Source organism: Aulostomus chinensis, chromosome 19 (genome assembly GCF_037954235.1).
Source record: "Aulostomus chinensis isolate RoL2024-O1b breed Wild chromosome 19, RoL_Achi_v1.0, whole genome shotgun sequence".
NCBI lineage: Eukaryota > Metazoa > Chordata > Actinopteri > Syngnathiformes > Aulostomidae > Aulostomus > Aulostomus chinensis.
This window is the reverse complement of record NC_141338.1, coordinates 21467392-21748195: the sequence shown is the minus strand read 5'-3', so window position 1 is coordinate 21748195 and position 280804 is coordinate 21467392. Positions and strand designations below refer to the sequence as shown.

At 46.2% G+C, this 280804-nt stretch overlaps 10 protein-coding genes, 2 long non-coding RNA genes and 1 pseudogene across 34 annotated transcripts; 6 read left to right on the top strand and 7 right to left on the bottom strand.

Moving 5' to 3' along the window:
• The first annotated feature begins 5356 nt into the window (after positions 1–5356).
• Positions 5357–9420, top strand: nfil3 (nuclear factor, interleukin 3 regulated). Its single transcript, XM_086187090.1, has 2 exons — positions 5357–5547; positions 7862–9420. Exon 2 carries the CDS (start codon positions 7957–7959, stop codon positions 9310–9312), a length of 1356 nt encoding a protein of 451 aa, XP_086043216.1. The 5' UTR covers positions 5357–5547; positions 7862–7956; the 3' UTR covers positions 9313–9420.
• Positions 9421–10512: 1092 nt separating this feature from the next.
• On the top strand, positions 10513–19274 carry auh (AU RNA binding protein/enoyl-CoA hydratase). The gene is made up of 10 exons (XM_086187834.1): positions 10513–10762; positions 12506–12573; positions 12775–12862; positions 13055–13141; positions 13608–13700; positions 15454–15510; positions 16047–16234; positions 16397–16447; positions 17284–17331; positions 17696–19274. The coding sequence occupies exons 1-10, from the start codon at positions 10558–10560 to the stop codon at positions 17771–17773; spliced, it is 963 nt and encodes a 320-aa protein (XP_086043960.1). The 5' UTR covers positions 10513–10557; the 3' UTR covers positions 17774–19274.
• Positions 19275–22672: 3398 nt separating this feature from the next.
• On the top strand, positions 22673–42037 carry LOC147244384 (endophilin-B2-like). Of its 5 annotated transcripts, XM_086186646.1 has the most exons (13): positions 22673–22879; positions 23639–23780; positions 24079–24090; positions 24407–24535; positions 27135–27268; positions 27377–27469; positions 29261–29323; positions 29804–29866; positions 30990–31013; positions 31110–31199; positions 32966–33066; positions 40112–40346; positions 40931–42037. In XM_086186646.1, the coding sequence occupies exons 1-13, from the start codon at positions 22817–22819 to the stop codon at positions 41036–41038; spliced, it is 1257 nt and encodes a 418-aa protein (XP_086042772.1). In that variant the 5' UTR covers positions 22673–22816; the 3' UTR covers positions 41039–42037. The 5 variants fall into 5 exon arrangements, with proteins under 5 accessions (XP_086042772.1, XP_086042773.1, XP_086042777.1 ...); XM_086186647.1 differs by lacking the exon at positions 24079–24090; XM_086186648.1 differs by lacking the exon at positions 29804–29866 and having other exon boundaries at positions 22674–22879.
• A 31443-nt stretch (positions 42038–73480) lies between these two features.
• On the bottom strand, positions 73481–79942 carry LOC147244383 (uncharacterized). 3 transcript variants are annotated; one of them, XM_086188007.1, is made up of 5 exons: positions 79665–79942; positions 78694–78903; positions 76731–76785; positions 76454–76483; positions 73481–74506 (listed from the first exon to the last, which is right to left on the bottom strand). In XM_086188007.1, the coding sequence occupies exons 2-5, from the start codon at positions 78877–78879 to the stop codon at positions 74115–74117; spliced, it is 663 nt and encodes a 220-aa protein (XP_086044133.1). In that variant the 5' UTR covers positions 78880–78903; positions 79665–79942; the 3' UTR covers positions 73481–74114. The 3 variants fall into 3 exon arrangements, with proteins under 3 accessions (XP_086044133.1, XP_086044134.1, XP_086044132.1); XM_086188008.1 differs by having other exon boundaries at positions 79786–79942; XM_086188006.1 differs by lacking the exon at positions 79665–79942 and having other exon boundaries at positions 78694–78919.
• Positions 79281–90471, top strand: LOC147244382 (uncharacterized). Of its 2 annotated transcripts, XR_015110454.1 has the most exons (6): positions 79281–79363; positions 79951–80028; positions 81042–81097; positions 85333–85474; positions 86985–87086; positions 87748–90471. It is a non-coding gene; the product is annotated as an uncharacterized LOC147244382 (long non-coding RNA). The 2 variants fall into 2 exon arrangements; XR_015110455.1 differs by lacking the exons at positions 79281–79363; positions 79951–80028 and adding an exon at positions 80504–80521.
• A 2110-nt stretch (positions 90472–92581) lies between these two features.
• pip5kl1 (phosphatidylinositol-4-phosphate 5-kinase-like 1) lies at positions 92582–121365 on the bottom strand. Its single transcript, XM_086187263.1, has 9 exons — positions 121027–121365; positions 103309–103359; positions 100919–101073; positions 99879–100003; positions 96051–96085; positions 95893–95948; positions 95632–95744; positions 95384–95546; positions 92582–93394 (listed from the first exon to the last, which is right to left on the bottom strand). The coding sequence occupies exons 1-9, from the start codon at positions 121234–121236 to the stop codon at positions 92959–92961; spliced, it is 1344 nt and encodes a 447-aa protein (XP_086043389.1). The 5' UTR covers positions 121237–121365; the 3' UTR covers positions 92582–92958.
• Positions 121366–125080: 3715 nt separating this feature from the next.
• On the top strand, positions 125081–132495 carry LOC147244380 (E3 SUMO-protein ligase ZBED1-like; annotated as a pseudogene). The gene is made up of 6 exons (XR_015110466.1): positions 125081–125867; positions 126063–126208; positions 126743–126968; positions 127073–127213; positions 127328–127384; positions 127497–132495. The product of XR_015110466.1 is annotated as an E3 SUMO-protein ligase ZBED1-like (transcript).
• Positions 132206–155468, bottom strand: tpm2 (tropomyosin 2 (beta)). 5 transcript variants are annotated; one of them, XM_086188129.1, is made up of 9 exons: positions 155237–155468; positions 149473–149598; positions 146208–146341; positions 145902–146019; positions 145665–145735; positions 143322–143397; positions 139233–139295; positions 139053–139122; positions 132208–132986 (listed from the first exon to the last, which is right to left on the bottom strand). In XM_086188129.1, exons 1-9 carry the CDS (start codon positions 155348–155350, stop codon positions 132904–132906), a joined length of 855 nt encoding a protein of 284 aa, XP_086044255.1. In that variant the 5' UTR covers positions 155351–155468; the 3' UTR covers positions 132208–132903. The 5 variants fall into 5 exon arrangements, with proteins under 5 accessions (XP_086044258.1, XP_086044257.1, XP_086044255.1 ...); XM_086188127.1 differs by lacking the exon at positions 143322–143397 and adding an exon at positions 140811–140886 and having other exon boundaries at positions 132209–132986; positions 155237–155466; XM_086188128.1 differs by lacking the exons at positions 132208–132986; positions 143322–143397 and adding exons at positions 135770–136089; positions 140811–140886.
• Positions 155469–156491: 1023 nt separating this feature from the next.
• On the bottom strand, positions 156492–215824 carry tln1 (talin 1). Of its 4 annotated transcripts, none has more exons than XM_086188533.1 (58): positions 215647–215823; positions 201385–201452; positions 198365–198527; positions 196154–196251; positions 195021–195150; positions 194699–194851; positions 194308–194450; positions 193718–193845; positions 193565–193625; positions 193348–193452; positions 192853–193008; positions 192296–192397; positions 191821–191897; positions 191238–191418; positions 190328–190441; positions 190102–190210; positions 189767–189975; positions 189588–189686; positions 188487–188549; positions 187765–187932; positions 187379–187673; positions 186470–186636; positions 186246–186374; positions 186009–186122; positions 184877–184990; positions 184243–184377; positions 183677–183805; positions 183464–183566; positions 183127–183335; positions 182775–182894; positions 182360–182557; positions 181995–182134; positions 181821–181914; positions 180193–180282; positions 179959–180081; positions 179669–179812; positions 179413–179574; positions 178777–178917; positions 178519–178700; positions 177992–178124; positions 177462–177563; positions 177171–177341; positions 176337–176585; positions 174599–174718; positions 174372–174518; positions 173669–173835; positions 171822–172005; positions 171331–171456; positions 171016–171132; positions 170747–170932; positions 170552–170659; positions 164794–164899; positions 163587–163711; positions 163182–163307; positions 161987–162049; positions 161715–161897; positions 158689–158814; positions 156492–157698 (listed from the first exon to the last, which is right to left on the bottom strand). In XM_086188533.1, exons 3-58 carry the CDS (start codon positions 198492–198494, stop codon positions 157564–157566), a joined length of 7689 nt encoding a protein of 2562 aa, XP_086044659.1. In that variant the 5' UTR covers positions 198495–198527; positions 201385–201452; positions 215647–215823; the 3' UTR covers positions 156492–157563. The 4 variants fall into 4 exon arrangements, with proteins under 4 accessions (XP_086044659.1, XP_086044660.1, XP_086044661.1 ...); XM_086188534.1 differs by lacking the exon at positions 215647–215823 and adding an exon at positions 201613–201875; XM_086188535.1 differs by lacking the exon at positions 201385–201452 and having other exon boundaries at positions 215647–215824.
• LOC147244378 (uncharacterized) lies at positions 201273–204055 on the top strand. The gene is made up of 3 exons (XR_015110503.1): positions 201273–201363; positions 203228–203456; positions 203765–204055. It is a non-coding gene; the product is annotated as an uncharacterized LOC147244378 (long non-coding RNA).
• Positions 215825–221166: 5342 nt separating the features above from the next.
• On the bottom strand, positions 221167–231011 carry hmgcs1 (3-hydroxy-3-methylglutaryl-CoA synthase 1 (soluble)). Of its 2 annotated transcripts, none has more exons than XM_086187548.1 (10): positions 229979–230158; positions 229450–229898; positions 228994–229119; positions 227935–228099; positions 226824–226992; positions 225665–225835; positions 224811–224917; positions 224600–224725; positions 223617–223774; positions 221167–223057 (listed from the first exon to the last, which is right to left on the bottom strand). In XM_086187548.1, the coding sequence occupies exons 1-10, from the start codon at positions 229984–229986 to the stop codon at positions 222980–222982; spliced, it is 1557 nt and encodes a 518-aa protein (XP_086043674.1). In that variant the 5' UTR covers positions 229987–230158; the 3' UTR covers positions 221167–222979. The 2 variants fall into 2 exon arrangements, with proteins under 2 accessions (XP_086043674.1, XP_086043675.1); XM_086187549.1 differs by lacking the exon at positions 229979–230158 and adding an exon at positions 230863–231011 and having other exon boundaries at positions 221168–223057.
• A 2680-nt stretch (positions 231012–233691) lies between these two features.
• Positions 233692–268166, bottom strand: ythdc2 (YTH domain containing 2). Of its 6 annotated transcripts, none has more exons than XM_086186698.1 (32): positions 267872–268166; positions 266794–266839; positions 264155–264314; positions 263936–264026; positions 263608–263798; positions 263104–263306; positions 262681–262847; positions 262143–262245; positions 261797–261953; positions 260871–260975; positions 260664–260776; positions 259473–259623; positions 259057–259183; positions 258769–258834; positions 258366–258544; positions 257651–257747; positions 255813–255900; positions 255314–255394; positions 255138–255220; positions 254834–254939; positions 254261–254380; positions 253868–254140; positions 253079–253205; positions 252070–252275; positions 250667–250832; positions 249561–249649; positions 245046–245165; positions 243881–244029; positions 237392–237512; positions 235054–235248; positions 234795–234977; positions 233692–233987 (listed from the first exon to the last, which is right to left on the bottom strand). In XM_086186698.1, the coding sequence occupies exons 3-32, from the start codon at positions 264306–264308 to the stop codon at positions 233916–233918; spliced, it is 4083 nt and encodes a 1360-aa protein (XP_086042824.1). In that variant the 5' UTR covers positions 264309–264314; positions 266794–266839; positions 267872–268166; the 3' UTR covers positions 233692–233915. The 6 variants fall into 6 exon arrangements, with proteins under 6 accessions (XP_086042824.1, XP_086042827.1, XP_086042825.1 ...); XM_086186701.1 differs by having other exon boundaries at positions 235054–235245; XM_086186699.1 differs by having other exon boundaries at positions 267891–268166.
• An 821-nt stretch (positions 268167–268987) lies between these two features.
• dcp2 (decapping mRNA 2) lies at positions 268988–277818 on the bottom strand. Of its 2 annotated transcripts, none has more exons than XM_086187980.1 (11): positions 277582–277818; positions 275167–275318; positions 274873–275000; positions 273965–274063; positions 273729–273881; positions 273534–273646; positions 272768–272872; positions 272363–272462; positions 271685–271774; positions 271293–271344; positions 268988–270586 (listed from the first exon to the last, which is right to left on the bottom strand). In XM_086187980.1, exons 1-11 carry the CDS (start codon positions 277647–277649, stop codon positions 270453–270455), a joined length of 1194 nt encoding a protein of 397 aa, XP_086044106.1. In that variant the 5' UTR covers positions 277650–277818; the 3' UTR covers positions 268988–270452. The 2 variants fall into 2 exon arrangements, with proteins under 2 accessions (XP_086044106.1, XP_086044104.1); XM_086187978.1 differs by having other exon boundaries at positions 268993–270586; positions 271670–271774; positions 277582–277817.
• Positions 277819–280804: the final 2986 nt, after the last annotated feature.

Below are 280804 nucleotides of genomic sequence, written 5' to 3'. Positions count from 1 at the left end.
AGGACAGAGAGGGAAGTGAGGAGTAGAGAGAAGCCCAGTGCATCATGGGAGATCCCCAGCAGTCTGAGCCTATAGCAGCATATCTAAGGGCCATCCTAAGCAGTCCTGACTATAAGCCTGATCAAAAAGGAAGGTCTTTAGTCTGCTCTTAAACATAGAGAGGGGGTCTGGGTCCCGGACCAAAACTGGGAGACAGTTCCACAGGAGGGGAGCCTGATAGCTGAAGGCTCTGGCTCCAGTCTACTTTTAGAAACTCTAGGAACCACCAGGAACCCTGCATCCTGGGAGTGAAGGGTTCTAGCTGGATCATAGGGGACTAGGAGCTCTGTCAGGGATGAAGGAGCCTGATTGTTGAGGACTTTGTATGTTAGAAGGAGAATTTTGAATTCTATTCTAAATGTGACAGGGAGCCATGCAGAGAAGCAGTCCAGCAGAGACATGGTCTCTTCTCATTTGGACCAGCTGGAGAGTCTTTAGGGACCTACTGGTGCTGCCTGGTAGGAGGGAGGCGCATTAATCCAGCCTGGAAGTGACAAAGGCATGGACTAGTTTTTCTGCATCTGTTTGAGACAGGATGTGTCTGATCTTAGCAATGTTATGTAAATGGAAGAAAGCAGTCCTGGAGATTTGCTGATGTGGGAGTTAAAGGTCAGATCCTGATCAAAGAGAACTCCTCGGTTCCTTACGGTCGTGCTGGGGCCCAAGGTAATACCATCCAGGGTACCTGTCTCATTAGATAGGGTGTCTCTAAGATGTTTCGGGCCCAGGACAATGACTTCAGTTTCATCAGAGTTTAATAAAAGGAAATTATGGGTCATCAAAGTTTTTAATCTCCTTTAGACAGGCCTCCAGTTCAGTCAGCTGATTTATTTCATGTGGATCATTGATAAGTACAGCTGTGAGTCGTCAGCATAGCAGTGAAAATTAATTGAGTGTTTCCTGATCATGTGACCTAGAGGACGGAAATACAGAGTGAAGAGGACTGGTCCAAGCACAGAGCCTTGAGGAACACCATAACTGACTGTCGTGGTTTCAGAGGAATTATCATGAGTGAGTATGAACTGAGATCGACCTAGTAAATATGACCTGAACCAGTTAAGTGCGGTAGGGCTCTCTGTCAGTCTGGCTCCAGTCCTGAAGAGGAACCTGGGTTGTTCTTGTGTTCCTCTATTAGTGCTGAGTAGTCGGCTGCTCTCGCTATACGAAGGGCTTTCTTATAACTTTTAAGGCTGTCTTGCCAGACTACATGAGACTCCTCCAGTTTGGAGAAGCACCATATTCTCTCTAGTTTCTGAGTTTTTGTTGAAACTGTCTGGTTTCAGAATTGTACCAAGGTGCTTGTTTCCTTGGATTTATTGATATCTTTTTTAGTGGGGCAATCGTAAGATTCGTAAGATGCCTGCTGCTCTATCGATAAAATGATCAATTTGGGAGGGACTAAGGTTGACAACATTTTCCTCTGTAACAATGGGACATGACACTGAATTTAGCACCAATGGAATTGCTTCCTTAAATCCAGCTGTGGCCTGATCAGACAAACATCTGGAAACCACCGTTTTCCTGAGTGGAGTGTAGTTGATTAGTGCAAAGTCAAAAGTGATTAATTGATGGTCTGATAAAAGTGTTCTGTGGAAATACAACTAGATGTTCAGCTTCAGTTCCACATGTTAGGAGGAGGTGGAGGGTGTGGTTGTGGCGGTGAGTCGGTTCATGGACAGACTGATGGAAACCAACTGAGTCTAGAAGAGAGAGAAATGCAGCACCAGACTGTGGTTATCAACATCCTCATGAACATTGAAGTCTCCTACAATCATGACTTGATCTGATTTAGAACTAAACTGATAGAAACTCTGAGAATTCAGATCAGAATCCAGAGTCAGGACCAGGAGGACGGGACACAATGATAAATAAGAGTGGCTGTAGAGTTTTCCAGGTTGGATGAGACAAACTGAGAATCAGGCTTTCAGATGAATTGAAACTTGTTTTGGGTTTGGGATTTATGACTAGGCAGCACGGTGGTGCAGTGGTCAGCACTGTCGCCTCACAGCAAGAAGGTTCCAGGTACGAGTCCCGGCTCAGGCGTGGGATCTTTCTGTGTGGAGTCTCCATGTTCTCCCTGTTCCTGCGTGGGTTCTCTCTGGTACTCCAGCTTCTTCCCACTGTCCAAAGACATGCAATTGGGCTGGACTAGACTGATTGATACTCTAAATTGACCGTAGGTATGAATGTGAGTGTGAATAGTCTCGGGCATGGGATCTTTCTGTGTGGAGTCTTTTCCAGCCATCTCTCTCTCTCTCACACACACACACACACACACACACACACACAAAGACCTGACTTTGACCTCATCAGGGTCCCAGGTGGAGGAAACCTAACACTTGAGTGGAATTCTCAAACCTTTTCCAGGAAGATGCTATGATGCACATGGCCTGCACCCAACCACCGTAAACACACCTGTCACCTGTCCAGCAGGGTGTAGTTAATGTTCAGGTTGAGTGGAGAGTTCTTGAAGCCAGAAATGTTGATTTGCAGTACAGGGAACATTATGAATCATTGTTTATTTTCTAGGTGGCACGGTGGTGCAGTGGTCAGCACTGTCGCCTCACAGCAAGAAGGTTCTGGGTTTGAGTCCCAGCTCCATCACGGGATCTTTCTGTGTGAGTCTCCATGTTCTCCCTGTTCCTGCGTGGGTTCTCTCTGGTACTCCAGCTTCCTCCACAGTCCAAAGACATCAAGAGGGGACCAGGTTAATCCAGACTCTAAATTGACCGTAGGTGTGACTGTGAGTGTGAATGGTTGTATGTCTCTGTATGTTGGCCCTGTGATGGACTGGTGACCTGTCCAGGGTGAACCCCGCCTCTTGCCTGTAGCCACTGGAATAGGCTCCACCCCCCCTGCAACCCTCAATAGGAACAAGTGGAAGAAAATGGATGGATGTTTATTTTCTAAAACTTAAACATTGTCTTGAGATATTACCCTGGTTACAATCAGCACGCATGCTGACATACTGACAAGACAGGTAGTACACATACAACATAGTAGCATGTAGTGTAGATAAGATACACCCACGTTCGTGAACTTGACCTGAGCCCTCCATCAGATGTACATGTTCCGTATGAAAGAACAACCCACCTCAGTCGCATAGTGCAATACGAACGCTCTAGCGCTCTCTGGTGGGCAGTAGAGACGCTACTTCTAAACTACCAGAAATTTCCTGTTATTTAATATTTTCAGATATATCTTATCCATCATGCTTGCACTGATTCTTCCTATGCAAGTGTAGAACAATAAACAGAACCATATTATCTGAAAAAGTGGACTTTTCATTTCTTGGTGGACTTTGTTACTTCATTGTTCAAGGCCTGATACAAAGATATCATTATTATCATTATTATTATTACTACAACACATGCAGTAGCATTCAAAGAGGCATCATGGCCACTCAGTGAGAAGAGGAGACACCAGGAAATTATTTTTAAGGACTTTTTAATATCAGAAAAGGAATGACAAGTATTTTAATGGGGTAAGAATTGTTTTTAAAACAGGGCTGCCCAAAGCAGGGCCTGAGGACCTGCCACAAGCTTGGTCAACCAGATGAAACAAACAAAAATATACACAAATTATATCAAAAACAAAATATGAATTAAATAAAAAATGAGAAAAAAAAACACTGTTGATGCTGTTTTTTTAAAGGACCCCTAATGAAAAGAACTCATTTGGTGGCAGAGTCGGGAGTGTGCAGACAAAAGGCACTCAGAACAACACAGTGCGGGCTTGCTTTTGGCCTGCGGCCCACCGTTTGGCTTGAGTGTGACAGTGAGGTGACGGACAAGGTCCCGGTCCATCATGACCTGGCCCACCAGCAGCCACAAAAAATGGGAGATCCACAGAACAGAAAAGAGCAACAGAGAGATGAACAAGCGTTTATTTATTAATAATCATGATAGCTGCAGGAACATCAGTGTCGTCAGTGCAAAACATGAAGTTTTAACTGGATGAAGCAAATGAACACAACCAGGGTGCCCTGGAGCTGATAGACCAGAACCTGGACTTGGATTTAGACCAGAGATGGAGGTGGACTCACAGCCACTGGTCTGACTAACCCCACCCACTTCGGCCTGCCGGATGGCAAAGAGGTATAATGCACCATCCGGAGGCCGTGACATAGCTCCCATGGGTAGCAGCACCAACATCCATCCATCGTCATCTTCCGCTTATTACTACACAGTAAGGGTCGCGGGGGGTGGAGCCTATCCCAGCATCTACAGGCGAGAGGTGGGGTTCTCCCTAGACAGGTCACCAGTCCATCGCAGGACCAACACATAGAGACAGACAACCATTCACACTCACAGTCACACCTACGGTCAATTTAGAGTCTGGATTAACCTGGTCCCCTCTTGATGTCTTTGGACTGTGGAGGAAGCTGGAGTACCAGAGAGAACCCACACAGGAACAGGGAGAACATGGAGACTCACACAGAAAGATCCTGTGATGGAGCCGGGACTGGAACCCGGAACCTTCTTGCTGTGAGGCCACAGTGCTGACCACTGCACCACCCTGCAGCCCCAGCACAAACATGTTTCCATTAAATCACATGAAACTATATTTGCCTGGTGAAGTTTCCGCTCAATCTACACGTAATTAATGAACTGAAATCCCACACGCAGATTCTCTTAATGGACTGGAGTGGTAAAACTTCCTAACCTTGTATACAAAACTCAAAATATTTGAGGATCTATTTTTTTATGTAAGCAACAGCAAACATCAAACACAACTGGTTCAGGTGTAAGGAGTGTTGGGGTTCTCAAGGTGGGGTCCACTGACCCCCAAGGTTCACTGAAGGCCTTCTAAGAGGTCCTCTACATTTTCAGATTTATTTTTTCATTTTGTGCCTTTGTGTCTCAACGTCTTGCTGGTTGCTCATGTCTGAGAGAGGAATTCAGACACCTGCTGAAACAAAAAGATGGTTCCTGAATTGTTAGAGAAAGACGGAACACAAGAGTTCCATGAGGCAACTGATGATACAGTTTGAAAGACTTTTATATCGAAATGTGAAGTTCTTCGGCAGGCAAGACGTGCGTGAGTAGGAAATATGGGCAGCTAACGTTCCAGAGCAGCTTCACCCCCAAAACCCGGAGCTGGTCTATGGAGGAGGTCGTCTCAGGTGGGGGTCAACGTGGGGTCCTGAAGTGAAAGAAGTTTGAGCCTCTTGGGAGGAGAACCGACGTGCCTCAGTGCGCCATCACGGTGGAGGTGACGACACACCCCGAACCGCGTTCCGTGGACGTGATTGGCTTGAGTTGGAAGATGCAGCCTCCTGATTGGCTGCAGCGGCTGTCACTCGCCTTCGCACTGCCAATGCACTTAACCAGTGACCTAGTAACACAGATCCATGAGTCAGGAGCCACCTTGAGAGGAACAAGACGGAGAGGAAGACAGAGGGACTTTTGAACCGAACCGACCTGCTTCTGTGTGGGGCGGCTGATGGACGCGGGTACCGGGACACGAGCGTGATTCCCCCTGTCCTCCATCCAGCTGACGGACACGGTATGTTTCCATTGGACCCGGTCCGTCTGTCTCTTTGGTCGGAGGGTGTTTGGTGGGATGGTGGTGTTTACGTGCCCTCAAGTTAGCAGGTCTCCCTGTTTCCTGTTGGCCGAAACTATTTCAGAACTTCGGAGGTCTGGTTCGGGTCGGCAGCGTCGGGGCGCGTGTTTCCTTGTCTCTAGTCAGGCTAGTTAGCTCCAGCCGGGAGTTTGTTTGGACACGTAGGCCTGCTGCTGGCGGAAGATTGCGACACAGAGCTGGAAACCTGCAAGCGCCTGAGGGACGGTCTCACGGCTCCGTGTTAGCCGTCAGGCGGCAATGACCCGGTAACGACCCGGTAATAAGTTATTTAAGCCCACTAGCATGTCGAGTGCTGTGGCTGCTGACTTTCTAGGGCGTAGATGGTTGCAGGCCGGTGTCATGAGTAAGCAGTGATGTCATGTAACCGTGAATGGCCACATTGTCTCACGCAACAGCCGCCGGGCCCACCGGCGGCCACCGGCCGGCCCACATCTACATGATTACCGCTACCGTTGATACCGGTAGCTGCTGCCTGGATCAAGTTGCATAATGTCTGCAGCCAGAGAAGCTGCTGGCAGGCGGACGGGGGAGGGGCCGGGGACTGTTATTGTGTAATTGGGACACAATGACGGAATCCGGGCCAATAGTGGGACGTGTTGATGGGCCGCTGCGGTTCGGGCTGATCCCCCCCATGGAGGGGGTCTGCACTAAGCCAACAGTGACCCTCCCGCCGCGCCCCGCTGTCCAGATGCAGCGATGTCCCCGTCCCTCCGGACCACGTGTGGTCCAAATTTAGGCTTGATGTCATATGTTGCCTCCATAGAAAGCACACATGGGAGAAATCATCCCTCCAGCTGTGTGTGTGAGAGAGAGAGAGAGAGAGAGAGAGAGGTAATAACTCAGATCCAGAGTGGGTCACATTCAGAACCAACTGGTCTGCTCAGGTTCCCCTGGCTGCTGATGTTAACTGACATGAGGAGTAAATGATAGAATTATTAATAATTGAATAGATGAATCATATCACCATTAGGGATGGGAACTGATACGACTTTTCCAATTCCATTTTTGATTCTGCTTAACAATTTGGTTCTTTATTCATTCTCTTATCGGTTCTTCTTTGGTTGGTGAGTTACCTGCAGTATAGACAGCAGACGACATGCGAACGTTGCCGCAGCTGCTGGGTTGAGATTCTCTCAGGAGCAGATCGAAAATGCGACATTTATTCAAAGTTATCGGATGGTGTGTGTGCAAATGTTTCTGCATATTGGTAGCATGTCCTCCCTTAGATGAAATATCCACTTTGCAAGTATTGCAAGTTGCCCTGTTGTCATCCTTTCTTGTGAAATATAACCAAACTTTCCAGCATTTGTGCAGCTTGGGCGCCATGTTTCCTTGCTTAAGCAACACAAGGTGTGTGGTGATGTCATTCATGCCCACTGGAGTCAATAAGGGTTTGCAAAGTTGGCAAATGATTACAAGGAATTGAAACACTGGGAACCGGTTTTCAACAAGAACCAGTTTTCGATTCCCATCCATGCTCACCACCCCTGTGATTATAACCTGCATCTAAGCAAATACATTATTAATGACATGTCAGTGCCCTGCTGGAGGCCACATGCTTTGATGTGATGATCATGTGATCAGGACTTCCTGTGTGCCCTTGAGAGAGGAAGGTGTGAGAGTGGATGGAGATCCAGAGTTATCGTTATGATATTTAGGCTTGTTGCCAGCAACTAGGATCAGAGGACAAAGCTCAGAGATCCTTGATGCTACTGAATCTGGATGAGAACTCCCTCTGTTAGTCAAGTGATAAAGTTTTAGCACTAGTGCCAAAAGTAGTAGTGGTCGTATGTTGTTTGTATTGGACAGTTCATATGCCAAGTGCTTCACATCAATAGAACATAAAACAGTAAAGTACAATAAATGATGTCCCTGTTAAAGACGAGGATTTGTTTGGAAGCAGAGAACTCCATGGCTCCATGAACCCAAGGAGGCCGGAGGAAGATCACTTTTCCTTCTCTGGAAGGTTGTCGAAGAGGTGGGGCCTCAGAACCTTTGCTCTGGGGGCATTTTAGAAACCAGAGGTGGGGGGTCTGAGGGGTTCAGATGGGGCATAGTGATCAAAGTATTGGACACGTAGGCAGCAGCAACTCCTCAACAGATCTAAAACCTAAATTCATAAAATTGACTCTAAACGTCCAGCGAGCCAATGAAAAGCCTTGAAACTTGGACAGGATGTGTTCTCAGTGCGATGTCAGTCCTAATTACAGCCTCTATTTGTCTGTTCCTCCAGATTCCCTCAAGTGTGGATGCCACTATTACTGCTGCACACCAGCATGACAGCGGACAGCTGAAGACCTCAGAGTGTTCTGACTAACCAGAGCTAATATGCAATCCATCAAACAGGAGGTGGACTCCAGTGAGTCCTACAGCGGAGACGACACCCTGGTGCTGGCGGTGGCCCTGCAAGGTGCAAACAGAGACCTGATGGGCAACACAATCTCTGCTATGCCCTTCAAGACAAAAACAACCTGTCGCAGGAAAAGAGAGTTTATTCCAGAGGAGAAGAAAGATACGCTCTACTGGGAGAGAAGGCGCAAAAACAATGAGGCGGCCAAGCGCTCAAGGGAGAAGCGGCGCATCAATGACATGGTGCTTGAGAACAAGCTGATGGCTCTGGGCGAGGAGAACGCCTCCCTGAAGGCGGAGCTGCTCTCACTGAAGCTGAAGTTTGGCCTCATGAGCTCAACTGCATATGCCCAGGAAATCCAGAAACTATCCAGCTCCACTGCTGCCAACCTCTACCAGGAATTAGTCACATCCAACGTAGGTCAAGGGTCTTCCAGCAGGGATCTGGAGCCTCTTCACCTGCGCAGCAGCTGCATATCAGTCATCAAGCATTCACCTCACCTGCCCAAGACATGCACTGCAACTCAGGGTAGCTTTAGCATCTGCAGGAGCACAGAGCTCAAGCAGGAACCAGGAGAGGCTAGCAGCTGTGCACAGGAGAGGAGGAGTCCCTATGAGCTCTACAGGAACTACATGGCCAGCCCTCTGTCTCGAGTCTACCCTCAACCTGCCTCCTTTCTGCAGATCACCAGATCCACCAGTAACTCCCCTCGGAGCTCTGACGACGGTGCTGTTAGCAAGTCATCAGATGGTGAGGATGAGCAACAGGTTCCTAAAGGCTTGACGCCGACTGCAGCAGATCCCAGAAGTGTGATTGTCTCCACTCACAAAGTGCCAGATGCCAGTCCCTCCGCTTTACCCCACAAACTGCGGATCAAAGCCAGAAGCATCCCGATCAAAGTGGAGGCCATCGACCCAGAGTACGAGGCATCTGGGAAGTCCTCATCCCGCCTCAGTGTTTCTGAGGGACAGTGCTATCAGACCACTCGGGACCCCTCAGAGTACCCCCCGCCCTCCCTGTGCCCTTTGTCAGTCCAGGTCACCAACATGCAGGACTGGACACAGCGGGCCGAGCAGTGGCACAAGAGCAGCACGGGGGCGCTGCAGGACGTCAACCTGGGAGCCACCTCAAGCAAAGTAACAACAGTGGCGGTGAAAGTACCTTCCTATATACACTCGGATGCTGAGCACTCGTATCTCAAACAGGACCTTCCTGACTTGCCTGCAAAAGTAGCCTCCCAGAAAAGACTGATGACATCACAGCTGGGGTCCGTGATGGAGTCAGGCGAAGCTGCCACTGATCATCATGAATCATCAAAATGTTTTCCTGAATGACCTTTGTATGTTTTGCATTTCCACTGTATTTGCTGTTGCACTGTGTGGTTGATATTTGGGTTGAGTGGTGTTTACATCACTGTACATTTTCAAATAAAAGGAGGTGAAATCCAACTGAGCCTCAAGTTGCTGTGGCATGCTCGAGCACACCACCACTACCCTCCCATGGGCACAACTACTTCCACAAATACAGAAAATCCCACATTCTTCTGTTTTTCCACCTGCTCCTGCTGAACAGATCAGAATATAGAGAAGTGTAACAGCTCCACAGCCTCAGTTGCAGGCTTGTGTGAGGTAACCAGTCACAACATGCCAACCCAAATGAAGTGACGGTGCGGCAGACTCCCCCACTACTCTCACTAAACCTGTGAGGTGTGTCTGTTCAAAGGGCAGCTCCTGGGGATGATCCCCAGCAAGAACCTGCACCTGGAGGCGGTCATGAGTTCAGCCTCTGCAACTGGAACCATCTGGGAGGTCTCAGTGTGACAGGACTGATCAAGCTGTCAACTATATGTGCACGGAGCACATTATTGATGAGGCCTCAAAATATGCAGGAAGTAAGAGCCTGAATGTCCTGTTACAATAGGTCACCTGAAGCCCTGCACGGCCATGATTTGAGAGGTTCCAGTTTTCCCTCATCAGTGACACACAGTTGATGCTAGTAACACCTGAGCTGGATTCCATCCATCCATTGTCATCTTCCGCTTATTCCTACACATTAAGGGTCGCGGGGGGGCTGGAGCCTATCCCAGCGTCAACGGGCGAGAGGCGGGGTTCACCCTGCACAGGTCACCAGTCCATGGCAGGACCAACACATAGAGACAGACAACCATTCACACTCACAGTCACACCTACAGTCAATTTAGAGTATCAATCAGCCTCGTCCCCTCTTGATGTCTTTGGACTGTGGGAGGAAGCTGGAGTACCAGAGAGAACCCACGCAGGAACAGGGAGAACTGAGCTGGATTCATTCTCTTTTAAAGGATAATAATAGTCAGAAGAACTCATAGGAAGAGCAGAAAATGTGGTTTTGCTGGTGATGAATGTTTATATACTGTCTATGTATTTCTACTGCATATACACAGACAGAGATGAGAGTTGATGAAGAGGCTCAGTGTAATGTGTGTGTGTGTGTGTGTGTGTGTGTGTGTGTAGCATTTACAAGTCTAGACCGCGTCTCCGTCACGTGACCGCACCACCTGACCGGGGTGAGAGTTGAAAGTCACTAGCGCTCAGCTCGTCAACATGGCGGTCCTGGCGGGACGCAAAGCTCTGCTGCAGGCCTTCGGTGCCCAGGCTGCCACCAGCCCGCTGGCCTTTACGCACTACGTTTTCTCGGTGAGGGTCAGGTCACCTACTCGCCTGGTCACTCCCAAAGCTGCGACTCGATTGTACAGCTCCGAGTCGAAGGACGACCTGCGCGTCAGGTACCTGGAAGGAGATGACGCCGGTGAGTTCCGCTCCCCGCAGCGCTAAATTCAAATGCGTGCGTCACCGAACATACACCATTCGAATGGAAACAACATGGATTTAACGACCGCTACTGTCCCAGCAACTGCTGATAGGCACAGTCCGCCACTGAAGGGAGGCAGCGTAACTGTGGTGCGCAATGACGTCACTCCGTAACGCCCCCACTCAAACGTCCTACACAGGGGCGCAATTCGAAAAAATAAGACTCCAGGTTTCACTGTATACAGCACAGCAGGGAGGTGGTACTGTTGTAGTCATGCCAAGGATGAGGTTTGTTTGTAGTCAAATTGGTCATGTTAGGGATGAGGTGTGTTAGTAGTCCAACAGGAAGTAGTCATATCAGAGATGAGGTATGTTCGTAGTCCAACAGGAAGTAGTCATATCAGAGATGAGGTATGTTTGTAGTCCAACAGGAAGTAGTCATATCAGAGATGAGGTATGTTCGTAGTCCAACAGGAAGTAGTCATATCAGAGATGAGGTATGTTCGTAGTCCAGCAGGAAGTAGTCATATCAGAGATGAGGTATGTTAGTAGTCCAACAGGAAGTAGTCATATCAGAGATGAGGTGTGTTGGTAGTCCAACAGGAAGTAGTCATATCAGAGATGAGGTATGTTCGTAGTCCAACAGGAAGTAGTCATATCAGAGATGAGGTATGTTCGTAGTCCAACAGGAAGTAGTCATATCAGAGATGCGGTGTGTTGGTAGTCCAACAGGAAGTAGTCATATCAGAGATGAGGTATGTTCGTAGTCCAACAGGAAGTAGTCATATCAGAGATGAGGTGTGTTGGTAGTCCAACAGGAAGTAGTCATATCAGAGATGAGGTGTGTTAGTAGTCCAACAGGAAGTAGTCATATCAGAGATGAGGTGTGTTAGTAGTCCAACAGGAAGTAGTCATATCAGAGATGAGGTGTGTTGGTAGTCCAACAGGAAGTAGTCATATCAGAGATGAGGTATGTTCGTAGTCCAACAGGAAGTAGTCATATCAGAGATGAGGTATGTTCGTAGTCCAACAGGAAGTAGTCATCTCCTTGTTCCTCTACCAACAGGAATTTGGCATCTCCCGGTTCCTCCACCAGCAGCCTATGAGATCATTCCATGTGATTGTGGGTGATTGAAATAATAAATCAACTCTGTTCATCAAGATCATCTTCACTATTGAACCACTCTGATGATGCTGGGAGCCTGAATGCAGTGGTTAGCGGTGCTAAGCTAATGTTAGATTTTAGAGGAACTACATTACGGTCTCATGACTTTGACATCACGACACACATCACTATGTGTCTCAGGTGGTCAGGGTCCCCATAGGTCTTTGACCCAGCTGGAGTTATGCTAACACTTACCACTCATTACAATGTATTGTGCTACGTTAACTAGGATCTCAGCTTCCTAGAGAAGAGTCTCAATCTTCTTGTCTGTCTCCAGGGACAATGGACAGTAAGATTCTTCACATGTCCCTGCAACCACCTTCTCATTGACATTCAGAGCAGAACAAACTCCTCAGGTGCTCTGAATCGGAGCAGATGTTCAAGCCTGTCGACACTGAAACCAACATATCGTGTTTCCTTTTTCTAGCAGCAAATCTCTCTTCTAAATTGTGTAGTGGTGTACCTGTTTATTTGAGATGGTATACATTTTGATGTACTTGAATGCATTTTTACTTTAATAGTAGGAGTGTGTTACTGTTAATTGTTACATCATCATGCTGTGATGCTCTCTTTCAGGTATCGTCGTTGTTGGAATTAATCGACCAAAAGCCAAAAATGCCATCAGTAAAAATGTGGTCAAAATGGTATGTGTGACATCATAACTTTTTAAAGTGATTGATATTAATGTAATTTAAGTGACTACATCAGTAATCAGCAGTACAACTGTTGTTACTCCATAATATACAGACAAAATAATACAAGCATTTTATTCTATTCTTTTGTTGGGTGTCAGGGAATAAATTCCCTTGTAAGAAGTGTTTTTCAGGTGTGGTTGTGTCCTCCAGATGTCCGAGGCTGTGGAGGACATCAAGAAGAATAACCGAGTGCGCAGCGTCATTATTTGTAGTCTGGTCCCAGGGATCTTCTGTGCAGGTGAGGTCTGGAATGTCTGAGCATTAAGCACACGGTACACAAGTAACTGGATGGCTGGAATGAGTGTAACTGTAGGATGGTGGCAAGCCACTGTCTCTGAGTCCTCCACTCTGAGGGAGGGGGGCTCTTCCTCCTCAGATAAATGTGCCAGGAAGCCGTGGGTTTGATGCTGATGCCTTTTCCTGTGTGCAGGTGCAGATCTGAAGGAGAGAGCCAAGATGCACCAAAGTGAAGTGGGACCGTTTGTATCAAAAGCAAGAGCTCTGATCACCGAACTGGGTACTGAACGCTCCATGTAACAATCCTAGCTGGTTACATGTGTGGGGAAACGGGTGATGACACCAGCTTATAGTGTCTAAAAAATAAACGTGTGCGTGTGTGTATATGTGTATGTATGTATGTATATAGATATGTGTGTGTCTATGCATGTATATACATATATACACTCATAATGTGTATATGCGTGTATATACATATATACACGCATATACACACATACATATACGTGTGTCTATGCATGTATATACATATATACACTCAATGTGTATATGCGTGTATATACATATATACACGCATATACACACATACATATACGTATATGTATGTGTGTATATATACACACATACATATACGTATATGTATGTGTGTATATATACATATACAGTATAAAATTATTTGTTTGATGGGTTTGTGTATGTTGTGATGGGTAGCATGTCCTCTCTCTCTCTCTCTCTCTCTCCTGCAGGTAACCTGCCCATGCCAACGATAGCTGCAATCGATGGAGTGGCGTTGGGAGGAGGCCTGGAGATGGCCCTGGCCTGTGACATCAGAGTGGCCTGTAAGACTTGATCAGCTTTATTTTGAAGGGACAGAACATTGTGCAGGACACGATCTCAGTGATGCTAAACCGTCTTAGGGCACGTATCCACTGGCTCACTTCGGCTTGGGTCAGGTGTGTTTCCACCAGCACTGGGTACCACGTCAGCTTGGGTGGACTCACTGGCCGAGAGTTCCCCGGCGTTATTTGTGTGCAACTCAACAACAACAATGGACAACATGGAGGCAGCGTTATGCCTGTTGCTCAGTCAGTGGTTTTTGCTTGAACTGAAAGTGAGGGACGACAGACAGGCAAGGCTTCAAGCGGTGAAACACAACACCCAAGAAAAATATAAAGGACTTGACCAAGCAATTGTCCAGGATTCCACCAAGGCCGAGATGATGTCACATTTTAGTCCCTGCTTGGCTCACTTGTAACCCCAGCGGAGCAGGGACCAAAATGGTAATAGTTCGTTCTGGTTTGGGGCCAGTGGAAACTGGGCCAAACAGACCCGATCCGAGCCAAAGTGAGCCAGTGGAAATACAAACTAAGTCTGTAGATGAGGGATCGTGGTCATGGGTGCTAGACTGGACTCAGCGGTGATGTTTCATTGATGCTCTTGAATCTACCACCTTCCCTCGACTCATCTCTCTATATTTGTCAGGACCAACTCTTCTTCCGTGTGTGTTGAAGCTGTTTGTGATCGTTACAGATCTTCAGCCTCCATTGTGGAGATGAAGGTGGCGTGTCACTGCAGCTGAGATGGTGTAAGCTGCTCAGCAGTAGTGTAGCTGAGCTCATTCGTGATTTTCAGGGTCAAGACATGAACTTGTCTGATGGCCAACAGGATTCATTCGTTTGTATAGTGTCAGATCTGCTGACAGCTGCAGGCTGGTGAGGGTCAGCAGCTTGTGATTTACTCCAGTAGTTGCCTGAGTGAGCTGGCCGTGACAGGAAGTAATAATTCCTGAGCTGTAACAAATTTCAGATGAACATTTGATATGCAGGAGTTCAAATTTGTAGACACACTTGATGATCTGCACCAGGTTGGACTGGGTCTGCACTGACCAGATCAAATTGCTCAAATACGAGTGCTGCAGCGTGACTGGTTTGGTGGGTCAGCGATGGTGAGGGGAGGCGCGTCCTTAGAGGTTTGCACAGACCTCCACAATCTAGCCACATACCCATACTGTTGGTACTCGGATGAAGTGCTTACACTGGTGCAGCGGGTCCCATGGGGGCCCGGCTTCCTCCTGGTGCAGGGGAGTGTCCAGCCTCATGTTTGCGTGTCGGCAGTTTTTGGATGATGAAAATATTGATGCCCTCAAGTTCCTCAGACCTGAATCCAGTTGAGTACCTCAGGGATGTCATGTGTTGTTGCTTCAGCCACCACCAGGTGGCAGCAGACTGTCCAGGAGGTCACTGATGCCCTGGCCCCGGTCCTGTGTAGAACTGTCAAGACGCTGTGTTTGTAGGAGTGTGAGGGCTGTAATACACTCCAGAACCGTGTTACGTGCTCGTGTGATGAAGTTCACATGTTGGATCAGCCTGTGATTTCAAATTTTCACCTTGATTTCGTAGTGATCCTGAGTCCAAGTTGCTCATGATTTTTTTTCATTGACTGTTCCTGTATCGCCTTGTTTTCAACAAACTGCAGAATGTGTATTCGTGAAGATGGTTGTCTTGGAGCTGCCCCCTCACTGAGCAGGGTATCCATCCTTTTCCTCACTGGTTGTAATCATGAATAATACACTGCCCTTTTATCTCTCTCCAGCTAATGAAGCAAAAATGGGACTAGTGGAGACCAAACTAGCTATTATTCCTGGAGCAGGTAAGTTTTGTTAGTTGGCCATCGTTCCATCACCTCGGTGTATGATTTTGTTTTGCTGTGTTGTCAGGGCGGCTCTTGGGAGTAGACCCGTGTTGTCGACTCCACACCACATGGCTCTATGAATTTATCGATTATGTATGTTTTGTAGGGGAACTGTTAACTACCTCACAGATACAGTCAGACCAGAGACGCCTGAGTGAAACAGCCAGTCAGTCCACTACCTGTGGACATCTAGAACCGTATTTACACACCACCACACTCGAAATAAAAATGCAGTTTTCCAATGATTTGTAAATGAAAAACAGACGCAGCTTTTGATTGAATTTATGAACTTTCTATTTAATTAGGTTTAGTTTATTTTATTTGTGCCATGAAGCAACAACAATGATAACACCTTTGGTGTGACCCTGCAGACAGACCCTAACGGCTCCTCGCCGGATAATTGGATCAGAGTGTGACTGAACTGTAGAAGGAAGATGAGACGGTTGCAGGCTAATGTGTTGCTAATGTCCATCACATTTCTCCATCCTGTGCAGGTGGCACTCAGCGTCTCCCCAGGGTGATCAGCGTCTCTATGGCTAAGGAGCTAATCTTCGCTGCACGGGTGGTGGATGGAAGCGAGGCGTGCCGTCTGGGTCTGGTCAACCATTCTGTGGGGCAGAATCCTAGTGGAGATGCTGCCTACCTTCGAGCACTGGAGCTGGCCCGCGAGATCAACCCCCAGGTATCCACTCTGACACGTGCACACACGCATACTTGACATATTGTGTTTCATTGTTGACTAATCTTGGAGCAGGAATGTCTAATTTGATCAGCATTTGTAATTCACAAGGGTTTCTGACATATACAACAACTTGTGACATTCTGACTTTTGAAAACTCTGCAGGGTCCAATTGCAGTCAGGATGGCAAAGCTGGCCATCAACCAGGGCATCGAGGTAGGTCTCTGATCCACCTTCACGTCCTGCACCACGGGTGAGATAGCACCGTGTTAGACTTCCCTCCAACTCGTCTCTCTTTGGACTTTGTCCATTTGGCTCAGTAGGAGCAGACAAGCTGCTACTGGAAGTTGCTACTGACAGCTATTTGCTTTAACATATTATCATAAAACTGTCGACTGCATCGTGTGTTATTTTGTGATATTTGTGGGGAAATGATACCATCCACTCTTGCATCAGTTCCCTTCAATTCAAGCTTTGACTATGACGTTACACCTGCCACCAGGTATGACAGAAGCACCAAACAGAAAGTTGTAGCAATATCTGCAGAAGACGATAGCTGGGACGAGTCATGACTTTTGAATAGAAAGGAGGGAAACGTTGGAGACTAGCTGCTTTGAGGATTAGGAGAATCAGGAGTAGCACCAGGTCACAGAGGTAACGATGAGGCGCCGAGAGGCAGATGAAAGTCACAGAGATGCTGTCAGAACCGCTCGGAGGCTGCTGGTGTGATTAACTCTCACATTCATTTGATCTGTCATGACGCTGCTCGGTTATTGTGAGAGGAAGCTCTCACACCTGACTAACCTCAGCAAACGACTACATTGTGCAGAAAATGAACATGAAAATATGTCTGCTAGAAACCTTGAGGGTTACTCACAGTTGGAGAACTGATTACCTGTGAGGCACTTGGAGTACCAGCATCCTACTGGCTGACGACTGTCACATTCTCCTCTGTAAAGTCACTTCGTGGTAGATCTACAGACGCTGTCAAAGGAGGCGTACCGGGCTGAACTGAAGTCAGTGTGAACACTCACTGAGACTCTCTCCTCCAGGTGGATCTGTCCACAGGTCTGGCCATTGAAGAGGCCTGCTATGCCCAGGTGAGTGTGTTCTACTCTTAGTGCTCTGGAGTGTTTTATACCAGTAGGCCTTTTGAACAAAAATCTACTCTTCAGGTTGCCAGTCTCACACACACACACACACACACACATATAGACAGTTGCCAATCTGTCCCATCTAGGTACTTAATATGCACACACCAGAGAACCAAAACCAAAATCCCTCCCCCCATTCTGGATGGAAATCAGTTTTTGCTTTCTTGCATTCCACCATATTTGTGTTCTGAAAGCGTCACTCGCACAATGATAATCAGCTCTGAAGCCGCTGTCACCGGTGACACAAATGGGAGCCTCTGTTGTCCGGGTCTGGTCTCTGTCAACAAACCAAACCTGTGTTTTTTCCAAGGTGATTCCCACTAAAGACCGGTTGGAGGGTTTGGCTGCATTCAAGGAGAAGAGGCGTCCTCATTACAAGGGAGAGTGAGCCAGCTCACCTGGACCACAGCTTCCAGCGTCTGGGCTGGAGGACGTGTGTCTGACTGCAGGACATCAGCGCTGATCCCAGACCAGATCTACCACCACAGTGAGATTTGGGGAACCAGTCATGCTAACACGAACTGAGTACATCTGCACCCTTTAACGGGATTTACTAACATCGGTTCACACTACTTCACTCTAGCAGTAGTGAACCATCCAATTAGCATGAAGTTGCTAACGCTGCGTAGGAATGATGCTTCCCAGGGTTTGTTTTGCTTGCTGGAAATATAATTCTGTGTAATATCAAAAAAGACACTGTGACATTACATTTACAAAGGTTTTTTGTTTTTCTACAAACCAAAGCTGCTGCTGTCAGATGAAGTTGAAGGACACGACACGTCTTCCCTGAACGTTCGCGTGTTGCCTCCATGTGCTAAACAACAGCACCTGGACTCACTTCGGATTTCGTCCATTTGCTATTATTTAGCACTTCGAAGCACCTGAACGACTGAGAATCTTCCTCCAGCCTGAACTTGGCTTCACCTTTGGTGCAAACACAAGTTCAGTGGTGGACTGACTCCGTACGTGAATCAGCTGTGAAGACATGAACGCAGGAAATCATGCCATTTCAAATTTAACATTAAGGGGTACAATACTTGGAGGCTGGTTGGGGTCAGACGATCAACCTGGTTATCAGCACCAATGTTGAAAGGAGCCTGTGAACAGTTACAGCAGAACTCAGTGACCCACTGTTTTTGTGATGACTTGTGTGAGCACATGATGAGTAACTTCACCACAGAATCAAATAGTTATGCTTCTTTTTTGATCATTTCTTTCCACTTTTTGAACTCTGTGGCTGGAGGTGGTAGGATTTGGGTGATCTGTCCTGGTGAACACATTATCTCAGGAACGCCTTGAGGCCATTTGTTCTTATTTGGCAGAAACCATCTGCTTAGATGAGGAAGAGGATGAACTGGTTAGATTATGGTAGTCAAGGTTGTTCAAGACTCACTGAATAGGATGAGATTTGACTCAAATGTCTGATGGGATAAAATGACTCAATGTGCCAAAGGTTTCTTGACTGTGGTGATGATTCCATTTGGTACTTCTGGACCAGACTGGACCTGACCTGACCCCGTGCAGACCAGGTTGATTCAGTCTTACTCAGCAGCAACGCTTCTAACCCGGATGATCATATGATGGTCATGTGACATGATGTTTCTCTGGATATGAATAAATACAGCTGGATGGAGATCGAGAAGTGCTAGGTGTGTGAACACAGTAGCTGCCATATTTGAGGGAAACGTTTACTGTTGCTCCTTTAGCTCCACAATCCGAATGGAAACAAAATCAGCCATAAAACTTTAATTTCCTCTGAGTTGCCTTCTTTTCTCTACTATGTGTGTTCTCCTTCATTTAGTAGCCATGTTTGAATGAGCCTTGAGGGGCATGAGACCATATCACACACACACACACTCTCATAAATAAACCTCTGTCAGACACCTGTGTCCTCCCCTCTGTTTATTTGAATCTATGTGAGGAGAATGCGTCCAGTGGTCAAGTTTTTGACGGAGAGACGAGTATATGCAGAAGCTCGTGAAACTCCTGAGTGGGTGTTGACGGCTGGAAATGGAAGTCAGGAGGTTTAATCATCTTCAGAGATGGAACGTTTATCAAGTGGAGAACAAAGATCATTGATTTCCCTCAGAAAAACAGTTAAAAAGAAGAAAAAAAAGACAAAACTGAGAGCATTGAAATCACACTTCAGATAAAATCTGGAAAAAACAAAACACTTGTACAGACTATACTTGCCCCCCCCAAAAAAATCCTTTTTATTCTGCTCATGTCTCATTGTGTGAGATGTGACATTTTATCCAATAGTTAGTTTCAAAGAACAAGAAAACCCCATTAAGAGTAACCACATTATAAATCTATATAATCTGATTCCACTCTGATGTTGGTGGAGGTTCTTTAGTCCCTCTTAAATTATGGTTCTTCAGTGGCTGTGAGAAGTTGAGGTAAGCAGTATAGAAGATGGATGGCTGGATGATGATGTCTGCTCCTCCAGCTGGTCAGGTCACAAGCCCAGAGGATCTGAGATGATCAGCTGGAGGCTCCCACTGTCTCTCTGCCACTCACCAAAAAAAACATGACAACATTTGAATTCTCTCCATTTACCTGAACTTGACGTGGCTGCTGGTGTTAAAGTCCACGTTTGTGAGCAAATTCCCTCCACCTGACAGGATGATTGACAGGTGGGTCTTTGGCCACAGTACAAGGACACTCAAATGTGCAGTTTCATCTGGAAATGTGATTCTTTATTAATTGGGTGTCAGATATTTGAATGATGGCGCTGATCCAGATTCTAACCCATTGCCTGTACTGGATCATGGACCCACTGTGACAGGCCACATATCAACTGGGTTCAATCAAATTGATTTGGAATTCAGTTTCGTTTGATGCATTTGTGTGGAATTGGGTTTGTTTGTTTGTTTGTTCTCTTTTAAGAAGAACCTTTGGGTGATAAACTGCATATTTGAAAGTGTCCTTTTCTTGACTGGCTCTAGATCCACCTGCGAATCCTGCTGCAGGTGAACTAATAACGACTCCTGACAGGTGGAGGGGTTTTCCTGGCAAAGCTAAAGGGCTCACTAACATCTTTTGACTTGAAGTTGTGAATATTGACAGCAAAAAAAAAAGAAAGTGTTTTTGTAGAGTGTAGCTGAGATGATGTCAGGAACCAAGCAGGTTTGTGTCCAGGACTGTAGGATGAGAATTAATCTGTTTATGACTGAGAACCATACAGTCTGCGCATGCATGTTTACTCTTTCGTCCACTGTGTGCGTGTGCCCCATTAGAGTTTTTATTCATCTGCTGTCCCGTACCGTGTGCTGAATGCATCTCCAGGTGCTTGTCAGGTGACGTCTCAGGGTTGCAGCTCTACTTGAGTCTGTGAGGACACTCTAGGTTCTGGGGTCTCTCGTCATGCTGGCGGTTGAAGGTCACGTGATCATATGCATATAAGTAGAAGGTGTGTGTGTGAGCCTGTAGTGAGACTGTTGAGGCCCTGGCCGGCGGTTGCGTTGCAGGCCTGCCCTGTGGCTTCATGCTGCTGCTGCACATCCCCACTGTGGCTGGCTTCCTTCCGGCAGATGTCCCAGCTATGAGCCAGGGGGAATCCCACCACAAGCCAAGTTGCGTAAAGAAAGAGTGGTGCCCCAATGCTGGATGTCTGCACCCCAGTTGCCTCTCATGGGAAATGTGAAAGGTGTAACGGTAGCATAGTAGTCGTGTCACCGCAGGTCAGGTCGGTCGGCGAGATGTTCCTCTTCCTCCATGGTCATGCCGCTTTTTCAACAGTTCAACTCTGACAGGTGGTTTGGGTCCTGAACGCCACCGCAGAGCACCGCAACAGAATTTCTGCAGCTGCAAACAATTCAGACAGTCTTTCTAAAAAAATAAAATACTTGATAACAATTCATGTACACAAGTCAAAACTACCTTGACCCTTCCAGGTCAGAGGGAGGTCAAAGAGTCAGAGATCTGCTACAATTTTACAGTTGGAGTTGTCTTGGACTGTGTGCCTCCATGATGGAGATGAGCCAAAGGAGCAACGCTCCCAGCGATGTTCTCTCCATTTGTCCTCACGTTATCTCAGCCATGCTGGGATTTCCATGTTCCTGTGTTAGCCATCACCGACCGGTTTGCCTCAAAAAACACACACATTTACTCCCTTGTTTGATTCGACACATTTTGATACAACAACTGCACGGTCTGGCAACGTATGTCATTATGCAAAATTGACCAATTGGACAAATACCGAAGCATCAGGGCCATTTCTAAAAGAGCTCAGAGTCTCTGGCCGAACGTAGTTTGAAAAAAATGGAAAAGTGGCCAAAGGTGGAAAAAGTGATGTTGGGATGGGTACTGAACTCCACAGAGATGAAATATAGAGAAAAATTACCTGAAGCCGCCCCCAAAAAGTTATTCACCTCATGTCACTGTGGCTCTCTGACATACTCATGTAAAAGCTGTGGTGTTGTTATTGATAAAACATCCTAATGAATGCAGTAATAAACACCAAACTCTACAGTGAGGCTGGGAAGAGGAGTCAGACTGGATGAACGTGTCGGGAATGTTCGAGCTTTGACCTGTTCAGTCCCCTCCTGGTTCTGGAAGGGTTTCCTGAGGCCTGTGGTTACGCTATCCATCCTTTTGCGGGTTGCCGGTGTCACCCGGCTGTGACAACAACTACCTGGACCCGGGGTTGAGACGCATCCGCAAGGGTCTTGGCGAAGTAGGAGTCCAGTGGCAGACATGTCTCTTTGTTTGAGTTTGTGGAAATGATACATATAAATATATTTGTTAATTCCTAAAAGCAAAACAGGAGAGAACAGTTTATACTTGAAAATTTGTTCTTATTGACGTGCAATTCTCTATAAAGTAATGCAAATCTTATTAAAAGGTTGAGAACTACATTGATTGTTCCGGCCGTGGAAGCCGAACACAACAAATCCTTCCAACGGTCCCTGGAAATGTGCAGTAAATAAAGGTGTGACTGTTTTGGTTTGAGTTTGGCTAAACCTTTTGGTATAGTTGTTTTAATCAGGTGTTTGATAGGTGGAGGTAAACCTGTGGACGGACATCAACTTCCGATGAGGCAGAACCTGTACGGAGCCGCCGTTGTTCTGTTTACATTTTATTTGAAAATATCTTATAAATGGAACATTATGCTCGGTTCCGAAAGGAGTAACGTTTGTATTTATAATTGAATTTTCTTTTTGTACTTGAAATTTGCATTAAAAAAAAACTGTAGGGAGCCGCGGTGATACTCCTGTAAATCAGTCTCTCCGTGATCGACCTCGCGGTCTGAAGTCCTGAAGACGCCCCCGCAATGAACCCATCTGTGCAGGGCGAAAAGCAGATTACCGATAGTGCACGAAGCGGATTAGAGCTCAGGTCCGCGACTGCATCATCTCAGCTGATCCCGAGGATTCCCTCAGCGGGCCCGGCTCTTGCTCAGAACCGCGCAGTACCGCTCGGCAGCATCATGGACTTCAACGTGAAGAAACTGGCGTCTGATGCAGGGGTGTTCTTCACCAGGGCGGTGCAGGTGAGACAGACACTTGGACATCACATCAGCGTCAGCGTAAGTAAGTGACGGAGCCCCGCAGCGCTGCGGGATGCTGCGCGTCCGCCGAGCTGTTGCTTATGTCCTTGTCGATATTTGTATTGCTGGCGGTGTGTTGGGTGGTTGTGGTGTGTGTGTGTGTGTGTGTGTGTGTGTGTGTGCGCGCGAGGGGGGGGGGGGCTGTAAGCTGATCAAGGTCTGTCAAGACTCCATTATCCATTATTGATGACTATGATCGAATGTATCTACCGCGTGACCGCAGCAGACGTCATCGACGGAACAGCTCAACAGCGATCATGTGATCCGTCATTCACACTCTGGTGCTCTGGGATCGTTCCGAATCCCACCTGATCGTCCCCCGTCAGGCATGAGGAGGCTGGAAGTGAACACGTTCCAGGTTCATGACCTTGTCTCTCGCTCTCTCCTGTAATCTAAATATCCCGACTAGAAATAAAACAATGAACACACGCTTGGTGGAGGGGCGTGGCCTCGGCCCAGGGTCACATTGCTCATAGCGCCACCTGGTGACAACAGGAAATCATATGGTTTTTGCACGTTCTTTATGAGTCTGCACTGATCTGAAGCTCATGGTGGCGCTCCTATCCAGTAGTTGCTCAGGTTCAAGGTTGTTAGGTTTGATAGTCTGGATGCAGCCCTCAGCCGCCCAGTAAGGGTGGTGCCCTCTACCCTCTGCTGGGATGTTGGGTACTGTGATCATGTGACGGTGAGTCTGTGTCCTAGTTCACAGAAGAGAAGCTGGGTCAGGCGGAGAAGACGGAGCTGGATCCTCACTTAGAGAACCTGATTGCTCGGGCTGACAGCACCAAGACCTGGACCGAGAGGATCTTACGACAAACGGAGGTGCTGCTGCAGCCCAACCCCAGTGAGTCTGTCCTCCCGTAGACATGCCCGGCTAGCGGGGATGGCATGCAGCTAGACCCTGGTGGACAATTATATCAGAGTGTGGAGTGAACGCTGAAAGAACACTGATCTGTTCTACAAGGTTCCCCGTTTTTTGCCTCCAGTCACAATCATCTTGTAGTTAAACGACCACATGCACACAAACAAATACATGTAATGAGAATATTTTCATAGTTTACTTGGATTTTTGTGGTATTACTCTGGTGGTGATGTCTAACTGCCCATCTGTGTGTGTGTGTTTTTAACCCCTCATGCTCCAGTTGACCACACCGGTAAGTGACACACAGCACCCCTCCACCCTGCTTCTCTATTCAAACAGAAACGTAAAGGCCCCGGTGCTGAATCAGCAGCCCTGCTGACGGCTGCACATTCAGAAATAAAAGCTCGGATTGATGGCACAGACACCCCCCCCCCCCACACACACACACACACACACACAAACACACACTGTTGTTCACACAAAATTGGACACAGTATGACCTTTTAGCACTGTATCAGGGTCCGTCCAGCTGTGCGTCAGGTGACCCTCAGCAGTCAGCTGGGTTTGGCTTCAGATGTCTGCCTAAGGGGCTTTTGGTTCGTTACCAGGCGCTCGACTGGAGGAGTTCATCTATGACAAGCTGGAGAAGAAGCTCCCGTCCAGGACGACCAATGCCGAGCTGCTGGGCCAGTACATGCTGGACGCCGCCACTGACTTTGGTCCTGGGACGCCATACGGTCAGTGGAGTGCTAACTAGCTAGCGTGGAACAGGAAGGCTACCACGGCTTCAAGAATGATAGTTTGGCGACTGCCATTTCACTGTGATAGGTTTCTTTTCCTCCTTGGAGCCATTTCCTGCTGCCAGCAATGTTTCTGGAAGCTTTGTGTGTTCTGGTTGGTTGTTTGATCAAAACTCACAATCATTCACACAGCATGCAGTGATGGTCTTTTAAATCCCAAAGGTCAAAGGTCAACTTTGGCATGCCATGTTCTGAGAAAACACTGCATTACTGAAGGCTGTGACATAACCTGATAAGCATGACCTTCATTTGTGGATCACTGGTATCAAAATGACCCAAAAGTTAAAATTTCGTATGCATTTTTATTGAACCAATCAATGTAAAGTTTTTATTGACGTTTTTTTGATTTCTTTAGTATTTCGGTAGTGACTGTGCTAAAAGAAATTGCACTTGAAGACCTAAGAGTGATTCTTAATGCAATATTTCACAAATGCATGGGGGGTCCGATTTTCCAACACTGTGTATACCAGGGGTCCTCAACTTGGAATCAATTGCAATTATTTTTGAGGAAGTTAAAAGTTTGTATGTGCGCGCTTTGCGTGCGCGTGCAAAATTTTTGTGCTTTGTTTCTTTAGGCATATGAGACACATAGGGTTGTGCTCGAGGGAGGTAGGATGAACTAATACTTACCAGTCCATTCTTCATGGAATCCCCAGTTTTCACTGTCAATCTTTCTCTTCCTAGTACGCTAAGATTGAGAGTGATTCATTCCCGTTCCGTGGTCGTGTTGCTGGTAACAACTGGCAAAGTGCTTGCACAATCGAATTACTGCTGCAAAATCGAGAACTCTCGCTGCTCCTATTCTCGTGTGTGCATGCTCTCATACAACAGAACAGTCTGGCTCGCTGGTGCAGGAACCCTGTTATCGTTATAACAGCTCTGGCAATGTGAACCAATGTTCCCTGCTGACCTCATAATCAGCTGATTTGTTTGTATTTCTATAGAAGCCATTCAACGTTTAACGCTTGTCCTGTTAAGGTTCGCGGGGGGGTGGAGCCTATCCCAGCAGCTTCTGGGTGAGAGGCAGGGTTCACCCTGGACAGGTCACCAGTCCATCACAGGACCAACACATAGAGACAGACAACCATTCACACTCACAGTCACACCTACAGTCAATTTAGAGTATCAATCAGCCTCGTCCCCTCTTGATGTCTTTGGACTGTGGAGGAAGCTGGAGTACCGGAGAGAACCCACACAGGAACAGGGAGAACATGGAGACTCCACACAGAAAGATCCCTGATGGAGCCGGGACTGGAACCTGGAACCTTCTTGCTGTGAGGCGACAGTGCTGACCACTGCTCCACCATGCAAAATAAACCTTCCTGATTGGTCGATCATCACGTATGCACATTTATGTCTGTATGACAACCAGAAATAATGTTTTTAGCAGATTCTCAGAATTGTTTCTTTTGTACAGTACTTTTACAGTTAAAAAATGAATACAAAATGCAATGCGAAATGCAATACATTAGATAAAACTGTAAGAACATCATCCAACTCCTTAACAACATCACAAGACCACAAGCTGATGTAGCTAGCAATTATATTCATGCATATAAATACATTCAATGGTATTGAAAATGTATGCAAGACAAAAATGAATTTTTAAAAAATGAATACAAGACGTAATAAATAAAGCACGATACAGGGCCGGCGGTGTAGAACTCTGATGACAGTGGCAGCCATTATTTTTATATAGATTAAAACAGGGAAAATTCTGAGCACATCCCCCTTGAGTATGAAGTCAGATTAAGATATTTATTGCAATAATAATTTAATCCACCTTGTAAAGGTTGGAGGGTGTGTCTTTTTCCATTGAAGGAGTGAATGTCATCCACCTGGAAGACACACAAAATCTATCACATTCCTTACCTGGTGACAACGATGCATATCACATGATGCTACTGCAAACCCTGCAGCAGTACTACAACAGACGGTTCTCAAGGTACTTCCAAAACTACTGAGAATGTTTTTAAATATTGACTTCCAGGAGCTCCTTAGCCTGGACAGAACCAAAACAAATGTGAAAGGTGGCTAGCGCTCACCCGCAGCGGTGACATGTCTGATCCGTAATCTCACTCCGACCGGTGTCGACGAAGAACAGAATTATTGTGTTTTGTAAACAAAGTGAAGAGAAGTGAATCCTATCAAAGTTCAAAGCTCATCAGAAAACTTTGTCCTCAAATCGTCCTCCCACTGGTTCTTAAAAACTTCAAAGGTTCCACATTCAAAATGAGGATAAAGTGAGAAATAGACTGTCCCAGCAGATCCTTGAACGTGGCAGTCTGACGATAGTAAGTGAAGGACGCCGCCAATGTACAGCTGTGGAGTTATAGAAACTAGAACAATGAGCATTGACTGAGCGAAGGATACAAAATCATTACCAATCAATGCTCTTGTATTTCTTTTCTTTTAAATTTCTGGGTATTCTAACCAAAGTCGTGTTTGTGTTTTTGTGTTTGTGTGTGTGTGTGTGTGTGTGTGTGTGTGTGTGTGTGTGTGTGTGTGTGTGTGTGTGTGTGTGAGAACCCCGTAGGCAGCACCCTGATCACAGTGGGAGAGTACCAGAAACGACTGGGAGGAGCTGAGCGTGAATTCCTCCAAACCTCAGCTGTCACCTTCCTCACTCCCCTACGCAACTTCCTGGAGGGAGACTGGAGGACTATATCAGTATGTTTGTCTCTCTCTAGACTTTGACACCTGGTCCTGCTGGACAGAGCCATGTTTGCCCTCTGCAGGTCCCCAGATGTCTGATCAGATTTCTCTTGTCCCCTGCAGAAAGAGAGGCGACTCTTGGAGAATCGCCGTCTTGATCTTGACATCTGCAAGGCTCGTCTGAAGAAAGCCAAGCAGGCAGAGGCCAAGGCAGCGGTGGGTTTCCTCTTCTTCCTCTCCTCTGTGGAAGCACTGCAACCACAGTGATGATGAGCCTAGAAGGCTTTACGGGTCCATAAATTCACACGAACCAGACCCCTTAGTATTAGAATACTAAGATACGCACAGAACAGAGAAATGTTGGCCTGAACCCAGTCAGCTAGGGAGGCACACACACTTGTGACATTCTGACTCACGAGATGTCAGAACCTGATGTAGAAGACCCGGTGCTGTCTGACTGTGACTCCACACATCCAATCCAGGAATGATCCAAGTCCTAAACGTGAGACACTCAGCAGACAGGCAGGGATAATTCTACTGAGGTGACAGTGGAACTGTCAGACAGAGGTGGCGCTACCACACTCGCAGTATTGGTATCAACAGTAGCGTTGACCCTGCGAAGACCGAGCTACAACCACAACATGAAAAAATTCCATTCCTCGTAATGGACAAAAACACCTTCTAGTGTCCAGCAGGCATGCATGTCAAGGTTAGCAGTTCTGTGGAAACGTTCACTCTCCCTCAGCTCAGTTCATGTGATGGAAATGAGAAGCTGAAAGGGGCTTCAAAGCTCTGAAGCAAATCCAAACGTGTCTCACTGTCCTCTAAAACGCACAACAACCGTGTGTGAACACATGTAGATCACACATCTTATCACAATTGGCTCGCAGCTGTAGAATGTGTCTGAAAGAGTTGAGGAGGCTTGACTCTGCAGCTTTGTGGAGCCTCTTGTATCTTGTGTGCTTCCTACTGACTGCAGCTGGGAGCTGTTTTCAGCTAATAGTTTCGGATGATTCGCTACGGCCTCCAAACCAGAGCTGCACTCACAAGCTGATTCTGGGCAATAACGCTGTCAGGCTCCCGGGACATGGATGCACGCAGGAGAACCGCTCTAGCTCCATGAAGCTGGGAGGCCTTTCTGCCCCCTCGTGGACTACCCTGGATTTGACAAATTAATTGTTTGAATTGTATTACTGCAATGTCAAGATAGAACAGCAGGGGGCGACAGAAGACCCCTCACGAGCAGAGTACTAGTTGGCCTCTAAATTGAAATGTACCTGTACTCCAACTGGATATCTGTGTGCAGGGCCGTACCGTATGAATGACCCAGATGTGACTGTTTGTGGCATTGCAGGAAATTACAGTTAATAAAATTAAACAAGGAACTTCAATCCATGGGCTGCACGGTAGTGCAGTGGTCAGCACTGTGGCCTCACAGCAAGAAGGTTCCAGGTTCCAGTCCTGGCTCAGGAATGGGATCTTTCTGTGTGAGTCTCCATGTTCTCCCTGTTCCTGTGTGGGTTCTCTCTGGTACTCCAGCTTCCTCCACAGTCCAAAGACATCAAGAGGGGACGAGACTGATTGATACTCTAAATTGACCGTAGGTGTGACTGTGAGTGTGAATGGTTGTTCGTCTCTGTATGTTGGCCCTGTGATGGACTGGTGACCTGTCCAGGGTGAACCCTGCCTCTCGCCTGTAGATGCTGGGATAGGCTCCAGCCCCCCCGCGACCCTTAATAGAAAGGAACAAGCGGAAGATGACGATGGATGGATGGACTTCAATCCACAACATGTAGAAACAGAAAAACATTAATGGAGGTCTGGATGTATCTAAAAAAATCCAAACTAACTCCAACACATCACACTGCCACACTGTTACCCTCTCCTACTCCCTCCCCCCTCTTTCCTCCTCTTTTCTCCCCCTCTTTCCTCCTTTTGCCTCCCCTTCTTTCCTCCTTTTCCTCCCCCTCTTTCCACCTCCTTCCTGCTCTCGGTTCTTGTTTGCAGGCTGCACCAGATTTTCAGGAGACGAGGCCTCGCAACTATGTCCTATCTGCCAGTGCATCAGCGGTAAGAGTGTTGCTTATCTCAGAGAGCCGGAACTGCACACACACACACACACACACACACACACACACACACACACACACACACACACACACACACACACACACACACACAGAAAATGATAATACAGTAAAACAATAAAAAAGAAACAAGCTATTAAACTGGTGACTCACAGGGAGATGCTTCCGTCTCTGGAAACTGGACAGTTTGCCAATGGGTCATGGTGTTATGACACATTGTTAGTAATTTCCTGAGGTTGCTCCAGGTTACCACAGGGAGCAGTTGTTGGTGTTGTCTTACCCCTGTTTTGTTACCCCTGGTAAGCTACCAGTATCTTACAACAAACAGGTTGGTTGTATCATCTGCAAAGGTGCATTTGTTCATTGTTGTGGTGTCTCTGGTGGAGTTCTCTGGATTTCCTTCTGTAGGTCAAACTGAATTCTAGCTTTGTGATTTCTGGATCTGTGTCTTTAATTGGAGCAGCTGCAGAGAGACTGGGAGAGCTGGGAGGTGGAGACAGGCCCCAGTGGATCAGAGCCCAGACAGGTTGTCATCATCTGTCTGTGAAATAGAACCTGGTCTTAGTGTTGCTTCTGTCTCGTGATATGGTGGAACCCCTAGTGCATTAGAAGCTGTGTAGTCACAAACCGTCTTATCTCACTACTGTGTGAAGCCCACGTCTGTTGAGCGTCACACCAACCACACGCAACCAAGATGAAATGCATCACAGAGGCAGAAATGGAAAAAGTTCCATACAAGAAACAAAAATACAAATTTCTTTAGACCGTTGCTGAGGCCCCACCTCTTGCTAACAGCTGGTAGCTGTTAGGAGGTTAGCATCTCCTTTTCCTTTTTCTCTCTTTTCTTATCGTCCTCTTGAACAGCTTGAGCTGTTCTGTACTAAGAATTTCCTGCTAATGTCGAGTACCTGAAAGCAGCACCACAAGCCAGCAAATTTGAAAACAGCTGAAATTTGTTATTTGTCTCTCAAAATTATCCTCTGCATGTCTGGTTGATTTTTTTTTTGTCCCCAAGCAGACTTGTACTGAAACAATATCCTGTACAAAAAACTAACTGAAACAAAACTTCAAATTAAACGGCTAAGCCATACTTCAACATGTGAAAAAAACAACAGCAAATTGTAAAAATGTCAACTGTTAAAAGTCTGGTAACACCTATATGCATTTGGAGAAACCTTTTCGATATTGATGACATGTTTTTTGAAATTTCTGGTCCTGATTGTGGTGTTTTAGACACAAGACTTTATATTGACGTGAAAAGTTTGTCAGAAAACATGTGACAGAAGCAAAATCACTGTTTGGAAGTCAGAGGATTAATGAATGACCTAACATTTGTTGAAAGTGTCTCTGAAAAAACGAAGATGTTCTTGTTTTCAAAACCAATATATGAATTACTATTTCTTATTTTGAGGGTATGTAGTTTTATAGTAACTTAAGAAAAGAAATCAGATAAAACCATCCCAGGACTTCAGTTCTTACTGCAGAGCTTCAGATCCTGAGGTTCGCCTGCTGTGCGCTGGTTGTTTGAAGGTAGAAACTGTGACAGTTTTATCATAAATGCAATACTCCAGTGAAATGGAGGGTTGAAGTTACACTGTGAACTGGCTGAAGTCCTCTCCATTAATGCTGAACTTTTCTGTCCCTCTCAGCTGCTGAGTGAGGAAGTGGACAAAGTGAGTACACTCTGAAGACCTTTTATCCAAAGTGTGGAATGGTTCCACAGAATATTAACCTTTCCTTTCCTTCCTCCCTCCCCCTTTCAACCACAGGCGGAACATGAGCTGCGTGTTGCTCAGACGGAGTTTGACCGTCAGGCTGAGGTCACCAGACTGCTACTGGAAGGCATCAGCAGCACTCATGTGAGCCCCCGTCTGACACAGAGCAGCTGCACAGCTGATGGAAGAGCTGTCAGGCTTTTATTTGAAGAAACTGAATCAGGTCATTTGGATGTAGTTACATGTCTGGAAGACTTTTCCCCCTTGTCCAAGTGGCTTCATCAGTTTATGCTGTACCCATAGACTCGCCGCCCAGTCTAACTAGATGGTGAAGGGCTCAGGTGTTTAAACCTCAGTGGGTGTACTGCCCAATTGCGGCCTGTTAGTGCTCCGTGGAGTGGTGACAACTGTCATTGCAGTCGTTGCAGTCATTAGGCTCAGTGTTCGCAACTGTTGTCAGAGACACATGAGGTCACATGAGACTCACCTGAGGTCAGGTGTGAATGGCCATGACTCTTGTGCCCCTTTCACACTGAAACACGCGTGTCAAACCGAGTTCTTGTACCCGCGTTTGCTCAGCATCAGGGCGCATTCAGGCTTCCAGCAGACGCGGGTCTGAGCTCCCACTGTGAGGGCTGCGTGCCTGTGTTTTTCTCTCTCGTACGTCATCGCGCTGACAACGTCATCATAACACATAAAAGTGCGCCGTGTCTCAAAATGCCGTTGATGTTCCCATAAATCAGCGTTCCCATAAATCACCGTGACCCTTACGGTTCCAGAAATCTGCCGCCGGATCTCTTCCTCACTGCGGATGGCGAGCAGCTCGTGGACTTCACCATCTTGCCAGTGCGCTGCCATGATTGATGAAAAAGATGTGCAAGATTGCGATACAAGTTGTTTATAAACACGGTCGCGCTTGTGCAGTTCACATTGGGGTTCCCTTTTGGTGGGAGTTCCCAAGCAGAGATTAATTCACCTGAGATCATACCCATGTAAATAAAAGGAGTGAAACAGAGTCTGGGGACGTCAGCAGGAAGACTGATCTTATGGCAGAGGCCAAAACTTTATTGAGAGATGAGTGAGCGGCTCTCACAGCGCAGCCCAATTTTTTATTATTTATTTTTTTTCTGGAGCTTCCACAATGACAGCCTGCCAGGCGGCACAGTGACGAAATCAGAATGTGACAGGAAGGTCGCGGGAAACCTGAAACAACACGGGTTGCCTTTTTTATCCTGCAGGCCAGCCAAGCAGAGCTGAAGCAAGCCGCTAAACCCCCAGGTCGCTTGGAGGGTCGGTGGAAGCGGGTCGAAATGCCGAGTTCACCCTTTCAGAGTGCCCAAACACCACGTTTCTGGTGCAGTGTGAAAGAGGCTTTAGAGGCTGAGTTGGAGAGTTTCTTTGAAAGAGATGAGAGAACAATGTTGTAGATGGGGGACAGATAGTGGAGTAAACCCCCTCCTCTGTTTCCTTGATGGTTTTCTTTCCCTGCTCTAGCCTGTGAGCTGACGGGTTTATTATCAGCTCTGCCAAGGTTCTGATAACAGTTTATGTTCCAGTGGATGGTGTGAGTCATCCACTGGAACATAAACTGTTATCAGAACCTTCTGCTTATTAAAGGTCCAGTCTTCTCGCTCAGGTTCATCCGTGATCCTTAAGGTTTCGCTCTGATAAAACCACCTGATTCAGAGATGTGCACAATGACAATAATGTGGCCCATATAATAGATGATAACAAGTATCCTACTGGAACCACTACCAGAAATATCTGACAATAGATGCGCTGACCAGGTTTTGACCCGACACATAGTGATGCTAACAATTAACACTCTGGGATGATGGTGTTCGGCTGACATGCCTGTTGCTGGTGCAGCTTCTCCCCTCACTGACTTCTGCTGGCTTCTCTCCTCTCAGCTGAACCACCAGCGTTGTTTGCAGGATTTCGCGGAGGCTCAGGCCACCTACTACACCCAGTGTTATCACTACATGCTGGATCTTCAGAAGGAGCTCAGCAGGTGAGCCTTCACTCCTCCATGATAGGAAAAACAAAATGGCAAATAAAAAAACTGCATGACTAATATTGGGGCTGAGATCGGTAAATGAGTTTTACCAGATGTGTTGGAGAGTGCAGGATGTCCCATAAAGGAGCGGAAAATGCTGAACTGCGAGAGTTCTGGCAATGTTGAGACAGAGAGGAAGTGCTGATGTCTTCTCTGAGCCAATGCTTATTTGCAATGGCCTGAAGCAAAGTGGAGAATTGTTCTGTGTCAGATCAGGCCAAGTTTGAAATTCTTATTTTACCTCAGTTCTGGCTCATTTGCTTAATGAAGCTTTAACTTAAATTTGTGGATGTCAGGGTGAGCTGTGTTCACAGACAAGGATTTCTGAAGTTGTGAGCCCCTGCAGTGACTTCCTGTACAAAGTCACGCCTGCTTTTAAAGCCGCCTGAGAGCCCAAAGATCTCCAGCTTCCATCGTAGACCTTCAGCCTTGTCCTTAAGGCACAGAGATTTCTCCACATTCTCTCAAGCTTTTGATGACATCATGAATTGTAGATGATTAAGTGTTTACATTGAGGAGCATTTTTCTGAAATTGTTCTACAATTTATAGACCTAATTTTTCACAGATTGATGAACTCTGCCCATTTTTTCTTCAGAGAGACTCTGCCTCTCCTACTAACCTGTAGCCATTTCACCTAATTAGCTGCAAAATGTTCCTCCAGCTGTTTGGTCGTATGGTTTCCTTTCCAGCCTTTGGTGGTGCCCGTCACCGTCAACTTCATTGAGACATGTTGCTACCATCAAATTCCAATTTTTCACAAAACAGTAAAGTTACTCATTTTTAGCATTTGTATCTTTTTTCTACCGTGATTAAATTATAGGTTTATAACGTTTGTAAATCATTGCATTTTAATTGTATTTACATTTTACGCAATGTTGTAACTTGTCGCATTTGGGTTTGTTTGATTGGATGGAAGTGTTGGGGCAGGTGGGTCGTGACCCTGATTTACACGTGGCGTAACAGTGAAGCTGCAAACATGTTCCTGTAGTTTTCACCTAATCAACACCTGGTTAATGGCCTTAAGACCACTGTTCACTAGCATGTGCATCCTTCCAGTGACATGAATTTTACACGGATCACCTTGAAGCCACAAGTGTCAGGAACAAGTCTAATCAATTTTATTTGTATTGTGCCTTTTGTCATTAAGAATCACAGGTAGCACTGGCAATGATAAAAGTATCAAAATGAATACATTGTGTAACTTCCCATGTGGTGTCACCAGCATACCTTGCTGTTATTACAACCAAGTCAAGTCAAGTCAATTTTATTTCTATAGCGCCAAATCACAACAAAGTTCTCTCATGACTCTGTCCAAGTAGAGCAGGTCCAGTACCAAACTCCTTCAATGAACCTCCACCCAACAATTCTCCATCAGCAAGCACATCCTGCAACAGCAGCTATGAAAACCTTCCTTTTAACAGGCAGGAACGTCGAGCAGATCCAGGATCAGTGGGGACGGAGGTCTGCTTTGACCGGTTGGGGGGGAAAGAGAGCAGGAGAGCAGGACAGAGACAAAGACAGATAATGGAGGAAGACAGATATACAGAAGGAAAGAGAGGGACAGAGAGAAAGAGAGAAGGGAAGAGACTGATGGACAGACAGGAGGTGAGCAGGTGGAGCTACGGGTGGAGCCTCTTCAGGTCTGTAGCCTTCTGCAGCAGCACCCAGGATCTGGGAAGTGGGGAAGCACAAAGGCTCCAGAGAAGAAGACGAGTTGGTAACATGTATGAGTACAAGAGGAGGAGAGTGAAGCCCAGTGCACCATGGGAGATCCCCCAGCAGTCTGAGCCTATAGCAGCATATCTAAGGTCTTAAGTCTGCTCTTAAACATAGAGAGGGTGTCTGAGTCCTGGACTGAAACTGGGAGACGGTTCCACAGGAGGGGAGCCTGATAGCTGAAGGCTCTGGCTCCCAGTCTACTTTTAGAAACTCTAGGAACCAGCAGTAACCCTGCATCCTGGGAGTGAAGGGTTCCAGCTGGATAATAGGAGACTAGGAGCTCTGTCAGATAGACGTGGACTATTAAATATCAGATCTCTGACGCAAAAAAACTGAATTAGTGAATGAATTGATATCTGACAATTGTATTGACCTGCTCTGTCTCACTGAAACCTGGCTGGTGATGAGGATGCTAGTCTGAATGAATCCACTCCTCCAGTCACATTAACACTCACATTCCTCCAGGCTCTGGTCGAGGAGAGGAAACTAGAGAGAATATGGCACTGCTCCAAACTGGAGGAGTCACATGTAGTCTGGCAAGACAGCCTTAAAAGTTATGAGGAAGCCCTTCGTAGAAATGGAGCAGCCGACTACTCAGCACTAATAGAGGAACACAAGAACAACCCAGGTTCCTCTTCAGGACTGGAGCCAGACGGACAAAGAGCCACAGCTCTACTGAACCTAGTATTCCTGTTTCTGTGTGTAGCAAAGATTTCATGGACTTCTTTAACGACAAAATTCTCCCAATTAGAAAATTCTTCTCTTCCTGCACCAGCTGACACCTATAACCCCAGAAACCTCAGAGACAGTAGTAGGACCAGACTCACACCTGGGTAGTTTTTCTCATATTAGCCTTTCTGAGCTTAGTACAGTGGCATGGTGGTGCAGTGGTCAGCACTGTGGCCTCACAGCAAGAAGGTTCTGGGTTTGAGTCCCGGCTGGAGCACGGGAGGAGTCTCCATGTTCTCCCTGTGCCTGCGTTCTCTCTGGTACTCCAGCTTCCTGCCACTGTCCAGGGACATGCAATTGGGGACGAGGCTGATTGATACTCTAAATTGACCGTAGGTGTGACTGTGAGTGTGAATGGTTGTTCGTCTCTATGTTGGCCCTGTAATGGACTGGTGACCTGTCCAGGGTGAACCCCACCTCCTGCCAGAAAGCCACATGGATAGGCTCCAGCTCCCCATGACATGAATTCATGGATGGATGGAGCTCAGTTCAATAATTTCCTCCTCTAAACCTCCACCTGTCTCCTAGACTCCATCCCAACTAAGCTGCTAAAGGACTCTCTACCCCTCGTTAGCCCCTCTCTCTCTTAGATATGATCAATGTGTCGCAGGTATCTGGTTCCGTCCCTCAGTCCTTTAAAGTAGCAGGAATTAGACCCCTTCTCAAAAAAGCAACCCTGGATCCAGAAGTTCTACCAACTACAGACCAATATCAAATTTTCCTTGCCTCTCCAAGACTCTGGAGAAAGAAGTTGTGAAACAACTCTGTGACTTTAGAGACAGATCCCAAGAGGGATCGCCATACAAATTGCTGTGTATTCGGCTGTTAGTCATTGTCTTAAGAATGAAGAACAAGAGAGTTGTGACACACAGTGGAACTGCAGCTGGAAGTGCTTCATACACTGAGGTCACAGCTACTTCAGGAGTTCTGGCTTTGAGTACCAGTAGAGCCCCTTTGCTATAAATCAACATCACATATTCAAATAGTCTAAACACATACTTCATCATTGGTATTTTTGGGGGGTATCTTCCATGGATGAACAGTATTATTTAAAAAAAGAGCCAGTTAGTCAGTAAATGAACACACAGATTGCACAAATGTAAAAAGGATGTGTTTACCAGAACCAAATTCTGTATTTCCTGGTTCTTTTGGTGTCATACATTCTTCCAGTTGCTTGTTAGGGGTTTTGAAGTGTTTTGGCGTCAGTGTATTGAGTCACAAACATTTTTAAGTCAGAGATGTTGATGCTGCTGAGGAACTCTGACCTCAAGACCGTATCTACATATTGATTAGCATTGAATGAATGCTTGATTGAGTGAATCTTTATCATAATACTGGTAAGGGTGACCTTATTTTGACTACCGAAATCCCGGACCCTCGGCCTGGCAGTGAGATTCTCAAATGATTGTCCAAGTTTCCTCAAAGATGCCCTATAATTTCAATGCATTTAAAGTATGCCTCTTCTGTATAGATAGAAAATTGTTTATAACAAAATAAAAGGATGTGAAGGCGGCACGGTGGTGCAGTGGTCAGCACTGTGGCCTCACAGCAAGAAGGTTCCAGGTTCCAGTCCCGGCTCCATCACAGGATCTTTCTGTGTGGAGTCTGCATGTTCTCCCTGTTCCTGTGTGGGTTCTCTCTGGTACTCCAGCTTCCTCCCACAGTCCAAAGACATCAAGAGGGGACGAGGCTGATTGATTCTCTAAATTGACCGTAGGTGTGACTGTGAGTGTGAATGATTTTTGTCTCTATGTGTTGGCCCTGTGATGGACTGGCGACCTGTCCAGGGTGTACCCCGCCTCTCGCCCGTTGACGCTGGGATAGGCTCCTGCAACTCCACGACCCTTGATAGGAGTAAGCGGAAGAAAATGGATGGATGGATGGAAAAGGATGTGAAAACAGGACATTTCCTGGAAAAAAAAGTTTCAATCAGTTTGGTCACCCTAATACTGGTTGATCATCTTTTGACGTCTTGTATTAAGTAACAACACAGACAGGTTACAAAGGCAGGTCCAGCATCTCAGCTCTGACATTGCTGTTCCGTACCCAGAAACTGCTGTGGAGCTCTGAGGAAAATTTAAAATAAACAAAACAAACAACAACAACAAAAAAACACCCGTCATAAGCATCCTGAAGAACATGTAAAACAACCTTTTCAAGATTTAGCTGCTCTTTCATATCAAAACCCTCTCAAGATGAAGTTGCAACTGAGGAGAAAAAGAAGAGAGGCTGGAACTGGAGGCAAAAATCGCTGCCATCAGTCTGTAGCGACAGACTGAGCAACAGAGCTGCAGCTCATCTAACGCCTGGCAGCAGCTCCAGCCAAGCCTGCTTCAAGCAGCTTAACAGCATCACATGTTCACAGTCCTGGAAAAGTAAAACTGACCCAGTGGTGCTGGCAGCCATGTTTCGGAAGGTGAACCACATCAGTCCGAAATGGTCAACAAATCCTTGAACACACTATTAAATCAAGAACAGCAGCAGGGCCCCTGTGACTCTCTCACTTTCACTGATAATACACAAGGTGTGGCGAGACGTGAGGGCCTCTGCATGGAACCGGATCAAGCACTCAGGAAGGCCAAAGCTGGAACCCTACTGGAGCTCTGCATAAAACCAACAGAACGTAGCAGAATACAGAACATTGCAGAACGTGGTGGGGTTTTTACGTAGCCAGACTGGCTCTGTGCACCATCAGTGCAGTTTGGTTCCCTCTGCAACATCAGCAGTGTTTTCAGGCAGTGACTTTGGATATAAGATCATTTAAGCAGACTCTGCCATGTTTGCCTGTCACAGTGACCTTGACCTTTGACCACCAACATTTTTCAGGGTATGTGTCGGCCCACTGGATGTTTTTACTATATTTGAGGAAATTTCCTCCAAGTGTTCCGGAGATACTGTGTATATAAGGCAATGGAACCTTGACCTTAGACCACCAAAATATTTTCAGGCCTTAAGCCATAGTGGACATTTGAGCTAAATTTGAAGCAATGCCCTCGAGGTGTTACAGACAATCACATTAACACAGATGTCGATCGCTCCACTGCAGCAACAGAATGCAGCATTCACCACCATTTTGGACTGAAACGGTTCCTAGAAAAATGATCAACAATGTCTTAATCTGTTGAGGAACTTAAGGATGCTACATTTGACTCCACACCTTCCTATTGGTCATCCAGTCTGTCATTGTGCGAGGCACCAGTTTCCCATTTAGGGCTTCCATTCTCTTTGCTGAAGGAAAGGTGAAGGAGGTCTCCTAAAAATTGAACTGAAAAGAGTTTTTTTTCCTCTGTGACTGTGCTGGCTTCAGTACATAAAAACACAAGTTTAGGTCAAAGGTCAACCTGGGTTTCTAAACATAGCCTCTCACACAAAGCCTGTTTGATTGGCAGTTGTCGTCACTACATTGGCTATTATTTACACTTGATTTTAAACACTGACACCAGATCTGAATTGCACTCATCTGTGATACCAGTAAGAAACCGACTGGTCGACATTCATCAACTTCATGGACTGAAAGGCGAAATTAAAGTCATATCACTGTTGACCGTCATTCCCATGACTGTCTGCTTGCTAACCCTGTCCACTGTATGAGAATAGGTCGCAGAGTTGTTTTATGTCCCAGAAGTGTCTGTTTTCTGTGTGACAAGCTGCGTCCATTTCAAGAGAACAAACCCGTCGACACGCGTGAAAACAATCTCCCTCTACAAGAAGATCATTGTAGATTTGTTTTCAACTGTCTTGACAAAGCATTGCAGAAACAGAAACCAAAAGCAGTCAGCATCAAAATAATGGAACCATGTCCTCATGGTCTGCAGGAGCTTATTGTCCAATGTGTAAGTGTTAAGTCTGCTAAACAGCTGTTTCACATTCCATCTTCAAAACATTTTTGACTTGACGATCATCCATCCATCCATTTTCTACGCTTATCCTCAAGGGTGGTGGGGGGCTGGAGCCTTTCCCAGCAGCCTTCAGGTGAGAGGCGGGGTTCACCCTGGACACGTCAACAGTCCATGGCAGGGCCAACACATAGAGACAGACAACCATTGGCTCTCCCAGTCACACCTACGGTCAATTTAGAGTCTGGATTAATCTGGTCCCTCTTGATGTCTTTGGACTGTGGAGGAAGCTGGAGTACCAGAGAGAACCCAGCAGGAACAGGGAGAACATGGAGACTCACCCAGAAAGATCCCATGCTCCAGCTGGGGCTCAAACCCTGATCCTCCTTGCTGTGAGGTGACAGTGCTGACCACTGCACTTGACCATCAGTCCTCTTTAATTCTCCTCTCCATGTGGTTGAGGAACACTAAAAAGGGTCTCAAATTGCCTGTGGTGTCCTGCAAGGTCTCTGATTTCATCCTCTGAAAATGCTCAGCCTCCACTTCATTAGACCATTATCTGTTCTGTGTGTGTGTGTGTGTGTGTTTTTGAGAGAGAGAGAGGGAGAGAGTCAACTGCCATGTTCCTTTTTGTGTGATCTATCATGTCTGCGAATGCAGTTCATTTGCCGTAAATCCACTTTAGAATCTCACGACCTTGCTCAATCCTCCACAGAAGTTCAAATGCAGTCAGCATCTGCCACACATCTACTGTCTGCCCCAACCCTGTCTCTGCCGTCCTGTCTGGGCAGTTATCTACCGCCGCCACAGCTCCATCCTCCTCAAACCAGAAACCCAGCACTATAACTGTGGAGCAATCACAACTTCCTGTGACAGGCACCAGAAAGGCCAAGGTCCTGTATGACTATGAAGCCAATGACACCAGTGAGATGTCTCTTTTGGCTGATGAGGTACGGCAGCATACAGTATTGCTTTGTTCTTTATATTGTTCAAGTCAGTTTCCCTAGTGTGACCAGGATTCACTGGCCTGACACTAACAACTTACCCTCAACTGCTGAACTCAACACAGTTCAGAAGAGGGACAGTAAGAGCACCAGTTATCAAAGCAGAGCAGCTTCTTACTACCTCCATGTACAAACCATTGAGCAATTAAATTAAATTTAAAAGGCCTGATGTGAAGCTGTTGTCAAAGGGTGACTGTGGAAGCTGACCAAAGCTTATCCCAGCCTAGCATACAGCTTTGTAGAGACAAGTGTTCACAGGAGCAAATCTAGGTTTGCCGCTGGCATGACTGTACTGGTTCTTGCTGAGCAGTCGTAGTACAACGAGAGCAGCAGCTGTCAGGGAAGACTTGCAGACTGTAGTTCTTAGGGAGTGAGTAATTATGAATTAAACTGTAACCAAATTTCTTCAAGTAAAGTGTAATGACCTCTTCTTAACTCTTTAAAACCTTAGTAGTTTAAAGTGTTTTGGGGTTTGGGGCGTTTTGCCCAATTTGTCCTAAAAGATCCTCTGCTTTGGTTTTCCTTGGTAGGTCATTACAGTTTACACCGTACCAGGAATGGACCCTGATTGGTTGGTTGGAGAACGAGGTAACACGAAGGGTAAAGTTCCTGTCACCTACCTTGAACTGCTGAGCTAATGGACCAACAGGATACACATGCACGCACGCACAAGTTTTGTTTGTCTGCTGTCACACTTTGACACTACTCCAATATGGCTCATTTCAATCTTTCATTCAAACTGTTACCCATAAATTTCTGCAGCAACTTTCTGAGAAAATTTAATTTGTGTACAGATTTAAGTTTTGAGTGGTTTTTTGATGGTTCTTTTTTCCTTCTAAACATGTTTCTGTCACAAGAAAGTAGTTTCAGGTGTTTGTAAGATATCTCTTAGGCAACTAGCTAACGTTAGCTGGCTAGCTGATGTTGCTAAACATGCAAAAATCAAAGGCACGCTGAGGATGGAAATTCTGTCAACCAAAATCATTTTTAGAAGATCGCTTCACTCAAAAGTAACACCTCGGGGCAGTGGTTCCCAACTTTTCCAACTCAGGTCCCACTCTTAAGTCTCAAAAATTGTCGCAACCCGCCTCCCATAGCTGTCAATTCACCATCAGTATCCTGTCTCTCTTTCCTTTTAATGCTCCCTTTTGCCCGCCAACTCTCCATCCTTACACTCCAGTTTCAGCCATCAGCATCAAAAGTGCACAGTGGTCCCGCTGGAAACAACAAAATTTCCTATCTGTCTGGGGCACACAGTCCACACCAATCGCTGTAAAAGAATCAGAGGAACATTGATGTACATGTTTAAGAGGTTTCGCCATGGCATAGTCCATGTTACCAATCTGGATCGCATGCTCGTGTTCATATAATCTGTCTTTAAGTCTACATAGTGCGGCCTACATAGAAGGCATTACATTTAGAGCACACCAGAATGTAAACAATGTGTGAAGATTTACAATTAATAGGATTATTTATTTTATAAGTAGTTTTCATAATCGGGTGTGTAAACTCCTTTGATTTGACCACTACATTACAATGTTTACAGTGTCCGCTTACGTAAGTACCGGCAGGTGCCTTGGGTAACCAAGGAGCTCTTTATGCAGGCAGATGGCTACACACAAGTCTGTCACTAAGAGTAGGCGCCCTTCTAAATGAAATCATGGGGGGCTCTGGAAAGACTTTGCTAAGTGTCTCATCACATTCTATGATATTCCAGTTATTTTTAATGATATTAGCAACTGATCAGGTCTTCGTGTTATACTGTGTGGAGAAATGAAGCCCCATCTATTTTAGCTTTCTGGGCTTTTTTCTCAAGAAGTGAGTCCTGATTTGAATTTTTGACTTTGGACAATAAATCGATTTTCAAGTCAAACTCATTAGAAACATTAGTAGGGGCAAAGAATAGTCCTTTAGCGAGTACCTTGGTTTGAGCATCAGTGAGTTGTTGGTCTGACAGGTTGATCACCGTTGACTTAGTTTGCTCAGGGTTAGTAGTCACTGCGTGGTTGTGGATTCCATGGGCCTCCGCCTCCAACCCCTCCACATCCTCTTCTGTGTGGGTTGACCATCTCTCTCAATCTGTTCAAGTTCATTTTAGAGAACAAGGCTAAAGCCCAGAAAGCTAAAATAGATAGGGTTTATTTCTCCACACAGTATAACACACAGTTGCTAATATCATTAAAAGTATATCATTGAATGTGACCTCATCCACCATCACACCCCTAGTCGCTCTCTGCGGTCAGCTGACCAGGGGCTCCTGGCAGTGCCCCGCACTAAATTAAAAACTAAAGGTGATCGGGCCTTTGCAGCAGTGGCCCCACGCCTCTGGAACTCTCCTCCTCAGGCGCTAAGAGCTGCCCAGTCCGTGGACAGCTTTAGAAAGCAGCTAAAAACCCATATGTTCCGGCAAGCCTTCTCAACGTAGGCCTGAGGTTACACCCTCTCCGGGGCTCTATTATTTTTCATTTGTACAGCTATATGGTCTTCTTATTTATTGCTGGTGAAAATGCACTTGCACCCTATGTCGGACGGCCTCTGTCACAAAGCTGTGGCTTTTACTGCTGATGTTGTTTTTGTGTTGTGTCGGTGATATCAGTCACCTGACTGTTCTGTTTTATCTGTTTTTATTGTTAAGCACTCTGTGCATTAGTACTGTGAAGAGCGCTACATGAATAAAAATTTTACTTACTTACTAAGACACTTTACAAAGTCTTTCCAGAGCCCCCCATGGTTTCAAGTAGAAGGGCACCTCCTCTTAGTGACAGACTTGCGTGTAGCCATCTGCCTGCACAAGCAGCATTTTATCTGTGCCATGGCGAAACCTTTTGAAACCTTTTTGGTCCATTAGTAATTTTGTTCATGATGAAGTAGCCACACAAGATAGGGCTTTTTAACTTTTGAAAAATTGCCTTAGACTACCTCTTTTCTTCTTTTATTGATTATTCCCCAATTTAGTCCCAAGAGCACTTTCACCTACTTTGATGCCAGTTTACTTGATAAGAACACTGTAGCCCTCTCCTGAACCTTCTTTCTGCATTATTTTGTATACTTTTATTTTTATATAATTACATTTCCATCCTCCACAAAAATCATACTATTTTGGAAATTATTTGGCGGGCCACTTGCCACCTTCCCAGCCTAAAAGTTGGGAATCACTGCCTTAGGGGCTGTACAAATCCATCCATTTTCTACCGCTTACCCTGTTAAGGGTGGTGGGAAGTGGAGCCTATCCCAGCAGCCTTCAGGCGAGAGGCGGGGTTCCCCCTGGTCAAGTCACCAGTCCATGGCAGGGCCAACGCATATAAACAGACATCCATTCACACTCACAGCCACACCTACGGTCAATTTAGAGTCCATTTGCATGTCTTTGGACTGTGGGTGAAAGCCGAAGTACCTGGAGAGGCACAGGGAGAACATGCAGACTCCACACAGAAAGATTTTCTGCCCAGGCAGGGCTCAAACCCGGAACCTTCTTGCTATGAGGCAATACTGCTAACCACTGTGCTGCCTAGCCATACAGATGTTGCATCCTTTTTTCTTTTTTTTTTTGCAGTGCAGTTATTTTGTGGTTTATTTAGTTACCGTCAACATGTAAAAGTTAACAAAAACATATATTGTACAGCGTACATTTTTCTAACAGTCAAACTTCAGGACACCGACTGACATACAGCAAACAATGACAAAACAAAGTTTTTCGCTATGACAGACGCAAACATACAACGTGCGGGTGGGTGGTTGTGAACTAATGATTTCAGGATGTTAAATCACAGTGACACATTTCTTTGGTGTACACTTTGGTGTGTTGTTGCGTGGCTGGGGGCAGGGCTCCCACATATTTGTCACTCTCGTCCTGGTTGTTGTGCAATAAAAATGCATGTGTGGTACACCTATGTCATAGTGTTGCTCCTCATTACCTACAAACACAACCCTGATTAACTGTCTCACTTATTAAATTTTAAAGTTTCTGTTAGCTTAAGAACGAAGAAGAATCGTTCCTCAAATGTCGGAAAAGGATCATTCAACTTTGAACAAGCTTGTGCCAATCCATGTTGTAATACTACCTCTGTCCTCAGGGGCTCAGTGTCCACCAGCAACCTTGTTCTCTGAGCCCTGTGCACGCCTGGCATGAAGATCTGTCCTGAGTGATCACGAGTGGTCGGCTTTAATAACAGCTGTGCACACACTCACTGTGTCCTGAGATCAGATCAGTGAAACCATTTCAGAGGTGGTCCGGGCCACATGTGGGGTCACTCTCTACGTAGTGTGAATGCAGATCACAGGGTCCTGAATGGCCCCAGTCCCACATTGAAGGAGTCTCAGCAACTGATGCTTTTTGTTTGAGCAGAAATACCACAGCAGTGTGATAGTACTACATGTGATTCTGCAGAAAGCCACACAGAGATACTGTCATGGCTGCATGATATTAGTAGTTGTTGTAGATACATTTATTCATATATTTGCTTAAACTGTAGATTAATCCATACATATATATTTGCTTAAACTGTAGTTAAATTGATACATAAATTTGCTTAAACTAGAGCGCAGGAAACACAAGGCAGTGAAGCACAGACCAGACTGTATCTGAGTGGACAGGTGAAAAGGTCACAACAGGGAATAGCAGGAGTGTAGCTCATGCTAGCATCACTTCCTCAAGCTAATTAGGTCAGAACCGAGTCCACAGAATTGCTACAGTAGCATGAAGTAGTGGGAGACAGACGTAGATAAGAGCAAGGTCATGAATCAGGGAAAGAGAGGTTTTTGTCTTCACAGCTGCAACAAGAAGTCTACAATGGACGTCAAAGATCAAGATCACTGGTTCTCCGAGCGATGAGTCTGGGTGAACGTCACACTTGTGCATGATTCAACATGGCGGCACACATCTGAAGATACGAGAACAAGCTAACTCCTTAACGCCGATTTACACAGTTAGATCAATCAAAAACTCAAACTACGGTAAGAGATTTTCAACTCTCTCATCCACAAATAATCCTCAAAAATAAATCTGGAAGAAGAGACAGTGGAAAGTCTGCAGGAGTACGTCGACGAGTGCTCCCACCGACTCGTCATGGGCAAGACCGACAACGCGGCGACCCCACTTCCTAAAAGAAGCCGGCCCATAACAGATGGTGCTGGCACGCGGGCAGACAGAAGAATCTGCAAAACAACACGAAGATCAAAAATACGCACTTGCACGCAGAAGCGATCACATAAGCACCTCCTTGTAACACATAAAACTGGAGAGAGAGTGAGATCGTTGGACTTCTTGCCCCAACGCCAGGGACGACGCATCTGCGTATGCTGACTCCAGGACAGGGAGACGATCTCCAGAGCTCTGTGTTCTTTCCTGTTAATCTGAATAAATTCTTTTGAACTAACTAGAAGGTGTCCTCCCAAGATTTTGAATAGCGCAATATAGACTCTGTGGGTCCTTCTGATTGATTAATGATGACTTGTTGAAAAATTCCTACACTGTAGATGGTTGTTTGATCTGTTAGTAACATGTATTGTAGTATTGAGGACTTCTATGTCTGATTTTGTATATAAAATCAGTTTCACACTGAGTACTGTTCATATTGTATGTTTATATGGGAAAAATTCCACATTGAATGTTATCAACTGCAACTCACAAAGACAGACAAGCCAATCACAGCACAGCTGAGCTCCATCAGGCTTTTACAGCGAACACTGAGAGGTAAACAAACGACAACATGGACATCGTTGAGTCGAATGTTAGCGTTGTCGTTGCGTGCATTGCAATGTCGTCTCTTTTTCAAAGCATACAAACTCAGCGCAGATTGGAAAATGTCCGAGCGCTCATGCGGAGAAGGAGGATGGCATTTTTGGCTAGACTGGAAGGGAACCAAAGAGGCTACAGGCGAAGCCTGACAGGCGGCACAGTGACAAAATCAGGATGCGACAAGCAGGTCCCGTGAAACCTGAGATGATGTGCATTGCCTTTTTCACACTGCAGGTGAGCTGAGCTGCTAAACACCCGTGTCGCTTGGCGGGTCAGGCCCAAGCCGACCCTTTCAGAGTGCCGAAAAACCCATGTTGACCCGCATTTTTGGTGCAGTGTGAAAGGGGCTTTTGATAGTTTGTGTGTGTGTGTGTGTGTGCTGCTGCATGCTGGGTTTGTGTGTAAACAGCCGCCCACCTGATGTCTCTGGTTGGCTCAACATGAAATCTTACTCTATCTTAGCCAATCATCATTACTTATCTCGCCCATCCCCTTCCCCCTCACCAAAGGAGAAAAAAACACACACGTTTGAGGCTCCTGTGTTTGTGTGAGCCAAGTTGAATGACAGCTTCAATGAGTTGCTTAGTAACACGTAATAACGGCGTGTTGGTAACGGTAACGGCATTGTAAGTAATTAGTTAGATAACCCATTACTGAAAAAAGTAACGCCGTGAGTAACAGTGTTTATTTTAACGCCGTTATTCCCATCACTGGTGACCAATGAGAATGAATCAGATGCGACTTGTTTAGGTCAGAGTCGTACTGTCTGATGGTGGTGGGCGCAGTGCAGCATCTGAAGCGTTCGGTTCTGCACCGGGGTGGGATGATCTGCTGGCTGAAACAGCTGCCCACCTGCCACAGCTCGTCATCTAGAGGGTGAGAGGGATTGTCCAGGACTGCACATGGTGATACACAGCAAATTCAAGTTCCTTCCATTTTGACCACAAACACAAAGTTACCAAAAAAAACTAACAATCATTTCAAGAACAAAGATTAAAAAATAGTGACCTTCAGGGCTGGACTGGGACCAAAAAATGGCCCTGGCATTTTTGATCCCTGGCAGCCCACCATGGTTATTTACACGATATGTGTAAGCACACGCCATACCAGAGGATGTAGTGCACATGTTGAAGTTTCAAAAATTAAAATAAAGTGCAGTATTCTACATGGAAGAGAGCAACCATTTTAAAAGAGTGATACTCTTTCACTACTCACAGAGACCTTCTTCTTCCACTTCACGTTCCAACACCTGACGTCTCTTCTTAACCTGCTCACGGTGTCCTGTCAGCTTTCTTCCCTCAAGGAGGTGGCCAATCTTGCTCTGGAGCAGTTTAACAAATATGCCTCAGCACACTGTCTATGTGCCATGCCTCTCTCATGCTCCTCTACTCTTTGGAGCACATGCCTCCAGTCTGTCAGGCCTCTAATGAAGACGCTTGGATCACTGGGCTTGCTAAAAGCAGCAAACAAAACAAAACAAAGCATGACGTTGACCACAAAAACTCAGCCATTTCCACGTCGTGCCGTCCGTTCTAACGAAGAGCCTCTGGACGACCGGGTTTATGGAATCTTGTTGAGGATGAAACTTAAAAAAATCATTCCTCTGTGTGGAAGAAGGGCGACTAAAATAGTCTCCAACTGTCTGATCTGACTCCTCCACTTCCATTGCAACAGCATGGCTTGACTAAACACAGAGAAAGAGAGAGAGGCAGGGAAGTTAGTGTCACTAGTGTTTCCTCTCTGTTTACCAATGATTAATCATCCATTTTCAGCAAATCAATATTTCACTAATATTATGTGATAATAAAAACTGTAAGCTGCAACACCTGCAAACTCAAACTAGAATTTTATGGCAAGCTTAAATAACACTGGAAGTTGGACACCAAATCTACTCAAAGCATGATTTGACAACAAAGGCTATGAAGGCAGTTCACACACACACACACACACACACACACGGTAGAAGGTTGTGCACAAACCATATAAGCTGCTATTATTATGTATGTTTTAAGTCTGACTGAATAAAATTAGTAATGTATAATTATTTCCTAGGTTGAGCATTTGGATATAAGCCTACAATATCCCCAGATACTGTTTAATGTACACCAGGGCCGGCCCAGCACTGTCAATCACAGTCCTGGGCCGGCCCTGGTGTACATTGGATGTAATTGGATGTACAGTGTACAAATCCAATTACATTTATTGTCATTGCTGATGCCACGTTGATTCTCCCAACATTTCAGTAGCTTCTCTGACCTCAATCTGTCCCTGCTGCTGCTGGGTCACGTCTCTCTCGTCATCATCATCATCATCCTCTCCCTCCTCCTTCTCCTCCGCTACTTCTCCGACAACCACCTGTGCACTCGCCGGCGCCGCCGGGTCCGGGACTGCTGCACTCGACCCGACAACCGCAGAGCTTGTGGTAGCTGCAAACATGTCCGTGATTTTGGCACGTTTTGCTGCGTCATCTTTCAGTATTTGTACTTTTTTCCCCTTAGCTTTTCTGCTCCCCCCTTTCGTTTTTGTTTTTTTCCGTCCATTTAGTACACAGCCACCGCGCTCCCTTCACTTCTGGCCAGGACAAACGCTCAGGAGGGAGGGGAGGGGCAGCGGGCGGGCCAACGAGAGCTGAGAGATTTCATTGGACTGGCCCAATGTCCTTCAAGACAATCAACCAATGGGCCGCGTTTCGCGTCTCCGATACCGTTACGGTCGATTAAAAAGTAGACACTTTAAAAAAAAAAAAAAAAAGTTATGACAGTTATGGGCCGGCCCAAAGATGTGCATCGGCCCACCGGGAATTGCCCGGTATGCCAGATGGCCAGTCCAGCCCTGGTGACCTTTTCATAAATTCTGGTGCTGGCTTAATCATCTAAGCTCCATTCACAGCATGCTGCTTGTGGAGAACTTAAGCAAGCCTCTGCAAATAGCATTCGAAGATAATGAGACATCTTGTCTGTTGCATTTCTTTCAAGCCCACAGAATCCCCATATCAATCAAATTTGTACATTTTTTTAGTTGCTGGTTACCAACTTGACGCAGACAAAAGGTGGCCAGAACAGCCAGAGAATTTGGGTTCAGTTTCCCACAATGACGCTGAAGTTGAGAAGGACCAAATGACAAATGCGGGTGCGGGTGCTAAACCAGTCCGTTATGGTGAAGAGGGAGCTTAGACAAAAGGCGAGGCTCTCGATTTACCAGTCGATCTACGTTCCAACCCTCACCTGTGGTCATGAGCTTTGGGTAATGACTGAAAGAACAAGATCCTGAATACAAGCGGCCGAAATGAGTTTCCTCCTCAGGGTGGCTGGGCTCTCCCTTAGAGACAGGGTGAGAAGCTCAGTCCTTCAGGAGGGACTCAGAGTAGAGCTGCTGCTCCTCCATGTTGAGAGGAGTCAGTTGAGGTGGTTCAGGCATTTGGTGAGGATGCCTCCTGGACACCTCCCTCGGGAGGTGTTCCAGGCATGCCCAACTGGGAGGAGGCCTCGAGGTCGGCCCAGGGCACACTGGAGGGATTATATCTCTCGGCTGGCCTTGGAACGCCTCGGGATCCTCCCGGAAGAGCTGGTGGAAGTGGCTGGGGAGAGGGCAGTCTGGGCTTCCTTGCTGAGACTGCTGCCCCTGCGACCTGGACCTCTGATAAAGCGGAGGAGGAGGACGACGGCAACAAATGACAAATGTCACCGACATGGAGCAGAGTGCAACTGACATACTGTACTTGTGAGTCACATCTCTACATGGATCAAATTACAAAGGGCAGCAGCCTTGTTCTTTGTGAAGAACTGTGAAGAAGGCTGTGCATTCTGGTGGTCTTCCTGGCCGAGAGCCATCAGCATTTCAGTCCGTTCACTTGCTCCCACGCCACACCTTGTATTTCTCATGCAGAGAAATTTCCAGGGTAATGCCCATGAAGTTGCACCGTGACAGAACACATAGAAAATCCCTCCCCTAGAGTTCAGAAGGGCCCTCCCTACCATGCACCAACTAATCGAATAAAATATGGCTACCGAACGGCCAATCAGAAAATAGCATTGCTGTATCTGGGTATGATTTAGATATTCCACGACTGTTAATCTAATTACAAGCCAACGACACAGGCTCACAATGACAGAAGAGGACGACTGTCATTGTCCAAGGCTCTCAGGCTACATGTTGATGTGGGAGAAGACCATCACCTATGACACAGGAAGTCATTTCATCATTGATTTCCCTTGCTGGGATATATGTGTCCAGCTGGTACGCTAGTTAACAGCTGAATGACTGCTAGCTAATTTCACCAGGTATTCTGACACCTGATTTGTTAGGAAATTTGCGCCTATTAATAACAGGCACATCCTCTCCATTGTGAAACCATTGGCCTAGGTTGTTTCCTTATAATCAGACACACACACACACACACGCAGAGCACCGTCCCCACCCAAACCCCACTGCCTCCACCAAAATCCAATTCTGAACTCTGTTCAAAACTTGAGGGCCCTGGATTCCCTACCTAAGCTGATGTCTGTGTTGGGGGATATGGGTCATCCTCAGGTTATAAACTAAATGAACAAAAAACCCAGGTCTAGACTGGGAAAAGAAAGCTGTAAAATATTTGGGAATCTTCTTGCCAACTGATTTACCTAAATTAGAAGAATTGAATTATGACCCTCTGAAAAAGCAAATTATTTATGACATGAACAGATGGAATTGACTCCCTTGCTTAAGTATGAGTTAATGCATCAACTCAATCAGGATGAACCAACCTTTTTCAATCACTGCCTATTGAAAATCCAGGACAGTCCTTTTCAGAGTAGGATGCAATAATTTCACCATTTATTTGGGGAGGAAAAAAGCCAAGAGAAAGATATAAAATTTTGCAACTATCTAAGGAGAGAGGGGGATTGACCCCATGTCTAATAGATAATTACAGAGCTGCTCAAATGGGACCACTGATTGGCTGGTGCAAACCCAATTATAGAACTAGATGGAAAGAGGTAAAGAGCTCAGTGAGGAAAGGACTACTAGTAGGACTGCTATATCGAGAATCTCTACTTGTTTGGATTCTTCTCCTCCTCAGACTAAGAGGTGCCCTCACATACTGCAAAATTGGCAAGATGACGGCTGCCACCAAATCCTGATCTCCACATCTGCCCGTCGTTATTAACGAGATTGGCAAAGCCGTGCAACAACAGACTGTGTTAAATCTTGAACTAAAACGCCAAGTGGAAACCATCTCGGAGGAGTTGTCAGCTGTGCGAAGAGGCTGATGCTGAGGACCAGGAAAAATATAGTCTCACGCGAATTTGGATTGGACTGTAAGAGAAGACGGATTGGAATGTTTGCTACTCTGCCCCAAACCCAAACACAGCAATCTTATCAGCTACTTAACAACATCTGCCCCTATTGTTTATCCTCCAGGAGAATTCACCCCATACTGGTGATGTAAAACGGAACTCACCCCCCTCCCCTGTGTTCCTGCCCGCCCCCCATCCTCCTCCCCTTCCCCCCACTCCAATCCTGCCTCTGCCCTCGCCTGCCCAAGTTTAGCGTACATACACAATCAAATGTATATGTGCTGTTTGTATAATTCTGATGTGTGCCATTATTATGTTCAACCAGTAGTAATTGTGATTATTTTATGGATATCTGTATGAGGTGATGGTGTGTGACTCATCTTGCCCTTGGCTCACCCTTTGGTGACAAAGTATCTTGTATCTTGTTGTCGTTAGTACGTTAATCGGAGACCAGTCATCTGATGGATCCTGATAACCCGTATATAATTAGCTCACTGAAGACATGAGGCGACTAATTAATAAGGGTGGGCGTTTCGATAGTATCGGTACCAAGGTGAGTATTGGTATTGGATCGATACTAGCATGATGAGATCGATACTGCAGTTTCTCTTCTGTCGTCCAGCAATTTACTTGAATTTCCATGGAGTGCCACTTCTCTGTGCAAACAGCGAAACCCCCCCCCCCACACACACACACACACACACACTCTCTCTGCTGCTCAGTGCTCATTAAGTCACACTCAGCCCCTCCCTGGCTGCTCTGCCAGAGACTGGAGAGTCAGAGAGCAGCCGGATGCAATGGCCGAAAAAAAGCGTAGCGAGGTGTGGACTTTTTTTAACCACAGAAGAAAAAGACACTGCTACATGCAATATATGCAAAAAAGTTATCCACCACTGTGGCAACACAACCAACCTACATAAGCACATAAAAGCAACTCACCCTTGAGAGGGAGGGGGATCCCTGATCCTCGAGCCAAAACCCCGACACACAGACAGAGCTCCCTCGCAGAGGCTTTTCAGGCCCAAAATCAACACTATCAAGGTAATGTGTTTTTCCACTGTGTAATTGGTGATTAATTTTAGCAGTCATTTCACCTAGATAATTCACAAAGAGCCATGGATATCACAAAGAGCATTGCTTTGATGATCGCGAAGGACCTACAACCCATCTCCGTGGTTGAACAGGAGGGTGTCAAGAGTTTAATAGAGACACTTGATCCCCGCTACAGCATTCCAAGTAGGAAATTTTTCATGGGAGAGAAAATACCTTCATTGTATGAAGACGAGGCTGCTAACAGTGTTGTATTAACCACCGATATGGGGACATCAAGAGCCACAGAGGCTTATTTAACTGTAACTGGCCATATCATTGATGAGAATTGGCAAATGCAAGCATATGTGTTAGAAACCAGTAGTTTCTCAGAAAAGCACAGTGCTGACAACATTTGCTCAGAACTGAAAAGAATCACAGATGAATGGGGCATAACTGCCAAAATTCAGGCTGTAGTCACAGATAATGGAGCCAACATGGTTGCTGCCGTACGCAAAGCGGGTTGGGCACATTATCCATGTTTTGCACACACCACAAATCTAGCTGTGAAAGACGCCATTAAGACCCTCCCTGAGCTTCTTGACATCCAACACAGGTGTAGTGCTATTGTCGCTTTTTTTCAACACAGCACAAAAGCAACAGTGAAGCTCAAAGAAATACAGAAACAACTGAAGTTTCCAGAGCACAAACTCATCCAATCAGTTGACACACGCTGGAACTCTGTCTTCTACATATTTGAGAGACTATGTGAGCAAAAGGCAGCAGTTACCACTGTACTTTGCCTTCTGGGAAAGAGCTCACTATGCTTGAGTGAGGAACATTGGTCCATGGTTGGTCTCTCCCTTGATGCCTTGAGACCATTTGAAGAAATAAAAAGGGAGATATCATCTGAAAAACATGTGTCTGTTTCAAAGGTGATCCCCCTGGTTGCATTACTTCCGAGATCGACTGCATCTCATGAGGCCCAAGGCAGCAAGCTAGCTGATGTGCAGTCAACACAGTGTAAGCACTGTTTTAAGGGTATTGAAACATTTTATGGCCTCAGTACCAGCACCTACCTGGACATAAGATTTAAAAACTTTGGATTCCGGGACGTGGCAAATGTTGGTGGAAAATGAATGAGCCAACATCTCCCTGTCTGAGCAAGATTGCAAAGAAACAGCTGGGACTAACTGCAACATCAGTACTCGCAGAAAGGATTTTTTCGAAGGCGGGACAATTAGTAACTCAGAGAAGAAGTGCAATAAAAGGAAAGAATGTAAACATGTTACTGTTCCTGATCAAAAACCTTTTAAATCTGTTTGTCAATATGGGAACAAAGCCAAAGAGGCACCTCATAGTATTCTTCCTTGGAGGGCTTTGTGATCCATCCATCCATTGTCTTCCGCTTATTCCCATTAAGGGTCACGGGGGGTGGAGCCTATCCCAGCATCAACGCGCGAGAGGCAGGGTTCACCCTGGACAGGTCACCAGTCCATCACAGGGCCAACATAGAGACAGACAACCATTCACACTCACAGTCACACCTACGGTCAATTTAGAGTATCAATCAGCCTCGCCCCCTCTTGATGTCTTTGTACTGTGGAGGAAGCTGGAGTACCAGAGAGAACCCACGCAGGAACAGGGAGAACATGGAGACTCACACAGAAAGATCCCGTGCCCGAGCCGGGACTCGAACCCAGAACCTTCTTGTCACCTGAGGCCACAGTGCTGACCACTGCACCACCGTGCAGCCTGGCTTTGTGATCAGAGAGTCAAAAGTTACGAATGAGAGCCAATTTTAGTTTACACTTTATTTGCACTACTGACTTAAGTTTTCACAATATTGTGCAATGGAAGGTATTTTTTGTTGTGATGTTGATGTTATATTTTTATTTTTGTTACATTGCTGCTTTTCGTTATTCATTCATCATTTTCCGCTTATTCCTTTCTTCTAAGGGTCACGGGGGGTGGAGCCTATCCCAGCATCTACGGGCGAGAGGCGGGGTTCACCCTGGACAGGGCTTTTTTGTTATTTTGGACTTTTTTCTAAAACAATTTTGCAAGTAGAATTATTTTATTATATTTATATTGTTCCATTTTTTCAATTGTAGTTACTGTGGTCAATAAAAAAAACATTTTTATTGCCTAAATCTTTGTGCTGTGTTTTAGCATAATCATAATCAATTAACTCAGGGCAAAATCACAAAATTATTCAATGACCAATGATCCTGACATTTCAAGTAAAAAGTATCGGTATTGGCGATACTCGCCCTGTATTTACTTGGTATCAGATGGATACCAAAATTCCCAGAATCGCCCACCCCTACTAATTGAGCAGTAGCAGTTGGATGGGAGGACTGAAAACCTCAAGTGGTTTGCCTATGACCTGGAATTCTTACCCAGCAAACATGACATGAGGTTCAAAGGCTGGACTGCAAATGGTCTTACAACATACTTCCCACTCCTAAAAAAAAAGGTACAATATTGAGCTTCGAGGACTTTAAGGACAAATATAATCAACAGAATCAGGACCAATTTAAGTATTTACAAATCAGAGACTATTCAATTTTTTTTAAATGTCCAACATGACAAATGGAGATGAAATCTTGGATATTTTCCAAAAAGCCTTCAACGATGGTACCTACCAAAAAATAAAGTGAGACAATACTGTGGACATTAATACAAGATGGGAGGGGATCATGATAACGGTGGAAGAATGGGACAGAATCTGTAGACAGGAATGGTCGACAACAAGTTCTCCTTCTCGAAGGGAATATAGCTGACAGAACTTGACTCAGTTCTTTTGTACCCTAGCACAGAAAACTAAGTACTCTGCTGGGGATACTCTGGAAGTACTGTGGTAAACCGTGTTACGTTATTGTCAATAACAAGGCAGAGCGTGCGGTTCAGTGTGATTTTACTCCAGATGTCAACAGCATATCACATGACCACAACTTCCGGTGTTAACCCCTTACACAACATCTCCCCCTTTTAAGTAAGAAACACACCTGTTATTTTAGTAATGAATACAATCAGCAAAACTCCTTTTTTTTCACTAATGAACAGAACATGCCAATCTTCTTAATCAGTAACTCCATATTAACACACATTGCAATAACTGTAAACCAAATCAAATCAGACCCTTTTTCTTTGTTATTTTACAAAGCAGCAACAAAACAATACAAGGCAACCAGTCGAATTCTGCCTGTCACAGTCATTCCTTTTCTTTTTTTTTCATGGGATTATTTTTACAAGTCCAGTCTTTTGGGCGGACATGTATGTCTCCCTGAGCTTGTAACATGATGTGGTGTGGCATGTGTGTCACCTGCATTGTTGATGACACTACCAGAGTCTGTGATAACTGGAGTACAACTGTCCTGTGGGTGTTCTCCACTCCACACAGGGCGCAGATCTGGTTTGTAGTGTGCTCTGTGGCGGTTGTTGAAGAGTAGCTCTTGTTTCCTCTTTGCTTACATCTCCATGCTGTGGAACCGGAGAATAGCCATTCTCCAGTGGAGTGGCTCGATAACTGAGCAGGGCTTTAGAATGATCTCCTCCCTCCTTCCACAAGCCCTTGACAGTGGCCACGGCTCGCCCGGCTTCTCCATTGGCTTGGGGGTACCTGGAGCTGCTTGTAAAATGCGTAAATCCATACTCACAGGCAAATTCTTTGAAGAGAGCACAGGCATACTGTGCCCCATTGTCAGACATCAGGAATTCTGGGACCCCATGAGTGCTGAAGATGTGTTTCAGAGCCTATATGACCTCGTCGGCCGTTGCAACGTTGAGATGGGCAACTTCTATGTAACAGGAGAAATAATCAGCAACTACATGGTAGGTCTTCTTGTTCCAGGGGAATAAGCCCGTCCCTACACGTTGCCATGGTCTCTCAGGCACAGGGGTTGTCAGCAGGGGTTCCCTTTGTGTCATTCTATGTTGGGTGCAAATGAGACATTGCCCAACTTTCTGACGAAGGTCAGCTGAAAGCACTGGCCACCAGATTGATTGACGGGTTCTGGCATGGCAATTCACTATGCCTTGGTGTCCCTGATGAAGGACGTTGAGCATCTCCTCCCTTAACGATCTTCTGTCCATTCAGGAGAAGATCCCCGCCAGGGTCAGGTTTTGTCTCCAGTGTTGCCAACTCCTCAGTGAGGAAAGTCGCTATTTGCTGTCCTAAAAGTCGCTAGAAGTCTCCAAATTACGTCATCGCCTAATTTGCCTAGCAACCAGTTAGCGTCGCAGCAGGGCTAGGCAGCTAGGCTAGTTAGCTGAGGCTAACTAGCCGCTAGTTAGCACCGTGGAGGTATAACTTGTGGAATGTTAATTACTAAGCTGAGCGCTTAGCGGAATAGAGCGAGAGAGCTAGAGAGAGGAAAGGAAAAAGGTAAACCCAAAAATGTGTGTGTTAACACACTTGTGCAGTATTAACAACAGGTAACACCTTCTTGAAATTTCACGGTTATTAATAACTAACATCAACAAATAACCTATAATGCTATGTAGAATCTGCTAATTACAGGACTTCCGTCACATAAACAGAACATTCATAGACATTATATAAACACAACTAAGCTATTTCTCTGCCCAGAAAATGCCTAGTTAAAAGAATCCTTACTTGACCTCGTGGAGCGGTAAGGGATTCGATCTTGGTTGATCTAGCTCGGTTTGGCTTGATTCGGAGGGCAGCAGAGCAGCGGCGGGGCAGCCTGCAGGGTCTGCTGGAGTTACTGGTAGAAAGGTGAAGAAGCTGGAATGAGCTTTCTTTCACCAGGGACCAGTTCACGTGGATTGCGTGGCTCGACGGTGGCTTCTCTGGACACTGTGACAGGAGGGAGAGAGGTGTCCTTTGCGGAGTCTCTGTCGTCGCTGCTCTGCCAGCTCGAGGTCTGAAGTGGAGAGCCGAAGCGTACCAAAGGGCTTGAAAAGTACCGAAGAGAGGACACCACCGAAGAGATTGAATCTGTAACATCTGTAACATTGAATATTGAATTCCCTACATAGTGGGAGTTGACTTCTTGAAAGACTTCCACCTCAGGAGTCCTCCAGATCTTCTGACTGCAGGACCAGGAGGTGCTCTGGACTCTATTTAATACAGGTTACAGGTCAGTATAAAAAAAAAAGCGAAGGAGGGGAAAAAAGTGAGTAATTTTTCCTTCTAGAATCTATGCGTTAAAGATACAATTAGATCCCTAATCTAACAGTATCGTTTAGAGAAGGGACAACCAAGGCAAGGCAAGGCAAGGCAATTTTATTGGTAGAGCCCGTTTTCACCACCAGTTTGTCTCAAAGGGCTTCACATGGCATCATAACAACATCCTCTGCCCTTAGACCCTCACATCGACTGAGGAGAAACTCCATAGAAAACCTTTAACAGGGAAAAATCTGAGAAACCTCAGGGTGAGCAACAGAGGAGGGCTCCCTCACCCAGGACGGACAGACGTGCAGTAGATGTTGTTACAGAGAAGAAAACAGTTTACAATACAAAATGTGGGAAACACGGAAATGTTAATAACAGCTGAAGAAGGAAGCTTCTGGTAGGGGAGGCAGGGAGAGAGAGCCAGCTTGATGGGGGACTGGATGGCAGACTGGTTCATGGAAGGGGAGCGCAGGCTGGTGTAACAGTAGGGAATAAGAGGGGGGGGGCGATGCAGGCGGCGGTTGGGGCTCTGGTGGATCTGTGGAAACACAGAGAGACTGCGAGACACCAAGGCCAAACTACAAAGTGCAACAAGTAGTGGTAGTGACAGTTCCAAAAATGTGCAGGGAGGAGAGGAGGAGGGAGGGGGAGAGGAGAGGAGAGGAGGGAAGGGCTCCATGTAACCTGATGTGTCCCCCAGCAGTCTAAGCCTGTAGCAGCATAGCTATCAATGGTTCAGACCTACCTGAACCAGTCCTGACTGAAGGCTCTGTCATAGAGGAAGGTCTTCAGCCTGGACTTAAACGTAGTTAAAGTGTCTGCCTCTCTGACCCATGGAGAGATGCTGGTTCCACAGTAGAGGAGCCCGGTAACTAAAGGCTCTACCTCCCAGTCTGTTTTTATTGATACTGGGAATCACTAACAGACCTGCATTCTGGGAGCGGAGTGCTCTGGTGGGACAGTAGGGACTAATGAGTTCTTTCAGAGAGGATGGAGCTTTATCATTGAGAGCCTTATAAGTCAGCAGAAGGACTTTGAAGTCGATTCTAGATCCTACAGGAAGCCAGTGGAGAGAAGCTAAAGTGGGAGAGATGTGTTCTCTCTTCTTAACTACCGTCAAAACCCTCGCTGCAGCGTTCTGGACCAGCTGGAGACTCTTTAGGGAGTTTTTAGGACATCCTGACAGGAGAGAGTTGCAGTAGTCCAGCCTAGAAGTGATAAATGCATGCACCAGTTTTTCAGCATCACTCTGGGAAAGGATCTTCCTGATCTTAGCGATACTTCGCAGATGGAAGAAGGCGGTCCTAGTCACATGATTTATGTGGGAGCTGAAGGAAAGGTCATGGTCAAAAATGACCCCAAGGTTCCTTGCAGTTGTACTCGGAGTCAAGGTGATGCCATCTAGAGTAGAGATCCGATTCAAGAGTGTGTCCCTGAGGGGTTTAGGTCCAAAAATGATTACCTCAGTTTTATCTGAATTGAGCATTAAGAAGTTAGAGGACATCTAGGATTTAATGTCTTTCAGGCAGTCTTGCAGATGAGTAAGCTGGCTTGTGTCGTCTGGCTCCATCGACCAGTAAAGTTGTGTGTCGTCCGCATAACAGTGGAAGTTGATCGAGTGCTTCCGGATTATGTCACCTAATGGGAGCATGTAAAGAGTGAAGAGAATCGGTCCTAAAACTGAACCCTGTGGTCCACCATATGTAACTCTGCTATACTCAGAATGGTCATTATTAACATGAACAAACTGAAACCTGTCAGATAAGTAGGACTTAAACCATTTTAGGGCAGTTCCTTTAATCCCAATGTCATGGTCTAGTCTCTGTAGCAGGATGCTGTGGTCGATGGTGTCAAATGCAGCACTGAGGTCCAAAAGGACAAGCACAGAGACAAGACCTCTGTCTGAAGCTATAAGAAGATCATTACAGACTCTGACCAGTGCTGTTTCAGTGCTATGGTGTTCCCTGAATCCAGATTGGAAGGCTTCAAAGAGCTCGTTGCTGTGCAGATGTTCATGTAGCTGCTCCAGGACAACCTTCTCAAGGATCTTGGAGATGTAGGGCAGGTTGGATATTGGCCTATAGTTGGCTAATACATCTGGGTCAAGAGAAGGTTTTTTAAGTAAAGGGTTGATGACAGCCACCTTAAAGGCCTGTGGCACATAACCTGTGACTAAGGAAAGATTAATTTGATTTAATATAGAAGTGTTGACTAGAGGGAAGGCATCCTTAAGGAGGCTTGTTGGGATGGGATCCAGCAGACAAGTGGCTGACTTGGAGGAAGTGACTGCAGAAGTTAATTCTGACAGGTCAATGGGGGAGAAGCTGTCCAAGTGAGCACCAAGTCTGGGAGGTGCTTCTATGGGGACTGTAGTCTGTCCTCCATTACTGGCAATCTTCGTTCTAATATTCACAATCTTTTCAGTAAAGGAAGATAGAAGTCGTTACTGCTGAGAGTTGGGGGGATGCATGGCTCAACAGCACTATGGTTCTTGGTGAGCCTGCCCACGGTGCTGAAGAGGAACCTGGGGTTGTTCTTATTCTTTTCTATCAGGGACGAGTAGTAAGCGCTTCTGGCATTACGGAGTTCTTTTTTATATATTAATAAACTCTCCTTCCAGGCTTGGCGGACTTCCTCGTGCTGGCTGGAATGTGTCTTCCTTTCCAGTTGTCTGGTCTTCTGTTTTAAGGCAGGCAGCTCTAGGCTGTACCAGGGAACTATTCTTTTCTGGTTGATAACCTTCTTTTTCAGGGGAGCTATGGCATCAAGTGTCCCAAGGAGTGCTGCTGCAGTGCTGTCCACAAGATAGTCTACCTACGAGGGGGTGAAATCAGCATAACTGCCCATTATATCACTCCAAGGTGTGGCAGCAAGTTCTGCTGGAATAAGCTCCTAAATCTAGAAACAGCAGTGTCAGATAGACATCTACTGAAGCGGGACTTTTTCCCAGGTAGGATATAATTTGTTAAAGTAAATTCAAATGTAATTAAGGAGTGATCAGACAAGACGGGGTTCTGAGGAAGAATTATGATGCAGTCAGCTTCTATTCCGTAAGTGAGTACTAAATCAAGGATGTGATTAAAAGTGTGAGTGGGTTTGTTTACCCTCTGACAGAAGCCAACAGAATCAAGAAGCGACTTAAACGCAGTGGCCAGACGATCATCACTGACGTCCACATGGATGTTAAAGTCACCCACTATAATGACTTTGTCTGAGTTCAATGCCAAGTTAGACAGAAAGTCAGGGAATTCTTCTAAGAACTCAGAATAAGGTGCAGGAGGACGGTACACCCCAGCAAGTAAGAGTGGTTTCTCTGCTTTCCAGTCTGGGTGGACAAAGCTGACAATAAGGCTCTCAAATGAGTTAATGAACTGTTAGGTCGAGGGTTAAGCACCAAATTTGACTGATAGATTGCAGCTCCTCCTCCTCCTCTGCCAGTGGTACGAGGTACATGGTAGTTAATGTAACCAGGAGGGGAAGATTCATTTTAACTAACATACTCATCTTGCTGCACCCAGGTTTCAGTGAGTGCTAATACACCAATCTGATAATTAGTAATTAAATCGTTCACTAGGAGAGACTTGCGAGAGATCGAATATTAAGCAAACCACATTTAATAGTTGCAATGGGTTGATTTGCTGGAGCAGTGGTTTTAATTTGAACTAAGTTGCTATAAATTACTCCTCCAGATTTGGGTGCAGGCTTATAAAGCCTCGGGGCAGACACAGTTTCTACAGGCTGGGTGGGTGACAACACCAAGGAACCAGCAGAGGGGCGTGTTAAACTGCAGCTCTGCCTGCTGGTCTGAACTCTGGGTGCTTGTCAGGGATTAGTATTGCTAATAAATTGGCCTCTGTTCCTAGATAAGAGAGATGCACCATCCAAAGTAGAATGGACGCCATCTCTCCCAATCAGACCAGGCTTTCCCCAGAAGGAGCTCCAATTGTCTATGAGCCACGTTGTTATCTAAGCACCACCTGGACATCCAGCGATGGAATGAACGCATGCGGCTAAACATGTCGTCACTCGCTAAATTGGGCAGCGGGCCAGAGAAAATTACGGAGTCCGACATTGTTTTAGCGTAGCTGCACACCGAAGCCATGTCAACTTTAGTTAATTCCGACTGGCGAAGCCGGGTGTCATTAGCGCCGACATGTATTGCAGTCTTACTGTATTTAACCTTACGTTTTGCCAGCAGCTTTAGATTTGCCTCAACGTCGCCCGCTCTGGCCCCTGGGATGCACTTTATGCTCGCTGGAGTCTCTACCTTCACGTTGCGGAGAACAGAACTGCCAATAACTAATGTCGGCTTCACAGCGGGGCTGCGAGCAACAGAGCCGACATGAAGAGTTTTACTCGCAGCGGGTGTGTCGCTGAGTGGGGAAAAGCGGTTGGAAACATGAAGGGGTTGGTGGGCAAACACGGGCTTACTGCGTCTAGGTTTCCCTCGTGATGTCACCCAGCGGGACTGGCTAGTTCCCGGCTGCTCGGGAGCTGCTTGCGGTGGCGAGGCTCGGTGGCTCCGCACCCGCTAAGGTGGACTGAGAAGCTCCTGAAGGTAGAGGACTAGCGCTAGCTTCCATGGTGCGGAGCCGAGTCTCTAACTCACTAAGCCTCGCCTACAGGACTACAAACAAACTACACTTTTTACACGTACCATTAACACTAAAGGAGGCAGAGGAGTAACTTAACATCTGGCACATGGAGCAGGAGAGGGAGGGAGAGGCGGAAAGAGAGAGAGCGGCCATAGCTAGTATGCTAAGGTGCGCTAGTGGACCTGTGGCAAATATAACAAATAGAACGAGGAATTTCAGAGCAAAGTCCTGCTAAAGAGTTAAGTGACAGAAACTTATGTATTACACCAAAACGTCGTATACAGTGGTGCTTTAAGCGATTAAGTTAGCAGTACACCTGAGGGAGGATTGAGAGTCGAACAACACAGCGACAGTATTACAGGCAGGAAATGACGTAACACGCTCACCGGTATCGGGTCAGCAGGCAGGAGGTGCCCAGATGCCCATATTTGGTCAGAATGTACTACTATATACATCCAATCCCACATGCTGAGCCACAGCCTGTAAGCAGGCCAGTGGTTGACAGACTATGTGCCAAATGACTCTGAAGCCTCTCTTTGCAAAGACTCATGAAGTGTGCTCATTGATTTTTAACTGACTCTGGATCCATCTTTACTCAAGAGAGAATTTTGCATATCGGTGGATGTTTTATCCAACATTAAAATCTTTTGGACTTTCAAGCTCACAATTCATCAACATCCCAGAGCCAAAAAGAGGAGAACAAAGTTTAGGCTCCAGCCAAATAAACAGGGCTTGGGAAGGATTGTGGGCGTTGATCACATTACTTTTTTGTGTGGGAGATGAGTTTCATTCAGTCTAATTCCTGCCTTTGGTGAATAAAAATAGTTTTCATGTATGTGCAGGAACATTGTTCCAGATATCATCAGCCTGCAGGCTGATCTCCTCTCCCTCCCACATTCCCCTGTCATTAAATCTCATTGCTGTGTCATTTTCATGAATGCACAAGCAAAAGAATCCCTTGTACGCAATTGGAATTTCCTGATGCCCAGGTAGTCCAACCTCAGATAATGACATCACACTCATAAATGCACTGTTTTATAGACAGACAATCATTCACACTCCCAGTCACACCTACGAGCAATTTAGAGTCTGGATTAACCTGGTCCCCTCTTGATGTCTTTGGACTGTGGGAAGAAGCCAGAGTACCAGAGAGAACCCACGCAGGCACAGGGAGAACATGGAGACTCCATACAGAAAGATCCTGTGATGGAGCCAGGACTGGAACCTGGAACCTTCTTGCTGTGAGGTGAAAGTGCTGACCACTGCACCACCGTGCCGCTCCATACCATCCATCCATTTTCTTCCGCTTATCCTGTTAAGGGTCACGGGGGGCTGGAGTCTATCCCAGCGGATTTCAGGCGAGAGGCGGGGTTCACCCTGGACAGGTCACCAGTCCACTCTACACCCTATTCGTCTTCGTCGTCCTCCGCTTCATCCGGTGGGTCCGGGTCGCGGGGGCAGCAGTCTCAGCAAGGAAGCCCAGACTGCCCTCTCCCCAGCCACTTCAACCAGCTCTTCCGGGAGGATCCCGAGGCGTTCCCAGGCCAGCCGAGAGATATAATCCCTCCACCGTGTCCTGAGTCGGCCTCGAGGCCTCCTCCCGGTTGGACATGCCTGGAAAACCTCCAGAGGGAGGCGTCCAGGAGGCATCCTCACCAGATGCCCGAACCACCTCAACTGACTCCTCTCAACATGGAGGAGCAGCAGCTCTACTCTGAGTCCCTCCCGAATGACTGAGCTTCTCACCCTGTCTCTAAGGGAGAGCCCAGCCACCCTGCGGAGGAAACTCATTTCGGCCGCTTGTATTCGTGCTCTTGTTCTTTCGGTCATTACCCAAAGCTCATGACCATAGGTGAGGGTTGGAACGTAGATCGACTGGTAAATCAAGAGCCTCGCCTTTTGGCTAAGCTCCCTCTTCACCACAACAGACTGGTTTAGCACCCGCAAGACTGCGGATGCTGCCCCAATCTGTCTGTCAATCTCCCCCTCCATCTTACCCTCACTCGTGAACAAGACCCCGAGATACTTAAACTCCTCCACCTGAGGTAAGACCTCCCCCCCGACCCGGAGTGGGCAAACCACCCTTTTACGGCTGAGGACCATGGCCTCAGACTTGGAGGTGCTGATTCTCATCCCAGCCGCTTCACATTCGGCTGCAAACTGTCCCAGCAAGAGCTGGAGGTCGTGGCCCGATGGCGCTAAGCAGACTACGTCATCCACAAACAGCAAAGACGACATCCTCCCGCCACCAAACTCGACCCCCTCCCACCACCCGGCTGCGCCTAGAAATTCTGTCCATAAAAGTTATGAACAGAACCGGTGACAAAGGGCAGCCTTGGCGGAGTCCAACCCTCACTGGGAACAAGTCCGACTTACTACCGGCCACGCGGACCAGACTCTCACTCCTCCGGTAGAATGACTGAATGGCCCGTCCAACCCGTACTCCCGGAGTACCCCCCACAGTATGCTCCTGGGAACACGGTCGTAAGCCTTCTCCAAGTCCACAAAGCACATGTGGACTGGTTGGGCAAACTCCCATGCCCCCTCCGGCACCCTAGCGAGGATGAAGAGCTGATCCATAGTTCCACGGCCAGGACGAAAACCACACTGCTCCTCCTCGATCTGAGGTTCGACTATCGCCCTGACCCTCCTCTCCAGTACCCTGGCGTAGACCTTACCAGGGAGGCTGAGAAGTGTGATCCCCCGATAGTTGGAACACACCCTCTGGTCCCCTTTCTTAAAAACGGGGACCACCACCCCGGTCTGCCACTCCAAAGGCACTTCCCCCGATGTCCATGCAATGTTGCAGAGACGTGTCAGCCAAGACAGCCCCACTCCATCCAGAGCCTTGAGATACCCAGGGCGGATCTCATCCACCCCCGGGGCTCTGCCACCGCGGAGTTGTTTAACTGCCTCGGCGACTTCTACCCCAGAGATTGGACGACCCCCCCCCCAAGCACTCCCCAGACTCTGTCTCCTCCATGGAGTACGTGCTGGTGGGATTGAGGAGTTCCTCAAAGTATTCCTTCCACCGCCCAATTATCTCCCCAGTTGACATCAGCAGCCTCCCGCCCCCACTGTAAACAGTGTGGGCAAGTTGCTGCCTTCCCCCCCTGAGGCGACGGAAGGTTTGCCAGAACCTTTTAGGAGCCGACCGATAGTCGTTCTCCATGGCCTCACCAAACTCTTCCCACGCCCGAGTTTTTGCCTTGCCTATTCCCAAGTTTAATTAGTGCATTCTCAGATGGTTATTAGGCTGCACTAATAAGTCCCTAAAGGCTCTCAAGCTGGTCCAAACACTGCTGCTCGCGTGTAACTGTAAGAAAAAATCAGTAAAATATACGGTGAAATACTGGCAGCTGTGGTTGCCAGAAATTCACCGTAAAAATTTCAGTGACAATGTAGAGGACTTTACGGTATGCTGTTTTGGCAACTGTAAATTTTGCAGAACAGAACTGTTATTTGTTTACGGTAGTTTGCTGCAAAAATAAGTTAAAACATAGACCTGTTTACAGTAATCTCCTGTCAAAATTACAGTCTATCTCAGTAATAAACACAACAGTAACTGTATCATCTATCATGGTACTTTGTTGCAGCTAGTTCAAATTTACGGTAAATTACTGGCAGCTTTTGCCAGAATTTCACTGCAGCAACAGTATACCGTAAAAAAAAAGTTGTTTTTACGGTAAAAAACCGGCAGTTGTGGTTGCCGAAACTCTACCGTTAAATTGCGGTAAAACATTTTTGTCATGTATGGTAAAAAAATGTATTGATATTGTTGATTTTACCATGCTTAATTAGACATTATACCGAAAAAATAAAGTTTTTACATTTAAAAAAAACATTGTTTTACCTGAAAATTTACATGAAAAGTTGTTGATTTTACAGTAACAACATGTGCTTACTTCAATATATTAAAATATATAAAAATATGGCTTTTTTTTTACAATAAAATACCGGCAGCTGTGGTTGCCATAACTCTACCGTTAAATTACGGTAAAATATTTTCTTCTTTTATGGTAAAAAATATCTTGATACTGTTTATCTAATGGTTAAAAAATGTACTAAATAAAAGTAATAAAAAAAAGAAAATATCAGATGTACATATTCTAAATATATTTTTAATATTCAGCCAAATTAGCATTTCAATTGTTGTCAGATGCAGAACTTGCCAGACAGTGTAATCTGTCATTCATTCTATTCTGTAAACTTAATAGACAGAGCATGAATTAATATTGTCAAATTACTTCATGTACCAGAACAGCCAGAAAAATATCCACCTTAAAATTTTTCAAATATAGAAAATCTTTGTTTTATTTTTGTTATGTTGTAACCATCAAATATTTGAACATATCACAAAATATCTAAGAATGAGAACAACATTATGTAAAAAATGTTCACAAGTTCACTTTCTGTTCCAATGTCAAAACCACTGTAGTAAACTGAACACACTTTACTTACAAACTGTAACAAGAAACCTTTACAATTAAGTTGAGAAAATTTAAGTGCATATTTTGGTACAAATCTGACCACAAAGTGATATCAGTGTACTTACAGTGACATATTCACATTATCAAAATAAAATAATCCCTCAAGGGAAACTTCGGTTTATTTCAACCTGTCTCCTATCATCTTAAATGTGCATCATGTGTCTAGTGACGTTAAAATATTAGTTGTCATATTAGCCGTTGTCCAGATACAGCCGGAGCGCTGCTACTAGCTTCAGACCTGTTACAAGGTAAGTGGACGGGCACACTTTCACAGGCAAAGTTAGTCTACTAAACAGGCTTTTTTCCCCACATCGTTAGTATAAATGTCAGAGAACATATAGAAACCACATGTAAATGTGTTATGTTAGCTTACCCGTTTTAAGCCATCTTTGTTTACATAGTTGAGCTAATTACCTCCACTCAGTCTGTATTAAAGCTGCACCGGGTAACAGGTAAGCTACCAACACATTTACATGTCTAAACGCCTTTTTTTCCACCATGACCGCCTCACATGGTTAGTATAAATGTCAGAGAACATATAGAAGCCACATGTAAATGTGTTGTGGTAGCTTATAGCCTTACCCGGTGCAGCTTTCATGATTGCGAGTGGAGGTAATTAGCTCAAACATGTAAACAAAGATGGCTTAAAAAAATAAGCAAACAAAACACATTTACATGTGGTTTCTATATGTTCTCTGACATTTATACTAACCATGTGAGGCGGTATGCCTGGTCACTTACCTTGTAAGGGGTGTGAAACCAGTAGCAGCGCTCAGGGTGTATCTAGACAACGGCTAACATGACAACTAATATTTTCACCTCACTCGTCACATGAAGCACATATATGACGATGGGAGACAGGTTGAAATAAACCAAAGTTTCCCTTTAATTGGAGCAAAAGTTTCAAATACCAGCAATTTTACCTCAACTTTTTTAAAGTACAAAACCAGTGCAATAGTGCTGAACATGTACAAACTGTCCCACACTGCTCCTGTTGTGTTAGTTAAACTAAAAAAATAAATCACAGCTAATTAGCTTTATTCTAGGTATGAAGGAACTCTGAATGTCACACCTTCAGAAGAATGTCTCCAAAAACAACAAAAAAGTCTTATTTTGCACAGCACTGAAATTGAACTGAATTTAGTGCTTTCATATTTGGACGAGTCATGAATCCCACTCCTACTTGTCCTCAGAGTGTGTACAGTGTATGATGTATAGGAATGTGAACACATAACTACTTTCTATAGAACTCTGAATGGTTATGCTGTTTTTCAGTAGTGTGTATGTGTGTGTGTGTGTGTGTAAGTCCACGTATAAATCAACCTCACGTCTCCACCCTTTGATCCTCATTCAGGACGTGGACACCTCCCTTTTCCTCCTCTGGCTGGAGACAGGTCTCTCTGAAGTCATTTGGCCTTATCTCGACACCGTTGGTAGCTGCCATGAAAAGCATTTTCATTTCATGGATCAAGTTTATACATCAAGTTAAACACAATGTCTGCAGTGAATGTAACATTGAGTGTACCTTCTATCATACTGGCCCTCAACTTCACTGGGAGGTCCACTCATGGTCAGCCAGGTCTGAGGTCAGAGTGAAGACTCTGGGATTGACTGAGAACACTTTTTTCTTCTTCTTCCACTCGACTTTGGTGCCTTTCTCAGGGTTGATTGAAAAGGAACACCTTCATATATGAGAGAGAGAGAGAGAGGGGGAGAGAGAGAGAGAATCTCAGATGGGATATCAAATGCCTTGCATCTTCTAATGTTATAAAAAGAAAAAAAAAATACCGTTGGAGGAACTCCAGTGTAGACCATAGTTCCACTGGGTAGTGTATGTTGAGGCAGTAGTCACTGCCAAACATCAGGCAGATGGCAGATGTGAAGGAAGTGATGTGGTCGTTGACAACCTCTTTGTCGATTCTCAACATAAATGTCTCAGCGGCAAAGCAGGAGGACCCTAAGAATTAACATGAACAAAAAAATAAACTTTAATGACAAGGGCTTCAATAACAGCCATAAATTCAATGGTACTTATTTCAATGTAGGATGACAGTCATAAAATCTACTGTTAGCAGAACTTGTTATCAGGTAAAATGTTAGCCACTGTCTCAAAATGATCTACAAGCTAACATGAAAATAAACAAGTAAAAGTACATGTGGGTGTTAGTATACCGAAAGAGAAAGCTTGCAGGTTTGGTTCACTTTACTTACCACACACAATAAGACAGGGTGTTGGTGGCACATTCTCCATGTGAACCTCTGCAGCAATGCTGGTCTTCTCAACGAAATGGAACAGATGCTCTTCCTTCTCATCAAAATGAGCCAGAAAAAGAAGCACCATCTGTATGACCTCTTCTGAGCAACCAGTGGACCGACCTCTTTCAGTTTGAAGCTTGAGAAGAGCATCTTAGTGTCTCGAACACTTGCTCTTTGTTCAGCAGAGATGTCATCAGTGTCATCATCTGATGCTGCTTTGTGTTTCTGTATCCTTGGTGTGTCAGGTCATTTGACATTTTCAACTCTTGACTGGAGATGCTTTGCCAGGGAATGATAACCAAGGCCAATAACATCACCATCAATCACATCTTGAGGAGACTTTGGATAGCTGGACACCATCCTTTTTGCTATCTCTGTGGTGTTGCGTTTGGTTGGATTCTTACACATCTTCATCATCTCAGAGACCACAATCCTTATCATTTCTCGTCTTAGTCTTGCACTTGGCCTTTTCTGTCTTTCCAAACTTTGTACTAACTCTTCAGAGGGCTTCTGCCATGGTATCTGAAAATTGTCTATCCAGTTTGGCACAAGTCGATGACAGCTTCCTGAGGGTGATGATGTTGCCGTGGATGATGCTGGTAAGGAAGTAACCGAGGACGGAGAGGAAAGGTGAGACACTGGAGAGGAACATGGCGGGGCTGTAGATGGAGTGAATGAGTCTGTAAAAGTACAACAAAAGAGACTTGAGATAATGAAACCTTTGATGTTTTTCTACTCTTAGAGAAATTAAACTATTACATTACTTGTGCAGCTCTATAAGAGAAGTGTGCTGTGTAGTGGTGTCAATGTTTTACACTCACCCTTTGGTCCCAGGCAGCAACCAGTCTTCTGGCTTGTATGGGCTTCAATACTGGCAGCAAGTCTCCCTCTGTAATGTACTGCAAATCATCTGTCGTTACTGCACCAAGTGTTTTCAAAGTATCTCCTACTGACTTGACAACTTGATCAGGAAGATCTGGAAGCACTGCTGCTATGGCATGGCTTATCTGCAGTGATTCAGCCATATCTGTTTGGACACACAAAAGGGAGAGTTTCGCATCTGGACTACTGATTTAGTGTGACAAGAGGCTGTGCTTCAATGGGACAATCTGGTACCCATTGTTTATGTAACATGATAAAGGCCACAGGTCAATTAGTTCACTAACAAGTCTGCATTCTATTCTTCCAGTGTTTTTTACAGAGTACATGTGGTAGTGTGAAAGAGATTCCCCATCATACACCCTCATCAGGAAATGAAGTGCAGAATCATCTTTCCAAAGAATGAGGATGATTTCAGCAAACTCCACCGAATCATCATTCTTAGTGGCAACAAATCGGCCCTTCCTGTACATTATCCCATTATACTGCACATCACCAGCAGTTTTTGTATTTCTTTCAGTGAAGCCAAAATGGAGAATTATGCCTTTAACTTGCTCACTGTAAAGCTCTGAGTAAAATGGTGATCCGTCTTTTATTTGCAAGGCTGGAGGAGCCACTGACCCAGCGGAAAGAAGGGCCTGAAACATCTGATGTCTCTCTGAAAGAGTCAAACACAGATTTTTGAAATTCTTCAGATGCCTTGTACATCTTTTGAAGTAACTATGTTTGCTCTCATAGTCCATAGCCTGATGAGTGGGCCAAATTTCAGTATCAGTCCTGGATAATGCCGCAAAAAATGATGATTAGGTCTCAAGCTGGTTTCTGGAAATAGTCCCTTCCTGGTTTCCAAATATTCTTCAATGAGAACATCCAGATATGCAACCTGAGCCTTGGAAGTGTGCTGAGCACAAATCAGGCCAACAATGTCCTTAAGCTGCAAAATTAACTGCCACACATTATCTTGGGGGTCCTGCACTTTGTCTCCAATTATCAGAGGCAACAGTCTTAAGAGGTTCCAATTTTGGACAGCATGTCCACTCAGTTTCAGTGCGCGAGGACTGACCTCACAAGGGTTGGAGGAAGCATCTGTTGCTTTGTGTTTTAATTGCTTGATTCGCTTGTTCAAAATTGTGTAGGTGAACCATTTCTTTTTGTTGATGAGGTACTTGAGGTAAAGAGCAACATCGCATGAGAGGACACCCTCAAAGACCTCATGGCCGAGACAGGGGGGGCATGCCAGGTGAACAAACATCAAAGTTTTGTAGATTAAATACTGACCTGAACTTTATCCCTTGCGCTTGTAGAGCATCCTCTGTCTCCAGCTGTTCAGTGGCAGAGCTGTACGTTTCTGGAGTCCGCTCCAGTCCACAGACGTTAGGATCAGCACCCTGAAATTCAGTGGGAGAAATCGGACAATATCTGCAGAAGTACTCAGATGAACTGAAATTTTCTGTGAAACCACCAATGGTGTGAGAGCCCAGCTTGTCTCCAGCAATGCAGTAGAGAGCTCCCTTTAATAGAAGTTCATCTCCCATTGTTATCCCATTTTCCTCCAGTTCTTTCAGATCAGTAAGCAGTTCAGAAAAAACCTTGCCATGCCCAAATTCCTTTAGGACCTCCTAAAGTCCTCCTCTCCACACAAGAAAACCAGCTGCATGTGGTCAACATTTGATCGTACATGGGGGAGCATGTTTAGAAGAGAGAAGTACACAGCCAAAACCTTGTGCTTCTTTTTTGCAGAACCCAGTGGATTCACAACTTCGAATGCATCCTGGTACAAAAACCAGCTTGAGACAACTTGGGTTTTCCTGAAAAAATGTGTTTGACATAAACACCTCACCATCACAACAGTCAGAGAGAACATCTGTTTTTGAAACATTATTAGGATCCACTGACGTGAGGCCCCGCCAAAAAACGGACTTGTGCATACCCTTTAAAGGTTTTGGTACAGGATTATAATAGGCACACCTCTCTGTCCTGTTCTCATCTCTGCCCAACATGATTTTTTTGGGCTCCACATATTTGAACATGTCTTTAAAGCACTGGGTTCTTGAGCAAGCCGTTCTCATTGGCCCTGTGTGGCAAGCCGTAAACAGGTCAGATTGTTTGATTGTGTCACTACTTTTTACAATGTCTTCATCTGAAACTGACATATCTTTTAGGAGCAAGTTTAGACAATTCAAAGTATATGTGTGTCCCAACTCATGTATATTCTGTATTTCTTCAACAATGTTTTGGATGGTAGTCACTGGAAGAAGATGTTGTCCGTGAAGTTTCATGTAAAACATGCATATATTTCTCAAATACAGGTCACAAAAATTAGACCCATCCATAAAGAGCATCTGGCACACTGGCAGCAGGCTCCTGCATGGTCGCACTTGTAGTGGGAGTCTCACAGTGTGTATCTGGGAGTGCTGCACAAATCACATTTTCTGACTAATGTCTGTGTTTTCTGGACATTTTAACGGCGTCGTGGTCACATCCTGAGTTTGGTCGGTGTTCTGTTGTGGTGGCGACTTTAAAACTGCATAGCCCGAAAACACCTGCTTACAACTTCCTCCAACACATTTAAAAAAATGTCGGGTTCATTGCGGTGCAGTTTGCAATGCAAAACATTTGCTTTTACAGACTGAACGTTTTCTCCACATATGTTACAAGAATACATCTTCAATACACATGTACGCCGCTGTTAAAACCACAATGAGCTCCAGCACATAGACTGATCCTACTTTAGCCCGCCAGGTGGGTGAACTCACACACACGCTAGCCACAGGCTCCAGCACATAGACGGATCCTACTTTAGCCCGCCAAGTGGATAAACCCACACCGCACCACATAGCTACATAGACAGTGGGCTTTGACAATGTGGCGCATGATGGGGGTTTGAAAGGAGTTGAAAACTGTAACATAATAAATGTATAAGAACCAAAATAAAAATGGGACTGTCATTTAACAGCCGTATCATGGTAAATTATTCCAATAAGGGAAAAGCACTTAAAAAAAAAAATCCATCCATCCATTTTTTACCTCTTATCCTATTAGGGGTCACGGGGTGGAGCCTATCCCAGTAGCCTTTGGGCGAGAGGCGGGGTTCACCCTGGACAGGTCACCAGTTCATGGCAGGGCCAACACATAGAGACATTCAACCATTCACACTCACAGTCACACCTACAGTCAATTTAGAGTCTGGATTAACCTGGTCCCCTCTTGATGTCTTTGGACTGTGGAGGAAGCTGGAGTACCAGAGAGAAGCCAGCAGGAACAGGGAGAACATGGAGACTCACACAGAAAGACCCCGTGCTGCAGCTGGGGCTCCACCCACAACCTTCTTGCTGGGGGGCCACAGTGCTGACCACTGCACCACTGTGCCACCCAAAATAAGTAATGTACATTGAAAATCATTCTGATAAACATTTTAAAATTAATTTCCCAATTGGACGAACAGCCACAACACACCTGATCACATAAATGTATAAGAGGATTCCCACCCGCTGCCCCACCACCACCACCCTGCTGAGACCTCTTGTCACACCATGTCAAATTTTCTAGTTCTTCCACTGAGTTGCAGACACAAGGGAATATAGATTTCAGTTGTTGGAGCCACGCATGCGTGTTTAATGAGAATAATGAATGACATGCCATAGAAGTAAAATGCTAACACAGAATTTTATTTCTCGCAAATAACATTTGGAAAGATTCAATAGTGTGTGTTTCCCTGAGCAATGAGTCACTTGTTCAGGTTGATCAACAATTAGATATATTGCCAGGATGAGAACAATACAGTGCTTTCTACTTTCAACATGCTTTCTTCAATAAAGATATGCACATAAATAAAAAAAATGAATTCAGAAATTATATTAAAACTGAAGTTTGATCTAAACAACAACAAAAATAACAGTTTTAACCAAAGGATCTCTGACGTATTTCTGATGAGTGAAGTTACAAGATACTAACAGCTGGCTAATGAGTACATCAGTGGTCATGCGAGCACAGTGACAATCATTGCGAAAACAAGTTCAGAGGCAAATGTGTTCCACTTTGTCAGCTCTTACACTCCTGGTTTAGGAAACAGGGTGAATGGTTCTCATCATTCTGATCAAACCAAATGTAAAGTTGATCGTCGTTAAATGTTACACTTGAGCACTTATCAGGAGAACAATACCACTGACTTTCTCCTGCAGGCTGCTTTGCCCTGCCAGGTATTCGATCACATTCAAAGCCTGTTCTGAGTGACAATAAATTAAATAACTGAAGAACATGACTCGACAAAGGCATTTCAACTGATGTTAATGACACACGGGAGGCATGTTCTCTATATGAGGAAACCCCCAAATGATGCCCTCATAATCAGGCTGTATCCTTTTATGATAGACATACTGATGTAGTCTCCTTTCACCAGCTCAAAGATCTGCCCCACAAACACACTTTTGGACTGAGCTTGGGTGCATGTGACACCATCACGGATGTCCATCAGGTTGACAGTACTGTTGTAGCCTTCATTCCATTTGTTCATCTTCATGAAGAATGGATGGAACTTCTGGCTCTCCCTCTCTGCCTGGCAGCTTAAAGCGATCATCACATGGACAAAATAGAAGCCGGTCTGTGGAATCATGACGCAGCGCCTCTCCATGTCATTGGCGCCTGTGAGCTTGGGTTTCCAGTTAAGGTATCCTCCACTGGTTGTGAGATCTGTTGGCACTGACACTGTAAGACAGGGACACGCAGTTAATCAGTGAATAAAAGTGAATAAATAAACGCTGGAGAGATGATTTTTTTCCCTGTCCATGTGGGTGTTGAAGTTCCACTATGCATGTGCAGGTTCTTCTCCAGTGCAAACATCTTCTACTGCCCTGACTACCTGTAGTTGTAAGAGCTGTGCTGTGTTGCCTCTCATTCACACTTTCATGTGCACAGACTGGAGGGATCAAATCGCCAACCATGCACTCCACACAACATACATATGTCAGACTTTGTCCATGGCAGAGGCGTTTAACATAGCATTCATTTTGTGTTGTGTTCATTTCCTGGAAACACGAGCAACACTACAAATACATAGATTGACCTTTATTTGTCCAGACGGTAGTCTTTATCAGTGTGAATTAATGTAGTTTGGAGGGTTAGGGTATTCTATTTAATGTTTTATCACCTTCATTCATATGAATGTGATGGAGTAAATATTAGATACACCTGTCAGTCAAATCCAGTACAGTTCAATCGACAGTTAAAATAAACCCTCTCTCAAGGAGATTGCAGAGGAATTGAACATTAAAATTCCTATAAAGGGGGATTTGTGTGTGTGTGAGGGGGGGGGTATGGGGGTGTTGTTATGGTTACGGAACCCAACACATGAATTATAATCAATAGTAGACACATACCCTGACATACCCTTCACCCCTAACCCCTGACACACCCTTACCCTATAATCCGAACCCTTAGGGTACGTTTCCCCTGGCTCACTTCGGCCGGGGTCGGGTCGGTTTGGCCCAGTTTCCACTGACCCCAACATGGTACTAGCTGTTATCATTTTGGTCCCTGCTCCACTGGGGTTCCAAGTGAGCCAAGCAGGGACTAACGTGACAAACACATAACGGGCATTGAGTGGGTAATTTACCCGTTTACACTGTCTACTTCGTATCATCTTGGCCTTGGTGGAATCCTGGACAATCGCTTGGTCAAGTCCTTTATATTTTTCTTGGGTGTTGTGTTTCACCGCTTGAAGCCTTGCCTGTCTGTCGTCCCTCACTTTCAGTTCAAGCAAAAACCACTGACTGAGCAACAGGCATAACGCTGCCTCCATGTTGTCCATTGTTGTTGTTGAGTTGCACACAAATTACGCCAGGGAACTCTTGGCCGGTGAGTCCACCCAAGCTGACGTGGTACCCAGTGCTGGTGGAAAAGCACTGAGCCATACCAACCCCCCCCCCCCAACCTGAGCTGAAGTGAGCCGGTGGAAACACGTCTTTATATACCCTAACCCCTCACACACTCCAACCCCTCACACACCCTAACCCTATAACCCTAACCCTTCTATACCCTAACCCTCACACACCCTAACCCTATAATCCTAACCCTTTTATACCCTAACCCCTCACACACCCTAACCCTATAACCCTAACCCTTTTATACCCTAACCCTCACACACCCTAACCCTATAACCCTAACCCTTTTATACCCTAACCCTCACACATCCTAACCCTATAACCCTAACCCTTCTATACCCTAACCCTTCTATACCCTAACCCCTCACACAGCCTAACCCATAGCATATCAATAACCATGGAAAAACCAAAACACTGGTGAAGCAAAACATTAAAACATTTTCAAGCCAAAAAGCTGAGCCAAAACTGAACACTGAATCATCCTGTACACCTACTCACTCAGCATTCTTTTCCACCCCCACACACGCAGGTGCACATGTGGTTTCACCCTTAAAACTTGTAATGTCTCAAATTGAGACGCTTACACTGTCTTGAGTGGGTTGTCTACTCAGATTTGAAATTATTTTCGATTTCTTTCAATGCTAGTTTTTGAGGGGAGTTGTTTTTTATCCAGTCTGCATGTACTGCTTATAGTATTTGGATCCATGCACCAAACATCTGAACGAATGAAGAAACTGATTCCAATTGCAGTCTCAAGGAAAAAAGACCTTACCTAGATGAAAGAGCAGTCTTTTAGGAGAGTCTGTGGAAAGACACAGAGCAATGTTACTGCCAGTAATACACATCATCGATGTATGTTAAAATGCTTCATAAAGGTAAGTGAAGAGCAGTAAAGAAGGCAGTGACATTTCTCTGGAAACATAGAGTAGTACCTCAATGTACACACAAATCAGCACTTATTGTTTAAGAACCCCACTCCCACAAAACACACAAACAAACACACACACACAGACACACACACACAGACACACACACACAGACACACACACCTGTGGAGCAAGGACTTGGCTGAATGGAATAGGCAGGACTTGGCACATCTGCTCCCTAGCAAAGACAGACAAAATGTTAAAGTTTCCTAACAGGCCAGGAACAAATCTGTCCTTCCTTCCTTCAATCATGAGTAGTCTCTTGATTGACAGTAGGAAATTAGGTAAGTACATTTTATCTATATGGCACCTACATGCAAAGACAATTAAAAAAAAAGATTCAAAAAAACAATAATGATAACATCCATCCAACCATTTTCTACCTCTTATCCTGTTAAGGGTCGTGTGTGTGTGTGTGTGTGTGTGTGGGGGGGGGGGGGAGCCTATCCCAGCAGCCTTCAGGCAAGAGGTGGGGTTCCCCCTGGACAGGTCACCAGTCCATCACAGGGCCAACACATAGAGACAGACAACCATTCACACTCACAGTCACACCTACAGTCAATTTAGAGTCTGGATTAACCTGGTCCCCTCTTGATGTCTTTGGACTGTGGAGGAAGCTGGAGTACCAGAGAGAACCCACACAGGAACAGTGAGAACATGGAGACTCACCCAGAAAGATCCTGTGATGGAGCCGGGGCTCCACCCACAACCTTCTTGCTATAGGGGGCGACAGTGCTGACCACTGCACCGCTGTCCCACCCAAAGTAAGTAATGTACATTGAAAATCATTCTGATAAACATTTCAAAATTAATTTCCCTGATGGACGAACAGCCACAACACACCTGATAACATAAATGTATAAGAGGATTCCCACCTGCTGCCCCACCACCACCACCCTGCTGAGACCTCTTGTCACACCATGTCAAAAAGCCTAACCCTAACCATTGCACCACCGTGCCTCCCTTAATAATATACATATGTATAAATACATAAGTAAAATTAACAACACAGCAACAAAACAGCAAAGCAGCACTGGGACTGACTTGTTAAGAACATAGCAACAACGCAGAAGCACAATGAGTGCAGGTTTAATCAGAAGCCTGTCTGAATAAAAACGTTTTCAGCTGCTTCATGAACCCAGGGGTCAACAGAACGCAGTCGGCTGCATTCTGGATTGTTTGAGGGCAGTTTAATGAGGTGTGACTCAAACAGGTGAAAAGAGTTACAATAATCTAAATGAGAGGAATTAAAGGCATGAACTCCATTTCTCCATTTCAAACTTGTTACTGTGAAGCTTAAAAAGGCTGTCTCAGAGAAATTCTAAGTGTATTACCTCACTATCACCACCTTGCTAATGTGTTATTAGTTAAAAAAATGTATTCTAGTATATTTATAATGTTTAAAAATCCCTGATTATAATTATAATTCCTGATTATGTTAAATGAAGATTTATTTTGCTTCCGACATGCTTTAGTTTCATTATTACGGAAAATATTACTTTTACAGTTTCACCCAAATCGCAGTGATTAGGGACCTTTTCTTACTGAAGCAACTCTCCAAAATAAATGAAGTGCTCTGCCGGGGGGAGACCAAATAAAATCCTTGATAATGAGTAGCTGTGTCTAAAAAACCTTTACCGAACAGAGGCAGCTGAATGCTGCAGCAGTGAAGGACAGAAGAGGCTCACTCGAGCTGCTCCGTGCAAAAAAACAAAAACAGAAACACTATTGCATGTGACCAGGTAAGCCTGGTTTATGCTTCTGCGTCGCGGCGTAGGACCCCTACGCGGACCCTACGTCGTAAGGAATCAGAAACACGTGACGCTGAGCGCCCCCCGACTCTCAACAGATGAGCGGTAAAGAAAATAGATGGTTGGAGGGATCGCTTCTTGCTCCAACAACTGTTAAGGACCTTCCTGACTAGTGAGACACAGCGACATCTAGTGGACTATCTGGTAAATCGCCGCGACACTGAGCTGGAGAGAGGGCTCCTGTCAGATGGAGGTGCCCATGGCTGAAATCATGTCTCATCATCCTCAGCCTCAACCTCCACCAGTCGTACAGGAGCACGAGTGTGGGAACTGACCTCTTTCCCTTGCGCTCCAAAGGTGGGCCGCTGCATAGAACCCACAAAGTTGGTGTAAAGGTAGACGGCAGAGCAGCTGAAGAGCACCAGCACAGTCGTGATTCTCAGGCGCACCTCCTGTTGCTTCATGTCCTTGCAGTGTTTGAGGAGGACGAGCAGAGACTTGTCTGGGCCTTCTTTCATCATCGCATCCCCACTGACACCTTCACACTGCATGGCGACAGTTCAGAACTCTCAGAAACTGCTCGTTGCCCTTAACCGTTGCAGAGCCTTTTATTAGCCAACAAAAAAGGGGCTGTTAGTCTGACGCCTACTCAAAAATGTCCTCGTCTGTTCATTCATTAAAGCACGAGGAACCCAACAGAGGGAGGGACTGATCCCCATATTTGACTTTTCACTTTTTAATTGTTGCCCTGACAAAAGATTACTCATTAGCTCTTTGATGTATGTGGATGTACTTGATAAATCACAACATACCCCTGAGGCGAGTGACACAACTAATTACACCACTTAAGCAGCAGTTTTGCCAACATTTGCGTTCTTCCCACCTGTCTCCACATTTCTGTGACTCGTCTCTCCAGATAGATGGGAAACCAATTACTCTCCATGATGGAGTGACAGAGGTGTTCAAGACATTATGGATCTCCGGACATCAGGACCTTGTGAGAAGGTGAGCACCCCCCCCCCCCCCCCCCTTCTCATGGTCTCCCTGTCTGGGAGCCATAATGTGACGTGGCTCACGAAGGAGACAAGGGACGGTGCCTGGACATTTGGACACACATGCGCGCGCACCCACCCACGCACACGCACACGCACACACACACAATTGTTTATGGGGCTTGATGAGTACACTGTATGTATGGTTTGGATGTTTGTTACTGCCATGTTTGGTGACACAGGTTACACAAGCGGTGCGCCGGCGTCGAGAACTCAATGTGCCGCAACTCTCACTCGCCTCACCCACAACTCACCTGCGACAGTTTTCACCCCTGCCTAAAATCCCAGCGTGTAGTGAGGTACCAACTAGGCGTCCCACTCTTCATCTGCTCCCTGCTTCAGACTCTGGTCCTACATACACACACATTATCTCACCTGGACTTTCTATATCGACCTCATGCCTGGTCCGGCTCCACTGCTCCTCAGCAGAGGAGCGCGCCGCTGCAGGGGCGGTGTTTATGGAGCGCAGGGCACGGGTGTGTGTGTTCCGTTGTGTTTAGGGGTGTTTGTTTTAGACCTCTTTTCTTCTTTTGAATTCAGCAGGTTGTCCTCTCGTCACAAGACAAAGAAAGTGCAGATAACTGGTGCTCAGTGATCAAATTCACTTGGTTGACAAAGGTGAGGAGATGTATTTTGTTTATGCTGTAATGTTCATGAAGACTTATGCGTGTGCGTGCTAGACGACGTTACAAGACAATATCAGCAGTCATCGTGGTACAGAGAGACACGGACGTGGCAGAAAAGTAAACTGTGCGTGTTATGTTAATGAAGACTATAGTGCGATGGCGTTAAAGCAACGATATCAGGAAAATGTCAAGATTATTTACCGTACTTACGCTTGCAAAACCACGGGCTTTTATTTTCAAAGTTACTGATTAGTACTTCCACTAAGAAGTTTTCAATGTTGCTTGAGGAAAATATGTTATACAGACTCGCTGTCTCAGTAAATTGTGGTTGAGAGTAAATCGTGTTTATGTCAAAGGATTTTCGTTTCCATTCACGGGGGATTAAGGTGCTATCGAGGGATACCACGCTGTGTAAGACGGGGACTTTATTTTCTAAAATTCCGTTGGCTTCACTTCCTCTTTGTGTCGGTCCTCTTGCCGGGCAGGTAACGTATAATCAATTCTCCCAATATCATAAACGTTAACCAGAGTCGTCTCACAAAAACGTTGGGTCAGTGTATCAATGGTTTCCCGTTTGAGAGCTGCATCTACTGTAACTGAAATGTAAAACGTGCAAACGCCAGAGGAATCTCTGGTTTGGGGGAAGGGACGCCAGCTGTCAAAGTGGCGAGCGCGCAGCTAGTTTTCTCATTCAGCAGCAACAGGTAGATCAAGTGCATCGAATGATGCGAGGGCAGAAACTGGCTGTGACGGTGTCTTTAACCGTACTTTCTTAACGCAGCCGAGCAGGACAGCTTTGAGTTTCGCGAACACAATCTGGCGCTGTTAGCCCAGAGCTGCTAAGTCACGCGTCGACTGTGAGACTTGCGCCAGCAGTAACCCCGACACGGCCTCGCACGTTTCTGCTTTTCGCCTGCTGAAAAGCAGAGACGTCTCCTCTTTACTTCATCCCCTCTTGTCAACTGTATCTCACTCACTGATTTATCTTTCTGCATTGTCCTCCAGGTGTCGCCAGATGAGATGGCAGTGTAAAATCTGTGGATTCATAGAGACAACAAGGGGTAATCTTCTGACCCGTTACAGACTACAGCACAGGACATTTGAAATTGGAAACTCGCTACCTTGTCTTGTTCATGATTGTCCATGCACCTTCAAAACTTTGAATGCCCTACACACACATCTTTCAAGATACCATCCAGAAGATGAAACTAGAGGGCCAGGAGTCATATTCTGTTTTACATGTTTAATTTGCTCAACTAAACACCCCACTAAAAAAAGAATATTTCCCCCAGCTTGGGAATCACCTGAGAAGATATGAAACTGTAGAGTGCGTTTGTGTTGGATGCACGTTTGCCACCAATATCTATGTGTCACATTTATTTCGCACAAAAGCAGAAAGCACAGATGCCATTCCCTTGGAAGACTTCAAGCCAGATGTCATCGGTGAACATCAAAGTTTATCACATCAAACTGATCAATTAAGTGACAGTGACGACGAGGATACCGGGAGAAATCATCCAGTGGATAAGAAGTGGCTCGCTTCTCTTGAAGTTGGAAAGCGTGCACAACGTTTCTGCTGAATGTATTGATGATTTGGTGGAGGAGCTCCATTTTGTATCCACAGCATCTGCTCCAGTAATTGGTCAGCTAGTTGATACAAGTTTAAAAAATAATTCTTGTGTTTTGGAGGAGGACATTGTCAACAAATTAGTCGAGGAACTTTGTAGGTCTCACCCTGTAAGCAAAGCCCTGGGACTGGACGGGCCTTTTGGCTCTGTGTATAAAAGAAGAAAATACTTTAAGGAGCAGTTTGAATTCATTGAGCCAGTGGAGGTCATCCTTCACTCACAAGAGAATCTCACCTTTCAATATGTGCCCCTCCTTCAGACTTTGCAAAATATACCCAGCAATGAGGATCTCGCAAATGAGGTTTTAAAAAAAAAAACAACCAAGCTCATCCACTCAGTATATCTCATTTCAAGATGGGGAATACTACCAAAAAAATCCATTCTTTGCTGTAGAGGAGCCCAGAATCTCCTTGATTCTATACGTGGATGATTTTGAGGTTTGTAACCCAATAGGGACGTCCCGCAAAAAACACAAGATAACAGCCATTTACTGGCTGCTGGCAAATGCACCACCTGGACTGCGCTCTGCACTTGAGGCAATAAATTTGGCCATTCTCTGCAAAGCCGTTGACGTGAAAAGGTTTGGCGACGATACCGTGTTAGAGCGTCTCTTGAAGGACTTGTCTGTCTTGGTGAAAGAAGGAGCTTTTGTTGCCTGTGCTGGAACGAATATTAGAGGCACAGTATATTGTGCTGCAGCGACAATCTTGGGGCACATTCTCTTGGTGGACTTGCTGAGAGTCTTACAGGCCCTTACATTTGCAGGTTCTGCTTAGGACATCGCTCTGAACACTCTCAAAAGGAAATACGCTGCGGAGATTTTCCACCTCGCGCAGAGGAAGCCCATAACTTGCATCTCAAAACTCTTGAAGAGGATTCCAGCTTGCCACATTGCTACGGGGTCAAGAGGGCCTGCCCACTAACTAATAAGCTGAGTCACTTCAGTTTTGTTGGAGGTTACCCACCTGACCTTCTCCATGACCTTTCTGAAGGAATCATTCCTGTAGAACTAGCGCACTGTCTGAAAACTTTCATCAAGAACAAATACTTTACATTATCTGAACTTAAAACTTAAATCAAGCAGTTTCCTTTTAAGTTTGCAGGTGATCTTGACCGTCCCCAGTCAATCCCTGCTCATTTTGCAAGCCGTGGTTCTGTAGGAGGAAATGCTCATGAAAACTGGGCACTCATAAGATCACTACCACTGATCATTGGCTCAAGGACACCCCCCGGTGATCAAGCGTGGCAAATTCTTTTGACCCTGAAGGACATTGTAGAGCTTTTAGTGGCCCCTCGACACTCCCTTGAAAGTCTTGCTTATCTTGACTCCAAAATATCCGAGCATCGTCATAGGTTGAAGGAAGTATTTCCTGAGCTGTGTTTGCCACCCAAACACCATTTTTTGGAACACTATCCGGCGCTCATAAAAGCCTTCGGTCCTCTGGTGGGACTGTGGACGATGCGCTTTGAGGCCAAACTCAGGTTCTCCAAACGTGTGGTGAGGTTCTCAAGCAATTTCAAGAATGTCTTGCTCTCACTTTCGACAATACATCAGCTGACGATGGCTTACAATTGGCAAAGAAATATGGCTAAGCCTGCCATGTTTGTCAGCAAAGTGTCATCTTTGCCTTTGGAAGTCCTGCATGTTGAAATTCAGGAGTCCATCAAGGAGCAGTTTCCTCAGCTAACAAGTGTCCAGTTGTCTAACACTGTAACATACCATGGAACAAGATATTCAGCTGGGATGATCTTGCCATATGGTTTGACAGGAGGGCTTCCAGACTTTGTAGAGATCATCCAGATATTGACTTTGGAAAGAGATTTCTATTTTATTGTCAAAAAGCTGAATGCTTGGTACCTGGAACGCTTCAGATCTTTTCTATTGGAAAGCTGTAGGGAACTTATTCTTGTTCATCGGCACAGCGTTCCGGACGTCTATCCACTTACAGCTTACAGTCTCTTACGGAAGCGTGTTGTTACATTGAAACGCTTTGTGTGTTGCACATTTTAGGTGACATCAAACTGTTGGGTGGGGATGGTTTTGCATTGAAGTCTATTTTCAAAATCAGCTGCCCACCAATCACCCATTCACAGAGGATCAAACTTTTTTTGGTGTATAATAGTGGAATAACTACTGGACCTAAGAATTTTAAAGATTGTATTTTTTTTTTCCCTACTAGGCAACCGGACATGGATTCAGCAGTGCTCCGGGTGATTTTTGGACACAGAATAGAGAAAGTGAAGCTTCTGTCTGGAATACCAGAGACTATTGAGGAGCTGAATTTAGCCATCAAACAGCAACTAAGCATCGCTTCAGCCTGCAGTATTTAGATCCAGATTTTGAGGACTTTTTCACTCTCCACGCCACTGCTCAAATTCAAAACAGAGCAACAGTACAGGTTGTGTCAATTGAACCAGTTGTTCTTAATTTGTATCCAGTGCCACACAATGAAAGCTATGCTGGAAGTTACACCTCAGAGCAATCCTTTGATCCACCCTCTACAAGCTCTACTGCACAGGAGTCCCTCGACTCGTCAGATTCATCAACCCCAAGCACAATCATCTTATCACCCAACCGCAACCAACAGAGAAAGCCATGGCCAACTGAATTCATCATTCCAGAATTCTCTGTTGAAACTGAGACAGTTCTTGAAAGAGCCAATGAACCCTACAAAAAAGATGGCACATTGCTGACAACTCCAAACATCAGGTCTGACATGCTTGAAAAGCTAGCTCATTCCATTTATACATACACTGCCTATCCATCATCCCTGCAAGTTCTCTCTGTTGCTGAAGCACTTATCAAGGCCCACCCATGTCTGAGGGATCCAGGGTGCTCTTCAGGTCTCAGTGGATGGCTGAGTCGCATTAAATATAAAATGAGTAACTACAGGACAAAGCTAAGAGGCTTTGGGATTCCAGAAGTTACATGCAATGCGCTGGAGCACAAATGTCCTGATGACCAGAAGTCTGCGAAATATGTTAAAAAGGCAGGAAGGGCAGAGGTTAACTATCTCCCGCCCTACCCTGTTGGTGAAGATGAGCACAGCTTGGAATAAAACAAGAGAGGAACTAATCACTGAGTTCAACAAGAAGAAGAATGTCAATGACAAAATGAGCCAAACATTTGCCCTCAGGCGACATGAAGTCATCAACCAATGTCCAAGTGTTGAAGCCACGAAGGGCCGCTGGCCTGCCCTGTTCAGTTGCTCACAGGCGAGTTTACTCTTGTAATTGCTGTTAAGAGACAAAACGTTCATGACAGCTGATAAATACGATGACAGTTCAATCAAGTTCTGTGAAAGCTGCTGAAAATATTGTATGTGAATGTATGAAACGTACAAGACTTGGTGGGCGGCATGGCGGGCGGCATGGCTCAGGGTTAGAGTGGCCGTCTAGCAACCGAAGGGTCGCTGGTTCGATCCTCGACCCCGGTGACCATGTCAAAGTGTCCTTGAGCAAGATACTGAACCCATAATTGCTCCTGATGAGCAGGTTGGTGCCTTGCATGGCAGCCTCCACCGTGAGTGTGTGTGTGAACGGGTGAATGAGACGACACTGTAAAGCACTTTGAGTACCGCTAAGGTAGAAAAGCGCTCTATAAAATTGAGTCCATTTACCATGAGTCCATTTGGTCTGAAACCTTTTCTCTTTTGATGACTTTTCAGATCAGTGCAGAATTTCAGAGAATCACTACTGTGCCTCTGGAGCCTGCCTTGGACCTTCACACTCCAAAGTTACCCAGGCTGTTCCGCGCCAAAGGTGGAGCACTTGGACAAAGACTGAAAACCATCATGGAACTGAATGGAGGTAAAATACTTTTTGAAATTAAAGATAGATTTATATATGAGATTCCTAAGGTTTTTTTTACAACTCAAGATGGCAAAAACTAGGAAAAGATCTGCATCCAGATAATATTTTAGCATGATGTCTTTTTTTTTAAGTTTTGTGATTTTTACATGTATCTTTTGAGTGCTTTGTAGTTTAGGTGCTGGCACATAGTCGAGGTTTCCCTGTCTCATTGTGTAGGTCTGGTGGGCCACTTGGCCATTGACAGGCCAAAATATCCTTGAATTTTCATTGATTTCAGAGTAATCATTGCTGGTTCCTGGTGGTGTCTTTGTGGCACTGCTTTGCAAACACCTGGCCATGAGCTATGCTCTGACCTTTGTCTCGCTGGCTACCTCCGGCTTGTGTATAGCAAAGAATGGTGTCTTCAAACGCAGCCCAAGATCTCATACATCTTTGTTTGAATGGCCACAAATACCCATAGTTAAAATACACAGGCCAAACATGGGGCACTTGTAATAAATATTAAACTATGGACAGTGTTACATTAACTTCTACAAGGACAGAATTTAAAACGTATGAAAAAATGAACTTGTAATTCAAATTCCTGATCCAAAGATCCCAAAGTTAAGTAGAAATGTAAAGTTCTGTTCATGCAGCATTTTTAATGACTATCAGAACACGAAAATGTAGTCGTGAGTGTATTTTGCTGTCAGAAATTCTTTAACACCCCTAACCTTTAAATAAAAATCAAATCACAACTTGCGAGTGTAAAAATTGAAAACCCCCTTGACTATACTTTCTATTCAATTGGCCACAAACGTTTTCAAGCTGCAGCGTTTAAAACATTCAAAAAAGGGACAATCCAGTGACTAACGCACTTTTTCTGCAGCCAGTTGGGACTGTGCTGTAGGGTTATTCTCTGTGTGATTACTTTGTGATATGTATGGAAACAGCTAACCAAAAACCTTCATTCAGGCATGACGAGTAAACCACTGACATTTTAAAGCAAGCACAAGTCCCAATCAGCACTGACCACTGGGTCTGGCAGAAGGGTTAAGGGAAATCCTGATGTTTGACTTTAGGCTCAATGTCAAGATACTACAATTTTATCACCATGTGCATGATAGTATTATTAGAATGGGCACTGCCTTAGATTCAGCTGAAGTCTGTGTTTAGGGGTGTTTTAGAGAAACAAAGGGGTCGAAAAGGTATAGTGTGTTTAGTGTTCCATCCTAGCAGAGTTGTAGCGCTCATCAGAGTTGATGTGTGGGAATGATAGAGGCATGAATGAATGAAGGAAGGGAGGAAAGGAGAATATAGCCATGACATTTAAGAATGAAGTCAATGGATTTTTAGCTCTTTTGTGAAGCGGTTTAGGTAAACACTGCCAAGTTTAAAAGCACCGCGATCAAAATCACAATAATGGTACCCTGGGTGTGCAGAAAGGGTTGTTTAATGTACATCTTCAGTGGGTTTTGTTTTCCTTTGCTTTTATGATTGGCTCACGAGTTGTGACTTTTCTCGCCAGGCGTCTTCACACTCTTCTGTTGAGAGGACCAGAGAGGTTGTCCTTCGGTGCCTGATAGAATATATTGGAGAAAACGGGGAACATCTGATCACAGAATTCAATGTAGGTACACTTCATTTGCATTTACCCAATCAAAACATAAATGAGCCGCGACACAGCTATGTCACAATTTTTTTTTTAACATGTTTGTGATTTTTAGCCCCACAGTTCACAGGAGATTGTTAATGTCAGACATGTTCACAAACTTTGTGAAAAGTGCTTGGTTTTGTGAGAAGGAACACCTGACAGGAGGGAGACCAGGCCAGACAAGATGCAGAACATGATGCAGAAAGTTGCAGTTGTGTGTTGTCCTTTCTTTTTGTTTCCAACGCAAATTTAACTCCCTTTTGAGAAATCACAGGATGTCTTCTCTTGCTTTACTGCTCGCTTTGCAGCGTTCAAACTGTTGCAGCGTTCAGACTGTTGCAGCTCACATCAAGCATCAAACGTTCATTTAATGCATTCATCAGACACACAAAAATAATATCATCTATGGTCATCCGTTAACCTCCTCCCTCAGCTGTGAGTCCACAATACAGTTCCCTAATATTAATCACTGGTGGATATTTGAACTTGAGGTTTTGCTATTTCTTCTACCTTTACATTGATACGGGTGACATCAAAACCCTATCACAAAAATCTTTGTGATACCGTTTTGTCATTGATGTGTTACAACGTTTTGATGGTTTAAAACCATGGCACTGATTACAGTTTCATGTTTCAGGACGCAGATGACTTGGAAGAACGTGGGCAGCTTGTGGTGGCGATCACTGTGATCATGGAGGCTGGACACTCCACAAGTGACAGCTCAAAGGAGATTGGAGTTGTCACTGAGGGTACCGAGGTTATCACAGGACTTGGAGATGTAGCCAGAGCTTGCTGTCTCCTCTGTGGCTTGACCTACACACTTAACCTCAATTATCCCAGCAGCTTAGGTACACCTTTGAGGCATTCCAAAAACTTTTTATGGAACTGGATGTGTCAAAGCTGTCAAAGAAAGTCCAGTCCTTAAAGGGCAAACTTCTGGCTTGAAATAAGGCTGGGTCCACAGTTGAGAATGGACCGTTCCTGCAGAGCCTGAGAATGGTTTGGACTGACCTGGACTCTAAACCACAGACACTATTGAAATAGCGTACCAGTGCCCTTCTTTGTGTCATGTTACTGCACTGGCACTGCTAGAGGGTGTTTCCCATACCTCAGGCACAATGTTTTCCTGTCACAGTGTTGAATTGAGTATTTTCTTCAGAGCATTTAATTTACTGTTTTTACAACTGTAATAAAGATGTTTGTGTGGCAGTTCCCAAAGAGGTAGAAAGTGATCCAACACTGTATTTACTTCATCAATGTACTTCTTTAATGTTAGTAACGGTACCGGGATCTCCTGCTCATGCATCCCAGGCAGAATCAATGACTTAGCTGCAAGTCACCTTATTTGAACTCTTGAACATCTGGAAGTAGTAAAAGGGGTTTTACAAGGGGGTCCCACAAATCTACTGAGCACCAGGACTAGTTGGTGCCGTTCCGACAACAGGAAGGAACTCATAAATAGTGGAGATAACACAGACACACATTCCAAGAACATTTGTCTTTTAGATCTACGTCAGCTTATATCATGTATATGCTTGACTTGTAAGTATACGTGTGTACAAAGTATTATTAAAAGATAATATAGAAGACAACAGAAAAACACTTAATATCAACAACATATTTTGAACTTGATATTCTGTGTGTCCCAATGTTCAGCTTCCACAGAGCTTGGAATTGCACATTTGAAAGTGCTAAGTTTGTCAGTGCCAGTTGCCAAAAATGAAAGGGAAATTTCTGATATGGTTAGTTCCAAGTCAAAATGCTAACTTACTACATATTGAAAGAATTTTGTTGTTCTTCAAGACCAAAATTGCTCAAACTTGTGTCATTGAGGTAAGAAATGTGAGTAATGCTTTTAAAAGTAATGTGAGTTATTGCTGATAAGTTTAAGACAAGCCTATATTTCAGCTTGACGATTGAGCATTTGAAAGTGCCAGGTTTAAATGTTAGTACCAATTTGGGCACATAATATCATTTTTCCCACATTGTGTGAATATGTACTTGTTTCATTTTATTTATTTTTATTGTGTGGCACACACACCAAAGTAGTATTTTTTTTCTGAAGACAGGTAAATATTCCTTTAGTTTTTACCAGAGCCACAACAGGTCTTCCAGGAGTCTCATTTGAGACGGGCATTTTGGTTATTTGGAAATTTGAAAATGCTGTACCTTTAACAGTCCGATTAAAAGTGTTACTTTTGTCAAGCATGAAATGCCATTGTATGTTACTTAAGTAATATTTATTCTGTATTTTCTGGTCGACCAACTCTAATCTCACACTAAAATGTAGGTCGTAACACCAACATGCATACGTGCCCAAGAAACAATAATATTTACATTTTAATTAATTTTATCGAGAACAATTTTGAACATGCAATGAATAAAAAGATTAGTAGTACTCAATTATATATCTTTTATGTATTGAATTGAATTAATTTATATAAGTTCCTTTTACTAATTTAGACATTCCTCTTATTGATTTTTACTTCATATTTTTGTTTAAGTTTAATTCATTTTTGTGCTTGATTTGAATCTACTCAACTTAAATGGGTAATTCTTAAGAGTCTGATTTGAGTTATATTTACTCAACTTTTAACATAGTGAAATTTACTTAATAATATTGTGTGTAATCTGTTGCCTCAATTTTATTGAGTAGTTATGGTGTATCTGTTTTTACAGTGTACATTCAGGGCTGGACTGGCCATCTGGCATACCGGGCAATGCCCAACGAGAGCTGAGAGATTTCATTGGACTGGCCCAGTGTCCTTCAAGAAAATCAACCAATGGGCCGCGTTTCGCGTCTCCGATACCGTTACGTTCGATGAAAAACTAGACACTTTAAAAAAAAATTATGACAGTTATGGGCCGGCCCAAAGATGTGCATCGGTCTCTGTGAGTAGTGAAAGAGTATCACTCTTTTAACATGGTTGCTGTCTTCCATGTAGAATACTGCACTTTATTTTAATTTTTGAAACTTCAACATGTGCACTACATCCTCTGGTATGGCGTGTGCTTACACATATCGTGTAAATAACCATGGTGGGCTGCCAGGGATCAAAAATGCCAGGGCCATTTTTTTGGTCCCAGTCCAGCCCTGCCTACATTGTTGAATTATGGGGAAGGAGTAAACCATTCTGGATTTGGTGGGTCCCCACTATAATGGTTTGCTCCAATTCGCAGAGGGGTATTTAAGTGAGTTTCTTTTACGGTGGCGGGGTTTGTTTTGTAGAGGGAAACTCCTAGCCTGGTGCCAGGCTACAATTCTGCCATATTTGTCTGCAGCTCCTTGCGTAATATTTTTTCTTGTTTTTTGAAAATAAAATGTCATTCCCGGCACTTGAAGCTTTGCTGGCTCCTGTGTTTCAACCTCCTTGCCCGAGTCTGGCTTCCCCTGATCCCCTACAATTGGGGAAGCCGCTTAGGTGCATCACAGACCTATAAAAGGTCTTTTCAGAAGGTGCAGCCCACCTGTCCATGTGCTACCTATCCATCTTTATTGAACTGAATAATATTGCGCTGCAACCAGCTGTGGAGGTTCAAAGTGTTCTGTACTTATGTCATAACATTACTTGGAATTAAAAACAACAGTATTAAATCAAACCTCTGTAAATGCATGACTAAAGCCTTGCATAAACCTTTAAACAGTTTCTGGAGGAGTGATATTTATATTTTTCATTTTATTTTATTTCATGTTATTGACGTAATCTGCCACAGTCACTGTTTCTCCTGACAATATCATTGATACATCCCATGGTTTGATAGATTCTTGGAACGTGTTTTAATGTAATGACGTCATTTTCGTAAGAACCTTCCCTGACTCACAAGGTTGACCCCTGCTCACTGCACCCCAACAAAATGTGAACTTCTTTTAAGAGCCTGTCATAGGAAATCACCTCTGTCTCCCATCTTACACTCATGTTACTCAACTGGAGTGTAGCTATGGCACCCAGCTCAGTAACCTCATATCACACAATGGTCAGAGCAAAAACAATCACTTGTGTGTCATTATGCATTGCTGGGAAGAACTGCCTCTGTTATCAGTGTCACTCCTGACAGGATTTGGTATGCATGTCCCTCCACACCTTGATTCATATGGATGGGAAGGAGGGACACTGAATTGTACTCAGAGGCAAGACTTCAGAGATTCAATCACACATTTCCTAGCTTCCCATTATTTCCAAAATTATCAGATTTAAGGCAGGAGGAAGTATTTGTGTATATTCTCAGTCATCCAGATCATTGTAATTCTCAAAAATAATAAATTTAGGCAACTGGACTCATCTCTTGTAAGTGAAGACGTTTCCCCTCTCATCCCAGAAGCTTCTTCAGTTCGAAATTTCTGGTGTGAAGTATCAGGTGTATAACCACCCAGGTGGGTGGTGGCAAACAACAAGTGGTCATAAGGTCAGAACAATAGGCTCGTTCGGTGGTCATGTGAGTCGCTGGCCTCAGTTTCTGCAAACTGGGAAGGTGGGGTGTCGTTTGGGTCACCCGAGTGACGGTGGGAATGCTGGCTGCACCTCCTGGGGAGAATTATGTCAGGAGGAATGAGTTGGGAGTTGATTTCCTATGATAGGCCATTGAAGGAAGTTAACCATTTTTTGGCTGCAGTGAAGAGGGGTCAAACCTGTGGAAGGTTCTTCCGAACATGATGTCATTACAGAAGGAATGTCACAATGGCTCCCGAGGGAGGCGTCCAGGAGGCAGCCTCACCAGTTGCCTGAACCATCTCAACTGACTCCTCTCAACATGGAGGAGCAGCGGCTCTACACTGAGTCCCTCCTGAATGACGGAGCTTCTCACCCTGTCTCTAAGGGAGAGCCCAGCCTCCCTGAGGAGGAAACTCATTTCGGCCGCTTGTATTTGCGATCTTGTTCTTTCGGCCTCAGACTTGGGGGTGCTGATTCTCATCCCAGCCACTTCACATTCGGCTGCAGGAACTGGAGGTTGCGTCCAAAAAAGTTATGAACAGAACGGGTGACAAAGGGCAGCCTTGGTGGAGTCCAACCCTCGATGGGAACAAGTCCAACTTACTGCAATGTGAACCCGACTCTCACTCCTCTGGTACAGAGACTGAATTTTAAGGGGCCATCCACCCCATAGGGTGCTCCTGGGAACCCGGCCATAAGCCTTCTCCAAATCCACAAAGCACATGTGGACGAAAGTCTACTACATTTCTTTCTTAAGCCAGGACAGTATCATTCTATGCTTGACAGTATGATCTAACATATCTTATAATACTTCTGATGAGATGTAGTTTGGTCAGAGACTCTTTATACTTCAACAAATTTGTGTCCCTAAACCTGAAATTTGTATAAATATGACCCAGGTGTGAAAACGCTGGAGCTGTAAGACAGGACTGCCCTAGTGTGGGATTCAGCTGATTAGTTTCATTCATGTTTGTTGTTCAGAGTCACTGATTTAAGGATGAGAACACAAAGTGATTCACTATCTTAGTTTATTGTGTTAATTCTTAGTAAAACACAGTTCAATGGCACTTGCTATCAAGTTGTGTCACAGTACAGCAGCAGTCAGAGACATGGCGGTACACAGGGCGCTGAGGTGGCCAGTCAGACCAGCCGGCAGCAGTTTGTACATGCACCTCATTGACACAGAGGGCATCTTTGTTCGAGTACCTTTAAATTGCAGCACAAACTTTTGGTCAACACGAATGCGACTGAACAGACTTGAAGAAATGCAGGGTTGGAACCTCTCTTGCTGTATGTGTGTTAACTGTGATTGACAGTGCTGCTCAGACCTGTTTTAACATGCGTCCAAATCATTAGTGGACAGCTCTGACTACAGGTGTTAACATGCTCAGCCGGAGACTCCCCTACTTATCCAGACTCTACTTGGTATGGTCCTGCACCCACTGACGTAGCCTGAGGCAGTAAGTCTGTGGGCTGACAGTGGAGAAGGTCCGGCCTGGGTGTCTCAGCCTCTTCCACAAATGCTCCAACCGCTTCTTACAACTGTAAACTGTGAAAATGTCTATGATGCCGATGAAGTAGCGCTGATCAGGCCCATCAATAACATGCAGTGGATTCTTTAAGTTTGGCAATAAGCGTCGGTTTTGGGCCCTGAAGTCTGGCAGCTCAGTTGCATCACTGCCTGATCCTGCGAGCTCTTGGTACATTTGAGGAGTGCTGCCACCTGGAGCCTCTCCAGCCTGTGCTTGTTTCACACAACCACCATCCTCCTCTGATAGATGTAGACTGGGGGATTCGTCGGGGACTGCCCCCGGTACCCCCGCATGGACAGGACTGGAGCCTGCAGTCACAGACCTGAAACAGTTCATCAACAGCCAGAGTCAGCACAACAATACACATCTACACAGTTCACTAACTTTGTCAAATGTGTATGTGATCTAGGATAATATCTAAAACAAAACAGGTGATTAAGTAGATCATTTTTGGGCGCAAAATCTACGACAATGACTCATGACCTTTCGTCTGGTGACAAAACTGAACCCTCAAATCAAACAAGAGACATGCTCAGAAAAAAATCAAATCAGATATTTTGTTCAGCACGTTATCAAACAAAATCTCTGGTAAGACGTGCACGCACTCTGAGATGCTCATAATTACTTCAGCTTTGTTTTGATTTTTTTACATAGATTTGATTGATTTTATTGATTTTTACATAAACAAACAAGTGCTCTGCATTCACATAGGTATGTCAAAATACAAGAGAAAATATCACCTCAAATATCACCAATATCAACCTCTGTTAGTGTGTTCTGACCGTCTGTATCGCCAGTGAAGCAGGAGGTGACGGTCAAACCATACACTGGGTGCATTGGCCTGCTTCTTGTGTGAAATCCAAAGTTTGCCAAGTGCGCCACCTGTGCTGTCTGCCAAGTTGTGACACACCCCAATGGTGGGGAGTGAGGGTTTCTGTGCATTTGATTCACCAGTGCCACCTAGACATTGTGTTCTACATGCACAACATTTGTTACACATGTGTAACATAAGAAGACCTACCTAAAAGTCCCGGGAGCCATGTCTTCAAACCAACAGGAAGTCTGCTATTTTGAATTTTGTCTGTTATTTCTCACTATCTCCAGGTGTTGCACTTTAACAAACTCCTTCAAGAGGCAGAGCCTGATTCTTGCCATGAAAACCACAATTCTTACAAATCCCTTTGATAAGGAATTTCATCTGGTGTCCTTTGATTTAACTTTCTTGGTCTTATTCTCAGGATTTGTCTATAAGAATTAGAGCTGATCTGACCTGAGGCTGGGAGTGAACCTGCATGTCATGTAAGGTGTTAGTCATAGTGCCTGACATCACTAGTATGAGTGTTTATGAGGGTGGAACTCCGATGTTCTGGGGACGGCTGATTCAACCTTATCTAACAGCCAACCAAGTGTCCAGTGTAAACCATCTCTCTTCACTTTCATACTGGACTGCAATCCACTAATTTTCCCATCTTTTTTGCAGTTAGGTCCAAAATACTAATGCTAATTCTGCCTTTCTTGTATTTGGAGGCATGTGAAACATCTGATACTGTCAACATGCTAATTAGCATTGGCTTTGTGTTAGTAAACTCATTGTAAAGTGTAACACCCTATACGTCAACACGAGTGTCAACATGAATTGGCATTACCATGCTAATGCTAATGCTAATTTGGGGTTTTCTGAGCATTTGATTCCTAAAGTCTGAGTCCTATGAAGACTCCTAATTACAAGCAACATCTGCCATCGACCTGTGACAACACAAACGAGCTGGATGCGCTGGGGTGCAGGTCAGTCAGTGGATGTTTTGTTGCACTACCTGGTGGAATCAGGAAGTGACTTTTGCACCACACTCTGGACGTGTTAGCCCACTCCTTTGGAAGCGCACACTTGCAGCTGCTTGCAGGTTTCTAGTTATTATTACCATCCAGTGCTTTTTCTGTAATATGGCTATGTACCTGACATGTTGCTTTGTTTTTGCTCCTTCACGTCCAGTTCAAGATTCAGTGTCATGCCCAAACTAAAGCTCTCTTCTGTTGTGCTGCTGTGCAAATACAGCTGGCTTGGCTTCACGACCATCATAACAGGTGATCATTTATGTTTACAGTTATCAACATGTACAGTTGGGGTTATTTGTCAGCGAATAAATGCTAAAACTGTACAAGTAACAAGCTAAACCTTCCTCTTTTCCTTGCATAAACAGCAACCTCATCAGCTCAGTCGATTCAGAAACTCCTTGGGTTTGTGTGCTGATTCTTGATATTGAGTTTAATGGAAGCAAAACCCTTTGTAAAAAGTAACAGAACATATACTGACCGTTTGGTTCTCATGATTAAAGTGGCAAAGGAGAGATTCTGATGCCGCTCATCTTGGTGCAAAGGTTGGTGGGCTAGAAGAAGACTGTAGTCCAACACATTGAGCCTCCGCAGGAAGTGTGTGTCGATCTCCACCTGCCGCAAGAGCCAGGAACGTTGCCGGTCTGTGCACATACATATGGGTATAATATCACCATCAAGACGGCATTTCACCCACAGTCCATAAATGATTGCACTCTTTTCTCATACCTAGAGTGATGTACTGGCCTTCAAAGTTGAGGTCTTTAAGAACCACAATAATCTGGCTTCCCTCTGGTGCAGGTTCAGTCCAGCGACTCACCTCACAGCCCTTAATGTCATACCTGGCATCACAAAACACACCTTAAAGGCGTGGGGCTTGGACATAGATGGGCCCTTTTCATCACAACTGATATGATTTCCTGGTGCCCAGACTCTCAATTGGCAACCCTGTTCTGAACTGAAGAGAGAAGGTAAGTCTGCCAGCCTTACCTGGCATTGATTCGATCATCTGGATAAAACACACTCTGCATAACAATGAAGTATTTCTGAAAAGGACATGTAGACAAACGTTACAAACGTTTTGTGATGCTCAGCCACATTCCGTCATGACAATGCAACATAGACAATAGTAATGAGTTCATTTGTACCTTCCGCCTGTGAGGGATTTTGATCCAGTGAACACCTTGAAAAGACAATGAGAGGGCTCAAGTATATAACATGAAAAGTTGCTATGGCAACAATGTCAGGGGACATAAATATGACAGGCATGTTTTCAGTCACCTGCTCTATCTAAGTCCAGTATTCACATTGTTCTGACTGACTGGGGTTCAACTCCAGAGGTGAATCAATTTTCAGTTGCGTCTCGTGACGTCAGACTCGGACTCAACTTTTTGGACTTGCGAATAAGTTACTATAGTACAAAGATTTCACAAGCTCAATCTGGCTTCCTTCTTAATGCGCATGCATCATCATCCATGCACGATCTGCACCCACAGACCTCACTGTAAAATAACTGTACACTTTAGTGCAGGGTCACAACCCTCTGGACCTTGGACTGGTACCAGGCCTGGGGTTGTTTCAAGCCAGGCCATAGAACCCAAATGAAACAGGTTGCCCTGCATTCGGAGGCCATGCATTTTGTCATTCATGGGGTAGTGCTGGCTAGCAAGAGCCTGTCAGCTGAGCTTAAATAGTTGATGAATGACGTGGTTGAAATCACAAGTGGTGTAAAACACATGCACTGAACAAACTTGTTGTTTGAACACCTTTGTATGGACTTGCACAAGCAGTTCTTTCTACAAAGGGAGGTCTGATGGCTGTTGGTGGTGAAAGTCAAAGTCCTAGGCCAAATAAACACAGTATATGGGGGAGAGGAGACACCCCTGACAACTCTGATGTAAGCAGAGGTGGAGTGATAATTTCCCTGAGGCTCCCAAATCACACTGTAGTGGCATGGATGTGTGCTCTGCTTGTCACTTGGGGTTGTGTGTGTGTGTGTGTGTGTGTGTGTGTGTGTGTGTGTGTGTGTGTGTGTGTGTGTGTGTGTGTGTGTGTGTGTGTGGGCAGAGTTGGGTGTGCGGGTGTCACTGGGACCAAATGATTGTCTGATGAATGCCACCTGTGTCTGACTGGGAATTGTTTGCTTGGTGCAGAGAGGAGAGACAGGGGCCGATATTTTTGTTTACCGCAACGTAGCTGTTTTTTTTATCATCATGTTTCCTAGTTCTCCAAGTCCATAAAAATAAACACCCTCGAACTGGACGGACGGCTCCACGTCTCATCGTTGGGCTAAGCAGGTCAGACAAATCCCTGGATTCCCCTCTCAGTGACTAACTTGCTTTGAAGGTCATTACACACACTGATGCCAGTTAGATTCCCAGAGTAGTTTGGGCTGTATTGTGCTTTCACTGGGCTTCATACATCTCAACATGATTGTGTAGTAATGTGCAAAAATATGTGGTTCATCGACTTGAACAGTATTGCTTTTTCCCATGTACCGTCAGTGTTGGTACTTGATGACAGAGGGATGATGATGCAGTACATGCTAGGGGTTGCAAAGACAGTCAACTTTACTGCTCTCTGATGACATGATTGTGACATTAACAACATGGAGGCCTCACAGAAAACAACACGTGAGGAAGCCGGTTCATCGCAGCAAACCAGCAATGGTACACTGACGTGGAAATACTTTACTAAAGAAGAAAACTGTAATACTATCACACAAAATATGCAAGTCCATTCTGAAATACAACAAAAGTTCAAGTACCATGCACACTCATCTTAAAAGGCATCTGCTAATGCTTTCTGCTGAGGAACAATCCAAATCCTCTGGACAGTAATCAATTAGCGACGTCACCAAACGCCTTGCCGTGACAGGAAAAATACAGCTGCAAATCACAAATTTGCAAATGAATTTCGCTGTCAAAGATATAAAACCTTTAGCTGCAGTACATGGAGAAGGTTTCAGTGACTATTGCATTTTGTTGAACCTGGCTACGGTGTCCCATCTCATAACACACTGTGGAAAACTATTGAACACCACTATGACAGCCTGCATGAAAATACTGTGAAAGACGTGTGGTTCACAACTGTTCTATGGGCATCCTCCACGATGGAGCCGTACATCATGTAACTGCTCACTACCTCACTGATTGCCGTGCAGATCCATGACGCCAGAGAGAGATACTGCTGCTGACATTGCTGGCCGTCTAACTGAGATAATCAAGGAATGGGGCATACTGGAGTTTTGCACAGTCCATGATAATGCCAGCAACATGAACTCAGGCATGGAACTGTGTGAAATATTTCCTAAAGATCTGGTACTGTGCACTCAATGCAGTAAGGAGAGTTGTCAGCCACTTGCGCCCTGAGGAAGCGGCACGAGCAGCTTGGCATAAATGCCAACAATCTCCAGACTAACTGGTGGAACTACACAGTCGTCATGCTCCAGCAGCTGTTCGAGCAAAGGATCGGGGTGCAAACAGTCGCGGATGAAACAGTCACCAAACCAAGCGTCCAGACGTCACTCGCCATGTGAGCATCACAGTGGGAGCTGTTGGAACACCTGATTCCAGTTCTGCACCCCAGTGTTCCATCCCCATCATCACATGTATATCAGAACCCTGGTTCAAGCATCTTCAGTTCATCCCGGAGAGCAAAAGAGAGGCTGCCCAGAGCCACCTTAGCAGCCTGTTACGAGATGGGGGAGAGTGTTAACACTAGTGGCAACATGAATTGAGAATGAAATTAGACAGCTAACTTAATCAATTTCAAATTACAGTCTTTTGTTTTATTAACAACAATAGTAAACTTTATTTATAGGCACTTTCCAAACCAGTGCTTCACACAAGTAAACAACTTAGTTAAAACATGCGCAGCTATATGGTTAACTATTAATTTTCATTCTAGAGCGAAGATGCGGCTGATAACGAAGGTGAGCCAGCTCCGGGGCAAAAAAGCCAGGCTTGAGGTTGTGAGCAGCTTTTTGGGCCACCCTTTCAAAGCAGGAGGAAAGCGGGAACTTACTTCAGCCCAGCTGAAGAAGTCTGTGATTATTTCATGACATGCATTCCCATCATGGGGAACCCACTGCAGTGGTAGGCCCACAACCAGGACAGATTTCAGTGTTTGGCCAAGCTATGCAAAAGATACTTGGCTGCTCCTGCCACCAGCACCCCGATCGAGAGAATTTGTTCACTGGCTGGGAATACCACCATGCAACAGTGGGTGAGCCTGTTGCCTCTACTTGTTTGTTCCGTGTAATATTGCGTATGAGCCGTTTATTAGCATATGCATTAAATTTTGATAATACAGTTTGTCACTTGTTGCAAAGCAGTCCCTTCTCCTGTGGTTTTATACATGACATCATTAGTGACTATTTGAGGTTGACTCGACTTTCATCACATAACTGTTGACTTTAAAAAATCTGAAGGCGTGCAACCCCTAATACATGCTGTGAATTCTACAGCTATACAGTAACGATGCTGTGTTCTCAGCAGGCTGACAGCTGATGAGCCCTCGCTACCATCATCAGAGACTTGAGACTTGATTTCACACACTCTTGTACTCTTGTTTAGACCTGGTATGATCCATCCTGGTGTGATCTGATCACTTGTAGTCAGCTCTTCAATGATCAGATCTCTGGATACATTGACATGGTGTGTGTGCACACCTTGTATTGAAGCTGACCACTTGTGATCAAATCACTCAGGATGGATCTTAAAGCCAGGTGTGCACAGGGCCTTTTAGTAGGGGCGCTGTACAGTTTCATAAATGAGACCTGGATACTTCCCTCGGAGGTGGCGGAGACCAAAACAGTGAAAGGACAGCAAATGTTACAGATTGGGTCACCTTCAGAGGTGATACTATTGTTCTGTTCACATCTGCCCTTGGGGTTTGGTTGAGTTCTTTTAGTCTTAATATATCTCTGATATTCGTGTGTGTGTGAGTGTGTGCGTGTGTGTGTGTGTATATACCTAGGAACTTGACCAGCAGGGAATGGGGATATTTCCTCAGATGTTCCATGTAGATCTTTAGGTTGGCCAGAAGGAACCTGATTTCCCGTTTGTTCTGGGTCTTCAAAAAGAAACGTTTATCGTTCCTAGAGGTTTAAAAACACAAATTAAGTTGATCTTTAAGTCAAGTCGAGTCAGATTTAATTGTATTGCACCAAATCATAACAAAAGTTATCTCATGACACATTACAAGTAGAGCAGGTCCAGTACCACACTCCTTCAATGAACCTCCACCCAACAATTCTCCATGAACAAGCACATCCTGCAACAGCGGTGGCGAAAACCTTCTTTTTAACAGGAAGCAAAGTGGAACAGATCTAGGATCAGTGGGGACGGAGGTCTGCTTTGACTGGTTGGGGGGAAAGAGAGCAGGAGAGTGGGGCAGAGACAAAGACAGATAATGGAGGAAGACCAATGACATGTTCCAGTCTCTGTAGAAGGATGTGGTGGTCAATGGTATCAAAAGCTGCACTGAGATCTAATCAGACCAGCACAGAGACCAGTCCCTCATCTGATGCTAGTAGGAGGTCATTGGTAACTTTGACTAGTCCTGTTTCTGTGCTATGATGAACCTGAAACCTGACTGGAAATCCTCTAATAAGCTGCTGCTATGGAGAAGTCACAGAGCTGTTTAGCAACTGTTAAGGGATGAGTGGTAGTCAGGTATTTCATGGCATGTTGTATGACCTTGTGTGGTGCCCTACATCATTAAAGGCATTCATTGTCTTTGTTTTGAGCAAAACAAGAGTATATCTACACTGCAGTGAGCTGAGAGCAGCATGAGGAGTCCCCCCTCTGCTCTTTATAAAGGTGAATCTGTTTTAACAGGCTAGCAGTGGGTGTGATGCACATCGTTGCCTATCTGAGTCAAGTTATGGCTTACATACTCAAAGGTACATTTACAGTGTTGAGGTTTGGCAAAGATGGTTGAAGAAGCTTTTCCCATCATGAAACCAACCACAAGATGGTGCATGAGTTGCAGCTGTTGCCTGGTGACTCACGTCAGGAAGAAGTCGGCTTTGCTTTTGGAGTTGCTGATGAACTGGAGGTAGCAGTTATCGGAGCAGAGCGACTGCTGATACTCCTGCTCTGTCATTCCTAGAGACACTCGCAGACTGGCGAACACAGGGCCTGCAAACGTCTCCATGATGAAGTCCTGCGCACGCACGCACGCACACACACACACACACACACACACACAGATAAGGGCCCATAGAACAAAGGGAGTTCATGGAGGACTCTATTTCACCCAGCCATTTCACACTAGGATGCCAATCCTGCCCAGGACCCCCACAGTGACAATAAAACAAGGGAATCCCCCCCCCCCCCCGATGGTATCACACACTCAGTCTCTGACATCCCATACTCAACTCTTTTTCATGGTAGCAATACCAGAGCCTGAATCAGCTGTGTTAATGTGTTAAAGGTGCACTTAGCGCTCTGCTGCCTGACGTCACTCCAATTGACACTTGTTGTAAATACCAAATAAACACAGAGCAGGCTCACCCCTCCCTCCATGTTTCTGTGAATGTCATGAACGTGCATCGACATCGAAAGTGGACCTGTGCTGCGCTAACGTCGCTAAGATGAGTGCGCAAACTCCAACTGTTGGTTGAGAAAAGTCCTTCTACAATATCTTTACGATATTAGGTTATGAGTTACAGCTGATATATAGAGCTCATGGGATAGACTTGGAAATGAATGACTTTATTGGCAAGAGGGCTCAGGTGAGCAGTGCATGTATATATAACAACATATCTTCACCTTTACCTACCTACTAAGAACTTAGCCAACTGTGTTTTGGATAGGAAGCCCTTCTGTCGGTGGAGTTCCAACCACCTTTGAATCGATTCTCCAATGTAAATGTGGGTCTTTGTTCGTTCTTTCTCAACCCCTCTTCTTCTCAGCTAATATTCATCAGAGCATCTTTTCTTTGGTTGAGCCTAAGCCATTTCCCAAAGTGTATGTGTTGAGTTGTTAGACGCTGTCCAGCTATCTAGCAGCTAGCTTGCATCTTACTACGCTTCTTAATTGACTCTGCTTATTCCCCAATGTACGCATGCGTAACACCCCATCCCCTCACCCCATCCTCAACCATCTCGTCAGTGATTGGCTGGAATGTAGTTTGTTATGTTTATGTCCACATCCTGTGCACTCAGTGTTTGTTTGCCATTTGTGAGCCCTGTGTTGTCTCCAGAGACCAGACTTTTTCATAGTGTATTCAGGGGACAGGCAGCTAGCGGATCAAGGGGAGATGACCTTCGATTTGTGACAAAAATGAAATCATGCTTAAACCACGCAACAACACTTAATGCACCTCTAAGTAAGCACAAGTAGCTGCTCCACATGCATGCTACCTGACTCCAACTCTGCCAGCACAGCCGCACCAAGTTACCACGAAGCTGCTAACTTGACTTAGAGAACAAAGGAGAATCCTCCAGTTTTCCCCTGAACTCGATATGCTGACTCCAAAAGGACATATGCTGAACAGACAGCATCAAACCTCCGGACAACAACTCTTCCTTCTTCAGTTCATCAGGCTAAGTACCACTTGACCTGGTAACACCTGATCCGGTAACACCACTGGTCATGAACACAGCAGTCAGGACACAACATTATGTTTGAGGACAGTTAGACGGTCTGTTTCCCTATTGACTGTTGATGTACATGAAGTGTAGTTGTTGTTTAATCTCTAGAGTTGTCGTGATCACCAGCTGATAAGAATTTGGTGTTAGGTCTTTGCTTGCAAACGAATCACCCTCTTTCCTAACTTGGCACTGTGACCTACTCTAGTTGGTCTCCAGTCTGGAGGTGACTGGAGGAGTGGAGGTGAGATTCAAACATCACACTTCTCTTTGTCTCAGACCACGTGTGTTCATCTTTGCATTACGTACACATGCACGTACAGGGACAAAGACATGGGTTCTCACACACACCCTCCCATACACACACACACACACACACACACACACACACACACACACACACACACACACACACACACACACCTGCTCACACACACACACTTGCTTCCCAGTAGTTTAGTTCTTTAGTTAGACTGGTTAGGTTGAACTGTGAATTTGGCTTGTATGGTGTAAATATTAATTTAATTTTGTAAAAATCAATTCTAAATATTAATCAATGGCAAGTTAGTAGTTCTGTAATGTAGTTGGTGCTTCTCTGAGAGTGAATTGGCTATCTCCGTGTTTTCAGGGTGGTGTCCTAATGTGGCTTTCATGCAAGTTAAGCCCCACTAAATTGACACTTAGTTCTTATTTAAGTAACTATTAGATTATTTTTCAGAGCCAAAATAATTTGATCAGCACTGTTATGCACAACAGTGTAATTTACAGGAATAATACTGATCAGAAAGTATGATGTGTGCACCTACCTCATGAATTTGAGTCACCTCAAGTCTGAAGTCTTCGTCTGACAGTTGGTTCTAGAGGCACACACGTGGAAGACATCACAAACTTGATTACCACCAAGAAAAGTTATTGACCACAGGTTCACAGCTTCAACAACATCATATTTCCTACTGTGGGATTTCCTTTATTATTAAACTAGTAAATTAAGTATAAGTATATGCAATTATCTATATAAACTTTTGAAACTCTGAGTGAGATATTCAAAAACCCAGATTCAATGAATACATTCCTTGTGCCTTTGGTATTTCGGCTCATACAGATATGAAACGATAGTTGCAGGGTAGCATGTGAGAAGTCTCTGATCATGTGACAAGATCATAAGCAGAGGTGCATGCGACAGGCATAGTGACTAGTCAGGCCTTCCAAATACAGACATGTCAGGAAAGGGCGGAGTCGAGGAGCAGAGTATAGCTGTCTTATCACTTGACAGGGAGCCGGAGGGGTACGGGTCTCCTTTGTATCCTCTGGTGCTCTTGGAAAGGTTAAACATTCATTAAAAACGTTTGAAAAAAGTAGCCCATCTAGTAGCATAAGATGGCGAGTCGAACAACAAACAGAGGTGGTGGTGCCTGGCTCATTGCCCCCCTGGCTACAGGAGACGACAGGTCATACCAGAAACAGCTCCCCTACCTTTTTTGTCTACACTGCTGGTGACAATAAACATCTTGAAGGGCATCCAGCCCTCCAGGAAGATGTACGCACAGCCGACCATCTTCTGGAGTTGGATTATCCTTTTTTAAATATAGTCATATTTTTGGCATAGATGCCCTTATTTAACGGTAAACAAGGGAGGGGGGGGGGTGTGACATGCAGCAAAGGGCCCTCAGCCAGGATTTGAACCAGGGTCAGCTGCATATGTGACATGCCACTTGGCCACCTGAACAAGTCTGAAACTGATCATTTAATTCAGTGGTACTTCTGTTGGTGGAGTCTGTAACATTATGAAGTAGGCACACTGACACCGTGGCTATGTGTCTAATGGAATGCCTTTATTAGCGAACATGCACTCCCTAGTGGCAATAGTAAGCCACATCTCCCTTTCTAGAAAACCAATAATAACAAGTCCTATTTTATTTAAAGCTCTAAGTCAAAGATTACTGCTGAACATGTCATCCTATTAACCAACCTAAAACTAACAAGGCCATCATACCCTTGTATAACCATGTACCATAACATGTGCCAATATAAACATGGGGAAGCCATGTCAGTTGCAGTCATAGAGGAAGTCCCTTCACAGGGAATGGGGGATGGATGGAGGGCTGTTGTCCGGGGTTTGTTTGGGGGGGCGGAGTCAGAGTAGGCTAGAGTGAGGTGACGGCAGTTTCTCCTGTCTGTCTGACCCTGCACAATGACCTGCAAGGAGCAGTGATGAAGGTCGTCAACTTCTGTGATGCCTCTGATAGTTGAACCTGCCCAAACCCACACAGGGCATCCAGTTTGGTGAAGATCTTGTCTTTTGTCCCAATGTGTGCTCTATGGAGGGTAGCACATGGAACTCCCGCTGCACACTCTTATTTAAGGGGCTCAGGTTCATGCAGATCTGGACTGTGTCACGTGCTTCAGGGACTACCACCATCCCCGCACACCATTCTGTTGGTTCCTCCACATGGGTTATGATGTCCTCGTCCAGCAGGCGCCTAAGTTCTGTTTTGACCATCCCCAGCCGGTGCAATTGGCTGGGCCTCTGGCTTTAACTGAATGTGATATTCACCCTCCAGTTTCCCCATGCCTCTGAACAGGTTAGGGAAAGCTCCTTTGTCCTCCTGCACTAGGTCAGGAGACACTGCATGTGCCTGTGTTGGTCTAACCAACTGTCAGTGCTGTGAGAGCTGGGCGGCTTAATACAGGTCTAAGGAGGCCACGAACCACACAGATGTCCTGTTGTGTTGACCGTTCGTGGTGTAGCAGCTCAGTCTGGAGCACGCACTCACATCCAGAGGTGTTTGACTGGGGCCCTGGAGGACTTCGGCCGCGAGCAGAAGTGGGCCTGTTGACTGCTGGTGGTAGAGACTCACTGGTATCGTCCGCTCCAGTATCTATGTTTAAAAGGATGTCTTGGTTGAACAGGCTAAGTGTAGCTTTCCAAGGTTCGCCTGAGTCACTTCCAATAGAACCCAGAAATTCTATCTCAGGCACATAGCCCTCTTCCTCTAGCTCAGAAAGAGATTGTGACCTGCAGATGGACGCATAGTGGCCTTTTTTTCCTGGCACATCCTATAGAACACCTCTCTGGCTAGGCAGACTTGCCTCCCATGGGGACACTTTCCACGCCACGAACATGGTTTGGTCTCCGGGTTTGAGCTGCCCCATGTTCTGTCACTCCTTTGTGCAGGCCTGTTTGTTTCACTTTGTTTGGGTTTGATGTCTTTCGTGTGAACCGGTGTGACTGAGCTCTTGGATGTGTTATAGCCTCTGCCAGTTGTCCTGGCTCACTGTCAGTACCTAGCAGGCTTTGTTTCTTTATAGTTTCCTTCTGTATAGATATTTTTGCGTTTAGAGTGAGCCCTGCATCCATCTGCATCTTCTCAGACAGTGACCTGTCAGGGAGGCCAACTACTATTCTGTCTCTGATTAGCTCCTCACGTAAATTGCCATAGTCACGGTAGGCACTGAGCTCGTATGATGCAGTGATAAACTTGTCAACAGTCTCTCCATTTTCCTGTACTCTATTGTTGAATCTGGCTCTTTCAGAGATCACATTACGTTTGTAAACAAAGTGATAATCTACCTCCTTCCTGACTGTCATACACTTGAGTTGCTCTGCTGTAAGATTTCTGGAACAAAAAACAGACTCTGCTTCAGCACCCATAGAGTACAACAGCCTTTCCTAAGGTTGCTTATCTAAGCCTGATGCTCTCAAATCAGGTGATCTACTGGGGGCCATTCTTCTGGGAGACTGAAGTCAAATTCGGATCGAGGGTTTATTTGGAACAGTGCTTGTGCCATTGTGCTTGCTGCCTGTTGTTCCTGTTCTGGCATGGGGTCTGTCTGCTGCACACACTAGGTGACATGCAGTTAACACTAGGCTACTGTGTAGCTAGCTACTAGTATTAGCTTAGCTATTGGCCGAAGATGCCTTTCACCACAAAATGCTCAGATGCAGAGAATTCTTATTAGAACAATGTTATCAACACTCTTAAACAACGTCTGGCTGCATCTTAACATTCTGCTGCCATGCACTTCTGACACCACGTCACAATATGAAGGAGGCACATTAACACTTGTGAGACCTGCCTTCACCAGGCTACCAGAATCAGCACAAGAGGAGACAAAGTGTCCACACAAGGAGCTCAAGGTTTAACAAACGAGGTTTATTAGTGTACAGTTGTTTCTCTGAGGTACAACAAACAAGTAAGACGCTAATAAAAACGCACGGGGCGCAAAAACTAGAATTTGGAAAAACACCAAATCTAAACACGGGCAGCACTATAAGCTGAAGGAACGATAACAAAAAGGCGACCACCAGACGAACTCTGGGGTGAAATAAGAATTTGGGGGAAGAAAATAAATCAAGGCTGAGGAATCGCGAGCCAAATAGAACGGAAATCTAAGGAAATAAAAAAGGGTCAGCACTCAGCTGCTATTATCCAGCAAATGACTAACAAAAAAAACACAGAAATACTGGGTCTTGTAGCACACCTTAGTGGCTCAGGAGAAAGTGGAACGAAATCACACTTAGAAAAAGTAACAATCAACGAGGAGGTCTCTCTACTCAGACTAGAAAAATATAACAATGAAAAAACTAGAAAACAGCGACGAGGCAGCAAACTCGGAAAAAACGTACAAAAACGCACGGAAGGTGAGCAGGTCAGGACGACGGATGCTATTCAACATTCCGGCACATGGAAACAACCAGCTCAGACTTAAATACCTAGGGGGGTAATCAGGGAATGGATTCAGCTGGTGTTTCCTGTGTGCCGCAGAGTGACTGACAGAGGGAGCAGCCAATCACCAACCAACAGGGGCGGAGCTCGGAACTGGGTGGAGAGAGGGAAATAGCACAGGAATGCTGGATCATAACAACACTGTGGCTTTGGGTACACTGGAATGCCCTTATTAGCTAACAGTAAGTTAGAGTACAAAGAGTACAAAATGTTTCTTTTTCTCTTTCTTATCCTGGTAGGCCATCAGGAGCCAACATGATTGCTACTCTGTGGCTGCTTTCATTCCCCAACAACTGGAAACAATCAGCTTGGAAGGTTCAGCAGGGTTTGCACAAGTCCTGGATTTATGGATCTGATGGAGGTGGGATGCTACTAGTGGTTTGAGGCAGGTGGTAGAGGCCAAGCCAGTGCAGCGCCAATCTTTCCTGAAAGGGGGTTTTGGTGGAGAGTGGATTGCCAGGTGGCCTAGTTGCATCCTCCAAGCACTCCAAGGACTTAGACAGGCTACTGTTGCTTGCCAAATGACAGGAGGCTGCAGATGCGAAGATGCTGCACCTCAAGGTCACGTTTGTGCTGTATGTTTGCTTCGTAAACGTCACGGTCAAAATCAAAACCCTAACATCCACTCATTGGCAACTCTAACATTGTCTAGTTGGTTTTAGGGACATGGTTGGAGGTGGATGCCAGACCAGAATTAGAGTCCATTGTCAACCGAAGAGTCATTCTGTCCAGCTTGATAGTCCAACAGGTCCAGCGGCAGCTTGGAAAGCTTGCTGGTCTGCCAGTGACATGTTTGAGTAAAGCACCTTGCTGGAAATTAGCTACTTTTAAAGGGTGATTTGTATTTTCAGCCATTCACTGTGATAACATGACGTGATGAAAGAAAAAGCCCCACACTGAAGTCTTCAGTGGAGAGATGCAACCAGGCAGCAGCAGAGTTTGAGAAAATAGCAGAGCTGAGCATGGGAACACCCAGGGAGCAGTGAGAGGAATGGTTGCATTCACTCTGAATCACCAGTCACAAGGCAGCACAGGCATGTGCTGCTCACACTCTGTTGACTCAGCAGCTTGTTACACTCCTGTTGTGTTGTACTAGCAGTCCCAAACACACACACACACACACACACACACACACACACACACACACACACACACACACACACACACACACACACACACATTAAGAGCCCATGATACATAGGGAGTACATATTGTAATTATGTCTCTGTGAGGACCTTCAAAAAATTAAACTCAACCTTGAACCTCATAACTAAATGCCTGACCCTAACCCTGACCCTTGACCTCAAACCATAACCTAATTTTAACCCCAACTCTAAAACCAAGTCTTGACCTACAAACATTCCTGTGAAGAAATGAGCACTCACAATGTCCTCACTCTCAAAATTTTTCTAACTCTGTGGTTTAAATTTGTACTCACTATTTAGCAAATAAAACAACATACACATGCATGCTTCTAGAAGTTCAGCATTCCAGATGGCTTTGTTTTGAGTCCTGAGGGTTCACATGACCTGTCTGATCTTCCTTAGAATCAAAATCAGAATACTTTTTTCATCCCCAAGGGAAATTCTGCTCATAACAGTGCTCCACTCAACAACAATAAAACAGGAATGAAGAGAGCACGTGGCACAGGACATTTTTATATGTACGATATGATTATTTCCTCCACAGTTGTCAGTGGAACCCAACAGTGAGTGTTGCCTTCTTGAACTTTTACAGCAGCCTGCCTTAGGCATTGTCTTAGTCCCTGGGACTCAAATTGTACCGTCTAGTTAGGTTTGCCTGGGTCATCACCGATGGAGACCTTGGTATCTCTGACCACCCCTTCCACTATGAAGGGGTTTCAAGATTCACCTGTCTTGGTTGTCTTCTGGGGACACATGATGCTCTCCTGCAGTGTTCCAAGTAGCTGCTTGGGGCAATAGTTGTCAGAATTGTCATGTTCATATCTCATCCATATATGCCCCCTGACAGGTGGAACCTAGCCATGAGAACAAATTTAATATTCCTTCATCTCTGTTTTCAAAATCATCTTTAAAAAAATTTTGGAAGAAGGATTCCAAGTCCACACATAGGGATGCAAAATTAGTGATTTTACGGGTTAAACAAATAAAAAAAAAAACACCAATACATGTGGTTCACCACCCTTCATCAGGGTGTTGGTAACAAAGAGTCAAGGCATAATTATAGTTGGATAGATTTCAGCTGTGCCACGCAGGCACTTGCAACACATTTGTTAGGCCACTAGAGGCAGATATTGTAGACAAATCTGATGCAGGTCAACAAACAAATACAAGTCAAGTCGAGTCAGTTTCATTTGTACGGCGCCAAATCACAACAAAGTTCTCTCATGACTCTGTCCAAGTAGAGCAGGTCCAGTACCACTCCTTCAATGAACCTCCACCCAACAATTCTCCATCAGCAAGCACATCCTGCAACAGCAGCCACCAAAACCTTCCTTTTAACAGGCAGGAACGTCGAGCAGACCCAGGATCAGTGGGGACGGCCTTCTGCTTTGACCGGTTCGGGGGGAAAGAGAGCAGGAGAGCGGGGCAGAGACAAAGACAGATAATGGAGGAAGACAGATATACAGAAGGAAAGAGTGGGACAGAGATAAAGAGAGATAAAGAGAGAGAGACTGATGGACAGACAGGGACGTGAGCAGGTGGAGCTACAGGTGACAGCTGGAGCCTCTTCAGGTCTGTAGCCTCCTCCAGCTGCACCCAGGATCTGGGATGAGGGGAACCCGAAGGCTTCGGAGAAGAAGACGAGTTAGTGATACGTATGAGTATGATTTATATATGACACATATAGGAGGACAGAGAGAGAAGAGAGGAGTAGAAAGAAGCCCAGTGCAACATGGGAGATCCCCAGCAGTCTGAGCCTATAGCAGCAGATCTAAGGGCCAGCCTAAGCAGTCCTGACTATAAGCCTGATCAACAAGGAAGGTCTTTAGTCTGCTCTTAAACCTAGAGAGGGGGTCTGCATCCCAGACCAAAACTGGGAGACGGTTCCACAGGAGGGGAGCCTGATAGCTGAAGGTTCTGGCTCCCAGTCTACTGTTAGAACTCTAGGAACCACCAGTAACCCTGCATCCTGGGAGTGAAGGGTTCCAGCTGGATAATAGGGAACTAGGAGCTCTGTCAGGGATGAAGGAGCCTGATTGTTGAGGACTTTGTATGTTAGAAGGAGAATTTTGAATTCTATTCTAAATTTGACAGGGAGCCATGCAGAGAAGCAGTCCAGGAGAGACATGGTCTCTTCTACCAGTTCTAGTCAACACGCGGGCAGCAGCATTCTGGACCAGCTGGAGAGTCTTTAGGGACCTACTGGTGCAGCCTGATAGGAGGGAATTGCAGTAATCCAGCCTGGAAGTGACAAAGGCAGGGACTAGTTTTTCTGCATCTTTTTGAGACAGGATGTGTCTGATCTTAGCAATGTTTCGTAAATGAAAGAAAGCAGTCCTAGAAATTTGCTTAATGTGGGCATTAAAGGACAGATCCTGATCGAAAAGAACTCCTAGGTTCCTTACGGTCGTGCTGGGGCCCAAGGTAATACCTTCCAGGGTACCTGTCTCATTAGATAGGGTGTCTCTAAGGTGTTTTGGGCCCAGGACAATGACTTCAGTTTATCAGAGTTTAATGAAAGGAAATTATGGGTCATCCAAGTTTTTATCTCCTTTAGACAGGCCTCCAGTTTAGTCAGCTGATTTATTTCATGTGGATGCATTGATAAGTACAGCTGTGAGTCTTCAGCATAGCAGTGAAAATTAATAGAGTGTTTCCTAATAATGTGACCGAGAGGAAGCAGGTAAAGTTGCTGTTTGCTGTTTCTGTGCAATGATGAATCCTGAAACCTGACTAGAAATCCTCTAATAAGCTGTTGCTATGGAGACGTCACACAGCTGTTTAGCAACTGCTTTCTCCAGAATTTTGGAGAGGAATGGAAAATTTGATATTGGTCTGTAGTTGGTAGAACTTCTGGATCCAGGGTTGCTTTTTTGAGAAGGGGTCTAATTCCTGCTACTTTAAAGGACTGAGGGACGTAACCAGATACCTGCGACACATTGATCATATCTAAGAGAGAGGCGCTAACGAGGGGTAGAGAGTCCTTTAGCAGCTTAGTTGGGATGGAGTCTAGGAGACAGGTGGAGGTTTAGAGGAGGAAATTATTGAACTGAGCTCATCAAGGCTAACAGTAGAAAAACTGTCAAAGTGTACGTCTGGTCCTCCAGCAGCCTCTAAGGCCTCTGAGGCTATAGGTGCCATGTTGTCAGCTGATGGCAGGAGGAGGAGAATTTTGTTTCTAATAAGGACAATTGTATATATATATACATGTATACATGAAAATGTATACATGTGAAGCACTTTTGCGCTTCCTATGGACTTTTCCTTAATTAAGTCTAAATTCTTGCTTGTGTTGTACGTCGCTTTGGACAAAAGCGTCTGCTAAATGAAATTGTAGAATTGTATATATGCATATATATATGTATATCCTATACAGAAACAGGAATGCTAGGTTCAGTAGAGCTGTGGCTCTCTGTCAGTCTGGCTCCAGTCCTGAAGAGGAACCTGGGTTGTTCTTGTGTTCCTCTATTAGTGCTGAGTAGTCGGCTGCTCTGGTTCTACGAAGGGCTTTCCTTTAGCTTTTAAGGCTGTCTTGCCAGACTACATGTGACTCCTCCAGTTTGGAGGAGCGCCATATTCTTTCTAGTTTCTGAGTTTTTGTTGAAGCTGTCTGGTTTCAGAATTGTACCAAGGTGCTTGTTTCCTTGGATTTGAAGTTTTCTTTTTTTAATGGGGCAAATGAGTCCAAAGTTGTTCTTAAGGTGCCTGCTGCACTTTGATAAAATGATCAATTTGGGAGGGACTAAGGTTGACAACATTTTCCTCTGTAACAATGGGACATGACACTGAATTTAGCACCAATGGAATTGCTTCCTTAAATCCAGGTGTGGCCTGATCAGACAAACATCTGGAAACCACCGTTTTCCTGAGTGGAGTGTAGTTGATTAGTGCAAATTCAAAAGTGATGAACTGATGGTCTGATAAAAGTGTTCCGTGGAAATACAACTAGATGTTCAGCTTCAGTTCCACATGTTAGGAGGAGGTGGAGGGTGTGGTTGAGACAGTGAGTCGGTTCATGGACAGACTGATGGAAACCAACTGAGTCTAGAAGAGAGAGAAATGCAGCACCAGACTGTGGTTATCAACATCCTCATGAACATTGAAGTCTCCTACAATCATGACTTGATCTGATTTAGAACTAAACTGATAGAAACTCTGAGAATTCAGATCAGAATTCAGAGTCAGGACCAGGAGGACAGGACACAATGATAAATAAGAGTGGCTGTAGAGTTTTCCAGGTTGGATGAGACAAATTGAGAATCAGGCTTTCAAATGAATTGAAACTTATTTTGGGTTTGGGATTTATTACTAAACTTCTGTCAAAAGTGGCAGCAACTCCACCTCCTGGGCCAGAGCCTTGGGGAATGAGAGTGTGAATGTGACTGGAGGAGTGGGTTCATTCAGACTAGCATCCTCATCATCACCAGCCAGGTTTCAGTACAACAACACAACAAGACAAAATCAAGGTGAAATCCCCAATTGGAAAAATAGTATTGACATCATTCCAAATATTCACATTTCGTTCAAGAGTATTAAACTCCACATGAAAAAGCCAATAAATATGAGTAAGTTATACATCACAATTCATAGCCAAGGGTAACTTATCCAGCAAAACAGATTTCTGCACTCACTGGCCAGCACCGGAGATGTGAGCGCCACATGGCATCTTAGCACAATCTAGACTGATATTGAAATATAGCAATAAACGAGCAAACATAATAGGGTCGACCCTAATCAGGTCTACACTGGATTACTGGATTGAAAATTGGCAGCAATTAGGCTCAAGTATTTGTATTCTCAGTCATCCAGGTCATCGTTATTATCAAGAATAATCAATTTCGGCAACTTTCACTTACAAGAGGTGAGTCCAGTTGCTTTACTTACAAGAGGTGAGTCCAGTTCCCTAAATTGATTATTCCTAAGAATTAAGTTCAAGAAAAAAAATATGCTGTGTGGTAGAAACATTTTACTGTTCGTGAGTTCTGTGACATTTTATGATTTAAAGTGAACTAAGTTTGAGCTTCCAAACAGCTGGTGCAGCAGTATGCAGTAGTTATGTGTTCTACCCTGCAGCTACATGTTTTTGCTTGTATAGGCTAATATCTACACAATAATTGTCCTGATACACTCAGGAAATAGCTGCAGAAGCCCCCAGCTGCTGGAGAAGAAACATCTGATCTCCATCTACACCACCCTCTGAAGCAGGTCAGTTCAAATGTTCACTTGTGGTCTCTGTGTAAGTTAACTGATAGCACTGCTATGTTGTTATCATTACTATTGTTGTTGTTGTTCTTATTGTTGAATGTTACAATCACACCTTGTTACAAATTAAATGTAGGTTTTTGCCAAATTAAATTAAGTTTGTTTGTACAGTGCTATTTTATATGCGTATGTGGGGGTTAGGGGAGGACATTTTGGCTCATGTCTTGACGGGGCTGTTTGTAGGTCAAGAATTCGCTTTTTTGTTGAGTTGGGGTTAAAATTAGGTTGTGGTTTGAGGTCAAGGGTCAGGGTTAGGGTCAGGCATTTAGTTATAAAGGTCAAGGTTGAGTTTAATTTTTTTGAAGGTCCTCACAGAGACATAATTAGGGCCTGAGCCAGAAGGTACTTCTGGCGAAGACCCTATTATGTTTGCTCGGCAGAGCAACACATTAGCAGCACTAAAAACACTAAAAACACACACTAAACAGTGTCCCAGGCCCCCCCAACACCCATGAGGCAACTGGGCCAGACGGCCTGGAGCCAGTTTTCACATACACACCCATTCAAAACCTGGTACTGGACTGTTCTTGCTCTCAATGAGTGCGCGCTATATGCGCATAATGCGCATAATCTAATTTGACCCCCTGAACATGCATGAAATTCGCTGAAATTCGGCACAATCGTTCAGTATGTCTCAACATTCACTAATCAAAAACAAAAACGCCACAAAAGTCTATAGCGCCACCTAGGGAGCCACACAAAAAAAAGATAATTTTTTTTAATTTCGCGCGCTATAACTCCTCACACAAAACTCCCACAAACATGGGACCAACACCGTTGGACTCGTCTCATCAAGACGAACAATTCTTACACTCTGACCCCTCACCTATCTCCAACAGAATGTCCACAAATTGGACAAAACTGTCAAAATCAGGACTTTTTTTACTCCCCGAACAAAATCTATCTCCTCCTAAACCGTAAATGCCAGGGCTTCCAAACTTTCACACATTACTCTCCCAACTGTGCTGATTAAAAGTTCAGTAAGAATAATATACTACGCGCTCGGTTCCCATTTTATAAGCCCTCAAAGTCGGGGAGACACGTTTCACGCTTACAATGGAAGTCAATGGGGAGGCCGTGTCCTCTCATGGTGCATACTCTCGAACAAATGCTTCTCACGTCTATACCATACATCGCACAGCTTTTAAAAACATATCACTGTATTCCTGACAAAAATCCCTACAAAAATATGGTATTTTGTGTTACTTTCGACCAACGTAGGCCGAGTTATTCAGCTTTTACACACTACATTTCTCTTAATCCTCCACTCTCTCCACTCTAGCACAGATCAAAGAAAGTGCAGCGGGGGAGGGGTTCTTAAAGGGCCAGCTGGCAGCTCTGCTCTCAGCTCTACTCTGAGCTCTGACAGAGATGGCAGAGATTTGTTTACTGTAGTCATGGAAACCACAATTGGCGCTTCTCTGCCCTCATGTACATACTCTCAAACAAACACTTGTAGCTTCTAAACTAAAACACTCACACCTTCAGAAAACACACCGTTGAATTCCTGAGAAAAAACTCTACGAACTGATGTCTTTACATTACACTTTTGACCAACATATGCAGAGTTATGACTGTGTTTGTCAGTAAAACTGCCAAATCCTCCTCTGCTCTCCACTCTGACAGAGATGGCAGAGAGCGAGCAGAGAAGGGAGGGGCTCTTAAAGGGCCGGCTCTCAGCTCTGCACTCACACTGTGCAGCGCACTGAGGCTCGTATCTCCTCAACTACAAGGCCTAGGGATTTGCCGATTACACCGTTGGATTCGGGCCGGTGTCAAGGATGTGGCCATAGGCCGCGCGGGGGCTCAGGCCCTAACAACGCTGCTTGCAGCTTTAATTACAATATGTACTCCCTATGTATCATGGGCTCTTAATGTGTGTGTGTGTGTGTGTGTGTGTGTGTGTGTGTGTGTGTGTGTGTGTGTGTGTGTGTGTGTGTGTGTGTTTGGGACTGCTAGTACAACACAACAGGAGTGTAACAAGCTGCTGAGTCAACAGAGTGTGAGCAGCACATGCCTGGGCTGCCTTGTGACTGGTGATTCAGAGTGAATGCAACCATTCCTCTCACTGCTCCCTGGGTGTTCCCATGCTCAGCTCTGCTATTTTCTCAAACTCTGCTGCTGCCTGGTTGCATCTCTCCACTGAAGACTTCAGTGTGGGGCTTTTTCTTTCATCACGTCATGTTATCACAGTGAATGGCTGAAAATACAAATCACCCTTTAAAAGTAGCTAATTTCCAGCAAGGTGCTTTACTCAAACATGTCACTGGCAGACCAGCAAGCTTTCCAAGCTGCCGCTGGACCTGTTGGACCTGTTGGACCTGTTGGAGTCATTCTGTCCAGCTTTCAAGCTGGACAGAATGACTCTTCGGTTGACAATGGACTCTAATTCTGGTCTGGCATCCACCTCCAACCATGTCCCTAAAACCAACTAGACAATGTTAGAGTTGCCAATGAGTGGATGTTAGGGTTTTGATTTTGACAGTGACGTTTACGAAGCAAACATACAGCACTAACGTGACCTTGAGGTGCAGCATCTTCGCATCTGCAGCCTCCTGTCATTTGGCAAGCAACAGTAGCCTGTCTAAGTCCTTGGAGTGCTTGGAGGATGCAACTAGGCCACCTGGCAATCCACTCTCCACCAAAACCCCCTTTCAGGAAAGATTGGCGCTGCACTGGCTTGGCCTCTACCACCTGCCTCAAACCACTAGTAGCATCCCACCTCCATCAGATCCATAAATCCAGGACTTGTGCAAACCCTGCTGAACCTTCCAAGCTGATTGTTTCCAGTTGTTGGGGAATGAAAGCAGCCACAGAGTAGCAATCATGTTGGCTCCTGATGGCCTACCAGGATAAGAAAGAGAACAAGAAACATTTTGTACTCTTTGTACTCTAACTTACTGTTAGCTAATAAGGGCATTCCAGTGTACCCAAAGCCACAGTGTTGTTATGATCCAGCATTCCTGTGCTATTTCCCTCTCTCCACCCAGTTCCGAGCTCCGCCCCTGTTGGTTGGTGATTGGCTGCTCCCTCTGTCAGTCACTCTGCGGCACACAGGAAACACCAGCTGAATCCATTCCCTGATTACCCCCCTAGGTATTTAAGTCTGAGCTGGTTGTTTCCATGTGCCGGAATGTTGAATAGCATCCGTCGTCCTGACCGGCTCACCTTCCATGCGTTTTTGTACGTTTTTTCCGAGTTTGCTGCCTCGTCGCTGTTTTCTAGTTTTTTCATTGTTATATTTTTCTAGTCTGAGTAGAGAGACCTCCTCGTTGATTGTTACTTTTTCTAAGTGTGATTTCGCTCCACTTTCTCCTGAGCCACTAAGGTGTGCTACAAGACCCAGTATTTCTGTGTTTTTTTTTGTTAGTCATTTGCTGGATAATAGCAGCTGAGTGCTGACCCTTTTTTATTTCCTTAGATTTCCGTTCTATTTGGCTCGCGATTCCTCAGCCTTGATTTATTTTCTTCCCCCAAATTCTTATTTCACCCCAGAGTTCGTCTGGTGGTCGCCTTTTTGTTATCGTTCCTTCAGCTTATAGTGCTGCCCGTGTTTAGATTTGGTGTTTTTCCAAATTCTAGTTTTTGCGCCCCGTGCGTTTTTATTAGCGTCTTACTTGTTTGTTGTACCTCAGAGAAACAACTGTACACTAATAAACCTCGTTTGTTAAACCTTGAGCTCCTTGTGTGGACACTTTGTCTCCTCTTGTGCTGATTCTGGTAGCCTGGTGAAGGCAGGTCTCACAAGTGTTAATGTGCCTCCTTCATATTGTGACGTGGTGTCAGAAGTGCATGGCAGCAGAATGTTAAGATGCAGCCAGACGTTGTTTAAGAGTGTTGGTAACATTGTTCTAATAAGAATTCTCTGCATCTGAGCATTTTGTGGTGAAAGGCATCTTCGGCCAATAGCTAAGCTAATACTAGTAGCTAGCTACACAGTAGCCTAGTGTTAACTGCATGTCATCTAGTGTGTGCAGCAGACAGACCCCATGCCAGAACAGGAACAACAGGCAGCAAGCACAATGGCACAAGCACTGTTCCAAACAAACCCTCCATCTGAATTTGACTTCAGTCTCCCAGAAGCATGGCCCCCAGTAGATCACCTGATTTGAGAGCATCAGGCTTAGTTAAACAACCTTAGGAAAGGCTGGTGTACTGTACTGTTGTACTCTATGGGTGCTGAAGCAGAGTCTGTTTTTTGTTCCAGAAATCTTACAGCAGAGCAACTCAAGTGTATGACAGTCAGGAAGGAGGTAGATTATCACTTTGTTTACAAATGTAATGTGATCTCTGAAAGAGCCAGATTCAACAATAGAGTACAGGAAAATGGAGAGACTGTTGACAAGCTTATCACTGCATCGTACGAGCTCAGTGCCTTCCGTGACTATGGCAATTTACGTGAGGAGCTAATCAGAGACAGAATAGTAGTTGGCCTCCCTGACAGGTCACTGTCTGAGAAGATGCAGATGGATGCAGGGCTCACTCTAAACGCAAAAATATCTATACAGAAGGAAACTATAAAGAAACAAAGCCTGCTAGGTACTGACAGTGAGCCAGGACAACTGGCAGAGGCTATAACACATCCAAGAGCTCAGTCACACCGGTTCACACGAAAGACATCAAACCCAAACAAAGTGAAACAAACAGGCCTGCACAAAGGAGTGACAGAACATGGGGCAGCTCAAACCCAGAGACCAAACCATGTTCGTAGCGTGGAAAGTGTCCCCATGGGAGGCAAGTCTGCCTAGCCAGAGAGGTGTTCTATAGGATGTGCCAGGAAAAAAAGGCCACTATGCGTCGATCTGCAGGTCACAATCTCTTTCTGAGCTAGAGGAAGAGGGATATGTGCCTGAGATAGAATTTCTGGGTTCTATTGGAAGTGACTCAGGGGAACCTTGGAAAGCTACACTTAGCCTGTTCAACCAAGACATCCTTTTAAAAATAGATACTGGAGCGGACGATACCAGTGAGTCTCTACCACCAGCAGTCAACAGGCCCACTTCTGCTCACGGCCGAAGTCCTCCAGGGCCCCAGTCAAACACCTCTGGATGTGAGTGCGTGCTCCAGACTGAGCTGCTACACCACGAACGGTCAACACAACAGGACATCTGTGTGGTTCGTGGCCTCCTTAGACCTGTATTAAGCCGCCCAGCTCTCACAGCACTGACAGTTGGTTAGACCAACACAGGCACATGCAGTGTCTCCTGACCTAGTGCAGGAGGACAAAGGAGCTTTCCCTAACCTGTTCAGAGGCATGGGGAAACTGGAGGGTGAATATCACATTCAGTTAAAGCCAGAGGCCCAGCCAATTGCACCGGCTGGGGATGGTCAAAACAGAACTTAGGCGCCTGCTGGACGAGGACATCATAGCCCATGTGGAGGAACCAACAGAATGGTGTGCGGGGATGGTGGTAGTCCCTGAAGCACGTGACACAGTCCGGATCTGCATGAACCTGAGCCCCTTAAATAAGAGTGTGCAGCGGGAGTTCCATGTGCTACCCTCCATAGAGCACACATTGGGACCTGCTGCTGAACCTTCCAAGCTGATTGTTTCCAGTTGTTGGGGAATGAAAGCAGCCACAGAGTAGCAATCATGTTGGCTCCTGATGGCCTACCAGGATAAGAAAGAGAACAACATTACGTTCTTGTGCTCTTTCATGTTTGTCTCACACCAAAGTATCCCCAAAGTGAAGTGAAGTACCACTGAATTAAATAATCAGTTTCAGACTGGTTCACATGTCTCATATACAGCTGACCCCAGATCAAATCCTGGCCGATGGCCCTTTGCTGCATGTAACACACCCCCTGTCTTGTTTACAGTTAAATAAGGGCATCTATGCCAAATATACATATATGTTTAAAAAAAAAAATCAGACTCCAGAAGAGAGTTGGCTGTGTGTTCATCTTCCTGGGGAGTTGGTTGCCCTTCAAGATTTTTACTGTCACCAGCAGTGTAGACAGAAAGGTAGGGGAGCTGTTTCTGGTGTGAGGCGGAGAGACCTGTTGTCTCCTGTAGCCAGGGGGGCAATGTACCTCCTGGTACAGACCAGCACATTCGACTGGCCATCCTTTGCCTCTCGATGGCCCCCGACCTCAGGCTCTACCACTGCACAGCACCTCCAGCTCAGACCTCAGGGGGCATTTTCACACCCTTACTGCTCTCAATGAAGATTGTCATTAATTAAATCAGGAGTTGATAATCTGGTAGCCAGAAGTGTGTTTATCATAACAGGCTCATCTTAAGGCTCACTACTCTGGGAAAAACGTTTTTATTATCCAACTTTAACACAAACCAAACCTCTGAAATTGTAAGTGACATGTTCCTATAACTGCATTTAAAACATCTCTTGCATGTTCTGCTGCTTCAGGACTCTTCTGAGACCGATACTCTTGAACTACAACAGAGAGCACAAAAACATAGAACATCCAGGAACACACACTATTGACACAACTACAAACTGATCTGGCTCATTGACCAGGCTTCAATCTGTGTTCTCAGTTTCTCCTGGTCTTGTTCTGGTCTTGAACACAGTCACGTTCAGCCTACACACATCCACCAATGCTGGGAGACACACGTGTACCAAGCTTTATGAACAGGATGGCGGGTTCGCTCTCCAGAGTATCATTCCAGTATATACTGTCCATGAATAATGCTGGATATATCTCCATAAATCCATAGGCAGACCAGTTAGTGAACTATCCGTAGTAGTCTCATTTGTGCTACCTTAGTTCCCAGACAGTTTTAGAACTTTGGCATCACGGAACCAAACTATCAGCTCTAGTGACAAACCCACAAAAGAGTTCCTTCTGGTAGACAGACTTTGTAATGGAAAAACTACTTCAGTTGTTTGTTCCATGATGATTCACATTTCCCAGATTAGTGTTCCAGCAGTGGTTGCAGGTACACCAGGAATCATGCCTTCGCTAATCTGTCCGATATCACACTTAGAAAAGAAGTTTTGCAGATTTTTAAGTGAGTTACACCATCATACTGTGAATAGTAAATCTGCTGGATGACACAAAACATTTCACACCGCCTAAAAAAAATCTGCCCACCCTTTCACTAAATCCAGTGCGGCCCAATGCTTTCTGTGTAGAAAATGTGTTTATAAGAGGTTACTATTGTTAGGAGATTATTTAGAAATGTGTTGATGATGAAAACCAACATTTAGCTAAGATGAATCGTTTATTAACCTTGATTGCTCTCTTCTTCTTCACTGGAGTCAATTACAAGCCAGGAGAGTTATCTTGTGTATTTGTACGTTGGCTACACACCAGTGTGGCGCAACTGGTGCCACGCTCTCACAGACCATCAGGTGAATCTAAAAATACTGTCTGGTAAACATCATGTCCATAAAGTGAGTTGAGTGGAGTGCTGACCCGTACTCACTGGAGGTGCATTGTCAATGGTGTTTTGAATGGCAGCTGCCAGCCCCTCCTTCATCATACAGGTCAGGCTATAGAACTCGTGCTGCTGATCGATCTCAAATAAGCCCAGAAGCTTCCACTGCTGCCTCCATCCTCCCCATCTCTTTCTCTTCACCGAGCGCTGACGGTGACCTGATGTCCCCGGGACACCTGCAGCTGCCAGAGGCTCCATCTGGGAAATGGAAATATACACAAATCCAGAATCTGGGACTAGTTCACAGTGGCCTGGGCTTGACACACACAGCTCTGTCACTGCATTAGGAGAAGGTTGAGACCAGAGAGGCCAGTGACAAACACAAAAGACAGCTGACTGTCAGTTGAGTCTTTACCAGGGTAACTATGGCAACCAGCACAAAGGGATCATTCATGGGCTGTGTTGTGTTTAATGGCATAATGCTGGTGCTGCAACCAGCACAGCTCTTCTTAAACACATTTCAAATGTTGACTGGAATCAGAGAGTCAGAGACAGTGGTGTCACATCAGATGTGGTGAGGCATGAGCTGTTGTACTCAGCTTCTGGATTCTTTTCAACAGTTGAAATGGATCCATCAACACTTGCGTGTTCTACTCCGTCGAGTGCCATTAAAACACTCACCGTAACATGCAGTGTGAAAAGTAACTAAGTGTATTTCAATCAGATTACTCAGGATTTCAGCTGCAAGATATAGAGTTTGGTGTCTAGGCTCCAGCCTCATTACTCCCTGCAATTATTTGAATAAATATATGCACATGTTGGGGAGTGATGCGCAATTATTTAGAAACCCCCCAGAGTCTACAGGTGGATGCTGGCGTAGCAGTGAGGCTTAGAAGGCGCAATGATGCTGAGTGAGGCGTAGTTCATGGTGGGCAGAGGGACAGCTGGGAAATTTCCTTGGTTTAAATAGACGGCCAAATTAGGAGAGTGTGTCCAGTGACTTATGGTGAGAGTGAGAAATGTCAGGTGTCAATAGTTGATCAGCTTGACCTGTCTGCCTGAACTGGTTCCAGTGTCACCCCATTCACTCAAATAGTCAAGACAGGAACGTCAAGCAGATCCAGGCTCAATCGGAATGAGATAAAGAGAGAGAGAAAGGGAAGAGACTGTTCATCAACACTGAAACAGATGAGTGTGAGCTAAATTTGTTTTGGCGTCTTTCCTCTAGCATGAGTCGTGGGACAGCCAGCCTCCCCCAAATCACACACACACACGCACACACACACCGATCCTGAATATGAGATATTCCAGTTGTAATGGAGTGAGCTGCCCATTGCCCATCCACGTCTCCTTCCTGATGATTCACAGTGAATTATCTAATGATTATATCAGATAACATGCTGTATGACATCATAAACGCTTCCTTCTGTTTTTAGTGAGATAATCCAGCAAGCCATAGATGGTAACTTCCTCAAACTGGAGTGGACTTAATTGTTTTTCTTTTCATTTTATATATACACCTTTTAGAAAGTCGGCGGCATGGCTCACAGGTAGAGTGGCTGTCTAGCAATCAAAGGGTCGCTGGTCCCCACTTCCCCTGGTGACCATGTCCAAGTGTCCTTTAGCAAGATACTCAACCCCTATGTTTTGGTGTACTTTGTTTGCTGTGAGAGGTGTGATGTGTTTGGATATTGAAGTGCAGTGTACTGTTTTCACCACTATGGGTCGCAGTTGCGATGCGGAGCGGAGAGCCCGCCAAGTTCGGTCTTGCGTTGTGTGCGTGTTCTGTTGTTGTTTTTTACGTGAAGACCGCCGAAGAAGAAGGTTGTACAGCTCGAAGTAACGGCTAATAAAATATGGTCAAGTGAGCTAAAGGAACAGCGCCTCCGTCAACTCCCTCTCCGAGTTCAACGCAGAAGCAGCTGCAAAACTCAACAGGTTATGGGCCCAGGAGCAGCTCGGACAGAAGTTTTCCTTCGTGAGTGGATGTTTAATTGCCGGGAGAAAGTCGCGACGGACTGCGTGCTAACGGCTAACAGAGCATCATGGAAGCGCGGGGAGCAAGCAGGCAGCCTCGGCTCGTGTTTGACGGAGACGAAGCTAAGTACGAACTGTGGGAGACAAAAGTGCTGGGATACCTGCATTTATTAGGACTGAAGGACACGGTCCTGAGAGAGCCTAACAGCCAAGAAGAGAGAGCGGCTGACGATAAGAATGCAGACGCATACGCAGAGTTAATTCAGCTCCTGGATGATAAGAGTCTCTCATTAATTGTGAGAGAAGCGCCGGACAATGGAAGAAAAGCACTGAAAATGCTACGTGAGTATTATGCCGGAAAGGGGAAGCCTAGCATTATCAACCTGTACACCATGCTGACGTCGCTACAGAAGGCAAGCGATGAGACGGTGACTGGCCGCTGTATGCTAATTGAAAGCCAGCTACCCAAAAGCCTGTGGAACTATGCTGTGCAAACGGCAGCCATAGTACGAAACAGGTGTTGTAACAAGCATACAGGGAAGACCCCTTACCAGGTGTTAACTGGGAAAATGCCAGACTTATCCAAAATGCTAAAGTTTGGATCTGAATGTTACACGTACAAACAAATTAAGGGAAAACTTGAACCCAGATGTGACCCGGAACTTTTTGTAGGTTACGACAAAAACAGTCCCACTTATTTGGTTTACCATCCTGACACTGAAAAGGTTCAAAAACACAGAGTGATCAAATTCGTACACAAAGTGAGTATGGAAAAGCAAACATAGACGGTTGAGACAGAACAAGACAATGAAAAGGAAGTCTGGTCGAGACATCCGAGGAATGACAGAGGCAGTCAAGAGACGTATGAGGACACAAAAAAATCCCGAGGGCCAAGTGTAGGGGACAAGGGTAAAAAGGGGGGTACATCTGATAAGTCTGACCACAGAGAATTGAGTGAGAAAAGTAATGCACCTGCAGGAGGAAGGTATTTTGTGTAGGCTTGTTAATCGGAACCGAAAGAACCGGGTCCATCGATAAGAAATGAATCAAGCCATCGACATCGAATCCCTTTTTGTGAACCGGTTCCCCTTATTGATGCCAATAACACTAAGATTCGGTTCTTTATTCAAATCTCTTGATCACGTGTTCGTTTATTCAAATCTTTAGTCACGTGGCTAAAATGGAGAGGAAGAAGAGGTCCAAAGCGCGGCTCCACTTTTCAAAGAAAAGTAACGATATAGCCGTGTGTAATTATTGTGACATGGAGCTAAGTTGCAAGGGGGGCAACACTTCCAACATGCTCAAACATACGGAAGCTATCCACAACCTCAAAGTGAGAAGTGCAGGCAGTTTGTTCGAACCAGGGAAGCAGAGTGCTAGTGCTAGCCGGACTGAGACGAGAGACGGAGTCTCTGCCCTCCTCTGCAGCGTCCACTTGTAGCAGTAATGCCGCAAGTAGGAGTGTAGGATCAGGCTACATCTCAGGTTTGTGTTTAGTTAGTCTACCTAGCCAAAGTTTATGATTAATTTTCTATAACGTTTAATAGCTAATGTAACCATAGCTAGCTAGCTATGTCAGCCAGCAGGACTGCTGAGCTAGCTAAGGCATCACTAATGTTAGCTAGCGCTGGCTAGCTATCTGAACTAACGTTAGTACGAAGCATCACTAACATTAGTTTAGTTCAACTAGCAAACGTTAGTGATGCTTTAACTAGCTAGCTAGCTAGCTCAGCAGTCCTGGTTGACATAACGTTAGCTAGCTACAGTAACATTAGCTAAGCAAGTGAACAGGTAACATTAGCAATTAAACGACTAATGTTAGTTCAACTAGCTAACATTAGTGATGCCTTGGCTAGCTAAATTGGCTAACGTTAGTGTTTTATGAATTAAGAACGTTGGTATACTGTTTCAGATGACGACAACGACAGGGTGAGCCAGGCGTGCAGTGCCAGCAGCATTCACCAGGGCAGTGGTACGACTAGCTCTGCCTCTGTCGTTACTCCCTTTACAATTGCGAAGTTAAACGCAGAGTGCAACAGATTGAGTGAGGAGGAGATTAACAATATAACTCGCAAGCTGACGAGGATGATGGTGAAATGTCTCCTCCCCTTCAACTTGGTAAACTCAGAGGAGTGCAAGTAGGTCACGTTGTAATTTGCTGACATGTATGGGGCAAAAAGTAAAACATAGCAAAAGTAAACATGCGACCCTGATGCCTGGTGCAAGTGACCACTAAAATGGGCATTGTCAGGGTATATGAACTTAAGGTTATCTTGGTTAAATGTGTGCAGTATAGACCTTGTATCATCACAGTCAGTGTTTATCTTTGTAGTTCTGCTTCTTTCCCACTACAATGTGCTGTAGGGAGGCTGTAGAGGTGTTGAACCCGAAGTACAAGCCCTTTGACAGACACAGGCTGTCTGACATGCTGATCCCTGCCTGGTATGAGGTAGAAAAGGCCAATGTCATCTCTCAACTGGAGCAGGCTAGCAAGGTAGCCATCACAGCTGACGGCTGGACCGCTGTCACACAGGATCACTACCTGACCGTTACTGTGCACTTCCTGTGTAAGGGCAAGTTAATGGAAAGAGTACTCAAGACCAGGGCTGTATATGAGGCACAGACAGGGAACACTATGGTTGAGGAGATCGATGAGATCCTGGAGGAGTTCCAAATACAGTCAAAAGTTGTAGCCGCCACAGTCGACAACGCAGCAAATATGACTGTTGCCGCAAAGAAGCTCCAGCTGCTCAAGTTCGGGTGCTTCGCCCACACCCTAAATGTGGCAGCACAGAAGATCTATACCCTCCTCATCGTCTCCAACTGGGCGGCGAGGATTCGTGCAGTCGTGGTGTGGATGAAGAGGTGTCACATGGCCAAAGTTGTCTTAAAGGACAAGCAGCAGCTGCTCAGTAACGGCACATTTCATAAGTTTCATGTTAATGATATGTGTAATGTTAATTTAATATTTTTTAAAGCATGCTTTATAATATGTTACTCATTAGTATGCTAGAAAATTGTGTAAATGGGTGACTAATTTTTAGGAATTCGTCGTTGATTTGAATAGTACTGGCCCTTGGATTGATATCTGTGCTTATATTTTCCAGGTCTTCCCTGCCATAGGCTGATCCTAGATGTAAGGACAAGATGGAATTCGCTTTAGCTCATGGTTGAGTGATTTTGTCGAACAGTTCCCTGCCATCCAGGCTGCTCTGATGGACAAACGGATCAGGAAGCAGGCAGAGAAAGACTGGTATTTAATTTTTCATACCATAACATAGGTTCCAAAACCTTTTCTCTCTCGGGCCCCCCTTTGGTAGTCTGCAGTATAATAATAATAATGATAATATAATAATTATAATAATCGCCATCGTCATCTTCCGCTTATTCCTACACATTAAGGGTCGCGGGGGGGGTGGAGCCTATCCCAGCGTCAACGGGCGAGAGGCGGGGTTCACCCTGGACAGGTCACCAGTCCATCACAGGGCCAACATAGAGAGACAGACAACCATTCACACTCACAGCCACACCTACAGTCAATTTAGAGTATCAATCAGCCTCGTCCCCTCTTGATGTCTTTGGACTGTGGAGGAAGCTGGAGTACCAGAGAGACCACACACAGGAACAGGGAGAACATGCAAACTCCACACAGAACGATCCCTGATGGAGCCGGGACTGGAACCTGGAACCTTCTTGCTGTGAGGCCACAGTGCTGACCACTGCACCACCGTGCAGCCCAATAATAGCATCCATCTGGAATAAATAATGATAATTATTTTCTTTGCAGCAACTTTGACAATGCGAAATTCAAGAAGGCAGAGGAGTTTCTAGCACTGATGGAGGTGCTCTACACATCCACCCTCTGTGTCTCCAGTGACAAATACCCCACCTGTGGCCAGATCATTCCTATTCTGCAGAGGTTGGAAGCCCACTTTACTGTCAGCCAGGGGGACTCAGCCTTTGTAATGGCTGTCAAGCAGGCCATATGGGGCGATCTCTCTAAACGCTACCAGGTACAGTCTGTTTAATGCCTACCATAAATCATTTCATAAATTAGACTTAATGATAGACACTAGTCTTCAGCTGATCTTCCCTCTCTATGGTGTCTCATTTTCAGGACAGAGATGTGCGGTCCTTTCTTGAGGAGTCTACACTGATGGACCCAAGAAGGTTTCGTTACAGACTTGACGAGGACGTCATCTGGGATAGGCTGAGGAGAAGAGCTGTGGCAGCAAACACAGTGGAAGGAGTAGCAGAGGTATTGTTTGAAACGATTTATTGCCTATAAAATATTGCAATATTTTATTGTGAGACTTGTGCTCACTTTTACTGTAAGGACTATTTCAGCCTAAAATAACTTTTTATTCCCAAGCAGCCACTGGAAGAGACACAGCGGGACATCGTCCTGGAGGAGGATAAAGTAGAGGAGGTGAGTTCAGCTCTTGATACATCAGGTCATGGAGGAACACTAATCATTAATTGCACTTGAAATCTGATATTGCACTTGGCTCACTCTCACACACTGGACCATTGAATTTCAGAGTGCAGCAGCTGTGAAGAGGAGGAAGAGGACTGCCTGCTTGGATGACCTGTTTCCCGAGGAAGAACAAGCTGAAGAGCAGCCCGTGCCACAGAGGAGCATCGCAGAGTGAGTCGACCAGGAAACCCAGATCTACAAAGGTCTTCCTCGCACCAACATGCAAACCAACACTGCCATGTTGTGGTATGCAAAGAAAGACACACTGCCCGTTCTGTCTGATCTTGCCGAAACACATCTCTGTGTCCAAGCCAGTTCAACACCAAGTGATGGTGTCTTTTCGACCACTGGTGATACAGTACCATTAGTGAGGAGAGGAGCAGACTCGATCCAGAGAAAGCAGACATGTTAATTTTTCTAAAAAAGAACTGTTGAACACCCCTTATGTGGTGTGACAGGATGTCAGCTGTAGTGACAGACAGCATAGGGGAGAAAATTAAGACTGTTCTAATGTCTGGAGTTCTAATGTCTGGAATGGACCCCCTGATTTTTGTATTTTTATTTTTTTTATTATTTATTTATTTTCAGAAAAAGAACTGTTGATCACCCCTTACATGGTGCGACGGGATGTCGGCTGTAGTAAAGGACAGCATGGGGGAGAAAATAAGATTGTTCAAATGTCTGGATCCCAGTTTTGCTGGATGTTATATATATTTTTATTTATATATATATAGAATCGATAAGAGGAATTGCTAATGACGAAACCCTACAGGTGGTACAGTCTACAGGTGGATGCTGGCGTAGCAGTGAGGCTTAGAAGGCGCAATGATGCTGAGTGAGGCGTAGTTCATGGTGGGCAGAGGGACAGCTGGGAAATTTCCTTGGTTTAAATAGACGGCCAAATTAGGAGAGTGTGTCCAGTGACTTATGGTGAGAGTGAGAAATGTCAGGTGTCAATAGTTGATCAGCTTGACCTGTCTGCCTGAACTGGTTCCAGTGTCACCCCATTCTCTCAAATAGTCAAGACAGGAACGTCAAGCAGATCCAGGCTCAATCGGAATGAGATAAAGAGAGAGAGAAAGGGAAGAGACTGTTCATCAACACTGAAACAGATGAGTGTGAGCTAAATTTGTTTTGGCGTCTTTCCTCTAGCATGAGTCGTGGGACAGCCAGCCTCCCCCAAATCACACACACACACGCACACACACACCGATCCTGAATATGAGATATTCCAGTTGTAATGGAGTGAGCTGCCCATTGCCCATCCACGTCTCCTTCCTGATGATTCACAGTGAATTATCTAATGATTATATCAGATAACATGCTGTATGACATCATAAACGCTTCCTTCTGTTTTTAGTGAGATAATCCAGCAAGCCATAGATGGTAACTTCCTCAAACTGGAGTGGACTTAATTGTTTTTCTTTTCATTTTATATATACACCTTTAAGAAAGTGGGCGGCATGGCTCAGATGGAGGAGTTTAAGTATCTCAGGATCTTGAGGAGCGGGAGATTGACAGGTGGATTGGGGTGGCGTCCGCTGTGATGTGGGTGCTAAACCAGTTCGTTGTGGTAAAGAGGGAGCTTAGCCAAAAGGTGAAGCTCTCTATTTACCGGTCAGTCTACGTTCTTACCCTCACCTATGGTCATGAGCTCCATCATTCAGGAGGGACTCAGTGTAGAGCCGCTGCTCCTCCATGTGAGAGGAGTCAGTTGAGGTGGTTCGGGCATCTGGTGACGCCTCCCTTGGGACATTTTCCAGGCATGTCCAACCTGGAGGAGGCCTCGGGGCCTACCCAGGACACGCTGGAGGGATTATATCTCTCGGCTGGCCTGGGAATGCCTCAGGAATCCCCAGTAAGGACTGGTGGAAGTGGCTGGGGAGAGGACAGTCTGGGCTTCCAGGCCCCCCCCAATGGATAAGCAGTATAGAAAATGGATGGATGGACCTTTTTAGAAAATGTTGTGCATTAGACAGATCAGGAACCATATATGATAACTTCATTGATCTTGATTTTTAACATAAAAACCCTCATAGTCCGGTGGCTTAGTGACATTACCGTTACGGAGCGGACAAAAGCGCCAAATTTTGTATGGACTTTCTTTATGACCTACTGAAGGATTTTAGACGGGTACTCAAACTTGAAAATACCTTTTAAAGTGTACAAAAGTTATTTTGATCAAAAACTGCAAAAAACGCCTATACTAAACAAAGGCAAATTCTTGTTATGCTGCTAGTTTTTACATCATACATGCACAGGCTGTCTATTGGTTATGTCTCCACCTCCCAGAGCAGCCAGAATGTCAATATTTGATTCCATTATGAACCATTTGGCATTTAATTAGGGTCTAATTAAGGGCAGAAATAGCAAAAAGTATAATTTTCAGACAGTGAGTCAAGACCCAGTACATGAAGTATTATCCATAAAAGCTTTAATGGAATTATAACGTTTAAACTCTGATTGAGGTCAAAAATATATTAAAGAGGAGACGAATCAGGACAAGTAAGCTGGTGCACACGATCAGCCAGACATTAGGGCTGAAGACCAAGGGTCTGGATGACTCTCCATACTACACTAAGATGTAATATGCAAGGCAAACAGGCAAGAAAAAGAGTATTGTCACAATTTAATTTAATTGTCATGAATCATAATTTGAAAACTTGGTGTATTGCTGTGCCTTGCTATACCTGGTGTCCATTTGGAGCAGTTGCATTTGCGAAGTGCTGAACAGTCAAGATTGGCATCGCTGCATTTACAGCTGGAACAGTCCCCTTTACATGAGCATTTTATCAGCTCTCTGCAGGCAATGGAGACCTTAGGAATGGTTATCCAAACTGGCACCCATGACGCTGATTCATCCTTGGTCCATCCAAAGTCCTTTGGAGAGGGAATCACTTGTTGTGTGTCTGTGCTGGTGGCCCAGACTCCTGCCTGAAACACAGCCCAAATTGTACAACTGCTGGACAAGTTTCTTACTTCTTGTTTGGGTATGGACATTGATACCTATATAGATTGGGAGTGGTGGTTCCCGTTCCATTGTGTGTCTGGTCTTCACTGCCGTGGGCGATGCAAATTTCTTTGTATGGTACATGATGCACTGTGCAATGGTGAGACAAGCCTGAGAATCACATTTCTCTTGATTTTTGATGTTGGAAGCATTGAGAATCATGGAGACCAGAGACTTTAGGCTGGAAGGTAGTGCATTTTCCTGACATTTGTCAGGGAAGGAGCCAGTGAATTGGAAGCCCACATGGTTGAATATGTCCTTTCTTATCATTTTTGCTGCTTTTAAAATAATGAGAACATCTTTGTCAAAATTGCGCTTCTGTAAAGCTTCCTGTAACATATTTTTCATCCCTTCTTTGAAAATGAGAAGTGTGTTCTTCCATCAAACTGTTCTTGTGCCTCAGGAAAGTGCTCAAGTAAATGATCCTTGAGCCTGGTCTTGTTAACTTGTTTCATGACACCCAGCTCCTCGTGGCGACTTATGTATAGAGAATGGATCTCAGACATCTTGAAGGTAAGAACTCCAGAATCAACAGTTTTTTCAATGAAGTTTATGAGTTCTACGAAAGTGCGAGACTCGTTCATTTTTTCATCAGTGTTTTCTGGAGATTGGCCTGACTTCCGAGTTAGACTTCGGTAGCGATTTCTTAACTTCGTCAGGCATGGCAAATGATATTTTGCCTCCATTGCCATTAAATCTCCTCCAATCCCTAGTCAGGCCATAAGCGTGTCATCATTTAGTTCAGTTATCATAGTCCGGATGCTCTGATCTGTGTCTAATGTTGATACTTCATGGAGAGCTCCATGGTCTGTGCCACTCTCACAAAAGAAGCACTTTTGAACATCCAGTCTTTGGCATTTAAGCTTTACCTTTCTCCCTTCAGAGCCTTCAGGTTCATCAGAATTGTGCTGTCTCGTTTCTTTTTCTTGTTTCTGTTCAAGTTTTGAACAGAGTGAGAATTTGGGGGTTTGTGTGGGGACGCTGGTCTTATCTGATAGATAAATTCTTACAAACGTAATTATTTTATTCTTAATGAAGGTGTGTGTGGGTATGCGTGTGTGTGTGATTGTAAGGAAATAGGGTCGACCAATGGTTCCACAATGGAGAGGATGTGCCTGTTATCCTAACAAAACAGGAGTCAGAATACCTGGTGAAATTAGCTAGCAGTCATTCAAGAATGTAAATATTTACAAAATATATCTCCTCATGTTCTTGATTGTTTTTTTTACTGTGAAATAACTTCCTGTGTTATAGGTGATGGTCTTCTCCCACGTCAACATGTAGCCTGAGAGCCTTGGACAATGACAGTCGTCCTCTTCCGTCATTGTGAGCCCATGTAGTTGGCTTGTAATGACTGTGGCGGAATATCTAAATCTTGCCCAGATACAGCAATGCTATTTTCTGATTGGCTGTTCCGTAGCTATATTTAATTTGATTATCTGGTCAGTGGTAGGGGGGGCCCTTCTGAACTCCAGGGGAGGGATTTTATACCTGTTCTGTTTTTTTAAAAATTACGGTTTAATTTCATGGGCATTACCCTGAAAATTTCTCTGTTGAGGGGGTTCAGGCATCTGGTGAGAATGGGACGTTTTTCCAAGCATGCCAAGCATGTCCAACCAGGAGACGTCGGGGCCGACCCAGGACACACTGGAGGGATTCAGGATTCCCCTGGACCCGGACCAACAGGATAAAGCAGTAGACCACGACGACGATGAATCAGGTTGCAACAATTAAAGTATTTATAAAAGAAATGTAATTGTGAAAATGAATTTGACATAATTCGTTTCCGCCCACAGCATCATTGTTTATTAAGTTTTCTTTTACCAGTTGTTCATATTAATTTGACTGTTTCAGTCGTGTTTCTTTTTGCTGACATGGGGACAACACATTAGATGGATGGATGAAACACCAGATCAAATAGAAAATGAAATTTTAGTTTATATTATTTCATAGAGCTAAACTTGAAAAACCTAATTCTTTGAGCCATTGTACAAAGCCTGTCGAGCACACAGATGAATCAAGGCTTTGTCATGTTGGGTTCAGGCTGAAACTGTGAGAGTGCTCCATAGAACATGTCCAAAATACACATCTAGGTGTTGATTTCAGTTCACAGTTCTTTTACGGACACTGATGCAAATGCATGAACATTAAATAATGAAACGTTTCAATTTCAGAGAGCAAGTTTGAATGTTTTAGGCAGTGGCTGTTGGGATAGATGTGTTCAGGAGTGACATTCAATCCACACAATACACAGAAGTAACTTTTCATTATTGAGTAGAAACCTTGTTATGTCATTGCGTCCATCTGACTCCTGACAATCTCAGCGACTGTCAGTGTGACATCCAGATTGCATGTGTATGTAAAGTGTGCATGCTGGGGAGCTTTAGGTGGGAGATTTTTCTCATGCGTCGAGTCTTCTGTCGGTCTTCCAGGCAGTTAGTGATGCAACCCTGTAGATCTCTTATAGATTGTTGAGCTCCAGGAGGGTTTGGTCCAACACCTGGTGCATGTCCAGGTTCTCCTCTTTGGCTTGGGCCAGCTTCTCTGCAGGTGGAACCAAGTCACATAACAGCTTCAAGATACAACAAATACAAGCATGGAACTGGAGGTGAAGAAAATCAAACATGGAGCTCCATCAAGTGCCTGTCACAGGACAGAAGCTTACTGACAGGCTGCTGAACCACAGACATACTTCTTAACTGCACTACTTCATGTGAGGCAGAGTTCTGAGCATCATGGTCAGCTGCAGGGACTTGATAGAGACCCTTCAGGACACTGTCCTATCTTCCAGTCACTATGCCTGACAAAGTGCTGTGAAAAAACATCTTTCTTGTTGTTTATATCTGTCATTTGATTTTTACTAAAACAAGGGACAAGGAGAGAATAGAAATCGTGATGAAGACATTAGCCCAGCCTGTCCTGACGAACACACAGGTAGAGGGCAGTCATAGCGACATCACTCCACACAATATGTTTTAAGCTTGACGCAGTTCTTGCACGAGGCTGTCAAATTTAGTGATCTATCTGCTTCTTGTGTGGTCAACATCAAGTACTGACAAAATACCAAAAATACATCAATGGAAAGAGAAAACTACAATAGTAACACACACAATACAAAGATGGTGTTACATGCAGGTGTAAGAATTGTACATTTGAAAGCAGAAATGAGAAGTGATGTTACTCTGTAACTTCCAATGGCGTGCCCCTGTTGCTGTCGTGATGACCAATCAGAGGAAGGTGGGCCTCTAGGAGGGACGCCCATCAAGAGCCAGGAGCAAAACCAACTCGTTTCACAGAGGTTTGCGTTAAGGGCCACTAGAGGATTCATACAATCTTTATCAAATTGAAGCAAAGTGATTCGAATGGGTAAATGTATAAAACTAGAAATGAGCACAAGAAGGTCCCTTTAACACAGCAAGAAAGAAACCTGAGAACTTTTAAGAAGGGTTCTTTGCATGAGGAAAGTCAGTTCTTACCTGAGCTTTAGATTAAGAAAACACAAGTTTCCCCAGACAACGAGGAACATCCTCTTACGTTGACCGGTTTGATACTCGTTTGTCATTGACATGAACTTGAAGAGTGTGTTAGCGTGGCTGTAAATGCTATCCTGGTTTTGCTATCCCAAGACACGAGTGAACCGTTTGTTTCATATGAACATCAGAGTAAAAAGCAGTTATCAGTGTTGTGAGGTGAACAATATCTGGACCCATGTCTATAAAAGATTCCATGTTACCACCAAGAGTTGTCTTAAATAACAGTGTAACTTCCTGAGTTTCCCCTTTGAACCTTGACAGAGCCACAAGCCACAGCTCTTGAGGTGGGCCTGTTGCTCTGGCTTTTCACAGATGTAGGTGCTAGTTTAGTGCTAAAATGCTTTGCAAAATAATCTTTGATGACACAAAGACTGCTGGCACAATTTGTCCACACAAAGTTTCTCCAAAATCAATTATTATCAGATGTTCTTGGCTATCGCACTAATAATCTATTGTTGGGTATCACCTGGTACAACAATGATAGGTTAAGAGTGCAGGACAGCACGGTGGTGCAGTGGTCAGCACTGTCGCCTCACTGCAAGAAGGTCCTGGGTTGGAGCCCCGGCTCCAGCACAGGGTCTTTGTGTGTGAGTCTCCATGTTCTCCCTGTTCCTGTGTGGGTTCTCTCTGGTACTCCAGCTTCCTCCACAGTCCAAAGACATCAAGAGGGGACGAGGCTGATTGATACTCTAAATTGACTGTAGGTGTGACTGTGAGAGCCAATGGTTGTCTGTCTCTATGTGTTGGCCCTGTGATGGACTGGTGACCTGTCCAGGGTGAACCCTGCCTCTCACCTGAGGATTTAGTAACTTAAAAATTGCCATAATTATAAATGATTTAATCCTGTTTATTCAAAATGGAAATATAATCTGATTACACATTGTTCAAAAGCAATATGGATTTATTTGAACTCCCTCTGATATGTCATCTGATCCTGTGTGTGTGCCCTGATCATCTATGCTGTCATAACCTTAACCCCTACTTATAAACCTATGAAAATAAGAATTTTTTCTCGATTTAAATCCTAGATTCTGAACTAAACCTGCTGAGCCACAGTTTAATGTTGTGGTTCAGTTGTGCAACCCTGGATGAGGCACTTCCAGAATGACTCATGGTGACAGTAAAACCGCGAGGCAAAGGGGACGAGTGGGCCAGGGAGCAGCTGGAGGACAACTCTTACCTCAAGATGAAGACCCAGATTTTACAGGGAGGGGCTGTTGATTCAAGGTCAGGACTGGTATGTGGAGAAGTGTCTTTGGTTGTGACATGATTTGTTTAGATGATAACAAAAAGGGAAGACTTGATCCTTTTTGTCAAAAACAAATGATTCTGAACAATTAACTAAGAAACTGTTGTGTTTGGTTCAATGTATTTTCAAACTAACAAATCACTAACATCTGATCAACTTTATGCTTTTCCAAAAGTAAAAAGGTACAAAATACAACAAATCTCATCAATTATGTTATCTAAACAGAAAACTGAATGTCTTTTTTCATGAAGGGCCAAGTAGTCATGAAAATGTAAAAAAAAATGTGCGAACTCCTGTGCAAAATCCTGAATCTGTTCCAAAGTACATATCTTCTAGGCATTCCGTGGACTGCAAAGTAAGAATTTCATTGTACAGGGAAACATGTTTCCATACCGTGCATATGACAAGAAACACGTTGAATCTTTGAATCTTCCATGTTCCAAACGACACTGAATGAAACCAAGTGTTCTAGGTGGGAGGACCTACTCATACACTGACTACAGATGTTGAGGAGAATGGAAGAGAAAGAAGGCAGAAGACTGGAGGGAGAAAGAAAAGTCCAAAGAGCTTTAATACATGTATTACAGTGGGGTTTGGCACAGACACTTGAGAGATAGATGGAGGAAACCCATCGATAGGTTCCCTCTGCCCTATACAGCAGCTGGGGGAGGTTCTGCTTATTGCACCGCTTCTAGAACCTTCTAGCCAAGAATACCAGTGTGGAATGAAACAGAACAGCAGCAGGAGGAAAAGAAGGAGGAGCAGACAGGAAGTGAGAAGGTCTACAGTGTAGTCATGTCGTTGAGGGCCAAGTCCAGCTCCTCGCTGAGAGCCTTGCCCTTCAGCTTCTGAGCATACACTTCATCTGCAGGAGGGGAGACACACACACACACACAGAAACACGAATAGAGACGGTTCAGACACACACACACACACACACACAGAATGTAGTCAAAGAACAGAAGAAACATACATACCATCTAAAACAGGACCGACAGTGATGACATCAGCCACAAGTTTCACTGCTGGTAACATCATCATGTTTACCAAGGCAAGCAAGGACAAGTATAGACTCCCACCTGACACATCCCTGAACTCTACAGACAGGTGGATTCATGCAGTGTTAATGAACAAGCACCTCCAGGCACAACACATGCCACAGGGCAAGTTTAGCAAACATCTTCAGTCAGCCCACCACACTACACCTGCAGCCACCGCCACACTTTTTATTTGTGTTACTCATCTGTGTGGTTTTTGGACGCTTCTGGAAAATCCATTCATTCCAGCACTAAAGACATTTTCTTTTCTGACCCAGACACCAGCCTCATTGGTTAAAGGGCTGCAGCACTCAGGCAGATATGAACAGCAGCTCTGTTCATACAAAAATACAGGCTACAAAATAAAATTACCTACAGAATGAACTTGCGTTATATCAAAGACGCGTGGTCTGCTGCAGCCATATTGCTTTGCTATTTCTGGACAGCAGAATACATCTGTGTCGTAGATCAAGAAGAGGCTGATCTTTGGTCAGCTCTGAAAAAAAACCTGCATCCTTGTTACCCTGACCAACCTTTAATGCCCCTTTCACACTGAAAAACGCATGTCAATGCGGGTTCTTGTACCCGCGTTTGTTCGGCATCAGGGCGCATTCAAGCTTCCAGCAAACAGGAGTCTGAGTTCTCGCTGTGACAGCTGCGTGCCTGTGTTTTTCTCTCTCGTACGTCATTGGGCTGGCAAAGACATCATTACACGTAAAAGTGCGCCTTGTCTGAAAATGTCGATGATTTTCCCATTAATCTATGTGTCCCGTACAATTCCATACGTCAGCAGGAAGACTGATCTTATGGCAGAGGCCAAAACTTTATTGAGAGATGAGTGAGCAGCTCTCACAGCGCGGCCCAATTTTTTTTAATTTTTTTTCTGGAGCTTCCACAATGACAGCCTGACAGGCAGCACAGTGACAAAATCAGAATGCGAAAGGGAGGACGCGTGAAACCTGAGACAACACAGGTTGCCTTTTTACACTGCAGGCGAGCCGAGCCGAGCCAAGGCGCTAAACATCCTGGTCGCTTGGTGAGTCAGTTGACGCGGGTCGAAATGCCGAGTCGACCCTTTCAGAGTGCCCAAACACCCGTGTTGACCCGTGTTTTTGGTGCAGTGTGAAAGGGGCTTAGGAGTGTGATGAGGGTCGTGGTGTCAAATGTCTTTGGTTTCGAGTGTTTGATGGATTTTCCTTGAACAAAACTTGCAAATACTATATTTTTCTTTCAGTCTCCATGTCAGCCAGATGGGAGACGAACAGCGTTCATCGCTCAGAGGAACTGTCACCTGTGTTGTTATTGTCCACATGCTGACGGTCAAGTCATTTAGAGCCTACCAGCTCATTAGGATCAGCGGCTGATCCATGGCAACAACCTTACCATACATTACTCTGTGTTTCCCTCGGTTTGCTGCACTCCCACCTTTTATCTATTTATTATTTCCTTTATAATAGGAGTGTTTCCTCTCTGAAAGTCATGTTGGGTCTAAACCTTTCATTCTGTGATGGAAGGACGGGTGCTGCTTGCCAGGGGGTGGGGCGACACAGGTGAGCTACAGCTTTTATTGTACCAGCACCAGGAGAGCTATTCTGGCTGCTGCTACTAGCAGTAAAGCTAATGTTAGCATCTGGCCACCAGTCCTGCGTTGAGCCTGTGTGAGGTTTTTTTTTTTTTTTAAAAAGGAGGTATTTTTCCCTGTTTGTCAGAGGTAGACATGACATGTTCTCCTCCACCCTCCTCTGTCTGGTTGTGGGTCTGTCTGTGCGCGCAACTCTGTGTGTGTGTGTGTGTGTGTGTGTGCGTGCGCATGCCTGCAATGCGAGTAGGGGCAAAGTCATCACAAAACAGACAACAGAGGAGAACCTCACGTGAAATGAAACCTTTGCATTAGATCAATAACATAAACCCAATATAACGGCAGGGGAAACACTGAATTATAGGATAGACCCTCATGGGGGTGCTGTAACAAACCAAAATTCAGAATCAGCTCAAGCTTTTCTTCAGTGACACATCTTTCTGAAACATGCAGGTGTGCTTGGATTTCTGTGGCTCTACAATGATGTCACATGAAACATTTCACACTACCGTTGAAGTGTCTAACACCTACCAATGCGTCAGAAGTCAGCAGGCTCATGCAGCTGATGGTGGTGCAGACGTTTGGTCTGCTACTGTGAGGGATGATGTGTGCTCGCTCGACCCTCACTGATAAACGCTCGTACCACACGCTGGCAACGCCAGTCTCCTCAACGTAGCAGCATCATTTAGCTGAAGACTGTCCCACCAGACAGGAAGTCAAAACAATACTACAACGACCCAGACTGGCATTCCATTGATATAGATGTATATGATGAGAAAATCCCATCAAATAATCTCAACGTGTAAAACAATACACACATTAGATCAATAACCTGAACTCTGATAGGAAGCAGTTGATTCCAAGAATAAAACGGTGTTCTCATTACAACCCATTCACACTAGAACTTCCTGTGAATACAGTTACTTCCTGATATGTTCCTGTCTACCACTGCTTGTTGGTGCAGCAGAGTCAGTCTTCTACCTTGGCAGGTTGGTATGTGAATAAATAAATAAACACACACACACACACACACACACACACAATCATTGAAACCTCTCACACTGTTGTGAAATCAAAGCGTACACCAGTACACCCCACAACATGTGGCTGATTTAAGTGGTTATGTGTCAGAGGAGCAGTCAGGCAGCAGGATGAGTAGTGTGCTGATGTTATTGTTACAGATGTGACATGGTGGCAGGGGCAACACAATACCTTCCAAATCATCGATGGTCTTCTCCAGCTTGGCCACAGACCTCTCAGCAAACTCTGCACGTGTCTCGGCCTGAAACACACAAATTCTTTTAGTTCATGTAGACACACATGCATGCGTGTAGTACGCACCAGTCACAGAACCCAGGAGAACCACTAGAACTGTGAGTGAAGACATCTCACCTCCTTAAGTTTGTCAGTAAGAACTTTAATTTCTTCTTCATATTTATCCTCCTTTTGTGAGTACTGAAATACACAAATGAAAAACGGCTCATTAAAGTACATTCTCGACTATCAAAAACCCAGAATTAAGTGTGAGTGATTACAATGTCATTTAACTTGTTTGTGCCTCTCATGTCGTTATAACAGGCTGATAATATTGTGTTTTTTACAACAAACACCAAACTGAAACCTTAGAGGTCCTGAAACCCGGCAACACTTTGAACCAGTGTTTTTATGATCAGGCAATGATCAGGACACTTGATCTGTGACATCACGAGCATAGGTGGGCCAATTTGATGCAAGTTTATCAAATATAAACTTTGCTTCTTGGCAAAGAGAATAGAACTTGCATCTAAACTTCCTCCTTGTGATCTTTTCAGTATAATACCTCATCAATGCAGCATGATGCTACCTGATGCAGCTCAAACTCACCATGATGACTCGAGCAGAGTCCTCTCAGTGACTGATTTGGACTTGAAGACTGTGGACTTGGGACTCAGACTTAGACTCAAACTCAGGTAATACCAGGGGTGAAAGTGAGCTGGAACGCAGTTCTGGTAAAATATTCACGGCCGAAACGGAGTTCCGTTAAAAACGGAGGAGAAGGGAGCTGTCAAAGTCCTTTATTACATAAAGAAAATGACATCTGAAGGCGCTTTCACACTGAATGCGGCGCGCTGCGCGGGCTTGTGTTGCTGGGCTTGGTTTGCGCTCATGTGACGTCACAGCGCGCCCACATACACATGAATGGACTCTTCCCCTGCGCAGCCTGCGCCTTGCGCAGTCAATGTGAAACCGCCTTGACACGGAGTCTTGCGCATGAGCGCATCTCCGCATGCGAGGCGTTTCTGGTTGGCTGACAGACGGACACGTGGGTCACGTTACCAGCATTGTTAGTGTTGATTGGTTAAAACCACACTGTTCTGCTTTCACGGAACGAAAAAAAGAACGAAAACAAAACAGGGCAAAATCAAACTAGTGATTGTCCTTGAAATGTTCCTCATGTTTTGTGTTGTCTCTCACTGTAAAGTGTAAACTGATATTTTGCTAAATGAATCACTGAGTGATGTTGATGATCTGTGTCTTCATGTCTGCCTGCTCCCTGCTGTCAGCACTGTGGTGGGCAGTGACTGTACAAAGAAGTTTACAAAGCATTTCCAGGGGTCGCGCGGGAAGGGCGGGGCTATGAGGGTGCAGTTGTGAGGGGAACAGACACCCGAAAACTAATAAAAATCATTCAAAACCCATTAAAAACCGTAAAGCGGCGGCAGCGGCGGGCACTTTTCTTTTTAAAAAGACTTTTAAGCCACTTTCACCCCTGGGTAATACTGACTTGCTTGGACTTGACTTGCAATTTTGAATGTGGACTTGAACACTTGGGACTCAAGACTGACGCGATACTAACTCACACTTATGAATTGGTGATTGAACTACAACACTGGTATTAGTGCATACACTATGAGATACATAGACATGAGCATGAACAGGTTCTTCACGAGTGTCAAGCACAGAGGCTTCATGCTCCGCACGCTCCTGTACCTTCTCAGCCTGAGCCTCCAGAGACTTCAAGTTGTTGGTGACATTTTTCAGCTCTTCCTCAAGGTCACCTGATTTACTGGGCAATAGAAGAAAGAGGGAAGCAAGAAAAGAAAAAAGGAGTAATTTGAAAGGTAAGAGAGCAGAAGAGATTAAACCCTGGGCAGCTTCTTAAATGTTAAAGTCACTATATAAGGCTGATGTAGCTCATTAAACTAGCCTAGTGGAACACAGCCTACATCAAGCTATACTGTATATCTCTATCTCTCGATCCATCTCTCACTATCACACACACATATATATATATATACACGTATATATACGTGTATATATACGTATATATATACACATGTATATATATACACGTATATATATACATGTATATATACATATATACACATATATACGTATATATACGTATATATACACACATATATATATACACATATATATATATACACACATTATATATATATAATATATATATACACACACTCGTGTGTGTGTGTGTGTTTGCGCGCGCCCATTGTTTGTATCCAGCAGGAGAGTCTTTGCCCTCCCTACCTCTGGGGACTGACGTAGTACTACATTTACCCCTCAAATTACGGCGTGCAAACAAACTCAGCAACTAAAACTTCATTTGGTTTTGCGGTGACGTTTCGGCTGAAAACAGTTGACCGTGTGGAGAGGAGATTGGGTCAAAAATGACTGGTCCAGTGTTCACTTTATCACCTTCAATTTGTGCACCTTAAGAAGACAGAGACGTTCCTGTTAACGAGGTGAGCAGAGGGTCAGCACGCTCACTGCTCACATCAGAACGTTGGAACAGAGGAAAACATCCCCTGAAAATGGCACCTGCGACTGGGTTCAACTGTTATTTGTGGTAGCCTCCGTTCAGGTCCCTATACTCTCCTCAGTAGTTTCTGAGTGAGGGCAGAAGCAGTTCCAATGTGCAGGTTGAACCTCGAATGCGGACTCCTTCTGTTAAAACAATCTTGTTTAACATCTGAAAGCGTTGATGGGGGTTTCCACACTCCTGGTTAGTGTCAACGGCTCCTTGAGTTGGGAGCTACTGGGCTGGACGTGTGCCTATGTGGTGGTCTGAGGGTATGACCAGAGGGAATGCTGGACCGACCTAACACGTATCTCATGACTGTCGGGACAATTCAACAGTTTCTGTTTGTGTTGAAACACTGTCATCTCGTGGTCACTTAGAGGGACACACCACATTAACTATCATGTAAGGTACCACACAGTCTAAGCTACTTTCTCAATAAGTAATCAGCAGCCTACAAAAGATGCTAAAGATATTAAAATTGTCACTGTGGCAATGTTCAGTAGATATAATGAGCCCTGATTAACAAGGAGGGCACTAAATGTCTGAATCTGTGAACCAAGTTAAATATTGGCCAGCGGAAATCCTCCTCAATATAAAGTTTTTTTTTATTTAAATGAAATGAATCCTGAGCTCTAAATCCACATATACATTCCTGCTATTTAAATATGTACCATTCAAAGGAAATATCTCATTTTAATATATACATTGATATTATGATTGCTATTTTTGCATCCTTAATCTCCTTTTACAACCCGTTTAAATGGTATGGTGGGATTTTTTCCAGGGATCTGTATTAAAAAAAAAAATCTTGTCTTGAGTCTGTGGATGATACTGTGCCAGTTGGGTGCCTCTGCAGATCCATAACATTTAGTTGATAATACAATTTTTGCCCTGGTGTAAACTAAGAAGAGTGAAATGTGCCTCATGTCAAACCGCTAACACCCTAAGAGGAGTCCCTCTAAGCTGAAAGGAAAACCTCATTGGACTCGTTCCTTAAAATGCACAGAAGGGATGCGAGAACAGGGATGTCGCTGTCGTCTTCAGACGCACCGATCTGACGAGTTCATTTGAACACTGAACTGGATGTTTTCAATCCAATCTGTGTTCCAGAGAACCAAAGATCCAAGTTACTTCAGCTCGCCTTGTTATGTCCCGCCATCTCTCTCCCTCCGTCCACGTCCTTACGTGTAGAATTACACTGTTCTCACACTGAATGTGAAGCAGATTTTCCCCTTGTTTCATTTTCGAGAGCTTGGTCACTAGATCGTTCACTTACATGTGATTTAAATGTGGCTTTAGTGCGCACCTCTGGACACGTAATTCTGTCTGTTACATTCGCTGGTAACTGCACCTGAGCCAATTGCACCTGGCAGACATTCTCAGTTATTGGTCTGAATCGGAATTCTACCAGAAGAGTCGCTTCAGGCTCTCAGTGTGAAAGCTTAGTCCATGAATGATACATTCTGTGAAATCGCTACATTTCATTTAAATCCAATGCATGAAATTTCAGGTTAGGTTTGTTTTTGGTTTGTTTTCTTTGGTTAATTTTTTCTGATAAGGAGAAGAATCCCAGCAGCTGGAGGACGGAGCAAGTGAGACAGAGGACAGACAGACAGGTGGAGAGACTGCAGGAGTGGAAGGCAGCAGCAGGTCACGGTTACATCCACAGTAACTACCTCTTCCTCTCCACACATCATGGACTTGAAACTCTGGTCCATGGTCCGGAGCTCCTCCTCCAGCTCCCTCACCCGCCTGCCGGGTTAGTCCATAGCCGGGACAGTGGACAGCGCAGCCAGAAAACATTACATCCCGTACAGGTGGCGGCGACGGCGGTGGTGAATTCACGCATGCATGACATGAAAACACACAGAAGGAGAGCACAAACACACACATTCAGGTCTCCCTGTGATTAGTGCAGCTTGTGATCCACACGTGTCACCATGAAGCTAAATCATGTTTTACAATAGTACTGTCATGAAAATGTGCATCATCAATTAGGCAGATAAAGAAATGGAGGAAAATAATAATTGGGGCAATTTATGAACAAACCAAGTGAGGATGTGAAGTAACAACAATTGGTTTGGACAATTTCTAAGATAAAACGAAGAAATGGATGCTGGAAACAGGAAATTTGCTCCATCGAGGAAGAAACCCAAAAACTACCGGCTTATTTTCCCCTTAAATACATCCACATTAGCAGGGTTCCGGGTCGCTGCTCATGCGGACAACCGGGGCTCAGAGCAGTTTGAGCTGCCTTTTTCTTCTTATTTTGCCTTTGTGTGTTCCGTTTCCAGCGATGCCCGCGGAGTCGAGGTGAGCTCATTGGAAGTTACTGCCTTTCTACTTTCACTCTTTTCATAATTCTCTCCCGTTCACAGCTGCTAACATAAACGCTGGCCGGCTCCAACATGAGAGCCGCCATCTTGTTTGTTTCACTACTACCTCTACAGCACGACTACTTCCATCATGCACTTTACAAGGGAATTCTGCTAACCCTAGGAGGTACAGACTTCCTTGGACTTCCTTACCTGATGTATGTTGTTGTTGTTGTGTAACCAATTGTACCGCTCTCCGCTCCCTTAATTGCCCCCCCACAGGTATAAATCAAGTTTTCTGAATCTGAAAGTAGGGCTGGGCAATATATTAATTTTATTGATTAGTTTGAATTTGCACTTGACGTTGATTTATTTTGATGAAAATCAACTTTCTCTTCAACACCCTCCACCAACGCTCCCTGTTAGACTCCAGTAGTTCAGAGTGTGCATCCCCCATGTGCTTGATATACTAACAAGATTGATTTCATTCCCAAGAAAGGAAAAGTATCTTCAGTTATTTGGAATGGTTCGGGTTTGTGGAGTCAACACCTTGCTCCAAAGAGTGTTTAAAGGCTGTTGCTACCAAAGGTAGCAGTTTTACCAGTTTACTGCAGCACCTCAAACAGAGGCATGCTGCCAAGTGGGAGAGGTGTTGCTCCCTACGAAAAGAACAAGATTGCGACAGCCCAAGCACCACCACCAAAAACCAACCTAGTGTCTTGGAAACATTTCCAAACTGAATCCCATATGATGAGAAAGGGGCCTGGTGGAAAGCAGTCACAGATGCAGTCCCGAGGTGTACTGCAAAAGATACGGTGCCCATAAACACCATGGAAAAGCCAAGGTTTATTCACCTGCTGAAATTTTTAGACCTCAGGTATGTGCTTCCAGTCTGCAAACATTTTTCTGGTTGCCTTGCCTCAGCTGTATAATAGTACACGCCAAAGGATCACTTTGGAGCTGGAAGGGGTGTCCAGCAGAGTCATGCAGCCCTACCTAAATTTAACCTTTGCATTTTGTTAGCAACAACTGGACTCTGTGAAGCGTCTGCCGCGAAACCGCTGACTTTCCCAATGACACTAAGAGGAAATAATTGCCCAGGGACTAAAAGACACTCTGAGCTCATGGAATCTTGCTGAGGACTGACCCACCTCCAAAAAACTGGAGATTTTTTGTTTAGGCCATATCGCCCAGCCCTATTAGTAAGGTAAAATGAGCTAGACGAGGTCCAAGAGAGGTCGGCGCTTGGCTCCAAGAAACACAGAATGATTCAAGCTGACTTCACTTCAATGTCTCCGAACTGTGAGAGAGTAACTTAAATACAAGTCGTCTGGTCGAGTCAGTGCCAAGCTTCTGTACCAGTTCTGTTCAATAGAAGAGCAGCTCATTTTACTGCAGTCGAAAATCATGACCTGTTACACAAAGTCTAAAACACCAAATCCAATCGTTAACGAATCCTCACATTAGCTTGAACCGTCCAAATGGAGGAGAAATGACTTGGAGCAAGACATTAAAAACAAAATAAATCACATTTTCAATGAATCAGTGCATGAATGAACAAACATGAGTTGGAGGGTGATCACATGGATTCATGCAACACACAGTCAACAATGTGGACATGACATGTTGTCATAGTGGTGACTTCTACCATGACGACATGAATAATGTATCACAGCTCTTTTGTCAGTGTGAGTGTTGACTTACGCCTCGGCCACCTCAGCACGCTCCTCAGACCGCTCCAGGTCGCCCTCCAGAATCACCAGTTTACGTGCAACCTGCCAGAAACCAGCACACACTGAACACCTCCTCTTACTACACCAAACTCTGAGACAAGCCTGGCCAATGTGCAGGTCACTTCAGTCAAAATTATGAGTCTATGATCCATCAGTCAGACTGGCGTCATGCAGAGACACCACATGAGAGAAACTAGAGAGCCCCCACCTCTTCATATTTGCGGTCAGCCTCCTCAGCGATATGTTTGGCCTCCTTCAGCTGCATCTCCTGGATCTCCATTTTCTCCTCATCCTTTGTTGCCCTGTTCTCAATGACCTTCATCCCTCTAAAGGGTGAGGCAACAACAGTTGGTCAGTCACTACAGTCAGTATTCTTGGGAGGGGGGGGCTTTCCCTTTTCAGCACTCTTGCTCAATATTGGGCAGATTCCAACAATTGGTCATTTTGATAATAGTGAAAGAACACAGGCACTGATAAAGGAGGAGTGAAACATGCAGGAGGAGTGATACAGCACCTCTCACTCTCATCGGCTGCTTTCTCTGCCTCCTCCAGCTTCTGCAGCGCTGTGGCCAGTCTCTCCTGAGCCCGGTCCAGCTCCTCCTCCACCAGCTGGATGCGCCTGTTTAGAGATGCCACCTCAGCCTCCGCCTGCACACGCACGCGCACACACACACAATCACATTAGTAACTGTCCATATGCAGAAAGAGCAATAGGGACTTTGATTATATCAAACACACACTGAGTCTGCACTGCATACTAGAGACGCTCGGAGAACAAAGACATCCAACAACACGTCATGACATCATCAGCTCCATCATTATTTCCTTGCAGCTCAGCCCTGTCCTCCGCCTCGTAGGCCACCTGCTGCAGCGTCTGGATTTTCCTTTTCACTGACAATCACACTTCAGGCCTTGACAGTGTTTAAATAGTTTTCTATCTTCAACACTCGACCCATATTCAGAGCAACGGATCATATTGTTGACTGATTCTCTAACAAAGTTTTGACGAGCTTCCCAAAGTCAATCTTAGGGGTGCAATGTTTTACTATTTGGCATTAAAAACTGCATTTAAAAAAAAAAACCAAAACGTTCACATCAATTAATCCAAACGAATATCGGCTGATTATATCAGACAGCAAATTAACCAGTTAATCGTTACTAAGAGTACAGCTTGTGTAGTCTGAGGGAGTAGTTAGTACTTGGTGCTGAGCAGTTGTTGGGAGCATGAAAGTTTTTTTCAAGTTAAAAATTACAACAGTAGGACCAAACAGTCAGTTATTCCACCAAATAGTTTAAGCGATTTCAACAATGTTGTCATGGGAACAGTACTCCGGAAGCTCGCCGCGGTACCTCCGGTCACATTAATTCACCTTTAACCTTGAGCATTAGTTTTGACAGAAGTTTAAATGTAATAAAATGTAAGAGTTCTAATTCATTTAAAATGTAAGTCTCTCATAGGGGAGCTCAGGACCTCCTTCTAATCAGAGTTAGAATCGTAATTAGGGAGCTTCCGGTTTAGCGCTCTTCAGACAGGTGTGTTCGGGGTGTTACCGCCTCGCGGGCCTGCCTCTCCATGTCCGCCTCCCGCAGAAGCAGCTCGGCCCGGTCCTCCGCCTCATAGGCCACCTGCTGCAGCGTCTGAATTTTCCTTCTCACCGCGTCTATGGACGTCAGAGCCGCCATGATGCGGTTCTCCGCTCCGCTTCTCTAATGTTGTCACGGTGTTACCGTGGCAACAGTGCAGCGAGGCCAGAATTTACCTTTCCGGTCACAACTTCAAAATAAAGCGCGCTTGGCCTCTCTTTGAACGAGAATTATGAGTATATATACACACACACAATACTTATATATCAGTGGCGATTGCTCTAAGACTGCCTAAAATGTCACCCAAAAACAAGTGGTGAAATATGTACTACTGTGTGTACATTTCATTGACTAAATACGCGCTAGAAAGCCTTCCTCTTTAGTTCAGAATCAGTGACTTATCACAGGTAACCGGCGCCACTTCCTTCTCATTCATCCCCGCAGCGCCACAGCGCTTCACACAGGCGGACGCTCAGCTGCTACTGACTTCGATGGGGAAGCGTACAGTGGGTTGTTCCACTGCGGCGAAACTCATTTGAGACGTCCTGTGGTCCAACTGCGTGAAAGGAGTTCAGGCAGGTCAGTTTTATTTATATTATTACAAATAATTGCTCAAGTTTTCTCAATAAATTTAGTTTTATCAAAAAAATTGTCTTCACTTTTAACTTTATAACTTGAAACTATCTAAATATATTTTCCATCAGATTTTTTATACGGGTCAAAGCAGACATCCGTCCCCACTGATCCTGGATCTGCTCCATGTTCTTGCCTGTTAAAAGGAAGGTTTTCATCACCACTGTTGCAGGATGTGCTTGCTGATGGAGAATTATTGGGTGTAAATTCATTAAAGGAGTGAGGTACTGGACCTGCTCTACTTGGACAGAGTCAGGAGATACCTTTGTTGTGATTTGGTGCAATAAAATAAAACTGACTTGACTTGACTATACATCAATATTCTACTTTTCTGGAAAAAAAAACAACCTCACATGAAAGCAGGTTTGTTTTGGAAACCTTTTACAGCCCACTAGGGGGTGCTCACAGTCCAACCTAGGCTGAAGCCAGTGGTTGAGGCTTCGGCGGTGTGAGCCAGAGTGCACTCCAGGGTGATGTGTCCACTGATTCCTTGGTGGGAACTGGTGCCACTGGGGTCACTGGGGCTTTGGTCCTCCTTGGGGCCACAGCCAGCTCCTTAGTCTTTGTCACACTGAGCTACAGATGGTTCTGCCCACACCGTGAGACCGGCTTCCCTCCACTCTCCTATACTCGCCCCTGCTGACACACCCAGCTACAGCAGGGTTGTCTGAGTCTCATCTCCATGACATCCATCCTGGACCTGGAGGTCAAGAATCTATCTAAAATCTAATCTATAATCGTAAGAACCTGGGGAAGACTTAAAGCCTTGTGGGCCTTATGGAACGCTTCATGGCTTTAAAACATTGGAGGATAATTTGACTCATGTTGCCAAATGTTACATCAATTAACTGGTAATTTCCTGTTTGTCGTACAAAGACTACATCAAGTATACAACTCAGCTGACATGAACTGATACAATAACCGTTGTCATGAGTCCAGTATGAGTATAAGAGTAATCTAAGTATAAACTGCAGTACTACTTCATGTATTCAGGAGATGTTGATGAGCTGAATTCCTACTGACACACTCATGGAAGCAGTGGATGCATAAACAAGTGCATTGCTCTCATTCTTCTCCATCTTTGGTCAAATGACTGAGTGCAGCCTCTCAGCACAAATAAGACAAGTCCCCCCTCCTCTCTCTCTCTCGTCACTTCACCATCTCACTCCATCATCAGTCAGAGAGGCTGGACTCACTCATGTCCTCAGTTCTGACTCACACACACACACACACACACACACACACACACACGGCTGTCCAGTCATGGCAGATGTGGAATAACCTCAACCTTCAAGTCTCAGTCAAGTCACCATTGTCAGAACCAAGCAACCCGGGTCCCTGTAACAGGTCAAGTAGAGTCATGTGATAATCTGATTATCGGCCCGTTTGTGATGGTTTTCATTCCAGCTTGAACTGGCTGGTACACTGATATAAAGGAAATGAAGCGAGTGGCTCCAGACCTGTTAACAAATGTTAGCTAGTCTGATGATGTCATAAAGTTGTAGAGTATCTGATCAGAGAGCGTTCTGATCATCTGGAACATTCCAGAGTGACACACTCACATCTGCTGCCTTCTTCTCAGCCTGCTCCAGCTTCTCCTGGGCATCCTTGAGCGACTCGGAGTATTTGTCCAGCTCATCCTCCACTCCTTTCAGCTTCTTCTGCAGACCCAGCAGCTCCTCTTCCAGCTACACACACACACACACACACACACACACACACACACACACATCAGATAGTGCTGCTTGAACAGAGCCCTCTTCAGTCATGAACCATCTTCAAGGACCTGTACATTTTTAAATTCCACCCTAACACAGGCTGTCGAAGCAGGTTCCTCTCACACTAAAACACAGTCCTGAGGCAGCTCTGGGGAGCAACTGGCCACAAGAGTGAAGAGGTGGATCAAAACAGGATAACAGGGTGAGTGAGACGATGGTACGAGGGAGTGTTCCAAAAATCAGTTGTGTTTATCCTGTTTTTAGAAAAAAAACGATATTCATAGAACTGTTTGCATTGGAACATCTAACATACAGGTTTCTTCTTCACCAGAGGACGACCCTCTAGTAGTGATCCAGTAGACATCTTAAACTACTAAATCACACTCCCCTCCCAATACTCTACTATAGGACACTCCTAATATTCTATCACAATCCCAATGATCTATCACACTCCTAATACTCTAATGACACTGCTTCACACTACTCTATTATGTGATACTCTAATACTCTGATATATGACTCTCCTCTAATATATCACACACCTAATACTGTACTATATCACACTCCCATCACATCAATATATCACACTCCTAATACTGTACTATATCACACTCCCATCACATCAATATATCACACTCCTGATACTCTAAAAGTTGACACTCCTAATACTTGTCCTTCATAATAACCGAAGCACTCTTTACAGTGTTACTGCAACATGTTTCCAGAGGTTAGCACATCTCTGTTCTCTCACTGGAGGTTTTGTTTCCCACGTCTGTAAACACAGACCTGGACACACACATCCATTTTTAGAGAAAAGTTTACAACCACTGCAACTTTGGTTTTGGAAATTTGAATCTTTATTTCAAAACTTTTTTTTTTTTTCTGACGGTTTCTTTCGTGCTGCGACCCTTAACGGGATAAGTGGAAGAAAATGAATGGATGGATGGATGGTTTCTTTCACCACTGCACGGTGGTGCAGTGGTCAGCACTGTCGCCTCACAGCAAGAAGGTTCTGGGTTCCAGTCCCGGCTGGAGCACAGGATCTTTCTGGGTGAGTCTCCATGTTCTCCCTGTTCCTGTGTGGGTTCTCTCTGGTACTCCAGCTTCCTCCACAGTCAAAAGACATGCAATTGGGGACGAGGTTAATCCAGACTCTAAATTAACCGTATGGTATAGATTGATAGAATGGCTGATAGGCTTCGGCGACCCTTAACAGGAAAAGCGGTAGAAAATAGATAGAAAGATGGTTTCTTTCCATTCCAGGGACTGGCCCACATGGCTGGAGTGAGGGAATCACATGTTCTCAGTTCGGTTTGAATCACTGAAAGAGAAAAACCGCTGGGACGCTGGAGGTGGGACAACTCTGGACCTACTCTTTGCTCTCTGATGATGTACAATCACATGTTATGTTTCCAAGTGGTTGGGATTGGCAGAATGCTCCACCAATGACTGACAGGCAAATCCTTGGTGCCATGTTTGTGTCGTCTGCAGTTATCTGACTTAAGTGTGGCTTCATTTTTGTATAAATCCTGTTTAAATTAAACTACAGAATAAAAATACACATATTTAAAAAGGCCTATATCTTATCAAAGTTGTTAAACTTTTTTGTTTTTCAAACTGTATTGTTAGTCTCAGAAATAGAGGACATTGTGACATCATGGCAGTGCCACTGAGCTCCCAGAGAGCATCAGCAGGAACTCTGAGTGTAGAGCCGATCCTTCGATCCTTCCACATCCCAACTCTTCATCTCAGACGTCTTGTTTTCCACGGACTCATTTTCAAATATTGTTCCAGCAAGTGTCCATCTGCAACAACAGCTTGAGGGACTATAAAAAGCCAATTGTAAATGACAGTGAGGCGGCTGGAGCACAATGTCCCCGGCACAGATGTCTGTCCGTCTATATCACTTCTGACAGTCTCGCCCAGCCTGCAACCATGTAAGGCCTCACAGTCACAAATAGCCCGGGAATCCTGATCCCACCGTCGGCTTTGTGGCAACCACCAGACCTCACTGTCTCTGTGCGGGAGCAACAATTCAAAGAAGGTGGGGGTCTTCAGAGGAAACACAGAAATAGACATGCCACGCCAGTATTAAATGGTCCCAGACAGAGAGAGGGGATGCAGGCATTGTGATATCTACGAGCAGGGATCCTCCGGTAACAAATGTGAACAGTTGCATAGTTGAATAGTTGCTGTCTATTCATAGATCGGGACCTGATCCTGTCAGTTAGCCTGGAGCTGACAGAACTACCCAGCAGCTCATGTACCAGGAAGATCATCACCTCCGTCAGCTGACACAGCTGGATGAGGCAGGAAGTCTGTCCGAGAGACGCGAACCAAGAATATGACGGGTCATCATATGGGGACTATTCCTGGGTGGAAACCATAGACGATACCCAACCAGAATATTCCCTGACAGCATGCGCCATCACACCCAAACCCCAGTAAATCTGATGCACTGGCCAGATGTATCATCCATCCAGCTGTGTACAGCGTGTGTTACACCCGACTGCTGCAACAGACACTGGGGGAATGTCCCAGTATTTGAATTTCAGCAGCATTTTCGACCTGTTTTGTTGAAAATGTGTGTAATTAATAATTATTGATTCAGGCCTTTTAGTAGGATAAGACAACAACTAAAGGACAAAGAGCTGTGGCTACAACAGCTCAGTTGTGTATTTTACTCTGTCTGCCCTTTGAAAGCCAAGAGATTTTTACTGGAATGAGCAAACGAGGAACTATTTGAGATTTGATGCGCATTTGTATTTTTTGAGCTTGGTGGACGGACGATGGAATACAGAGGACAACTGGGATGATGAGACAAGAAGATGAAACAAAACAAAACTATCAGGAGTGTTGTTTTATCCCTCAAAAGAAAGTTTGTGTTCAGGCAAAATTTACTCGAAGAAGAAAAAGAAGGAGAAGAAGACGAAAAGGAAAAAGAAGAAATGCTGATGGAGATGCAGAACAGGAGACAGATAAAGACACAAGGGGAGAAAAAAAGACAAGAAGGGGACAGGTGAAGAGGAACTCTGTTCATCAGTGTCTTTAGCATCCCGGGACACTCGTCCTGGCAGCACAGGGACAGAGACACTGAACTGGTTCCATCTTGCTAGCGACTGAGAACAAACTACCATACTGACAAACAGCAGCGGAGCATGATCAGGTGACCCTTACCACACCCCCTGCACGAGTAAGAGGAGACAACCTAGACTGGGAGAGGTGTGCAGCTGTGGTCCTCTGGTTAGGAAACTGTCCAAGACAAGCGTGGAGGGGGAGTTTCCAGTGGGAGGATGAGGTTTTGAAACTCAGGTACCAGTTGACTCATCCAAGCACACACCTCTTTGTTCCAGAAAGTTCACCAGTGATGTCAATGCAGTGGAAACAGGAACTGATGAGAAGAATGAAGGAGAACTGAAGGACCGGCTGACAGGACGAGAACGACATCAACAAGATCAAAACGTTGGGAAGTCACGGACCAGCATGTCGTAACGCAGTGTCTCGGACTGTTACAGCAGCCAGAACCAAAGTAGGTCTGTGATTTTTAGCAGTAACAGGTACCAGGAACTAAAATGATGAATCAAACTTCAGAATCATAACTGATCTGCTGCTTGTTTCAGCATCAACCAACACTAGTCTGCGTGTTACAGGACTGGAGGTCGTGGCGACGGTGCCCAATTTTGTGGATTCATATATGAGTGGCGATCCATCTCTGCTGCGTCGTGCCCTGGAATGAAGCCTTGGTGGGTACTGAATGGCTACATCTGTAACCCTGGTTCTCCAACTGCAGAGACTGATCCCTGTGCATATGGAGGATGGAGAAGAACTTCTAAGATCGAAGTTCCTGACACAGCTCATGACCAAAAAAGTCTGGTCACCATGCTGCTCGTATTCTCTTCCTGCTTGTCAGAGAGCATCTGGTCGTGATGACTGCTCGAGGCCCAAAGTGAGCTGGCACTGAGTTAAACCTCCACAAGTAACCAACTCACACAAATCACGGACATCGCTAGCAGCTGTCCTGCTGCTCACAACCGAGGCACCATCAGATCTGAATTCCAAAATATGATAGGCTGTTACTGCAATCCTTCAAACAAATGGCATCAATTTATAATACGTGTGTCGATGTTTTCATTATTATTTCATATATCTGCTCATTTCCAAGAAACTGATGAAAATCGTCCTAGTGATGACAGACGAGTGGCTTCTTTCTTGGCACATCCCACTTAGTCTCAGTGAGATTGTTCTAACAGTTTTTGTGTAAACCTGCTGATCGACAGGCTGATTGACAGGCCAGATCTTACGCATAGCACCTTTAAGTTGTCAGCATTCATTGGTAACTCCAGCCACAAGCTAGTGGTCATACCGGGTCAAGAGATGACGTTGGTTTGTTTTATCATGTTTAAACCTCACATTTCATCGGTAGAGGAACAGAGGGGGCTTTCTTCTCTGAGATGTCACAGGCTTACTGCTAATGGTGCCAAGCTCCAGCGCTGGGTTGACTTACACCTGCTGTGCGTAAGTTGAAACGTTGAACACAAAATCCAACTTAAGTCAGGGTTGATGGAAATACAAGCTTTTTAAAAGTTGCAACGACTGAAATAGTTCCAGCACTAGAAAACGTTCCAACTTGAATCTTCTCAGAGCCCTAAATAGGTGTCAAGTCTTCGGCAGCAGAAATGAATCTGCGAAGATTTGAGTGTAAGAGACACCAGCTGACAGGGCTGCTCCACGGAGGGCAGCCAGCCTCCTCTCAACAGCCTTGTGCAAGCGCCTCTAGTCGGAGAAACCATTTTCTCATCACTCAGAAGATGGAAGCAGCACAGAGACATGCAGGCAACTGTTCACAGCACCGGACCTGAGCAGTGCATCTCTAGAGGAAGTGGACCTCCTGCTGCCTGTCAGTTTGGCCTCATGTCTTTATTGCACACATGCCTGCATGTTCTTGTTTGTTTGACCCGATGCTGACCCTCTCATCCCTGTTGCTTTGTTCAGATTTATTTCATACCCTGATCAGTTTAGCCTCACACCTTCTGCGGCCAAAAAACCATCCTAATTCAAGATATGTATTGAAGTTAGGATTTCTGGACATACAAGAACTTAAATATCTAATTGTATATATCTTATTTGCATATTTATTCATCTGCCACTTCAAAAAACAAATAAATATGGTCTTACCTATGAGCGTTACCATCATTCACCTGCAGTGTGTTTCTCATGTCTTTAAAGACTGTTGTGTCAGGCAGACAGCAGTTTACTGCCGGTTTTGTTCTGAATGAACATGAAGTGTCTTTACTTCAGCGGCTGTGGAGAGTCTTCTCTGATTGATGGAGAGACGAAGGCATAATCTCTCTTCTGTCTGGTCTTGGACTCGTACGTGTCAACAACATGAAGACTTAAGCCTGATGAACCATGTTCTTATTAATGAATGTATTCAAGCTAATAACAAGATATCTCATTTACATATTTAAACATAACTTGTGATCAAATCCATAATTGTCTTAAAGCAAAAGTACCACTCGCATCTTCCGGGTTTATATTCGCATCTGACGGGAAGTCTCTGGGTCAGACGCAGAGACGCAGCGGGCTGAAGCAGCTCTCCGTGTCCCACCTGTTTGCACTTGTCCTCGGCTCCTTTCTTGTCGCCCTCGGCCTGCTCCGCTCGGTCGATGGCGTTCTCCTTATCCAGCTTCAGCATCTGCATCTTCTTCTTGATGGCCTCCATGGTTCCAGCGGCCGGGGGTCCTCAGCAGACGGAGACGGGGCAGAGAGCAGCAGCAGCAGCGGCGGTGTGACCTGACGGGGAGCGGCGGGTCGGTCTGATCACCCGCTCCAGCTGCGCCTCCACACTTTTCTCTGCGGAGCCGCACGGGACCATGCCCTTATTTAGGCTGTCGGCGCATGACGTCAATCTTCTGTCCACACTTGCATGGTGTTTAATCTGGATCAGAATGATCCGCATTTGAAAATCAGTTTTTCTGTCCAGGTGCATCTCGCCCTTCTAAACATTCACTGGAGATTCTGACGGTGTATTGAGCTCCACAGGTGACCGATGAATCAACTTCCTGGATCAGCGAGGACCCTGTTATATCAGACCAGATCCTCGACATCAGTAGGTCCTAGTACAGCAGGCTGCCAGGACCCACGGGCCAGGACATCCACTTCTCTGCAGGCCAAAGATCACATATCTCACCGTTTTCGAGGTCCCTTGATACGATACGTGGTGATACGTTTATCTACATTGCCCACCCCTGCTGTGACATGCCAACAAGACCCTTGATCCCTCATAGGACCCAAAGGCCCTGCTGGGGCTAAAGTTCTCATAAAGTCCCTCATGAACATGATTCTCCTACCAAGATTAGGGATGCAGGTCGTTTTAGTGCCCAGTTTTGCTGAGGATTCTTCTTCTCTGATGATTAAACTTTAACTATCTGATTTATGGGCTTGTGCAAATGTTTTTGGAATTCAAGAAAAACAATCTTTTCAAATTCAATGTTTACATGTTTTTCGGTGTGTACAAAAATTTTCACATGAATAAAAACTTGGTTTTATGCAGGTATCGACATCCGTAAATATCAGCAGTGGATCCGGTATCGTGCGTCCCTACTTGAGGTTCCCTGCTGTGATGATTGTGCATTCCTACCTCTGCAGTAATGTTACTCACTAAAAACAGAGTAAAAATACTCCATGAGTAAAAATCCTAATAACATGCCCTCTTTGTATTTTAAACTTGTGACTAAAGTTTTCAAATAAATGTAGTAAGAGCAATACTGTACTCACATACAGTACATGTACTTTACATCCCAGGAGTACATGGAGGAAGCAGAGGAGACATACTTTGGAATCAATGTAGAAATGAATGACACAGTTCAATGGCTACTGGCTTTATTGAATAGAAATCTCTCAAAGAGCAGCCTCATTAGCTACTGCTTCACACCTGCGAGGCCAGAGGAAAGAGAACAAGGTCATCGTTCTATTGGTCGAGCTCCAGTGGCGCCATCTTGACTCTATAAAATAATATGCCAAAGAAAATAAAAGACACTTATTTTGTAACGGTGGATTTAAATGACGCTCCGATAAATTAATGAGACGAGTAACGAAGGAAGTGCACTTGGAGGATAAATGGCTGGTATCAGCTAGTTCATGTATATGTTCTGATACAATAGTGAGCTAAAGTGAGGCTTTATGAAGAGGAGTGAAGTGATCTCCAACAGGCAGACGCAGCCAAGACACCACGTCCGGACTCAGCGCAGAAACACGTTAGTGGAGCGAGTCGACAAACACGGAGCACCCACACAGTCGAGAGGCTTTCAGCTGTCTGGACGTTAAATATATGGCTTCACGAGGGTCCTGATCTACTCCAGAGCTGAATACATCGCTGCGTTCGTCCAGGTCACCAGAGTCAAACATGCACGTCAGATACACTTGGATACGTTTCATAGCTCAATCTTTATAAAAATAAGGTATCCCCAATCTGATTTGTTCCTTTGCAAAGTTAAAAACATTTGATTTCATTGTCCTCATCTCAGATATTATGACAACATCACGTGACCACAATAAACACGTACGTGCTGCATCTCTCCACATATGTTCATACACACTCACACACACACAAACACACACACCCCTGCATAGAAATGTTGCATAAAGCTCTCGGACGTTACACATCTGGTTACGATGGCAGACTCAACAAAGACATGCGAGAACAAGAGAAGAGGCAGATATGAAGAGAAGAATATAATCATATAGAATCAAAGCACAGACACGCTAACGTTAACCTCACTGGCGTTGGAGCACGTGTGACGTGATTTAAATACAGAAACAGATTTGTGATGATCACCAGTGTGGATTTAGAGTCTAATGTTAGCACAAGGCCTCCACTGGCTGCGTGGAAGGGGGGGAGGGGGGTGGGGAGGCGGGTCCTGAGCCCCACTGATGTCACTGTTCCTGGCCATCCTCCCGCAGCTCGGTGGGGAGGAACTTGTACTGCTGCTGCCGGATCATGGCCAGCTTCTTCCTGGCTTCATCCAGCTCTCTCTCTTTCCGCAGCATCTCCTCCTGAGCGGCAATGATCTGAAACACAACACACCAGTCATGTGACTTCTGACAATAGAAAGCATGTGGAGGCGGAGTATTCTTATAACGGTGTCATATTAATAAACCCTATACTGTTGGATGTTTACTGATGTGAACAACCAGCAAGAACACTCAGCCTCATCTTTGACCCGTCACTCTTCCGGGTTGTTGTGAGTGCAGCAAGGATGACATCACCAGGATGACTGGCCACGGTTGGCGCTCAGACATCGAGGGGCATGGTGGCGGCACACATGGATGATTTGGGTTTTGTTGTTAACAGAGAGAGCAGCTCAGACTTCACTCATCAGGTTTGATTATAACAACCAGCACCTCCCAGTTCAAGAGACGTAGCTCCCATGACTGTTGACAAACACTGGGCCTGTGTGTCGCTGTGTCAACAGGAAGCAGCAGGTCTACGCTGTGGTCAGAAACTCTTCTATGGAACAGTGAGACCAGAGATTTGGAACCGTATGAGAAAAGACCGGACTGTCCAGAGAACAAATCTTCCTGTCCAGTCACAGAATCTCTTTTATAAAGCAATGATTCCCTGTATGTCTTTTCAGAAAAAAGTAAGAACAATTTTGAACATTTTTACTTCCAGACACACGCACACTGGACAGTGAGGTCATGGCGGTAGCAGAGAACCACCCAGGTTAAATGGATGACCCCAGATAACAATCACAGTACTATCAGCATTTCCAGGCTTTGTCTCAGGAGAACCAACATCTCAGTCTTCATTAACTTCTGCTCTGGACCACCAAGATTCCTGTCATGTGTCTTTTCATCGAGTGTTTCAACAGCAGACAGAGCAGTGGGGAGCAGCAATTCAGCACACAGTAAAGTTAACGTGTCCCTTCTGATCTGTCCGAGTAAAGTCGACGTCCTGACTGGGTTAGAGTACACCAACATTTCCCTCGCTAATGCTGAAAAAAGCAGCATTTGTCCTGTGGCTGTGTTTTTTTTGTTTTGTTTTGGGGGGGGACTTACCTGAGCGATGCCTCCCACCATCTTACTCTTGACCACCACCGCTTGGTCGTCCTGAGCGTCGAAGGCTGCTTTCTGGGCTGCTTTCACCAGGTTATCAGATGCTCTCTTCACTGCATTCCCAGCAGCCTGCAACACACACACACACACACACACACACACACACACACACACACACACACACACAGAGTCAGGAGTTAGAACCACTCATTCCAGTGTAGAACATCAGAGCACCTCAAGCCTCAAGATCACAAAACCATCGTGTGTTTAGACATGCTTCCTGCATGTCACAGTGAAAAGACAATAGCAGAGAGGAATGATCATCTCTCTGGAGCTGCAGTGTGACTGAGACTGGGAGGGAATGTGAAACATCAACGGAGCTGCTGGTGGACAGCAGCATCTCCTGGAAAGGGAATGAGAATCTGCACCAACGCAGCTGCACCAGGCGAGCAGCAGCACCGAGGATTGCTGTAAAAGGCCATGAGCACTGGAAGGTAAACATTTGTCTCTTTGGACAGCTCAGCTCCTACAAGGAGAACTTTTCTCCTTTTGTGGCTCTGTGGGACGAAACCAGACACTGACAAACACACACACACACACACACACACACACACACACACACACACACACGAGTGACCGCTCAGCTAACTTATCTTTGGTTGGAATGTTACTGTTAGTTTATGTAGCCCCGACACACACAACACTGACGCTCCCTGCAACAGCTGCACACACACAGACACACAAACACACACAGACACAGACATTAACAGTCAGACAAGAAACGGTCAAGTGGGGGGGGGGGGGCACCCTGCTGTATTTAACCGGAAGAACCAGACTAATTATCACAATTCTGAAGTAAATTTCCAGAACTTTTCAACAACTTCCTGGCTATGTTTATTTCCCCAAAACTTCCCCAGCTTTTCCAAGCTTATATGGCTTCAGAAACAGCAGAGTCCCTGCCCTGACAGGTAGGGGGGCAGCTGTGGAGCTCAGAACAAAGTAGTGCCACCATCAGCACTGTGCTGTGGCAATTTGGATAATGTCACTGCTGTCAGAGCTGCGACGCATGTCCCTCAACGACACAAGGCTCCGACACACACGCCCACCTGATGGGGCCCTCCTCAATCCCGGATGGTTTGGGGGGGGGGGGGGGTGTATGAGGCTCACAGGAGAACGTGTCATGAAACCCTGAGAAGAACCTAAAAGCCTTCCAGGCCTGGTTCAGCTAGCCTGTGTGCGTTAGCCAGCTAACAGTGGGAATAATTAGAGCTTTAAAAAGCAGCATGGCAGCAGCAAGCGAGCCCACAAATGCTGCTGGTGTAATCATAGATGGCAGCTAGTGTTTCCTGGACTGTGGATTGTTTCCAGAGCTCCTGCAGACAGAAATGTATGGGAATTACTGCAGCGGCAGCTGCAAGCCCAGAAGAGGAGGAGATAAGCCGCTGCTGATTGGATCAGAGAATATGAGATGGCGTGGGCGGGCTGATGTGCTCGCCGCTAGCGTACACACGGCCTTAAAGAGAGTGTTTGAGGGTGATGGGTGTCAGGAGATACTGGTGTTTTCTGCGATGTATTGGGACGCAACGCATCAGTTACACGTAAAGGTCATACCAACCCTCCTGTGTGGCATCGCTGCCAGAAGTCAATCAGTGTAGTCAACAGGAAGAACAATCAGAACAACGTCTTTTTAAAGATGTACGTCGCTCAGTTTACAGGTGAATCTCCGTCTACTCGTCATGAGAAGCGAGAAGGCCGGCCCAAACATCGGAGACCAGTACCGACCATTCACAGACCTGATATCAGCATCTGCATCTGTGTGGGTGGAGCACAGTGGATACCTGACCTGGGACTTTGCTAAATGTTGACCCGGACCTGGTCTGACAAAGAGCTAAAGAAAGACGCCAAAGAAACGTTGTGACGAACATCAACAACTAATGCAGGGATGTTTTTTTAGGCACTGACAGACAAAACATCATGAAATGAGCTCAAGTTTTAATAACTCCATTCATCCTTTTTCCATACCCCTAATCTGTTAAGGGTCACGGGGGTGGGGGGTGGTGTGGAGCCTATCCCAGCTGACATTGGGCGATACTGTGTGACCATGTGTCACCGGAGGAAGTGGGGATTGAACCAGCAACCCTTTGGTTGCTAGACAGCCACTCTGCCTCTGAGCCATGCCACCCCCCACAATTAACTAAATGTGTAAGTATCACAGGCTAGTTGGGCCAGTGGGTTTCTACTGACTGTGGATAATTAAAGAAAAACTTTACAGAGAAAAAATATCAACTGAAGCAGAAATCAGACCTCCTAAAGGAGGTGGAGCAGGACGAGGAGGGGGAGTGGTCTTTGATTGACGTAGGGATTTAGCAGGCTGAGTGTCCAAGACCAATATTCTACTGATTGCACTGTGGGAAAGGTAGGAACTAGTAGCGGAAGTCAGAACATCTAACGTTTCTGTTTCTCACAGTTGGACTATCTAATCCTTTACACTGGATCTCTGCAGGGCCCTTTGAAACCAGTGAAAGGCCCCTCGTACCTGCACTAAATATAGAGCCCTCTAATCCTGATGTAGCAGCTGTACAGATCAGGCAGCTCACCTGGAACCCCAAACACTCCAGCTGACTATGAATAGATTCTCCTCCAGTGTTGCCAAATCCTTCCTGCTGCTGCTGTTGTTTACAGAGTCTGCAGTTGTTTAGAGGAGAGGAACTGTCGACGCTCTGAGATTCTTTCAACTCTGGTTCTGGAGAAGCATTTCTAGATAGCTGATGAACGCCATTCCATCGGTTTACCCAACCTGACAATCATTGTCATGATCTGACTCATGACACCCATTCGAGTGGACATCATCGCATCTTCTCAAAACACAGCTAAACCCACCACCTAATAAGCACGGTGCGGGTATGCTAACCATGCTAATTAGTCTACGCTCTCACGCTGACAGGAGTGTCAACCTGCAGGAGACACCTGAGGCCACATGACCCTTTCCTGAGTGGCAGGAGGTGCAGGAGGAGCAGCAGAGTACTGACCTGCAGCCTCTTCATGGTCTGGGAGTCCTGGTCGGCCTTGACCTTGCAGGCCACCAGCAGCTGCGCGGTGGACGCTGCAACCTGCTTGGCTGATGAGATGAGCTTCTCCTCGCTGGCGTGCCCCTGGACTGCAGAGTTGGCTGCTTCACACAGATTGTTGGTTGCTGCAGCAACCATTCGAGCCTGAGGAGGTGGCAGCGTAGACCGAGTGATGATTTACTCCTCAGAACTTCTGATTCTTTATCAAACAAAACAAGATGAAGGAGACTTACAGCAGAAATCAGCCCCTGAGACCACTGACCGTCATCCACGGCGTTGGCTGGTATCGCCCCCACCTGGAAACACAAGTGCACCGATGGAGACGAAACAAATACAAGAGGATGAAGGTGACAGATTTTGTGTCGGTTGCTGGGAGGGAAAGAATCAAGAAAAGGAACGTTGATGGGATGGAATCATGAAGAAATATATAAGGGTAGGAAGTCGTATCTCCACAGCAGGTAGACTCAGTCATGCTGAGTGCTGAGATTACAGAGCCCCACCTGGATGAGAGCAGGCAGAGTTACTGTTGGAACTTTTTTTGTTTTCAAGTTGTTGAACAGCAACAAGGAAGTTAAATTCCAAAGTTGATGAGTAATGATGTTAACTCGTCATGACATCACATAGACCTGAGCGGGACTATAAATGGAGAAGCTGTCTCTCATAGTTGAAGTGTACCTATGATGAAAATTACAGGCCTCTCTCATCTTTTTAAGTGGGAGAACTTGGGCAATTGATGGCTGACTAAATACTTTTTTGCCCCACTGTAAATCCCATGTGATCTGGTCAGAGGATGATTTCTCCTCTCAGATCTGTCAGTGAAGCCAAAATCAGTACAGTGAATTTTTGCATGGTTTCATTGGTGAACAGCCCAGCAAGACAAAGGTCAGCACAGGCTGGTGTCATGCTCACTGGCTGGACTAGACCTCCTTCACTGGGATTTCTAGGATTCAAATATTTAACATTATGATGAGTCAAGCGACTGGCAGCCAGTTAGAAGGTGTGAGATTGTTTTTGTTTTTTCCCCCAAAGAGTTTCCCACCACTCGGGGATCAACAACCTCATTTGATGCAAAGAAACAAAACATTCCAGTAATCAGAGTTTGCTTTTACCTCTGGAGCTGTTGGTGGGTTCTCTGTCGGAGGTGAGCACCACAAACAGATCAACACAATCAGCAAAGGAATCGGTAACGGGACCTCAGTCTACAGAGTGTAGTGTTATCAGGTGTGTCCTGGTTGTTTTCAGTAGCTCCAACCACTTGGAAAAGTACTTGCACACATCGATACTTCAACCAAAGTGTATAAGAGACAGCCTCTCAGTGACCTGTGAGTGGCCTGCAGAATTTTGTACTAGTAGAGTACTAGCGCAGTATCTAAGTAGTGGGGACTTTACGGATGAGTGGACGGTCTGCTGTGGGGGGCTCAGACATACCTTCCCCTGAGCCACCAGCTCCCTCTGAGCGGCTGACGCAGCCTTGACCAGCGCGCTGGTGGCCGCCGCAATGGACTTGGCTGCCTCCAGAATCTGCTCCTCGAAGTTCAGACTCTCATCTGCCTCCTGAGAACAAGAGACAACAGTCAATAAACACATCTGCTGAGGAAGGTGTGTGTGTGTGTGTGTGTGTGTGTGGGGGGGGGGGTATTCACACCAACAGGCCTCCATCGTTAAAGAGAGAGGGAAAGCTGGGGTCAAGGGTCACAACGGCAACAGTTTGAAGTGAGGAGGACAGACACGGTTCAGGGTGGGAGGGCCAGCAGGCCAGGAGACCAATATGTGTCCCCGTGCAGGGTTAACACACACACACACACACACACACACACACACACACACACAAACCTTGGGTTTGGTCCGGGGTCTCAGCTGCTCCAATTTCTTGGCAGCTGCTTCGATGGCTGCTGCTGCTCCCAGCAGTTCATTCTCAGCGATGACAGTGGGGTCCTCAGGATCCACCCACTCAGTGCCTACAAACACACACACACACACACACGTAAGGGATTCTCTTCCCTGAACCATCACAGCGGAAGGCCTAGAATCAATCCCTCCCCTAAACTGAGCCTAAGTCCATTGTTGTATAGTAGTACACCAATACACTGTCAACTAGAACTACTGATACTACAAATACTTTTCAGTTCAGACATTTGTTCCAAATTTGTGGAAATTCCTTCGAGACGTTTCTGTGATATGGTGGAAAAAGAATGGGATGGATGCACGGATGGATGGGTGATAGAGGGACAGAGATGGAGGGATGAACAAGCGGAGGACACAACATCTTGTCTTGAGTCGTGACGGTGGCCATGACATGGACACAGTGCTTCATCTCCACCTGGTCTGAGGCTGACAGGCTGAGGGTCTGAAGACTGGACTGATTCAGATCCCAGAATCTGGTGGTGAGCGTCCGTCCTGCACATCCATCAGAGCCCCTCCAGCCCCTCCAGCCCTCCCTCCTGGGTCAGGTGACTGCCGGCCAGTAGGAAGTGTTCAGTGTATTCTCCTCGCTTGCATGTCTGAGGCTCACCTACAGCAGCCTCTCAATTCAGCCCTCTGTGCTCCTGGCAGCGTTGTGTCAACCGCTGACATCATTCGTTAAAACCACACAGAAAATAAAATGAATGATTGTGAACACTGAGCTTGAAAAGTGCAGATAGAATCTGTAAAATTGAGAGGTTCCCTGCATGGACGGTGGTAGTGCTGCTGATCTACAAACTATTAACTTTACTGATTAATTTGTTTCATTGAATTAGAACATTTTAACAACAACAAGATATTCCAGTTCTGTATTTCATCATCTGTCACTTTTGGATGACAAAATATGCCTATTTGGAATTTAGGCAAAAACAAAAGCGCGTCTGGAGGGCTTCACATAGGTATCATGTTCAGTCTCAGAGTGCCCTAGTGGGCACACACATGTGATGACGGGTCATGTGTGTGCCCCCCACTCTGCAGCTGGATCAGAACCATTTAGACACACATGAGATGTGAACAAGGACAAAGCCCCACCTCCCAGACCGGAGCTTCATCAGGTGGGGCAAGGAAGTTACTTTACCTTTCATGGCCTCAGCAGCCTGGATGAGCTCGGTGACCGACCCCGCCACCCGCTTGGAGTAGCTTGCCAACTGCTGCTTCATATCATGAGAAGGCTTCTGGATAATCTGAGAGAGAAGAAAGTACGTCACTAACTCTTGAGAGCTGAGGGTTCCTCTACCTTTAACACCTGAAAAATCATTTACATGCTTCCCCTTTAAGACCAGAGGGCACGTCATCCACATCTTTGAACCTTTATTATTCGAGGTTACACATTCACACCTGGAGGCAGCTCAGATCAACCACGATTCGACCTGCCGCCACGAGCAGCTCCATCGGGGTAGGAGTGACAAGAGGAGGTTGTTTACACTGATGCTGAAGGTCTCAGCTCCTCGTTCATGTTTCTGTTCGCTTCACACTGAGAAATAAGGGTTCAGCGAGTGAGGAGACGGTGACAAAAACCCTCTGGCCTCAGGCAGGTTATTTCAGAGGGCAATTTTTTTCTTGGTGTTTTAGAATCCAAATGGGTTAAAACACCAAAGCAGTGAGTGACACGGTCATGTCACTGGGATCGTGTGGAGATTAAAGGATCAAATTGACCAACCATTAGTGATAGATAGATCCAGTAGATAGATGGGTGGATATGACCCAGCAGGTGGCCCTCCACCTGGCTTCAGTCTAGATCTTTATAATTGGATCCATTTCCACGATCACACACTGATAACACGCTACAGCACTGACATCAGCTCATCAGGTTCCGTCAGTGTCATCACATTGATTTACTGCTGGTGTTTTTCTCAAGGTGAATCATAGTTAAAGTTTAAAATAACTGTTAAAAGAAACCCCTGTGATGAAAGTTTAATAAGCATATATGATGTTATGAAATGAAATGGTGCTTGATCAAGATTAATCCAAGTTAATATTTATAATCCCAGTTTGCCTGCTGGGAGAAAGTGAGCTGACTGGTCATGTGGCGACATCATCATATGCTTCTCCATTAGTTCAATTATGTTCATGTGGTAAGGAGGGTGTTCCATCTGTCGGGGAGCATTACTTCCTCATACACCCGTACTCATGGAGACTGAGCTGATTCTGGGGCCACAGATTAACACGCCCCCATCCCTGATCAGACTGTCAGGTCAGATTAGAACAGAGGGAAGGAAAGCCTCTCCTTGCTCCATTAAGTCCATGTCAGGGAGGCTCGATCTGCAGCCTGAGTGTGTCCATTGGTTTGAGTCCCTGTCCTCAAACTGTCCTGGGAGACATGCAGCAGTGGGCTGGAGCGGCGAGTGACAGGTGCGGGGCATTAACAAGGCTCAGGCCAGCTCAACTTTATTCAGATGTGTTGTCATGAGGGGAAAGAGGCGAGGACCTAACAGCACAGGAACGTATACACCGAGCCAACCCACCACATCACGCCAACACAGACCCACATACTACATACATCACATATCAATCCAGACACACACACACACACGCACGCACAAACCCGCGAAGATGAAAAACACAGTAAACCCCTCCAGCAAGATGTGTGTTATACAAGTACAAACAACTTTATGCATCCAACCTAGTTAGTTCATCTGTGACATCATAAGGATTAAAGGTGAGTCGCTTCACTGTGCCATGAAGACGGCAACACATCAACAACAAACAATCCATGTTACTAAGCAACAGGGCGAGCAGATCAGTGGTCGTACTGGGTTTCCGTCAGAGGTCAAACACCAGAGACAAGCAGGAGCACGAGCTCAGATCATGTCTAGAAAATGTGTGAGATTCAGCTGCCATAGCAACCACTCTTTAATCCTTTACCCTTCATCACATCTGTAACCTCAGAACACGTTCTTTCTGGTGGTCCTTTTCATGTTTGCAGTGAATCTACGATTGAAGAGCACATGTTCTCTGACCAATGGGCTGATCTTAGGCCCAGAAAGTCTCTCTCTCTCACACACACACACACACATGTGCGCGCACAGAATACTGCTTCCTGTAAAACTAGACTAAAAGTCACTCAAAAACCACACCAGACCAGGTGAGCGGTGTAGATCGGCATCCACAATGGAACCCCCAGCTGAGAGTGTACCATCATCAGTCTAAAGAGACTGTGGAGACTCCTGCAGGTCACCTCCACCCACAGCTCTGGTCTGAGATCTGCTCACATGCTGCTGAAGCGTTCCACCAATGCAAGGCCACACTGGTGCAGGTTAGTCATGCGGCATACTCACCGGCTTGCACCGATATCAGTGAGCCACAAGTTTAAGGGAATGGAGACAGAAGAAAGAGAAGAGAAGAGCTGATCAAACACATGACAGCTGGTCTCAGCTCTTCACGGCTCCCCTGGGACAAATACAACTAAAGGAAATAACATCTTCATCCCCTCCATCTGGGATGCTCCCTTTTAACAACAACACTACTGATGTGCCTTTGAGCCAGGTGGCCCACATCAGCCCCTGCACTGGTACTCTGTGATAGTACTGAACCCCTTGGGGGACTCTTTAGCTTGAAGTGAAGTACTCTTGGTTTCCAGATGTGTTGCAACTCTGCAGAGACTGATGTTTACTACAGGATGTATGTTCATTTGTTTTAGTTATTTCATAGAAAGACAAAATAATTTCAAGAATTTCTATTTTCTAAACCACTCGTTCCATCATTTTAGTGAGTTATGAAATGATTGCAGAGACAGAAAATCACCAAGTGCTCAAGTCAAGCAGGGAGCGCTTATTCCAGTCTGAATGCAGGAAGTATTTCTGAAGGATTTTCATTATTGTGCCTTCATCAAACAAGTCATTTACTATAAAATACACAAGTTCAAGAAAATCACAGTCTCATCTGGACCCTCTTCTGGATCCAGGGTCTAGACCTGGTCTGTTTATGAAACATAACTCACTGAGATAGACATCTGGCCTTTCCTTAGAGGATGAAGAGTCATTTGACAGCTGATTTGTCTCCTACAGTTATTATCTATTTTTCTATTTCATCCCTGCTGACCACCAGAGGGCAGTGCTTGAAGCACTGAATATTCCCTTCTCGCATGCGCAATCTGAGCATGAATACCAACAACGGCAATATCTTTCGGTGTCATCAGAGGTTCTGTTCCTTTTTTCTTCTTGCGCTGTCTGTATGTATCATGTAGCATCGGCTAACCGCTCGTCTAAACTTTAAGACCCTGATTTCTTTGGTCTACATTTCTCCTCTGCACCGTCGCTGGACGCTCTGTGACTGTGTTAGTCAGAGCAGCGAAGTTCACCCTCCAAGGGCTGCGACAGCTGTCTGTTTTTGGTTTGTTTGCTGTGTTGACTGTGGGGCTCCTCTGCAGGCCGTTGATGGCCATGACCTCTGTCCGATGGGTCTCGGTCATGATCATCTGATTGAGGCGGGTGGCTGTCAAGTGCCCTTGACCTCAATGTAGAATCACAGACGTGTTGCGTTTTGCATTTACCACAGGCAGTTTCTGCGCTTTGCCTACCGAGGTTGCCACTGGCAGTTCAGGGTGCTTCCATTCGGGCTCTCCCTCTCGCCGAGGGTGTTCATCAGGTGTGTTACGGCAGCCCTCGCAACTTTGCAGGCTCAGGGCATGAAAATATTAGCATACCTGGACGACTGGCTGATCTGTGCGCCATCTCGTGCTCTGGTGGCCCAGGACACAGCCCACCTGCTTTCTCATGTGGCCAAATTAGGCCTCAAGGTCAACATGGAGAAAAGCTGCCTGGAGCCCTCTCAGACCATAACCTTCATCGGTGTGACACTGGACACAAGAGCTATGAAGGCCTGCCCTTCCCCTCATCGCGTGGATGATATCCTACAGCTTCTCACCCTCTTCCACAGGGGCAGGTTACTGCCCTACGTCACCTTTCTACATCTCATGGGAAAGCTCATGTCGGTCTCTGCTGTTGTTCCCTTGGGCTTGCTGTCGCTGCGCCCTTTACAGAGGTGGCTAAACAACTTCCACTTCGATGCCAAGTGGCACAGACACTTGAACCTCAGGGTGTCACGGCACTATCTTCTCTCCCTGGCTCAGTGGCGGGACAGGGTCTATCTCTCCAGGGGCATCCTTATGGGCTCCATCCCGTCCCGGAAAGAGGTTGTCACAACAGATACCTGCCCCATGGGTTGGGGTGCAGTGTGGCAGAGCAGGACAACGCAGGGAAGGTGGTCTGTGCAAGACCGCTAAGAACACATCAATTGGCTCGAGATGCGAGTAGTGCATTAAGCCCTCAGGCACTTCCTGCCACACCTCAGAGGGAAGCATGTACTTGTACGGTCAGACAACACCTCAGCTGTCTACCATATCAACCATCAGGGAGGCACCAAGTCAGCACGGCTGCTGCAGATGTCCCAGGGCCTCCTGACATGGGTGGCCCCCAATCTGACTAGCCTGTGGGCAATGTACGTACCAGGAGAGCAGAATCAGCTTGCAGACCTCCTCTCCCGCCAGAAACCACCACCGGAGGAGTGGCGTCTCCACTCAGAGGTGGTGCACACAATCTGGGACCTCTTCGACAGGGCAGGAGTCGATCTTTTTGCCTCAGAAGAGTCTACCCATTGTTCCCTCTGGTTCTCTCTCACAGAGTCAACCAGCCCTCTGGGTCTGGATGTGCTGGTGCACCCTTGGCTAGAGGATCTGCTGTATGCTTTTCCACCACTCCCTCTGATTCGGTCAGTACTTCAAAGGGTACTTCAGGAGGGTCACAGGATACTGCTGGCGGCCCCCTTCTGGCCAGCACAGATGTGGTTTCCTCTGCTTCACAAGCTCTATTGCGGGACGCCATGGCGCCTCCCAGTCAGGATCGACTTTCTGTCTCATCTGAGAGGGCAAATCTGGCATCCCAACCCTCAACGCCTGCGGTTGTGGGTCAGCCACTAGAGGACCCGAGCCACTGCTAGGTGGGTGTAAAGACCGCATCAGGCAGACTATCCTGAATGCCAGGGCACCATCCATCCGGTTGCAGTATGGAAACAGGTGGAAGCTGTTCTCTGCGTTATTCTCGAGTTTCTACAGTCCCTCTTGGAGGGGGGCCACTCTGCCTCCAGGATAAAGACATATGTGGTGGCAATGACCACCCCCCGCCATCTGAGGTGAGGTGCCATTCCACCAGGAGGGTTTCAACCTCTTGGGCTGCCCTGAGAGGAGTGCCCCTGGAGGCTATCTGTGCTGCCGCTTTATGGGCATCACCTACCACTTTCACAAGGTTCCACAGGGTGAATGTAATCATTCCCCATCCCCTGAGTGCGACTGGGGATGGGGACTGGGGATTCCTCGTGACTCTGCTGGTATTGGTCATTCAGTGCTTTAAGCACCGCCCTCTGGTGGTCAGCAGGGATGAAATAGAACGAGAGTTACGAATGTAACTATGGTTCTATGAATCCCGAATGACCGCCAGAGCGTCCTGTCACTCAGAATCCTCACGTTGCCACAAGAAGACTCTGTAAGAAGAGAACCCCTGATGACACCGGAAGATATTGCCTCTCCCGGGTCATCCGGGGGTCACAGGTGACGTTGTTGGTATTCATACTTGGATTGCGCATGCGCAAAGGGAATATTCAGTGTTTTAAGCACCGCCCTCTGGCAGTAATTTCGGGATTCATAGAACCGTAGTTACATTCGTAACTCTCGTTTCTCCACAAATATACTGATACGGCTTTATGTACTGTTCAGTTTATGGTTTTTGTATATTTATGTTTCTTGAGTGTTGAACCATTAAGAAGTTAACACTCGGGTGTATCAGAGGTTCCAGCACCTGTGTCTCAGTATGTATTCTAGTGTGTGAGCTGTCAGGTCTCACCACCAGCACATGCTCCAGCAGTCCCAGGTATCCAGATGCACATTCGTTGCCGAAGCGCAGAGCTCTCATCCTGACTTCCTTATTGACTTCTGGGTGGTAGGCAGCTTGCTGAAGGAGCAGAATCACACACGAATCAACATCTGAACATGAAATTTGAACATCACAAACCCTGCACTGCACGAGTCTGCCACGTACCTTGCAGGAGTGCAGCATGTCAGCGATGGCCCTCCTGCTGAGGTTAGCCGTGGCGATGATGTCCTCCTGACGACAAGAGTTCCCAGCAGCTACTGCCTTTGCTGTCGCCATAGTGATTCCTTTAGTCATGCGAATGAATTCCTCAGGTGTGGTTGTCTTCGCTGGTGGATCAGAACTGCTGAACACCTGCATGGGAGAATCAAGTGATGTTCAAATTGGCCAGGGCTAAACACGTGGTCCTACCGTACAGTTAGAGACAGGTTACTAACAGCTAGCTCCTGTCTGATGTGCTCAATGGTGGCCTCCAGAGCTCTAGTTCCCTTCGTGGCTTCATCCTCCACTGCCTTCACCGTCTTCAGGAGTGACGTCACGTTAGTCACCATCACCTATAGCAGATGATACAGCATGTCATCACTCTATTCCTACTCCATTCCCGCCATAAAAGGGTTTTAGACTATAAACCATCCTCAGAGAGAAGTGCACTGCACAACAACAACAATAGTGTGCAGGGTCTCCAGCTCTTGGATCATTCAAACTTGAGGCAGCGTGAGGATGCATGCAGCTGTAGAGGAGTGGGAATGTACCTTAGCAGAGTTCTTCAGCTGCAGCATGCTGGGGTCATCGTGAGGTTTGCCAGCCGCTGCCTTGGTGGTGCTGATGAGGTTGCCCAAAGCTTTGGCCACATCTTTGACTGCATTGATCAGGACCACCTGGCGGAAACACAGCACCATACGCGCTTGAGTCGGACTGACAGATGACATCTCACTGGGACATGCACTGACGTCTCCCACCCACAAGTAAAGGCTGGTGTGAAACATATGAAGGCCACTTTTCAACTGACAGAGATGCTCTCTAATCTATAGGCTGACCTAGAGGTTGACCCACAAGTCTGACAGTCAATCATTTGCTGATGGGATGTTTTATACCCTCAGAACCAGAAATTGTAGCAGTTTCTTAGCTGGTCCTGCATGGACATATAGAACGACTCCATCCAGCATAGATGTTTTGTAAATGTTAAGGTGACTACTCAATGTCACAGCGGTAAATCTACATCATTCATTCCGGACCGTCTTACCTGGGTCTCTGGGTCCTCAGAACCCAGGCTGGCAGCTCCCAGTTTGACCACATCGGCCAGTTTGGTGATGGTGGTGACGGAGGACTGGGCAGCCTGGGCCAGTTTCTCCTGACTGGCTCCAGCACCAGACACCAGCAGCTTGGTGTCCTCCACCAGAGCCTTGGCTGTCTTCAGGATGCATTCTCTGCACACAGGAAGGTGACAGAATCACTCGGGTGAACCAACCGGAGAGTGGCACCACCCGATCACAACAAACGTACCATACATAACAATACACACTGATGGGGAGCAGCACCAATTCATCACATCTGCCAGACAGGTCGTCAAAGTCAGAAATGCTCAGATCCATATTGGAGCTGAATGCTTCCTTTGGAAGATGTCTTCAATGCTTCAGAACATCTACTAACTTAAAATCTATTTGAGCTCAATAGTTTCAGCTCTGCAGATACTTAGTCCCTCAGACGTGGGAGTGGAAGCAGCGAGAAGACCTCCTATAGGTGACCTCCTCCCTAACCTCCACTTCACAAATGGAGGCAGTGCATATGTCTGCAGGGGACTGACACCCCTGCATTCCTGCTCTCTTCACCTGCACCTACAGCTGCCAACTGTCCCATCCTAGCTGGGACGTCCCGTATGTTGGGTATAGCAAATAAAAGATTGTGCACGTCTCTTATAATTTACCTGAAAGTTTTCTGAAAAGCAACCCAATGCAACAGCAGCCCATGTTTCCAACTCAAGGGTTTATCAGTCACACCTGCACCTGGGTCATCTCTCACACTCCACATCCCAGAGCAGCTCAGACTGTCGCTTACTTGAAAAGCTCCACAACAGCAAAAGGGTTCTATTACTCAACTGGAAAGACTCCTGGGTCCATTAAGCACAGGCTTAATCTGCTAAGTGAACCTTCTAAATTAGGAGAACTGGCAGCGATCTCAAATACTCCAAACATTCTCCTGACACATCTCCCTCCTTGCAGCTGATCGCCGGCTGGCTGTTTTCATCTCACAGGGACGAGATCACACAGGCTCCGACAACAAAATGAGCTCTGTGACGTCACCTCAGTAGCTTCCTGGTGGTGTATTCATGTTAGCTGGGACAAGTTGTGTTAAGAGTGTTACCACTTTGCCCTGGTATTGTGGTAACGATTATTTGTTATTGTTAAAAAAGGTCAACAGGAGTGAATATATAGTAAATGTACATGCTTGTTCTGGTGATATCACATTAGAAATGTGGTTAGTTACCAGAATCATGTCACATATTTCTTTTCAGTTTTCATTCACGACTTATACATTGTTTTATCTTTATCCATCCATTTTCTTCCACTTATCCTGTAAAGGGTCGCGGGGGTCTGGAGCCTATCCCAGCGGCTTTCAGGTGAGAGGCGGGGTTTAACCTGGCCGGGTCACCAGTCCATCACAGGGCCAACACATATAGACAGACAACCACGCTTACGATCAATTTAGAGTATTCGATTAGCCTAGTCCCCATTTACCTGTCTTTGGACTGTGGGAGGAAGCCGGAGTACGTAGAGAGAACCCCCGCAGGCACAGGGAGAACATGGAGACTCCACACAGAAACATTCCGTGCCTGAGCCAAGACGCAAACCTGGAACCTCCTTGCTGTGAGGCAACAGTGCGAACCACTGCACCACCCTTTAGCTTTATAATGTTTTCAATGATCTAGTGTTTTCCTCAGACGAACATGTGACCAATAAGCACATTAGTGTCAATGTGACATTGTGGTGATGTCATCAAACGGTGTCTGAAAGATCTAGTAGCTGGATTGTTGGCTCAATGGCCCTGAAATGTCTGGTCATGTGAGCCTCCAGCAGATGAGGTGAGGAGTACCTGTGGTCAGCGAAGGTCTCTGCGTTCTCTCTGTTCAGAGTCCCGGCGGTAGCAAACATGATGGTGGTGTCGAGGTCAGCGATGATTCCAGACACAGCACTGGCTGCTGTGATGCAGGCCTGGGTGCCACGGTTACCGGCCTGGAGTGAGGCCAGCACATGCGAGACCTGGAGGACCAATGATGAATCAGTCAATCATGTGAGACAGACTGGGTGCTAGGACTGGTGCCAGAGCTGGTGCTAGGACTGGTCCTGTGTCTGGCACTGCCAGAGGTAGTGTAAGGACTGGTGCTAGAGGTGGTTCTCGGACTGGTTCTAGAGCTGACGGTGCAAGAGGTGGTGGTCCTAGAGGTAACACTAGGGCTGGGTCCAGATCTTGTGATGTTGGAGCTGGTGCTAGAAATGTTCCTTGAGTTGGTGGTGCAAGAGGTTGTGGTAACAGAACTGATGCTAGTTCTGGTACAAGAGGTGGTTCTAGGACTGGTTCTAGAGTTAGTACTAGAGCTGGAGGTTCAAAAGCTGCAAGCACTATAGCAGGTTAACTAATATATTCAGTGTGCAGCCACGTGCGAGCAGCTCGTTGGTTCTGTGACCCATTCGGACATAAACGCAGGTCATATTGGTTCTTGTCCTCTCTGAAATGTCTCCATCCACAGCCATCAACCGATATGTGACGGGGGTTAAGTCGTCCGCTCATCTCTCACCTTCTCTGAGACTTTGCGTGCGCTTTCAATCAGCTCTTTCTTGGTGAAGGAGTCATTGGGGCTGCACTGCAGAGCTCCAGCTTTTGTCACCAGACCGGTGCAGCTGAAGCCCAGCTCGCCCACCTGCTTCTTGATGTGAGAACCGATCTGGTCAAAAAGGGAGAGAGATACGATCAGCAGCAGCAACCAAAGAAATGTGGAACATGCCGGTAGCTGCTGTCCATTACCTCATCGTTCTCTGCAGTGATGGCTGCATATTTGGCCTCGTTAGCCAGATTTCCAAACTCATTGGTCAGCTGATTGGCCAGTCCTCCGAGGTCATCAGGGTTGGTGTTCGACTTGGTCACCTCAAGAGCAAACAGACACAGTATTAGTGCAGGAATGAGGTCTGTACCAGCGAGATTCCTAGTAGGAGTATTTGCAGGTCTTAATGTTCTGCATCTCAAATTTATCTTCCTTCCTACAATCCCACTGGGATTGACATACGTAGGTTCACAATTTAACCTGAACATGTTTTAATCCAGCTGCTGCAACCAGGATGACTCAAAGCAGCTGTTGTGATACCCGTCTCTGTTTCCTCTGTCGCTTCATAGACGTCTGCCAAAGATTATAACGCGTCTTCAGTTTCAGACTGAGAGTCATTTATATATTTACCATTGCGTCACTGAGGCAGAACAAGTATCATGCTACATATTAACAACTCGTCAGATATCTTCACCCCACTGATCAGACATGATATTAGCGTGGCTAAGTAGAGTTCTAATTTAGCAACAGGTCCTGCAGCAGGGGGTCCATCAGCCCTCACACAGCACCCCCAGGGCTCGACCTGGACGAGGCAGTAAACCACGACTGCTGCCAGGCCCAGGGAAAGCACAAATGTTTGTCTTTTGTCTGTCAGTACATGACTTCTCTCACACATGTACATTATAGAATGACAACATGAGGACCTGTGGACTCAGTGACTGCTCTATCAGCAGGAACTAGTTTGTTGCTCACTGTGGAGCCACGGCGCTCTCTAGTGGTCACTATAACAGATGATCAGAGTGGGTCTTGCATGATTTCTTTCTTTCTTTATAAACGATGGACCCAGCAAACAAAACCTAAAACACATCTCAGACTCTCAGACTTGACCCGGAGAGATTTTGACTGTACTGTCAGAGACAGATTTTAGTTTAGAGGAAGAATATTTGCTGCAGGGACACTTCAGCACACATGGACTGAAGGCAATGATGTTTTAATCCTCAACCCATCAGTAGAAGAACCCCATGGTGCTGATCCAGCCACTGGCCGCCACCATCAAATACGCTGCTGCTCTGATTCTGAGCAAAGCAGAGCAATATTACAATATTGCTAAGCAACAGCACCCTCTGCTAATAGACAGTGGTACAACGCAGGGTGCTGATACATTAAAATCTGGTAGGGTAGTTAGACATGCTACATGACCTGAAGTGAGACTTCTGACAACACACCTGAGAGGAGCAGAAACAGGTTTTTACAACAGGTGAGGAGACTTTAGATGAATGACTCTGACATGAAATGCTTTATGACAGCCCCCTTAAAACAGCCAGGTGGGAATTATTACACCACTGTTACACCTGCACTTGATCCACCAGTGGAGGTAGTAAATCACACACACACACACACATGCGTGCACACACACACACACACACGCACACATCTCCATCTGTTGCAGAGCGCCGTGGTGCTATAGAGGTCAGGTGCTGTGCTAGCAGCACAGGCAACATTTGTTCTGCATAAAAAGGAAAGCATCATAATGCCCGAGTCATTTTTACAGCGCTACTGATAAACTTCTGAGCAAAACTGTTGTGTGACTGGTCTCACTGTAACACGGGAGCGCATGTGTTTTGATGTAGTTGCTAACGACAAGTGTTTCACTGAATGAGTTGTGAGCAGCAGTCGGTTTTTCTCCTGTTTACTGATCTGCACAATGACGAAGCGCCTCACCATCTCCTGCACAGTGACAGCGATGGCCTTGGCCGTCTTCACCATTGTAGTCTGGTAGTCCACAAAGGTGCCTTCAGGCTCAAGAGCAGGTGCGTCTTCCATTTTATTGATGGCATCATTGATGGAGTCCACCATTCCACCCACAGCACCTGCTGCACTGGCTGCTTCAGCCAGCGTGGCGCCCAGGTCGTCGACAGCCTCCTTCATCATCTGCACAGACTCCTCCAGAGCCTCCTGCATGTGAGCTGCCTGCACACACCAACACACATGTGACATCATGCTGAAATCACTTCTTATAGCCTCTCACGTGGTTGCTTTCCCATTCCAAAGGAAAGTATTTCTGTATCAATTTTATTTTATGTGTTATTATTATTGACATCTCATTCTCACCTCTTTTATCATTTTCATGATGCAGCTATTCGTGAGACTCTGAATCTAAGTTTAGCTTGAGCAGCTACAGTGTCAAGTCATTAGAGGGATCATAATTACAACACGCCATCATTCAAATACCTGAGTGGATATCAGCATCAGACAGGACTCACCAGCCGTGGGTGTATGTCATATTACCATGAGTGGACATCTACGCTGCTGACCGTGAGGATTATGTTGGTGGGTAATGCACTACTAATGAGAGGAGAGAATCTGGCTCAACGTAAACGGGTTACCTGAACACTTCCTTTGATTATTTTGATGTAAAAGTAGGATAAGTAAACCATTAACAGTTGAACTAAACTTATCTTGGGGTATTTAAAATCAGTGAAGTGACTCCACAGTCATGACATGGCCGGCGGGTTTGGCTCTGGAGGTCGAGAGAGAATGAAAGGGCTCCAGTACCTTGGGGTTTCCTCCAGCCTCCTTGGCTGTGTAGAGCATCTGCAGGGCGGACTCAGTCAGGGTTTTGGTCTGGTCTAAGACAGCCATCTGCTGCTGGCTGCTGAGGATCTTGGATGCTGTGCCGATGGCCGCCATGATCAGGGGCTCAAAGTAGCTGGCCATTTGAGACACCTGGTAGAAGCATACACAATGACAAGCTCAAAACAAAAGAATCACAAAGATGCCCCCTTCTGGTGGACCAGCAGGGGTCAGGCTCCATCAGCTCGGCAGAGGTGGGGTCCTGGGTTTTACCTTGTGGCCCAGCTGGGAGGCCTCAGAGCGAGCTGCCACCGCAACAGGCTCAATTAGATTGCTAATCTCATGGACGGAGGCAGCCATCTGTTCATGGAGAGCCTGCACACGTGCACACACACACATAGACACACACACAAATTATCACACCTTCACTGTCTCAGGATCTTTCATGTGCTAAGAACAAGTTCAACAGTCACGCAGTACAACCATTGTGAGGATTTCATTGATTAACAAACTGTGTGTGTGTGTTCTTGAACTTGCTAAACAGAGAGGACCAGAACTCGTTTCCACTAACTAGTGACGACATTTTGCCCCATCTGCAAAACTTCACTGGGCTGTTTGAGGATCAAGAATTGGTTTTAGGGTCCGGATTAGAATGAGGTGATGGTTTAGGGTCAAGTGTTTTGGGACAGTGGTTAAGGTTTGGGTAAAGGGCAAGGACATGCATTATGTCTATGAAGAACCTGACAAAAGTGCAAGCACAATGATGTGGTTTTGTGTGTGTGTGTGTGTGTGTGTGTGTGTACCTCCATTGAGATGTCCTCTCGGGGTGTCAGCTGCTGGCTGATGGCGGCCAGAGAAGCCTGGTCCACCTCCCGGATGCAACCATTCAGCACCTCAATGGCATCATCACACTCTCTCTGGCCGGGAGCCTTTTCTCTGCACACACACACGCAAGCATGCACACACACACAGCAGATGGGGGGGGGGGGGCATCAATTACTACAGAAGTAGTGGGGGACTCACCCAACAACAGCTAAGTAGAAAGGGAGATGTTTATGACTGTTAGAATCATCTTCATTGTGTTGTGCATGGCTAGAAACATCCCATCCTGAAACCATACAGACCAACTCAAGAACATCTGTGGTGGCCAGTGACTTTTACATTGAAGAACAGTTATCGTGTAACCCTGCACAATGGTCACTGAACCACGGGACCACACAACCCCAAACAAACACCCTCCCAGACAGCAGGAGACAGATCGGAGCCGGCTTACTGACACCTCATGAAACCATTAAAGGTCCGATATCAACTGATCGATCGATCCTCTTACCTCATGTTGGTGATGAGTTTCTTGATGGAGTCAGAAACAGTTCTGGAGTGTCCAGCCAAGACTGACCACTTGGGGGGGTCTTTGGGGTTGACAGCCAGAGACCGGGCTGTCTGGATCAGGCCGGTTGAGCTCTCCAGCATCGTCTTGGCTGCTGCCACAATGGGTTCCATGGCTGCATGCCCCTGAGGAAGATTGGTGGACAGTTACTTGGTTGCTATTTGTGCTCCTCTGGCTGGGTCGGGGACAGAGTGGACGTACCTCTGGGCTGATCTGAGCAGGAATGCTGGCAAATTCTGGGTTGGAGGCAAAAGCTGTCAGGTTGTCCACAGCTTCTATCAGAGGACCAGTGGCAGCTCTACACTTCTCTCTGTTCTCCTGGTTAAAGGCTCCGTCCAAAGCCTGCACAGATGTCATGCTTGAATCAATGTCAGCAACACTGGGGGGGCTCCACCACAGCCCCCACTCACAACCTCCTAACACTCATATGATGTGGTTGATAGGCAGTTTGACCTTCCTGGACAACCTGAGGCCATGAAAAACCTCCAAACAGGCCCTGTTCCCGCCCTTGTTGTATTGTAAAGACATCTTATTCCAAGCAGCGCTGCATCCGCTGGATCAAAACCACCATGGAACAAGAGTCTGTTGTAGTCAACTGTTGCAACTATCCAACCTTGGGCTAAGATTTTCGGGGGTTAGTGGCCGCTCTTTGGAGGATTGAGAAGCGTCAGTACTGGTACACTACTAGTGTATGTGTGTGAGTGTGTGTGCAGTCATCTCCTCCCTCTCTGCGACCAGCACGTGTTCTGAGGCCTGGTGTGTGTTACCCAGTTTGAAGCGTTAGCTGCTTTTGCGGACGTCTGCTTTCACACTGTATTCTTTGTTTGAATTACAAACCTTTATGGATTTCACCAGGTTGGCAGTGGTGTTGGCCACCTCCTTGGCAGACTGCACAAACTGCCTCTTGGCAACAGGGTTGGGGGTCTTGGAGGAGGCCAGGCGGCAGGCGTTACACAGTGCAGAAGTGTGTTTGGCAACGATGGTTGCTGCAGAGAGCACCTGAGCAGACAAATCAGGGATCCAAATAAGTACACTCAACTCCTAACTGAGACGACCAGAGATGGGCATCAGTGTGAGGTTGGAGAGGGGGTACCTGTGACTGGGTGCAGGCTGGATCCACCAGGTTCTGACAGGCCATCTGGATAGACTGATTAGCCCGGGCAAACTGAGCAGGATCCACCAGACCCTTCTGACCCGCTGAACTATTGGGGTCAGACACTCCCACCAGATAGGCAGCCTGAGAGTAACAACACACACAAACACACACACACACACACACACACACACACACACACACACACACACACACACACACACGCACTTTGTCTCAATTCATCTCTGACATGGTGTGTCCTTGTAGAATACAGCACTGATGGCCCTTACCTGTGCTGCTGCCTCAGTCAGACCACACAGAGCTTTGGAGCCGCCACTGACCGAGTCACCAAACTCTGGCAGGTTGGAGTTCTTGGCATTATGGGAAATACCAGCCATGGACTCCCCAAGGACCTGTCGAGGTACAAGATTCACATTCACACACACAAGACATTTGGTCTGTAGATGCTCTGCCAAGAGTCAGGAGAAGATGAGGAAGACAACCTGCGATGACGTGTGTCCTACCTTGGAGTTCTCCATGACGCTGTCAATGCAGTCAAAGTAGGAGAGGTCATTGACCGCCTCAGTCGGGTTCTCCAGCATCCCCCTCACCGACTGCACACACAGAGTGTGACACAGTCAACACAAGCAGCAAACACACAACACAAAACAACCTGTGTGTGTGTGTGAGAGAGAGAGAGAGAGAGAGAGAGAGAGAGAGAGAGAGAGAGAGAGAGAGAGAGAGAGAGACAGAGCTAGATAGATAGATAGATACACACACATTTGTACTGGAGTTTGACCTGAGAGTTTGGCCTCACTTACAGAGAGAAGAGAGAAACACACACTTATCCAGTTTTGTGGAGGTCTTCACAAGGACCATGGGGGGTGCGGGATTTCAAAGTGAGATGGTGATGCAGAAAAACTGTCTAGAAAAACTAGTCAACTAGTCCCTGCTTTTGTCACTTCCAGGCTGGATTACTGCAACTCCCTCCTATCAGGCTGCACCAGTAGGTCCCTAAAGACTCTCCAGGTGGTCCAGAACGCTGCTGCCCACGTGTTGACTAGAACTGGTAGAAGAGACCAGGTCTCTCCTGTACTGCTTCTCTGCATTGGCTTCCTGTCAAATTTAGAATAGAATTCTAAATTCTCCTTCTACCATCAAAGTCCTCAACAGTCAGGCTCCTTCATCCCTGACAGAGCTCCTAGTTCCCTATTATCCAGCTAGAACCCTTCACTCCCAGGATGCAGGGTTCCTGCTGGTTCCTAGAGTTTCTAAAAGTAGACTGGGAGCCAGAACCTTCATCTATCAGGCTCCCCTCCTGTGGAACCGTCTCCCAGTTTCGGTCCAGGACCCAGACCCCCTCTCTATGTTTAAGAGCAGACTTAAGACCTTCCTTGTAGATCAGGCTTATAGTCAGGACTGCTTAGGCTGGCCTTAGATATGCTGCTATAGGCTTAGACTGCTGGGGATCTCCCATGGTGCACTGGGCTTCTCTCTCCTCCTCTTGTACTCATACGTGTTACTAACTCATCTTCATCTCTGATGAAGGTGCAGCTGGAGGAGGCTGCAGACCTGAAGAGGCTCCAGCTGCCACCCGTAACTCCACCTGCTCACCTCCCCGTCTGTCCATCAGTCTCTCCTCCTTTCTCTCTCTTTATCTCTGTCCCTCTATTTCCTTCTGTATATATGTCTTCCTCCATTATCTGTCTTTGTCTCTGTCCTGCCCCCCCCCCCCCCCCCCCAAACCGGTCAAAGCAGACTACTGTTCCCACTGATCCTGGATCCACTTGACGTTCCTGCCTGTTAAAGGAAGGTTTTTGTCACCGCTGTTGCAGGATGTGCTTGCTGATGGAGAATTGTTGGGTGGATGTTCATTGAAGGTGTCTGGTACTGGACCTGCTCTACTAGTAAAGTGTCATGAGAGAACTTTGTTGTGATCTGGGTTGAATTGATGCTACACATACTTTCCCACATGTGATAAAAAAAAAGAAAAAGCGGAGAATCAATGGACATTTGCTCCAGAGGAACGCTTCTCTGACCCCCTTTCACAAAACAGTTGGCTCTGTTTCACCATGACTACGTGTCACAGCCCCTGAAGTTCTGTCCAAACCTGCTGCCTGCTGACAGATTAGACACTGCCAGTGGGTCCTACCTCCAGCTCTCGGAGAGCGTTGTCACACTCCTTCTGGCCTGGAGCCTGCTGAGTGCACATGGTGATGAGCTGGTTGATGCTGTCTGTAACTGCCCTGTGGACACAAAGGCTCCGAGATGTCAGAGACAGGGAACCAGTAAGAGGACAAGAGGAAGAGATGGAACAACATCTAACCGAGCAGCAGCTGCCAGCTGGTTCTTCAGGTTGGGGGAGTTGGGGTCTGTGGACAGAGCCTTAGCTGCCAGCAGCAGTTTGCTGGATGACATGGAGATGGTCTTCAGGTTGGACACCACCTGTGTCTTGTCCTCTTTAGACTGGAGAAATGAGAATGTGTGCAGAGATTTTAAAAATACTACATACATCTAAATCCTGACAGTAAAGAAACCCCCAGGGACAAAGACCTGGTGCTTCCAGCCTACAATTGACATGCTCAGCCTCCTAATTCTGACAGGTCGTTGTTGGGAACCATGTCTAGCAAGAGGACACATGTCATTTAGTCACAATATGTGGAAGTGAGATAATTTGTTGCCTCCTGGTACCTGTGACGTTCCTGCCATGTCAACACCAGCCTCCAGGAAGTTGCTGAAGTCCTGTCCAAACTTGCTGGTGGCCTTGGCCAGGTCCTGGGTGGTCCCTCTTGATGCCTGAACCACCTCGTTGGCTGACTGGTTCAGATTGGCCGCCACCTCGTTGAGCTGAGCCTGAACCTCCTGGAAGCTCCTTCCACTGGATGGGAACTTTGGAGAGACCAGGGGAAAAAAAAACACGAATATGAGTGAAAACAGACAGGAGACAAGGAAGATGTCTGTGAGGATGCGAGGATAGTTTAGTCGAGCCTGGACCAGAGAACGACTACAGCTAACATGACGTTTTTCCCTTAAACTACACATATATCATATCAAGCAAATCATCAATCTACTAAGGTATCAGTTCAAACAGGGTGATTGTACTAACCGAATCAGCCAGGAGGGTCTTGCTGGCTTCGCCCACGGTGCGAATGGCGTTGTCCACATCTCTCTGACCCGGGAGGCAGTTCACACATCTGTTCAAGGCCTGAGATACTGCCTTCGCAACCTGCCCCCCCCCACACGCACACGCACACACACACGCACACACACACACACACACACACACACACACACACACACACACACACACACACACACACACACACACACACACACACACAGACCCCAGCATTGATTATAAATATTTAGGAGTCAGAGTCAGACAACTAACCAGCCAGCAGTCTACTGATCATCTGTCATTAACTTGCATCCTGCTGCCCTCCCTCCCTCCCTCTGACCTGGGCCAGCCTCTGCTGACTCTCTGCGTCTCCTGGCTTGGCGATGGCCCGCTTTGTCTCCTCAATGAGATTGGCTGACTTGTCCATGACATCACTGGCACAGTCCAGCATGGCACTGCGTGCTGGGGCGTCATCTGTGGTGGCAGCGACTCCTCTTGCAGCTGATGCTAGGGACTTCAGAGCCTGGGCCACGTCTCTGGCCGCCATACCTGGACATACCAGAGACAGTCATAACTCCAGAGATCAATGCAGTGGTTACCATGGAGACTCAAACATGTGGGAATAAACAAAAACAAACTATGCCAGTCCATGTAAATATTGGGGGGAGGCAGCCCACCTGTGTAGTTCTCGTTGCCCTGTGTGGCCTCACTGAGCAGCTGGGCCATGGCTGAGCTCACAGCCTTGGTGCTGGTGCCCAGATCCTGGGAGCACTTCTCCAGCTGAACACAGCAACCACGGAAGACACTTTTAACAACTAGACGTTAATGGGATGTGGGCTCTGTGTGTGCACGCGAGTGCGTGCGTGTGTGTGTGTGTGTCTATCTCTCACAGTCTCTCCTGGCAGCGGTTTGAGTTTGCCCTCATCAGCTGAAGCCTTGGCCTCCTGGATATCCTTCTCCAGACCTCGCACCATGGATAGAGCATTGTCGATCTCTAGCGGGCCGCACGCCTCTTGAGCCTACACACACACACACACACACACACACACACACACACACACACACACACACACACACACACACACACACACACACACACGTTAGTGGTTACAATTTCAGGCCACAGACCCACGTCTTTTAGATCAGGTGAACTCAGATATGTGTAGGTGCGACTGAAGGTGCTGTGGTTAGGGTTAACCCCACTCCGGCCAGACCGGACATTTGGGAAACCTCCCAAACCTCCCTATGGCCACCATGCCTTGACGTGCTGACACAACCAAAACACACAGTGAAGGAATAACAGTTCAGGGGCCACAAATAGGTGGCTGGCGGCCTATTGAGGACCGCTGTTTTAGATGCTACCACTCCAAACAGAGCAGGTACAATTAATACAAAACCACAAACTTCTGCTGCTGTGAGTTACTACACATGTTTGTGGGTTGTCATGGTGCCTTACCTTCTGTGTGGCGGTGCGGAGCTCAGCCAGGGCGCTGGCCAGGTTCTTAGCACACTGGCTGAGCTGCATCGCTGACGCCTGGTCACTGATGGTGGGAACCGTGGCTTTGGAGGCAGTCACCATCTTCGCACCAGGCTGAAAGAGACAGATGTTAGAAACGTCTTTGATTCAAACTTGGTTTCCTCTCCATCTTTGCAGTGAGAGTCAGCAACGCTACAGATTCATTTCCTAACAGCGGGCCATCAACTCTCTGGTTCTACTTGCTGGAACCAAGCAACAGTATTGAGGCTAATCTGCACCAGGTGGTGTTCGTGGTCGCCCGCAGTTTCTGTTGCTGCTCATCCCTCTTCCCCAACACAGCTACAGTAATGAAATCATAACGCATCAAGTTTACTCCTCAAGATCCTGACTGTGACATGTGTTGAGGCTAACATGATGTTCAGGATGGTCAAAGATTCAAACGTGCTGGTGCTGTAAGCTGCTGTGTTGAAGACTGAACCTCTGTCCTGCAGGTGGAACCACAGGTGAGGTTAAAGGTTAAACCAATAAACAGAAACTTGATATTTCTTTGACTTGCGAACAAGGAAGTCTACGTCATCATGGTAGGTGTGATATCCGGGTGTCCTAATTTTACCTGCAGGAAGTTCTGGCTGGCACTGATGAGGGCCAGCTGAGCGCTGGGGCTGTCTGGCTGAGACTGGCTACCTCGGACACCCTGAACCAGCTGAGGGATCTGCTCAGCCACCACCTGAGACACACACCCACACCCACCCACACACACACACACACACACACACACACACACACACACACACACACACACTTAAAATACAACTCATCTATAAAACATCATGATATCTTTGTAAGGGAAGAAGAGAAAGAGGACTGATGCATTGATTGGCTGCATTACGGCATCCCTTTCTCACAAATTGCCAACCGTGATGAAACCAAGTGCAGAGTCTCACTTCAGTGTTTCTGTAACAAACATACATGCTGGTTATCAGCTGATGCCTACTGATTATTTTCTATGGCACACAGCTGGAGGAACAACACGGGAGAGAGGAAAACAAGTATCAGAATAACTGTCTACTTGAAAGTCATTTTACGCAAATGTGATTTTCTCATCATTTTGTCTGAATATGAAAGTTTCTCATGAAACTGACCTTCATTCAAGTGTTGATAAAATGAAAAGGAACTTTCAAGAAAAGTTTCTTAAATATTATAAACAGACCTTTGATGGCTCAGTTGTGTGACATGTGAAGTTTTTTCATAATCATAAGCATAAAATATTCTGGATCAGTGAAAAAGCTCATAAATGCCGGTGGGGAACCGGCTTCACTCTCCAGCTCATGCTGGGTGAGTTGGTCTCCATGCCTGATCCCGTGTCTTGCACTATGCTGCCCCCTATTGGTCTGTGGACATGAAGCGCTTGTTCATTCAGATCAAGTTGAAACTCTTTAGTTGTTGCTGATGTTTGCTTGTTTATAGATTAATCAGCTTTTTTCCCCGCCAAGTCCAGTCCAAAGATATGGGAATGAGAAATGGGTAAATTGGCAAAAAACAAACAAACCTTGCAATGTGGCACAAAGTCATGAAACAGTTGATGAAAAAGTATGTTTGGGGGGGAATCTGTACGTTTGAAACTGTTTGTGATGATCCATATTTTATGTTCAGAGGCCAGATCAGTGATGCTGTGGCAGATTCCTTTCACTTGAATAAAAGTGAACCAAATTGTTCCTATTTATAACTCGGGCTGGAGGCTTCACCTTGCAGCTGTGGACGAGCTGCTGCTGGGCAGCCTGGTTCTTGTTGGATGAGGCGGCATGCTGAGCTGCAGCGATCGTCTGAGTAGCTGCTGCCGCCGCCTGCTTAGCTGCATTCTGACAGGAAACAGACACAGAGGTCAGCTTGTGTGGCGCGAACAATAAATATCATTCTGAATCATACAAGCTACGCCAGCAGCTAATGCTGTCCTAGACAGGGTATTCCACCTTCTGTCTTACCTCAAGTTTGTTGACAAGGCGTTTCTTGATGGCGTTCTGGGCAGCAGCGTTTGTGGCCATGCGGAGACCTTCAGCAGCCTCTCGCAGCTTCTGCTGCTGCTCCTCGCTGTCGGGATTTGCTGCTGCACCCTGGTGTATAAAACACATACCCAAAGACAGGTTGAAATGAAGACGTGTTCACTGTGTCAAGTATGAAGATAACAAAAGGCAGGACAACGGCAGACCTTGGCAGCTTCCACCATCTTAGCAGTGGCATCAGCCAGCAGCTTGGCGGCGGACAGCAGCTTGCGAGAATTCTCCAAGTCTGACTCGCCCTCCGCGTCCATCTTGATGGCATTGACCAGATCAGAAGTGGCCTGGGCAAGAATACGAGCTTGGCGAACCATCTCACCTGGCGTGTAAAAGGTAGGAGCAAGTGATGATTGGCAGACATGTCTCTCAGGATCAAGGACACACGAGCTTTGATATATGAGCAGTGAATCCTTCACCAGTAGAAGTTGATGCAGTGAAGCTCTCTGAGCATTAAGACTCCGACTGCTCTTCTTATGAATATGAAACTTGAGATCAGCTAAATAAACTACCAAATGTTCAGCCTGACATTATGCAATATCCTGCTACAGCTTGAATCCAGTTTTCAGGACACATCTGTGGTTCAACCACAAAAAGACGCAACATATTTTTAGAGAGATCAGGTCATTACTAACTCTGGACTGGATTGAGAGCTGGTGAATTTGGAGGTCAAATCCACACCAGGAACTCATTGAGTTCCTCAAATTATTGCTGAGCCATTCAGTTTTTGGCAGTGACCATGTGTGAGCATGGTCACTCTAACAGCACTGCACAGCTGCACAGCCTTGACCCTGTGTGTTCTGACCCGTTTCTTTCAGATCCAGCCTGAATGTCCTCTGCAATCTGAGCTACAGCATCTCTTCAGGGGATCAGACAACACCAGCCCAGCTTTGGAGGAGCTTGTCCTTCTCAAAGTGGCTCATGAGCTATATTATTCCCTCCAGTTGCTAACACAATGTTATGGCTGATCATGTACAAAAACAAGAGAGTTTATTAAAACTCTGAAAGTGTGTGTGAAGTTCATGGGGGTGGGGGGGGGGGGGTGTGAGTGCTCCTACACTCACCAGCATCACCCATCGAGCTGAAGATGTTCTCGGTGACGTCCAAAATGCGATCAGTAGCTTCTCCGTGGCGCCCAATGGGATGGCCTCCGCTGGCGTACTGTTTGATATGTTGAAGCAACTCGTTCAGGGCCTGGGTGACACCAGTGGCAGCCACGCCCACCTGCTTCAGGAGGCCCTCGTCGTTGGTGGCTCCCTGGGATGCTTCTACACAGCCTTCCACTGACTTGGCCACCAACTTACCGGCCTCGATCAGCTGCTCCTGGCACACCGGCGAGCTGATGGTGGGAGCCACCACCTGAGTGATGGACAGGAAAGAGAGACACTTTCACTCTGTTCCTTTCACCGCAGCTGCTGAGAACATGAACCCCCAGCTCCCAGCCACTCACTCGGGTGCAGGCCACCAGTTGAGACGTGGACAGAGCACACTGGGTGGCGGCAGCAATGACGCGGTTCTGCTGCGCGGAGTCTTCGGTCTTCTGGGCAACATTTTTTGCTTTGAGCACAAGAGCTGCAGCAGCGTTAGCCACCGCTTTAGCCAGCTGCATCAGCATGTCCTGACAACAGTAAACAAACACAAATGTTAGCATTGCTCAGCCCTCACTACAGAGTTAATCAATTCTGAAATTAAAGATAAATCACATGAAACAGCAAGAAGGTTAAATGAAGGAAAAGACAGGCTGATGATGATTTAACACCAGTAGATCAGTGTCTCTCTGTCTCTCTCTTCTCTGCAGGAAAAGTCCTACAGTATTGTTATTTCCTGTTATTGAGACAAAGATTCTGGAAATCTGATTACAAGTTCCTCTTCATCCTTGTTCTGTGAGAAACTGCAGTTCAGCTGAAGAGAACACAAGGCCTCAGTGGTCTGAGCGTCTCTAATGTTCTCCTCGGGGAATAACTTCAGCTGAACCTCGGAGGAGGAGAAGGATTTGAGCAGACGATGATTCTGTAGTGGTGGAATAATCAAAAGAAATGGACGGGAGGCCATTACTGGCTATTTAGAGTACAAATACCATTGTGACTGTGATTGACAGATTGAGTCATGATTATATCAGACTGATCGCTTACTAAATGGACAGAGATTGTTTTGATTGACTATATTTGTTACCAGCATTTGACTATAAGAGAGGACTCTCCATCTGGCCCCCCTGAAAGATCCTTTACCTAGAAACTGTCAAATATAGACATGAAGAAGAGGGAACATGTTTAGAACACAACAACACAGAATACTTCCACCTGTGAAGTATTACTACCACCTCCTACTACTCAATCTCAGCCCTGATATTCCACTGGCCGACGTTCACAGACTTAAAAAGTTTAAATGTTTGGATCCATCCAGCAACAAGCCTCTGCTGCGAGAGCTGACGGGAGTGCTTTAGGCTCAGGAACGTCCCAATCTGTTCTTTCACTCAACACCTGGATCCAGATGTTCTCCACAGGCAGGAGAACCCTCCAGAGCACCTGGATGCAGCTGTTCTTTAAAACAGTGATGGTGATGTTTCATCCAGTAGAATAGAACCCTAGTGACATGAATACTGGCTGGTAGAGAAGAGACGATTGTATGTTTTCATAACCAATATTACTGGGACGAATACAGGACGTACGCATTTAATATCCAGGAATTTAAATTGTTGACAGACTGGCCACCAGGTTCAGATATAGGAGGTCTGACCTGGTCTGGTTTATGGTGACTTTCACCGGCTCTGCTCTCGAGGAGTAAAAGCATATTTCTTGAGAAGGTTACGTGTTATGTACCTGTTCTTATAAATTAGGGTGATCTCACACATGACAGGAGAACTGGACTCAGAGCTCTCAAAGTGGAGCGGTCAGTTCTTCTTGTGTTCACATTGTCAGTCCATTTGAAATAAGACTAAGTCCTCTTTCTGTTCACACTATCTGGGGCTCAAACCTCAACTGCTTTGGATTAGGGGTCATTTTCACTTGGAACAAGATGGCTTTTTTTTGGGAACTGAGTTTCCCGGTTCATGTGATTTTGTCTATGGCAAGTCCAGGGGGCCATAATATAATGTCAAAGGGGGACGTGAACCGGGAGCGCTTTGTGAATGAACTGCAAGGACAGAGAAGTGAACTCAGACCACCACACCCACCGTGTTCACATCTGCACAAAAAAAGCTGACTCATAAGTCCGAGTTCTGAGGTCTCACTTTGAGTTGAAGAAACAGAGTCGTGCCACCAAAGACAGTCCTACCTGGAACTGCGGATCAGTGTCGGTCTCCCCGATGTGAGACAGCAGCTCTCCGCTGGCTTGGCCCACATTTCCAGCAGCCTGCAGCAGATTCTGGCGAGGCTGAAAGCAACAGTCTGGTGAGACGGCTGGCCGACACATATTATCAATGTTACTGAAACAAAGCTATCAGAACCACGTACCTCCGTATTGGCAGGCTGGGCCGTCTTCAGCATGTCAGAGACAGCACACGCCAGGTTCTTTGCGGCGCCCAGCAGCTGCTGTCCGTTCCCTCCTTCATCTTCCATGAGGGCTGCCAACAGTTTGACACCCTTGGACATCTCCGTCAGATTGGAGGAGATGGTGGTGACAGCACAGCCCACTGCTGTGTAGTCGGTCTCTGCTGGGTCACCTGAAGCAGGTAGATGGACACATGATTTTGATCACAGTGCAGCCAGTGTGGTTACACTTGTAAACAACAAACAACAAATGAGCACAAGTCGATATGAAGCAAAGGGGCGTGTTCCTGTGTCGGGACCTGCAGTGAGGTTGACCATCGACGCGGTGCCGGCTGTGATGGCGTCCACCTGTGAATGGATCTCGTGCTTGGACTCATCCATCTTGTTCTTGCGCCAGGCTTGGGACGCCTGAAACAAAGTAGAATGTTCTGGAGATGAGACAAAGGCCCAGAATGCAATGCTCAGCACTCATCAGGACAGAGGTTGATCATCCTCTTGCACTAAGAACAGAGGGTCAAATCTCACCGCATCAGTTCCCAGGGGGGGCAGGGTATCAAAGTCATCCAGCGAGGCCTGGGCAGCCTGGACAGCCTGCATACTGGAGTTGATGGTACCAGTCAGGGCCTGCTGGGCTGATGTCTGGGGACACACAAAAGCCCATCACAAACACATCAATCATCAGTGTGAGGAGATATCAAGAACTTCACTATACAATGAATATTTTGGAGAAGGAGAACTAGAACGTGTCAACAGTTTCAGAACAACAGTGAAGACCACAAAGACATGTCAGGTTTCACCTTGATGCTGGATTTAGTCGTGAGACTGGTTAACACGTGAATCCAGAACATGATCAGGTTTATCATTCAAGTCTGTCGCATCTGATTCAAGTCAACACAGCTGGAACTTTTTCAAAAAGGGATCATGAATTCTTCCTGGAACGATTTCAGAGACATGAACTCAGGGCATTCAGACTTTATATAAGACTCAGACTTTAGGGGCTGGCACAGCTCAGAGGTAGAGTGGCCATCTAGCAACTGAAGGGTCATTGGTTCGAGCCTCACTTCCCCTGGTGACCATGTCCAAGTGTCCTTGACAAGATACTGAACCCCTACTTGCTCCTGATGGCCCTGCGACGGACTGGTGACCTGTCCAGGGTGAACCCCTCTCACCCAATGTCATCTGGGATAGGGTATGAGCACTTCTACGTGTGGATACGTCCTCCTTGATGTCCCTGGCTCAAGGAACTAATGACTAAAATGAAGCAGGCTGGATACTTGGATCATACGTTTGATGACCAGTGTATGAACTCCTTCTATCCACGTTCTGAAGGGTGCAGAGCAGATGAGGAATCTGAGGTTCCAAGTCATTCTATCATTACTTGTTTTAGTGGCCATGTGCCAGTGTGGAAGCCTGCAAGGGAAGGAAGTGTGTTTACCAGCGGAGGCATGTGTCCTCGGTGCATCTGTCCGCTGGTGATGTGCTGCTTGGCCTGAGGCATGGAGCCCATCTGGAAGCTCTCTGGACCTCCGGCTCCTGAGCGCATGATGGCTGGCAGGGCCACTGAGCCCGTCTCCACCTTGCCCACTTTGTTGAACTGCTGCTGCAGCACTGTTGACCTGCAAGAGGGAGGGAGAGAAAGGACTTGAACTCCCTCACGGCAGTTGTCGCTCTGACCGGTAACACCTCCACCCATGGAGCCCAGATACACACTCTGAGACAAAAGGTTTATCAAGGTCAGACCTGCAACCAGATTTGCAACAAGAGGCTACAAAGAAGTCTGGTCAATCAGGTCATTCAACTGCTGCGTGCTCAGAGAGGTAGTAGGACTGCACTGAAACGTGACACTCGCCATGTTGCCTCTCAAGATAATAAATGCAACATCATTAGAAGACAGCTGTGGTCCAGACCCTAACGAGGGAGCGAGACAGCAGCAGGACGCCATCTAGCATCAGACAGACTGATGAAGATTTATCAGTCTAGAGAGCCGTTGAAAGCTGCTGCATCAGGAACACACTTACTTTTTAGGAGACACAGAGTCTTCCAGCATGGTGGACTCTTCATCTCCCTCCAGGCCAAAGTGGTCTTTGCTCTTTTTCTGTCAAAGGGCAGTGATGATGTCAGTAATGATGACGTTAAATACAAGTTACAGGTTTCAGAGCAGTTGGACAGCATAAAAGACTGAGCACTGAGACATGGAGCCCCACTGATGCTGGATAATGGTCTGATGTGGATTTACCCGCTGATATTCTTCATATACTAAGTACATGAAGTACTGTCAGCAAAATGTACTTAAGTATTAAAGTACTCCTTTTATTGATGCTGATCCAAAAAATGTAGATGTACAAACAAAATTCACAACATTGTTGAAAAAAACAAACAAACACTTGACAAAACAACATATTTTTGATCGGCAGTTCAGGTAGTTGTGCTGTGAAATGATGAGTTCACCACAGCGACGTCAGAGGTCGGAGTCACTTTCATGCTGGCTGTTACCTTCTTGAGGATGATGTCAATGTACCCGGCAATAAGCTGAGCGATCTGCTCGCCCTCGGTGGTCTGCACAGAGTAGTAGCCGTCCTGGTAGTCTCCGAAGTCCTGCACACACGCTGGCATTTAGCTCAGGATTTCTACTGTTCACAATAAAACTTGAAAAGCCCAACAAAATACTTCAAAAACTACTAATGATCTTGATAGAGCAGCAGTGTATCAGAGAACGTAACGTGCGTAACGTGACGTGCTACAGAGCTTTAGAGCTACTGTCCTGGCTGAGGCTCATTTGCTGCCACTGTCTCATACAGAAAGTCACCGCTGAAGCTTGTTGCTGATGCATTCAAATATTCAGCCTCTTTAACCCCTTCTGTCTCAGAGAAAACTACAAAAGCCACTTTGCACCGCCTGCAGATGTGGAGCCACCAGCTGTACCTCCAAATGGATGATCGTGTTCAGCATATCAATGTAAAAAGGGGGTTTACGTCAGCGTTGTGTTCTCTGCCTCTGCTGGCCAAAACTGAAACAACAAGCTCAAAGCTTGAGTGCCACTATGAACTGACCAGGGTGAAGCTCTTGGGCGAGGCGGCCCAGCGCTTGATGTTGGTCAGGTTCCACTCCTGCATCACCTCCTTGGTCTTCTCATCCACCCTCATCACGCTCTCCTTGGTGATGCCCAGCAGCCGAGGCACCAGTTTGTTCTTCCCCTTCATCTTCTCCTGCGGGACGTTTGATGCGTCGAAAACAATCAGACTGATGCGCGTTTGTTTAATTAAACCTCAACAGTAAATTTTGTTCCAAGTGACAAGTCATAAAAATGTCTCCCTTTTAAAATAAGCCAAATTAAATATCAAAATGTGGTCATCAGAGTGTTGAAATACATGAGTGACTGAAGCTGCAGTGACGATGTAGCACACTGCAGTTACTGCGTGTACATGTTCAGTAGTTTCTTACGACAATAACATCATCTGGTACCAGCTGATATTCTAGTGGAGTGAACCAATGGGAGTTAGTCCTCTGACTGCCTCTAGTCTCTTTCCAGATGACCTTGACCTCACCTTGACCAGGAAGAAGGACACGCCGTAGGTTTTCAGAGACCTGGCCTGCTTCACGTAGCTGACTTTGGCCTCGATCTCCGTCATGTTCTGGCAGTACTTGTGTGCCTGTGCAGATGAGAGGAACCATCAGAGCAGCTAGAAGGACATCACTGCAGGGCCACACTGCAACAGGCTGTCAGACCTGAACGGACTCCATCATCAAGGCCTGCTTTCTTACCTGGAAGATCTTCTTCTCTCCTTTGTGTTTGATGTACTCTTTGGGAAGGAATTCCTTTAAACTGAGGAGGACAAAGGTCAACTAGGGTCACACAGGCCTGAGGATGAGTTCACACAGGATGAGGCTGTGCTGTGAATATCAGGCACAACTCACTCTAAGAAGCCGGACTTGTGTTTGGACTCGTTGTGGTCACCAAACTGGATCTGACACTGATACCCTGCAAACTCACAGGCCTTGTCGAAGGAGACTGGATGAGATCCATTCAGAATGTCATCACGGGCCTGTCCACAAACATACGCACACGCACACACACACACACACACACACACACACACACACACACACACACACACACACACAAACACACACACACACACACACACAGAGCAATGTAAACCATCTCATATTTGCATGTGTATTTGTATGTGCGTATATCTAAGTAAACGTGTCGATGTGTGTCTATTTGTGTTTAAATGTGTGTATAGTTGTATTTGTGTGTATAAATGGATCTGTGTGTGTAGGTGTATACGTGTGTTTGTATTTATATGGGTGTATGTGTGTCTTATTTCCTCCTACATTGATCCTTCGTTGGTGTTTTAAAGTTTATACATCAAATGTTTGTTCAACTCTGTCAATGTTAATATAATTCAGAGGTGCAGCTGGAGGTGAGCTCAGTCAGGACGGGGGGCTGATTCATTAACGAAGGTGTGAGCCAGGAGCCCTGGTCCAGAGGTCCTGCTCACCTGAACGTAGAGCAGATTCAGCTGCACGGGGTCCCTGGAGTCCACGTTCTGGTCAGAGTAGAAGAACTTCCTCCTCAGCAGCAACATCTCCGTCTCCTCCACACCCTGCTCCCTCAACGTCCGGCCATGGTCCAGCCAGTTTACTGGGGCGGGGGGCAAAAACATCCACTTCAGCTTACCTTTTCACAACCCAAGGCTCTGCCCACACCAAGATATTCTCATTCAACACATAACCGGTGCTCCATTCACATCCAGGACCCTCAAACCCCAAAAAGTGGGACCTTTCAAAATGCTGCTTAGGCTTTTTTTTCCACTGGAAACTCTGTGTGTGTGTGTGTGTGTGTGTGTGTGTGTGTGTGTGTGTGTGTGTGTGTGTGTGTGTGTGGCGTACACTCATCGTCTGTATGTAGCTTCTGCTTCAGCTTCTCCATCTTCTTGTCATCTCTCAGCAGCGTCTTGTCTCGTTTCAGGGTGCCTGTAGTCTCCTCCTTCTTCTCCTCACCAATGTCCCGCACCAATGAGTACTCATCATAGTTTGTAATTCCTAACACACACACACACACACACACACACACACACACACACACACACACACACACACACACACACACACACACACACACACACACACACACACACACACACACACAAGAGTTTAGCATCTCAGCCACCAGGCCAGGTGAGCTGTGAGGGACAGGCGGGACAGGGCGGACCTATTCTAGCACAGATGGTCATGAGCATGTCGCTGACAATCTTGGAGTCGTCCACCATGACGGTCTTCACTGTGCCGTCCAGCATGCGAATCTTCAGAGGCCTCTGCTTCTTCTTGTACTCCAGAGTGTCCTGAGAGACAGACGAGATCGATCAGGAGCGGCATCGACTACCCAACACATCTTTCCTGTCTGGGTTTATCCAACAGCTGATTTGGAAATTCACAAAAGAGAATTTCTATTCCTCAGCGATGTTCCCAATATCTGGGAGTCCTGTTTGGTAGATTCATTCACTCTTTCTGATTCAATCACCAAAGCCAGTCATTCTTGCAGAGCACAGACAGAACATCTCACCAGAGGACCACTGGAAACTAGCCATAAAATGAAAAACAGGCTGCCAGGGTTTCCGTTTCCACTGGTGGTCACACACTGATGCTGTCAGCACCACTTGAAGGTTACCAACTGAGTCTGGCTGAGATAAAAGGGACACGTCCCTCTGCTTGATCAGAGCATTTTTCAGTTTGTCGTGTGAAACACGCAGTGTCCATCTATTGTGCTTATTTTTATAGCAATACAGTACAGTCATTGTGTGGAGCAGCACATCCAATGATTCGTTCTATTTATGCAGCATCATGTCCTGAGTCGGAACTGGCTGATTACTGTTGTTGACTGCAGGGGGACCCAGACCTGACCCAGAACCAGCTGCTTCACAGGAGTGACGCACCACGCTGTGAATTCACAAGCTTGTCTCAACAGAAGCCGCCTCTGCTCACTGCTGTCAGAGCTCAGCGGAGACACTCACGGCAGGCAGGGAGAATTCTGCTGGCTGACTCACTGATTTATTTATCTGAATCCTGTTCTTTAAACTAAAATATCTCCCGCAACTTCGAGACGACTGTACAAGGGGGCGGGCCCAGGCAAGGTAGGACTACTCACAACACTGTACCTGTGGAATTGTGCATTTATTGATATTTCGATGCGGACCATGTAAGATGGTGTCTAAGTCCATTTAGCAGCAGACAGAAGGCCCAGTCATTGTTGTAGACCCCTACAGGAGGTCCTTAGTCGGCCTCTGTCCCGGTAGGTGTCATATAGTCCCTGTCTGGGCCTGTATGTGTTTGAAGTGTGTCACTTACTCCATTCCTCAGCATGTAGTAGTCCAGGGCCTTCCCGGCCTCCAGCCAAATGCCTTTCTTTGGGTCTTCATCCGACAGAAACAGTCCATAGTCATTGGCTGCAGCAGGGGAGAGACACACCGACTGAGTAGCAGTAATGGTGGTTGTGCTTCGCCACATTTGGATATGCAGAGGTTGATCAGAGTGGTCACATGAAAGAGGCGTGCAATGACTGGTGTCACACACTGGAGAGCAGATACAATTAGCGATGTTAGGCAACGCCACGTCATGGTCCGTGGGAGCTGATGCACAGGTTGGGTCAGGTAACTCTGAGAGCTGCTGTCCAAAGAGCTTGTGCAGCATGAAGTAACTTGCCAGCTTGCAGCGCTGCTAAGACCTCTAATCACTTAGACCAAGGTCACGAGGCACGCCGCCGGCCATGTCACCTCCAACATCTATACTTCCTCAGTCAAATCTACTTCATGAACATCTGACTGTTATGTGTCTGATGACGTGACTGAAATGGTCAAAGTCAGCATCAGATGCTGGCCCAGCTCAAGCGTGTGCAGGGACCAGCTGCTTCAAATAGGAATAAATGATCATTTCAGCTTCATTCTAGTGTTAAACGACGTAAATAAAAGGTCACTGCAGGAGGGCTGAGACGGCAGCCTGGGACGAGCCACGCCAGCTCACACCTGCCAGCAAGACGGCGCCGCTGAGTTCAACGTAGCTCAAAGGCAGGCGCCATCATCACATTAGAAGCATTGGACCATACATGTTTGCCTTTTATGGCCATTGACGTACAGAGATGACCAACAGCGTACACAGAGAGCACCAGAGGAACAAGGCATATAATCTGGGTTTATCAGCTGAACGATCAGGTCCACTGCAGACATCTACAGACATAAGTGGCTCACTGCTGAGGTGGGGCTTCCCGTAGATTGTGATCCAGTGAATGGAAGCAGCAGTAATGAGGCTCGTCCACTCACTAATTCCTGTAGTTTCTGTGCTGGAGGAGGCAGTGAGTAAACTGATTTGACACAGGCGAACAGTGAGAAGGAGTTTGATTCCAGCAGGTTCATGGACAAAGACAGGGTCATTTTCTGTTCGACTAAAGTGGTTTAACTAATCTTCTGGACTTAAGACAAGCCTGGCCCTGACCTGGCCTCGCTTCAACTAACAAGGTCAATCTATGCCATCAATGCATTTTTACAGTCAGACATCTTCATAAAGCTCCTTTCAAAGCAAAAAAAAAAAATTCTAAGTGTTTTAAAAATGATTGAAAAAAGGTAGGATGTGAACAAGTGAGGGACACAAATGCACCCGAAGAACTAAACCACGAAGGCCTTGAGAAAAAAAGACCTCACGACTCCACATGCGTGCATGACAGCATCCTTATTATGGGTTATATCATTTTCTCACTTTGTTGCACTTTGAAGATACAAGATGTAAAAACTTCAGCGAGACATCAAAAACAGAGACTTCGCCTGCTCTGAAATAGGACACATGACCCACAATCATCAGAGTCCTTCAGGAATCTTGTTTTTTTGCTGCATTGTTGTGTCAGTTACTTCCAGTTCACAGCAAAAATATATTTTCTCTTTGGAAATACCCAGAATCATCCCCCCGCTTAAGATATGAGACATTCCACAAGTCACATGGTCAACAGGAAGTAAAGTTCATTTGAGTTTCATTCTGAGGGCCGGGGGAAGAGCAGCGGGTGATTATAATCCCAGCATGGCCGAGGATCTCAACCTCAATCTGGATTATCTATTAGAGGCTTTCTGTTTTTGAGGACACGTGTTTTACACCACTTCCAGGTGCTAAGTGCTCTCATCCTATCAGCACTGACTCCATGGGGCTAAAAACTCCGTTTCTCTCTTTGGAACTTAACAAATTTAAACACTTTCCATGAATCTTACTGGAATGCTGAAAAAATGGTGACAAATGAAAAATTACAACACGTAAATCCCACTGATGAGGCTGAGCAGCCCTGGGACCCTCATGTGGTGCCAGTTTATCAAGTACTTTTCTAAGTTCTTAGTTCCGAGAACTGCTGGTCCCGAGCAGGAGGAATCTGGACTTGATTTGTTCTCACTGAACTATGAGCCAGAAAAACACCTCCAACGCTGGCAGATATATGGAGGGGCTCTTCATCCAAAAGCCCTCCATGTCAGCATGGTGTGTGTATGTGTGTGTGTGTGTGTGTGTGTGTGTATTTGTGTGTCTTACGCTGTCCCAGCTGAGCCTCGGTCACTCTCTCCCTGATGATGCGGCAGGCGTCGTACACCATGGTGGAGGGCTCAAACTGCATGGTCTTCACCAAGTTCCCCACGCCGATCTTCAGTGACAGGGCCACCATGATTACTGCTCTGCTCCTCCTGCCAACTCACACCTGCAGGACACCCAGAGAAGCAGAGACAGGTCACGCGTGTTCGAGGGTCAAGTCTTGAACCCTAGCCTTGTGTACCACGTGTTCATTGATTCTGGTGTTGTGGAACCAGAAGGCATTGATCCCTGAGCTGAATTTCAGACTGCAGTAGAACAGCATGTAGCTTTGGTGCCATAGAAACACAAGTAGCCACACGAGTTCAGAATTTTGGCATCAACTTGGCATTAAGTATGGTTTAGAGCAGGGAGCTGCCTTTCGGGGATGCGCGAGATAGAACATGTCATGGCGGTTTGGAGTGGGGTTATTTTTCAATTGGATTTTCCAACACAAAAACGTGTAAATAAACATTTCCTTTGTAAAATTTAAAATCAAAAGCTGCCAGTTTAATTAATAAATAAATGCAGGCTAATCAAAATGCACCTCATCTTGAGATGAAGTGTAGAAGTTATCTTCTAGGCATTGTATGTGGCATTGTTGCCTTTTTTTCCCGAAGGTGTGGAGAAGTGGGGGTGTGTCAGCCCAGTTGGGATATAGAAGGGGGTGCACGGCCTAAAAAGTTTGGGAACCCCTGATTTAGCGGCAGCCCTAAGAGGATTTACTGGTGGTATGACAAAAGCCCGAAATGCTGACACCCGCCTCCACTCCAGAATCTGATTTCCACACAGGGAGATTTAATAAACGTCTGTCCATGTTTATTTACTCGAATAATCCTGCTCTCACCAAAACGAATGTGAGCGTCCCCCCCATCCTCTACACTTGGTCTGCTTGCAGGGTCTCCTGCAGCAACAACACATGCCTCCCACCACTGCTGCACGAATAATGCAAATGCACATTTTAATTGTAGATAAATATGTGCACGTGTCTACAAATGTTACTCCTTCTCCTCTGAGTGTGCTGAGTTTGGTCACGGCCGTCAGCTGCTCTGACAGTGTGTGTGTGTGTGTGTGTGTGTGTCAGGTGTGTGTATGATCACGTGACTATCAGGCGTCCAGGCTGCAGAGTGACCAACACAGATACCAAAAAGCAGGATGGCGAACTGGTGTCGGAAAACAGCTCAACATCTGTTACATGCCAATTGGATTCAGATACAGCGACGCTGAACAGGAAGATGAGCTGCCCAAAACTTGAAAAGTTAAAGATGGAACGTCCCGCAGCAACAGGACTGATGTGTGTCACATGTGAGACAGCACAGAGAAAAGCCTGGGTTGCTCAGGTTACGAGTTAAGACAAAGAGACAGCTAAAGGTCGTCAAAGCCTGGCGAAACAACAGCAGAGCACAATTACAGATACTTTAGTCTCCCCACGTGAGCAGAAGTCACTGAGACCTACAGAAAACACAAAGTCCAGGAGAATCTACTTGGGACGAGACCTGGTGCCGACATACTGTACGAAGTGGCTTTCAGTGAATGACCTGCACCCTGGTCAGGAGGCACCGGCTCTGCTCCCGACACTTTCTCTCCCGTGTCGCTAAACCGAAGCTTTACAACTAACGCCATGCCAGACACATGGACACCGACGCCTTCTCATAATTGGTAAGTAAATTATTTACTCACTAATTTGCTGGTCCCTGTGGAAGCCAATTTCTGCTAGTTAATGAAAAATAGATAAAGGCTTTCCCTTGAATTTAGTTGCAATTATTATTCTGTCACAGTAAAATGAAGTATTACTCATAATTTTCATACAGCAAGTCATCATTAGATAATTATGAAAAAGGTGACCGACAATTACCGCATTATTTCAAATGTATTGTCACTTCCGACTTCCAGTCATGATTAGGACTTTCTATTGTGTAATGTCTGATGTCCCTGAGAACAGCGTTACTGAGAGTCCTGCAGGTAAAATACAGCCAGGTTAGAAGTGTCAACGCAGACAGAAGGAGAGAGCAAGTTTATGACCTCGTACCACCGCCAGGCTTCTCTTCTGGTGTTGCTGCCTTGTCACACTGTTTCAGGTTTCTTACGTATGAACTCTGACACGTCTCATCTTGTTGTCACCACATAAAACACACAAACTTTATAGTAAACAAACGCAGCGGCCAGGTGCAGCCACTTGCTCCTCCCACTCCTGAAACTCTTGTTACAGAGACAATTATCCCCCCATCCATCTCCTTCAGTCCTGTACAGGATGGTGGAGAGCTGGAGCCTATCCCTGCTGGCATAGGGCAAAAGGTGGGGTCACACGGACAATAATGAACAATATTAATGAATATGCAGCGACGGACTGGTGACACGTCCAGGGTGAACCCCGCCTCTCACCCGCAGTCAGCTGGGATAGGCTCCACCCCCACCCTGTGACCCTTAACTGATAAACAATGGAGGGATGGATACATGTGCTTTTTGTAATCTAATTGAGCTGTAAGTTGGAATGTACCTTTGAATTGGACTTTGTCATGTTTTTGGGGACACTTGAGGAGTTAGGAGGCCTTTTTGTATCCATGTGTTAATTTGTATTTATTTTCTACATTAAAGTAGCTGTGCCAAAGAAAAGGAAGATAGTGGCATCCTTCTTCTAAACAAGCGTGTCTCAGCACTGAGCCTCGGTGAGCATGTTTACATGTTAGCAGCAGCAGACTGCCGACGTGCGCAGAAAACAGCAAGGCATTTTGACATCAGAGCTCCGAGGGATTGAATGACACAGACTCCCTGACACCTCGAACCTGACATCCTGCTCTCTATCATGTCCTCCCTCCCTCTTGATGACAGGAGGATGCAGGCTGTAAACCAGGCCAGGGAGCAGAGCGGAGGGTATCGCTATGGAATAGCTAATGAAGACACGACCTGAGCTCCATGGTTCTGACAGCAGGAGTTGGTAGAACCGGTGTCTTTATACTACAGAGAAGGTGAGTGAACTACATAAATACCTGATGAAACTGCGTTGGCGAGCCTTCCTGCCCTGTCAGCTGATGAACCCGAGGCCTCTTCTCCCTGGCTGTGGAACACACCACACACAGCAGCTTACAATCACTGACAGGAGATCCAACCACCACGACTGACAAAGTACATGGTAGTTACTCATACATTTGTAACATCATCCTGATACATTATATTACCAGGACAATTACTTTTTAATTTTTTTTGGGCATACACACCTTTATTTACCACTAGAGAGGAGAGCTGGACGGGATTCGAACCGCGGTCAGCTGCGTATGTGGCATGTGCTCTAACCTCTTGACCACCTGAGCAACTCAGGACATTCACTTAAACTCTGACACGCAAGTCGAAAAGTTAAACTACCTTGTTGATTTAAATAAACATGTTAGACTCCGATTATTTCTCAGAGTCACAGCGTAGGGTCAATGTGCTCAAACCTGCCTGCTCTTGGCAGGAGTTGTGTACGGCTCTCTGGAATGTGCAGCGCTATCGTACACAAGCATGCTAAGAAACTTCTCTTTGCTGTTCAGAGAGACGGAGGTCCCACTCAGATGTCCTGATGTCACATCCTGTTATAAAAAAACATAGATGCCATAAAAGGGCATTTCAGCCATCTGTATACAATCAGCTATGATTCAGCTGGGAGCAGCGTATCCTGTCTGGTCTGGCTATTAATGAGAGTTTGTTTCACTCAAGGAGAGACCAGAGATGACTCACATGAACCTCAGACGGGCCTGAACATTGCACGGCTTTCAAGAGGTTGCCCTCAGAGGTTGTCCATGTCAGAGCTAAAGACCCAAAGGAAGATCGAACGCTTCCCATCAGTCAGGTTGCCTCAGTCTGTGAGGTTTCTAAACAAAGACCCCGTCGGCTTTGACTGAAAGAGGAAGTGTCGAGTCAGTAATTACTGCAGAGAAATGAGGAAGAGTCACATCACTTTGGCAGGAAAACACTAAAGCAACATGGAGGCTATGACTGGGACCTCGTTAGTGTTTCATTGAAGGGACACAAGCACGTCGCTCACTGTGCTAGCACCAACAGCACACACCTACTACACAGTAGAGATGAACCACATCAGAAACATCTCTCACTGCAAGACTGGGACATGATCCACATCGTGAGAGGGAACCATCGTTCTTGGGTCGTTACACACAGAAGCATTTAAACTGAAGAACACCATTTGTATGCTGGGATACTGCTGCAGTAGGGCTGTATGATTAATAAACATTTAATCAAAATCAAAGTGGGATCTACTGCAACTTTTAAATTGCGGGCGGCGCATGATTTATTCAAGGCTAACTGTGTGTCAACATTCCATTCCAGTACTTTGACACATTTCTTAGCTAGCGAATACTGCACTGGATACTGCAACAACAAACAGCCTGATGGAGAACAGCACCACAAGACTCTTCAAACCCACGACCCTGAGGGATTCCTGCTTAATGTACCTTAAAAAAAAAAAAAAACAGCACAAATGATGACTTCATCACTTTTGAGACAAACCGTCCACCTCGCTGTCAGTGTGTATCTATCACCAGAGAACCAAACCAACAGCTCTTTGAGTCCATTCAGTTCTTCTCTACATTGTCTTTGATCGTTGACTCCAGATCTTCATCAGGGGCTACGTTCCATTTAGATGCTCCGTAGAGTTCACATTAACCCATCACCAAGGAACAGAGCTGCCTCATCATGATAATAACGTTCAGGATCTCGCTATCTGAGCGGCGAGGACAGATAACAACTCTGCAGTTGTAGGAAAAGTAAGAACTGTCAGTTTGGTACGGGGTTCATGCAGGATTTCTGAATGTGTGAGAGTACTTGTTTTTGTGGTAGGTGTGGAGACAGCAGCAGCTGCAGCGTTCCCCAGGCACCCCAACACAACACATACTGTGTCACGTCTTCGATGACATGCTGACTTCCTGTGTCAGTGCGGTCGAGTGTCAACTCTCCTGTCAACTGTCACAGTGAGGTCAACCAATCGTTCTATCCGCACCAGTCAGAGCGCCTCTATCTCGGGCCTGGCTGGACTGGTTTACAGCACTGGTCCAACTGTCAATTAACAGTAAGTTCTCTCTCTCTCTCTCTCTTTTTTTTTTCTTGACACAACTGTCCCCTGGCACTGATAACTTCACCCTGTTGGTGCTCCGAGTTCAGTGTCACATAAACAATTTCACTTCAATGAAGAGAGAGTACACCATGAAGGGAACAACGCCACCGCCACCAGTTACCCTCTGGTTTTATCTTCATGGTACTGTTGTTCACAAGATGAGCAGCATGGAAGAAGCCCTCCGTGTACAGCAGCAGCCATCTTGTTCCAAGCGTTCTCATGCTTACTCACGTTTAATCTTTTGCAACTCCTGTTGGTTGCAGGGAAGTTGCAGCAAAACATCACCGCCCTCAAGCACAGCGTCGCTAACGTCCTGACCCTCCTTCACAACACCCGCCAGCTTCCACGCTCCATATGAAACATCATCAGCTCATCCAAGCGACAAGTAACAAGCCACTGATGGTAGCTGACAAATGAGCTTCTTCATCAGCACCACTGAACATAATATACCATCAGTCAAAGCTAATGCTACTGATAGCTTGTTAAGCTTTCATCCCACTAACAAGAATTAAATCAGTGGATAAGTGGAAGGGAGTTACAGCATCTTCACAGGAATTTAGGATGTTGTTTCCAGCTTTGTTGGAATTACTCATGATGACATCACTGCTACGCCTCCTGGCTGATGAAGCAATGGACGTCAGCGTCAAGAACCCAGAGGACAAGCGTCTTACAGGTGGACGAGCAAGTTTGGGCTACAAAATTAAGATATGGTGGAACTAGAGCTACTAAATAGTGTGATAGCAGAGACTCGTGGTCTGGAGTGGTTTACACACTTTCAACAGGTCATGACTGCAGTTACTAGGATGTTGTGATTCGATTGACATGATCCCTGCACAGCTGCAGCAGTCGACCCCGCTGGGTCAACGGGACCTGATGGGGTCATCACTGTGGCCTGGAACCTAAACACATAGAACCACAACATTCTCAGCTCATGGATGTGGGAGCTGAACATCCACTGCATTGGAATGCTGCCAGTGGGATACCTGACAGTAAGCAGGAATCTGGATGGATTCCACCTCAAGAATATTTGGACTGTACATTTCTGACACCCCTCATTGAAAGGAACAGTGTGAGAACATTCCCCTCAACTCACCTGAGCAGGTACAAACATGTGATGAGCTGCTGTGCCACACCAGCAAAGAGCTAAAACTTCGCACCAGCAATGTTGCTGACTTTTAGGGAACGTCAGTTACTGTCCATCGTCCCCAAAGCACACACTACTGTAGTTAGCTTAGCACAATGTACAATGAACAAGCACACACCCATCAAAAGTAATCAAAAATACTTTTCTCTCTAAACCTGCATTAATATAACGAGGATTGTGTGTAACATTGGTGATAACACATTGTAACGTTAGAATCAGACACTAGCCGGGACTACTTTTCTGCAGTGATATGATGCAGCACCTCCAAAGCTCCATTGGAACCTGGGTCAACAGAACCAAAAGCTCGTTGAGGACTAGAAGAGCGACTGCTGCTCCTGATCATGAGGAGGAGGAGGAGGATTCCTGCTGGACATACCAGCATCCTGGACCTGAGCTAGCTGATGCTAACACTTCCCACCCACCACCAGCCATTGGGCCAAACTCGTGGTCTTGAGATTAGAACTGCTACATAAATTTAAGGCATTACCTTCGAAAATATTGATAATCCATGCTATTTTTGACCCAGCAACTGAGAAAATGATACAGAATTCAGAGCATAGAATTTTAGAATTTTGTTGAAGAATAAAAATGAATGGTGATTTTTCATAATACATTTCACAATACCTGTAGTCAATACAAGTAAAAATATAAAATAAAGATTTTACCTTCTTAATCTGATGTATTAATCTGAAAAACCAAAGTTTTTAGAATATTTTAAACTACTACTTACTGTATACTATGTCTATGGGCCATAACTCAGTTTGTTGTGTTTTTGTTTTGTTTTTTAAAGAGAGAACAATAAAAGAACGCAGGTTCAATTATAAACAAACATACATTTGTGGATATCATGTCCGTAAAATGATCCAATGAATTTGCACAGTGTTTTGTGCGACCTGTTGGTCCCCGTCTCTTCTTAGCGAGTGAATCATCTGATTTTGATGTTATTCAATAATAAAACTCAAGACTGTTGTGCTAAGCAAAGTATTTCCATTCTCTCTCCAGCAGAGTTCTCTCCTCCACACAGCTGTTATTCCATTCTGTTTGACTTTTGTTTTTAATCAATGAAAGTGACAAGTGACATCCACCCTCCCCACCCGCGGGCAGCTGTGGCGGCGTTGCTGGGCTTTTCCATTATGTCCAGTATATTTTTAAGTATTTGTTGACAGGCTAGTTGGATGGGAGGAAGGGAGGGCTGTTTGCTGAAGATAAGAAAAAGGGAAGGAAATATTGTGACTTGCACACCAGATGACTTGCATTATTCCTTCGATCATTATCAAGTTAGCGGCCCGCTGTCAGCTCCTGTCCAATGGCATCATGATGAGGCAGAGAAACGAAACATCTTTAAAATTTAGAGGGGCAGACAGAATCTTTGCACTGATAATGGAGTACAGCTAACTTGAGTAAAGAATATAAATACTTCTTCCAGGTATTTGTGTCCTGCCACTGAGGTAGTGGTCTGTATTTAGCAGCAGCAACATGAAAGCTGCAGGCTGGAGCTGCTCGGTTGCCTCCAGCCCTGCCGAGGAATCCAACTCTGCATTCCTCTGGAATACCAGCATCACAGAGAGACAGAGGGGGAGAAGAGAGGCTTATGCAGCCTTATGTCACTGGCGGCGTGCACGAGAACTAAATACAGCCAGTCCCAGTGGAACACAGGAATGTGAAGCAGAAACATTCTGTGGCAGATGCAAGATAACGTCTAATCTACAATTGGAGGCCGCTCACCACTCCGAGGAAAATCAACCAAAAACAGACTGTTTAGTACAAAGCAGTCAAGAACAAATGACATTTTCTCCATTTATATACGCACATATTTAACATAGCAAGTACAGGTCAGACAGGTAAACACACACAGTTGAACATGAAGCACTGGTGGTCAGTGCATTTACACTGCCTGACATCATGAGGGTGACAACAGCGTAACATGGCCTTCAAGTACTCAGTTCTGTGTTTAACTACTTCCAACAGCTTAACAGTCCAAAGCTCCAGGAATGAACCATCAAGGGCATCCAGGTCTAGTTAGCTTCAAGCTAACGGTATGTGGGTAGCATTCCCAGACTTCTGGAGTCATGCACACTCACAAAAATGAACTGAGAATAGTTTAAAAGGCAAATTACACTTTTCAGTGTAGAATCACATTCATGTCATGAATGATCCAATCACAGGTGGGCAGCTCAGTACGGGTATGAAGGCAGACAAGAAGCGCTGAAATCAGCTGGTTCAAACGACTGTGACGTGCTCTGGACCGCATGAGACCATGACCACGACTTTCAGCAGTTCAAGTGCGTGTGACCTGAGCCACACTAAGGGCCGCCACCTCAACTGGCATGCTCTGCTAGAGTGGAGGTACGGTTTCATTCCCACGCCAGCTACATATTGTCAGGTACAGACCAGCAAAGGACACTGAGGTGCCAAACATGTTGGAGCATGAAAGACCAGCTTCTGCAGCTCTTGGGGCTGATTCATCGCCTACACCACAGCTGCTACACCATAATGACTTGAGTGTGCAGCAAGGAGTCTGTGTCATTGTGCAATAACGAACCAAAACACTAGTTAGCAGTAGAGATGCGATATCGGTCGGTGCTGATCCTGTGGTTGTGTACTTATCGGCTGACAGATCAGATATCAGAATGAAGGTGACATCACGGATCCAAACTGGGTTCAGATGAATTGCCCTGGAATACAAATAAATGCATTCAAACGGAAGTACTGTGTGGTTAACACAGCTCATGAGGAAACCTTAAACATCATTCCAAAGAAAGAGCTCTGGTATCAGATGTGTAGCAGCGGGGCTGCTGTGACAGGGTTGGTTCTTTTCTGTCCCGCAAACAGCAGCAATTGAAACGATCCAATCATGTTGGAGCAAATCAGTTGATCAGTTACTGAAACACATTAAAGACCAGAGGAGGCGGAGGAGGATATACTGAGGAGGAAGCTAAGGAAGCGCTCATCTGGCACCGCCAAGCAGCAAAGAGGGAGGAGAGGATGAAGAGGTGGTGAGGAGGAGGAGGAGGGACAAGCCATGAAGTAGTTGAGTGACAGGAGTTAAGAAGAGGAGAGCAGATGAAGAGAAGAGTACGGTACATGAAAACTTTCCTGCAGATTTCTTGAGTTTCGTCCCAGGTTGGAGTGTTTGGTATGTGCTTGTCTCATCTCCAGCTGTAAATGGACTCCATTTATACAGCGCTTTTCTACCTTAGCAGCACCCAAAGCTCTTTACAGTCTCATCTCATTCACACACTGATGGTGGAGGCTGCCATGAAAGGTGCCACCCTACTCATCAGGAGCAATTAGGGGTCCAGTATCTTGTTCAAGGACACTTCAACATGGTCACCAGGGTCGAGGATCGAACCGGCAACCCTTCAGTTGCTAGACGGCCACTCTACCCCTGAGCCATGCCGCGCAGGGAAACTGTCCTCACCCTGTAACTGGGCTGATTTGAGCGAGCGAGAAGCTTCTAGAATCAGAACATCGATGCTTTCATCCCGTCAGTTTACTGTGGAACGTTCTTGTCCTGTGTGTCGTGTGTTCAGCTTCAGATGGATCATTGGTTGGTGTGTTTAGTGCAGCCTCTCTGAGCATGCTGTGGGGGAGTGGCCTTCTGCTCTCCACACACTTGGTCATGGGTTCCTCGGATGGTCGGTGTCCACGGATCAGTGTGTGTTCACATGCCTTCGGGTTGTGAGCTGGAAACAACAAGGATACCAGGAAGAAGACCTGTGGCATTTAACCAGCTAGAGCCGATGAACACACTGACTGCTGCTTGTGAGTGACAACGAAGCGTAAATAAACTTCCTTTTGTGGCATTTTCACAGTCAGGAACTAATTTTCCCAACTATTCTGACACGCCATGAATGCTACAGCAGTCTCACGTAGCCAGACAACTCCACCAGATCGTCATCACAGCGCAAGCACCTCAATATAGCAACAGTCTGTAGCTGTAAGAACCCAGCAACAGCGCTGTGCCATCGGGCGAAAAAATATGATCACAATGCATTTTGTGTACTGATCAATATTTACTGCTGTCCGAGGGCAAAACAAAGTTGAGGGATCATGAATACATTATTAGAATATAGGTTTAGAGTTGCCCTGTAAAAATACTACCAACACAACGAGGTTATTGCTAACCTTAAGTCATGTGCATTTAACAGCGATAGACAGGCAAATATTACTGTTACAGTCTGGAGGAGGGAGTGAGTTTCACAAACAATCCAGATTTTTAGGAATTTTATTTGTAACTCAAATGGACTTTAAAACAGTAGTAAAGAGCTTCCGCACATGCCCCCCCCCCCAGATGTTTATGTTTGATGCTTGATGCTGCCTCGAGTTCTTTTCTCTTCTTCTTCTTCCCACCAGGATCAGCCTCTCTCCCCAGAGAGCTTCCTTCTGCTTCCTTTCACCTGACTCAGCATTGCTGACTGTAACACGGCCAGAGAAAATCAGGTAAACACGGTGTCCTCCAGTCTGGCCGACATAAATCTCTCCATCTTGAATCCCAGGGAACCTGAGCCGGAGACAAACATCTAAAATAACCTTGCTTCTCTTCTGCCACTGGCCTCCTGGTCTGACGCGGGTCACAACAGTAGACGACTAGCTTCAGACTGGTTCATAACCAGTTAAAACTACTTAAACAACTAAGAATATTGCTCCAACTTTCACCAACTAAAATGAAAGTTCCCTTTTTTAACAGTTTCATTTCCCCAATTAAGACCTGGACAATCTAAAGCTTTCTAACATGTAACGAAACCTGCGCTCACTCTGATTTCACTGAGTTGCTGTGACATGCTTGCAACATTTATATAACATTTATTAAACAGATTAAGTATTGTAACATTATCAAATACAGTCAGCTTGAAGAAGAAATAACTACCAGCCTTGTTTGTTTTGGTAACACAAAAACTACATTTTGCTTGTAAATGTCTCCCTGTGTCTCTTCCCGAGAGCTTTAGAGGTCTTACGTGGTCCTGCATTCCCGACAAACCAGAGAGGTGAGCGACACACTGGCTCCATGTCAGAGTCTGTGTCCTGGTCCCAGATCAGCTACAACAAGCTGGCCTTTAACAGAGCAGCTGACGCCAGCCAGACAGGACAGACGCCGCACCAGCATGAGTGCTACAGCAGCACAGCTCACATCAGAAACAAGCTGGCGTCATCCCTGCCCTACCTGGCCGTCATCTCTACCGTCCTGGATTTGAGGGCAAGACCCGGTTCGGTGACATTGTTGTGTTTCTGCTACCATCACTCCATTCATCCACCAAAAGAAGATTAAATCACCAACTACTATGATCATTGTTACAGTCTTTTTTCCGACAGAAAAAGTCAAAAATCTGTCGGCTCCAGGCTCCTAAAAATCTGTATTTACTGCTTTTTGTTGTTTCTGACATAAAATCAAGTGCCAGACCTTTAACAGGATAAGTGGTAGAAAATGGATGTATAGATGGAAATAAACTGGGGAAATTCGTTAAGGCTGAGTAGTTCCAAAATTCATGGAATAATAAATGTCAAGGCTCAGGTGTGCGTATGGTGGTGAGCTGCTCCTGCATGACTGACCCACAGATGTAGACCAGCAAGTCTGGATGCACACTTTAATAATGAATATCTTCAGCAACAAATCCAAATATACTGTGACAACTTTCAGCACCATGTAGAATTTAAACATCCATTTTTACTCTTAAGTTTGTATAAAGAAAATAGCAACTTGTTCAAAGGTGGTTCAAATGTCAGGATGACCACCGTCCAGACTGAAGGAACATCCGGCTCAGGACCGTCCAAGTAGCTACCCTGAGCATCTTTGGGTGTGGGCAGCTGGACAGACCAAAGAAGACGTAACAGCGCATCACTTGGGGCTTGGCAAAGCTATGATTAGCATTTATCAGGTTTTGAAAGATTAATCATGGGAATAATGGTCAGAATAATCAATAATCCATAGCTGCAGCCCTCCTCGACCATGACAGAGCAAAAGGACTCAACTGATGACTGCGAGGGGCTCCATTATTACTGACAGTCTTTCATTTCTACTGCAGACTGGGTTTCCTGTGTCTGCCCCCCCCCCCCCCAACACAACCAAAATAAGATGTTTCAAAGTGAAGGAGGGAGGGGGTGGGTGGTGGGAAGGAGGCCCGTCGCCCCTCCACCTTCAAAATTACACCCTTGTGTTTGACACGTCTCCGCACATTTTTTCACACCAGCACATTCTTCAGCCCAGAGCCACATTATTCTGTCCAGCCGTCAAACTACTGGGGTTCCATGACCCGAGGACGTTGCTGGTGGACACAGAGAGGGACTTGCTGTGGTGAACACATACCATGGTGAACACACACAGCTGGAATCACGTGACTGGAGGAGCGTCGTCAGTCATTAGGCTGCAGGGCTGGTGTGTACCAGCAGCTCAGCGCAGGAAACTCATCCCCTCCTCTCGTCTTCTCCAGCACATATTGTACTGGCTGCTGACAGGAAGTGGCTGCTCAGCACATTTGTGTGTGTGTGTGTGTGTTTTTTACTATGAAGCCGTGGTCTTCCGTAGTGACTGAAGACAAGAAGCTGTTGTCTCCAAGCCCACTTGTAAGTCGAGGACAATAAACATCTGTTTGAAAAGAGCAGAGACATTCTTGTCTACTTCCCCTCAAAACACCACAGAAGTTCTGTGAGAGTCAAACAAGACCGGAGCCCTGACAGCGCGTCGGCTGCATGCTGTGACCCCCCTCCAACAGCTGAGCCACAGAGCTGTGGTATCACACCCTGTGTATCACTTCCTGACATACATGTTGAGTTCAAACAACTAAACGTCATGGCCCTGGTTCAGAGCTCTGTGTGTGTGTGTGTGTGTGGGGGGGGGGGGGGGGTGTGCTGAGGTCACGACCCCACTGTGACCCATTCTCAGGCATTTGGTAGGAGAGAAAGGGAAATAACTAAAACTATATTTTACATTAATATTTGATTGTTACAAGTCTCTTCCAGTGATCCAGTCAGAACTTCAACACTTAAACACCAGTGAGTTCCCCCATGCTAAGGAACCAGTATCAGGACCCAACACCCCCTCAATTCTCCATTCACGACAAAAACAATTTGGTTGGAATAAAATAAAACAAACTCAAAGTCAAACTGTTAGAAGCCCATCGACATGTCTCCAGGCGTCAGAACTGAACACCCGTGTGTCACGTTAAGAGTCTAAATAAAGTTCTTTCTGAATGCATCTGTGCGTTTGTGAAAGGATGTTTATTTTGAGTGTGACAAGAGGAGTTTGTGTGTGTGTGCGCGCGCATGCGTACACCCAACAACACACACACACACACACACACACAATATTTGAGCTAAACTGAGTTACCATGCACACAGAAATGTGAACCAACAGGAGAGCATCAGCAGTGCAGCATTCACGCTACAACACGCTTGGACACACACACTTGTTGCTCTGACACATCAGGAAGGGATAAGGAATTTCCTCTTGTGTCCTCTGTTTTAATTTTCTTCTCATCCCTGTACTTCATCTGTAAGGTCAACAGCTGATCCGACCCCGAGCCTTGACCTGAGGCTGGGGGTGAACCTGTGGCGTCTTCAATAGGTGCTTTTATAATTGTAAATTGAGTTTGTTGTTAGGATGCTTAACTGATAGTGAGGCTGACGCTTACCATGCCAGTGTTATCCTGATGCATAGCCGTGTTTCGATGAAGGTCACATGGGGGGGGGGGGGCACTCAGATTTGCTGGGGAAGCCGACTCAACCTCAAGTGTCCAGTGTCAGCCGTCTCTGAGTTTCCAGCCTGCTTCTGCTGTACGATGAATTCTTTCATCACGTAAAATTCCCCTTCAGTATGCTAGCTAGTTAGCCAACTGGCATGGTTTGAATAGCAACAAAAAAGCGACACACTCTGACTGGACAAAAACAGCACAAGTTCAGTAGCACACAGTGGAAATGGGAGCTGAAACGGGAGGCAGGGGCCCTTAAACCCTTAGATGAGTTCTGCATCTGAGGGCAACATTCTGGAGGTGGACCTGGTCCCTGCTGCTCTCCAGGAGTTATCCAACACCGAAGTAACTGAGGAGTCTGGATCCGTGACATCAGTCCCGGGTGAGTGCATGTTATGAGCGTGTGCATGAAGCTACAGTACCAGATGGCACCGTCTCAGTTTGGGGGGGGTGATAATCAGGAAACATTAGTGTGCATACGTTTGGTTTCGCTCATTCATGTTTTTTTTACTCGTAGTACCAGAGGTGCTACATCAGTTCCTGCATGTGAGTAGGTGCAGTTCAGTTCCAAACCCTTCTACCCCCTTAACATCCCATCATCTCTCAATACTGAACCAGAAGAATGACCGGTATTCACCCCAAGAATCCATCCGAAACTAAATGGGTTGTGCACCGCCCCTCCTCCTCCAGCACCTCCTCCTCCTCGTCCTCCGCCTCCTCCAGGGTACCAGCCCCTCCTCCTCCTCCTCCTCCAGGGTACCAGCCCCTCCTCCTCCTCCTCCAGGGTACCAGCCCCTCCTCCTCCTCCTCCAGGGTACCAGCCCCTCCTCCTCCAGGGTACCAGCCCCTCCTCCTCCTCCTCCAGGGTACCAGCCCCTCCTCCTCCAGGGTACCAGTCCCTCCTCCTCCTCCTCCTCCAGGGTACCAGCCCCTCCTCCTCCTCCTCCAGGGTACCAGCCCCTCCTCCTCCAGGGTACTATTATGGTTCGCTTTGTCTGACTGAAGGATAAACAAACCCATGAACCTTCCTGAAGCCCCTAGGGCACACATCAAGTTTGTTTGTCATGAATTTTCAGGGATGTCCATCCTCACACCTTCAGCCTCAACCCAACCCCAGGGATGAGCCTCCACCGTCTCCAGCCCTGCGGGGGCCCTCAACTCACCAATTAAAGGCAACTAGGTCTCCTAACAACCTCACTGATGGGCTCAGAGCTGCTTTCATCTGTGGAGGTTCCACGCGGGCCTGGCTGAACTCCCCAGGCATCTGACTGGGCTCAGGATTTGGCTGGAGTCTAAAACAAACGATTTCTTGTGCGGGGGGAGTGGTGGTACATGTTGACTTGACCAAATATGGCTGAGTGAAAACACCACGCTCCAGATCCCTGCAGCAGCACACTGGAATGAGGAGCAGGTCTCCTTAACTGGCGTGAGTGTGGGCCACGATATGACACATGCACACCCTCCCTGCAGCGTGTCGCCTTTAGAGGAGGGGTTCTGATTGGCTGCTGGATCAGCTGTACATGCGTTACACACCGCAGCCGAAAAAAATGGCCTGCTGAGGAGCTGAAATATTGAGGCTGGACCTCCTCTATGTGGCCAAACATGTCTGAAGTCTTAGTTTTTCAAGAGTTTAACTTAACAAGCAGAATGGTGATCCATCACCAGGGGTTGGGCCGCTAACTGGTTACAATCATTATCACCTGAATAAAACCATGATAAAGGTAACTGAAAGGTTCACTGCCTTGAATCTACTTCTCGGGGGGGGGGGGGGTCAGGTTGCTCTGAAGCAGCGACCAAGGCACGCACCCTCATCTTGCCTCCCACCTGCAGACACTCATCCACACACACACACACTTATCAAAACACTGCGTACTGTGCAACCTTTCTCGTAAAGGAGCCCAGTCACACACCAGCCTAGTCAATGTTGGTGATGAACCACGCCTGGACACACCATCCAGTGCCCCTATCCCAGGGGTAAGGAATCATGTGCCATGGAGGGCCATGTGGATGCAGGTTTTCCTTCCAACCCAACACTTTAACAGGTGATTCCACTGATTAACACACCTTCAGCCACAGAAGAGTGTTAATCAGTGGAATCACCTGTTAAAGTGTTGGGTTGGAAGGAAAACCTGCATACACACGGAACCTCCATGGCACATGGTTGCGCACCCCTGCCCTATCCAGTGTTCCACCGAGAATGACAAAAGGTAGACCAGAGAGAGGACCCAGAGACCAGGGACCAGATCGCTACACCTACTCTCACATCTCAACTGCCAGAGAGGAACCCAGAGAATCAGTGATGCCCACCTGGGCCTTCTTACCCCAGGTCAAGGGTCGCATCCCCAAACATATGGAGGGATGAAGGTGAACCCTCAGCTTAGTCATCATGACCATCAGAACAAGAGAGGTGTGTGTGTGTGTGTGTGTGTGTGTGTGTGTGGTTAGTGGTCACCCAGGCAGAAGCAGCAGAGGACACTGGGGCCACTGAAGATGAAGCCCAGCATCACCATCCTTTGTTGAGCAGGAGACTGGTTGACCTGGACAGTGACAGGTCAGCCCAACTCCTCCTCCTCCTTACCACACCACTGCAGACTATTGTTCTACCTGTGCAGGTATGACTGGTGGCCTGGGGGAGCCCCGTCATGTGCCAGCATGCTGCAGGACCTAGCAGGCCTCATCAACCCGCCATACCAGGCGCGCTCTCTGTCTCTCTCTCTCAGAGCTTTGACAGCATGTACATTCCCGCAGCGCGTTGCAGCGACCTGGTGACAGAATTCACACCCGCAGGCGATTGTTTTTTTCTCGCTTGTGTGAGAGCGGCAACACCCGCCCAGCTCCGGCCTGGTGTGGACACCTGGTGCAGGTCTAAGCCCGGACAGTGACCGAGAAAGAAGCTCCTCTTTGGAACTCAGCGGGGTCGAGAGGCAGCAACGGCTCTCAAATGCGGAACTGTGGTGAAATCTGACTGACAGCACACACCCGTCCGTCCGCAAGCTCAGACGTCAGACGTCCCGGTTCCTCTGCTGGAACTCATCCCTGAACATGAACATGGAGGCTTCAGCTATGCTGGAAATGAAGCCAGCCGTCTGTGTGTCTGCCGCCTGTTACCTAATATCTACCCGCCTGCTCCGGTCGCGTCTGCCGACCGACAGCCGCACTTTTACCGCCTCCACACTGCTGCTGCTAAAGTCACCAGTCTAGCAGGCCCAACTTGGGTCTGCCTCTCTTTTCTAACTTTTCGAGCTCGACTCTGATGACGTCAGGAGTTCTCCTTACAATGGTGGAAACTTTTCAAAGTTAGAAACTTCAGTCTGACCTGAGAGCAGTGAATCCAGTCCCGCCGGCAGCCTCTCGGACTCGGAAGGCAGATGTGTTGTCCCTATTTCAATTATTCCCCGTGGAAAGCGAAGTTTTAGCAGGGAATGAGCAGACAGACGGCGACTTTTCAGAGTTCCCCTCCCTATCCGCTCACAGCAGAGGCGATGCTTTAACTCCACCCTGACTGGCCGTGTACCAGCGCAGCGGGGCGGTGTCGCAGCTACTGCGGCTCCAGGAACTACATGTAGCGTGGATGTTTGAACCAGGAACTGCTGGAAAAGAAAACTTTGGTAGTGAAGGTTATCATGGACACGCGGAGGTGTAGGGAAGAGCCGGGGCGATGGTACCACGGTACTAACACATGGAATCCTCCAGCCGCTCACACGCCGATGAGGCTGCATGATTATGTTCAGGTACTGATGGTGAGGAAGGATGGGTGCATCCAAGACCACCCACGGCTGAACACTGTCAACCTCATTCTCTCTGTATAAACTCTACTGTATAGTTCACAAATTGTAACATAGTCACCATATAATCCCCTGTATTATCCATATATTACTCTGTGTATTACTACAGTGAAATCTACTATATAGTCCACTATATACTACTTTCTCACTGTATAGTCTACTAAATAGTCCATATACAATACAAAATATGGTCAACTATACACTACATGCTCACTATATAATCTCCTATACACTACAATCTAACTCAATAATCTGCTATATAGTCCACGATATATTTAATATTTCATCTACAATATAGTACACACGATACTGTGTTCTTACTCAAATATACTATATAGTCCCCTATATTCAGTACATACTGTCTATAAAATCTACTATATTGTTATATACATTTTATACTGCATTCTAACTAAATTATGTACTGTACAGTCCACTATATACAACATACTCACTATATAAACTACTATATAGGATTTGCAACATACTCATTATAGAGCCTACTATATAGTCCCCTATATAACTACATTGTCACGATAAAATCTACTACATAGTCAACTATATACAATATATTCACGATATAAACCACTATATATATATATATATACATATATATATATATCAAGTATATACTCCATTCTCACAAGAAAATCTACTACATAGTACCTTATACACTACATGCTCACTATACAGTCAGCTTTATAGTACCCTATATACACACTACATTCTCACTATGTAATCTTCTATATAGTCCACTACATACTACATTCTCACAATAAAATCTACTTACTATCTAAAACTTACTCGCTATATAATTTACTTCCAGATACTCCTCCTGCATAATTACACTGAGGTATGCATTACCACATTTTCAGTGTACAAATGTCTAGAAATTCAACAAGTAACTACTGTGTTAAACATTACCCATCAAAACAGTGGACCTCCTACTTCATGAGTCTCAGGTAATAGCAGGTTGGTGTGTATGAACCCCCCCACCCCCACCCCATACACACACACACAAACACACCTCACTCCCAGCTGCTCCCTGTACTCCTTTGCCCACAGACAAAATGATAAATTCCATGTTGGCTTTACTGTTTTAGATTCATTTAAGTAACTGTTCCGTCAATAATGGCCAGTATTCAGTATTGAGAAGAAACACATCATTATATTACTGAGGAAGTGGAGGCATGTCGTTTTACAGGCCTCAGTTCAACAACTGTCACTGTTTCTACAGTAGTTTATACTAGTTTTCACACGGTGAAGACACACTGGCTCTCACACACAGAGTAACAGTGTGTGAGGTTGAGAAGTTCCGGCTGGATACGGTTGGACTCTGGCATTGCCGGCAGTGAGAGTCGACGGGCAGGGGTGGCAATACTTGTTGCCCCTCGGCTTCGTGCCTGAATGTTGGAGTTTAACGTAGTCGATGAGAGGGTAGTCTCCCTACACCTTCAAGTGGGGGAACGGGTCCTGACTGTTGTTTGCGCCTATGCGCAAATAGCAGTACAAAGTGCCCCCCCCCCTTTTTTGGGGGGGATTTTTTTGGATAGAGGGAGAACTGGAGAGCGCCCCCTCTGGGGATTCCCTTGTTCTGCTGGGGGACTTCAATGCTGACACTGACAATGACAGTGAGACAACTTCGAAGAGATTCTGGACCACCATTCGCCGTCTCAGGAGGGGAAAATGATGCACTCTCAACAACCATGTATGGTGTGGGCAGTGTGCTGCTGACCTTGATTTGAGATGTTGTGGACCAGTGGGGGGAATACTTCAAAGACCTCCTCAATCCCACCAACATGTCTTCCAATGAGGAAGCAGTGCCTGGGGACTCTATGGTGGGGTCTTCTATCTCTGAGGTGGAGGTTGCCGATATGGTGAAAAAGGGCCCTGGGAGTGGATGAGATTCGTCCAGAGTTCCTCAAGGCCCTGGATGCTGCAGGGCTGTCTTGGTTGACACGAATCTGCAGCATCGCATGGACATCGAGGGCAGTGGCTCTGGATTGGCAGAAAGGGGTGGTGTTTCCCCTATTTAAGAAGGGGAACCAGAGGGTGTGTTCCAACTATCATGGGATCACACTCCTCAGCCTTCCTATTCGAGGGTTCTGGAGAGGAAGGTGCATCAGATAGTCAAACCCCAGATCCAGGAGGAGCAGTATGGTTTTTGTCCTGGTCTGTGGACCAGCTCTACACTCTCTGTTCATAACGTTTATGGACAGAATCTCCAGTTGCAGCCAAGGTGCTGAGGGGGTCCAGTGACCTTCAGCTCTTGCTGGATCGGTTCACAGCCGAGTGTGATGCGGCTGGGATGAGAATCAGCACCTCCCAAGTCAGAGTCCATGGTCCTCGCCCAGAAAATGGTGGAGTGCCATATCTGGGTCGGGGATGAGACCCTGCCCCAAGTGGAGGAGTTCAAGTACCTTGGGGTCTTGCTCACAAGTGAGGGACAGATGGATCGTGAGATTGACAGACAGACAGGTGCAGCATCTACAGTGATGGAGATTCTGCACCTGTCTGTCGAGGTGAAGAGGGAGCTGACCCGAAAGGCAAAGTTTTCAATTTACTCGTCAGTCTATGTTCCAAGCCTCACCTGTGGTCATGAGCTCTGGGTAATGACTGAAAAGACAAGATTGCGAATACAAGTGACCAAAATGAGTTTCCACTGGAGGGTGGCTGGGCTCTCCCTTACAGATACGGTGAGAAGCTCCACCATCTGCGAGGTGCTCAGGGTAGAGCCGCTGCTCCCTCACATCAAGAGGAGTCAGATGAGGTGGTTCAGGCATCTGGTCAGGATGCCTCCCAGACACCTCCCTGGGGTGGTGTTCAGGGTACGTCCAAATGGTAGGAGGCCTCAGGGAAGACCCAGGACAAGTTTGAGAGTCTCTCAGCTGGCCTGGGAATGCCTCGGGATCCCTGTGAAGACCTGGACAAAGTAGCCAGGGAGAGGGAAGTCTGGGTCTCTCTGCTCAGGCTGCTGCCCCTGCGACCCAAGAAGTGGAAGAAAATGGATGGATGGATAGTTGACAATCAACCTGGAGGATCCATCCTACAATTCTTGTAATTGGTCTGTATGTGCTCATGTCTCAGCGTTAGGGTGGTGGGTGTGTTTGACACAGGTCTGCCCAGAGTGGAGGAGTAACAGCCCTCGCTTGTGCACCTTGGCAGGAGCATTGTAGGGAAACATTCTTTTTCAGTGACATTCTTTTATTTGGGCTGACATGAGAAGAAGCTGCAAGTTGGATCTTTCAACCTTGTGTTAAGGAGAACAAAATGGAGACTTGGTAAGAGATAAAGAAGGGGACTAGAATTCCTTTCTGTGTGTCTCATCAGCGTCTCCCATGTTTAGCCTCCTGTGGCTCGTCCTTGTCTCTGCTTACTCTCAGTCAACAACATCAACACCAGATACTCACCAAGTCTGTTTGTGTACCTCCAATAAAGTGACACATTATATCCGTCTGTCTTCAACCTCTTACCCTGAGGAGGGCTGAGATGGCGAGAGAGAATGTGAGGCCTCCAGGGAAGGGAACTACCCCGGTCTGCCTCTACCTCCCCAGACTTCCACGCAAATTTGAAGACGTGTCATCCAAGACAACCCCTCAATACCCAGAACCTTCAGCAGTTCTGGACAGATATCTTCACACCCTCCATCATCCTCCAGCTCTACCTGGGCTAGTTTGGTTCAGGAGTTCCACAAACTATTCTCTCCACCCCTCAAGTTCTTTCTCAGTTGGGGTCAACAATGTCCCATCGTAGGTATAAACAGCTCGGATTGGTTCCCTGCTTCTTCCCCCAGAGGGGATGGACAGTAGCACTCCGGTGCTGACCAAAAGTCCTCCTCCACACTCACTATATTGAATATAGTTCATGAGTTGAGGAAGAGTGAGACATAGAGAGAGAGAGAGAGAGAGAGAGTGAGAGTTAAAAATTCTAACAATTTGTTGCAGTTTATTGTGGTGGAAATCCTAAAACACATCAATGTATGAGAAACACTGATTTATTTCAAGTTGCTATAATTAGTCACAGAAGGTGTGTAGAGGCCTCTGCTACAGCCCCCTCACATAGTGCAGGAGTTTATAAGGCAGTTTAGCTCTTTAAGTATTGATGGCGCTATAACTGTGCTGATGTGCTTTGATCATCTAACCCAAGAGATGGGAGGGCAGGAACAGAACCAAGACCAGATCTATGAGTCTCACAGTTAAATGTGCAACGTGCAGACCATCACAGGCTCAGTAACAGGATCTGAGCAAAACCCCTCTGTGATTGACACACGTGTGTGTGTTAACCATGACAAGTGTTTGGAGAAAAAAAAAAAACCCTCTCAAATGCTGTCCGAGTTTCTATGCTCGGTGTTCATGGTCTTTTTTTCCCCATAAATTAGTTGTGAAAGGCTTCTGTGATCAAACAGGAGAAGCAATTGATTGATGCTCTTGAGCTGCGAATCAGGGTTTTGTTTCTGGCTTTAAAACGCCACAAAATAAAACCTCTTGATAGGGACAGAGGAGGAAGAGCATGTTTGTGGTTCTGTAGGGAGGAAGGACAGACTTCCTGCCACTGATGCCTTCAGCTGCAGCTGTGGCTTCTGACCCTGTTAAAACAAATTAGTGTGATGAGGTTTGAGACATGAGATGTGATAGTGGCACTTGGACCAGAAAAATTCACAGGATCATAAATAGATAAATAAAAAATGTTGACTAAATTGGAATTGTTTCATGTATTTTGAAAAGATGGGAAGTTTAATGAGGAACCACTTGTGCTCTGCTTGACGGGTTGAAGAAAACCAACCTGCTCCCCCATGTGGCTCAATGCAGTACTGCTGGTCAGACGCTCCCCTCCTGATGGGTGGGAGTCAGCGTCACAAGTGTCCTGTATCAAGAGTGCCTCCTCAGGTCACAAGGAACAGTAGGTCACAGTCTCATCGAGGCATTGGCCTCCTGCAGCGGTGACACCTGCAGTCGACTGGAAATCAACGTTCTGGTGCACCGTCAGGGTTTGGAAAGGTGACATGAGGAGCACGTCACAGGTTCAGAGCCGTTGGAATGTGGTTGATGGAGACAAATGACCAGCAGGACATGTGATAAATGTTCATTTATTGTTGAGCTCTACAACCATCTGGGTAAAACTACTCTGACGTCACTCTCTCATATCTACAAAGCATAAATAATCTTACAGTTTTACTGAATATTACCTTCAAAAATGATCATGTGACCTCAGAACCAGGCCACACACACACACACCGCTGTGACGCAGGTGGGAGGAGCTTGACACCAGAGGAAGCACCTCTAAAAAACCTCGGTACAGTAGCAGTCGTCTGTCAGCTGGAGGCTTGTCCTCAGGTAAACAGCAGCAACAAGCACTTGGACCAGGAGGAGACGTGCGGCTCTGCTCCGACCTGGAGCCTCTGCAGTGCTGCACAGGACATCATCTCAGGTCGCAGTTTTGCTGAAGTGTCAGACACTGCAGAGCTGAAGGGTTCGGACTAACCAACCACACTCGGTGATAAACCGCCTCCGTCGAGGACACGAACCACCGTCCCAGTACTTCCCTGCTGAGCTTCTGCACCAGTGGCATCAGGTGAGGGACAGAGGAGCACACGGGCTACAGTCACTCAGTTTGGTTCTCTGAGCTACAACTTGATTTTTTTTTTTCTGCCTCAACAATAAGGTACGATCACTTGAACCGGTTTTTAGTCCGAGTCCACAATAAGAACTTAAAATCCATCAGGTCTTTAACGTTGTCACCTCCACCCATTCTTTGATTTGTTTGAATTGACAGTTTGAGGATTAAGAAGAAAGTTAAGGACGGATTTTCATGACACTTATCAGGGAGAAGATATCCACCCAGGTGAGACTGATCTGGATTCAGATCCAGGACCAGCTCTGGAGGATTCTGCTCCACAGCTTGTTGGGGCAAAATGTGATATTTTGAGCTTTATGTAGCTTTTTTTCTGGAATTATTACGATAAGAAATCAGCCGTATTTCACACACGCGCACACACACACACACAAGTGGGGTCTGAGTGGAGGTCTGCACCTGCACCACCTCTCCATGGTGGATATGATGCGGGTCGTAGCCAACCAGCGCCTCAGTAGGTTCAGGCGTCAGATGACAAAAAGGCAAAACTAAAGTGAAGAAGTTGAATGCAAATCGCTTCAGTTCAGCGTCTGACACCTGAAGAGATGCAGCCTCTAGTTTGATGGTTCCCGTGGAACACGGGCCGACTGCACAGAGGGCCTGCGTGATGAGCTACAGGAGTCCGTCTGCAGCCTGGTTGGTGGGAGTTTGGTCACATGATGAGTCTGTACAGTCCTGAATAAAGGAGACTATGTCCCCTCATAGACATATGAGGTATTGAACAGAAACAGCAGGGGGAGGAGCTGTCTCATAGGTTGCCTTGACAACATCAGCCCTATTCTGATGCATTCATACATTTGGAGCAGGATGCTCTTTGTTGGTTTGAATGACCCAACTGGAGGACGCTCCTGATCTCCGGTGGTGGTCTTCCTGTCGCTGGCGGCCAGCTGCCAGGAGGAAGTCTGCCAGTGCTCCTCCCAAGCCTACAGCTGTCCATTCACGTGGCAGGAAGATATATAAAAATGTCAATGTTAAAATAAAGTTTTCTTGAAGCCAAGGTTGTGGACCCTTTACTGTCCACCTGTAACAGACATGGCTGCCCTGGGGGATGATGGGAAGGGCGCCACATTCCACTGCCGTCCACATGAACACTTCAACAACCTAAGTGAGTTCAAGGTAGATCACGTCAGAGGTGCTCGGTCCTCTCCTGGCAGCCTTCTGACCTCTAGTGTCGTCTAGCTAGAACACTTCCACATGGCTGGACCTCGATACCTCTCACAGGAACACTGAGCGCGCTCAGTTGCTGACGGCAGCCTCAGGGCTGGTGGCGGCTGCAGGGATGCGAGGCATCTTCTTGGCTGGACTTGGGATGTGCTGGAGGGGGAACAAAGAGGGAGGTGTGAGTGGGAGGGCAGGCCTGCGGAGGGAAGCTGGTCACCATGTTCAGAAACTACTTCAGAGGCAGGAAGTGAGTATGTAGTGAAGTATGAGAGATGTGGCAGAGAGACACAAGCAATACCAGTATTCCTCGGGTCATGATCTGGACCCAAAGCCTCCTACATGGGTTGTAAGACACAATATAATGTACTATTCAGAATACTAGATTGTAAAAGCTTTTCTTTTAGAAATAAACCACAATGGGCTGTGTTCTAATCAGGGTTTGAAGGGGTGAGTTTAGAAGATGTGTACAACAGCAGCTACCCCGTCTTATTCACTGTCTTTTTATTTTGTTTTCAAATAAAAGCTTTTTCTTGAAAAAGTGAGATTTGGGGGTTTGTCTTGTGATCAGAGTGGTCTTATATAGGGAACACTACGGTAAAGATATTGTGAAGAATTCCAACAATGAACAACCAGTTTGATTTGAAACTAACGGCTGTAGATGCAACATGGCGGCGTCCAAGAGGCTCCGCCCAGTATAAAACTGGTGCTGTACCTCAGTGGCGGTGTTAGAGCGAAGGTGCTGCTGCTCTGCCGGCAGGTCATTGTCCAGAGGCCTCCTGGCGTATTCTCGGCGGTGTTTTTCATCTACTCGGGTCAGGTACCAGGTTCCTGGGAACAGATCCTCCACGCAGCCCCGAGGGATATAGCTGGCTGTAAACACACACACACACACACACACACACACACACACACCTTAATACAGCTACTTCCAGTGCATCTTTCTGGTCTCTTAGTTTGTGTGTGGACTGGTGGACCAGCACCAGAGAGGGGGCTAGTTACTGTGCAGCAGAGATCAGGACTCGTCAGCGGCTGAGTGTTGAGGGCGGAGTTATTCAGCTTAGATGATGTTAGCTGCTCAGCAGGCTCATGACTCCACTGGCATTGTAGCTGAGCTCATTCATGATTTTCAGGTTCAAGACAGAACAGCTGACAGTGTGAGACCACGAGCTCGTCTGGTTAATGGACGATAACATTAAACCCAAATATACTGAAGGTACTTTTATCATCATTGATAAACCTGAGAAAATAGACTTGATTGTTTTAGACCACGTCCAGAAAGCTTGCGTGTCATCCTGGAGGATCTAGTTCACCTGGAATTCTTCTTGACGCGAGTGCATCGCTGCACGGTAACAAGTTTGTGTGTGTTTACAGAGAAAGTGATGTGATCACAAGTGGCACTCGAGACGCACAAGACAGAGCAGCTGTGACCAGATCAGATCGCAGCAGTAACCAGGATCCACGGTTACCTGACCTGGTTTAAAGCATGAAAAACACTCTTCAAAATGTCTGCTGTTATTATTATCATGTGATCTGTGATGTCACATGACGGCAAGTGTCGGTACGCCAAAAATAAACTTCACTTAGTTCTTGTGTTTCACTCACACTCTTGGAGTTGTGAACTTGTGTATTTTACTGAAGCAAAACTACAACCAGGACGGTTTAATCAGTCTGACTGATGAAAGGCAGCGGTCGTACCGAGGTGGTGGGTCTCCTCTCTCAGCTTCATGTTATCGGAGAAGATGGCAGGAGTAACCTTCCTCCTTGAGTCCAGGCGCACCGGCAGGTCACTCGAACTGGAGACCAGTTTGTCCAGAGCAGAGCCTGAAGGATACCATCCACAACACATGACTCTTTCCTAGAACCCTCCAAGGCCAAGCTGAATCTGCGAGCTGTGGCGTGGACTCACCGGGGGTGTGGTCCTGGGTGACTCGCAGAGAGTACAGAGTCGCAGCAAATCCTGATCCGTAGGAGAAGACTCCGATCCTCTGACCCGCTACCTGGGAAGGTGTGCATCTGCAACACAAGACAATACAGCAGCTTCAGGTGTCCTGCTGTTAAGGGACCAGGGTGTAGGCTCTAGTGATACCCAGGACCTGTTGTCGGAGGGCAGGGCCATTGGCTGTGACATCACACAGACAACAGACTCCTTCCGTAGAGAATATTCTGCAACATCTGTCTCATTATGTCATTAATCCATAAAAACACTGGGTATAAAATGACAACTGCACTCTGACTTTTTGATTGACACTTCATCTGAGCTGACACAAGTTCTCAACCTACAATAGCCAATGAGAGTACACATTGAACAAGAGTGCCCGCCCATTCTCTTGTGTCCAGACTGAGCCGATGAGAACAGTCAACAACATCCAGGAAAATACCCTGCAATGGTTGAATAGGCCCCTGCTCATGAAACTGACACTGCAGCCATTTTTAAACACCCAGGACAGCGTAGTGCCACCACCCCACGTGGAACTTTCACAATTTTCTTTGCCCTAAAAAGGTGACCTAATCTGACCTTTGCACTCCGCCAAAAAACACCCTCCCTCTACTGCTTCAGCAGCTTCTCAGACGCTCTGGTGGAGTTCAATCCACAACAGAGACGTGAGCGAGCTCGGCACCAGAGGCCAGCAGGTTGACATCCAGGACTAATTCAATGAACATTGTTCTAAAATAACTGCAGTTCCTGCTTATAATTTGCTGTTTCTGGTCGTAGCAACAGAGAATGTGAACGTTCAGGCAAGACTTGGCGTGGAAGCGTACTGTGCGATGAGGGATGCCAGGCAGCCATAGACAGAAGGCGTGTACATGTTTCCATTCTGGTTGGAGACGAGCAGGGAGAGCTTGGTCTTCCTGTCAAACAGGTCGGTGCTGGCCTTCATGAAGGCCTTCTCCACATCCCGGTCGAAGTAGGTCTCCTCTGGCTTCACGTCTCTGCAGGCAGACACAAGAACCGCTTCAGTACTGAGGACCACAAGCACCACACGCACAGAAAACCTGCAACTGCATTTACACAGGCTTTAAAAAGAGGTTCAACCTGAACTATGACACGCTACACGAGTCACATGATGGTCTGAGGCTAGGATGGTGGTAAGATGCATGTGGCCCCCAGCAGTGAGCACACACTGGTATCAGGCGTTATCTGTACCCCAATCAAGTTATTTGTTTCAAGTGTTACCATATCAACATTTTCAAGGGAGTGAAATGTGAGCAAAAGCATGTGTGACCCCCTGAGGGACACACTGTTCCTGACCTCCCGCCTCCTCCGAACTTCACTGCTGCCAAAACCATCATGAGGGGACTCTGAGCCGAGACCCAGGCTATATTAGACGTGGTCAGTTGGCTGCCACGGCCAGGGCCAGCTGCCACATTCAGACCCCTCCTCACTCGCCTCTTAACCAGCCTCCCCCCCAACACACACTAGTCAAAAGATCACCAAGTCCACCTCAACCTAGGAGAGCTCATAAAGTTTCAATGAAAAGGTTCTTGAGTTGTTCTGAAGACTTGAGCAGAAGTTACAGGAACCACAATCCAAGCTGGCAGTTTCAGTTCTCATAACTTCAGAGGTCTCACTCACATCTTCACATGCAACAATTCAAAACAGGTTTCTACCGCACAGCTGATTCGTAGAGCCGTCCCTCCACCAGGACCAGCCGTCCTGCCCTCCCTGCTGACATCTCTCCACATCGGCAGCTCAGAGCAACAATCAACAGCAGCCATGTTTCCTGATCACTCTGTTCTTGTCTGCTGGAGTCTAGTGATAGCATCACGGGTACTGCTAGTGCAAGTGGGACAATTATTACTAACACTAGAGCTGGAATGACATGAGGCCTGTGAGGGCCTGTCTGAATCTGCACGTGAGCACCTACAGGGTTCCTCTATCAGGCGCCGATCGGGTCTGGGTCAGGGTGTCTGAGTGTACCTGAAGGCGTCGAGGCCAGTGAAGGGTCCCGTCTCGGTGTTGGGGTTGGGGTGGTTCAGGAAGTCATTCAGCATCAGTCGAGCCAGTGATTTCTGCACCAGCTTGCAGTAGGGAGAGTGGAAGACCAAAAAGCCAAAGTCCTCCAGACAGAAGCGTCTCTCAGAGCCCTCTGGAAGAAGGAGAGGGAGCAGTAAGTGAAGGCACCGCCCTGTCATCCCGCTGGTGTGCCACCCTGACTCTCCTCCTCCCCCCCTCTCACACCTGTCATCTACTCTTGGCTCAAACTCCACAACAGCGAATTTCATTTGGAGGTCAAAAACATACCAATGTGATGAAGCTGATGAAGTGGGTGGTTCTGGCTTTGTGTTGCCATGGAAACGACCCTCCTCTGTCACATGTAAAGCAGTGAGGTTGGAGGAGCTCAATGCGTCTCTTTGTGTTCTTGTAGTCAGTTATAGTTGGTCAGGCTGCAGATTGACTTCATTAAACCTACTTCATGAAGTGGAGTAAACTTAGCAAGCCGAGCATCTAAATCCTCACACCGCTAACATGCTAAACCCTCTTAAGCTATTAGGCAGCTATCAGTTTACCCCCTGCAGGCCACTGCCCACCCCCTCCAATGGTCAGAAGGGATGAAGTCAATCTTGTAGCATGGACACATTAGCGTGTCTGTGTTTCAGAGACACGAGGGCGCACCGGTGCAGCTGTGGCTGGACCGCCACCACAGCAGTGCTACTACCATCATGACAACTGTCTCATGTCAAAGCAAGTACACGTGCTGGCCTCGCTAGGTGTAACAGAGTATTTTGTCTTTGCTCACATTACTGTGTGACGTTTCCATGGCTACTTATTTCAGTCAGCCAGGAGGCTGGGTCTGAAAAGATACACATCACCATCTACTCACAAAAATGCATGCTAGGCTGCATGACTCATCAAATACAAACATTAACAATGTTCCATTAAACCCACAATGATAAATGTCAGCGTCAAAACATGCCAACGACAGTCTACAACTGTCACAAAAACATGTGAACAGCAGTGTCAAATTACATACATGGACATTCCACCAGGTGTTCTTAGTGTTAATGATTGACAGCTAGGCTCCACCCACCTCTTTGCCACTGGGCCTGGATCTTGTTGCGGTACACGGCGTAGCAGCGGTCCAGGGCGCTCAGGTAGCACTCGATAGACAGCTTACCATCCACAACAGGATACTCGGACAACAGGTCAGGCTTGTAGAAGTCATACGCATGCTGCATGTGGGTCCCCCGAAGACCTGAACCACAACAGCCAGCATGAACACACACACAAATCTACACAGCTTTCCTTGTAAGAACACAACAAAAACTTCCGTCATTAGGACAGTATAACCCTGACCAGCAGCTCATCATTTTAACCACATTAAGATGATCTTTGGTCCCCATGAGAACTAGTGGTCCTGATGAGATTAGTGGTTATACCAGGAGGGACACACACACACACACACACACACACAACTCTATGCGTGTCTGCGGCGGCACACATGACCACATGCTAGCTGGCAAAAACTGAAGAAGAAGAAGACATTCCTGCCCCGACGCCACCGAGGCAAGCTGCACTACATTCCAGTTGTGACGAGGGTTGTTTGACGCTCCACATGGCGTCACCTTCCAACAACAGCATCTCAGAAGTGGAGCTGGCTTGATCATGACTGTTGATCACAAATATTGATCACGACTGTTGCTGCAACACAAAGCAGTCAGCCTGTGGACTTCAGCCATCAGCGTTCCAGTGCGAGGTCACAAAAACAACCTGACCACGTGTTTGTGAACCACCCGAGCAGATGGAACCAGACAGTACCGGACTCATCCACGCCCCCCAGCAAGTACCGCTTCAGCTGAGAACCTGAACCGACGCCGCAAACAGACAATGTTTCTGCTGAGGACACAATTACTGAGCTGGTTTCTGACATGTTGGCGTTCCACTTCAACACTAATACACATGACATAAGTTGTGTGACTAAACCCCACAAACAAATCATTGATCAGAGAGAGAAGACAAGGACGAGTCTGTCTCTGTCCTCAAGAAGGACAAGATTATGTCCTGATCAAGGCGAACAGTGAGGTTTTATCAAACAGCTGTAGATTAACCCTCCCGTCAATCACATGACTTTCAGCTCTGACAGACTGACCTCGTTCAAAGGCCAGAGGAGCGTTGGGCCCCACCAGCATGGCCACAGCTCCAGCGCCCCCTGTAGGTCTGGCACTTCCCTTGGCGTAGACAGCGATGTCCCCTGCTACCACCAAAGCGTAGCGGCCTGTGGAGAGAATGGAGAAAGATGAGGCAAATGAGAAGACTGTCAACTGAACTGAACTCGTCCCCTCACAGACCACAGCTACGTTATTGAGTGCAACTTTGTTGATGCAGACGTGACTCTAATAAGGATTTGGGTGAAGTAACCAATCTTTGGTGGAGGCATCACAACAAACGGGACAACTCTGAAGATTTGAATGAATCCCCTCATTTACTCTCCACCCTTCAAGAGGATGATTGGCAGGAACTCTCGGTCACACTCCAGTAGAATGTCAGTGGCTGACACGTGTTTGTTTATGCAGGTGTGTGTGTGTGTGTGTGTGTGTGTGTGTACCATCCCAGGAGCTGGACTCCACCCAATTAACAGCGTTGAAGAGTGCCGCCGTGCCACCATAGCAGGCATTGGTGGTGTCGATTCCCTCCACGTCCGTGTTGCCGGAGTCCTCGAACAGCTGCATGAGCACCGTCTTCACAGACTTGGACTTATCTATGATGCTCTCAGTGCCGACCTCCAGGCGACCTACACTGTCATAGGACAGGCCGTTCTTTTCCATCAGTCGCTGGACCACAGTCAGGCACAGTGAGTTGATGTCCTCGCAGTCAGAGCAGAAGCCCATGCGAGCTTGTCCCAGTCCCACCGTGTATTTTCCGGCTGCCACGCCGTCAAACTGCTCCAGCTCAGCCTGGTCCACATACTGGGAGGGGAAGTACACCTCGATGGCGATGATGCCCACATCTTTGGGCCATGGTCCCAAGCAACTGATAGGGGCGGAGCCAGGCATCCTGTTCACATGGACACAGCATTTACCCCTCATATCTAGCACTGGATAATGTTTGTGAGAAGATGAGCAACCGGCTCTTACATCGGCATCTGTGTTTTTAGGAGACTTGTTGCTGGTCATTGGCCTGTGATTAGGACAGACCAATACAATCACACTGATACCTCTGTTAGCTACCTGTTAGCTACCTGAGGCTGTTAGCCAACTGAGCTGAGGTGAGAGACCCGGCCTGGGCAGGATAGATCATCCACAGCTAACTTTAGCCTGCTAGCACTTTCAGCTATCACTTAGTTAATAACACACGTAAGGCACTCACGTGACACAACAGCCCAGTTTCCCATGTTACAACACACACAGCCAGTCACACACCACGCTGAGTCGAGTCGTGGGTTTTCCTGACTTGCACTAGTAACCTTGGTTCATGTCACGTCGGACTGATGTTGACAGCTAGCGGGAACAACTAGCTCCCAACTACAGACGGACGCCAGCTAAACTGGGTGAAAGGGCACAGGGATTTCCCGGAACTTAAGTCGTTGCGACTGATGAGATGCTGTCGAACCCGGCGGTCTCACGTCGATCACGTCAGAAAAGACAAGTCGCTAGACAAACCAGAAATAATATATTACCACGGTAGAGAAAATCGCAGTGACGTTTGCTGGATAAAAATCCTAAACGTTATTTCTGGTTCTGAATTCCCCCCCGGACACCTTGGGTGACGGACCAGCTTCCTGGGCAGGATGGGAAAGCCCGCAGCCGGTCAGCTCACCTCGGCCCGTGGATTCTGCTAACAGGACGAGGCGTTTCTGAGAACATTAACTCTGATCTGATCGACATATATCTGATAAAGGCTCAATATTCCAGATACACCTGACATTCAGCTCCTGGAGATACTCGCCAGGACAACAAACCAGAGGAATGTGTTCCGAGACAACAGGTCTGAACTCAGCCTGGACGGTAAAGCAGCTCACCTGTTTGTGACGTTCCCTGTCGCTCTCGGTAGTTGTATGCGTCCGCCCCTGCAGTCGTGTATTTATGTCCGGGATGACAAGGCAGCGGAGCTCCTGGGCGCCAGCGGCCGGCCGCTCGACCAATCACCATCGACGGACGTGCGAGTCAACATGCGGCGCTACCAGAACCCGCAGGATTCCAGCCAATCGGAGACCAGAAACAACGACCACGCGCCGGAGCAGAACCAGCGAACCAATGGGAGGACGTGTACGATGTCTGGTGACGGAACGGGAGCCAATGAGAGCGCGAGAATAATTCCTGGCGCGGTAATAGACGCGGCGGTGGGCAGCGCCGGAGTTTAAAGTTCTCAGTTTTACACAGCAAACAGATGATCGCATCGCCGTGATCTCAGCGGCGGCTCCGGCTCAACACACCGGCACACGGCCGGGGGTACGCGACTCATTCATAAATCGCTCCACAACGCAAACAGACACACAAAGATAAAGAACCGAATCATCTGTCAGTACAGATGTGGTTCCGTTGAGACCGGATATTGTACAAAGATGAACCTTCCAATCTACTGAGACATTCACGTTAGTGAGTCACCGGAGGCCACGGAGCCAAGAGGAAGTGCGGAGAGCCCCCAAGCATCAGGCTGTGATCCACAGGATGATGACAGAGGGCAGGAACGCCCCGCCGGCATGACGACAGGTAGTCGTCCTCCGTCTTGTAAATTAAACTATGATTATTTCTGAAGTTCCTGTAAAGTCCTCCAGTCAGCAAGCACACTTCTACCACAGGGCTGCCCATTCCTGGGAGTCCTGGAGGGTGGAGGCCCAGGCTGTGCACCTGAATGTGGGGCAGAGCCAGAGGATCCCAGAGACACACCACTGCAGGCTGGTGGACTCCTGCCGCTTCCATGATGGAACACATACAAGAACGTGTAGTAAAAGACTTTGACATGATAAACTTCATAGCTGTATTAATGCTACGGTGTGGAGGGTTTCATTCACCTCTCCCTCTCTCACTCACTCACACACACACACACACACACACACACACACACACACACACACTGAACTTTGAGTGGTCGAGACAATTTGTGTCCTGCTGTCACACCTTTGCTGTCAATGCAGAGCAGTGATCCATGTAGGTGTACCAGGATGAAGCCATACTCGAAACTACTACTCTAAAAGTACTACTCCCCCCATATCGGTCAGACTCCTGATCACCTGGATGAAAAGAATTCAGTAAAAAGTCAGGAAGCCACATGGAGCGCTCATCATCTACAGATCTGACTGTACTGTCGTCTCTCTGCTGGATGTGATCATTGCAGCGGAGAGCAGGTGACTGAGGGAGAAAGGTCACATGGTGTCACATCAATCAAGCCAAGCAGCTTGCCGTGGACAGACAGAGAGGAAGTGAAGATGGTGGAAGAGGAAGGGTCAGATCCGATGGTTCTGCCAGGGAGACTCAATAGTCTCTGAAACATCTCTAGTCCTACTGCTCTACTACTCCTGTTACTACCGTGGATCTGTAGTAGAAATACATTGATTACTTCTGGTGGCAAAGTTTTGAATCTGTGTACTTATCCTGCGACAGCATGTATTTACTAAAAGCAACATGGTCCAAATGTACACTCGTGACTTGTGTTTGTTACTCTGGGTTGTGTTGAGCAACGCTTTTACTTCACTTGGATCTCTGACAGTTGGACTGTAACATCTTGTTTTGATGGTCCACCTGGAGTATTATTATTGGGTTAAGCTGATGGGGGGGGAGGGCAGAGAGATAGAAACAGAGGGAGAGGAGAGAGAGTGGGAGGTCAGCTGCTGGGCGAGCTACGCTGGTGTTTAACACCTGACACAGTTTCTCTCATGTCTATCAGTTGGAAATTGAAAGCAGATGAGAAACCGTGAGGCTACTCGCCGCGTCATAGACGTTACGCCGCTGTGCCCGACAAACCGACCCACCGCAGGCGTTCGATGCAGCCGTAATGTCTCCATCAGCTTTGCATGATCAGGCACTGTCATGTTATTCTGCCTTTCCCACACTTATCAGTGTTTATTTCCACTAAAACGAAGGACATTGGCAGAGAGGGCAGTCCTGCAATGCAGAGCAAGATGCATCCGTGTTGCTAAAAGAAGTCCAGTTACATGTTGAGCAGGACGGTGGTGGCGGCGCTAACGAGGACATCGCCACTCAGTCTCGTTCCTGTCCGACCCTACGACTGTGAAGGAGACATGGTACCAGGTGCAAAAGTTCCAAGAAGCTCACTCCACACACACACACACACACACACACACAGCAGTCAGTTAATAATTGAAGATGAACTGGTGGAAGGTTGAACTGTGACCAGGATGAGTGCTGGTTCTGGAGGGTGACATGACATCCCGCATCAAACTGCACCTGTGATGTCATGACCCCGCCACAGACCTGCTCATGGATTCAAACCCCTGAGATTTACTCACTGTTGATTTCTGACATCCATCAATCAATCACCAGCAGGATGGCTAAAGCGTATAAATTAGCAATTTGAACCTTCGGGCTCCAGTGAGAGCGACGTGTCATCAGGCGTTTCTCTTCATTATTGAAATATTTGCTCAAACTCCAAAGCGCTGAAATGAGTCAGGGCCCTCTGCTGGTACTTCGTGTGGACATGTTCTAAGTGGACATGATGTCACTCACCAGGCTGAGTGATCCGGTCTCTGCTCACTCACACAGAAACAGAATCCCTGAGAAGACTCAGGAGACTGAACTCACATACAAGCACCTTTCCTGTCCTGTCAGGCATCTGCTAGTGCCACGTCCATCTCAGCTGCGCTTTTTTCACAGAATACAACATCTTGACATTTCAGCCGTTCAGTTTTTATTTTTGAACAAAGGGTATGATCAGAACAAGAGTCCCTATTTACACACGAGGACTAAAAACTCATGAAGGAGCAGTGAATTAAATAAAAACAGAGTAACATCAACATTGCTCCGCTGGCGAGCGCTCGCTCACAGTTCAGAACGATGAAAACAGACAGGAAACCATCCCAGATACACGCCGTCCAGAGCAGACAGCATCCTGCTGCTACTGAGCCAGAGTGTTGGAGTTCCTCTCCCACTGGAGCAGCAGCTGCCGGCCAGCCTGGGCCTCCAGCTCCTGCACACACACACACACACACACACACACACACACAAACATCAACTTGTGACCTTCTCACACTCTCTCTTACACACACACACACACGACTGAAAGGAGAGTCCTGGGGATATGTGAGCTGCTCTGCGTGGCCCAAAGCTTAGCACAGTCAGTGCCGTGATCGTCAGCTCCTGGCTCCTGTTATTAGAGGATGTTTTCATTCGTTGAGTCAAAAGACCTCAGACTCACCGACGTTGTTCAGTGTTTTAACAGTCCTGCCAGTGAACACTTTCTTCACCTGACCAGTGTGACGAGTCTGCGCGCTGATTATCTAACAGCAGGATGATTGACGAATGACCCTTACATAGACAGACAGACATTCTCAAGTGTGCAGGTCAATCAAGAAAAGGGACATCTGCGAGGCTCTGACCCGCGGCTCCACCTCTGGCTGCAGCTTTTCACCACAACGCGTCTCGGTGGTGAGGCGGAAACAGAGAAGCTTAATGTGTCTGCACAGGTGCAGGGTCTGACACAGCAGGGCAGGTAAGATGAATTATCTGAAGCCTTAAAAACAGTCTTTTGTTGACCTTTTTGAAGGAATGTGGTTAGAACACTGGTTTAGCTGGCATAGCAAGATCATACGTATCAAAGCCAAAGGAGTTGTTCTTATCATGATCCATTCGTTACTTACGCTTGTACAGGTAATAATCTGTAAAGTTAAGGACACCCTTCATCAAGTCCACTCATTATTCACATTTCTTACATTTAGAAAACCTCTATCAAAGAACTTTTTTCCTTGAGCACCATCATAACCCAGCAGCTGGTCACCTGTCCGTCCCTGCTGATCTGGACCTTCTTGTTATCGTTCCACTGGTTGAGGATGTGCTGGGTGCACTGGAAGGGAAGACTCTCCTTGCGTATCCACTCCACGCTGAAAACCCCTCTCAGTCCCGTGACCCCCCAGTCGTGGCAGCTCTCACAGCTGATGGGCGTCGTCATGCGAGCGTAGCCCTGGGGAACACATAACATGTTGCAGTTTGGTCAGAATTCTTGTGATGGGTGCTGAGCAGGAGGCAGATGAGCACACCTGGAAGTGTCCTGAGCCCTGAACAGAGAAGATGAGGATGACCAGGCTATTCTCCAGGAAGGCCTTGGCCAGTTTGGCCTCGTTGCTGGGAGTGGTGGACCAGATCCCCTTCTGCTGAGACACCTCGATGTTCTTCATGTTGCTGCTCTTCATGATGAAGTAGCGGGCTGATGACGAGGCCAGCTGAGGGGTCTGCTGGGAACCACAGGAAAGATTAGCTACTGCTGAGTTCTTCGTCTAATCAAATAGATCCATCAAAACACTGAAGGCCCTCGGGGTTGCCAAATGCCACAATGAATGGATGATGCCGAGTTGGCTGCAAGTGCTGGCCCTGGACCTGCGGAGCCAAACTCCTGCTCTCCTCCGCTGATCGGGTCATGGATCACGTTGCACCCTGTTTACTCAGCTCTGCGTTTCTGGTTTGTGACATACTGACCAGGATTCTCTGAGGCCTTGAGCAAGTTGACGAAGGAGCATCTTCCCCATCTCACCCACTAATTGTGATGTCACTAAACGGTGACATCACAAATATCTTCACTCCTCAGCTGCTGTTTATCTGATCAACTTATCACCAAGCTCTCCCTGATGTCAATAAACGGTCTCATGGACTCTCACGCTTCTTTAGATTTTTTTCTGATACTAATATTGTGCTTGTGTAAAGCGTCTGAGCATCTAGAAAAGTGCTCCTTATGTTTGTTTGATGCATTATCAATATTATCGCTGACAAATCATAAACATCTTCATTCACCCGCTTCTGAAATTACAGCTGCTCATCAGGAAAAAAGGAGAAATGGATCCCTCCTTATGACGCTGAGTCTTTCCAGAAACGACTGCTGGCTTGACTCCGAGCACGAAAGGAGAACTGAAAGCTCCTGAAAACAGAATAAAGGCTGTCCAGACTTTCATAACTTCACACTCTTCTCACAAGAACTATTTCTGTATGCGCGTCATTATTCATTATCGTAGAATGATGTAAAGTTAATGTTAACTTCTTCTAAAGAAAAACCTTTAATGATCTTTGACTTTACAGGTGAAACCGATTCTTTTTTTCGGGGGGGGGGGGCACGACAGCCCTATCTACCGTAGAGGAAGTGTTTTAAAAGCCCCTACATTTAAGTTTTAAAATGTAGGGGCTAAAATCCCATTGTCTGAGTCACTGAAAGCCATGTCAACATTAACCAGCAAATTTTTAACCGCAATTAACAGCAAGCTCCTTGGTCTGATACAGCGTAAGCATGTACACAAGTCAACAATACTCCAGTAACCAATGACCCCCCAGGGCTGAGCACGCTCGTCATCACTGGGCTGCAACAGTCTGACATTAGGGTGAGAATCCTAGAAATCGGATGTTGTATTTCCTCAGTGGAGCAGGACGGAAGTGAAACTCCACCCCCATGTCAGGTTCAGAGCAACGCAATGCAGCACACTGTCGCAAGAGAGGTGCCAAGCAGCGCATAAACGCCTCTCGTCACGCTGTAATGAAGCACCTCATATATTGGGAATCTTTTTTTTTCTGTCTGCCAGCATTTGTTTGCAGGCTGTATGTGTGACCAGGTGTGCGTGTGACCCCTGTCCCTTCCCGTGCGCATGCGAGTGTACTGTGCTGATCCCAGGAAGGTCGACTGTGCCGGTGTGGGCTCACGCCAGTGAAACAAACCGGCTCCCTCGTGCTCAGGCATGGAGCAGATTCTCTCGCTTGAGTGGACCCCAGTATGTAGATAATTGTTGAGCAAATTTCCATGTTATTTATATGAAAAAAAAACTTTTCCTGGCCGAGAACTTTTAAGAAATGAATCAATAGGCATTCTGGCCGTTACCGTTAGTGGTGAGGGCCAGGAGCCCCACATACCTCTGGAAGCCTCTTAGCAAATGTTAACGCAGTCGTCATCTAAATAAATCAGCCTCGGATCTGAGGGTTATCATCACTGGACAGATTCCTAAAATAGACGTGAGCGGTTGTTTTACATTGTCAGCAGCGGTATTCCTCTCCTCTCGAGAGGGAAATACCCGAGGGGCAGATGAACACATGATCCTGCAGTGAAACTTGCACACTGCTCCTGTCGCATTACACGTAGAAACCTGCACAGGTGCACACGTTACTCAACTGACACACTGCATAAAGGAAAAGGGGCTAAAACAAGGAAGAGACTGAAGCAGATTTCAAAACAATACTCCATTTCTCCAATGATGCAATGGAAAATCCACCTGAATTGTTACAGACATGTTATAATGACAAACAAACCGTACTGGTGCTTTGAAGGGTCACAGAGGGAGAGGGACCAGATCAGGTGGGGCTGAGTTCATGTGTCATCTTGCCTGTACAGCAGATGGTGAATACCTTTTCTGAGAAGGAGGTACTGGGGCTGCCTGACTGGCTGTCCAAGCTCCCAAAGCTGGGGGAGGGGGGGTCATGGGTGAGCTGACTCAGGAGTCCTGAGACCCCTGGCATCCTGGAGCACCTAAGAGGATGCGTGGTACAGGTCAAAGGTCAAAATATTGGGCCTGTATTTACTTCAAGCACATAGACAATCAGATCTTCAATAAGAATTTAAAATTAAGCTAAGGTTGGAATAATAGTTGATGCCTGCCAGAAGATGGATACAATATCTGGATAAACATCATGCACACAGTAGGGAACAAGATATAATACCAACAAAGTGTGACCTGGTGATGAAAGCAATGTGGATGGAGACGGTGTGTAATACAGGGCAGGGCAGGTGTCAGCGGACCATCACGATCAGAAGCCCAAAGGCTCGGCGACATGCCTTGAGCGGATGTGCGAGGCAGGCCTCCTCAGAGGGCCAATTCACACCGAACTTAGTTGTCCAAGACCATCGTGGAGAACAACTTGTTTTTATTTCACCACCTCCGCTAGTTATCCCTTTATCCTGCCACCGCTGGGACACTGAACCAGCAACTCTACAATCACAAGCCTGCCTCTCTACCCTTTAAAGGTGCAAAAAAAGACAACAATGTGAAACAAATGATTAAAAAAAACCCACAGAACTTTTACAAAGGTGCAGAATGAAAGTCTAAATTTACCTGATAAAAAAATTATAGTGGTGAAATAAAAAAAAACAAAAACCAACAATTTATTGGGTTCAAGATGATGCTAACATTGCCATTCCTTGTGGTTGAGGGCCTCTGAGCCAGCAGCATGAACAGGCTGGGATCAGGTGTATCAATGTGTGCCACCGACCAGGAGCTCAGGAGCAGCAGGGGCTGATTTCTGTTCACACAACTTTTTTCCTCCAAGGAAATTAGACTATGGGTCTGACACTGGTGGGGAATGAGCTGGTTCCTACCACGAACAACTCACGCAGGAGAACATACCCCAGCAGGTGTAGCACGCCCTGCTCCACGATAGCACTTGCCTGACACTCAGAATGAACCACAGTGACAAACCAGCTGCTGTAATGCTGCAAGACTGGTGACATAGCAAAAGAGCATGAAACCAACAGCTATGACACAGTGAAAGGAGCAGGGAACAGTCAGCTACGAACCCCATGAAACCAGCACCTGTGCAGATGCACGTATGTCGCTCGAATGAGGAAGGTGCAGCTACATGTGCAAAGTCCACCACTGTGGCTAACAACAAGTCACTTAGGTAGGGGCACTTACATGGAGTTCCCTTTCAGTCGATTCCCTCAGTACACACGTATGGGACGACATACAGTATCACGCCAGGACATTGCTGACTGACGACTGTTCTATACACACCTTCAAAAGCAAATGCCCTGGGGAGTTGTATGTCAGGGACTGCCCTTACGTACAAGCGTACTGACCGCAGTCATTCCTCAGTTCTTATGCTCGTCACTTCACGGAGAACATCTCCACCCAGACCAGCTACTTGGCTGCTATGATTTAGCCCTGCCTGTATCGCTTTTTCATCTCAGGCTGCTGCCTGCTTGAAGTTAGCTAAAGTACCCCAGTCCATGATAGCTATCTGTACCTCTTTGGCGAGTATCGCTGCCCAAGAGCTAATTTCAGGTTTGCCCACTCAAAGAGCTTCATGCTTCAGGATGAGCACCCAGAGCCAAGTTAACCCCTGAATGGAACAAACCACTGTCTCCCTGCATCATGGTGGCCAGCTATGGAGCAGTTGGACCTAGATGGGGCTGAGTAGGTTGGTGTGGTTTGGTTCGCCCCACCCATGGAACCGTCCCCGGCAGTTTATCTAATATCTTACAACCACAGTTTGGGCAGCACCATGATCCTTCCGTACAAACACTGCAGGTTCTCCACTTCTCAGCTGGAAAAGATACACAGAGAACAGGCAGGTACTGCTCATGCGCTGAGCTCTGTCACCGATCACATATCAGGCCTTGTGTCTGGTGGAGCTCAAGTCACTGGTTCCCCCAAAGATCCAATGACACCCCTCCTGAATGAAGTCTGAGTTGCCGGCATGTCCCTTGGCAGTGGCACCAAGACACCTGTGGCTGAGCCTCTCAGACGGTCCAGAAAGGGACAGGGCTGTCTACTGTAATGAAATTGCGTCTACCGAGAGCTGGTTTGGACAATCACTTGATGCCATTCAGGCAAAGTTTGAGACAAGAAAAAGGCAAACTGAAGCTCCTTGCAGTGCTGGGGCATCGTACACCAGAGGCCTGTTCGCCTATAAAAGGACAGGCGTCTAACTGTGGTGTGTGGACCAGAATATACTTCTGCTTCTGCGCTCCACTGTGGACATTTTAGCACTCCTTCAGGAGATGTTGGATAAGGGGCTTTGCTTCTCCACAATTACGCTTATTTTGCTACTATATATACCTGACATTTTGGACAAGGGGTGCGATGCCAGGTGCCCACCCTTTAGCCTGGCACCTCTTGAAAGGAGTCCGCGAGTAGAGGCCCGTGGGTAAATCTAGCGTTCCCTTGGGACTTGGTTTTGGTGCTCGAGGCTCTTTGTGGTCCTCCATTTGAAATCTCTTTCACACAAAACTGCACTTCATGCTTGGATATCTGTAAAGCGGGTGTGTGGCCTTTAGCTGCTTCATCGGTGTATCCCTCTTCTACCTTTCTCTTTGAATGGCTCTAAGGTCACTTCAAGTATTTGCCTCATGTTATCCCATAAGCTTATAGCTCTGTTACTTGAGTTCTTGTACTTGCCCACTTTCATGGTTATGAAGTGAAGTTACATGATTGTGAAGTTATGTGATCAGTTGTTTGTCTGCCTTGCTAATTCGGCTGGGGGACAAACAGTCGAAGAAGTAGCTTTCCCACTTTGGGTTGTGGAGGCCAGACCCCTGGCAAATGGCAGCTGGGGTCTTCCTTTACCCCATGGGGTTATGGCTCACACCATCAAGGGGCAGCATTGTGGGCTTGTTTAGAGGGGGATCAGTGAGGGAGAGCTATGCTGCAGCCAGTTGGTCATCACCGCACACATCTGTTCATCTTCATCTTTTGGATGTTACAGTCGCTTTGGTGGCTCATTCTGTCCTCTCTGCTGGGTTTGCGATGGGTTCAGTGACTGCTCTGCGAGGTGGGAATCCATGTCCCAAACTACATGCACCGAGTGAATCAACTGAAAGGGAACAAAGTGCTATGCCTCTTCGGTTGCCTGAAGGAGAGGAACAAGGAACATAGGTTATATGCATTACATTATGTCTCCATTCACAAGAGTTCCCTCAGTAGCCATCATTCAGCCTCTCCACCATGGTTTCTGAACTGTTGACAGTTTAGACCAGATCAACTCATTGATAATCAAGTGTAGCATTACCACAATACACTACCCCCCCCCCCCCCCCCCCCCCCCCCCGCCGGACAATACAATGATGAAAACTATGGTGGTTGGGATTTGCCCCAAAACACCAGTTTTGGTTGGGTTAGGGTTGTTCAAATCTGTACTTTTGTTTCGTCCACGTGTGCCACTCACGTCTATGATAGACTCAGTTCAGGGAGGGAAGTTTCTACCAACCTGCAGAAGTCACAGATTTCATAGTTGAAGATTGAGCAAACTTCAGGACAGCTAAGCTCCAACTCCAGGGGGCTGATGCTGACAACATGCACCACCAGTGCTTCTGGCAAGAAGATGAAGAGGATGCCACTGCCAGGCCCCTTCACCATCACCATCCACATCAGGTTTGACTTTACTGGAACTATGTCTCAACCTCGTGTGCATGTGAGCCATGCATATCCAACTAATCCTTAGTGTCACCAAGAATGTGATCGATTTGAAGATGTCTTTATTTCCAGTTCATCCAGTCTCATTGTACTTGTCTTCTATACTTGAACTAATAAGTATTCCTTTCTGATCACTGCTCATTTAACTCAACCTTTCCTCCATGTTTACACATGTACGTGTCTGCAGCGATAATTTCAACAGTCTTGTTATCCTCACCACGCTGCTCCCAGGGGCAGATGCTCAAAAAATGGAGTCTGTTTTGGGTTCAGTTTTGTCGCAACGTGCATGTTAAAACACAGCATGATACCAAAGGCACCTCCCATGACTACAACCACCTTCTGCTAGCAGCAGGAAAACAGAATGTCAGTTGGTGCTTTTCCTTCTAGAGAAAGACTATTCTATACAGAGACTCTTGAGAGGGTGAAAAAGTGAGCATTTTGTCCAAAAACATGGGAGGATACACAAGGGGAGACAGCAAAAGAGAATATATGCTAACACGGTTTACGCTCTCTCACACACACACACACACACACACACACACACACACACACACACACACACACACACACACACACACACACACACACACACACACCTCTACCTCCTTTACCCAGCGACCCAGCAAATGTCACTTAACATTGTGCACAAGTGTTAAGTTCCAAAGTGCGTAAATGTTCTCTGGTGACATTTCTCCACTTTGTAAAATCAGGATTCGAGTGTGTTGGATGCACAAAGAGGACAAACCTCCTGTAGGAACGGAGGTGAGACTCTGAGCAGTTATTTTGCTGACTTACTTACTTACTTACTTAACTTTTACTTTCCTTTTCATGTTTTGCCGTCTCTCTCACTTTCCTCTGTGTTGATGCCTGCTACACTATTGGGTTTGTCACTTGCAGCTATACACACAGTCCCAGTATTTTGTTGTTGTTGTTGTGTAGTAGTAGTAGTAGAAGTACTGCCTTATCTCTTAGTTTGATGAAATCCTGAAAGCCCAAAAAAAGAAAAAGTTGCACTTTGCATGATTCACACTGACGCCTAAGAGGATGAGTGATGCAACAACCTCCGATTTGACAGTGTGGGGATTGGAGGGCTCATAGCTCAAAAGTGGAGGAGGTGTACCCTCTAACGGGGGCAGCCTCTCCTTAACATTCATTTTTTTCCCTGTTTTTAACTCTACTGCATTCTTGACGTTATGTCTGGAGGCAACAGTGGCCTGTTTGACGACAAAAACATGTTAAATGCTTGGTGTAAGTACTGTGAGAAAAAAAACAACCCTGTTGTGAAAGTGGCACCATCAGTGGTCAAAGCCTTTGGCCCTAAGAAGCAAGTTGGCAGGGACCTGGCTGCTCAATCTGCTAGAATCTGGGCTCTTCAAGGTTCCCGTTGCATCATCTCACAACCATACCAACAAAACCTGGGCCGTTTGGTGGTTGTGGGTAATGTTTTCTTTGAGGGGGAGACATCAGTCAATCACCTCCCCTTCAGTCTTCCTCAGGTCCTTAGTCTTAGCAGGAACAGCCTCCCCAGGTAAGAGTGGAGCTCATTGGGAAATCAGTGATGACCTACTGATCCTGGTCTGGTAGCCCTGTGAGATGCAGCCACAACCATCTCTCCTCTGCAAATACAAGGACTATGACCTGACCAGAGCTCCCTGCAGCTCGGAAACTACAAAGGATACATCTAAAAGATGGTCCATGGTCTCAAACAGCTCAGCTTGATAAACTGTCAACAGGGTGATAACCTCCTGATTCTTGGTGGACTCTGGTGCAGATTTGTACGCTTTTGGATTACTGGACACCATGAAACTCTCCATTTTGTCTGGAAGGGTGGGCTGGTTGAGGGAAAGGTGGATTGGCGGTTGGGATGAAGATGGTACTCCACTGAGTGTTCCACCACCATGGGGTCTGTCAGCTCTAGTACCTAGCTGCTTACAATATCCAGAACAAAGAACCTGACAGAAACTTTGACAAAACTGTTAATCCCAGTAACAACTTCTCCATTATGTGGGAACAACATGCATGAGCTGGCGGAGCCCTGATGAAAAGCGGGACTTGCCAATATATCAAACCCTCTCCTCTCCCATAACATCCAGAGATTTGGGCAGGTCAATAGCCTACCTGTCCCCTGAGTAACAATAACCCTCAACAAGTGCTAGCCTGGGGTTTGTCTCAGCGTCAGATAGACACATGCTGAACTTAAAGGCCTGTTAATGCTCTGCGATCCTCACCAGCATGGCTCACCAGTGCTCCCCGGACCTGGGGTCTGCCAGCAATGTCTGCACAGATAGCTCAGAACGATGCGCTAACAGATTCTGCAAAATAGTCCCCATCAGATAGAAGTCTACCACAACACATTTCCATCGGGCGTCTACTTAAGTTTAAGTTCTATTTGTCTCAAATTGGAAGTCAAGACTTTTATTCACTGAATGTAACTTGCATCATCATTTCAACAAACTGTGAACAACTAGTAAATAAAGACAACTGGGTGCTGGGGGAAGTGCTTGAAGGAGTCCAGCGTCATCAATTTATCGGGACAACAGGCAAACATGGAGAAACGGTTGAGATATTTGTTCGATCCGAATTCATTTTGTATTCAGTTTTTTTTTCACATTAAAGACCTACTGATGACTCAAAAGAAGATTATCAAAATATCACATATCATCAATTCTGCAACTGCAATTTAAATGTTATTTAGGTTATAGGGTACTTCTCAGTGGCGTTGGCAGGAAGTTGGGGGCTGCCTTTGGAGTTCTTGGAAGAGGTCTGAGGGCCCTCCTCTGATGACATTGGTCGAGGCCGCTGGCCAATCCCGGTGGGCTGATGCAGGTCTGCTCTCTGCTCCTCTGCTGCAAGCACCTGCAGGAATTGATTTTGACCTCAAGTCAGTAACCGGGAGCCTGATATTCCAGAAACATTAAGGTGCTGATGTACGAGGTAGAGGTCTAGGGGCGGAACACCCTGGATAACCACAAGCACAGACGAGAGCCATCAGCTGTGCTTCGTCTTCGTCTTCGTCGTCCTCCGCTTCATCCGGTGGGTCTGGGTCGTGGGGGCAGCAGCCTCAGCAAGGAAGCCCAGACTGCTCTCTCCCCAGCCACTTCAACCAGCTCTTCTGGGAGGATCCCGAGGCGTTCCCAGGTCAGCCGAGAGATATAATCCCTCCACTGTGTCCTGGGTTGGCCTCGAGGCCTCCTCCCAGTTGGACATGCCTGGAAAACCTCCAGAGGGAGGCGCCCAGGAGGCATCCTCACCAAATGCCCGAACCACCTCAACTGGCTCCTCTCCACATGGAGCAGCAGCGGCTCTACTCTGAGTCCCTCCCGAATGACGGAGCTTCTCACCCTGTCTCTAAGGGAGAGCCCAGCCTCCCTGCTGAGGAAACTCATTTCCGCCGCTTGTATTCAGGATCTTGTTCTTTCAGTCATTACCCAAAGCTCATGACCACAGGTGAGGGTTGGAATGTAGATCGACTGGTAAATCAAGAGCCTCGCCTTTTGGCTAAGCTCCCTCTTCACCACAACAGACTGGTTTAGCAACCGCAAGACTGCGGATGCCGCCCCAATCCGCCTGTCAATCTCCCGCTCCATCTTGCCCTCACTCGTGAACAAGACCCCGAGATACTTAAACTCCTCCACCTCATCAGCTGTGCATGAAAACTAATTCTGCTGGCACTTTCACAGCACGGCAGTGCAGAGAGTCTCAGCTTGTGTGATTAACATTGTAGGCTGTCAGACTCAGGATAAGCACAAGACTCTGAGTGCACAACAACACTCACAGTTCATCTCCTTGTGAGCAGTTTTTCTTCTTGTCAGCAAGTCGGTGAACAAAAAACACAATCTGAAGTAAAACTATGAAAAGTGAATGCAACTTACAGAAACCAGAGTACGGACAGTGGCGTCATCTTGTTGAGACCAAGGCTTTGAAGGACAACGGATCCTCTTGATGAACAGATTCTGCCACTTCTGCCTCAGTTCAAACACAAGTTCTGCTGTCTGGCAACAAGATACACAAGTGACATGAAACTGCAATTAAGTCTTAGAAGATTGAGCATAAAAATCATCAAACGTGTTGGACAGAAACCAACATAAGAGCAATAAAAAAGAAAGAAAGAACAGACAGTTGAAATGGTTTTGTTTGCAATTAGCAATTCATCTCATCTCTAGGCACTTAACCTGACTCTTCTCCTCTTTGGGGTAGAATCAGTCAGAGGGTCCAAGACCCAGCACTTAGTGATTATGTAGCACTAACTGGGTTGTGTCATGTTGTATGTCTGTTATATATAAAAAATTTAAAAAAGGGAGGGGGCGACCCTTCTTCTGCCACTAGATGGCAGTACCTGTGACCAAATCTCAACTGAAGCACTTTTGCGCTTCCTATGGACTTCTCCTTAATTAAGTCTGAATTCTTGCTTGTGTTGTACGTCGCTTTGGACAAAAGCGTCTGCTAAATGAAATTGTAGAATTGTAGAATCTCTTTCTTCAGAGAGACAAAAAGTGCTGCTTGAATGTTTGTGAACCGTCCAGACATTGTTTTTGTTAAAAAAAGTTGCAATACTATAAAATAGGGCTATTCAACTAAATTGTTCAGGGGGCCACATTGTCAGAAACCCAAGGGGCCGAGGGCCACTCCAACGAGCTATTAATCTCATACATAGTCCATAGCAACAGCATTGACTGTGTCACATAGCAAACACATTGGCTTGCACTCAGGAGTTTCAATATACAGATAAATCTGAGTCCAGTGTTAAATTGATGATTTTCTAAATCATCTCTCTTTTTTGAAGAGTTGACACATGGTTACACAGCAGGTGAGCTGCAACGTGTTTGTGTCGTTTTAGTTTGATGAGTCCTGTTCCTTGTTGTACTTCTACTTTTTTTGCGTCTTTCGGGTGCATACCGCCCCCTACCTTTCCGGAGGATCCATATATAACGTGCATGAAGGACTTATTTGCCTTTGCCAAACACGTCAATATATTGTGATCTTGATTATGAATGATGTCTGTTTTCAGATGGACACTGTCTGTGGTTGTTCCAATGATTTTGGTGTCATAACAAAAATAATTCTGACCCCCCCCCCCTCAAAAGTTTACTTTTTTAAAAATTCTTCTCAGTTGAATAGCCTTGCCATAAAATGTACATTAAAACCCAATTTGTAAAGCAGACCTTGCAAATTAGGAACAAAAAGGACTTTATCTCACAAAAACTAAAAATTGCCATGTGCAAAAGGATGTGAACCCTCTTAGTTGGGAGCCTGGAGCAGCCAAAACTTCAGCCACTGACCAGTCTCACATCTGCTTTAGCAGATTCTTGTCCACTCCTCCTTGCAGAAGTCGGCCAGTCAAGAGAGTTTGGAGGGACTTCTGCCAAGTACCGCCCAACTTCAGGTCAAGCCACAACATTTCGACAGGACTGAGGTCTGACTCCAGACCTTGACTGGGCCAATCCACGGTATGAATACTGTTTTTCTTAAGACAGTCCTTGGTAATTTTGCTGCAACACTCAGGGTTGATGTTTTGTCCGTAGTATAACCCATTTTCTGCTCAAATTCAACTCCCTGACTGATGGCAAGGGATTCTGGTTGAGTTTTATGTGACTCTCTTGATACTATGGAATCGTCCACATGCAGAGGCAGAAAAACAACACCAAGCTTTTACATTTCAACCACCAGAGGTTCTCTGCAGTAAAGTTTGACTGGTCAGCGTTATTCTTTCTTGAAAGCAGAGGCTTCCTTCTAGCAACCCTCCCATGAATGTCATGTCTACTCAGTTTTCATCTGGTTGAATCTGAGAATCACTAGAGATTATGTGTGGTTTGGCTTTTACCTGATCTTATTTTGTTCGTGCTTCTTGTTGATAGTTTTGCTGGGCATCCACTTCCTGACCAAGTTGTGGTCATGCTGATTCAGATTCAGATTCAGATGACTTTATTTGTCCCCGAGGGGCAATTAATTACACAACTCAAAGCCTGATACAACTATCACAAGCACATATACATTTGTTGTGTATGTACGCTAAACTTGAGCAGTCCGTTGACCCAATGGAGGCAAGTGAGAGTGAGGCGTTGCAGCAGGGCCGCGCCACCAAGCCCGGGCGGGGCAGGCTGCAGCCAACAGGCGCTGCGACCCCAAGGGAGATGGAGAGGGCAGAGGCGGGGGTGCGACTGCTCTCACCGAGTCCCAACCCAGACCCAAAGTGAGTCCCCTCCGTTCATAAATGATTGTCTTAAATTGGATGTAGAGATGTGGAATCTTTTGGAGGTGGTCTCAGAGCTTTCCCCGGACAGGTGGGCTGTCACTACCTGATGTTCTCAGACGTCTCTTCCCCTCTCAGGGTTGATGGGTGTGAGTGTAACTCAGCACTTCAGTGGTTTGGTTTCACAGTTGTGGATTTTTTTTCTCCCTGTGCGTGTGTGTGTATATATTTATATATATACACACACACACACATATATATATATATATATATATATATACACACACACACACACATATATATATACATATATATATATAATGTGTATATATGTATATATATATATACACACACACACATATATATATATACATATATATATAATGTGTATATATATATACACACACACACACACATATATATATATACATATATATATATAATGTGTATATATATATATATACACACACACACACACACATATATATACATATATATATATAATGTGTATATATATATATATATACACACACACACACACATATATATAATGTGTATATATATATATATATATATATATATATATATATATATATATATATATATATATATATATATATATATACACACACACACACACACACACAGAAAAAAAATCCAAACCTATATGGCCCCGTGTCAAAAAGTGTTTGCCCCCTCTGTGAAAACATTACTGTGGTTTATCACACCTGAGTTCAATTTCTCTGGCCACACCTGTTCTCAATGAAGAAATCACTTAAATACAACCTGCCTGACAAAGTGAAGTAGACCAAAAGATCCTCAAAAGCTAGATATTATTCCCAGAACTGAAGAAAATCAGGAACAAATGAGAAAGAAAGAAAGTAATTGAGATCTATGAGTTTGGTTATAAAGCCATTTCTGAAGCTTTGGGTCTCCAGTGAACCAGTGAGAGCCCTCATACACAAATGGTGAAAACATGGACCAGTGGTAAACCTTCCCAGGAGTGCCCAGGAAACCAAAATTACCCCAAGAGCCCAGCGATGACTCATCCAAGAGGTCACAAAAGACCCCACAACAACATCCAGAGAACTACAGGCCTCGCTTGTCTCAGTTAAGGTCAGTGTTCATGACTCCACCACAAGAAAGAGACAGGGCAAAAATGGCCTGCGTGGCAGAGTTCCAAGACCAAAGCCACTGCTGAGCAAAAAAAACATCAGGGCTCGTCTCATTTTTGCCAGAAAACCTCTTAATGATCCCCAAGACTTTTGGTTGAACTTTTTGGAAGGTGTGTGTCCCATTACATCCGGCGTAAAGTAACACCGCTTTTCAGAAAAAGAACATCAAACCAACAGTAAAATATGGTGGTGGTAGCGTGAAGGTCTGGGGCTGTTTTGCTGCTTCAAAACCTGAAAGACTTGCTGTGATAAATGGAACCATGAACTCTGCTGTCTACCAAAAAATCCTGAGGGAGAATGTCCAGCCATCTGTTTGTTACCTCAAGCTGAAGCGAACTTGGGTTCTACAGCAGAACAATGACGCAAAACACACCAGCAAGTCCACCTCTGAACTGGCTTTGGAGTGGCCAAGTCAAAGTCCTGACCCCAATCCTGTTGAGATGCTGTGGCATGACCTTAAAAAGGCTTTTTTTCCCCTCCCTTAATAATGCAAACCATTTAAAAACTGCGTTTTGTGTTTACTTGTGTTGCCTTTGACTGGTATTAGAATGTATTTGATCTGAAACATTTAAGTGTGACAAACATGCACAAAAAAAAAATCAGGAAGGGGGCAAACACTTTCTCACGTAATATAAATTAAATTTAGCCCTCGTTACTTTTCTTTCTCTTTAATGAGCCAAGTCCTCTCAAACCCAACAGCTATTTAGACTCATGTTTCCTATTAAGATGTAGAAAAAAATGATGTGTTGGGAGAGGCCACCAGAGTATATTCTGGGGTTGCGACAGCCCTACTCTTGAGGAAACTCATTCTCTCTCACACACACTCTCCCACACACAGGGCACAAGCAGTTTCAGAGGTATCATCTAAAATATACGACTGGCTAGCATGTAGACAATGACTCACTTTTAGAGTAAACAAACCCAAAAATTTGTGAAGCAATGGCAAGTGAGAAAATAGAGGGGTTGTCACAAGGATCAAAAGAGCTTTAACTTGTGTAAATATCAGTGTTGTGCTCCCACACCTCTCTGTCCAACTGGAAGACAAGCCAGTCATCAATTCTCATCTCAGCTGTGTCCTCTGCCTCACTGTCGCTGTCATCCAGTGGATTATCTGGTGAAAAAAGCATGGGACAAAGACTGTGTCTCTTAACTCCGATTCATCAAGAAAGAGAGGTAACAAGTTGGTGCTTTGCATCCTGAAAGCAAAAAAGGAGGAAATGCTAAGTTCCTCAGCATGAGGTGGAGGGTGAAACTCTGATCCTCGTGCAGTCTCTAAACGAATGACATTGCTGACTCAGGCCGACGAATTTACTTTCCCCTGCCAGATCTGGAGAGACATCTCAACAACTGATTGGCACAGGGGTACCGCAAGAATTCATACTCAAACCTCTCATTTACCATAAAAGACAGTATGGAGTTTATTTCTTTATCCCAGCTTAAGCTGTTTTTTTGGTAGGCATCTTTTTAAAAAGAGGTCCTGCTCTCAATGGCCCTCATTCATCAACTCAAACTTAGAAACTAAAGTGCACCTGAGCATAAGAATCAGTGTGTGATCAGATATATTCAGGCTTTGGAAGCCTCGCATGTGGGAGGCATAATCAGGCCAAGAGGAGGAACTTGGAGGGTGCGACCTTCTCTTTACCCGACCATCTGAAGCAGCTAGTTTGATGTGACGGACTGAAAAGGGAAAATAAAGGAAGTTGGAATGCGAAATCCCTGCTTTGATCAAAAGGGTTGCTGTTATCAATAAAATGCCAGTGAATATTTTTTCATTTAACTGATTCACGATGATAGACACTGATAGATGATGATTAGTAATTTGTGACTAAAATGTCTGCAAGTTCTCCTCTCCCACAGATTTACATAAACCTCCTGAGCTACTCCCAGTTCTGCCTTTTCCCCTGTGACTGACGCAGATCATTGGTGGAAGGTTCAGGAAAACAGCCAGTTCCAAACTGGTTGAAAAAGTCCCTTATATAACAGGAAAAGTGAATTTTGTGTGGACTTTACATTGCCATGTGACAGAATGAGAAATATAATGTATTTTGGACATTACCGCATGGACAGCTATTCCAGTCGACACACAAAACAGTAATAATATGGCCTCTTCAGTCTAGCTCACCAGTACCTTTCTGAGCAGTAGGCTCCTGCAGAGCACAACCTCCAAATATGGCTATAGTGACGGGCGTCACCAAGGAGCAGCAGCGGATGCTGGCCATCCGGTGGCCTCGCATCATCTCATCATAGATCAGCCAGTCTGTAGGCAGAGCTGGGACCGACTTGGCTGAGCTGTTCTGAACATTAAAAACACACAATCATCTACAATGTCTTATCACTGGTTACAAACATTTGTATGCTTTCATACAGTTGGTAGTTTCCATCTGTTTTGAAGGAGGAAGGACATCTTCTGTTTTCACTTCCTGTCCTTCGTCTAACTATTGGAATCACAAGCCTGCAGTCAGCCTGTGCTGGCTGGGAAGAAGGATGTGAAACATACTGTAGCTCATGTGTTGCATTAGCTGAGCAAGGTAGCAGTGAGAAACAGATTAAACAGAGCAAAACCTTTCAAACGAGGAACTGCTTAAAATCCCCTGTGATTTGAGGAAGGCAGTGGTACTGCGTTGTTATGACACATCCCAAGCAGACAAGTGTGAAGTTGATCTGCTACAAAATCTGTCATTTTTTCGCTTTGAGATGTTCAAGTGTTACACCGTGAGTGTGTGAAGTCATCAAACCTGCAGCATGTGGTGGTTATATATATAAAACTATATCATTATAATAGAATCAGAATCAGAATCAGTTCAATTGGCCAAGTGTGTTCACAACATACAGGGAATAACTAAAAAAACCTAATAACAGTCATTGTCGGCTGGACTTGTGTGTGTGACAAAGGGTTTTAGGCAACTGAAGGTCTGAAGAGTAGAAGACAGATGCAGAACCAGGTGAGGTCAGTCAGGTCGGGTCCAGTGGCGTCACTACACCTAAAGTAGGAACTAGTCCGAGTGAATCACTCCAACAAGGAAAAACATGCAGCACCTATGCACATTCATGCCTGGGTTCTAATCAAAGCTGCAAGCAGCGATGGACAGACCCTCACAACCCTGCACACATCCGTGTGTGTGTGTGTGTGTGTTTCTATAGAGTGAGAGGGAAGTGACACCAGCTTATATTTGGATTGTGGATGGAGGAGCAAACTCATGCTGCACTGTGGTGCAAATGTGACTTCCTGCCCCCACTAGGTGGTGCTACAGAATAAACAAGTTTTACCGTTACTGTATTGTATCATCATACATGTTTGTTACATAAGACTGTTACCGCTAGGTGGCACTATTACTCAGATTCAGTCTCCAGGACACAAGAACATTGGTTGGGTGTGAGAGGCATGAATACAGACCTGTTCCAGTTCTCATGTTCAGACCTGTACGAGACACTCTTGTAGGAGCTGAACTAACTTGTTTGTAATTGTGTTGTTGCAAAAACTAAGTATAAAAAACCAACCTGCTGAAACTGGTCCTGTGCTCTTTTACATACCTCCTTGAACTGGCACTCACTCAGGATGGAAGTGGGATGAAAGTGGACTTTCTTCTCCTTGTAGCTTGAGAGCTGGGAGGTCTCCAGGTCAAGATGGACCATGTTTGGGTACATGCCAGACACCAGGGCAGCTTTCACCACAGCCCAGTTCTCAGAGTTCTGGTTCACATCACGGATGTCACTGCCACCACGGGCGCGCACAAAACCTGGGGGGCAAACATGAGTTAACACTCACTAAGTCTTCATTCATTCCACAAGACTTGGTCAAAACCTGGTGAATGCAGCAGGAGACTGAGACCAAAATAGTCACACATGCAACTGTTTTTGAAAGCGTGAGTGGAACTTTTGCATCTCTCCACATCCTACAGCTCCGAACATTTGCCGAGCCGTCAGTGTTGAAGGCCCCGACCGTGGAACTGCTTCTCTGCAGTAATCCACACTGCTGGACAACCTCAAAGACTCAGCTGCTCCCTGAAGCCACTCACTGCTTCTCTTTTTACTCTCAGTCCTGGCCACCCTCCTATGTTGTTGGGTCGCTTGACAGGCACCATCAAAGTTCAAGTTATTGTTGTCATTCATTTCATTATAATACTATCAGAACAAACATTGTCTGCAGGCCCAGGAAAGATGAAAAAGCAAAACATACAATATGAGTGGCTAACACAGTACCCATGGTTGCTGTACCAGGGTGTGGAGGGAAATTACCAGCTCCAGCTGTGTTTAAAGTGAACTGTGGAAATGCACGTGGTATGTCTCCACTATCAAGTTGCCTGTGGAAAAGTTAGTGCAAAGCCCCAGTTTAAGGCTCGGTTTACGGTCAGTGTTTGAAAATGAGGCTAGTTTGTGACGGGGATGGTCAGAGTGTCCATCATTTGTTTTCCTTAAACACTTGCCAGTATATTACTAAGGATATCAAAGGTCTAACAGAAACCTTGAGTGATGTTGGAGCATACACACAATAAAATGACTGAATGGAAAATACTGGCAAGTAAATCAAAGTGGGACTGACCAATGGCACGAAGCTGTCCCAGCAGTTGTGTTCTTATGCCAAGGATCATGTCCATGGTGGCCTGGGACAGGAAGTTCTTGTCACAAAAGGATCTCTCCCAGCCGTCACTGCGGGCCTTCTGCCATGCCTATGACCACACAGCACAAGAATCATGGAAATGTGACCACCACTCGCCCATGGAGGCTCTCTGCCTGACATGAGCCTGACATAGTGAATACACAAGCCGGCTGGGGATGGAGGTGTCCACTCAGGGTGAGGACAGTGTAGAGACTCAGCAGGAAGAAACTACACTGCTAGTGAAGTGTGAAGATGTGATTTAACGACTTGTGACCTGGCGGGGCGTACCCCGGAGCCAGACATTCAAATAAATACTATGAAAGAGAAAAAAAGGAGTATTTTAACAAAGCGAGTTCAAGTCCTCTGCAGCACAAGCCTCAGAGTCCTCAACAAAGTGAACGGCTTGTTTTGGTTCTATAAAAACGACAGCACTTTAATTAATCACCATGCTACAAAACTAATGAGTATTATTCAGTCAAGGTTGGTCATTAATAATTATTATTTAGAGATGTTAGGAGGTACAAGTTGAAAACCATATATTTGAGGAAAAGAAATTAATAAATATTATTTATGTTTCCCTCCTCTAATAACCATCTTGTGACTAAGTGGATTCATTGCGCCCTTCAAGGGTTTCAACGTCCAATCAAACTGGTGATGGAAACAGTAATCAGCAGAGCTTGGTTTAACTGAGCAAAGTACCAAATAAATGAATAATATGGAGTGGCGGCCCACCTGGAAGGCTCGAAGCAGGGCCATGTGGTCACTGAAGGAGCTAGAGGTGAAGCGTTTGCGGCAGAGTAGAGCAGCTCTCTTCTGGGATCCCTGAGCAGGGAGAATGAAGGGGTCCCGATGGCTCAGCGTACAGGCAATAGTTAGAATCGGGTCCAGACACTTGAGCACCACAGCACACAGCACCATCTTGCCCAGGTGGGGATCAACAGGTAAATCAGCTAGATGGAAGCCAAGATCGGTCAGTTCTTCATTCGGGTCCATAGCATCTATCGCCTGAGGACAAAGATGGACGGAGGCAGCAGAATCGCTGGCTTCTTGCTGGAATGCTGTAGTATTTGTACTTGTGTGTTGAGTCTTGTGAGGAATATAGTAGTATTTGTTGGTACTCGTTACCTTAAGTCTCTGTATAGCCTCCCTAATGGCATGTGCAGGAGGGGGCTGTGGAGCTTTGGCTAAGAATTCAGATACTTGACAGGAGGAGGGAGCCAGCAGTTTGGTCTGCAGACACAGCTCCTGGAGAAAACAAACAAACAAACAAACAAACAAACAAACAAACACACACACACACACACACACACACACACACACACACACACGTTTAAGATTTGCATTCACTGCATACTATTCTGTTTAACAATTAAACAGACATGAAGATGACTTTACAAGTAGGATTTAGCATCTATTTCATTCTTAAAAGGAGAGTTCACCCAAAAATGAAAATGCAGTCATCATTAACTCATCATCATGCAGACTGAAGGTCAGGTGACATCTTCTAGTTCACAAAACACTGCTAGGATTTCACAAGAAAAGATGCAGAAATCTCACAAACAATTGAAGTGAACAGTGACCAACACCCTCTGACTCTTGGCCCCACTATGTTCGATTACACTAGAGGCTGATGTGTGTGTGTGTGTGTGTGTGTGTGTGTGTGTGTGTGTGTGTGTGTGTGTGTGTGTGTGTGTGTACCTGCAGAGGCATCCGCAGCAGCTCGGGAACCTGGAACTCCAGCATGTTGTTGAAGCGCAGGCGACTGAAGAGGTGGAAGCAAACCCCTGGTCTGCAGCGCCCCGCCCTGGGGACACGCCAAGCATTCCCTTCTTTACATCACAACACAGATGTTCATCATTTCATCAGATACGTCAAATACAGAAGGAAGAAGAACAAAACAAATCGATGGTTTCACGTTCATAATCATTCACTGTCCCACAACGACCCATGATGGCCGACAGTTATCAGCCAAGGTCTCTGGATGAAGATGCTAAGACGTTACCTTCCTTTCCTTTGAAGCGCGCTGGCTCTCGAGATCCAAACGGTCTTCAACATAGACACGTGGCTGAGGGTGTCAAAGGATTTCTACAGCAGGAGGAACATGAATGAGTGAATTAGTGGCCACGTCTGCAACACTTAACTGACTGTTCAACAGCGTGGCCATGTGATGGACTGTACCTCCTTAACCTTTCCTGAGTCGATGACAAACACCACGTCGTTGATGGTGATGCTCGTCTCAGCAATGTTGGTCGATAGAATCTGGAAGGAAAAATAACCAATTCAGCTGTGCAGTGGGGGTGGGGGGTGGGGGGGCACAGAGCAACCAAACACCTGCTGACCAGTGTCTTGATAAAAAGTAATGACATGATTCATGGGATTAATAAACTATGTAGAAATGAATGTCAAAGTTAAATCATCTTTTGATAGAAGTCAGCACACATGCAGCTGCCACATGCAATGAGCTAACAGTTGTCACTGGATGCACCGCTCAGTATTGAATGTATCAGAATTGTGGTTTTTAAGGGCAAATTATCACATGTTGAGTGAATAAAAATGGTCTTGAGTGATCTGAGAAACAAAGGCTCTCCTCATCAAGAAACACAACACTGTGTTAGGTCTCATTATTGAAGTAAAGCAACGTCAAGTTGCCGCAGTTTGAAAAACATGTAGGACTCACAATCTTCCTGACGCCGTGGGGAGAGGTCTTCATGGCTTTCTTCTGCTCCATGCTGTGCATGTCTGAATGCAGCGTCAGCACCTGGTACCTGAGACACACATCTGTTTCAGACACACCTCACATGGTGGCTCACACCGAGTGAATATGGGCCACGTTCAAATGTATGTGTTATTGTGTATCCTTGCACAATGAAGTCTCCTTCAACAATAGGTACAATATGTATTTTGTGTAATTGTTTTTTTTCCCTCTACTTTAAAACACTGGACATCTCTAAAATCCCCTGACTTAAATTGTAACCCTCAAGATTTTCATGAAAACAAATTATGGCCTGTAATCTGAGTCGTTATGTGCAGGAACCACCTCACAGCACAGACTCCAAGACAGAGACCGGCCCAGCCCAGTTCCAGCACCTCACTGGGGAGTGGTCACGCTCCTACTGCTGTGTCAGAGGTCATGATAACATCCCTCCGGTGACGGGCCAGTCGTGAAGTTTTACAACCTACATCCACCCAACCCATTACAGGAGCCCATCCAGAAAAATACACATTACTAATGAACCAAAACCAACCCGCCAAATAACAAAAAACGTATGCTTTATTGCTTAAAGTATCACTATTATCAGGAAAGCGTTCACACGTGTCCCAGTGTTTCTCCTGCTGGCTCAGAATTATGTTTGGAGAGTTCAAGCAGCAGGAGAACTGTCAGCGCTCTGTGGTGCCGAAACCAGCTGTCAGCGGGCTCTGTGGCCCCACCCACAGGCGCTGGAACAGGTTACATATACAAACCAGTTATTCTAAAACATGGGGTTTTTTCCCCCTCCATTGTTATCAATGCATAATATCTAACTCCACATTACCGACATGACCTCTTGCTCTCACATGCACGAATGCTGCTTCAGGCCCACCTGCACCTGTTGGCACCCCTACATCCCACACACAAGCATATCATTCTCCTGGACTGCTTCTCTGCATGGCTCCCTGTCAAATTCAGAATAGAATTCAAAATTCTCCTTCTAACATCAAAGTCCTCAACAGTCAGGCTCCTTCATCCCTGACAGAGCTCCTAGTCCCCTATTACCCAGCTGGAACCCTTCACTCCCAGGATGCAGGGTTCCTGCTGGTTCCTAGAGTTTCTAAAAGTAGACTGGGAGCCAGAGCCTTCAGCTATCAGGCTCCCCTCCTGTGGAACCGTCTCCCAGTTTCAGTCCAGGACCCAGACCCCCTCTCTAGGTTTAAGAGCAGACTAAAGACCTCCTTGTTGATCAGGCTTATAGTCAGGACTGCTTAGGCTGGCCCTTAGATCTGCTGCTATAGGCTTAGACTGCTGGGATCTCCCATGATGCACTGGGCTTCTCTCTCCTCCTCCTGTACTCATACGTGTTACTAACTCGTCTTCTTCTCCAGAGTCTTCGGGCTCCCTTCATCCCAGATCCCGGGTGCAGCTGGAGGAGGCTGCAGACCTGAAGAGGCTCCAGCTGCCACCTGTAGCTCCACCTGCTCACGTCCCTGTCTGTCCATCAGTCTCCTCCTTTCTCTCACTCTCTTTATCTCTGTCCCACTCTTTCCTTGTGTAGATCTGTCTGCCTCCATTATCTGTCTTTGTCTCTGCCCCACTCTCCTGCTCTCTTTCCGCCCTCAAAGCAGAGGTCTGTTTCCACTGATCCTGGATCTGTTCCACGTTCCTGCCTGTTAAAAGGAAGGTTTTTGTGGCTGCTGTTTCAGGATGTGCTTGCTGATGGAGAATTGTTGGGTGTAAATTCATTGAAGGAGTGAGGTGCTGTGCTATACAAATGAAACTGACTTGATGTTCAACTCTTAACAAGTCAAGAGCATCTTTACCTTTCTGGGAATGCCAAAAATCTTTTATCGTCATAGAGGAGGCGGTCCCTGAGGGCCACGATCTCATCATAGCCAGGAAGAAAAATGAGAACAGCACCTGGAGACATCAGACAAAAGATCACATTCTAGCACATTCTGACAGATGATGTGATTGATGTTCATCTTTGCTAGACTAAGAGTTAGCTTAGCAGCACCAGTCTTAATTGATGACCTCATCACTGGGAATGATCAAAGGTGAGATAACCACTAAAGGAAGGCAGTGGGCTGTTCCTCCAACTCCACTCCAACACCAGCTTTCATGATGAACAGCCTGGTAGTTTTTGTGAAGCAACAGACAGACAGACAGACAGACAGACAAGTACTGACAAACTACCCTCCTCAGAAGAGGAAGCATTTTACTTTTTTATATCTGGATCACTCACACAGGCCGTGGTTTCACTGGTCTGATGGTGCTGACTCATACACCACAGACGAGGAGTGAATCGCTGCCTGCAGACTGATCTGGATCACATTTATCAGGTCACACTTTCGTATCCAAAATTTCAAAATCCCTCATACAGCAGTTTGGGACCCTTCACACCAACTTAGATCAGAATATACACACATGTTGGTGATCCAGGGATTTGGATCACAGCAAATGGATTACAGGTGTGAAACCCTCCTGATGTCTATGCTTTCATTAGAGGTTGCTCCTCAGACCGGTGCTGGGTCTCACCGTCGCTGGTGGTTGAGCAAATGTTGTGCAGCAGATCCATGATGAGGTCCAGATCCACCCACTCATCATCAAAGCTGTGGTGGTACTGCTTGAGCAGCTCCTGGTCTTCAGCGCTCAGCTCGGTGCTGCCGCACTGCACCAGAGTGGACTCGTCGAGGCTCCTCCGCTCTCCTAGAGGACTGTGCAGCAGAACCGAACCTTTACAATAGCACTTGCTTCTCAATACGCCCATGCTTGTGTGTGGGGAGAGGGGATGAACAAACATCACACACTCCCAGGCTACAGCAGAAACTCGTCTGAGACCCTTCAGTCAAATGAGTTAAAGCACTAAATGAGAGTGAGGTTTTAGAGGTGTGGCTGGTTCATGTTGTGTCGTCATGTATCCAGTGAAGATGAAACTAACATGGAGGATGTGAGTAGATCCACTGCTTCTGTCTGCTGGAAGTGTTTGGCGAAATCTACGGCAGTCCTGCAACGAGAGGACAGCACGCCCCTTTTGATCATCCACAGGTCTCACACGGGTTCAACATTTGGAGGGTCAGTTCTGGTCATTTCTGCCACATGACGAGGACAAACTGGAGCTCTTATAGTTCACTGCATTTGAAACTTGGTGTGCTTTGTCACTTCTACAGACAACAAAAGAATGTAACTTCATTAAACTGAGTAACACCTCATCAGTATGACAGCCTACCATCCATTGGCCGCCTTCATGTTGATGTCAGCCCCCATACTGAGCAGCCGCTCCACCTGTGTGAGGAACCCTCGACCTGCTGCCACCATCAGAGGCGTGGCCCCCGTCTCCCTGTGAGTGTAGTCCACTGGGTGATAGAGCACAGGGATGAGGACACAACTGGAGGCATGTAACACCTTCTTTTGTCTATGCTGAGGATCACACCTATACAATTCTGATGTTCTGTCTCTGGATGACTGATAGACCTGATAAATCATCATGAAAACAGGCAGAAATAGCCAGAGAGCAACACTACCAGGACGCAAGACAGCAGAACATAAGATCCTGTGGACATGTCCCTGCCCTGGTGAGTATAACTAGTCTACTGGTACTTCAATCACATCAAAGAAAGCATGACTGGAGCAAGTAGAACCTACCGCTGACATTCTCATAGAGGATGAGGTTGAAGAGCTGAATGAAGACATCTTGGTCTTCAGCCAGGAAGATGTTGGAGATGCAGGCATCCATCTCTTTCTGCAGCCACGGCTCCAGCTCATTGGTGCTCTGCTGTTGGATGTCCTGGACGTCCTGAACAGAAAACACACAACCCAGCTCTATAGTGGAGAAGGACATTTGCTGATGGCAGTACTCACTGAGGTGAAGAGACTTAAAGTAACAGAGGTCTGATGAGTACGGTAGACACATCATAGTAAAATCCCAACTGAGACATGTGATGCTTGTGATGTGATGCTAAATGCAGACTACAACTCTGATCTAAGATACACCAGGTTTACCTGTCATTTATACACACACGTAGTTTTTACCTCTAACAAACAAGGACATGAACCTGCTGTAAGCACATTATGTTTGCTAGTTGTTGAGTATCATGAGTTGGCACATTTCTGTTCATCTGGTGGAGGCTGTTTGTTTCTGTTGCATTTAGTGTCATGATGGATATGAAAGGCACCTTAGTTCTGCTTTGGAAATGCTGAAGGCTTATTATTGTTAGTCTGACTGATGCTGCGTCAGTATGTTCATTATAGATTCATAATTTGGGACATGGACCTGCTCTCACCACCTGTCTGCTTTGAATGGTTGTTGACAGCTTGCTAGGAGGCCCATACCTGATTCTGCTGCTTCAAAACTGCTGCTGAAGATAGGAACATGTCACCTGACTATCAATCTGAATGCTAGTTTCATATATTCATCTTGCTGTCTACATTTGTGGATGTGGACATGTAAGAAAAAAAGATATTGCATTTGTCTACCAAGGCTTGGTAGCTGTCTTATGTTTTTGCATGGCCCAACAGCTGCCTGGAACTGACTATACAAGACTTAAGTGAAAGAAAAGGCGTGTGTGTGTGTGCGTGTGTGTCTAGTTTATTACCTGTGGTAACACTACTGCTGTTAGTTATCTATAACTTGTAATTGATCCATACTGTGAGCGTCCATCAAACCTCCAATGATTTTCTTGACAGGCCCTCTTGCTACTGAGGCTCATTGGCTGGGATAGGCCCGGCCCACATATATCGGCCCCTCAACATTGCGAGCAGACAAGCTCATACTCACAAGTTATAGCAAAGGAACTATTTTTAAGAGCCAGACTTGTGAGTGTGTTGATAGTGTACCGGTGTATCAAAGGTGCTGCCCCCTCTGTCCCGGAGCTCTTCTGGGGCGGAGCCAGGCACCCTGTTCTCCACAACCTTACACCAGTCCGACAAAACCTTCTGCTTCTTCTCCTCTGTCAAAGTCACACACAAGGAGAGCAGCCCAGCAGGTGAGATGGAAGGTTCCGGTGCAATGTTGTCATTCAGTTTTGAATAACAGCTTCATACTTCTCTTTGTCTCTTCCTTGTAGTTTGTGTCCTTGTTGCAAAAGCCAGTCAGCCTCAGAATGTCCTCCAGAAAAAGTTCCTTCACTTCAAACTGTCGGCCTTTGACTAGAGAATGAGAGGATATATCAGGATATTAAAAAATATTCATTTCTTTACAGGTAAATCAAATAAATCAGTTTTTTCCTGAGTTTATCAGGATTGTTGTGTCCTAAAGAATTAATTGTAGCAATACTCTTAAAACATCTCTGACCAGCTGATTCAGAGTTTGTCCGTCTTTCTCTTAAAAGAAATGTAGCCTAATGAACAGCATGAACAAAAACACGGCGAGAAAGTGAACATTTCAATCCTGAGACATTATCATGAGAGGAAGTTTAGCTGGTTAGCCGGAAGAATTAAAGAAGAAATAGACTTCAAGTGCCTTTCTGGCTTTTATGAGTTCAGGAACTTGACATATGGCAGTGTTTATTAAAGCTGCAAGCAGCGTTGAACGGGCCTTCGCGCCCTCGCACATTCAAGTCACTTCCTGACACTTTCCCCCTGCAGACACGGTGGGCTGAGAAGAACATGTGACGCTACGTATGTTCTCGCTGTACCTTCTTTTTTTAACCAATTTAATTGTTAAAAACACAGTAGGAAGCAGGAAGGCAGCAGCACTGAGACTACCTGGCTGTTCAAGCTGAGAGCGAGTCTGAATCCTCCAACAGCTGATGGATCAGTTCATCTCTAGTCAAATCAATTATTAGATCTGCTCAAAATTCAAGAAGCGCAGTGGGGTGGAGAGTCCATGAACAGCAGAATCAAAGAGAACAGAAGATCCCTCGCATGTTATCGTGTGTATTTTCATGTTTCCTCCAACTCAAACTTCATCAGCTCAGATCTGTAACAGCTGCTGTTCACGTTCATGTTCCTGACTTTGCAGGACTTACGGTGGACTACAGGGCAGGACCCGAAGTACTGGAGGAACAGGTCTACATCAAGAGCAGCACTGGACAGGATCAGCTTCAGTGTGGGGACTTTCTGAAGCACCTCCCTCATCTTGGTCAACAGGAAGTCAGTCAGACCGTTCCGTTCATGCACCTCATCCTGGTAAACCACAGTGATGGACTTACTCAGCAAGTTGAAAACTAAACCAGACTGGAAACTGATACATGGATACATGGACTGGCCTATGAAACACAATTCCAGTTTTCAAACAGCGGTAGTCCTTCATATATCAGGATTAAAGAATCTGCAATTTTTGAATGTTTGCCGGGAAGATTGCTTGATGCTCACCACAATAACATGCGTGACAGACGCCAGGCTGGTGTCTCCAGCCATCAGGGTTCGCAGGAACACACCAACAGTGCAGAAGGTCAGCAGCGTCTTTGGAGAAACCCTGAAATCAAGAGTCACGTCAACATGAACAAACAACAGCGCTTGTTTCAGCTCATAATTTGACAGGAAATGATCCTTTCAAATTCAACAGTGGAGGTGGAGGCACACCCCCACTGTCCTGTGTCTCTCACAAATGTCAAATCATTCAAATCGACAGTAAAGTCAATAGCCTGCAGCTATTGCTGATGCAGGAGAATAAAAATGTTCCCTCAGGCTAAACTGAAGAGGCGCAACAGCTTCCCAGCAGCAGGGCAGAAGTTTTTTGGACAGCCAGAAATCTAACTAGGGGGTTAGAGCTAATTGGTGATGATACTACTTTTTCTGTGATGGTTCCTCTCTCATGTTTCCTCAGTTATTGAGTTGCCCTCAACAGAAAGGAAAATCCTCCTCACAACAGAGGTGTCCAGCTCATGGCCCCGCCTGTGTTTGGACGTACCTGTTCTCCAGTCTGATGTGGTATCCCACTGTCTGGCCCACGCTCTCTCCTCTCTCAGCCGCTACTCGCTCAGCCACAGTGATGACAGCCAGCCGCCGGGGCTGAGTGCAGAATATCCGGCAGACTTCTCCTTTCCTGCTGCAGTCGTCCAGCAGGAACTGTGGAATCTGACCATCACAGAGTCACGATGGCGTACTGACGCTTACTCACTGTAAAGCTTCATCTTCACCACACACACTACTAAATGGTTATCCAAAATAAGACACGCCCAGCCCAGCGTGTCCTCCCTGTGTCACTGTTGCTGCGTCTCACATGCAACACAAATGAAACAGCTTTACTAATTCACTCATCACTGAGAACTACAGTACACTCATTCGACACTAATACACATCTTAACATGTCCGTGTTGAGGTCTTGTCTCACCTGTGTAGTTTTTCCTGAGCCGGTCTCTCCCAGCACTAGCACCACCTTGTTCTCTCGGATCAGCTTGACCATCTCCTCTTGGCATTCATGCACAGGCAGCGAGCACCGGAAACTATCCAGCTCTGATGGACTCCTCTTCTGGGGCACCATTGGGATGCCGTTGTTCAAGCGCCCGCTAGCCCTCCTCTTGTTACAGCTGTTGTCTGATGAAGACCAGGCAAAGATCAACACTAATTATAATTCAGCGATAAAGTGCACGGACCAGGAGGTCACCATGACCCCAAACAGGATCTTACACCTCCTGGAAAAACTGCTGAAACAATTACACAACAAAATAAACACACGCTGGTAATTAGGAAAGGTACAGCTGCAACACACACTCAGTCCAGAAAGCCTATGAGCATCAGTGACCACATGACCGTGTTCTACTGGTGGGGACCTGTCCCATCATAACGTTAACACACACACACACACACACACACACACACACACACACACACTCACCAGGCTCTGCAGCCACAGACATGCTGCTGGTGAGCTGCAGGTCTCTGTGCTCCTTACTGCTGATGGGAAACCGACACATCAGGCTGCGAATGAAATATAAGGAGTTGTGGGAGAGGATGAGGGGCATGGTGGGCCGAGGTTTGTCTGCACCGCTCGTCTTCCTGATGGTGAGGAAGCGACTGGGTCCTTTCCTGAAAGACAAACGAGAACATAGTGATGATGGTCAGTGGTTCTACATGATCAGTCCATGATGGGACTGTAAACCAGGATTTGTCCCCTGCAGGCCTCCTTGCTCAGTGTGACTCTCTGGCTCTGAAGAGGAACTTACCCACGGCTCTTAGAGATGTAACCCAGAGACTGCGCCGTGCGGTGAATGAAGGCCCGCTCCGTGCTGGTCAAGGATGAGGGGAACTCCATCTCTGTTCAGTCAGGGGGGACAAAGACCATAATATCGCTGCTGCTCACGCTGAGACAACTGGTAACCATGACGACTACATTTCCACAGAGGTGTGTCTTTCCAACTTGTTTAAGTTTGACACAACAGTACCTTTGTCATCGCTGTAGCGGAACCTCTCCAGGGAGATGTTGACTGCTATCTTCACCTCCTCATCGATGTGAATCTCTTTGAGGCCTTTGGAGATGGAAGCCGGCCGTGACGTTTTCTTGCCTCGTTTTTGAAAGGCTGCTCCAGCATTCGACATGATGCACTGCAGCATAACACAGTTACCTGACGACACTCAGAACGCGAATGCTTACACACGCACAGAGTTTTCTTCGCCAGTGAATCATGCCATTCCTCAACATGCTGCTGTATACTTGTGTGTGCCTCCAGGTCTGATGAGGATACCCAGAACACCTGGAGTGGACCAACATGAGGTGTGGGGAAGCTTCGTATACACGGGCGTCTATTTGGTATTCAACTATACAGGTTCATCACTCTCTGGAACAAATATGTCTGGATCACATTAAAGTTGAAAACTGTGAGGGGGAAACCTCACCAGGTGAGTCCTGGTTGAGGTTGTAACCTTTCTGGTCTTTATGCTATTTAATCCCAGCTCATTCTTAACGAGTTAGGAAACTTCTTGCCGCCTGGAACTAATGATATCAAGTGGAAAGTCTGGTCCAGCCCTCTGGTGGACAGAATCACACCGTACACTACCAGTCAAAACTCTGGGCCCACCTTCTCATTCAATGTTTTTCTTTATTTTTACTACTTTCTACATTGTAGATACATACTAAAGACATCAAATATATGAAGCCAGATATATGGAATTATGTAACAAAGAAAAAAGTGTTGAATAACAGTAAATGTGCCTGGCTCAGGCACGGGATCTTTCTGTGTGAGTCTCCATGTTCTCCCTGTGCCTGCGTAGGTTCTCTCCGGTACTCCAGCTTCCTCCCACAAGTGGAGGACTAGGCTAAATGGATACTCTAAATTGACCGTAGGTGTGACTGTGAGTGTGAATGGTTGTCTGTCTCTATGTGTTGGCCCTGTGATGGACTGGTGACCTGTCCAGGGTGAACCCCGCCTCACGCCTGAAAGCTGCTGGAATAGGCTCCACCCCCCCCCCCCTTGCGACCCTTAACAGGATAAGTGGAAGAAAATGGATGGATGGATGTTTTATATTCTAGATTCCCCAAAGGAGCCTCCCTTTGCTTTGTTGCCAGCGCTGCAAACCCTTGGCCTTCTCTCAGGGAGCTTCATGATGTCATCACCTGGAATGGTTCCACCTCTCAGGTTTGCCTTGTCAGGGTTCATTTGTGGAACTTCCTACCTTCTTAATGGGGTGGGGGGCATCAGTTGTGTTGAGCAGAAGTCAGGTTGCTACACAGCTGACAGCTCCTTTAACAACTGGTAGATTTCATGTCATGGCAGGAACCAATCAGCTCAGAGAAGAGAAACAACCGTCCATCGTTACTCTAAGAACTGAAGGTGTGGAAAAATCACAATAAATTCGAATGGGTCCCAAAGTGCAGTCACAGAACCATCAAGCGCTACCATGAAACTGGCTCACATGAGGACCGCCAAGACCAAGAGTCTCCTCTGCTGCTGAGGATGAGTTCACCTGAGTCAGCAGCCTCAGGAATCACAAGCTAACAGCTCCTCAGACCAGAGCCCAGATAAAAGCCTCCCAGAGTTCTAGTAGCAGACACGTCTCCACACCAACCGTTCAGAGGAGACGGCGCCAATCAGACCTTTGTAATCAAACAGCTGCTAAGAAACCACTGCTAAAGAAAAGCAACAGGCAGAGGAGATTTGTTTGGGCCAAGATACTCAAGGAAGGGACATCAGACCAGAGGACACCTGGGCTTTGCTCTGATGAGTCCACATTTGAGATCTTTGGTTCCACCTGCCGTGTCTTTGTGCGATGCTGCAAAGGTGAACGGATGGTCTCTACATGCATGGTTCCCACCGTGAAGCATGGAGGAGGAGGTGTGATGGCGCGTGTGTGTGTGTGTGTGTGGGGGGGGGGGGGGGGGGCTTTGCTGGTGACACTGTTGGGGTTTATTCAACACTGAAGCAACACTGACCAACATGGTTACCACAGAGTCCTGCAGCGACACGCCATCCCATCTGGTTTGTGTTTAGTTGAACCATCATTGATTCATCAACGGGACGACGACCTCAAACACACCAGAGTTGGCAAAAGGGCCAATAAGTACTCAGCATCTCTGGAACTCCTTCAAGACTGTTGGAGAACCACTTCAGGTGACGACCTCATGAAGTTCATCGAACGCCAAGAGTGAGCAAAGCAGTAACCAAAGCAGAGGGGGGCTATTTTGAAGAATCTCAAATATAAAACACGTTTTGAGTCATTTCACTTTTTGTTCACAACATAATTTCATGCATTCATTCATAGTTTTGATGCCTTCAGTGAGAACCTACAATCTTAATAGTAATGCAAATATAAAAAACCATTAAATGAGATGGTGAGTCCAGACTTAAGACTGGTGGTTTGCGCTGCCAATGACACGGCTGTTTGGCCTTTAAGGGAGACCCACCTTCTTTCACAATTGTAAGTCAGTGAATGAATACGAGAGGTCATGTGACACGTCTCACATGACCTCCCACAGGATGGCAATCTGTTACTTCTCTTACTGAACGAGTGAAAATTAAGATCAAGCAGGACAGAGACACAAGCGTCAGTGCTGTGCTACATCCTCCATCCCATGTGTGAGCCTCACCGGTTTGTGAGGAGCGGTCCCACTGGTCTGAGAAGGGTGAACACAGCTGAGGAGGAGAGGACAGAGTTACTGATTACCCAGGTTTAGGAGGGTGTGAAGCCTTGTCAGGGGGTTGTTTGAGCTGGTGGCTGTAACACCCCTGCGTCACGTCTCCAGCAGCTGAGACGTCTGATGATTCACTGGTCTTATGCGTGGGTGAGGACAGCACGCCTCTGGCGGCCAGTGTTTGACTGGGAGGAGGCTAATGACACCACTATTATTAAGCACCCAGCCGTTCAATACCAGCTGACAGGTACAGCAGATTCCTCAGACCAGGTGATGTTCCAGGGATGTTGTGTTCCCATTTAATTGTCAAACCAATTTTTAGTGATCTTTGGAAAATGAGAAATAGGCCTGTTTCCATTTCCTGGTTTGAATGAATTCACTACCATCTCATGAATCCCGCAGCCTCGCCAGGTAACTCAAGCAGCTCCAGCTGCACACATGCGCGGCGGACGAGCCGGTGAGAGACCCGCGGCCATAATGTGTCCTGGTCGCATTACAATTATGACGTCGCTACGTTTGATCATTTCAAGGAGCTGCACGCAGTCACCTGGACACAGGTGGAACTCTCCATCTTTCCACCTGCGCAGTAGGGATGAAGTTAAGCGATCGATCCCTACGTAGAAACATGGCTCGAGTCTCGTCTGTTACCAGGCATTTGACAACGTCACCTGGCGCTAATTGCTCTTGAAAACGCGCCAGCCAATGAAAAATTCCAGTTCTGGACCACCGACCAATGGAGCGCCTCAGCCACTCTGCGACCCTCGTGCTGGTCCTCCGGTCACCGGGCCACACTAATGATCACTAAGGAAGCTGGATGAGAATAAAACACACCAGAACTGGCCTACTCAGGTATATCATCAGTAGTTCCGGTCTTCTAGGGTTAGATTGTACATATTTGATACTACATTACCTCCCTAACAGCCCCTGCGAATGACTCAAGTCACAACTCAGAGCCACTAGTGATAAGGAACGCTAGCTAAGTTAGCTAAAGAGATGCTAAACACTTGGGATAGTAACTGAACCAGCCAAGTACCGTTACAACTGTTACACACAGTCGCGGGGCCTCGCTGAGTGAAGACTTTCAGGGTTTATTCAGACAACATCACCGACTCAGGAGAGAGGGAAGCCCGTGTGAGTGCCCGGTAATCCGCCGTACAAGCTTCGTCCGTCTTCATCCGACTTTGACACCACTTCCGGTCCAATCTCTTCAAAATCAAAGAGACAAAACCGGCGACATACACTGAACCAGATAGTTTCACTGAAGTAGTGACGGATAAAAATAAGAAACCTTATTTCTAAAAGTTATAAAACATTTTTTTTTAAATTCCACGATATCAATGGCAGTACTTAGTCATGCGGTGACGTGTACTTCAACGATACACAGGTAACCGTTGTTTTAAACTGCTTTTAAAATATTGGAGTCACTCAAGTTTAATATCTCTCGTTTTAAGTTTGTATTCAAACAAAATTAATCTTTTTCATGTTAAAAGAGTTGACTTTCGGGTAGGTAGCCTTCAAAATAAGAGCTTCGCTCGCCCTGTCAGCTGGGATAGGCTCCAGCCCTGTGGCGATTGCCCTGAGACTGCAAGGGAAGCTCAGCTTCCCCTAAAATGTCACCAAAAAAAATGAAAATAAAAATTGGTGAAATATGTACTGCTGTGTGTACATTTCATTGACTAAATACGCGCTAGAAAGCCTTCATCTTTAGTTCAGAATCAGTGACTTATCACAGGTAACCGGCGCCACTTCCTTCTCATTCATCCCCGCAGCGCCACAGCGCTTCACACAGGCGGACGTTCAGACTTCAAGTTTGTCATTCCGTTGCTCTGAACTGATCCGGAGACTTCACCGATCCCCAGTGACTTTGTCTTTGTTAAAAACGGCTAGCGTTGTGTTTGGCGACTCTTTTCTGTCTGTCATGATGTAGGCTGGAAAAATGAGCTTCCCTTCCTTGAAAGACCAGCAGCCGCCACTGTTCCAGCCCCGTAGAAAAACACACACAAACACCGAACTCTGCCCCACCTTACATGAACCATTGCTGCTTTTTAATGTTATCGTTTGTAGTTACACAGATATTGTGATATATTGTCGATCAGAGTACCTTTATGAAACCATCCTGAAATAAAACAGACATAAAGTGGTGCGTTCTTCTGCTTCTAAGTGGCAGCTGAGATCATTTGCTCCAAGATGTTGGACAGACAGAGCAACATTACTGTCGTCTATGTGGAATCTTTCTTCACAATATCAGACAAAATGTTACTGATCCGCTAATGACTTCAGCAGCCCTTGTTGCCTTCCCTAGTATCATCAGTACTGTGTTATGCTGGAAATATACATCATAGAAATACTTTGAGACACAATGATACTCAAATGAGCACTTTCCACAGGTTGTTTAAACTACTTTTAATATAACAATGCAACAGTGGAGTTTGAAAAAAAAAACAGCTTTATCAATATTCACATTTAAAGTCAGAACATGGCTGAAGCGCTCGAGCAACTGGAGATCACCATGTGTACAATCAATGAAAAGAACCTACAGTGATCATGGCCACGGTAAGAGATCCCACCACAAGCACAGAGGGTTCTATGACAGCATGAGACTGTAAAACTGTTGATGGAGTCTCTTAATGTGGCTTCAACATCACCTGCAATATTCTGAGAGTAACTTGAGCTCACAGTCTAACACAGCCATCCTTCATCATGGTCCACAAGCCCGAGAGACTGAGGGGCATCATGTTGGCCATAAAGACCAGGACAGTCGAGGACGACTGAAGAGGAAAGTTGACCCAAATATGGTGGTCTGCAGGACAGAGCAGCCCGGAATGAGAAAACAAACCAGGAATGTGGGACACTCTGGGGGTGGCTACAATATGGAGGCGTGTGGCTGCAATAATAAAATGAAATTCTAATGTATGCTGACTCCTGGATGCACTGTTGATGACACATGGTGAAAAAATTCCTGCCAACATTCGGAATAAAATGGAAATCCACTGTCCGTGCTCTCAGACCACAAAACTGCTGGTGAGATTTTGTAAGTTTTCCTCATGAAAAAGAAGTTGATATCAAATAAAAATCAAATTATTGTCATTGTGCAGTGCACAGAAGTATACGTCTGTAAAGTTGCCATTTAGTTTGCAGCTGTTCTGATTCAGCTTCACACATCAACTTGACATAATTTCATTTTCATATTTGTGGCCAAACACATCCACGCAACGCAGCAACCGATTTACATGACTGTTGGGCTGCAGTGACTATTTTTTCCTCAATAAAGACACACACTACATTCCATATTACTGGTAAAATCTGAAGTAATTTGGTAATAAAGTCAATAACGACCTTCATACCTACCTTCCCTAAATCTGAGACTCAGAAGAAAGGGCTAAAAACTAAACGGAGGAGTCCGTCTTTGACAGATGGAAACCGTGCTGGGAAAAGTCAGGTTAAACATGAAAAGGATTCCTGTGAAGCTTCTGAGATGAGAGAGGGCAACTCTGAACCAGATAGTAAAAGTGTGGTCGTGTCCAACGAGCAGGACACTGGGACGTCCTCGGCTGGACAGTCAGGTACAAGGTGTCAAAGGCCACGATTGGATGATGTCACAGGAGAGGCACGCGTCAGAAGTCAAAACATTTCATTATGGCGTCTCTGTCAAATTTAAAATTCAGGAAAGTCTTGGAGGACAACAGGTGCTCAAAGTCTCTGTGTTGGAGGGTGTGATGACCGTTGGTGGAGCTGCATGGAGCCACGTCTGTGGAGAGAGAAGCTCACTGGTGGACGGATTCATCACCACATTCAACCTTCATCTGGGAGCTTTGACCATGAGGAATAATTAGTAATATAATTCATTCTTTGGAGCCGAAGTCAAAACTGAGACGAGTTCTCAGGATTCAAATTCAGTTCCAGAAATTCAATATCAGCTGAATTACCAACCATGACCCCAACAGCCAGAAAAAAACGAGTCTTTATTCTACGTCTCCTGCTGCTATGCACAAATATGGAGGAGACACAACTAGACGCTCCGCTCTGTGGAACACCACCTCCCCACACATCACGAGTCCAACCCTCTCAGCGGATGATGACATCATCAAAGTCCAACCCTCTTATCTCACAGTGGTAAAAAAGCTCTCGTGAAATATTGAGCAGACTTGGATTTTCGAATGGATCGTCTCCTTTCCATATAACGGTCTTCATAGAACAGTAATGACTCACTGCCAGCACGGGTTTGTGTAACACTACTGTTTTGGACTTGAAAGCATGTTATTTATGAGAGGCGTCAGGATGCAGTCTGGCTCTGATTCACCACCTCACCTATTTGTCCTCTGTAAAATGTTGGGTGCCATTTAGTCCAGCACAAGCGTTGTAAAGAGACCAGAGGTTCTGTTTACGCAATGTAAACGTACCTTTTCCCTGTGTGCTTCATGTGTGGAAGAACCAAAGAACAGAACCAAACATACCTTTGCCAAAAATGTCTTGCAGTCTTGTGGGCTGAAGTCTTCTATCTTCCCTCTGTATGAGCAGGAGCAGAGTGCAGAGGTGAGAGAGAAAACCACCCCCAACCTCTACTCAGAGGCGGTGATGAAGCAATGCAATTTTGTCGCCATTTTATTTTATTGGACACATCAGTAATGATTACTGATCATTTTCATTCACTATTTCTAATGAAGACTGAGAGAATAATAAGGTAATGGTTGTATCGCTAAAAACAATCACAGGTTGCACACATCCTGTAACTCCAAACCACTTCTGTAGAGTCTGGTGGCTGTTAGCACGTCATTCACGCTCCGCCACCGTAGAGGCACGCGGCTCAACACAAACACAACGTCACACTCACTGATATGGCTTTGACCTGCTGGCTGCCAACTCCATTGTCAGCGGCTCCTTTCTTCACGTGAGGCGACTCCTGGCATTTCTTGCCATTGCCTTTCAAATTTGGGCTCTGCAGATCAAAGAACACCAGTTAAGTCTCAAATATGTCTCCGGTGTCCTGTTGTGAGGCACTAGTGATCTTTATTGTGAGGGTGAGTCTAAATCAGGTAAAGCGCGTGTGAACTAGCTGCAGTCAGTCTGGCCGGGCCACTGAACCAGGTCTCTCACTGGCAAACGTTTGGAACCTGTTGCAATCAATCGATCCATCTGTTGAATCACTCCACCGCAAGCGGACACTGCCCAGAGCCCGCAAGATCATCTCTGATCCCACTCACACTGCACACTATGCCTTCCAGCTGCTGCCCTCTGGGAGGCGCTACAGGACAATCGCCTCCAAAACAACCCGCTTCAAAAACAGTTTCATTCCCATTGCAATCAACATTCTGAAGTCTGAGGATTAAGCATAGCTCTTATGCATGAAATGTGTCTGTCTGTACGTATATCTGTGTTATATGTTGAACGTTTACTGTGGGAACCTGTACCAAGGAGCTGTACTGAAAACAAATTCCACCAGCCTGGCTGAGTGGTCATTAAAGAATCAATCAATCAATCAATCAATACACTGGTGTGACCACAACGTGCAACCGTCTTCTCTAACCTGGTTCAGCTCATACTGGACCAGGGCCTTCTGCTGCTTCTGTTTGCTCCAGACGTCTCCTGGGTATACATCAGTACCAGGGGGGCGCCGGGATTTAGCCCTGTAAGATGCCAGAAACAAAGATGGGGGGTCAGCAACCAAACAGCTCAAGTGACCGGATGGTGGCCATGTTATATTCAGAAGCACCAGAATCCTTATTTTAGAGCCATGTGATGAATCTTCACTCTGCTTTGGTTCCCGCCTGCTTCAGAGGGAACATTACTGGTTCTACAGCGGCTAAAAGTTCCACCATGTTGACCAGCTAGCATCTAACTTAGTCTGCAGTTTGGTGCTGTGCAGGACACACAGACACCAGAGACCTGTGGCTCTGGGACTCTCTCCAGCAGACTGAAGAAGAGCATTTACCGAACACTGTCCGAAGGTTTGCTGGGAGTGTTGGTGTTGTTGGCGAAGTCCTCATCACTGTCCATAGTCTCACCCTTCAGCCTGCTGAGCCATTCTCGCAGCGGTCTGCACAGACAGAGCAGGAAACATGGATGCCTGTCATGAAACTGCGTCACATTTCACAGTGTTGAAAGGCTCTAAGGTTTGACAACACTTAAAGAGTTCATGAGGCTGCTGGTTACAGACGAGAATGAGTTTTTTGGAGAGACCGGGGGGGGGGGGGGTGACAGGTTCCACAGGTGCCTATATTAAGAACGTCTCCTGGGTAGGGGGTTGGCTTTAGTCCCCCCCCCACACACGCACAGGACAATGGGTATAGCGCTGTGTGCTGTACTCAAGTTTATGATTTTTCAACTTTGATGTAGGTCACGTGGGTGCAAGCACAACCCTGCACACCGCTGCACAGATCCACTCTCACGGCGCACATCAAATACACCCTGAATGGGACTGACCATGCAGGGCGCCCCTGTTGTGTGTCCTACGCGTGGGGGCCTTCATCCTGCAGACAGAGGGCCCGCCCACACCTCTATTAGACTCAGGTCAATAATGTTTCTATGTTAAAGTGTTTTGTTCCAGTGTTGCAGTTCATCCTCAACCTGTTACACCCCTGGACAGATCAACACACAACCCCCTAGGAAACCTTCAAAACACACACACACACACACACACACACACACACACACACACACACACACACACACACACACACACACACACACACACAAACCTTATGAATGGAATGGCCATGAAAAACCTGTTGGGGGCCAGTCCAAGTTTAGACTTGGGGGTCATGTCATTTCTGTGACACGGCAGCTTCTCGATCGAGAACCATTCAATGTTCTACAACAGAAGCAGAACCTAGTTAGAAGTTTTGTGTCAGCTGGAACAAGCAGAATCAGTCTGATGATGGAGGAAGCCCCACCCTGATCTCCTTCCTTGTTTTGGGGTTAAACTTAGTCTCCTTAGACACTCCCGGGATGATGTAGAGGCGCACCAGCTGGTCAGTGATTTTCTGCTCGATGTACATGTCCTTACAGATACGGTTCTTGATGTCAAAGCCTGTCTCCTCTAACACCTGCACACAAACCATCAACGTCAACTATGAAGTGCAGGCAGTCATTATTCATGGCTGTTAATGCTTGAGAGCATGTGACTCACTTCACGAACTGCACAGTCATGAGGTGCTTCATCCTCATTCACTTTCCCTTTAGGAAAGCCCCAGCCTGACTTAGCCAGGTAGCCCTGAACCAGCAGAACCTGGAGGACATCAGAAGAAAAGACCTGCTCTTTAATGTTAGAACAGAGGGAAAATAACATGAAGGCGTCTAAAACAGATACGGTTCAAAAAAGGAAAGATGATCTTCAAAAATTAGTGCGACTGAAGCTAGCAACCAGTGTTGTGACACAGAAAGAGGCTTGCCGTCTTTGCTGCATTTGTGAGACTGTTGAGCAACATCACTCGCCTCCACAACTCAGTAACACTATTTTTAACACAATGTTGACATCCCCAAAGCAAAAACCTCAACAGTGTCAAAACAGCACCAGCGTGTAGCATCTCGGGCTTGTATACGACCTTTGGTAGCCGTAGTAACAGCAGCCTGGAGCACTGTGACAGGAGGGGTTTTTCCAACCCAAGGACTGAACAGTGTTACAGTGTCACGGTTTGAGCACAGACGGTTGAATCTGAGGCTGAGATCACAAATGTCACAGAAGTTACAGGTGGAGGAGGCATTTTGTTGACAGTGTAGCTCTGACCGTGTGTGTGTCAGAGAACTGACGTGACTGAAGCTGGCTGCAAGTTATTCTTTCACCTGGGTTTTGTTATTCCATCATTCCTGATTGGAACTGAGCTGATAAATACCCGCGTTTACTGCGGGGTCGTGTGACTAAATGCTGATTTAAGCTCTTCCTATTGCAGACTAAAGCCTGATGTTAGCAGGTTTCATGGCCAGTGGGGACAGAGCTTCAGTATGAAAGTGAGACATCAGTCAGAATTGATCAACAATCCTGTCAATAACTTTGTAGTGTCGGATATTTCTGCTTTGTGTGAGTGTACAAAGATTCACGTTTTCAAGGGATTCATCCAGAATGATCGCTCCATACGTGGGTACACCCATCTTATACTCCTTCCACTGCTCCAGCACTTTCTGCACGTCTTCTCCGTGGGGCAGCAGGAAGGGACAGTGATGGAAGAGTTCAGGGCTGTCAAGGAACATGAAGGCAGCACATGCTTTTGTCTCAGAGTGGTAGAGAGCCTGAGAAAACCCTGACTCTTATGAGAGGAGTTTAAATAACTGAGCCTCAGTGTTGGGTGTTGGGTGGATGAACGGGTGGATATGAGGGTTCCTGTGCAAGGATATCAGCTTTGGCAAAGTCCCGTATGCCACAGTGGGGCGCTCCTGGTGTGTTCTGCATGCAGAAGTCCAGGTAGAACCAGTGGGCCAGCTCAATCTGGAAGCAGACACGGATAGCGTTGTCCCTCTCCTCACTGGGAATGTGCAGGATGAAGCGGCTGTGGGAGGACAGACAGTTAGTGGGGGAAATGAATGAGCTGCACCGGAGGCTCCAGGTGTTTGGGACAAACGAACAGCTGAGTGTTGTGGTCTACCCCGGGAAGAACACCATTAGTGAGTGGAAACACAACAAGTGGGAAATGACTTGAAGTCAGATACACCAGGGGTGCATCATGCTGCCAGACAGAAGCTGGTCCAACAGAGCTGAGCAGCACCGAGCAGCCAAACCAACCCGCATATTCACATCTTGGAGGTCCTCACCCCTGACCAGGCGTCACTATGGATACAGAGTGCAACATTTATCACTATCATTTACTACTTATTACAGACTATCAAGAACATCAGCATGCCGCTTTTCAACCTCCACGGTGGTAGAAGACAGTCTAGAGGGCCAGCATAGTTCCTCAAAGGACCAGCACTGGCCTGCGTAGAGTCAGGCAGGGAGGGGCCACACATCAGCCAATCAGAAGGAGGCATGAAACACAGCTGCTGGAACATCTTGATGAATCAGAACTGGTTTATCTGGGTGAGTCAGTCTGGGGAACTATGGGAAGATCTAATTGTTACCAATTACTGATCCAAATATATTGATTTATTGATCACTGATCAAACACACTGAATTATCTTATAAATATGTGAAAGTAAGGAAGTGGGCGGAGTCTCAATATCAGCGCTCTCATCCAGCTGATGGAGAAATATTTGACATCAGCAAACAGCTGGAGCCTCTGTTGGAGTACCTTTAGTAGTAGTACAAGCCCAGTACACACTCGCCATGCCGCGGAGCTCTGCTGCACACACACGGCTGCTACGCAACAGACACATCAGAATGTAGCTGACCAATCAGAGCAGCGCTGGCTCTGGTTCTGCTGGGGAGGTGAGCAGAGAAGCAGCAGCGTGTGTCCGAGAGCTCTGGCTCCATCACGTCTCCTCCAGGGGGATCCAGGCTGATCACCATAGGGGTCCTCTTCTCCTCCACCACCAGTGATGGGATGTAGGATTCCCTCCTGCTAGTGAGCTGCTGCTGAAGCTCATGGTGGAACGGTGACCCTGGACTGCTGCAGTGGGTCAGCTGGTCTCTCAGTTTGAGTCTTTGGGTTAAAGATTCTGTCTGAGGTTCTGGTTTCATGATCCACTGCTGAGAACTTCACCACATACACACACTGGGGCCTCGGCTCCTCCTCACTCCACCTGCATCTCCATCAGAGACAATGGAGTCTTTTCCCTCCTCCTACTGGCCTTGTTTGTTGCTAACAGCTAACATTAGCAGCTAACATTAGCAGCAGCAGGTGCCAAAGATGTTTCGGCTGTGTGTTCCGGCTGCAGGCAAAATGGAATGAACTTGACCACTTCGCAGTCTGACACACAAATATCACCAGAGGACAAAACCTGTTATGAATTTGGTTCATGTATTTTCATTAAAAACTAGTAACAGTTTTGATGGCACTCTTTGTTTTTAAATGCTCTTGACTAGTTTCATTTTCAAAAGAACAATACTTGGGATTCCTTCACGTACCCCTTGAGGGAGCTGGCGACATACCAGTTTGAGAACCACTGATCTACAACACGTTTGGGAGGAACCCCAAGTGTCTGAGCACGTCACTGGGTCTCTGATATCTGATAGAGGGAGGACAGAAATACAGTCCCACCACAGGACAGAGGGAGAGGCTGCCAGGGGGAGAGGTTATGTCTACCAGCAGTGGTATCACAAACATATCATGGCTGGTTTGGAAGGGTTGACGTCACCTGCTACAGGTAATGACCCGGTTCTCCTGCGGTGGTTGTTCCTCCTGCTGCCCCAAGTTGCTTCCACTGACCTTTACTTCCGCAAACAGAGCTACACAGAAGCCACGGTAGTTTCAGGTTTGGCTGTTTACACTGTGACTTCTGCACCATAACAACAGTAAGAACGTGTGATGACGCTATTGTTGTGGGCGGGGCAAACCTGAGGGGGTCTGACCTGGGGCGCTACAAAGCTCATTTCCGGTCCTGAGAAACGAAACCCAACCGGGATAAGTTCACAACACACTTTTCACCCTCGTGTAGACGCGTCAAGGCGTTTTAAACAAACTTCCACCTCGCAACCACGACATAAACAACAACAACATAAACAACAACGCGGTACGTCGCTGGTCACAGGGGGCGCTCGTCTCTGCGATTTGCAGCAACACACGACGTTTCCTTTACTCTACACGAACCACAGTGTGTGTGTAACTGAACGGACGTGAAGGGACCGGCCGCCAGCGAGGGCAGCGCGTCACCTACCTGCATAGGTCGTCCAGAATGTCGGAGGGGATGTCCACTCGCTTGGCTTCCATGTTGGAGGGAAACATCGAGGCAGCAGCGGGGACGAGAGCCACCGGAGCCGAGAGCTACATCCCGCAATGGACGGCAGCGGCTCCCCGGCCCCACGGTACACGTAAAAGTGGCTGGTATCGACGGAGATCTACTCTCGAGACTCCGCCACCGGGACGGAGATGGCTCCCTCTACCCGGAAGTTGATGAACCAATCAATGCATGGCGCGAATAAGCGAGCTGAAAAACTATTGGTTCATCTTCACGCCTGTCACCCCCTGGAGGGCGGGAACCGACAGCAAACTAGTCTGAGACCCTTGTACCGCTGAACGCATCTTCTACAAGTACTGGAAACAAGTAAACAACAAATAAACAACAAGTTAACAACCGATGTTGTCTTCTTCATTCTTCATCATTTTTGTAGACTGTGTCTCTACTGACACGATGATGACGATATTAACATCTTCTACAACCAACCAGATACAAATTTAAAATACGAGTAAAAACCTTATTGAAAATTTTAAATAACCTCAACCAACAGAGGTACAAATCATACGTCAGACATTCAGAAGTTCCACTGAATAAGAGCATGGACGAATGTTCCAATGCTTCCAAACCAAAAGCTCTCTGCTCAGTCTAGATCTTCATGATTTCATCAATTTAAGATTATATATATTTCATAATCCATCCATCGTCGTCTTCCGCTTATTCTTTACAAGTAAGGGTCGCGGGGGGGGGGGGGGGGGGGGGCTGGAGCCTATCCCAGCATCTACAGGCGAGAGGCGGGGTTCACCCTGGACAGGTCACCAGTCCATTGCAGGGCCAACACAGAGAGACAGACAACCATTCACACTCACAGTCACACCTACGGTCAATTTAGAGTCTGGATTAACCTGGTCCCCTCTTGATGTCTTTGGACTGTGGAGGAAGCTGGAGTACCAGAGAGAACCCAGCAGGAACAGGGAGAACATGGAGACTCACACAGAAAGATCCCATGATGGAGCCGGGACTGGAACCCAGAACCTTCTCGCTGTGAGGCCACAGTGCTGACCACTGCACCACCGTGCAGCCTATATTTCATAATATTTCAGTTAATAAAACATTGTGCAGGAAGGGACAGGGAGCCATGAGGGGCCTCTAGAAGATCTCTCACCTAAACCATAATAAAGGAATCACAGTGAGTACAGTGGTGCCTTGGAACCCGGACGCACTCCTGCTGGACTGCATGCTGACCACTCCAGTGCAGATGTGCTCTTGACCCTTGTAACCTGATGTGAAACCGACAGTGCAGCAGTTTAGCAGGATTAACAGTTCTGTCCAGATGTTACGGGAGACACATCGTGAAATTTCTGTCATTGCACCAGTCTGGAAAACATGCTGGCCTGATTTCCTAAACTAGATAATTCTTCTCAACCTTGTCTTTGACTGCTGGAACCAACAGAGAGACAGACAGGTTCTAATGCTGACGCCATGCTCTGAACACTCAAAAATGAAACCAATCAACCAGCTTGCGCTCAACGGTGTCCCCTCAGTCTGTTATTTACGTCTTGAAAATTAACTTTGGCAGCGTAACTTAGCGTCCGTCAGCAACCGTGAATGAAAAAGTCTTAGATTCTGTTTGAAAAGATATTTTTTATGAGTTACAGCTTCAAAAATCAATCAATTAACTGATTAGACAATCAAAAGTAAACTCATTATGTTGATAATCCATGAATTCTTCCAGTCTTTTTCCAACCAGAAATGTCAAACATTTGCTGGCTCTTAAATTGAAGGTTTTGCTGCTTTTTTTTTTTGGTCATTAATGGTAGAAAATGGATACTTGTTGGTTGTCAGGCTGTTGAATGGAAAAAAGAAGACACGTGAAAAGCGTTTTCCCAGAAAAGCCACAAGCAGAGAGTTCCGAGGACAGACGTGCATGTCACACGCTGTTGTTGACATGAGACTTTGGAGACATGCTGAGGAAGGGTTCACGCGACAATTTCCATCTCTGGAGTCGGTTTTGCTAGCTTTCATGAAAAACGTGTTAAAGTCAGATGATAAAGACAGACAAACATGTTTGTATGGTGGCATCGAGGACCTTTTGAAGGTCCGGTAAAGGAAAGATCGGGTCACTGAGATGAGCTTTCTATAATGAAGTGAATCCACCACTAATCAAGCATTGAAATATGACATTCAACCACCGTGAGAATCATGAGTAACATCCCTTGTTTTGGAATTCATGACACAAATCCCTTTTTACTACATGAGCTCATTCTTCAGGGCTGAAGCTTCGTTCACTGAGGGAACTTTTAAATTCTACTGGTAAAAGTATGAAAACGCTCAGGAGTCATTTCATCATCACTGGTTGGAGAGATTCAGCTTTCAGATTTCACTTTATATCTTCTCTCGCGTCTTTATCGCATTCATCTGGAACTAAAACTTCCTGATGAAAACATCTTTTAAAGAGTTGACTCTACCAGCTCCTAGAAGTCCTAGGAGTCCTGACGGATCTGGAGCTGGTCCCAGGGAGCCTCGCATGGCTCCTCACTGCTCCTCTCCCGCTCCTGACTGTTCCTCACCACTCCTCGCTGCTCCAGGGGCGACGAATGTTGTTGTCTTGATACGTGATCACGACAGGATGTTCAGCCATAACGTTCAAGTCCTCTGGAGCTCTGTCGTCTCCTCTCCCCTGCCGTCGCATGCTGCAGTCACTGAATCATGTCGGGTTTGATTCCAACTGTGCAAAATCATGTTTAATGGAGGTGATATTAGGATCTTTGTAACATTTAGCATTTAAACAGCACAACTAGTGTTTGGCCCCACTACTCAACTTTTGCCCCAACACATGGCTGTTTGCCATGTCAGTCGTATCCAAGGGGAACACACACTTCAGTTTGGGGATGATGTCATTGACACACACCAGAATGATGGAGGGCTGCGAACAACCAGGCCTAACTACACGAGGAGGAGGGACCCTTCCTTTTACTGCTGACACAATGTCTTTCCCTTGAATATTGATGATGATGATGATGATGATGAATCTTCCTTGTCATCAGCAGGTTCCTCAGATCTCCAGCAGCACCATTGTGTGTTCTGCAGCGTCATCAAAGCCAGGAAGGGTGTGGCTGCACAAGGCGAGTCATCACACACACTTACGGCCCTGACTCTTGACTGCCAGAACAGCCTCCTCCAAGGTGCACGGGCAGCCCCCCCC

Bases quoted from the DNA above. Each gene is read 5' to 3' on its own strand.
- tpm2 (XM_086188129.1), bottom strand. From the start codon at position 155,350: ATGGAGGCCATCAAGAAGAAGATGCAGATGCTGAAGCTGGATAAGGAG. The intron at 146,342-149,472 runs GTGAGTGTGTCA...GTGCGTGTGCAG, and splicing joins CTGAGAAGAAGGCAGCAGAT to GCGGAGGCTGAGGTGGCATC. The intron at 139,123-139,232 runs GTGAGATGTCTT...TGTGTGTTTCAG, and splicing joins TTACTGACAAACTTAAGGAG to GCCGAGACACGTGCAGAGTT.
- dcp2 (XM_086187978.1), bottom strand. From the start codon at position 277,649: ATGTTTCCCTCCAACATGGAAGCCAAGCGAGTGGACATCCCCTCCGAC. The intron at 275,001-275,166 runs ATATCCTTGCAC...ACAGCCCTGAAC, and splicing joins ACGGGACTTTGCCAAAGCTG to TCTTCCATCACTGTCCCTTC. The intron at 273,882-273,964 runs GTGAGTCACATG...GTTTGTGTGCAG, and splicing joins ATGACTGTGCAGTTCGTGAA to GTGTTAGAGGAGACAGGCTT.
- LOC147244383 (XM_086188006.1), bottom strand. From the start codon at position 78,909: ATGCAGTGTGAAGGTGTCAGTGGGGATGCGATGATGAAAGAAGGCCCA. The intron at 76,786-78,693 runs GTCAGTTCCCAC...TGTCTTTGCTAG, and splicing joins TTGGAGCGCAAGGGAAAGAG to GGAGCAGATGTGCCAAGTCC. The intron at 74,507-76,453 runs GTAAGGTCTTTT...CCTGTCTTACAG, and splicing joins AAGACTGCTCTTTCATCTAG to TGTCAGTGCCAACAGATCTC.
- pip5kl1 (XM_086187263.1), bottom strand. From the start codon at position 121,236: ATGGAGCCTCTGGCAGCTGCAGGTGTCCCGGGGACATCAGGTCACCGT. The intron at 96,086-99,878 runs GTATATACACAC...TGTCTTTTCAAG, and splicing joins CCTGCTGGTCAAGTTCCTAG to GTGTTCACTGGATCAAAATC. The intron at 95,547-95,631 runs GTATGAGAAAAG...GTATGTGCACAG, and splicing joins AGGCCAGTACATCACTCTAG to ACCGGCAACGTTCCTGGCTC.
- auh (XM_086187834.1), top strand. From the start codon at position 10,558: ATGGCGGTCCTGGCGGGACGCAAAGCTCTGCTGCAGGCCTTCGGTGCC. The intron at 13,701-15,453 runs GTAAGACTTGAT...ATCTCTCTCCAG, and splicing joins CTGTGACATCAGAGTGGCCT to CTAATGAAGCAAAAATGGGA. The intron at 16,235-16,396 runs GTATCCACTCTG...AAAACTCTGCAG, and splicing joins CCCGCGAGATCAACCCCCAG to GGTCCAATTGCAGTCAGGAT.
- hmgcs1 (XM_086187548.1), bottom strand. The intron at 229,120-229,449 runs GTACACACACAC...TTCTCTCCACAG, and splicing joins GGAGTCCAGCTCCTGGGATG to GCCGCTACGCTTTGGTGGTA. The intron at 225,836-226,823 runs GTACACTCAGAC...GTCTGCCTGCAG, and splicing joins ACTGGCCTCGACGCCTTCAG to AGACGTGAAGCCAGAGGAGA.
- LOC147244384 (XM_086186646.1), top strand. From the start codon at position 22,817: ATGGACTTCAACGTGAAGAAACTGGCGTCTGATGCAGGGGTGTTCTTC. The intron at 29,324-29,803 runs GTAAGAGTGTTG...TAATTGGAGCAG, and splicing joins TATCTGCCAGTGCATCAGCG to CTGCAGAGAGACTGGGAGAG. The intron at 29,867-30,989 runs GTTGTCATCATC...TGTCCCTCTCAG, and splicing joins GTGGATCAGAGCCCAGACAG to CTGCTGAGTGAGGAAGTGGA.
- ythdc2 (XM_086186698.1), bottom strand. From the start codon at position 264,308: ATGTCGAATGCTGGAGCAGCCTTTCAAAAACGAGGCAAGAAAACGTCA. The intron at 255,901-257,650 runs GTAAAGATGCTC...TGTGTGTCTCAG, and splicing joins TTTTTGGCATTCCCAGAAAG to GTACCAGGTGCTGACGCTGC. The intron at 233,988-234,794 runs GTGACCAGCTGC...GTGTGTGTGCAG, and splicing joins AGATCAGCAGGGACGGACAG to GAGCTGGAGGCCCAGGCTGG.
- nfil3 (XM_086187090.1), top strand. From the start codon at position 7,957: ATGCAATCCATCAAACAGGAGGTGGACTCCAGTGAGTCCTACAGCGGA.
- tln1 (XM_086188535.1), bottom strand. From the start codon at position 198,494: ATGGTGGCCCTGTCACTGAAGATCGGCGTGGGGAACTTGGTGAAGACC. The intron at 187,674-187,764 runs GTGAGTGGCTGG...TCCATCACTCAG, and splicing joins AACTGGTGGCCTGCACCCGA to GTGGTGGCTCCCACCATCAG. The intron at 170,660-170,746 runs GTACGTGGCAGA...CTGCTCCTTCAG, and splicing joins ACATGCTGCACTCCTGCAAG to CAAGCTGCCTACCACCCAGA.